The 260091-nt window shown below is 38.9% G+C and overlaps 1 protein-coding gene, 1 long non-coding RNA gene and 4 pseudogenes across 8 annotated transcripts; 3 read left to right on the top strand and 3 right to left on the bottom strand.

Moving 5' to 3' along the window:
• The first annotated feature begins 21532 nt into the window (after positions 1–21532).
• Positions 21533–21950, top strand: LOC131519797 (small ribosomal subunit protein uS10-like; annotated as a pseudogene).
• Positions 21951–31061: 9111 nt separating this feature from the next.
• Positions 31062–36299, bottom strand: LOC131519798 (uncharacterized). Its single transcript, XR_009265799.1, has 5 exons — positions 36178–36299; positions 35323–35507; positions 34810–34935; positions 34604–34703; positions 31062–31414 (listed from the first exon to the last, which is right to left on the bottom strand). It is a non-coding gene; the product is annotated as an uncharacterized LOC131519798 (long non-coding RNA).
• A 14856-nt stretch (positions 36300–51155) lies between these two features.
• Positions 51156–238998, bottom strand: DENND5B (DENN domain containing 5B). Of its 7 annotated transcripts, XM_058743176.1 has the most exons (24): positions 238757–238998; positions 163265–163330; positions 160040–160149; positions 148371–149037; positions 123914–124101; positions 116914–117450; positions 114325–114556; positions 112102–112185; positions 109957–110107; positions 101535–101628; positions 100613–100723; positions 97343–97474; positions 95806–95958; positions 94860–94938; positions 83972–84053; positions 72596–72724; positions 69240–69361; positions 65215–65360; positions 63041–63159; positions 61823–62010; positions 56258–56340; positions 55559–55685; positions 53607–53781; positions 51156–51918 (listed from the first exon to the last, which is right to left on the bottom strand). In XM_058743176.1, the coding sequence occupies exons 1-24, from the start codon at positions 238875–238877 to the stop codon at positions 51735–51737; spliced, it is 4080 nt and encodes a 1359-aa protein (XP_058599159.1). In that variant the 5' UTR covers positions 238878–238998; the 3' UTR covers positions 51156–51734. The 7 variants fall into 7 exon arrangements, with proteins under 7 accessions (XP_058599159.1, XP_058599162.1, XP_058599161.1 ...); XM_058743179.1 differs by lacking the exon at positions 100613–100723; XM_058743178.1 differs by lacking the exon at positions 112102–112185.
• LOC131483711 (RAD51-associated protein 1-like) lies at positions 85984–88571 on the top strand (annotated as a pseudogene).
• Positions 169338–169541, bottom strand: LOC131484227 (U2 spliceosomal RNA; annotated as a pseudogene).
• LOC131519794 (heterogeneous nuclear ribonucleoprotein A1-like) lies at positions 191123–192187 on the top strand (annotated as a pseudogene).
• Positions 238999–260091: the final 21093 nt, after the last annotated feature.

The following is a 260091-nucleotide window of genomic DNA, read 5'->3' as shown; positions in this document are numbered from 1 at the left end:
TGGGAAAGGCGGAAAGGTTAGCAGTCTAGGGAGAACGTTCGGCTGCTTGACTTGCTTTCCACCCTGAAGTTCTTGGGGCGCACCATTTCGCATCGAAAAATAGTTTTGGAAGCTGTTTTTGCAAAATTCTCACACCTATGCCCAGTTTTTGGCTTGAGGCGACAGGGGAGGTGGTCTTGCAAGCACCCAGACGGAATTTATGCCTCCTACATTTCCTAAATTTTGTTTGAAGTTGGGTTTTTGAAGCTTTTTTTTTTTTTAAATCCTTTGGGACCAGAGGAGGCTCATTTTTCGTGCAGTTTTAATGAGTCGTTTAATAAAGTCCCATTTTGACATTCTATCCATTCACAAACTCCCGCCTGCCCTCCTCAAGCAGTAACCCAACCCATAACGATCCAATTTCCGCCCCCCCCAACTTTGGCCTTAAGAGTTGAATGGTTGTTAATTTCCGTGGGAACAGTGTAGCTTTCCTAAAAGACTAGTCAGTGGAAAGCCAGTAATCTAGGAACACGCACACCTCCTCCAGCTGCTTGTAAAGGGTGTTCCATTCAACCAGAAATAATACCACTAACTGGTGGTCTTGGGAATGGAAAAAGTAGCCAAGGAAGTGCAGATTTTCCCTGGTGGAATATATAATAAACCAACAATCTAAACGCTTCCTGTCCCAGGAGGAAAGAAAAAAAAAAAAAAAAACCTGAAGTAACTCTTCTCATATAAAGTGGAAAATGAAAAAAGAATGATTTTGATACATCTTTATTTGGAGAACACAACTAACACCAATAGACTGAGACCCTGATTTAATATGATAGAGGGAGGGTGGGGAGAGAGGAAGGATGTTTTTCCCAGAAACTTGATATTGTTCCCAAGCTACAAAAGTGTGGACATCAACCATAAAACTTAATCATCTGCTGACAAGTTTCACTGCTTTCACTGTAATGTCAACAATATGGATTTAAATAGATACTTCTGAACCACTAATTTAATTCAACAACCAATTCATAATACATGCAAGACAAACCCACTTCTAGAGTCTGCAACTAATGTTTCTTCTTTTTCTTTGGGTCCTGTAACACAATATTTCTGTATCTGTATATGAAAACCATATATTAAATACCTGCAAAAGAGAAAAAAACAACACCCTCACTAAAATGTGAGCTCCCTCAGGGCAAGAATTTTATACTATATTCATTTTTGTACTCCAATGCCTAAAACAGAGCACAGCAGATAATGGACTCTGAATAATTGCTTGTAAAGTAATAAATACATGGACATTTCCAAATTTGTTATAGATTTATCTCAGATCAAAACAGCTTTACTTTAGTGTAGAATTTTTGTATTTAACCTAAAATGAGTTTGGAAGTTATAGTGCTCACCTCAATTAATATGATGCCTATGATGCCTGTTCCTATCATAATAAATAAAATGGAGTAGGCTTACTAGCTGTTGCTAGGCTTTCATTGGTAACAAGTTGGACCCACAAGGTAAACACCTACCTTCGTTTTGAAGAAAATTTTAGGAAGTTGTCCTGGGTTGTCTCACGTACTTATTTGGTTTATGACAGATCTTCTGAAAATAATTTCAAATTAGCACATGCTTTTTGCAAGTATGAAAATTGCAAGTGTGATAATATTTTTCAAACTTCAATTATTGCTTATAGGATATATCTATATATTTTATATAGACAGATAATATAAAATTGTATCATGAATGCCTTTTCTCTTGAAAGTTTATGTAAAGAATATATACTGTAATTCAGGGATGGAATAGATTTAAATGTGTAAGCAATACAGGAATTACAGTATTTAGGATATAGTGTTCAGATAAAAAAGTACCTGTAAGCGTCAGAGCTACTAAGTCAATATTGTACAGCAAGACTTCCTCAAAGTAGAGGTCTCAAAGTAGAGGTCAAGAAGTAATCTGGTAGTTTTTGTAGGAAAGGTAGCAAAAAAGTCCTTAAAGAAAAAGTTGAGTTTCTTAGAATCTTTAAAAAAAAAAAAAAAAAAAAAAAGAACTGTTATTTTTTAACAACCAGGTGCATTCCAAAGGTTCTTTTGTTCATTTTGTTACTTGAACATGTTGTTATGGCTGTCTCTATCCTGGGCCAAGAGCTCATTTATGGGCTACTTTAAAATACTGTTATATAAATAGCCCAAGTGATTTTTTCAAAAGAAAGAAAGAGAGAGCAGGAGGAAGGAAAGGAAAGGAAAGGAAAGGAAAGGAAAGGAAAGGAAAGAAAGAGGGAGGGAAGGAAGGAAGGAAGGAAGGAAGGAAGGAAGGAAGGAAGAGAAATGAGGAAAGGAAGGAAGAGAAAAAGGAAAAGAAATAAAAAACCACTACCCAGAACTGTCTGACATGTTACTGTATCCCCTTCCAGTCTCACTCTTGTGTATTTTGTTGTTATTCCTTAAATATTATTTTGTAACTAGCTCTTCTTTACTCAGTATCATGAACATCTTTTTACGTCAATAAATTAATTTCTACAAATTTGTACATATGGCTCTAGCGCAATTTATTCAAAGAACATCCCATCGTTGAACGTTTAAAACTTTTTCTCTTCCTTCTTTTTTTTATATTAAAAGTAACTAGTGAAAAATATAATACATAAATTTGGATTATACTAGATTGAATTACACAATGTTAAAAGTATTTGAGTATTTTTTTAACGACTATAGTGCTATGTTAAACTCACACTGAGCTCTCGAAAATAATGAAACTGAAAATATAGAAAAATTGAAATTGAAAATAAGTTGCCAGATACTCTGGTTAAGCCAACCACCTTCCTTATAGTATATTGTCCCCACTGTAGAATTATCCCTAGTGCCTGAACATTTTTATTCATTTAGCAAACATTTAAAGATCATAACTATGTGCCAGATAGTAAAACCATTTCAGAAGTAGAGGAGCTCAAGCCCTCCTTACCTCTTCTGACTTATTTCTGTATCATTCTATTTGCTACTTTTTCTTTGGTAACATTTATTGCCTTCTTTTGAGACTTAACTATTGAGCAACTTTACAATTTCTTATAATATTCTTTGCATTGATGATAAATCATATGTAAGGGACTGAAAATGTCAATTTTTACCTGGTAATGATGGATATTATCAGCAATTTAGTAACGTTTCTAATGCTAACTCCAACTAATGATTGTTTTTTAAATGGAGGCTAATACCCTCATCAGAGGCTGGTACCAACCACATCAAAACATTTTGTTGAGCGCAGGAAAGAGCTGATTATTATTATTAAACCTTGGGTTTGGTTCCTTAGCAGATAATAGCCATAGGACTAAATTTTTTCCTCACACCAAAACAAGCACAGTATTTGGTTACTTACTTGTTTAAAACCTTTTTAAGTTCAACTAGCAAGTGGTCAGAGCAAGTCAGATAATTTTAAGCTATAAGAATAGAATTGGTTATGTGATCTAAGCAATCTTCCAACAACCATTTGACAGCTTCTAGGAAAAGGTGTCTATTACTTAATTAAAATAAGCTTTTCAAATTTTTGAACTTAAAGAAACGAATTGTCACAAATTTATTTTTAGAAAAAGGAACCTCTAAATGTATAGAAATTTTAAAGTCTTATACTATCTCATGACATTTGAATAGCAAACTTTAAAAAAATAAAATTACTGGTAACAAAATTAATTTTATTTTAAGAAGGACATTGACAAACTCGAATAAATTCATAAGAGAATAAATCAGGATGATGAAAGAGGCTGAAAACCACAGCATAATAGCAATAATTGAAGGAGGAGTTGTGTTTTGATTGTGCAAGAGAGCAATCTTTGACTATCTGAAGGACCATCTTTAGAAGAACGAATGGTCTCATTTGTTTACGCCTAGGAACCAAATTTGTTGTGAAAATCACAAAACAGATTTGTGCTAAACATGAGAAAAAATCTCTACACATACAAATAATCCAAAGATTGTTCAAAATATTTCAGAAGTCAACCCTCCATCACTAATGATGGTATTCACAAAAATAAAAGCAAAAATTTTATTTCAATTAATTGCATTATTTACAATATAAAGATTGCTGCCTCTAAATTCCTATAGAACTCTATGAATCTATGATTTCATGGGGAAAATGAGTGGTACCATCAATAAGTGCCTCAAAATCATGAGAGGGATTTATCACTGTGGCTGAAGAGGTTAGGAATGTCTTTTTGGAGAGGATGGGATTTGAGCTTGAACTTCATTCATTCATTCATTCATTCAACAAATACTGAGTCTCTACTAAATATCAGTCTCTGACAATAAAATGATAAGCTAATGCAGAAACCAGAAACTGTCGCTCATGGAATGTGGGAGGCAGCCTTTCCAAATAACCACACAAATATAATTATGAACTGTGAGAAATAAAAGAAAAAAAAGTACTGTGAGCCTACTCATGTATGGCAAGAGAATCTGATCTAAACTGGAAGTGAGAAAAAGTGTCTTTGAGGAAGTAAAGTTGAATTATCATCAGGATTAAGATGGAGAATTGGAGAGTGGAAAGATTACTGAACCAGTGGCAACATCAGGAATAAGTTCTTAGAGATGGTACTTGGGGTGGTGGGGAAAGACATGATTACAAGAGTCATGTCTGTGATTGAATAAAAGTCATACATGAATCCTGTTAAAGGACAAAGCAGGTGTCAGGTATTGGAGACCAAGAGAAATCATGGTTTAAGCCCTATGGATTTGGAAGTACCTACACTGAGTTAGAAGCAGTTGCATGCCAAAAGTATTCAAGAGACAAATCCTACATGATTAGATTGCAATCAGTTTAATCAATATATTTTTCTTCTATGAAAATTTGTTTTTCTAAATGTCAATAAGAAATTGATCCTCCTGCCATAGAGTCCACTTCCTGGGAAAACCTCTGTTCTAATAATTTAAATCATTACTGAAGATCAGCATGCCACATCATCAACAGGTAAGAGAGAAAGCAGACACATGGTACAGAAAGTCGGAGAAACATGCTGGGTTGCCATTTCTAAGAGCTTTGGGAACAAAATATCCAGGAGTCTAGAAGAATTTAATATTTTGCTTATAGTTAATTTTAAAATTTTTAATTTATATTTTTAAGAATTTGAATTCTTGGGGTGCCTGGGTGGCTCTGTTAAGCGTCTGACTCTTGGTTTTGGCTCAGGTCGTGATCTCATGATTTGTGCGTTTGAGTCCCACATCTGGCTCAGCACTGACAGTATGGAGCCTGCTTGGAATTCTTTCTCTCTCCCTCTCTCTGTGCCCCTCCAATGCTGTTTCTCTCTCTGCATCTCAAAATAAAATTAAAAAAATAAATAGAGGGGCGACTGGGTGGCTCAGTCAGTTAAGCATCGGACTTCAGCTCAGGTCATGATCTCACAGTCTGTGAGTTCAAGCCCCGCGTCAGGCTCTGTGCTGACAGCTCAGAGCCTGGAGTTTGCTTCAGATTCTGTGTCTCCTTCTCTCTCTGCCCCTCCCCTGCTCATGCTCTGTCTCTGTCTCAAAGATAAATAAAAACTTTAAAAAATAAAAAATAAAAATAAATAAATAGAATGCAGGGGTGCCTGGGTGGCCCAGTTTGTTAGATATCCAGCTCTTTTTTTTTTAATTTTTAAATGTGAATTTATTTTTGAGACAGAGAGAGACAGAGTGTGAGTGGGGGAGGGGCAGAGAAAGAGGGAGACACAGAATCTGAAGCAGGCTCGGGTCTCGGAGCCATCAGCACAGAGCCTCCGAGGGCTTTGAACTCATGAACCGTGAGACTCAGGTTGTGATCTTAAGGTTCATGGGTTTGGGCTGCGACGGGTTCTGTGCTGACAGCTCGGAGCCTGAAGCCTGCTTCTGATTCTGTGTCTCCCTCTCTCTCTGACCCTCCCCTATTCATGCTCTGTCCCTTTCTCTCTGTCTCTTTCTCTCTCAAAATTAAATAAACATTAAAAAAAAAGTTATTCAGTCCAGTATTATTTGCAATGGAAATAATCCAAATGCATCAATAGAGGACTGGTTAAATTAATGAGGGAACATTCATAAAATGGAATTCTATGCTGCTATTACATAGAATGAGATTGCTTTATACATACTGACATAGAAAGATATTAACACTCTGTTATGTGGGTAAAAAGAAATTTCCAGAACAGTAGGCTAAGTATGATTTCATTTGAAGACCAAAAAAGAATATATAGAGTGTATATGTATATACATGTACATATATAGAGACATTTATAGATATAGATGTCATGTGTTTGTACATACATAATAAATGATTGGAGACATACCACAATGTTAATCACAGTTACCTCTGAAGACAGAAATTAGAAAGAAAGTGGGAGGAGTGATTTTTATTTTATGTATTTTTTATTTTATATTATTTTTATATAACTTTTTCCTTTTTAGACTTTTATGAGCATCAATTACTTTTATAATGTAAAATTTTAAGGTAGAAAAACACCTATTAAAACACATGTAGCACATTAGGAATATAAAAAGAAAAAGTGTTGGGATCCCTGGATGGCTCAGTCGGTTAAGCATCTGACTTGGGCTCAGGTCATGATTTTGCAGTCCATGGGTTTGAGCCCTACATCAGGCTCTGTGCTGACTGCTCAGTCTGCTTTGGATTCTGTCTCCTTCTCTCTGCCTCTCCCCCACTTGTAATCTGTCTCTCTGTCTCTCTCTGTCTCTGTCTCTCTCTGTCTCTCTCTCAAAAATAAACATTAAAAGGTTGAAAAAATAAATAAATAAACATTAAAAATTAAAAAAAGAAAAAGTGCCTATATTAGTTTGACAAATTACTGAGGTAACTGTTAGCTTCTTGAACTCAAGAGCCATATCCTGTTTGGCTTTAAAGCTTCCAAAATATTTTTTATGATGTGTGCATATAAATAGCTATAAAACCATACAGGCCATAAATGCTCTTTATTTGTTCTATCCAAATTCTCTTCCCCCCTCATCTCTGAATGTTTAAATCCTACCCATCCTTCAAGGCCTGACTCAATGCCAGCTCAGGTTCAGACATAATTATCATTTATTGATTGCCAGCTCTGATCTAGTATCACTCTTTGTGCATGTTTCATCTCTCTTCATTGTTTAAAGTCTTCGTGATAATCCTGTGACATAGATGTCAGTCCTCCTCATTTACTTATGAAAAAATGGGCCTGAGCAGTTATGAGGCTTAATCAGTGTCACATGTCATAGTAAGTGGTGGAGGTGCAAGGAAACCAGGTCTTTTGAGTTCGAATTCCAGATTCATTGTCCTGTACTCTTCTATGGACTTTGCCCTGATTCCATTAACAGAAAATAGTATTTTCCTCCTCTCAATTCCTCTAATAGGTTGTCAGTACATCTTAAGACACACATCAATTTCTGCTTTATATTTCAGTGATTCGTGTGCAGCCTGGATCTCTATATGATGAGAATTAAGTCTAATAGTTTTAGTCTTTGGAGGGCATGAAAATCACCTGTGAAGTTCTTTTTTCCAATATTTTTATTGTGGTAAAATACATATAACATAACGAGTGTTATCTTAATGCTTGTAAGTGTACAATTGAACGATAATAAATAAATACCTTTATTATGTTGTACAAATCATCACTATCAATCTCTGTAACTCTTTTCGTGTTGTAAAACTGAAACTCGACCCATTGACAAATAACTGTCCATTCTCCCCTCCCCCCAGCCCCTGGGAACCACCATTCTATTTTCTGTCTCTATGATTTTGACTACTCTAGGTATCTCATGTAAGTAGAATCATACAGTATTTATCTTTTTGTAACTGCCTTATTTAACATGTGTAATACCCTCAAAGTTCATTCATGTTGTAGAATATGTGAAATTTTTCTTCCTTTGTAAGGCTGAACAATATTCTATTGTATGTATATACCTCATTTAGCTTATCAACAGATATTTGGGTTGCTTTGTGTTTTAGCAATTGTGAATAGTGCTGCTATGAAGATGGTGTACAACTATCTCTTCAAGACCCTATTTTCCGGGCACCTGGGTGGCTCAGTAGGTTAAGTATTCAACTCTTGGTTTCAGCTCAGATCATGATCTCACAGTTTGTGAGTTCAAGCCCCAAGTGGAGCTCTGTACTGCTGGTGTGGAGCTGGCTTGGAATTCTCTCTCCTCTCTTTGCCTTCCCCCACTCATTTTCTCTCTCTCTCTTCTATCTCTCACTCTCTCTCAAAATAAATAAATAAAACTTTAAAAAAAAAAGATACCATTTTCAATTTTGGGGGGTATATACCCAAAAGTAGAATTGCTAAATCGTATGGTAATTCTGTTTTTAATTTTTTGAGGAACGACTATACTATTATCCAACTATATTATTTTACAATCTCAACAACAGTGCATGAGATTTCCAATTTCTCCACATCTTAACCATTTGTTATTTTCTGCCTTTTTGATAGTAGCCATTGTAATGGATGTGAATTGGTATCTCATTGTAGTTTTGATTTGCATTTTCCTGAAGATTAGTGAAACTGAGCATCTTTTCTTTTTTTTTTTAATTTTTTTTTTTAACGTTTATTTATTTTTGACACAGAGAGAGACACAGCATGAACGGGGGAGGGGCAGAGAGAGAGGGAGACACAGAATCGGAAGCAAGCTCCAGGCTCTGAGCTGTCAGCACAGAGCCCGACGCGGGGCTCGAACTCGCGGACCGGGAGATCGTGACCTGAGCTGAAGTCGGATGCTTAACCGACTGAGCCACCCAGGCGCCCCTGAAACTGAGCATCTTTTCACGTGCTTATTGACCACTTGTGTATCTTCTTTGGAAAAATAGCTATTTAAATTCTTTAGAATCAGGTTGTTTGTTTTTTGTTGCTGAGTTTTAGAAATTCCTTATATATTATATTACTCCTTTATCAGATACATGATTTGCAAATATTTTCTCCTATTCTCAAGGTTGCCTTTTTACTCTGTTGATATTGTCTTTTGATACAGAAAATGTTTTAATTTTTTATGAAGTCCAATTTGCCTATGTCTTCTTTTGTTGCCTATGCCTTCGTTGTCATAGCCAAGAAACCATTGCTAAACCCAATGTCATGAAGATTTGCCCTATGTTTTCTTCCTAAGAGTTTTGTAGGTTTAGGTCTTAAATTTAAATTAAAAAAACATTTTTTTTAACATTTATTCATTTTTGACAGTGAGAGAAACAGAGCATGAGCAGGGGTGGGGCAGAGAGAGGGAGACACAGAATCCAAAGCAGGCTCCAAGTTCTGAGCTGTCAGCACAGGACCTGACGCGGGGCTCAAACTCACGGACTGCGAGATCATGACCTGAGCTGAAGTCGGATGCTCAACTGACTGAGCCACCCAGGCACCTCTTAAATTTAAATTTTTGATCCATTTTGAGTTTTCTGCATATGGTGTTAGGAAAGGGTCCAACTTAATTCTTTTGCATGTGGATATCTAGTTTTCCCAGCACCATTTGTTGTAAAGGTTGTCATTTTCCTATTGAATGGTCTTGACACTCTTGTCAAAAATCAGTTGACCAAATACGTGAGGGTTCATTTCTGTGCTGTCATTTCTATTTCACTGGTCTATATGTCTGTCTTTATGCCAGTACTACACTGTTTTGATTACTGTAACCTTGTAGTAAATTTTGGAATCAGGAAATTTGGGTCCTTCAGCTTTCAAGGTTTCAAGATTGTTTTAGCTATTTGGGGTCCTTTATGATTTCAGATGAGTTTTAGGATGGGTTTTTCTATTTCTGAAAAATTGGGATTTTAGTCGGGATTGCATTGAATTTGTAGATCACTTTGGTAGTATTGACATCTTAACAATATTAGGTCTTCCAATCCATGAACATGGGATGTATTTCTATTTATTTATATCTTCTTTAATTTCTTTCAACAATGTTTTGCAGTTTTTATTACAGGTCTTTTACTCCACTGATTAACTTAGTTCATGAGTACTTTATTATTTTTTTTAGCGTTGATTTTTTTAAGAGAAAGAAAAAGCACATGCATGTACAAGCAGGGGAGGGGCAGAGAGAGGGAGACAGAGGATCAGAGGCAGGCTCTATGCTGATAGCAGAGAGCCCAATACAGGGCTCAGACTCACAAACTGTGAGATCATGATCTGAGCTGAAGTATGACACTTAACCAACTGAGCCACGTAGGTGCCCTGATAAGTATTTTATTCTTTTTGATGCTATTATAAGTGGAAGGATTTTTGTAATTTCCTTTTCAGATTGTTTATTGTTAGTGTATAGAAAGGCAACTGATTTTTGCAGGTTGACTTTGTATACTGCTGCTTTGCTGAGTTCATTTATTAGCTCTAACTAATAAATAACTCTTTTTGTGGAGACTTTTCTACACATAAGATCATATAGTCTATGATGAAATTTAAGGCCCACTGCCCCAAATATGGCACTTTGGCATATTGAATATTTCAAGCTAAAGGAATTTGATAGAATGGCAGAAGCAGGAAGGTCACTCTGGTCTTCTTCCCATCCTTCTCCCCTGAAAGAGATCATAAAACTCTCATGTGAGAGATGCCATTGCTATTACCAGAGGAAAGGAACATCCTTATTTCCAAAGATAAAGAGATGCTAAGAAGAATCTGAACAAGCAGACCTTGCTAAGTTTACTACACTTACCTTGTATTCTTTGACCTATCATATTTCTTCATGATTGTCCATTCTTCATCAAACTTAGCATAAAATATTCAGATTTAACTGTTTTTTGGGGTCTTCTTATGAAAGCTCTCATGTTGCATAACAAATAAATTTGTATGCTTTCTCCCCTTAATCTTTGTTCATTCAATTTTCAAATGTAGCTAGGAACCCTAGGAGGGCCAAGGGAAATCTTTTTCTTCCCTGTATCTACAAATAGAGATAATTATACTTCTTCCCTTTCCAATTTGGATGTTTTTTTATTTTTCTTGCCTATTCGCTCTAGCTAGATCTTCCCGTGCCATGTTGAATGGAAATGGCAAAAGTGGGGCATCCTTGCCTTGTTCCTGATCTTAGAGGAAAAACATTCAGTCTTTTGTATTGAGTATGATGCTCACTGTGGGTTTTTCACATATGGCTGTCATTATGTTGAGGTAATTGCCTTCTATTCCTAGTTTGTTGAGTGTTTTATCATTAAAAAAACAGTTGAACTTTATCAAAATGCTTTTTCTGCATCAATTGAGATAATCATGTGTTTTGTTTTGTTTTGCTATTTATTTATTTATAACTTTTAAAAATGTTAATATTTATTTATTTTTGAGAGAGAGAGAGAGAATGAGAGCATGAGAGCGTGCGCAAGCAGGGGAGGGGCAGAGACAGAGGGAGACACAGAATCTGAAGCAGGCTCCCAGCTCCACACTGTCAGTGCAGAGCCTGATAAGGGGCTCAAACCCACGAATGGCAAGATCATGACCTGAGTCAAAGTTGGTGGCCTAACCAACTGAGCCACCCAGGCATCCCTTTATTTATTTTAAATAAATGTTTGTTTATTTTTGAGATACAGTGTGTGAGTGGGAGAGGGGCAAAGAGAGAGGGGAACAGAGGATCCCAAGCAGGCTCTGTGCCAACAGCAGTGAGGCCAATGTGGGGCTCGAACATATGAACCGTGAGATCATGTCCTGAGTGGAAGTCAGATGCTCAACTGACTGAGCCACCCAGGTGCCCCTTTGTTTTGTTTTTTGAAATGATTTTGAACCATTCTTGCATTCCAGGAATAAACCCCACTAGGTCATGGTGCATAATACTTTTGAATATGCTGCTGAATTTAGTTTTCTAGAGTTTTGTTGAGAATTTTTGCATCAATGTTCATAAGGGATGCTGCGCTGTAGTTTTCTTTACTTACAGTGTCTTTGTCTAACGTCGGTATCGACATACCTATGAACTTTTAAAAAATGTTCATACCACGAACCAATGGAATCAGAATTTCTACAGTTGATATCTGGTTAACTGCATGTTTTAAAACCTGCATCGGTCATTCTGATTCACACCAAGAGTTGAGGACTGCTATGCTCAGCCACACCTGATTCATCTTTGAATGTTCATAGTGCCTTGTGCAAAACAGATATCCAATAAATATTTGTCAAATTACTCATAATCGTTAATGATTTTTTTAAATCCAAATGTAGAATCAGAGCTGTCTTTACCGGAAGACAACTCCAAGTGGTTGGGTGAAGAGAGGACACTGCAAGAATCAGGTAGCATAAGCTCAAGGGAAGTAGTGTAATATGAGGAAAAAAGGTAAAACAATTGGGGCAGAGAGGTGTGCTCAAACACACCCTAGATGTTAACACAAAAACAGCCAAAACAGCCATAAGGAGTGAAGAAAACAGGCTTTTAGGTCATTCCCTCAGGTTACATATTGCCCCTTTATGATGGCTTTGCTCTTTCTTTTCCTTTGAAAGACATCCTCATTTGATCCATATCACGCTTGAATAAAACTGATTGTACTGTGGTGGAAAAATAAAGAATTTGCCTTGGCTCCCCCAAATTCCCTTGAATTTATAAGATAGCAAAAGAGGACTAGCTAGTGCTGGGAGTGATTTGAAAAAGGATGAATTTATCTGGGATGGGGAAAAGGACTTAAGGGGACTACACCAGGAATGTGGTCAAACAGGACTGACTACATATGCCTCATAAAATATGGTGTTCCTCACCTGAGGAATTGCCCACTAAGGGAAACTATTTTTGTTAATATGTCTGCCTCTTAGCCAGACAGTTTTATAATTACAACAACGACAACAACAACAACAATCTGCATGTATTATATTAACTATCAGTATAAGGATTTAGAAATCTTGTTGGAATTTGTTGTAATTAGATTTGGCCAGAAATGGGCTGTTGTTATTACACAGGGATGATAGAGCTGACCCACAATCAACAAAGTGTACGCTTGAGTTATTTTTCATCACTTTCACCATAATAATCATTAATAAATACCTTCATGCATATAATCTGCTATATGATAAGGGTACACAATGTTATACAATATACTTCCTACTCTTAATGGGCTTCCAGCCCCGTAAGGGAGACATAACAGCAACATAAAAAGTAAATACCCACTCAAAATAAAGTAATACAAGTTCAATATTACATGACATATACTTGCTGTTATTACTATATGAGTTCAGACGGTCTGTGCCCTCAAGTTAAGGAGTTTGTAAGGAAACAGGTTAATAGATTTCAGCATAACATGATAAAGTATGTGCAAGGTCCTAAGGGCACACAAGGCTGGAGCATTTAGTCCAGTCTGGTATTCAGAGAAAGTATGTTGCTTGAGTGGATCTGGAAGGATGGATATGAGGTTGACAGGTGAGCAAACATGGGCAGGGCTTTCCACACTGCAGAACCAGCACAAGCAAAAGCCCATAAGTGGAAAAAAGCATGCCATGTTGAAGGAACACGCAGAATTATTACAGCGTCACGTGCATGATTGGGATTTATGGGGAATAAGTCTGGTCAGGTTATGGAGGGCCTGTGAGCCATGTTAATAAACAGTTTGGACTTAGGCTGTAGGCAATGGGAACCATTAAAAGCATTTAAGCAGGGGAGTGACATGATTAGATTTATGTTTTTAAGTATCCAATTCTAGGTGCAGTGTGGAGGATGGATTAAAAGAAATAAGACTGGAGGCAGGCTGATCACTTAAGCTTTTAACACTGTAGTTTAGGCAACATTCAGTAAGGGCCATAATTGGATAGGCATGAACAAAAAAAAGGACAGATTTGGGAGATTCCAAGGAGGGAAAACAAGTACTTGGTTATTGACTGGATGTATATGAAGGAGAGCACAAAGTCTAGAATAAGTCCCCTGTTTCTAATTTGAATGATGGTCACAAGAACTGGGAAATGAACAGGTTTAGAGCATAAGATAATCAGATCTGATCTGAGAAGGGGAAGGAGGAGTAGAAGCTAGAGGGGGATGAAAAGTCAAGGGAAGCTTTTTGTTTATATGCTTTGTTTTGTTTTGTTTTGTTCTGGTGTGTGAATAATTTGATCATGCTCATAGGCTAACATCCAAGGACCAGTGAGTTGAGAAGAAGAACCTGGAGATAAAGAGAGAGGATGTCTGATAAAGTAAGGTCCTGGGGAAAACAACAGGGACTTGAATCAGGAGCAAAGGTGGATGAGTGAGTCTGCAGCAGGAGAATGATATCTCATTCTCTGAGACTTGTGGAATGGTTGAAGCCACGCTGGAAAACGAAGCCACATGTTTAGGAATAGGTGAAATTGAGTATCTGTTGCTTAATGACCTTGATTTCTCTCCATGAAATGGAAGCCAGTTAGTCTGTGTAAGAGCCAAATTCCTGTACTTGAGTAGATTGAGAAGAATGGTGAGGGAGCCATCACTGGGTGGAGTGGAGAGAGTGCTTTCAAAGGGTTGTTGAGGAGATTGAGGATTCAGCTGAGTTGGGACATCATAAATTGTTAGTGGTGATGATCTGTAGTTGCCTAATTTTCCCCTTGTGGCAGGATTCAGGAGTTCTAGAGACAATAAGTTACTAGGCTAGATGGGAGAGAAAACAGGGATACAAAGTGGAGGATGTTGGAGAGACAGCAACAGTCAGCCATGTTGGCTGGAGTTAAGGAAGTAGAAAGGATAGATAGGCTGAATAATGGTCCTCAGAGATAACCTATGCCAAAGAACCTGTGAATGATACTATATATGGCCAAAGGAACTTTGTAGATGAGATTAAATTATGGACTTTAAGATGAGAGATTAGGGGTGCCTGGCTAGTTCAGTCAGTGAAGCATGTGGCTCTTGATCTCGGGGTTATGAGTTCAGGCCCCACATTGGTAATAGAGTTTACTTTAAAAAAAAAAAAAAAAAAGACAGAGTGATTATTCTGGGTTATCTGGTTGGGCCCTATGTGTCATCACAAGTGTCCTCATAAGACAGAGGCAGAAGGAGATTTTACTATAGGAGAGAGTGAGAAGGCCATGTGACAACAACAGAAGCAGAGCTTGGAGTGATGCACTTTGAAGATGGAAGAAGGGACCACAAGCCAAGGAATATAGGTGGCCACAAGAAGCTGAAAAAGGCAAGTTAATAGATTCCCCCTCAGAGCCTTCAGAAAGAATAAGCCCTGTTGACACCTTGATCTTAGCCCAGAGAAACTGATTTTTGACTTCTGACCTCCAGATCTATAAAAGAATAAATCTATGTTGTTTTAAGCCACTATGTTTGTGGTAATTTATTACAAGAGCAAGTGGAAACTAATACAAGCCATGAAAGATTTGCCAGAAAATCTGGCCCTTAGAAGAATGGTAGGACATGTACAAGCAAAGATGAGGGGATGGGACAATGGGTGATAAAAAATGGAGATAGGGAGAGGATGACAATGTCCACAGCACACTCAGGAACCAGGAAACTAGCTTTCTAGAACAAAAGATCATGCTGGGAAATGAGGCTGGATCGGTAGGGTGCACCAAAATGCTGAGTGACTAGATTACCTCCTTTGTGAGTTGGGCCATGTCCTGCAGGCTTTGGGGAGTAGCCAAAGGAAGAGGAACTTAAAGTTGATTTGTAAGACTTGGAGCAGAGAAACACTTCAAATACAGAGACTAGATAAGTTTCCAATAGTCTTTGACTAAGGATAGTGGCAATGTGTATCTTTCAGGGTTCTTCATAGAAACAGAAGCAATAGGAGATGAGATACAGATGATAGATAAATAGAAAGATAGATAGATAGATGATAGAAATGATAGCGACAGAGGACCAAGACCTCTCTCTTTCCCTCTCCCTCTCTTTCTCTCTCTCTCTCTCTCTCTCTCACTTATGTACCTACAGAGAAGGAGACAGATAGTTATTTTAAGGCACTGGCCCAGCACGTGCAGGGCTGACAAGTCTGAAGTTTGTAGGGCAGGCAGGCTGGAGACTCAGACTCAGAACTTATGTGGTGGTTGACACTGCAGTCTTGAGGCAGAATTACTTCCTTTCTGGGAAACTTTAGTTTTTGCTCTTACAGTCTTCTGTGGGGACCCATTTGGAATCCTAGAGTTGGTATAAAGATGATCATAAGCTGAAGATACTTGAGATTCGAGAGACAAAGAAAAAGCTTTCTCAGAGTTCCCCCTATCTAACACCAGCAACTTTTGGGAAATAAAAAGCTACCATGAATTCCTCTTCAGGGCAGATCTATTCCCAGAAGGGAAAATGTGAATAAAAACCTACCACAAACCCCTTGTACAGAGGAGATTTTTTATGGCCCCGAAGGAGACAGAAAGACTACTCATACCTGTAGAGACAAACATTATCACAAACTTTCTTATCTCCTGTTTATTCTTCTGAAAACACATTTATCTTTCCAAAAAGTCATTTTTTTCCCCCATAAGTGCCTTTCTCCCAATCCTTTTCACCCCCATCATGGTATATAAGCCCCAAATTCTAACCACTCCTATGAATTACTCATCAATGAGGTCTCATCATTGTGCTATATGCACATTGAGTGGGTAATTAAACCCCATTTTTTCCCTCCTGTTCACCTGTCTTTTGTCAGTTTAATTTGCAGCTCCCATATACAAGCCCTAAGAGGGTTGGGAAAATTTTTTCCCTCTCCTACACTTTCAAGTGATTAGATAAGGGGTGCCTGTGTGATTCAGTCAGTTAAGTGTCCAACTTCAGCTCAGGTCATGATCTTGTGGTTCATGAGAGTGCTGTCAGCTCAGAGCCTGGGGCCTGCTTCAGATTCTGTGTCTCCCTCTCTCTCTGTCCTTCCCCCCACTTACACTCTCTCTCTCTCTCTCTCTCTCTCTCAAAAATAAACATCAAAAAAAAATTTTTTTTTTAATTAACCTGATTGGATGAAGTCCACCCACATTATCAAAGATAATCTTTACTTAAGTCAACTGATTGTAGAGGTTAACCACATCTACAAAATATCTTCTCGGCAACACAAACTTAGATTAGTGTTTGATTAAATAACTGGGTACCACAGCCTAGCCAAGTTGACACATAAAACTAACCATCACACCAGAGAAAGGAAGGATGGATAATATAAAAAAAAAAAAAAAAGATTAAGAAAATATTAGCAGGATTTGGTTACTGGCTGGGGTCTGGGAGTAAAAGAAGTCCAAAATTTTAGGCTTGGAGTCAATGGTTACCAACTATACATCTCACTTCTGTCCTATCCTTAACAATGGCACACACATTTCCAACGACTAGTTGGGGTTAGGGGATGCAATGTGTGGCAAGGTAACAAAGGTCTACATGGGGATGGTCAATGGCCTTGGTCCTGTATGTGCAATGCTTTAGGTAAAATTAAGTCCCAATAGAAGTATTAACCTGGTTGTTGTAGAAAAAGAGTCTGTTACTGAAGAACTGAATAATCAGACAGAAGAAAAAAAAGCAAGAAATGATGTGAAAAGATTTTCTGAAACATGAAAGAAATTGTCACGTTCCCCTGGGCATCACCATGCCGACTGGTCAATGCACTTGCTTTAATCCATTGAAATTTAAACAATTGGTGTAACCTTGAGCACAGGTCTACAAGCTTTCTGCATTTGACAGAAGATTTATTTATCTGGGTTGGTGTTTTCCTGAGTTTCATTTCTATTTTTAGGTTTGGGTTTCTTTCTAAGTGACACATGGGTACTACTTGTAAATTACAAGCTTGGCGTTTTGGCAACTGTAATAACGAAAACCTGAAGTATGAAGATTAAAAATCCTGCCTGGCCAGGTTTTCAATTGAGTCTGGATGCACTTCACTTACTCTATTAGACCGGTAACTTGTTGCCAACAGAAACTTAAAGAAGCTCTTTCTGCAATTAATATGTTAACTATCGTTAATGGTTTTGTTTTCTCCAGAGGAGCTAACAGCACAGGCATTAGTCTTTAGTCTTGATAAACTGGTTCCGAGAAATGAGAAGCACATGAGTTCAGGAAAGAGAACACGACTAGGCAATGAATCGAGCTGCAAAACGCTTTGCCCTCCAAGGTGAATTAAAACCTTGAACTTAGAAGCCAATATGACAGACTTTATTTAATGTGTCAGAAATGATTGGTGACACAAGCTTCATGGCCTCTAGTCTAAACCTTACTAAACCAGCAAGCATCTGGCTTTCTACAGCCCCAAGGGCACCAAGCCCCCAGTACACCCACTACGTCCCAGGTCTCCAGACCAGCGCGCTTTATCCGCTCTGGAGAAACTGTTTTCAACACCTCACTTGATTCCTCAACCTTTCCTCAGGGTGTTTAAATTGCACCTGTAGATGGTGGCTAAACTAGGGGTGAAGGAGGGAGGGAATTAATGTTTGATATTAGCCCCCATTACGGAAGGCCCCAGGCACCTTTCATCTACATCATTCCTTTCATCTGCTTTATCTCTTTACTTATCCCCGTGAGCTAAGCATTATTATTATCATACCCATCTTATCACCGAGCAAAATAAACTTAAGAGAAATGAAGTTAAAGTCTCACAGCTAGTAAGTGATGGAAATGAGATTGTACTCTGCTCCTTTTGAATCCAAATATTGATCCTTTAATCAAGCTGCATTACAAACCTTCATTTTGTCTAGTTTACCAGGGCAATTTCCTGTGAAAGGAACGCCTCTTCTTGGTTTACCTATCACTAAGTGTGGAGTCTTCCTACAGCTTACCTACACAGTGGACATTTCCCCAAACATTTGTTCACTTACTACAAACAAGGAAGAATCAACTTGGGCCTCCGGGCTGTTTTTACCGCTTTCTGTTTGAATCTTCTTGGTGTGGTGGAAGAGGAGTGGGTCATTTGGCAAGTGGAGCTCTGCAGCTGGGGGATGCAGGAGCCACAACATCCCCGTCACCTTCTGTAGGAGACAGAGTCACTGGCTCACAAGGTCCTAACACTGAGATCGTACAATGAGCTGCCAGATCCCTTCCAACACCACCAAGACTGCATCACGCAGCAATGTTGTGGTATCATTTTCAAGGAGATTTCATATCCATTATCTCATCCCAACTTCAAACACCATTCTCAGAAAATTAAGTTGCAGAAGATTTTTATTCTACCCTCCGCCCTATGTGCTGGAACAAGAAGAGGAATAACATAAGCCTGTCCTGGTTAATTGCAGTTAATAAATGCATGAGTTCAGTCTGATTGTCCACAGGAACCAAGTTGTTTCTCAGTCTCACTTTGACTTGTGAGGACATGAGCTGAATTATGTGAAATGACAGTTGATCCATGAAAGATTCCCAAGTGATGAATTCAGGGCACGTGAAAGTGCCTTTCAGAGCAGATTAAAAAATAATAATTATTTATTTATTTACGTAATCCCTACAGCCAACATGGGGCTTGAACTCAAACCCTGAGATCAAGAGTCACAGGCTCTTCTGACTGAGCCAGCTGAACTTTAGATTTGTGCTTTCTTGCTTCCATTTTCCCTCCCTACTCCTGCTCCTGGTGGCTCAGGGCTGAGGAATGTGGCCAGAACATCTGTGGATTATCTCACCTTCTATATCAATCTCAAGGTCCACGAGATCTATATAGGTCTCATGTATGTAAAGGTCTATATATGTAAAGATCCAACTAGAGCTTTTCTTAAAACTTTGGATGTAGACTACCCAAGATCTGCCACTTATTAACTCTGAAATCTTGCAAATCACTTAACATCTCGTAGTGTAGTGTCAGTTTCTTCATTTCTAAATGGAGATAACAAAACCTACCTTACAATTCTTATGAAGACTAAATAAGGTAATATCTATGAAATTAAGACACTTTTTAAAGGTAAGTCCTATCCTTAAATTAATTATTATTAATTCTTACTGAGTGATACTCTGGGGCAAGAATAAACTTTACTGGGTTATTCCAATCATGCCACTTAGGCAATCGCCTATGGAATAGAGTTGGTACGTTGGGACAGAGCATTTTTTATCACTATAGTACCTAAGAAAGATGGAAATACTTTCCAAGGAGCTAAACTATAAAATCAACATGCAATGGAATGAATGTAAAGATATGCTGTCTCCTTTGAAGATCCTGACTCACAGCTTAAATAAAGAAAATGAAAAATATTAATGGAAGTGAAGCATTCTTACGTCAATCTGAAGGAGTCAGTGAAGAGGGAAGGTTGTGGATCAGCAATAAAAGTAGAGTGAAACTGGAGGTAGATGTTGCCCGCCTTAGCCCTGGAGGAGAGTGTGTCCTCTTCAGTCTCTTGTATCTTATTCCCTTACTCAATTGAAATTATCCCCAGCTGTAGTCACATATGTGGCAGTAAGTCCCATCTTTAAATCTGCCCTCCTCGACCTCACATTCCCTTTAGAGTTTCTGTCCCATTGTTCCGCTCCCCACAGTAAATACAGATTTTGAAAGCATTGTCTACCCATGCTGACTCCATTGCCCACCTCCCATTCACTTTTCATCCCATCCAGTCTAGCTTATGCCCTCAAGGCTCCATTGGGGAAACTCTCGATGAGGTCCATCAAAAGTGCTTCTGTTTGCCAATACACATTTCCATCCTTATCCTACTGGACTTCTCAGCCACTGATACATGTGACCAGTGGCTCCTTCTGACATTCTCTTTTTGGAATCTGTGGCACTACGCTCTTGGTGTTTCTGCCACTGCCTGGTGGTAGCTTCTCAGTCTCCACTGTTAACACATTGGCTTGTACCAAACAATTAAGTGTAAGGAGTGCCTCTGATCTCAGTCCCTAGGCCCCCTTCTCACATAGTCTCATCCTATTGTTTTTCAAGTGGTTCACAGATTTATATACCACCAGCTCCCATCTTTCATGTATCATGGGAGACTCACATATCTGACTGGTACTTGGTATCTCCACTTGGAAGTGCTACAGGCATCTTCTACCTAACATGTTAAAACCAAAACCACTCTTTGATCTTCCGTGCCCTTCTCCTTGCAACATCCTTCTTCATTATTTCTCAATTCAGTTAATGGCAATACCAACTGCCTGAAGCTCAGGCCAGTAACCTGAAAGTCATTCTTGATGGCTCCCTCTCCAGCACCTACTGTGCCCACACCAGGCCTGGTGCCCTCAGTTCCACCTCCCATGTGTAGCTCAAATCCAGACCTCTCTACCACCACCTACTCCAAGCTGCCATCTTCTCTCCTCTGAACTACTGCAAATCACCTCCTAACTGGTCTCTCTTTTCTCTCTTGTCCTTCTTCAATTAATTCTTTTTTTCTTTGAAGGTAATTTGGAACATTAATTAAAGCTTTTCAGTGGCTTTCTGTTGTGGAAAGGTTTTCTGTCCTATAGTGGCAGTTAGGATAGAATCTGGAACCCTTACATAGGCCTGTTGTCTATGTCTCTGGGTTCTTTTCAAGCCACTCTCTTCCCTCTCTTATTACACTTCAGCCATACTTTGCCTTCCTTTCTAGTCAAGCTCTTTCTGGCTATAGGGTCTTTGCATCTACTATTTCCCTCGCATGGGATTCTCTTTCCTTCCCTCGCCTTGCCTTTCATTCCTCTCCCCATACATTTGTTGTCTGACAAACTTCTACTCAACCTGCAAGTCTTGATACTTTCTCCTCAGGCCTTTTTCAACCTTCTGATGTAAAGTAGGTTTCTTGGGATATCTGGCTCGCCCAATTGGTAGAGCATGCGACTCTTGATCTCAGGGTTGTGAGTTTGAGCCCCACATTGGGTGTAGAGATTACTTAAAAATAAAATCTCTGCTGACTCACAGCTGTTCACTCTGGCCGAGGAACAAGTCGGTCGGGAAGCCAGGCCGCAGCCATGGCTTTTAAAGACACCAGGAAGACACCTGTGGAACCAAAGGTGGAGATTCACTGAATTAGAATTACTCTAACCAGTCACAATATAAAATCTTTGGAGAAGGTATGTGTTGACCTTATCAGAGGCACAAAAGAAAAGAATCTCAGAGTGAAAGGACCAGTTTGGATGCCTACCGAGATTCTGAGAATCACTACAAGCAAAACTCCTTGTGGCGAAGGTTCTAAGACTTGGGATCATTTTTAGATGAGGATCCACAAGCGACTCATTGATTTGCACAGTCCTTCTGAGATTGTCAAACAGATTACTTCCATCAGTATTGAGTCAGGAGTCGAGGTTGAAGTCACCATTGCAGATACTTAAATCAACTTTTTAAATAAATTATCAGTTAAAAAAATTAAAATACAATCTTAAAAAAGTAGTATAGGTCTCTCATAATTTCTTCCCACAACTTTCCTTTATAATACTATAATTGGTAGTTATACATTTACTAGAGTATTTATTTGTTGTTGAATATATGTTCCCCGATAGACTGAAAGCTCCATGGGAGCAGAAATTACATGTCTTTTGTGTACCACTACTCATCCTTACAATGCACCTGAGACATAATAGGCCCTTAATAAAAATTTGTTGCATGATGAATAAATTAATATCTTCCTGATAGGCATATTACACTGTGAAAACAGACATCAGAGCTTGACACCAGTAAATATTTATGTCATATAGCTTGTGTAGGTCCACCTTGCTAGGATTCTAGACTCGTCAACTAGTCTTTTTCTTTTCTTTCTTTTTTTTTTTCAATGTTTTTTCAATTTTTTTTTTTTTTTTTTTTAGAAAGAGAGAGAGAGAGTGCATGCATGAGTGAGGGGCAGAGGGAGAGAGAGAATCTTAAGCAGGCTCCGTGCCCAGCACATAGCCCAATGCAGGGCTCGGTCTCACAACCATGAGATCATGACCTGATCCAAAACCAAGAGGTGGATGCTCAACTGACTGAGACAGCCAGTCACTCCATGTCAACTAGTCTTTTAAAAAAAAAAAATTTTTTTAACGTTTATTTTTTTTTGGGACAGAGAGAGACAGAGCATGAACAGGGGAGGGGCAGAGAGAGAGGGAGACACAGAAGCCGAAACAGGCTCCAGGCTCTGAGCCATCAGCCCAGAGCCCGACGCGGGGCTCAAACTCACAGACCGCGAGATCGTGACCTGAGCTGAAGTCAGACGCTTAACCGACTGAGCCACCCAGCCGCCCCTCAACTAGTCTTTTGATAGTCCTCTCATTTCTAATGGAAATCTCTTCAGGTCCCCGGGGGCATAATAAAGTCCAGCTGAGCTTCAACACCAAAATTCCTGATTGAGTGGCCCCTCTATAGAGATACATGCCTCAGCCCCCCAAAGTGTCACCAAGTATTTTTCAGAGTCCACTTCTCTTTTCCACCCAGCCCCACTGCTCCTCTGGGAGGATGTCCTCCTCCTTGGGGGCTCTCAGGGGGTTCCCACAAGGTAAAGCCCTCAAGGTTCCCTTAATGCTCTGTCTCTTTTATCTTCACTATGCTGCATGAATCTCCTAGGACTCCTTTCCTTCCAAGTCATAGAACCAACTCCAACTTGTCCGAACACAAAGCGGGCATGATTAGTGTCGTGACCCTGGAAGAGCTGGGGCTGAGCGCTGGGAAAAGCTAGAAGCAAGAACCTCTAAGCTATCTGGCCTTGGCTCTCTGTCCCTCGTCTCAGCTCTTTTCTTCCTCTTGGCTTCATTTTCACCTCCTGCAGACAAGTTCTCTCCGTGTATTTGGGGACATAGCTGCAGCAGGTCTGGGGTTTCATGCACAAACCCCACATCCCAGAGAGTAAGGGCTTTCCCTCTATTAGCTCTACGTAGAAAAATCTGAGGGAGGACATTACTTGCCCTGCTTGAGTGACATCTCAGTCCTGTGCAGCTGGGGGTATGGAGTCACAGGTGTAAAGGGCTAGGCAATAACACTCTCCCACGGGAGGAAATGAGCAAGGAATACTACCAGAAGAGGGGGAAAAGTGTATGAGGTGACATTAGAATGTCTATTACACTGTGTTTTATGTGTACAGCAGTGAGGCTTCCTGTTATGGGTTGAATGGCTATGGGTTGAATTGAAAAAGACATGTTGAGGGAGTGCCTGGCTGCCTCAGTCAGTAGAGCATGTGACTCTTGATCTCAGGGTTGTTGAGTTCAAAACCCACATTGGGCATGGAGTGTATTAAAAAAAAAAAAAAAAAAAAAAAAGATACGTTGAGGTTCTAATCCCCCAGTACCTCAAAATGCATTTTTTTTAAAGTAGGCTTTACACCCAGCACACAGCCCAACACAGGGTGTGAACTCATGACCCTGGAGCTGAGATCAAGAGTCCAATGCTGGGGCACCTGGGTGGCTCAGTCAGTTAAGTGTCCGACTCTTGCTTACAGCTCAGGTCGTGATCTGACAGCTTCATGGGTTTGAGCCCTGCATCAGGCTCTGTACTGACAGTGCAGAGTCTACTTGGGATTCTCTCTCTCCCTCTCTCTCTGCCCCTGCCCAACTTGTGCTCTGTTTCTCTCAAAATAAATAAATAAATAAACAAATGAAAAAGAGTCTCTAAAAAAGAGAGAGAGAGAGTCCAATGCTTAAGTGACTGAGTCACCCAGACACCCATTAAAACGTGATCTTATTTGGAAATAAGGGCATTGCAGATATAATTAGTTAAGATGGGGTCACACTGGAGTAGTGTGAGCCAGTAATCTAATATAACTGGTGTCCTTATAAGAAACTATTAGTCATGTTACTTGTTAAACAATAATAGGAAGGGAGATTTCATTCCGGGGTATTATGGCAGTAGGTGTAGAGACCACTGCAATGGGGTTTTGGCAGGAGAGAGATTAATCTTGACCCGGAACACAAGGCAAAGTGGGAATTTATAGCCAGGGAGCAGGGTGGGGGTCAGTGGATGGACAATTACTAGGAAAAAACATCAGAGGTAAGGAGGGAATTTTTTGCTAGGCTAACCTAACAGGATTCTTGCTGCAGGCGGCCCAGTGGAGGCAGACATCACCTGGGGGGGGGGGGGGGGGAGGGTGACGGAGGATGACAGACCCAATCAGATGTTGAGGGTGAAAATTCTGGCTAAAATAGGGTGACCCAAAGAAGGACATGGAACTCGGAAGTTGAGGCCCTGTTGAGAAGAAAGTTGGGAGCCTGACTAGAGTGTGGTCAGGGAGAACACTGTGTAAAGAAGGAGGCACAGAGATTGGAGTGACGCATCTATATGCCAAGGGACGCCAAGGATTGCCACCTGTCACCAGCAGCAAGGAGAGAGGCGTGGAACAGATCGTTCCACCATGCCTCAAAAGGAACCACCCCTGCCAATGCCCTGATTTTGAATTTCTAGCCTCCAGAATTGTGAGAAAATAAATTTGTGTTTTCTTAAGCCACCCAGTTTGTGGTACTTTGTTACATAGCCCCAGGAAGCGAACACAGGGCCCCTTTTCTAACTCTGAATGGCCTTTTGTCAGAATCACATAGAGTTTCTCATAAAACCTCCCTATACCTTTTGACCAGCTTCGGACTATACCTGACTCCCTGTGGGAGTTCAAAACCAATTCCGGGGGGCGCCTGGGTGGCTCAGTTGGTTGAGCGTCCGACTTCGGCTAGGGTCATGATCTCACAGCTTGTGAGTTCGAGCCCCGCGTCAGGCTCTGGGCTGACAGCTCGGAGCCCGGAGCCTGCTTCGGATTCTGTGTCTCCCTCTCTCTCTCTGACCCTTCCCCGCTCACGCTATGTCTCTCTCTCTCTCTCAAAAGTAAATAAACTTTAAAGAAAAAAATTAAAAAAAAAAAAACAAAAAAAAACCCAATTCCGGGACTCTGAAAGTGGTTAACGCTACTCCCATTGTATCAGCTCCACTGTGGCCACTTCTCTCCTCTACCCAGCAACCACCGTCCCCCAAGGGGCATGCCCACTGTAAGCTTTGGCTCACACAGGAATGTTCTGCTATGGGTCTCTTTTACTGGCGGGGGAGGGGGGGCGGGGGGGGGGAATTCTTTGATTAGGCTGACTCAATCCCTTTAAAGTTGGGCAGTTGTATTTTTCATTGGGAATGAATAATGTCGCATTCTCTTTTATATATTCCTATCTTTGAGCTTCGTTAGTGAGTTAGTATCTGAGTCCTGTTTGGGCTACTGATTAAGATTCTGCATCTGCGAAGGTGAGAACTAAACTTCCTGGCCCTGACTGAAGGCCAGGTGGCACCCACCTCCATGATATCCCATTGTTTCTTCCCATTGAAGTGTCCTCATGGATGAGATGGACTCTGGTTATAGAACTCTTTCCTGTCAGAGGACCATGCCCCTCAGTCCTAACTGAGGATTAGAACTAAATGCGGCTGTTTATCTACATTATCCCTGAAAGCTGCTGTGATTTTATTTCATCTCAAATTTATTTTTATACTATAGAAAATAAAACACCCCCAATAGATTAACTCTACTGTTATTTAGTGGTAGCTTCAAATCCCCAAGAAGACTTGTCCTTGGGCATAATGTTTTTATACACTAAGTAGTTATGAGCGTCTGTGTGCATGCATGGATGTTTGGCTTCAAATGAGTGGCTTTTACAATGTGATAACCTTGTGCCATATGTTGGGCAAATATCTTGGCCATAATTCACAGGCAACTGACAGATTAATAGATCCTCTGCCGTTCTCATTGTGGAGACTTTGTGTTAGTGGCCTTTGTCTACCATGGATCTGACAGAGGGGAAGGATTAGCTCACTGACGCTGGGAACACAGTTGACAAGGGATTTTGTGAAAACAAAGCCAAACAAACGAGGCAGCGTCCATAGGCACCTGGCTGAATAAATTAAACTTGATTGAATCCTCTATTATAATGATGACAGGAAAGGAGGTAAAATATGCCTTTCCTAACGAGCTTCTTTAAAATCATTTACTATTTAAAACTTGCTTTTCCAGGAAAGCAGAAACTTACTTAGCAAGACACCTTCAACTGGGTCTTTAAGGCTCTTCAACTGGCACTGGGCCCCCAGAAGTATAGTGCACACTTCCTGAAAGCATAGTCACTGGAAGTCGTTGCTTCAAAGCCAATGCTACAAATGAACTCAGTGCTCTTCTCCCCTTGGCCTGCCCTGGCTTCTGAGTGGCCACATGGGGATGGGCTCCATGCAGGAGAAATTAATTGTATCCAGAAGGGAAAAGACTGATTTGAAGTAACGGTCTAAAAAGGACTATGAAAATAGAGACAAAATAAGTCTAGATTCTATAAGAAAGATGAAGAAAAAAAAAAATAACACCAAGGTTTACTACTAAGCTTGGTGTAAATACTGTACCGTTGAATTTAACATTATCTCGGGGCTTTTCCTTTGCTACAAGTTGGCATTACTAGCCAGCATGAGGCACCCAAATGGAAAAGTACAAAGGAAGAACATTTTCCATTTTGTCAAAATGAACACATATGTGATTACACAAGTGCCCTGTGAAAAGGTGAGAGTCTGCATAGTGTGATTTTAATAGAGTCACACTTGTCCAAATAGAAATTCCTATCAACCCGCCATTGTGTTCTCTTCCCACAGATAGTGTCCGCCAACAGAGAGACCCCCGGCAAAAGCCAGCGGTGTAGGTTCCAGAAGGATAGCGTTGAAATACGCTGGGATTAAAATGTTACCTAGGAGTGGAAGGAGTAGCTGAGGTTAGCTTTTACCCTTCAGCAAATTAGAGTCGACCAGAGAATTAGCTATTCATCTTGGTAGACAGGGGACTGATGTTTGATTTCCGTGTGGGATTGGGGTGCACACCCCAAACAGGAAGTGACCAAGGGTCATACAGAATAGAATAAACAAAGCCAGAGAGGCAGAGAGAGGCAGCGTGCGTGGTGAGAATACTTACTGAAACTGCCTCAGAAAACTTATTACTGCCATTTCCCAAGCTATATCATTTTTTGGCAAATTACCTAAATTTTATGGGCTTTAGGGTCCTCATCTGTAAAACTAGGGTCATAATACCACTGTCATAGGACTGCTGTGGAAATTAAATAAGACAAACATAAACCGGAACATATGAGACCAGGTTTGCATTTGGAAATATAAACTTCATACTTGCTTTGTTACAGGATAAGCTGCAGTTGTAAAGGAGAACCAGTTAGGAAGTGTAATGGGGCACCTAAGGAAGGTTCTGAATTGTGGCCAAAGGTGGAGACTGCTAGGTTAACTGATGAATAAAAGTCTTGCTCCATATAACTCTCATGATCACTGCTGGACCTCAACTGGAGCTTTTGGCAAACTTGTTTATTATTATTATTATTTTTTTAATGTTTATTCAGTTTTGAGAGACAGAGGACGGAGTGCAAGTGGGGGTGGGGCAGAGAGGAAGGGAGACACAGAATTGGAAGCAAGCTCCAGGCTCTGAGTTGACACCACTCTCATGAACCGCAAGATCATGACCTGAGCTGAAGTCGAACGCTTAACCGACTGAGCCACCCAGGCGCCCCTTGGCAAATTTGTTCTGTAAAGGGTCAGATAGCAAATATTTTAAGCTTTGCAGTCCATACCCTGTTGCGACTACTCATCCCAGAAAAGCACAAAAGCATCCGTGGACAATGAATGAATGAGCTTGACAGTGTTCCAATAAAACTTTGTTTTTTTTTGAACACTTACATTTGAATTTCATATAATTTTCAGGTGTCACAAAATTTTATTCTCTCAAAATTTTTTGAACTATTTAAAAATGTGAAAACATTTCTTAGCTCATGGGTCATACAAAAACAGGTGGCAGGGGGAAGCAGGTAGGAGCAGGGCTGAAGTAGACAAAGGGATCAAGAGTACACTTACTATGGGGTACCTGGGTGGCTTTGTTGGTTAGGGGTCTGGCTCTTGATTTCAGCTCAAGTCATGATCTCAGGGTTTGTGGGATTGGGCCCCGCGTCGGGCTCCATAGCATGGAGTCTGCTTTGGATTCTCTCTCTCCCCCTCCCTCTGCCTCTGCCTCTTCCCTGCTCGCACATTTGCGCTCTCTCTCTCTCAAAATACATAAACTTAAAAAGAATATACTTATCATGATGTGAGCACTGAGACATGTATAGAAATGTTGAATCACTGTTTGTACACCTGAAAGTAATATAACACTGTATGTGAACTATACTTCAATTAAAAAAATAAAAGAAATAACCAGGTGGCAGGGCTGGATTTGTCCTAGGGGCTGAATGAAGTTTGCTGACCTCTGTTCTGGACACTGGATTATTTTCTTTATATTCATTATCTCCTTTAATTCACATATCAACCTGATGAGATAATGTCAGGAAGGGAACTCATGATGGGGGCACTTTGCTCTCCACGGTGACAGCCAGAGCAGAGACACAGAGACTGGAACACAAGCATGACAAACACCTTACCACCTGGGAGTCAGTGGCAGGTTCAGGCACATCCATTCCTTGGGCATTTGAGCAGCTGGTTTCCACAGCATTTCTCCACAACAGCAGCAGAGTCCGATCAAAAACCAGGAAGCCAGCAGTCCCCTAGCATCACCCTCAATTTTCTCCTACTCTATCTCCTGCCAAAAAGACAAATAAAACGAATGTAGCACTTTTTCAACTAGACATTAACAATCTTTAGCTTCCTGCATTTTCAAGGAAAAATTACAAAGATTGTTTTGTAATTTGTAAGGTCTTTTTTTTTTTTGAAATGTACAAGAACTTGGGCCGCCTGGGTGGCTCAGTCGGTTGAGCGTCTGGCTCTGGACTTCGGCTCAGGTCGTGATTTCACGGTTCATGAGTTTGAGCCCTGCATCAGCTCTACACTGATAGTGTGGAGCCTGCTTAGGATTCTCTCTGTCTCTCTCTCTGTCTCTGTCTCTGTCTCTCTCTCCCTCTCTCTCTTCCCCTCTATTGCTTGTGCTGTCTCAAAATAAATAAACTTAAAACACACACACACACACACACACACACACGAAGCCATTATTGAACACTTACTACTACTACTACATGCTTCGCACAGCTTATTTAATTTAATCTCAGAACAGTAGAGGGAAACAGCTTATTAGTAGACCCAATTGGAGGACGAGGCCTAATTTGGGTACCCAGCCAGGATCAAATACAGTAAGTGGCAGATCTGTCACCCCCAAGTCCGGGTCCTTCCTGTTATCATACTATGACACGTCTAGAGCACAGTTGATGGGTATAACCTTGTTAGCGACATGAGCAGCTGAGCAGAAAGCAGTCACAGAAGGAAGGCCAAGAGGAAATCTGCCCCTGAGTGCCAGAGGAAGGCAGACAGGACAGAAGCACACGCCAGAGGTGCAATGTTATTAGAAACTTCTTAACTAGAAAGAGGTGTGTTCATACCCAGGCGTGTCTTTAAAAAATTTTATCCATCCAACTTGGACACAACAGACACGTTGGTAGATTGGTTGAGGGGATAGGGGATGGAGGGTGGTAGGAAGTGTGCCTGGGGGGTCTGGGGCAGTTGCCGCCCTTGTATGTAGAGCTGACACAGGGTAACAGAAGGGCCACCAGGAGGCCAAGGGCACTGTCCTTTGTCTAACAAAGGGCAGGAGAGTGCACAGGAGCTCAGAGGACAGTGCTGTTATCTGCCCCAAGGGAGGTGCCACAGAGCACTCTGGGAACCCAGAGGTAGCACCTCATTCAGATCTCAGGGTTGAGTCAGATAGCGAGTGGCCTGTGGGTTGAGACACCAGAAAATGAAAGCAGCCAGAAGTACTTGCATTCTTTTTCTTTTTTTTTCCCCCAGGGGACTCACACCCATGTCCTCCTGGAACAGTTCAGTTGGCTGCAAATAAAGGTGGAGGAACTGGGCAGTTCAAAGCAGAAGGTGGCTCTCCCTCCCACCTTTCATTCAGAAAACCCACAAAAGTGTATGTAGCCTGAGGGTGTGTGTGTAAGGAGCAAGGAGTGACTCCACCAGTGGGTCCGAAATGTGAGTGTGTGCGCATGCACACAAGTGTCTCTGGGAGGAGAGGGCAGGGATGCTCGGCTCCAGCGGGCCAGAGGGTCTTCCTGGGGTTACAGCTGCGCTTTGGGGCTATCACTGTGGACACTGTGGCTGTACAAAAGCGTGGCCAAAGCAGAGCAGGGATTCAGAGTCTTGAGAGGGAAAATAGTAGGATATGTGTTAAATAAACACCAGGATTCCACTGATAGGACACAAGCAGACATTAACATCAAGTTAACATCCTACTATCCTCTCTTCCTTTTCCTGGTAGAGCCCATAATCTAGGGGTGCAGACATGCATAGATCCCTAATTATAATACTAAGGGCTAAATACTGGGGATGACAAGTGGAGATACCATTGGCCCTATAACTCAGAAGGGCACTGAATTGGTGTGGAGGAGAAGCAGGGGTCCGGAAGTCTATTTGTTATCTATTTCTGTGTAACAAATTAACAAAAACATAGCTGCTTAAGACAACAAACATTTATTATCTCACAGGTTTTTTTTGGGTGGGGGGGCGGTCAGGAATCCAGGCATGGCTTAACTGGCTGCCTCTCGTGGCTGAAGGTCTTCCATGAGGTTGCGGTTAATGCTGACTGCTGGGGCGGCCATCTCATCTGAAGGCCCAGCTGGGGAGGGGACTCCTGTGTCAAGCTCACTCACATCACTGCTGGAAGGATTCAGTTCCTCACAGGTTTTTGGCTGGAAGCTTCCCTCTGCTCCTTGTCACATGGCCTTCATCACAGAGCAGTTCACAACAAGGCAGCTTCTGCCACATTCCTTTCTTCAGAATCCCAAGGGCTGGATATGAGGAGCCAGGGATCAGTGGGGGCCACCTCAGAAGCTGCCTGTCATAGTACCTGAGCTAAGACCTGCAAAGCAGACAGGAGTCAGCTAAGCAGGAGAGAAGGCGTGGAATGGCAGGTATGGGAAGCCTGCAGCTATAATTCAGTGTGGCCTGAGGAGACTGTGGCTCACCTGGGTGGAGACAGTGATGGAAAGGCCAGCAGGGCCTAGAGGCTATAAAACCATTTAACCCAGATTTGCAAAGAAAGACTCTCTCCTGGAGGGATGGAAAGCTTAAAGCTAGAGGCTACAATTTAAGATTCAGCTCCCCACTGCTGTGGGGAGAAGGGACTGGAGGGAGTAAGAGAAAGAGGGAGGCCATCAAGGGTTTGAACTAAGGTGGTGACTGGAGAGACAGAGTCTAGAAATATTAGAAGTTGGAATCTGGGGGTGCCTGCCTGGCTTAGTCGGTTGAGTGTCTGACTTCAGCTCCATTCATGATCTTGTGGCTTGTGAGTTCGAGCCCCACATCGGGCTCTCTGTTGTCAGCATAGAACCTGCTTCTGATCCTCTGTCCCCCTCTCTCTCTGCCCCTGCCCCACTTGCTCTTTCTCAAAAATAAATATTAAAAAAAAAAAAAAAAAAAAAACAAAAAACTGGCTCACCTTTAAAAAAATAGTAAGTTGGACTCTCTTAGATTTGGGGACTGATTGCTTACTCTCTGTCTTCCCCTTCTGGAATACAAGTGTTTGGAGGGCACGACTTTTTGTAGTTTCTGTTATCCCCAGTGCCTAGAATAGTGGTTTTAAATGAATGGATGGGGTTACCCCCACGTTTCTAGCTTGACTAATGTGGTAGAGCCCTTCACTGAGATAAAAAACACAAAGAACAGGGGCACCTGTCTGGCACAGTAGGAAGAGTGTGTGACTCTTGATCTTAGGGTCGTGAGTTCGAGCACCATGTTGGGTGAAATTACTAAAAACAAACAAACAAAACAAAACAAAACAAAACAAAAAAAAACAAAACCCAAAACAAAAAACCTCACAGAAACAAACAGAGCTAGGGATGTAATATTTGAGAAACACTGAGTCTGAGGTGCTTTGTGGGATATCTAAGAGTAAATGCTTGGTAGGTAGTTGAAATGTGGGGACCTGGAGACTTCCCAGAGAAACAGTGAGAGGTGAAGATCTGAGAGTCACAGCACCTTATGCCAGTTGTGGGCGCGGATTCTATGGCGCCTGGTCCGTTACCTCAAGTATCCAGGACACCTTGAAGAGCAGCAGGGCTTAAGAAAGCACAGGAAGAAAGGCCAACTGTCATTCACAAAAGAAAGCCCAAAATAGGCTGCCACAGGGAGAAAGCAGGAATCTAGGAAAACCAGAGGGGACACCAATTGGTGAAAACAATGGCATTATCTGGCATCAAGTGTTAGGTAAGGAAGGACTGAAGGGTTCAGGAAGTTCAAGCCCTGATGGAGGTGAAAAAAAAGAGTATTTTCCGGAAACGCAAAGCATTATTTAACATTTTGGAAGTTAAAGCTGCCATTTCCAAATTTCACTAAAAGACAAACAAAATAGGGGTGCCTGGGTGGTTTAGTTGGTTAAACGTCCGACTCTTGGTTTTGGCTCAGGTCACGATTCCATAATTCATGGGTGAGAGCCCTGCTCTGACAGCGTGGAGACTGCTTGATATTCTCTACCCCCACCCCCAGCCCCTTCCCTGCTGGCTCCACAAGCATGAGTTTCTTTAAATAAAAACAAACAAACGAACAAGACAGGCAAAATAGATTTAGCATTTAGACAACAGTTTCCCAAAACTGGCTTTTATAGCAGCAACTTAAGAATCACTGAGGAGGTTTTTCAAAAATATTAGTTTCTGAGTATGTCCCAGCCCTACAAAAATTAGTCTCCCAAGAGGGAGGGAAAACTAATTTTTTGAAAGCCGCCAAGTGATTTTGAAGTGTGACAAGGCTTTGAAATCATTCACTGAAACCTCTAAGAACCCCTGGTTCGCATTTGGCTTGAGCCCTTTTAGAAGAATTAAAGTGGCAGAAAAGTTCATAGATTGCTGTGAGAAGCTGATGGTTAAATTTTTTTTTTTTTTTTAATTTTTTTTTTTCAACGTTTTTTTTTTATTTATTTCTGGGACAGAGAGAGACAGAGCATGAACAGGGGAGGGGCAGAGAGAGAGGGAGACACAGAGTCGGAAACAGGCTCCAGGCTCCGAGCCATCAGCCCAGAGCCTGACGCGGGGCTCGAACTCACGGACCGCGAGATCGTGACCTGGCTGAAGTCGGACGCTTAACCGACTGCGCCACCCAGGCGCCCCGCTGATGGTTAAATTTAAGACTTTAATAGGAAATTTAAAGTAATCAAGAAAATAAACTCCCCCACAGTTAAAAACAAACAAACAAACAAACAAACAAACATAAAACACATCCTGTATGTTTATTATCAGGAAAATGCTGAGGACTGTAATTAGGACTATAAATTTAGTTGACAGTAAATGAGAGCTAGATTAGTAAATAAAACTGCTTGTAAACATTGGCAAATCAGTTATCCTCTCGGGTGTGGTTTATAAAAGAACCTAGCGGATATCGTAAGAGCTGGGGAGCGGCTCAGACTGGGGGAGAAGCGCCCACCGTTTCACAGCCCACAAAAGCTCTAGGGACCACCATCTCCCGTTGTCCGGGGAAAATGCCACAGGTACCTTCTCCCCATTCCCGGAGCGCGGCCGGAGATGCAGTGGCCTCCATTTCCTCACAACCTTCCTTTGTCCCTGGCAATCTAACTTTGATCCTCAAAAGTCCATTAAACGCCCTTTCCAGGTCCCCAGGGACCACAGGCCTCATAAGCGCTACAAACACATAGCAGTCTTTCCAGAAGGAAGTCTCCAGAGCCCTGGGAAGCCTCTTGCTCACTCCCTCCCCGCCCCACTGCCAGCCCCATCTTCAGGGACTTCCCTCCCACCGCCTGGAAACAGGCTTCAAACTTCACCCCTCCCCCCTCCCCCTTTCCCTTGACGTTAAAGTGAACTAGTTTTCCCACTTCTACTTTTTCTTGCTGTCCTTAAAGATAATTACACAGGGTTTTCATTTGTTTTATAACATTTACTCCTCATCAGGAAATGAAAATAACAAAAAATAACAAACATAGGGAAGCTAGTAAGTCACAGCTTCCCCTCCCTTGCTCAGGGGAAGCCTCTGGAGCAAGGCTCAAATGTGTTTACATCTTCTGGTCAAATCACACCAGACCATTGGAGCCCTTTGGTTTCACCTCACTGGGCAGAATGTGCCTGGTGTCACGGTCTCCTTTTCCACACAGGATTTCTCGGTGCTCCTTAAGAATATTTCTTTAAAGTCAGTCCAATCTCCACCTAATTAGTCCACAAAGAAATGCAAATAAAATGGGATATCATTTTTATCTTATCAAGATGGCAAAGAAAAAAGAGAGACAGAAATAAAAACGAAGGCCGATGATACCGAGTTTTGGCCAGCTTGCTGGGAAGCTGACTCACTCATTCTGGCGCGGCTGGAGGGACTCTGAATCAAGAGCCTTACATATGTGCATACCCTTCAACCCAGTAATCCCACTTCGAGGAAAATATCCTGAGGAAATAATCAAGAGATGCAGTCAAGGATTTATGCACAGAGGATATTCGTTGCAGAGCCATAATTGAGAAAAACTGGCAAGGACTTAGGTGCCTCCCAGGTGGGGCTTGGCTCCGCAAATCCTCCTACATCCCTATGATGGAACGGGGCTCATTCGGCTGTGCAGTCATCCGCTCGGCAAATATTTATTAGGTAACTTCTCTGCATTAGGCACTTGGGCGGGTAAACAAAACAGGTAAGCTCCCAGGCCCCCCCTGGAATATGCACCCCCTAAAATTCGGGACCTCGGAAAGCAATTTGAAATTGTTGACATTATGTTTTGGGGGGACGCAGGTTCCACACTGTATCACCCCCACTCTCTCACCGCCTGCCATAAGCAGTTACCGATTCCGAAGAGTATCTCGTTCAGCGGCTCTCCCAGGTCGACCTCTCCTTTTCAAAAGCAGGTCCCGAGGCGCTGGGTAACCTGATCACGGCGGAAAGAGCCGCGACGCGGAAGTCTTCCGATTGGTTTCCAGTTCCAGGAAGTTGCAGACTTCGGGCAAATCGCGTCGCCTCTGGGACTGTTTCTAATCAGAAGAATGAAAGAAAAGGCCGAACCAACCCTTCAGGTTGTCTGGGTCTACTGATTTTTGGCCCGGGAACGGAGCCATTCGTGGGTGGGGGAGTCCTAACCCGCGCTGGAGGGAGGGAAGGCGGTGGAGCCCTCCAGGGTGTCTGCGTTTGTCATGGAGAGCTCTAGAACACAAAGAAGCCATGGACCACCTAGACTGGAGGGTGAAGGCGTCCGCACACAGCCGGGCTTCGGGGCGTGGGGTGGGGGCCGCAAGCTCAGAGCTCCCCCGCGCTCAGCTTTCCACCCCCCGCAGCGACGCCAGCCCCGCGGCGTCCTTGGCCTGAGTTGCTCCTTAATATTAACACCTAACCGCTAACAATCACCGGCGCTTCTAGGTGCAACACATTGTGTAGGCGATTTGGTCACCTCTCCTTCGCGCAGGGAAAGTATGAGGTCTGTGCTGCTACTCCCATACTTCCTAAGGCAAAACAGGCTTCGGACGGTTACAAGAGTTATACGAAGTCACGTGGCTAGCCCCTGGGCCTGAGCGCTTCACCTCGTTACAGGACAGGACAGTCTTTCTTCCTGAAAGAGCAGTGGGACAGCCTCCCGTTTTATCCCTCGTTCCAGTTACAGAAGACAAGGAACAGGGGTCGTAATGGTAGTTAGGGCTTGTTGCTTACCGACTGGGAGCCTGAGAGAACTAAGTCACGAGCAGGGTTGCCACAGTTTACAAGTGATCTTAGAACCTACCAGAGCCCTCTGCTTCCATTTAGAAACTCCCTTTCTCCCCTGCAGCGCCCTTCCCCCCGCCAGGGTGAGGGGTCGGCTCTGAAATGCGGCGGGGAAGAACAATAGGCGCCCTGGGCCCGAAGGGCGGAGGGCAATTTGCATCTCAGAGGAGCTGCGGTCGGGACGCCGGGTTTAGACTCTGACCCTTGCACTAAAGATCAGCGCTGGGAATTTCCTGTGACCTGTTGAGGTTTGCTGCTCGGAAGCAATAAGGAGTCTTTGACGTTAATATCCACTTAATTAAGGAATCTAAAATGGCAGTTTAGTGGCAGGATTCTGTGAGCTCCCTGAAATTGTACGGAAAAGTCTGTGTTGTGTGTGCATAGGTGCGTTTTTCTGGGGAGAGTGTTCATAACTTTCCTTGGATTCTCAGAGGGGCTCACAGCTGCCCAAAGGTTAAGAACTTCTGGTCACACGTGAGCCACACTGAAGGAGAACAATGGTGCAAATCCTGTGGGAGGAGTGGGAGCAGGAAAGGGAAAGACTTAACTGAGGGGAGGTGGGGGTGGGAGGGGAGACTTTCAGGTAAAACTTCTCTGAGAGGTAGGATTTGGGTGACGGGAGAGGAAGCTGACATTTCTTGCGCTCCTAGTGTGTGCCAGGCACTGTTCTAGACTAAAATTTATGAGGATTAATCGATTCTTAACAACAACCGCATGAGGTAAATAAGATTGTTCTGGCTTTATAGATTCATTCGTTTAGCAAATATTTTTCCAGCATTTATTATATGTATCAGGCACTGTTCCTAGAATGGATGGTACAACTGTTAACAAAACTGGAAAATGCCTTCTTTCATGGATCTTAATTTCCGTGGGAGGCAGATGAGGAATCTGGGTTCACAGAGAGTTACCTGATACATAGGGTCCTCAGCTAGTAGCAGGAGAGATTTGAACCCAGGCTGTACAGCACCAAAAGTTTTTTGTTTTTATGATGACTTTAAACAAAAGTAAATAAGAGGAAAGCGAGAAAATATTTACATCAAGTAGTGCAAAGAAAAGATTTAAAGTTTTCAAACTGCAAATCAAAACCAAAATATACATTCAAAATGAAGAAATGGGCAAAGATTACTATAATAATTCAGAAGAGAAAATATGAATGATCATATTTTCCTGAATTGTCAGTAAAACAGTCCATTTATTGCTTGCACAGTGAGGAAGAGTATTACTTTGAGTAGCCTTAGCAGCGTGTCAGAGGGCAAAAGGGCAAAGTCTGGATTTTTACTGGGGTTGGAAGACTGGTGTAAGGAGGGTTTTTCAGTGGTGGTTGGGGATTGTGATAAAATACTTCAGGTTTGATGGACACGGCCAGGCAAGGATTTGAGGAGGGGCCTTAAAAGAATCGTAATAAGGGGCGCCTGGGTGGCTCAGTCTGTTGGGCGACCAACTTCGGCTCAGGTCATGATCTCGCGGTCCGTGAGTTCGAGCCCCGCGTCGGGCTCTGTGCTGACAGCTCAGAGCCTGGAGTCTGTTTCAGATTCTGTGTCTCCCTCTCTCTGACCCTTCCCCGTTCATGCTCTGTCTCTCTCTGTCTCAAAAATAAATAAACGTTAAAAATAATTAAAAAAAAAAAAAAGAATCGTAAGAATATGCCTTGTGGAAACCTAGAAGCTAAAATGCCAGTTGGGCTTCTTTGAAGGAGTGTGTCATGTGACTGCAGTCATGTGTGTTTCTTCTAGGCACTTGTTGGGTTTGTCCAGATTTACCCGACCTGCTTCCAATGTTTGGCAGAGTGTACAACGTCTTAAGATGTCCAAAGTGCTTGTGGGTAACCAAGTGATGTACTAAGAAGCCCATTCAATGAGGTAGAAGGGAATGATGGGCACATCGTTATTGGGCTCCCCCCTCCTGTTTTTTTTTTTTCCGTTTTAGTTATGATGTACGTATTCTCACCTTTTCAAATAGATTTTTAAAAACTTTATTGAGCTATCATTGACAGTCAACAAATTTCACATACTGAAAGTGTGCAATTTTGGTAAGTTTTGACACATGTATATGCCTGTGAAACTATCACCACAATCCAGATGATGAATATGTCTGTCCTTCCAAAGTTTCCTTGTGCCTCTTTATCATCCCATCTACTCAGTGGACCCTGTCTCCAAGCAACAACCCATTTGTCTTCTGTCACTGCAGATTCTTTACATTTTTTGTTTAATCTTATGCAAGTGTAATCCTATAGTATGTATTCATTTTTGCCCTTTTTAACTCAGAATAATTATTTTGAGATTCATCCATGTTGTTGCGTGTATCAGTAGTTTATTTCTTTTTATTACTAGTAGTATTTCGTTGTGTGGATATACCACAAATTGTTTATCCACTCATCTGTTGGTAATAGCTGGGTTGATACCAGTTTTTGACTATTACAAATAAAACTGTGATGAACATTCACGTACAAGTATTTGTCTAGATACATGTTTTTACTTCTCTTTGGTAATTAATTACCTAGGAATAGAATGGCTTGATCATATGATAGGTGTATGTCAGACTTAAGAAACTGCTAAGCTGTTTTCCAAAGTGGTGGTCCCATTTTATATTCCTAGTAGCCATATATGAGATTTCTAGTTGCTTTGTATATCTTCACCAACATTTGCTGTAATCAGTCCTTTCAAATTTAGCCATTCTTCGAGGTGTGTAGTAGGATCTCATTTTAATCTTTCTTTCCTTCCTTCCTTCCTTCTTGGCTTCATGCATGGAGCCCAATGTGGGGCTTGAACTCATTACCCTAAGATCAAGACCTGAGATGAGATCAAGAGTCAGATGCTTAGCCACCTCAGCTACCCAGGAGTCTCTTAATTTGCATTTCTGAAATAACTAATGGTGGTGAGCCATTTTTGTGGGCTCTTTGATATCCATATATCTTCTTTGTGAAAGTGGCCATTCAAGTTATTTGCTCCTTTTTGTTGTTGGGCTGTTTATCTTATTACATTTTGAAGGTGTATGTATATATACATACATATAAGTATGTATATATGCATGTACACACACACAGACACACACTCAGAGTACAAATTCTTTATCAGATTTGTGATTTGCTAATATTTTCTCCCAGTCTGTGGCTTAACTTTGCATTCTCCAAATAGTATATTTCAAAGAGTGTACCTTTGGGCAGAGACTACTTAGTTAGGGCCTGGCTTTAGTGTCCTCTCCTTTCAGACCAGAGGCCTTTGCCACAAGATCTGCTCCCCTAGATCCTTGGTTAGGCCAAGAAGCCTTCAAGCTTGATTTCTCTTTTCATATTTATTGGAGCTGGAGGTACTGGAGCAGCAGTGTATGTCTCGTGTCTGGCATTGTTCAATCCATTGGGATGAAGAGAGTAACCCAGAATCCAGAATAAAGTGTGTCCTAATGATCAATGCAATGATCAATGAGTAATCTATAATTACTCGGTAATTATAGATTATAGCAAACTGAAGAAAGAGGACTCAGACTTCTAAATGAAATGTTTGACTATAAAGCTGCTTAGAATGAAGGTTTTCTGGAAGTCATTCGTATAATTTTCTACTTAACCAGGAACCATTTCCCCTGTAAATGCTCAAAATCATGTTGATGTACTGTGTTGGAGTTTACACTGATCAATAAATATCTCAAACTAGAAAAAAAAAAACATGCATTCTTAATTTTTATTAAGTCCAGTTTATCAGCTTTTTCTTTTATGGACCGTATCTTTTGTTGGTATGTCTAAGAAATCTTTGCCTCATCCAAAGCCATTTACCTTTGTTTTCTTTTTAAGTTTAACAATTTTAGGATTTACATTTGTATCTATGATGCATTTTGAGTTAATTTTTATGTATGGTATAAGGCGTGGATTGAAACTTCATTTCTTTTGCCTGTGAACAGTCACTGCAAAGGCTATTCTTTTTGCCACTTAATTGCTCTTGAAACTTCTTTGAAGCATTGACCATATATGTCTGGGTCTATTACCACCATTTCTATTCTGTTTAATTGATCTATTTGTCTAGATTTACCTCAATTTTTCTCACACTAAATTACTGTAGCTTTATTATAAGTGCTGAAATAGGTTAGTAGAAGTCTTCCAAGTTTGTCTCTTTTTCTCAAAGTTATTTAGACTCTTCTAGGTCCTTTGTTTTCATTATAAATTTTAGAATTGGTTTGTTAATTTCTACAAAAAAGATTATTAGGATTTGGGATGGGATTGCTTTGACTCTATAGGTCAATTTGGGGACAACTGACTCTTTTTTTTTTTAATTTTTTTAAACTTTTTTTTTTTTTATTTATTTCTGAGACAGGGAGAGACAGAGCATGAACAGGGGAGGGTCAGAGAGAGGGAGACACAGAATCTGAAACAGGCTCCAGGCTCCGAGCTGTCAGCACAGAGCCTGATGCGGGGCTTGAACTCACGGACCGCGAGATCATGACCTGAGCTGAAGTCGGCCGCTTAACCGACTGAGCCACCCAGGCGCCCCTAAATTGACTTCTAAATAATATTGACTATTCTATGAACACACCATATCTCTCCATGTATTTAGGGCCTCTTTATTTTATTTTTATTTTTTATTAAATATAATTTATTGTCAAATTGGTTTCTGTGCAACACCCAGTGCTCATCCCAACAAGTGCCCTCCTTAATGCCCATCACCCACTTTCCCCTCTCCCCCACCCCTCCACCAACCCTCAGTTTGTTCACAGTCCTTAAGAGTCTCTTATAGTTTACCTCCTTCCCTCTCTGTAACTTTTTCCCCCCTCGTCCTCCCCCATGGTCTTCTGTTAAGTTTCTCAGGATCCACATATGGGTGAAAACATGGTATTTGTCTTTCTCTGCCTGACTTATTTCACTTAGCATAATACCCTCCAGTTCCATCCATGTTGCTGCAAATGGCCAGATTTCATTCTTTCTCATTGCCAACTGGTATTCCATTGTATATGTAATCCACATCTTCTTTATCCATTCATCAGTTGAGGGACATTTAGGCTCTTTCCATAATTTAGCTATTGTTGAAAGTGCTGCTATAAACATTGGGGTACATGTGCCCTATGCATCAGCACTCCTGTATCTATTTAGGGCCTCTTTAATTTCCTTAAGTAGTTTTCAGTGAGCAGATCCTGCACATTTTTTGGTCAAATTTATTCCTAAGTATTTCAGGTTTATAATGCTATTGCATATAGAAGTACAACCGATTTTTGTACATTTAACTTTGTGTCCTGCAACCTTCTGAACTTTCTTTTTCAAAATAAAACTTTTTTAAAAAGTTGTTCATATTATTCCCCTTTACTTTCTTTCTTTCTTTCTTTTCTTTTCTTTCTTTCTTTCTTTCTTTCTTTCTTTCTTTCTTTCTTTCTTTCTTTCTTTCTTTCTTTCTTTCTTTCTTCGTTATTAATAGTTGTTTCTTTTTTTTTCCAAATTTTTATTTAAATTCTAGTTAGTTAACATGTAATGTAATACTGGTTTCAGGAACAGAATTCAGTGATTCATCACTTACATATAAAACCCAGTGCTCATAACAAGCACGCTCAATACCCATCACCCATCTAGCCCATCCCCCACCCCCCACCTCCCTCCATCAACCCTCAGTTTGTTCTCTATGGTTAAGGGTCTCTTATGGTTTCCGTCCCTTTTTTTTCCTTTTCCCATATGTTCATCTGTTTTGTTTCTTAAATTCCATATGAGTGAAATCATATGGTATTTGACTTTCTCTGACTTATTTCGCTAAGCATAATTCACTGTAGCTACATTGATGTTGTTGCAAATGGCAAGATTTCATTCTTTTTGATGGCTAAGTAGTATTCCATTGTAGATACATGCCACATCTTCTTTATCCATTGTCCTTCCTTATTATCCTTTCAGTATGTGTAGAATCTATTTTTATGTCAACTCTGTCATTCTTGATATTGGCAATTTGTGTGTTTCTTCTTTTTTCTCTAAACAATCTGGCTGTAGGTTTAACAATTTTATTGATTTCTCAAAGAATTACCTTCTGGGGTGCCTGGGTAACTCAGTGGTTAAGCATCTGACTTTGGCTCAGGTCATGCCCTGCTTTGGATGAGCCCTGCTTCTCTCTCTGCCCCTGACCCCTCTGCATCCCTCTGCCACTCCTGAGATTCTCTCTCTACCCCTCACTCACTTGCGTCCTCTCCCTCTCAAAAAAAAAAAAAAAAAAAAAATTACCTTCTGGTTTCATTGATTTTTCTTTTTCTGTTTTGTTTTATTGATTTTGCTCTAATCTTTACTTTGTCTCGTTTGTTAGTTTTTAATTTTTTTTGTTTTTAAACTCATATATGTTAGATGGAACTTAGTAACATGTTACATATGTAGCATAGAAAACCTTTTTGTAGGGTAGGTATTCAGTGCTAGCAATTTGTCTTTAAGAGCTGCTTTAGATGCTCTTTTTGCTTTCACTTTGATTCATTTTTTGACCCATGTGGCTAGAGAACATACTTTACATGACTTGTATCTTTTTAAATTTATTGATACTTATTTTGTGGCCCCAAAGATTGTCAATCTTGGTAAATGTTCTTTGTGTTGTTGGAAAGAATTTGTATCTTGCCATTCGTGAAAATATTCTATAAATATCAATTTGGTCAAGTTGGTTGATGGTATTATCCAAGTTCTCTATGTCTCTACTGATTTCCTATCTATACGCACTTTCAATAATTGAGAAAAGTGCTTTTCCTACTATACTTGAGACTTTGTCTCTTTCTCATTGATTCCATCAGTTTGTATTTCATGTATTTGGAAGCTCTGCTGTTTTTGAATAGGATGTCAGTGAGAAATCCAGAAGTTTTGAGGTCGTTTAAGAACACAAGGTATGGGTAGGTAAATGACAGACCTCAGGATTATGTTATGGGAGTTTTAGGAAACATCTGGCCCCACATGCTAGCTCTAACTAGAGTGATTTATTTTTAGGCTTTGCAGCCCAGAGATTAATTGCTCCATCTAGGTTACAGTATCTATTTTAATCAAATTATAACATGTCAAGATAAAGAACCAAAAGAATTATCATCACAAATATTAGGTTGAATCATATACAGTTGTTAACATTTGCCTTTGACCTACAAAAATGGTAGTTTCTCACAAAGCAAGGAATTTTGTTCATTATGGTATTCAGAATAGTGAAACACTGGGAGCTATGTACATGTTTTATATCATAGCATTTTACAGAATAGTGAAAACTTGGGAGGTAAACCTAAATGTCACATGATAAATCATGCCATATGCCTATCATGGAATTAAAGTGAATGTTTTGGGAGATGATTTAATAACTCACTCCCTTTTTATTCTCATCCAGTTTTAAGAGATTAAATTCCATCTATGTATGTTGGCAACTCCCAAACTTGTATCTGAAATCCAACTGCTCACAAAATCCAGACTCAGACATTCAATTTCCTGTTCATCATTTCCATGGATATCTAATCAATTTTTGAAATTTAACATGTCCAAACTTGAACTTCTGATCTTTCCCCAAAGCCCGTTCTCCCCACATCCTTACTTAACAGAATTTCTAGCTTCATCCTTCCAGTTGTTCAGGCCAAAATGCTTAGAGTTATTCTAGACTTTTCTTTTGCTCATCCCCCACAATCCAGCAGGAAATTCTCTGCCTTTAGTTTCAAAATACACCAAGTACCCAACACTTTCCATCACCTTCATTGCTACCCCTGTGGTCTTCTTTCCTTTAAACTGCAAAAGCCTCCTACCCTTTTTAACTGAAGTTTTATATATATATATTATATATATATAATATACATATAATATATATAAAATATGTATTATATATTTTTAATATATATATACACACACATATATTTTAAATTAAAGTCAATATTTTAAAGGGTAGTGATGTAAATCATACAGATACATGTGGACCAAGTTAAAATGGACATGGCAGACAATTTCTGCTCTAAATCATTGCACCATAAAGTTTGGAGACGTTGCTCTATTGTCTCTTTTCCTCCTGCATTTTCCTACTCCCCTCCTTTGTTTCCTCCACAACTGAATATAAGGACCTGGGGCAGTTATCAGTTATTGCCTCTCAGCTCCAAATCTACCCTTTATTGCCTGTTCTGTGACAATGAAGCTAGACCCTTCTGTAAACATTTTTCCTTTGCCAGCTGGCACAATGTTAACCTTTGTCAGTAGAATGCACTGGAGAGAGGCCGCCTGGGTGACTCAGTCGGTTCAGTGTCAGACTCTAGTGCAGGTCATGATCTCGCGATTTGTGAGCTCGACCCATGTTGGGCTCTGTGCTGACAGCCCAGAGCCTGGAGTCCACTTTAGATTGTGTGTCTCCCTCTCTCTCTGCCCCTCCCCTGTTCACTCACTCTCTCTCAAATGAACATTAAAAAAAAAAAAAAAAAAAAAAAAAAAAAAATGGCACTGGAGATGCACTGGAGGAGGGAGTTTCACTTCCTGTTTCTGCTGTGCTCCCCTCTGCAAGCTTCTGGAGTGGGAAGCTCCTGGCTCACCTCCTACTCAGCAGCTCACCTCGTGTGGCATTCCCTTGGGTGCTCTGCACTGAGTTTTACTGGTATAGCACCTGTCCATGGATGGCTTCCCTGGCGCCACCTTCAGTGGCTTCCCAGCAGCTTCTGGGATATGGCATCTCCCTATGGATGCTTCCTTGGTACCTGAGGGCAGATTCCCAAGTGCCACTGGTGCATCAACTGAGTAAACTTCTTTGACACCTAGTGGATCTTGGTGTTACCCTTTCTAACAAAATTTGGCTGTCAGCCTGAGGGAAAGGGCATTTTAAGCCTATGGTTAGTGGCTGCTTCCTATAGATGCTATTGTTTATTTATTTTTGCTATTCTTGTATTAAGAGTTCTTTTTGTTGCTTAGTAAATAAATCCTCTATTATTCTAATTTCTTGTTACAGTTTATGATGGTTAATTAATCAAACATTTAATCAAACATTCTGAATATTTCTGTGAAAATGTGCTTTGGACAAGATTAATATTTACATTGGTAGCCTTCAAGTAATGCAGATTATCCTCCATAATGTGGGTAGGCTTCATCAAATCAGTTGAAGGCCTGAACAGAACACAGAGTGACCTCCTCTGAGCAAGAAAGAATTCTGTCAGCAGATTGCCTTTGGACTTGAACTACAACGCTTCTCTGGCTCTCCAGCCTACCAGCCTACCCTGTAGATTTTGGATTTATCAAGTCTCTAAAATTGCATTAGCCAATTCCTTAAAATAAATCTGTGTGTGTGTGTGTGTGTGTGTAGACATACATATATATATATGTATGTATATGTGTGTGTGTGTGTGTGTGTGTATATATACATACACACATATACATACACACACACACACAAACACATGACTTCTTGGTTCTTTTTCTCTAGAGAACTCTCATACATAGTTTTTTACATTCAACCCCCCCCTTCTTCAGGGTGACGGGCTGGCTCAGTTGGTACAGCATTCAACTCTTGATCTTGGGGTCATGAGTTCAAGCCCCATGTTGGGCATGGATTTTACTTAAAAAAAAAAAAAAAATCCATCCCTCTTCAAATAGCTTATGGTTTCTGTCTCTTGATTAGATCCTGACAAATATATCCTTGTTCTCCCCTGAACTCCTAATCTATTCATGCACGTGCCTACTAAGCTTCTCTACTTGGGTGTCTAATAGGCATTCCAAAGTTAGGTTCAAAAGTAATTTTTTTTTCAGTGTTTATTTATTTTTGAGAGAGAGAGAGTGCAGTAACAGGGAAGGAAGGGGCAGAGAGAGAGGAGGACAGAGGATCTGAAGCAGGTTCTGCACTGACAGCAGAGAGCCTGATGCTGGGCTTAAACTCATGAACCATGAGATCGTGACCTGAGCCGAAGTCAGACACTTCACTGTCTGAGCTGCATAGGCACTCCAAAAGTAAGCTCTTGATGTTGATCCTGCAGCCTTGTTTTCTCCTACACGTTTTCTAATGCCAGTTAAGGGCATCTCCATTTGCAGTGAGGCCTTCTCTAGCTAACCCATTTATAATTGCAGTCCTTCTCCAAGTGGCCCAATCATACTTTCAGTCTCTCTTCCTTGTTATTGTTATCTAAGTATAATGTGTATTACTTCTCCTGTTCACTATTTAACTCCTTCATTAGAAAACAAATTCAAAAAAAAAAAAAAAAAAAAGAGAATATAAATCCCGTAACAGCAGGAATTTGATGTGTATGTATGTTTAAAATGCTATATGCATGGGCGCCTGTGTGGCTCAGTCAGTTAAGTGTCCAACTTCAGCTCAGGTCATGATCTCAAGGTTCATGAGTTTGAGTCCCACATCGGGCTCTGTGCTGATGGCTTGGAGCCTGGAGCCTGCTTCAGATTCTGTGTCTCCCTCTCTCTGCCCCTCCCCCAATCATTCTCTGTCTCTCGCTCTCAAAAATAAACATTAAAATTTTTAAAAATGCTATAAGGCAAAAAAATAAATAATTTAAAAAATAAATAAAATGCTGTATGCCCGTATCTTAAAGCAATGACTTAAGTAATGCTTACAATGGGTAGTCAATGAAACCTTGCCTTCTGTTATTTTTGAGTGTCTTAAGAATACTTCCCTTTCCTAAGTTCATAAATGCATTCTGTATTTTCCTCTAAAGATTTTGTTTCTCCTTTTCCGTTTAGGCTTTTAGGCCAAGAACGGATTTTTCTGTATGGTTTTCTTGAACCTTAAAAAAAATTGTTTTTTAAACCTCTTCTGGATAACCAGTTGCCCAGCAGGAGTATTTTTACTACTTACTTAATGGTTTTGGTTTATCCCTCTACTTTCTGAAATCACTTGCCACTCAGTATTAAGATTCTGTAATAACAAAGCAAAACAAAGTATCAACCCCACAGTTTTATTTGTAAAGAACAAAGCATGAAAAGTCATATTTAAATGTACTCCAAAACCTGAAAAACCCACGTCAGTTTCTCTGATATGTATGTTAAAGTGCTTGATATCACAATACTCTTTAAATTTTCTATTATGTTCAGATGAGAAAAAAAAAATCCAGTTCTGATGCATTGTTAACAATACAAAGAAACACAATATAATTTAAATGCAGAAATGTTCATTTTTTAAAAAAAGATACACACGCTACATTTACACACGGCTCAAGTGTAACATAGAAGGATTTTTCTATGTGTAACATAGAAGGATTTTTCTATGTTTAACACCCTCAGCTGATTGACAACAGGAACTCCTTACCATACCTCTCTACTGTGAACAAGGTTTGGAACAGACTGGAGCCACACACGAATTCATTCAGGAAACTGGATCAAGCATGATTCCCTCCCACATAACCCAAGGATGCCCTGGATTCCTTTAGATGAGGAGAAATTTTTTGATACATATTTTTGTCCCTCTCGTGTCAACTGCTCAATGTGATACATTTCTGGAGCTAATCTTTATTCTGTCCTTGAGAGGATGATCAGCTCCAGGAAGATCTGGGACAATGCATTTCTTCTTGGATTCCTCTGATCATCAGTACCCTCTTCAAAACAGGTTGGAAATCCAAGAGATTTGTAAATGTATTTTAATAGGAATAAAGGACCTAGAAGTTTATTATTCGTTTCTGTCTCTTTTTAAAGCTAAATGGTAATGTAACAAATGCTTAGGAAAGAAACAGGGGCTTCAAAAGAAACTGATGACTTGGAAACAGGATTCATTTTATAAAAGTAGAGAGGAGCCCAGGACTCCATTCTCAATGAAGGTATGTTAATACTGAAATATAAATAGCTAAGGTTCAGATTGTCCCTTCAACAGGTTGAAAAGGATAGCTTCTGTAAACCTCACAGAGAAAATACAATACTCAAAATGAAAATCTACTGAAAAATCATAATTCTTAGCAGAAAGAAGATATTTCGAGTAAGAGCTACACTTTCAATGCTGTCAAATAAATATTTCCCTGGGGATCTGAGGTCCACATCTGTTGCCTCCTGTTTCAAAATATCTTAGAGGCATCAACATATACTACACACAAACTGTTGCGTATAGTTTCTACCTCTCTTTCACTTTACATACAACAGTGCTTTATTCCAAAAAAAGGAGATACAAGCAATTCACTATTTCCCCTATATCATTCATCATTCATGTAGTGTGACAGAAGCTAATTAAAATGGTTTTTTAAAAAGGCATGTTAAAATAAATATCACAGGGTCACAAAGATTCAAAAATGTCTGCAACATTTAGAATAAATTTTAGAGGGCAACTGCAGACTTTTGCAAGATTTAGGTTTCTTATATCAGATTCTTGCTCCCAGTGGGAAAGGGGAGGGAGAGGGGGCCTTGGGAAGCCTTGCTTTTGTTCTCTATAAGGCCGATTTTACCCCAACTGGAATGGCACTTTATGCTACTCCACACTGAGCCTCAGTCGTTTCTATGGCATTGGTGAGCCCCAACCAGGGCACCGCTTGTAGGGCCTCACACGTAATACCAACAAGTGTAATGCCGCTGTCAGAAAGGCTGACATTAGGAGTTTCAGGACATTTGGAAAACACTTGGAAATTAGATGTTTCAAGAGGTAATATTTTTGGCAATTTAGTTTTAAAAGAATTTCCTCTTAAGCTATTATTATGTGAAAATACTAATTATGGTTCCAGGCATTACTTTTAACTTATTCTGAAGAAAAAAAAATTACAAAGTTGATTTTTTACTTACTTTAACTTTGAGGTGTCATTATATAAAGCAATATGATTTTAAAAATTAATATAGCAAAAAGGATACCTCTAAATAGGTACGGTCCTTCCAAAAGTCGGTTATGTACATTCATTCTAAAGGTTCTGCTACTGTCCTGCTCAAAATATTCTGGTACTGGCTTAGGGACAGTTATAAGCCACATAAGAGAGAAGTCTTATTTCTTTAGAATAATTTCTTTGCGGCCTCAAACTCTGCTTAAGCATCCTTTTTATTAATCAATTTGGATCCTAAGGACTTTTTGTTGTTTCTGAATATTAAATTTCTTATGAAAGGTCAAGACTTAACATCACTGGCAATACTCAAAAGAATGGGCTGTAGGCCATTCAGATGGCTCAGAAGGAGGTCCCCACACATTTGGAGTCCTGGCTGTATCACTGGAATAAGTATATGGGCTCCTGATGTGACCAATTAAAAGGGCCCAGCACTCTAGAAGATGTGTCAGTTCTGGTGTGACTATTTCTTGTGAAAGTGGTCATTCCCATTGTTATGGTCCTATCACACAGAGTGGGATAAAACTTTACGTATAATTTATTTTTGGGTATTACTTTTAATGTAATGGTTTTATTCATAGGCCCCAAATCCAATTTTGCTCCCAGTTTTTATAACATGTAATTCTCAACCACTTTAGAACCATTTGTTAAAAAGAATGTTAATCCTTATAAATGCTTATTATAAATGGATAGTAATATTTGTATCCTACTTGCTTGGGTGTATGAATAAAGATCCAGGGGTACAAAGACTTAATATGAATGCTTTGGAGCTCAGTGTCACGCAGTCTTGGTGTAATAAAAAACATGAGTTCTAGACTCTGTTGTCACTGACCAGCTGTGGGGTAAGTATTTAACCTCTCCGATCCTCAAGTGTTCCTATCTGTAAAATGGTCACTCAATGCTAGCCTGCTCACCTAAGTCATCCTTCGGCTGCCCGGAGTGTGCCAGAAGCATGGTCTTATGAGGAAGGTAATAAGAATAAAACCCTGCCCTGATCATTCAGTGGTTTCTGATCACAGCAACACAAGAACCTGTGTGAAATGGGTTCTGGACGTCTCTCCCATAATAGACTTTCCATGATCCTGGAAAAGCTGCGTTGTCACGCAGACACACTTCAGACTCAGGCGAACAAATCTCCAGTCTACCCAAGTCACCCAAAAACCTGTTCTTAAACCCTTCATGGGTCTCTAAATGCGGCCTTCAACTCCCCGTTCCTCCTCAAATACTAAGTTAGATATTAAAAGGGGATGTGCCTTGGTCGCCTGGCTGAATACAGTGCTTGATAAGGGAGTGAGGCACTTGTTCATTAGTTTCTTCCTTCAGGAAAGAAGAGAAACAATACTGTTGGCTAAAGGCCAGGACCCTCAAGATCGTACGGGGGTCCTGAGAGGCCATGGCTTGGCCTCTCAGCCACAACTGGGAATAAAACCCGGCGCAGTGCTGGGGCAATTTCACTGCTAACAATGTGCAAATGCCTAATTGGTTACAGGACCTACCATAAACGAAGTCTTAAGGTAACTAGCTAATACCACGTTTATTTAACTTCCTTATAAAAATACCCAACTGGAAAGGTACTCACAATGTTTTGTCTTTCAAAACTGTCGCCTCTGGTTCTGCTCCCATTTTGTCAGTCTATGCTGTACTGGCTTTTACCTTCTCTGGGCCAGTTGTTTTACATTTATTACCCCTTCTTAGAAAAGGAACATAAAACTTGCCCTGAAACACCCAGAAAGGGTTCATTCTTTCTCTTTCCCTCTGTTATTTGCATTATCATGGTCAACAAATACTTTCACAAAAACATTCCAAGCTACACCAAGCCCTCCTCCTTCTTAGACATTCCTTCCATTTCCTGAGAGGGGGATGGGCACAGGAAGGGGGGGAGGTGACTGGAACCTAACAAAGACAGGGTTTGAGATTATCCTTGAGGTAAGAACTGCTGCAGGGCTTAGATGGCCAAATTATAAGTGCAGAATCAAACTGCCGTTTGCAGTTCTTATAACTGTAAGACCAACACTTTGAAATTCACATCTCCTCAAAGTACCTCACATAACAAGAATAAAAATGCCAAGAATGAAGTTAGTCTAGGCTAATCTTTCCAAAGTGTAAAGAAGTGATAATCCTACAATTTAACATACTTCTCAGGGCTTTGTGTGTTCTCTTTCCAGTTCAGCCAAGCTCCTGGGGTCCAGTATTTAAAATATTTGAACTGTATCTTTATCTTGTGCCCACGGAAAAAGATTTTCCAAAAGACTGGAGAAGTGACTCAGTTCAAATGTATGAAACCAAGTGTAACTTAAAATATAGAAGTGAGGACTATCACATACAGTAGGTAAAGCTGTTTACATTCACAATACAAAGGATCAGACACACCAGGATGGATGGCTACGACATAACAATGCATTCTGGGTTCCTCTGTGATACCTGGAGGGAAAAAAAAAAGCCCGACTGGGTTGCACTGTAATTACGTGTTTACTGGCTTCTTCCTGGCTAGCACCACTCTTTCCCTCCCAACTCCCAATGTGGTTAAGCTACTTATGTTAAGTCACAGGAATATTCAATCTAAGAAAAGTATCTTATTAGAGTAATATAATTTCTTAAAGAAGATAGCATATTTACACACATCTAACACATGAAAATACTCTATTTTATACTAAATTCCAGGTTCAAATGAACTACAATACAGCATTTTGCCTTGTCTGTAGTGTGAGGATTGTTCAAATTGGGGAATATGGTGTGTTGCCCCCTGCAGTGACTCACTACCTTATCAGACAAGTCCAAATCGGTCCCCATAGTTGGGGAAGGTTCAGGAGCAAGGGGTCTGGACTGAGAGCTTCTAGCCAGTTGGGTTACACATCCACTCCTTTGATGAGTGATCCTTCCAAGACTATGGTGAAGTCCTGAATGGTCTGCAGAATGCGGATGAGAGAGTTGACAGTCATGCGGTCTCGCAGGAGGGCACTCTCCTCATACATTCGGGTAATGGCAGGACATTCGGCTAAGAGTGGGATCCACTGTGGGAGCAGGCGATCCCTACAGAGTCAAAGAGAAAGAAGTCCTGAGCCCTGCCCACCTTGCTGCAGAACAACACACGTTAGAACTTTCAATGGGAAGGTGTAGGACTGGATGGAGCAAAATCCAGCCAAGTTCTCAGGTCAGCAGAGGAGAAACCAAATTCAAGATTTTGGAAATTTGCTGGTTAAAAAGATACAGTAATGATACAGTGTTAATGCGAAAACCCAAGAGACTGAAAATAAGTTTGGGCAAATTGGCCATAAGGACCTACCCACATTAAAGAGATTCTCTATTCTGATTTAACACTTAAAAAAAAAGAGGCAGAAAGTCATTTTGTATCTCTTTTTTACAGGGGTGTTACTCAGACATCTGTGGCAAGGCATGCCAAAGTACGCTGACCCTTTGGGAAGAAAGACTGCATTAAATAGTCAGGATTAGCATTAAAAAAAAAAACTTATACAATGTAACAAGGAACAAAAGGAAAGAAAAACATTAAGTGGATTTTACAAACCAAAAGAGGGGTTACATTGGTCTAATAAATCAAAACAAGTAAAGAGATAAAAGGAGATAAGGATCATGTTTAAAAGGAATTTTAAAAGCATAGCTGAAACTGGGCCCTTTTATTAAGAAGAAATATAGAACTTAGTTTTATAAACCAGTTCTTTCAGGAGGACATCTCAACCTTCAGTGTGTCCTGATTAACCTCTGACATTAGCTACCTGCCACTAAATATCTAAGACATCCTTATTGAGCATTTCTCAATATGCCTTTTGTTTTTTTTAAAGTTTATTATTTTTTTGTAGTAATCTCTACACCCAACCTCAGGCTCAAACTCATGACCCTGAGACCAAGAGTCACATGCTCTTCTGACTGAGCTAGTGGCCAGGAGCCCCTCGATATGCCTTTCATGATAAAAGCAGTCATAACTAGGCCTGCAAATCTCCTGTTGGGGCTCTAGGTCTGTAGGAAAAACAAAACAAAACAAAACAACATTACACAGATAACTTAAAAAAAATCTTGTTCTAAAGGCCTACATGTTTCATTTCTTATAATTCTGACAGCTGTTTAAAAATTAATGGATTGTAAAGCTCCTATGCGTCATTTTCAAAAAATAAAGGGGTAGGAAACTGTCAAAGAGAAGACTTTATATACTTAAGAATTATTTATATCATATGAATTCTACAATGTTATTAAATTTAAAACAACATGGTGAAAAAAAATTAAAAAAAAAAAAGAAAAAAACCAACAACATGGTGCTATAGATACACAACACAAACCCTACACAGTAAATATACGTATGTGTGTCAAATTCCTTACCAAACTACCCATTACCTATCTACCCACCTTTGGAGCCAGTGTAGTGTAATGGTTGAGAGCTTGGGCACTCAAGTGAGACTGGGTATGAATCTTGGCTCTGCTTCTTTCTAGCTGTGTGACCCTGGGAAGCTTTGTTAACTCGGCTGTACCTTATACATCTGTACAGTGCTACTTCATGTATTGTGGTGGGGAAGTGACAGGAGGATTAAATGAGTACTTAGCATGGTGTCAATACACAGCAAGTACCCAATAAACATAGTTTCATAATAAAAATTGCAATGAAAGAGCCCATGGGAGAGCTTTGGAAGGGGCATGATCTGAGGCAGCCCCTCCTGGACTTTTGTTCAAAACATAACAAAGATAGGGAAAGTCAAGAACTGGCTTTATACCGTGTTCCAAGGCAAACTAAAATCTGGAATTTGCCGTCCTTTCCAATGTTCCTGGGTGCAGTATTAATAGCATTTACATAGTGGCAGAAGGTTTTGCAGGATGATTTCTGAATAAGGACATCGTCTTCATTGTCTAGAATCTGGTCAGTGGTTTCAAAATAAGCAACCGCTTTCTCTGGGGAAGGAAGTCAGAATCATATCACAATACACATTAATACTTCATACACAGAAAGATTAATCACTTAGTTTATTCTGGAAACACTAATGGTGCTTTGCATTAGAGCCAGTCTGGAAACCAAAATCATTACTTTAATCACTGATTTCATGATGAATTCTAGAGGTCCATGTTTCCTGGTGGAACGATATGCTCCGGGAGTTTATTTTCTAATCTAGACTGCATTCCAGAAGGGTGCAAAGTTTACTCTCTTTAGAATACCTTCAAGCAATGGAAACTGGCAAAAAAGAAAAACAAATGGACTCCCCGGTCAAGACTGGAACCTTCTAGGAGCAGCTAGCAAATACATGGTAGCCATCGAGATGTGCCCTCTGTTCTAGTTATACAGTGGCTGGCTGACATTTTGCAATGAAATCCTTGAAATGGAACTGACTCAAGAAATCTGAGGAAGAGATATGTATACATATATTAGAAACAGGAGTAGTAAGATTCTGGGCATTCCAAAAGAAAAAAAAAATCACTCCTGGAGGCCTAGCTCTGTTAACCTTCTTTTCCTTGTCTAAAAACTCTAAGTTGGATAAAACCAACCACTTCATCTAGACTATATTTACAAGACACAAAATGATTAATCACCCTTTTAAGAAAACTGGGAATTCTAGAAGAACTGCATACCGGAATAAAGATTACAAAGCTTATTTAACAAGCTAGAGCGGTACACTGCAACAGAACTTTCTGTGATGGATGAAATGTTCTGTATCTGCAAGGTTCCATTTGGTAGCTACTAGGTAAGGCAGGTGTGACTAACGAAGTGAATTTTAAATCTAATTTAAATTAAATAAATTTAAATAGCCACACGTAGCTATGGTAGTGGTTATCATACTGGATAACATAAAGCTAGAGTAATCCTTTTAAAACAAAACAGAAGTTATTTTATGTCATTTATTCCTTAGCTCAAAGCCTTCCGATGACTTCCTATTTCAATCATGATAAAGACCCAAGTCCTTGCAAAGGTCTAGAAGGCCCTGAAGCTCCTGGCTCTGGCAGTACACAGCCCTCTCCCCCAGTATCCTCTTACTCCGTCTCCCTCACTCTGCCCCAGTCACACTACACTTGCTACTCCATGCAATGGCCAAGCACACTCCCAGCTTGAGGCCTCTGCCCTGGCAGGTCTCAGCCTGGAGTGCTCTTCTCCCAGATATTCACATGGCTCAATTCCTCACTTCCTTAAAGTCTTTGCTCAAATATCACCTGGTCCACAAAGTGTATAATCACCCCACTTAAAAAAGCACTCTTTACTCCATTTCCTTTCACTTTACTATTTTTTTTCCCAGATCAACCATCACTTTCTAACATACCAGCTGAACTGCATACTTGTTATGTTTTTGTGTTTTATCTGTGTTCCTGTCCCCACCAGAATGTAAATTCGCCAACCAAAGGAATTTTTGTTTTGTTTACTTATATCTCAACGTGTATCTTTTTTTTTCAAAGTAGGCTCCACACTCAATCTAGGCCTGAACTCATAACCCCGAGATCAGGAGCTGCATACTCTACCGCCTCAATGTGTATCTTGAGCACCTCGAACAGTGAGTGTCTGGAATATTACGGACACTATAATATTTGTCGACTGAATGAAAAGCAAAGAGAGTGCTAATTTGTATTTTTTTTAAAAAACATACTCCCTTGTCACTAACCCTTATTTGCTTAAATTCCTGGGTCTTCGAGTTTTCTAAGAAACATCTCAGTGCCTTTATAGTAACATACACCTGTTTTAATTTACCTATGAAGTCCCAGATGAAGACATTCTTGTGAAAGATGCGGGCAGATTTGAAGCCATGGTGGAAGACTTGTTCAAGTGCCACAACCAGGCCATTTTCTCCACACAGCAACACCGTGAGGCTTCCTCTCTGTGGAACAAAACACACAGTGCCAAAGAATAATCTGCTGCACCTACGTTTAAGAAATATACTAGAGAGGAGCATCTGAGTGGCTCAATTGGATGTCCGACTTCCACTCAGGTCATGATCTCTCGGCTCATGAGTTCGAGCCCTACATCAGGCTCTCTGCTGTCAGTGTGGAGCCTGCTTCGGATCTTCTGTCCCTCCCCACCCTCTCACTCATTCATTCATTCATTCATAAACAAACAAATAAAGAAAAAAAGAAAAACACTAGAGAAAAGGGTGTTGAAGGTAGCTATGAAGTATGTTCTTGTAGCTACTAGAAAGCTTACAAATAAAAACATACCCTCTACTGTATGTATCATGTATAAAAGTGGCTTTAAAATCATATATATATATATATAATTTTTTTTTAAGTAGAAGTAGACTTCATGCCCACTGTGGAGCCCAATGCAATGCTTAAACTCATGACCCAGAGATCAAACAGGAGTTGAGATCAGGAGTCAAATGCAACACTTCAATGACTGAGCCACCCAGGTGCCCCTAAAATCCTATACATTAAGTTTGACAGATGATCATACCTCTTTTTCAGGTTTATGAAAATGCTTCACAATATTGTTTACAGCTTCCCCAATTCCTTCTTGGATCTGTCCAGCATTGGGTTCTGAAAAAATAATGAACAGTGGCTGAATTCTCATGTAAGGGAAATACACCAAAGTACTATGGGATATCAACTGTGTCCACCCATGCAGGAAATGCTTCACCACAGAGGATGGCTTGTCAGGCGCTCCATGAAACTTGTCTCAGGTCAGTCTGGCCAAGGGGAGGCATCTTGGCACAAAGGAATTGTGATTCCTAGATTCCAATTCCAACCTTACCATTGCAATCTATAACCTTGGTTAAATGTCTAACTTCTGAGTTTGAATTTCCTCAATTTAAAATAGGGAAAACATATACCTCATGGGTCACTGGGAAAAGTGAATGAGATATTGCAGGTGTAAATAACCTGGCATGGTACTTGTCACAAAGTGCTAGCAAACTCCTGGATCTGAGGAGTGAGGTGGAAAGACCCATGGCATCATTCCAGGTACTCCCTTATCCTATTTAACTCTTGAGTTCCTTAGTGGGCACAGACCAAGGTTTGTGAAGCTCTGAATGGCTAACCTGAAATCTGTGTTTTTGCTACTGTGTTCAAAGTAAAGGGAAGATGCCAGGTACACTGAGGCACCCAAAGCCCAGAACAGCTTCCCTTTCTGGCTATTTAGTCTACCTGGGTACTGCTTCATTCTCCCGGCCCAAACTTGCTCAGGTCTTGTTTTTAAGGGAGAGCTTGGTGGGCTGCCTGAATGGGATCTAAACCGCCTTTGCCTCCCAAAACCCAAGAATGGTTAAAAAGAGATGTTAAACACATTTTATCTAGGGATAGAAGTAGGTAACGAAAAGTTTAAGTATTTGGTACTTTCTTGTGGTGATTAACTCTTACGTTTACATATCACACCATAAAGGACAAACTACACATTCTATTGTTTAAGAATCTTTGAATTCCTGGGTTCCTGGGTGGCTGAGTCAGTTAAGCAGCTGACTTCAGCTCAGGTCATGATCTCTTGGTTCATGAGTTTGGGCCCCACATCGGGCTCTGTGCTGACAGAGTAGAGCCTGGAGCCTGCTTTGGATTATGTCTCTCTCTCTCTCTCTCTCTCTCTCTCTCTCTCTGTCCCTCCACCGCTTGCACTCTCTTTCTCTCTCAAAATAAATAAGTAAACCTTACAAAAAAAAAGGAATCTTGAATTCATACTGCTGGAGGATTTCTTGCATAAAACATTCTTCAGGTAAAACTCAAGTAAGTTTTTTTCTTTTCTTTCTTTTTTAAGTTTATTTATTTACTTTTGAGAGAGAGAGAGACTGGAAAGGGGCAGAGAGAAAGGGAGACAGAGGATCTGAAGTCTGCACTGACAGCAGGAAGCCTGATGCAAGGCTCAAACTCACAAACGGCAAGATCATGACCTGAGCCAAAGTTGGACGCTTAACTGACTGAGCCACCCAGGTGCCCCCTCAGGTAAGTTTTTTCTATACCAATGCATAGAAATTGTTAAAATGAAGGACTGATACTGTGGCCTCTTCAGTTGCTACTAATTTTTTTCCTTTCTCTGAATATTTTCTCTTTTTAAGAAAAAAATTTTGTTTTTATTTTTAAGTAACTTCTATGCCCAACATGGGGCTTGAACTCACAACCCGGAGATCAAGAGTCACATGCTTGGGGTGGCTAGGTGGCTCAGTAAGTTAAGCATTGGACTTCGGTTCAGGTCATGATCTGACGGTTCATGGGTTTGAGTCTCACATCGGGCTCTGTGCTGACAACTCAGAGCCCAGAGTCTGCTTCAGATTCTGTGTCTCCCTCTCTCTCTGGCCCTCTCCCACTCACACTCTCTCTCTCAAAAATAAATAAAACATTAAAAAAAAAAGTCACATACTTTACTAAGCCAGCAAGGCACCCTGAGTATTTTCTCTTTTAAACATAAAAATCTAGGGGTGCCCTGGGTGGCTCAGTTAGTTAAGTGTCTGACTCGACTTCAGCTCACGTCATGATCTCACATCTTTGAGTTCAAGCCCCGCAATGGACTCTGCTGATGGTGCAGAGCCTGCTTGGGATTCTCTTTCCCTCTCTCTTCCCCTCCTCCACCTACTCTCTCTTTCTCAAAATAAATAAAAATAAACTTAAAAAAAAACCATGAAGATCTATTCTGAAAAGTTTTTAAAAAATAAATGAATTACATATATACTTTTTATTATTTTTACATAGTTATTATTTATTTATTTTATTTTTATTTATTATTTATTTATTTTGAGAAAGAGAATGAGCAGGGGAGGGGCAGAGAGAGAAGGAGGGAGAGAGAATCCCAAGTAGGCTTGGATTCTGCACTATCAGTGCAGAGCCCAATGCAGGGCTTAAACTCATTAACTGTGATCTCTGAAATGAATGGTGACTTTAGCTGATATCAAGAGTCGGATGCTTAATTGACTGATCAAAACAAAATGATTCATTTTGTTTTTTCAAAAACAAATGATTCATTCAAAAACAAATGATTCATTCATTTATAATGAATGAAATTTTGAAAACTTTCATTCATTATAAAATAGCCCTGTACTAATCAATAGTATTTTATTTTTAAAGACTTTATTTTATTTTATTATTTTTAAGTTTATTTATTTGAGAGAGAGAGAGAAAGAGAGAGAGAGCTCACAAGCAAGGGAGGGGCTGAGAGGGAGGGAGAAAGGGAATCCCAAGCATGTTCCACACTGTTAGTGCAGAGCCCGATGCAGGGCTTGAACCCACCAACCATGAGATCATGACCTGAACTGAAGTTGGGACACTTGATCAACTGAACCACCCAGGTGCCCCATTTTATTTTTTTAAATGTTTATTTATTTCTTTTTGAGAGGGAGGGATAGAGAATCCCAAGCAGGCTCTGTACTATCAGCACAGAGCCTAACTCAGGGCTCAATCTCACGAACCATGAGATCATGATCTCAGCTGAAATCAAGAGAGGAATGCTTAACCAACTGAGCCACCCTGGGGCCCATAAAGATTTTATTTTTTAGTAATCTCTACACCCAACATGGGGCTGGAACTTACAACTCCAAGATCCAGAACTGCATGATACAATGACTGAACCAGCCAGGTGCCCCTATTCAGTAATATTTTAAAATTGATTTAAAACTTTTAGTTCTCTAAATATCACCTTGCACACACGGTGAGAAAATGCCAGTTTCCCATCTCTGAATTTCAGGTTATTTAAAATTTTCTACTTATTGAGTAAGGAAAAGAAAATATGACCAAAAGTAGAGGATAAGACCTCTCAAAACAGTAATACCCCATAAAACTGGGACTGTTTTAGACATTGTAATAATTAGGATGGGCTGAACTGAAATCTTTTAAGTTCAGTCTTTTAAGTCAATTTAAGATTACATACAATAAATTTGCCAATTTTAAGTGTGCTATTTGATGAGCTTTGACAGATGTATAGTCATGCAACCACCACAATCATACCGTAGAAAAGTTCCATCAACCCAAAAGGTTCCCCTGTGTCCTTTTCCATCAATCCCCTTCCCCAGCTCTTATCTCCTGGCAACTGCTGTTCTGCTTTCTATCATTATTATACTGCCTTTTCTAGAACTTAATATAAATGGAATCGTATAGGATCTAGCCTTTTGTGTCTGTTCTCTTTCACTTACTTAGTATAATGCTTCTGAGTTTTACCCAGTTGTTAGATGTATCAACAGTTTGCTCGTTTTTATATATTGCCAACTAGTACCCCACTGAATACATGTAGCCCATTCTGCTTATCCATTCCCCAGCTGGTGGATTTTGGGGTTGTTTCCATCTTGGCTATTACGAATAAAGCTCCCAGGGACATCTGAATACAAGTCTTAGTGTAGATACATGTATTCATTTCTCTCCAGTAAATATTCAGAAGTGGGATTCTGTGTCAAGTGTATGCTAAGTGTATGTATGTCTTTATAAGAAACTGCCAAACTGTTTTTCTTTTGCATTCTCACTAGCAATGTCCAAGCATTCCATTGCTCTCCATCCTCACCAATATTTGGTATTATCAGTCTTTGTAATTTTTGTTTTTCCAGGGTGTGTGGTGTGAATTTTACTTCTGAAGGCAACAAGGAATTATGAATCAGGGGAATAATTTGAGAAAGAATAAGGGGGATTTTTAGACTATATCATTCTAATATTAATATATCACTATGTGCTAATAAATGGATAGGGACTAAAAACATCTAGGGAAACTTCCTTGTTAAGTAAACTAAGGATCTCTCAGGTACCCTTGTTATTCTACTTATGGTTTTATTGTCTACGGCTAAAATAAAACCACTTCACTGATAAACTTCCGTAATTTTTCATTAAATCATACTGCCTCTATATTAGTTTTTTTGTGGCTCCTATAATAGATTATCGCAAACTTGGTGACTTAAAACAACAGAAATCTATTCTGTCATAGTTCTGGAGGTCCAGAAGTCAGAAATTATCACCAGGCAGAAATCAGGGCAGGGCCACACTCCCTCTGGAGGCTCTATGGAAGAGTATGCTCATGTCTTCAAGCTTCTGGTAGCTGCTTGTGGCTGTTATCACTCCAATCTCTGCCGATACTGTCTTCTCTTGTGTGTTTCTAATTTCTGTCTGCCTCCCTCTTATAAGACTATATGTGACTGTACTTAGGGACCATTCAGATAATCCAGAATAATCTTCCCATCCCAAGATCCTTAACTTAATAATTGAAAAGATTTTTTCAAAAAAAGTAACGTTACTGATTCTGGATTAGGATCTAATACCCTTGGGAGACATTATTCAGCCTAGTAAAGCCCACATTAGCATAAATTAGAAGTTTATGGTACTATTAAAAATGGCATATAAGCACAGCATCCTGTCCATAGAAGTCACTCCTTTACATATTTTATCATTTCTGTAGGACTATGGGGGTAAGGAGAGGAATTTTTATATTTTTCTCTTAGAACAACGGGCTCTGGATAGCTAGATACGGCTCTCTGGGAATACTGTAATATAAGCTATCTTTATTCCTCATTTAGGGTTTTTTTTTGTTTTTTGTTTTTTAAGTAGGCTTCATGCTCAGCTTTGAGCCCAACTTGGAGCCTGAACTCACAACCATGAGATCAAGACCTGAGATGAGATCAAGAGTCAGATGCTTAACCAAATGAGCTACCCAGGTGCCCCAGCTACCTTTTTTTTCCCAAAGTACAATCTACCCCCAACATAGGGCTTGAACTCCAAGATCAAGAGTCATATACTCTACTGACTGAGCCAGCCAGATGCCACTCCTCCTTTAATTTTCAGTAAAAATATTATTTATTCATATTTCTATAGCTTAATTAGAACAGAGCACGCAGTTTTTAAACCTAAATTCTTCAGGCCTTTAATTATTTATTAATTCTTCCCTTATTTTTTCCCTTTTCTCTCCCCTCCCGTCTTTTAAGTTCCATTCGCCCAAATTAATTTTCTTCAGCTTTCTTCTTTTTAATCTTACCACAATTCATTAATGCAACAGTTTCCTGCAAAATGGCCCCAGATGATGCCTGCAACACCTGAGGCACACTGAAAATTTAACAAGGACAGTACTTACTGGTGGTTTTTCCTGTCAGTGAAGTGATGCTCAGTCTCCGAGCTGAGGTGGGGGATTTCTGCTGGGGTGGAGTCCGACACTGCTTTACCAGATCCTCATCAGCCACTGAGGTCATTAATTCCCCAATAAGGATTCTCTCCAGGCTTCCGTCATCAATGCCTTTCCCTAACCATCGTCCACATGGGAACCTTGTAGGTCAGAAAAACAACTTCTCAATCACCAGTACTTTACTAGTTTAATCAGAATTCTTTAAATGGCATCATGGGTGAAACCCATCATTTTAGTGCCTATGGGTTGTTTTTTAAATTTATGTTTTAAGATTTCAAACACACAGAAAGGTAGAGAGAATAGTATAAGAGATACCCATATTCTTATCACCTAGACTTAATGATTGGCCATATGCTTGTTTTTATTTTTTGTTGAAGTATTTAAAAATGTTTATTTATTTTGAGACAGTGTGAGTGGGGGAGAGGCATAGAGAGAGAGAGGGAGACAGAATCCCAAGTAAGCTCCAGCCTCTGAGCTTCAGCGCAGAGCCCGATTCGGGGCTCTATGTGAGATCATGACCTGAGTGGAAGTCAGATGCTTAACTGACTGAGCCACCCAGGCGCCTCTATTTTTTTGTTGAAGTATTTTAAAGTACATTGTGCATATAAGGACATTTCATTCCTAAAAACACTTCAGTATGAATCTCTGAAAAATAAAGACATTCTCTCTTATACAGCCATAAATTGTTATTGCACTAAACCAAATTAAAATGATTCAATATTTTCGCATACCTAGTCTATATTAAAATCCTGTGTTTAGATCTTCTGAGAAGAATATTTTCAAATTAGAAGTTAATTTGGGAGTTCAGTTATAGGAGAAAAGAGGAGAGTACTTCCAAAGAGGAGTGCCAGCTGTAACTAGTAGAGTTGAAAAGATCCTTTCCTTTTTACTAAATGAATTACTTCAACCTTTTTTTTTTTTTTTAAATTAGAGATCACTCTTTGCCAACACTTGTGGACTAAGCATTAACAGCAAACATAATCAATTTTTTTACAAGTTTTTTTGGGGGGCAATTTTGTATTCCATAAACAAAAGCAAAACCAAACAACCCAAAAAACTAAACTAAAATTCAGAAGGCAGGGAGAAAGCTTTAGAAAGAAAACAATTCTTAAACCTTTTCTTGTCTAAAGAATCTCAAAGAGTTCTGATCTCCCAAGGACATTTACTTACCTGTAAGTATGTCCTGTGATCTCATTTCTGACCATGACACAATCCACTAGCCATTTGGCTAACAGTCCTGAGTTATCGTGACCAATCTGAACAGTGGTCAGCTTCCCCAAGTTCTGGCACTGTAGGAACAGGACCACAAGTTATTCAGTGCCTGATCTTACCGCCGCTACCTCTTAGCTTCAGTGATGGCACTTTGGTCCCATCTAATTTAATAATTACAGAGGACCCATCCTGCATAATGGGCTCTGCTTTGCACTAGAGAAATATATTCACATCTAAGGTATCCCATCTATTGAGAGAGGAGACATATGGACATTAACTATCAAATGAGGGGACTGTGCAAGGTGCTAAACTAGAGATGTAAGCAAGTAGTAGAAAAACACTGGAAAAGGAAAAATTATTTCTAGCTGGGGAACTCAGAACTTGTGCCTTTAGGATGAGAAGAATTTCAAGAAGTGGCAAAAGTAGGGGCGCCTGGGTGGCTCAGTCGTTTGAGTGTCTGACTTCGGCTCAGGTCATGATCTCACAGTTCGTGGGTTCGAGCCCTGCATCGGGCTCTGAGCTGACAGCTCAGAGCCTGACAGCTCAGAGCCTGGAGCCTGTTTCAAGTTCTGTGTCTTCCTCTCTGTCTGCTCCTCCCCCATTCATGCTCTATCTCTCTCTGTCTCTCAAAAATAAATAAAAGTTAAAAAAAAAAAAAAAGAAGTGGCAAAAGGATGATATTTAGATTCAGTTACAGTGTGGTCAGGAAAACTATAGATATAAAAAAATCACTGACATGGCTATTTTTCTGTTTCTAATAAATACTAAGGCAGAACTGACTTCAAACCTCATCTGCTAGAAGTCTTTGAAGCTATCATAAAAAAAGTATAGTAATTAATGTCCTTCCTGGCCCTTGGTGGACAAGTACAAAAGAAAGCAATGAGGGGCGCCTGGGTGGCTCAGTCGGTTGAGACTTTGGCTCAGGTCATGATCTCATGGCTCCTGAGTTCGAGCCCCACGTCGGGCTCTGTGCTGACAGCTCAGAGCCTGGAGTCTGCTTCGGCTTCTGTGTCTCCTTCTCTCACTGTGCCCCTCCCTCATTCATGCTCTCTCTTTCTCTCAAGAATAAATAAAACATTAAAAAAAAAAAAGCAATGATAACAGGACAGTAAAAATAAATGTCAATTAATTGACTTTTAAACTCTGATAAAATATCACAGACCCCCCAACTGACTATGTATGGTTAGGAACAGCAGAGCTATGAGTTCTTAAAGCCCTTCACTTGTTTGTATCAAGGTGAGAGAGAAGGCATCATAGCAATCCAGGTGAGGGAGGATGGCATCCTGAATTAGTTGTGGCAGGATAGATGGAAAACGAGACAGATATGAGACAGTGTCTGGAAACAATAATGATGGGACTTATATAGAGTTTATGTTCCACACCTGCTAGTCAAAGAAAAGACAAAGGTTTTAATCTTTTATATACAGGTGGCTGGCTGTGAGTCCATTAGATAAACAGGGCCAAAACAGGTTCTTGGGGGTGTTATGATGGAGTGGAAACTGCTATTCCATAAGGAATATAAAGAATAGAAGAGGATAGTCAGTTAGTGCTACTTCCCTCCTGAAACAAGAGCACATATTTGTCTTCTTCCTGCATGCCAGGATCAACCTGCATGTGGGCTCAGAGATAAGGGAATACTTCACCAGGTGAGACCTGAAAATGGACTACAATATTGAGAGGTATTTTTATAGAATCAATCTATAAATGCCACCATGTGGTATACAAGCCAGAAGCATGCATGTCAGCTCTCCTGTCCTTTTGTCCAGGTTCAGGCAGGGAGCACTTGACAGTCAGGAAGAGAACCACTGTGGGAAAAGCATGGACTTGAATGCTCCCTATTTGCCCGGTTCTGTGCTAGGCACTGGGAATCATGGAATAGGACCTTGCAAAGTCCAAAAGTATTTCACTGAAAGTAGAAAAATACAGCCTAATAATTAAAATTAATCGCAGTAAAAATACAAAACAAATTATTGTGTTTAAAACTTTAGGTTTATACTCACAAAAATGATCCTGCATGCTTGAGTACTCCTTTATATTATTTGATTTGAGGAAAAATAAAAAAGCAAAACTGGAATCCTTGTGTAGAACTATGTAAGACATTTTCTGCTAAGAAAGGTATTAGCTGAACTTACCTCAAAAGTCATTTCAAGGAGATTTTTTGGAATCTGCATTACTCCCGTGTCTCCTAGCTCCCCTGATACACAGATCCAAGGATTCGATGTGATGATTGCATTGCTCAGCTTTTTGATGGGGATGATCACTGACCTATAGGGAATCACTGAAAGAAATCATGCTGAAATTAATTAAAAATTACAATAAAATTCTCATGATACTGGGGCAGCAAGGTGGCTCAGTTGGTTAAGCATCTGACTTCAGCTCAGGTCATGATCTCACAGTTCACGAGTTCGAGCCCTGCATTGGGCTCTCTGCTCTCAGTACAGAGCCCACTTCAGTTCCTCTGTGCCTCTCCCCAACTGGTGCATTCTCTCTCTCAAAAATAAATAAACATTACAAAAAAAATCTCCTGATGCTATAACAAATATTTATTAAGGACTCTGTTGGCTTTCACAGTTTGTTCTTTATGATCAAGAAGTACTTAAAAAGAGGAGATCACCTCTTCCAGTCTAGAAATAGGAGGTCCAGTTTATAAACCACAAGTCCAACACTTGTGAGGGCTTCCATGGCATATATGTCACCAGGTATGCATGGCATGCAGAGTATTACCGTGGTGATGTATATAACCTTGCTTTTCTTTCCTTTTTCCTTTAAATGCTTATTTATTTTTGAGTGAGAGAGAGAACACAAGCAGGGCAGGGGCAGAGAGAGAGGGAGACAGAGGATCTGAAGCAGTCTGTGCGCTGACAGCAGTGAGCCAATGCAGGGCTTGAACCGACAAATGGTAAGATCATGACCTGAGCCGAAGTCAGATGCTTAATCGACTGAGCCACCCAGGGGCCCCCATAATCTTTACATTTATAAAAAACAATCTCAGGCATTAACACCAGAACTGACTGCTATATAGAATTTTTACTGCTTTAATATTTTATTTATTTCGTTTGTCTTTTGAAAGATTTTATTTTTAAGTAGTCTCCATACCCAACATGGGGCTCAAACTCACAACCCTGAGATCAAGAATCACGTACCTCACTGGCTGCGCCAGCCAGGCATCCCTGCTGTAATGTTTCAATTTTGTTCCAAAATCAAGTACACATGAGCATGGTTGCTGATTTGGTTTCATATGCAAAAGGGGGTGAATGTCTCTTTGTATCCCTTTGTTGCTAATCTTCTTGGACAATGCTTCAGAATGTTCCCATTCCAATTTTACAGCACAACATGCAAAGCCAAGAGTAATAAACAATGCCATTCTGGACATAAAGTCTATAAATCACAATTAAGGTGACTCCCGTGCAAGGAGCCCTGGGGGAAAGAACCAAGAGGTGGAAAGAGATCTGTGTGAAACCTCTTCCTTCTGAAGGCTCTTCAAAAGGGACACCACTAGATGTCACTGTCCTATCACTGCCTTTTGCTCACACAAGGTAGGACAATTCAAAATAGACATTACGCACTCCCTCCATTCTTTTAAAAAATGGGGATGGCTCAAACACACTAACACATTTTTATCCCTCAGAGCCATAGTTGTTTGTTTTTAAGCAAGGTACAATCAATTTTTGTTGACATCCTTGGGATTTCTACTCATTTAGTCATAAGAGGGGGTATTAGAACCCCTCCTTCCTTGACTGATCTACACACCCGATGACACACATTTATTGTACAAGGTGCCCAGATACAGCCTCAGAGAATGAGCTCACGGTTCAATGCACTCTTAGATGAGGAAAATGAATGGGATAAACGGTTCATTTCCCTAATTTTATATAGAAGACTTTCTTTAGGTTGGGCAAATAAAACCTCCCTTTCTGTCTTTTTATTTTAGCCGAAGGAAAGGAAAATGTCAGAGGAAAGGCCACACTTTCATGGTTTAGTAATCATCAGAATCAAATGAGTTTTGAAACTGAAAGCAGAAGAGGTTAGTGCAAGACTTTATTTTAGGTGCCAGAGGCTTCTCTCATTCCTTTCACTGAGAGGATTAGAAAAGGTACAAAAAAAAAAAAAAAAAAAAAAAAAAAGGGACTTAGGACCAGCAGTTCTGTGGCTGCAGAGACCACGGACTCACAACAGCGACTACATAAAGTATCAAAGGAGTAATATTATTAAACTTAAAATATTTCTTTTTTAAAAATGTTTGAGAGAGCAAGCATGCAAGGGAGCATGTGCACATGCACACTAGCAGGGGAGGGGCAGAGAGAGAGAGAAAGAAACCCAAGCAGGCTCCGTGCTGTCAGTGCAAAGCCTGATGTAGGGCAGGATCCCTGCGAGATCCTCTACGAACTGTGAGATCATAACCTGAACCAAAACCAAGAGTAGGACGCTTAACTGACCTGAGCCACCCAGGAATCCCAAACTTAAAAATATTTCTTTCATGAAGATCTTAATTCCTCAAATTCAAAGAGTTACTTACATGAAATATATAGATACAAGTAGGATCTTAGGAGTCCTAACTACCTCTGCTATTTCTTCTCTTTTAAAAGTGTATATACCTTGTTAGCTTCTTATACTAGCAGTAACTTACTAAACTGAAAGTTTAGATACTAACAGACAGTTGACAGCTATTACTGGTTGGCTCAATACCCATTTCAACTCCATTTTTTCTTGTCTGCCTCTATCAGACACTAGAAAGCCAAAACCTGTAAGTTTTTGGCTAGTGAAATGTTATAATTATTGGGATTTGGGGGGAAAATTGTTTTCCTAGCACAGATTCTACCCTTTTCTCCTTGGCACTCTTCCTTCTTCCTGTTAGAAGGTGGACTGAGAACAGCCATCTTATGACCATGAGGTGGCTAGCACCCACTGAGAACGGTCTAGGAAGAGAGGGACAAAGACCCTGGGTCTGTGAACATACTGTGGACTATCCTGAAACTTCTCATTATGTAAGCAATATAAAACTACCAATTTGCTTAAAGCACTGTTTTCCAAGTTTCTGATTCTTGCAGCTAAACACAATTCCTAACTGACACAAAGTAAAAATTCTCCAAGTGGGGAAGGGGGGGCCACTGCACATAAGAATTAGAAACAGTGGTGGCATGCCTGGGTGGCTGAGTTGGTTGAGCGCACCACTCTTGATTTCAGCTCAGGTCATGATCCCAGGGTTGTAAGACTGAGCCCCACACTGGGCTCCACACTTAGCATGGAGATTCTCTCCCTCTGCCTTTCTACCCCCACTGTGCTCTCTCTCTCTAAAATATTTTTTAAAAAAAAAAGAATTAGTAATGGTGAACAGAATAAATGCTATAATTCGACTTTCTATCAGAAACACATCTCCAGTCAGCATTTCCTCCCTCTATATACCTACATCATCCAGTAAGGTCCTGAAGTCTTTCTGAATTATCAAAGTTTAATGATGCTCACAGTTCTATATGTTTATTACACTATGCTGGTTTTTTAAAATTTTATGTGTTTTGTGTAAGATACTGGACCATTTGTTTAATAAAACATTCCTTTTTTTTTTTTTAAAGAAAGCTCTAGATCCTACATGGGGCTTGAACTCATCACTCTGAGATCAAAAGTTGCATGCTCCACTGACTAAGCCAGTCAGACATCCCTAATAAAACATTCCTTTTTAACATCCATCCCATTTCCTACTGTAGACTGGGCTTCCTGGGAAGCAGACTGTCAGAAATCTGCATGCAGGATGTTCCTCCTGGGATTACCACCCGAAGAAGAAAGCAGGATGGGCTGAGAGAGAAGTTAAGCTGTGATGCAGTCACAGTGAAGTCCTCAGCTGATCCATGGTAATTTCCAGGGCAGCCCTATGATCATCCTAGGATGTTGGCTGACCAGCGAGGAGGGATCATCTTGGGGGTAGGGTAGTTTGTGCTGGTGAGGACTCCCCATGGGGGCTGACAGCTGAGGGCCACCCTCCCACAGCACCCCTGGAAGCTGGGGCACAACCTTCATTCCAGCACAGGTGGGGCCCACCTCATCCACAGTGTCTACCTCACTGAACTACCATATATCTCACTTTTCAAAGTATAAACTCTTATTCCATTTGTCACCTGAGCAACTCTTCACCTAATAATAATAGCTAGTTCTCCAGACTTACTGATAGTGGTGAACACACTGGTGAAGCAGAAGTAGTCAACAGCATTGAGGGAAAGAAGATGGTAAAGAAACTGCTCTCTTTCTTCTTCACACCGTAGAAAAGCATAACGCTTATAAAGCTTCCTAGGAATGGGTAAGACAAGCACAAAATAATAGTATAGTTTTCATGCTTTTCATTATGTCTTGCATTAAAAATAAACACCTTCACTTAATCAGTATAGGTAGAAACTTTCACCTGGAAAGAAGAGACAATTTACAAAAATGCACATACAAATGGTTAATGAAACATTTGTAACTTAACTAGCAATTAAAGGAAAAAACCTCCATGAATCCATTTTTGTCTATCAAACTAATAAAGATTTAAAAGGGCTAACCGGTACTGACCAGGTTGGAGTGTGTGTGTGGGTGCAATGAATAGCCATTCTTACAGTTGATGGGGCTGAAAATTTCAGGCAAGTAGTTTGTTGGTAATAATTGTTTTAAACCAGTCATACCCTCTGACACATTAATTTTACTATTAGAACTCTGTCCTAAGAATATAATGTGAAATATGGGCAAAGATTTACTCATGAATGACCACTAAAATGTTATTTTGTAGGGGCACTTGGGTGGCTCAGTCCGTGATCTCACGGTTCATGAGGTCAAGCCCTTTGTCCGGCTGCGCACTGATACCAAGGACCCTGCTTGCGATTCTCTCTCCCTCTCTTTTTCTGTCCTTCCCCCACTGGCATGTGTGTGCATGTGCACATGCTCTCTCTCTCTCTAAAGAAATAAGTAAACTTAAAAAAAACGTTACTTGTAAAAGGAAAGATATATTATGGCATATGCATACATTGGGATGCTATGTGAGCATTAAAAATAAAGTTTAGGAAGAGTTTTAACAACACAACTACTACTACTAAAAATAGTAAATAATTTTTATTAAGCACTTACATTTAAGCACTTTTCCAAGTGTTTTATAGTTATTAATACATTTAATCCTCATGACTACCCCAATGAGGTAAGTCTACCAGCACTCTCACTTTATAGATGGGGAAAACAGAGACACAAAAAAGTTAAGTGTCTTGTCCAAAGTCATTAGAATAGTGAACAGTAAAGGCAGTATTTGAACAAAGGCATTCAGTCTTCAGAGCTTATGCTCTTACAATATAGTGAAATGTTTATAAAATGCTAAGCAAAAATAGGAGGATACTGAATTGTACATATAGTATGATCTTTTTTTTTTTTTTAATTTTTATTTTTTAAGTAGGCTCCAAACCCAGTGTGGAGCTCAACAAAGGACCTGAATGCACAACCCTGAGATCAAGAGTTAGACACTTAACCAACCGAGCCACCTAGGTAGCCCTCAAAACCCTTCTTAATCCCCTTGCCCTATTTGACTTTTCATCATAATGATCACCATTTATGTGATGTTATTATGTGTCTCCCTCACATAAATATAAGCTTCATGAAGGCAAGAACAATATTTGGTTCAAAACTGTCCCTGGCACCTAGGATAGAGCCTGATGCTCAAATATTTACTCTTTGAACGATATTGACTGAACGAGAATTTGAAGGTAAGTCTTTATTTACATCCACAGTATCTGGTCATTTGTCTTCTTCATTTCTTTAGTCTTCCATTTTTCTTTTCTTTTTTTTTTGGTATATTAAATACATATAGTATAATCTTAAGTAAGAGAACATGCATAGAAGTACAGAAGAAAACATGTGAAATACTTGAAATTTACCTTTATGCAGTAGGAATTTATTCTTTTTTATAATTTTTTAAAATTTTATTTTTTTTATTTAAACTGTAGAAAATGTTTATTTAGGGGCGCCTGGGTGGCTCAGTCAGTTAAGCGGCCGACTTTGGCTCAGGTCATGATCTCACGGTCCATGAGTTCGAGCCCCGCGTCGGGCTCTGTGCTGACAGCTCAGAGCCTGGAGCCTGTTTCAGATTCTGTGTCTCCCTCTCTCTGACCCTCCCCCATTCATGCTCTGTCTCTCTCTGTCTCAAAAATAAATAAACGTTAAAAAAAAAAATTAAAAAAAAAAAAAAGAAAATGTTTATTTATTTATTTTGAAAGAGAGAGAGAGACAAAGATAGAGGGAGGGAGAGGGGCAGAGAGAGAATCCCAAGCAGGCTCTGTGCTGTCAGCATGGAGCCCTACACGGGGCTTGATCTCAGGAACGGTGAGATCATAACCTGAGCCGAGATCAAGAGTCACACGCTCTACCAACTGAGTCAGCCAGGCACGCAACATACATATATACATACATACGTACATATATAATGTATAATACATATACATATACATTATACATGTATAACATGTATACATGTTATACATGTATAATGTATATGTATGTATGTATGTAAAGTAAACTTAAACTCTATGCCATATGCCACATATGTGGCTTGAACTCATGACCCTGAGATCTAGAATCACATGCTATACCTATTAAGCCAGCCAGGCACCCCCAGGTGCCCAACCTTTATGTAGTAGGATTTTAAATGATCATTATAATTTTCTTCTTTGTACTTTGGCAACAGTGGCCATGAATGATTTATAATGGGAGGGGATGGGTAAGGGGAGTAACCAGTTTTAGAGTACAGGATCAGGTTCACAGGCTATAATTCACTTTGCATTCTTTATTAAATCTGTTCTTTGGACATTAAAACTCATCTTAAGATCCCCTAGGGGGTAAGTAGTCCAATGCTGATGTGTACAAATGCAAAACTACAGAATGAATTGTTACCATAAGATTCCACCACACTGTCAAGTTTGAGATCTTTGTTGAATTTTTTGCATACCTTTGCTCTAGAGAACTATGTCCTCAGCCTTCAAATTAACTCTACCGTGTATCTTATATGGATGATGTATTTCATCTAAGAAGGTTTCTTGATGCAGTAAAGGGAAACCTATCAAAACAGTTAACAATTAACTAACATGTACTCAATTGGTTTTCCTGGCTCTAAACTACTGAATGTAAGCACTGGCATGACTCTCAGAAGAAACCCGTTAATGTGGACTTTTTTTTCCCACTACTTCAGGTTTTGTTGTGATCTTTATAATATGATATAAATGGTTTACATAGATTCAACCTGTCTTTTGGATGTTACTGTCAGCCTGTGTGGATTAGTTAGTTTTCTGATTGAGAACAGAGCAATCTAGCCTTTGGCTGTGATGTCTGGTGTGCCCTCTGAGGTAAAATCAAACCATGGAGCGTCCAAAACACATGCCTGTTAGAAAGAAAGAATGCAGGTGCACAGAAATCAACAATTCATGCTGAAAAAGCCAGTTTGTCAGCTAATGCAATCTGCTTTGCAGACACACAGGTCACAGAAGCAGAAATGTCTAAGAGGCTATCACCTACTTGGTGAGTGGCTGGTTGGAGAGCAACTGCTTGAGATGCTGGGACAAGAGCTTCTTTTCTAGAGACAGTCTTATCCATGCCCGAGCTCGTCCGACGTCAGTCTTGATCTCACTCATGTTTTGAATATGCCTAAAGAACAGTAGCAACAGCAAAGATGTAGATCTTAAGGATAACCTTGAGCCGGAAAAGAACTAAAGAATTACAGCATTTTTCACAGAATACTTCTTTCAAACTTAGCAGAAGCAATGGCAATACGCACTTTATATTGATTAAATCCTTCAAAGGTTCCGTCTGAATCATGAATTCATTATGACATCAGAATCACCATTACAACACAAGCATGCACAGACATCACCCTCAGATAAAGCATTTAACACTCATTTATTCAGATTTTATTATGTTCTTGTTTCAGCCTCATGGACCCCTATAAGCTGGCAGTTGGTTATTCCTGACCCTCAGGAAAATAAAAGTAATAAAAAAGGCTGAATATTTAAGTTTTTATTCAAAATAATTGGTCTCTAGTTTAACTAAATATCTGTCACAACTTTAATCCATTGAATTAGTTCAAGGTCCAAGTAATTTCTGGAAACGTATGGAAAATACTAAATCTTACTTTCCACAGCCCTTGAGGACAAGCTGTACTGCACTTATAAATTCAAAATTTGTAAAAGACTTTGGAAATTGTATGGTCAAATTCCAACTGAATGTCACATGTATGTATAGAAGTCAATGCTATACTCAGAGGGACGTGAGTTTATTTTCCTAAATGGTTTTTCTCCTAAAGGGGAAGAAGTTTGGGCAGGAAGGGCAGGCCTAAGGGGCAGGGTAATTGTAAAACCACTACAGTGCGTCACTAAATTAAAGTTTTTGTGATTGTGACCCACCATCCTTTCCCTTGATTTTTTTTTAATGTCCAGAATGACTCATCTTACCTATAATAAATATTTCAATGAATCCCTTTCTCTAATGATTCCAATAATTCAAAATAAGGAATATTCTCCCTATAAAACACACATATTCTTTCTCTCCCTCTCTTTTTTAAAGATTTCATTTTAAAGTAATTTCTACACCCAACATGGGGCTCAAACTCACAACCCAGAAATCAAGAGTCACATGCTCCACCGACCAACCTAGCCAGGCACCCCCTCTTTTTTTCATCTTTCCCCCCTCCCTCTCTCCTTCCCTTCCTCTCTCTTAATCCCTGGATCTGAAGATTTAGGCCCTCAAGCCGGAGTGTTGATATATGATCAAAGACTCTTGATAAGATATAAAGCATTATAATCACATTACACAGACACACTGAAGAGGTGACTTAAAAACAAGTCAAAACGAAGAGTTAAAAGAAAATTCTGTTGCCATCTTTGTAGGGCTTAGCCAACCTCACCTCGTCTCTAAGAAGTTTTTTCAGAATGTATGACACACTTATTTTATTTTTAAAGGGCTAATACCAGTATACATGGTCATGAATGGAGAAAGCTGTCATTAGGCAAGTCCCCTCTTAGACCCTGGTTCTTACTGATGGTAGTGGCAGTGGTGGGACACCTGACAACCCAGTAGGGGCCTAATGAAGCAGCACTGGCTGTTCGTCCACCCTGACATTTCCCAAATGATGACACAGCTGACCAAAAGCAACAAAGGGAAAATGCTCAGGCATTTACCACTTAAAGTTCTAAAGTATTTTCAAGGCACCCCCGTTGAGTGCAGTGTCAACTCAGAGCTCACATAAGTGAGGAAAGTTGATTCAAAGTGTAGTAACTGAAAATGAATCCACATTAGATCTGATAAGCACTTATGTGGTCTAATCTTTTCCTTAGTATTCTTTCTATTCTAAAACAGTAAAATTTACTAAAATAAGCTTTATGTTGGCCTTAAACAAGAATCTGGAGACATGGTAGGTTAAGAATGACAAAATGAAAATAATTGTAATTTGGAAAACAATCTATGTTTAAGGAAAATGAGAAGGATTGGAATATGTAACATGCAATCTATCTTAAGTGGCAATCAGCATTCCCATCATTAAAGAATTTGTGCTAGTTTTTTTCTTGGGAGGAGGCATGGGGGTTGGGAGACAAGGCCACCAGACTCTTCTTTGCAAGCCCATCTTATTCACTGGCACCAGGGAAACAGCTGTCTAAAATACTGCATCCATAATATAATTCCTTTGTTCCAGAACCTTCAAAAACTCACAGGATATAGTCTGAACTGTGCAGACTATACTTACTACCCCTCAGTCTCAATATATCCTCTTATTCAAAAAAGTTCCATTCCAGACAACTGACTCATAAGACTTTGCATTCCATTACCTGCTTCCCTATTTGATTCTATTCATGTTTGAGATCCCAGCTCCTTCTAGATTACTTTCCATGACCATCACAGCCTTCAATGATCTCTTTAATTTATGAAACACTATAGTCTAACTTGCATTTACCATGTACTGCTTATTATTACTTTTATCATTTTCTCTTGGTGTACATGTTTCTCAGCTTACAAAAGCTCCTGGGAAAAGGAGCCCCACGATTCCTTAGCAGCCTTGCAGTCTTCTTTGTACCCCATAGGGCCTAGCACATAGTAGGAGCTCAAAAACTCTGCTGCTTTGTGAATCTATATCTAACTCTATGCTTTAAAACAATTTATATGCATTTTGTTATTAAACTGTAATCGAATCTATTAAAAATTTGCTGTGTAGTTATGTGCCATTTGGATCTACTTTTAATTGGAATAATTTATTATAGATGACTATAATGGAATTCAGAAAAATATTATACAAGTATTACTTCCAAAATAGATCCTGTTAATTCACAGAAAAGCACATATGGTATGGTTTAAATAACTTATTTACTTGATTTATTCCTAACTCTACTACAAAGCTTTCTAATTTAGAAAAGTTTCTGTGTACCTTGTCTTATCTGACTGTCACAAAAACTAGTCAGAGGGAGATCATCATTATTTCACTTTAAGGGTGAGAAAATGGAGACTAATTGAGACTAAGTGATCCAGTCAAGGTCACAGAGATAATAAGTATTATTCTAGACATGTCACCCATTTTCTATCAATTCTTTCTCACACTCACATTCTTAGAGAAGTTCCCCTAGAAGACACAACTCCACTTACCACTATGATCCTAATCCTTCACTAAAATGGACTGAGTAAGAGGAACATCCCTGATCTAAACTGAGTTCACTGGATTTTCTCTCAGAAACTAGGAATTTGTATACTGGAAAACCAGGTTAGTTTTTGTTGAATGCTAAAAATAAGAAAGGATGTTAAAGCCAGGGCTTGGGCCTGTACACAATAAAACAGAAAAAAAAAGGCAAGGCAAAGGAGGGACAGGGAGGGGAAGATGAGCAGATGTGAAGGGAGAAACAGAGATGATTTGCTTCCAGTGAGACAGTGACAGTAACTTGTGACAAGATTTAGCAGTCACAGTTCCTATTCTTGGATTCTGGAAAACACTTTTATATATCTCCAATAAATCCATTCCTTTTTACTGAAGCTAGTTTGAATGGGCTTCTGTTCTCTAAAACCAAATGATTTCTAAGAGTGGTAGCAGCTACATTTCAATCCACATTTCCCGAGTCTAAAACCAGTGTTTACTTCCACTGTATCATTAACAAAACCCAATTTTATTTGTTATTTTTAAACCCAGCATTATTTTTTAGATAAATTAAGGATTGGCCAATTTTAATTTAAGCTCACATTCCGTACAGACATAAAAAATTACTCAAAATATTCCTTCCTGGGGTAATGAAATCAATAACCACTTAATTTTAGTGTAGAATAAAGCAAGAGGCTCACAGGGACCTATGCACATATTATTAGTTAAAAATGATAAAGGAAATAGCGAATTTGCCCTCAGATAATTTATTCCCATCTTTTCATATAAACAGAATTTTTCTAGGATTCACTCAGCCAATTCATTTGTTTACATAGTCAGAATACCCAGACTTGGATTACAGAACTTAGTCTCCTTGGTCATGTAATGTTCTATGGTGCTCTTCAACATTAATTACCTTGTCATCAAGAATAAAAGTATTTGAATAGCTGGATGACATGTACATGGTTACTCTGGAAAGAAATTTTTAATACTGGTAACATCATAATAACACTTCTCTTTTCTATGTAGATAATCTATACACTTCTTTACTATCCCCAGCCTTTCTCTATGGAACAAAAAATCATCCTACAACTGACAGTGTGGCGATACTTGGCATCCACGATGGTCTTGCAGAATTGTCTAAGATACCAAGACAAACTGGATAGCCTTCAGATGACTCTATCCTGGACTCATGCCAGCTACTAAGCAATTTGGTGCCAAGATTCTTGACAACTAGGAGGACTCAAAGTGTCAATGTCTTTGCCTCAAGAGATAAATCTGGAAAGACAGGAGGTACCAACAGAGACATGTGCCCAATAGAGAACACAGACTCAGAGAGGTACACTAATCTTGGAGAATACGTTTTTTCTTTAATTGTGTAGACTGAAAGAAATCAAAGTTTAGAATATTACTTGGGTGTTTTTCCTGAAGGAAAAACATCTATGTCAGCTATCTAGGTAATGATTAGGGACTAAAATGAAGCACTTGCCAAGAACCTGGAAACAGGGAAATAATCCTGTCCACTAAGAGTTAAACTCTAAAGTAAATATACCATGAAAAAGAACAACAGTGTATAAAACGTCATTTAAAGGAGGCAGAATGGAAGCAGAGAAGAGGGAGAGACAGCCATGGGCAGTGTTTTCTCAGGGGCTTCCTGAGATGCTATCAGTCCCATGAGCATGAGGATCAGTAGCACGGAGCTGGATGATTAGGCTTCCACATCTCTTCTTTTGAAGAGAGCAAGCAGTCTTCTGATTTTTATCTAGCTTCCAGGCAGAGAATACCCGTATTGGTGAAAGACCATCAAGTCATCTGGTTGGGGAAATAATGCTCTCGTTTCACAGGCAGAAAACCTGGCACCCTGGTGTATTGTTGGTAGGAACGTAAAATGGTACAGCCACTGTGGAAAACAGAATGAATGGTGGTTCTTCAAAAAATTAAACACAGAATTACCATGTGACCAAGCAATTCTACTTCTGGGTATATACCCAAAAGAACTAAAAGCAGGACCTGAACAGATAACTGAATACCCAACATTTATAGTATTCACAATAGCCAAAAGGTGGAAACAATCCAATGTTTACTGTTAAAAAAATGTGGTATATATATATATATATATATATATATATATATATATATATATGATGGAATATTAATCTTTAAAAAAGAAGGAAATTCTGACACAGGTTATAACATAGATTTAAACATTTTGATAATGAACATTAAAAAGAATGTTTAAGGGTACCTGGGTGGCTCAGTCAGCTGAGTGTCTGACTTCAGCCTAGGTCATGATCATGAGTTTGAGCCCTGCACCAGGCTCTCTATTGGCACAAAGCCTGCTTCAGATCCTCTGTCTCTCTGCCCTTCACCCCCCCAAAATATATTAATAAAACACTTTAAAAATATTCATTTTTGAGAGAGAGAGTGAGTGCACTCATGTGTGTGCATGCATAAAAGGGAGAGGGGCAGAGAGGAGAGAGAGAATCCCAAGCAGGTTGCATGCTGTCAGCACACACCCCAATGTGGGGACTGAACCCATGAACTGTGAGATCATGACCTGAGCCAAAATCAAGAGTCAGATGCTGAACTGACTGAGCCATCCAGGTGCCCTCATAATGAACATTTCAAAAAATATATGAAGTGAAACAAACCAGATGCAAAAAGCATGATTTGACTTAAATGAGGTACCTAGAATAGTCAAATTCACAGAGACAGAAAATTTCACTCCTATTTCATAGGAGTGGGCCGCCTAGATGGCTCAGTCAGTCATTTGAGCGTCCCACTTTGGCTCAGGTCATAATCTCGCGGTTCATGAATTTGAGCCCCGCACGGGGCTCTGTGCTGACAGCTCAGAGCCAGAAGCCTACTCTGGATTCTGTATGTCTCTCTCTCTCAATAATAAACAGACATTTAAAAAAAAAAAAAAAAGAAAGAAAGAAAAGAAAATGAAAACGTGGTTACCAGGAGCTTGGGGAGAACCAAGAATGGGGAATCATTTATTGTTCAATGGGTACAGAGTTTCAGTTTGGGATGACAACAGAATTCTGGAGATGGATAGTGGTGATGGCTGCACAATAATGTGAATGTACTTAATGGGTGTGTGTGTGTATATTCATACATATAGTCTTTCTTGTGATTAAAAAAATGTAATTCCAGTAAAACACACAGTGTTATATTCAGTGTACAATATAGTGATTCAACCATTCTATACTCGGTGCTCTTTGTAAGTGTACTCTTAATCCCCTTCACCTGTTTCACCCATCTTCCCACCCACCTCCCCTCTGGTGACCATCAGTTTCTTCTCTATAGTTGAGTCTGTATTTTTCTGGTTTGTCTTCCCCCCCTGCCTTTGTTCATTGGTTTTATTTCTTAAATTCTCCACATGAGAGAAATCATATGGTATTTGTCTTTTTCTGACTGACTCATTTCACTTAGCATTATACCCTCTAGCTCCATCCTTGCTGCAAATGGCAAGATTTCATTCTTCTTTATTATTACCTCAACACTTATCTATTTATTTTTAATAAAGATTTTATTTTTTTCAGTTATTTATTTGTTTTGAGAGAGAGTGAGTAAGAGAGAGAGCGCACACAAGCAGGGTTAGGGGCAGAAAGGAAAGACAGAATCCCAAGCAGGCTCCATGCCATCAGCACAGAGCCTGATGTGGGGCTCGAACTCACGAACTGCGAGATCATAACCTGAGCCGAAGTCAGATGCCCAACCAACTGAGCCACCCAGGTGCCCCCAATTTTTTTTCTTTTTAAAGTAAACTCTAAGCGCATGATGGGGCTCAAACTCAGGACCCCGAGATCAAGAATCTAATGCTCAACCAACTGAACCAGCCAGGCACCCTGCCAACCGATCAAGTTTTATTAAAAGCATCTATCATTTTGTCAAAACATCACTTTAGGATACTCGGGGGTCTTTTTTAGACTTTTTGTAAGACAAAGACTAAAAATTAAAAGTCCAATTTTAATTTGTTGTGTGTTAAGTCACAGGACATCAGTTTTTCAGCTGAGTACCGTGAACAAATATAGATTTCATCAGAGTTATACTAAATTATATTTAAACTGATATACACCCTTACACTACTGCCAACTTATTTGTGTCTAGTCACAGTAGATATTTTCCTGGTGATGTGGCAAAGGCTGAGCACTTGCATCTAGTTAGACAGAGACCTGACCTATGGTCAGGATACCTCAGTTCTAGTTCCACTTCTGCTGTTAATTGGTAATATGGTCTCAGACTTGACCACCTGGGCCTGAGCTTTCACATCTGTAAAAAGAAGCTAAGCAATAGGACTTACATTTCTTGTATACTCTCACATTTAAACCGATTAGTAAAAAGTATCTCAGCAATCACCACCTTTCTTTCTTCCTTTTTTTTTCTTATTTATTTTACAGGCATCTGAAGAATTTATTGTTTTTAATTTTATTTTTTAAATTTACATCCAAATTAGCATATAGTGCAACAATGATTTCAGGAGTAGATTCCTTAGTGCCCCTTACCCATTTAGCCCATCCCGCCTTCAGTAACCCTCAGTTTGTTCTCCATATTTATGAGTCTCTTCTGTTTTGTCCCCCTCCCTGTTTTTGTATTATTTTTGTTTCCCTTCCCTTATGTTCATGTTTTCTCTCTTAAAGTCCTCATATGAGTGAAGTCATATGATTTTCATCTTTCTTTGACTGACTCATTTCACTTAGCCTAATACTCTCCAGTTCCATCCACGTAGCTGCTAATGGCAAGATTTCATTCTTTTTTTATTGCTGAGTAATACTCCATTGTGCATATATACCACATCTTCTTTACATGTTCATCCATACATGGACATTTGGGCTCTTTCCATACTTTGGCTATTGTTGATAGTGCTGCTATAAACATGGGGGGTGCATGTGTCCCTTTGGAAACAGCACACCTGTATCACTTGGATAAATACCTAGTAGTGCAATTGCTGAGTTGTAGGGTAGTACTATTTTTAATTTTTTGACGAACCTCCATACTGTTTTCCAGAGTGGCTGTACCAGCGTGCATTCCCACCAACAATGCAAAAGAGATCCTCTTTCTCCGCATCCTTGCCAGCATCTGTTGTTGCCTGAGTTGTTAATGTTAGCCATTCTGATAGGTGTAAGGTGGTATCTCATTGTGGTTTTGATTTGTATTTCCCTGATGATAAGTGACGTTGAGCATTTTTTCCTGTGTCAGTTGGCCATCTGGATGTCTTCTTTGAAGAAGTGTCTATTCATGTCTTTTGCCCATTTCTTCACTGGATTATTTGTACTTTGGGTGTTGAGTTTGATAAGTTCTTTACAGATTTTGGATACTAACCCTTTATCTGCTATGTCGTTTGCAAATACTTATCCCATTCCGTCTCCCACTGCCTTTTAGTTTTGCTGATGGTTTCCTTTGCTGTGCAGAAGTTTTTTATTTTGATGAGGTCCCGTAGTTCATTTTTGCTTTTGTTTCCCTTGCCTCCGGAGATGTGTTGAGTAAGAAGTTGCTGTGGCCAAGATCAAAGAGGTTTTTGCCTGCTTTCTCCTTGAGGATTTTGATGGCTTTCTGTCTCACATTTCGGTCTTTCATCCATTTTGAGTTATTTTTGTGCATGGTGTAAGAAAGTGGTCCAGGTTCATTCTTCTGCAGGTCGCTGTCCAGTTTTCCCAGCACCACTTGCTGAAGAGACTGTCTTTATTCCATTGGATATTCTTTCCTGCTTTGTCAAAGATTAGTTGGCCATACGTTTGTGGGTCCATTTCCGGGTTCTCTATTCTGTTCCACTGATATGATATGAGTGTCTGTTCTTGTGCCAGTACCATACTGTCTTGATGATTACAGCTTTGTAGTATAGCTTGAAGTCCAGAATTGTGATGCCTCCTGCTTTGGTTTTCTTTTCCAAGATTGCTCTGGCTATTCGGGGTCTTTTCTGGTTCCATACAAATTTTAGGATTGTTTGTTCTAGCTCTGTGCAGAATGCTGGTGTTATTTTGAGAGGGATTGTACTGAATATGTCGATTGCTTTGGGTAGTATTGACATTTTAACAATATTTGTTCTTCCTATCCAGGAGCATGGAATCTTATTCCTTTTTTTTGTGTGTGTGTCTTCTTCAAGGGCTTTCATAAGCTTTCTGTAGTTTTCAGTGTATAGATTTTTCACCTCTTTGGTTAGATTTATTCCTAGGTATCTGATGGTTTTTGATGCAATTGTAAATGGGATCGATTCCTTGATTTCTCTTTCTGTTGTTTCATTGTTGGTGTATAGGAATGCAACCGATTTCTGTGCATTGATTTTATATCCTGCAACTTTGCTGAATTCATGAATCAATTCTAGCAGTTCTTTTGTGGAATTTTTTGGGTTTTCCATATAGAGTATCATGTCATCTGCCAACAGTGAAAGTTTGACCTCCTCCCGGCTGATTTGGATGCCTTTTCTTTATGTTGTCTGATTGCAGTGGCTAAGACTTCCAATACTATGTTGAATAACAGTGGTGAGAATGGACATCCCTGTCTTGTTCCTGACCTTAGGGGGAAAGCTCTCAGTTTTTCCCCATTGAGGATGATGTTAGTGTTGGGTGGTTCATATATAGCTTTTATGAACTTGAGGTATGCTCCTTCTACCCCTACTTTCTTGAGGGTTTTTATCAAGAAAGGATGCTGTATTTTGTCAAATGCTTTCTCTGCATCTATTGAGAGGATCATATGGTTCTTGTCCTTTCTTCTATTGATGTAATGAATCATGTTAATTGTTTTGCGGATATTGAACCAGCCCTGCATCCCAGGTATAAATCCCACTTGGTCGTGGTGAATAATTTTTTTAATGTATTGTTGGAGCCGGTTGGCTAATATCTTGTTGAGGATTTTTGCATCCATGTTCATCAGGGAAATTGGTCTATAGTTCTTTTTGGTGGGGTCTCTGTCTGGTTTTGGAATCAAGGTAATGCTAGCCTCATAGAAAGAGTCTTGAAGTTTCCTTCCATTTCTATTTTTTGCAACAGCTTCAAGAGAATAGGTATTAACTCTTCCTTAAATGTTTGGTAGATTCCCCTAGAAAGCCATCTGGCCCTGGACTCTTGTTTTTTGGGAGATTTTTGATTACTAATTCGATTTCTTTACTGGTTATGGGTCTGTTCAAATTTTCTATTTCTTCCTGTTTGCTTTGGTAGTGTATGTTTCTAGGAATTTGTCCATTTCTTCCAGATTGCCCATTTTATTGGCATATAATTATTCATAATATTCTCTTATTGTTTTTATTTCTGCTGTGTTGGTTGTGATCTCTTTCATTCTTGATTTTATTTATTTGTGTCCTTTTCTTTGTCTTTTTGATCAAACTTGCTAGTGGCTTATCAATTTTGTTATTTCTTTCAAAGAACCAACTTCTGGTTTCATTGATCTGTTCTACTATTTTTTTGGTTTCTATAGCATTAATTTCTGCTCTAATCTTTATTATTTAAAGCAATCACCACCTTTCTAAGCTTCAAAACTTGAACCAAAATAGTTCAATAGCAGTTTGGCCAGTAGAATCAGGTAAAGATATAAAGGCATATGCGAAAATATTAGATAAGCACACACACACACACACACACTCTCATGTACACTCACAGAGCTTAAAGTAGGCAAATCCTTCATTTAACAAATATTAATTGAGCACCAATTACATGTTGAACTCCATCAACATTTAGTAGTAATTCAAAAGTTTTACATGTCAGACAGATTGACCTCTCTCATGAAGGTTGTTAGAACAAACAAACTCAAATAATTGCTACGGAGAGGACACACAGGGGTGTGAAAGAGAGTGACTGGGTGGCTAGCAGGTGGTCTAACAGGTGGTCTGGGCAGGCTTTTTAGACAAAGCAACATTTGAACTAATATACAAATGACAAGAAGGAGCTTAGCCTGTGCTTTCCAATGATTTCTAAGACCAGTAACTGCAACTAATAATTCTCAGATTTGCATTTGCTTCAAATTAAACCTACCTAATAGCAGTTTTTTTGCCAAGTAACCTGGCATTATGTGCAGATATTTTTGGTCTGTGACTGTGGGCAGCAGGTATTTAAGGAGGTTTTAGAAAACTGAATAAACTGGAAAATAATTTCACTACTTTAAAAATCTTCTCAGTTGTATTTTCCCTTTGGATTTAATGTCAGGAAAAAAAACAGTAAAGTAAGCAAGATTATAAAAAATGTTTTCTTCAGAATACATAAGCAAAAAATACATATAGCCATAATTATTTGAGCAATGTAAGTGAAAGCCACAAATATTTAACAGTTATCAAATATTAGCACATATACCTCATGTCTTGGATAAGAGAGACCCTGAGTGTTGGCAACATAACTCCTGAGTCAGATTTTCTTCTTTCTGGTCCAAGGGCAACTATACAAAAAAATACCAGCAAAGTATTAGAAAAATAATAGCAAGGACAAAAAAATATATACATGGTTCACATCCTATAAATAAATACTTTCAAATTACTTTGATAAGAACAAATTTTTTTTAATGTTTATTTTTGACAGAGAGAGAGAGAGAGAGAGAGAGAGAGAGAGAGAGAGAGAGACAGAGCATGAGTGGGGGAGGGGCAGAGAGAGAGAGGGAGATACAGAATGGGAAACAGGCTCCAGGATCCGAGCTGTCAGCACAGAGCCCGACGCGGGGCTCGAACTCACAGACCATGAGATCATGACCTGAGCCGAAGTCGGACGCTCAACCAACTGAGCCACCCAGCCGCCTCGATAGGAACAAATTTTAAAGACAACAGAAAAGCTAGAAATTTTTTCCCTGAATGTTGCTACTTTATTAATACAGAAAAACAGCTATTTTCTTTCTAATTAATCTGAAGCTGCATTTGGAAATTTAAAATGAATCATAAAAGCCTACTTTAGCAAATAATAAATAAACTTTTGGTCATAAGGAACAGTCATTAGCTAAAGTTATTCATTCTAATAGCTCAGGATAATTACAAGAAAGCAATGTCTATAAATTAAGCTACAAAGTGTGTGATTCACGTCTGGGCTCATAAATTGCAATCACATAATTTCCTTATGCTGTGAAAGAGTGCTTAGTAAGGAAAATCCAGGGGCACCTGGGTAGCTCTGTTGGTTAAGTGTCTGACTTCGGCTCAGGTCATGATCTCACAGTTCAAGAGTTTAAGTCCTGCATCGGGCTTTGCACTGACACCATGAAGACTGGGATTCTCTCTCTCCCTCTCTCTGCCCCTCTCCCACTCTCTCTCAAAATAAACAAACTTAAAACAAAATAAAATAAAAAGGAAAATCTAGGGGTGCCTAGGTGGCTCAATCAATTGAGTGTCTTGACTCTTGATTTTGGCTCCAGTCATGATGTCACAGTTCATGAACACAGAGCCTGAGATTCTCTCTCCCCCTCTGTTCCTACCTTGCGCTCTCTCTCTAAAAATAAATAAATAAATAAACATTTTCCTTTTTCAAAAAAAGGAAACTCTAAGAGTCTAGGCTCTCTAGTCTGATAAGTTTCTACTTCAAAGTTCAGAATCCAAACTATAGTATATCAGGCAAACTGAGTAATCGTCATGGACAGTTAGAAGTTTAATGTCCATGAATCATTCTCTTTGGAGCTTGAATGGTTAACATTTATAAAAGAAGGAAAGATTATTCTCTTATATAGCAATAGCTAAGCAAGCAATTGTTGGCTAATGTAGCTGGAGTGCTCAATCTCACTTTAAATGGGATGCTGTGGAGTTTTGTGCCCTTTATTTCCATTTTACTATCTGTAAATGAAAACTAAATTGCAGCATCACACTTAGCAAATACATGGATAACATTAGAATTTAAGATGTGGGTTTTACTGTATATTAAACGTCCATTTTCCCAGTTTTTAGATCCATTCTAGTTTGTGGGGACTAGGATACAATGCGGAAACACATAGACATATTTGAAGCTGTCGGTGAACATTTTGTTGTATTTGGATCTGCATGTTTTGGCATCTAGTAAAAGAGGCTAGGCTGATACTTGGCAGGTATGAATGAGCACTGATGAGGCTGCCAGGATAAAGAGACGGTGGCCAGGCCAACCTAAAGGGAGTTCTTTTCAGGGCCTTCCATTACCAGGTCATTTGTCATGGCAGTTTCGGGAGGGAGTTTTCAATGGGTCACTGAAAATGCTACTTTATCTGGATACCTAGGAGGTAACAGACACCCAGGAAACTGTTCCAGAGACTTGCAGGGAATGTGCTATGTTAGTCTTCCTGTCTGAGACTATCACGATTTAAGTGTGTTGTTAATGAAAGCACACCTTAGAGAACGCCTGTACGTGCTAGATGATGAGACAGCATGAAAGAAGGCCACACCAGTGGTAAGAAATAGGTTGAAAAGAGAGAGAGAAAAAAAAAGATCACAAGGCAGGAAAAAGGAGCTGAAACCATAATCAGCAACTTGGCTAGAGGGAGACATGACAACAAGAAAGAATCATGCCTCTGGAAGCAGAGAAGAGGGGAGAGACTTAATAAAAAAGGAGGCTGACATTTAAAAAAGCAGCAGCATCCACAATAAGAGCATTCACAGGCCTAAGCTTTTTTCTAGGAACCCTATTTTGGAACCCTATATCCTCTACTCTTTGCTAATCAATGTTTCTTAAACATACGATGTATTTTTCCATGTCTCCATGCAATCTGTTAGTCTTTAGCTCGCCCTTTAATACTTCTGTATCCTTTCCCATGTTTATAGCCTATTTAGCATTTTTTTTTTTTTAAGAGAAAGAGCTCACACATAAGCAGGGGAGAGGGGTGGAGAGAGAGAGGGAGGGAGGGTGAGAGTGGGAGGGAAGGCGCGCGAGTGAGAGAGAGAGAGAGAGAGAGAGAGAGAGAGAGAGAGAGAGAGAGAATCCCAAGCAGCACACGATTAGCACAGAACCTGACGTAGGGCTTGATCCCATGGCACTGGGATCAGGACCTGAGCTGAAATCAAGAGTTGGATGCTCAACTGACTGAGCCAGCCAGGTGTCCCCAGCCTATTTAGCATTTTAGGTTGAGAGGACTATAGCTTAACAGCTAAGAACATGGCTTTCTCAAACCCTACAGAGAACTTAACAGCTCCCTGACTTTGGGTGAGTAATTTTACCTCTCTATGGTTTGTTTCGTCACCTGCAAACAGGTCAGTAACAATAACTACCTTAGAATACCTAAGCACTTAGAATACTGCCTGGAACAAAATAAGTTCTCAATAAATAAAATAAAATTTAGCTTTAATTTTGCCTCTTTGTGAAATCTTTCCTGAATATTCTCTCTAAGGTACACTGTTAGATGTGGTTCCCTCTAACAGGACCTATAAAACTGAACATGTAACATAAACTTAGCATAATCTAACATTTCTATTACTGTTAAACTATATGCCTCGAGGCTCAGTCATATCTTTTTCTTAGGATACTCAAAGGGCCTAGCAGAGGCCCAACATACAGGCTCAACAAATACTCAAGGAGGAAGATGAGACTATTTCGGGCCAGATGGCAGAGCCTTGAATGACAAATTAGAAATCTGCAGAACTCCTAGGAAAGGGGGGAAGGATTGTGAAAAGAATTCTATGCTCCCGAGGGCTTTTTATTAGTTAGTTAACCACAGTGAGAGTGTGATGGTACAAGAGAAGTAAGGGAGATGAGCTACAAGTTATTCCAAAGGCCAGCTTATGGATAAGGAGTGGCAGCCAGTGAGAACAAAGAGGAGAAACGTGCAGTGGCAGCAAACACAGAACTTAATGACTTGATGTAGAAAGTGAACAAGACTCATCCACTGCTGCCAACAAGAACTTGAAAACTGCAGATTTTCAGTGTTGGAGGGGGCCACGGTGTGTGAGGCATAAGAATCCGGTCAATTACTCATGGTTTCAGGACTCTGACAGCGATGATGACTTTATTTCTGCAACTACACCTTTAAATGAGAAACCCAGAACACCACCAAAGGAGTTAAAACTAGAAACAAGGAAACCTAAACTGAAGAATCTCCAGAAAGAAGATATCCCACTGCAAGAGAAAACCCCTAAAAATAGGATGGCTTTAGGTGACAAGCTATACCAGCAAGACTTAGAAGTTGCACTAGAGCTTTATCAGTGAAGGAACTTCCAACGGTCACCATTGATGCAGAAGAGGCTGGAGATAAAAGCATTGAAAAATGTGACAGTAGTGAAACCAAAACAATGAGTAAGGACCCTCATATCTCCAATTGCAGTGTAGCCAGTGATTATTTAGATTTGGATAAGATTACTGAGGAAGATGGTTTTCCTGGTGTGCAAGGGAAAAGAGAAGCCGCATCAAAGACTGTGGTACAACAGAGGAAGATTCTTCTGGAAGGCAGTGATGGTGACAGTGCTAATCACTCTGAACCACACTTTGCAACTGGTGAAGAGTCTGAGGATGACTCTGATTTTAGTGAGAGTGCAGACAATGATGAGTACTTCACCATGAGAAAAAATAAGGTGAAAGAAATTAAAAAGAAAGAAGTCAAGGTCAAATCCCCAGTTGAAAAGAAGAAGAAACCTAAATCCAAATGTAATCCTCTGGAAGCGACTTCAGGAGACTACTCAAGTCGCTGTGAAATCAGAACCTCAGCCTTCACCAAAAAAGGTCTCTGTTTCTTCAGAGGCCACTAGGAAACCACTACAAATAAGCAGTCCTTCAGCTGAAAACAAAAAACCTAAGTGGGTTCCACCAGTGGTATCTGGAAGCAGCAGCAGCAGGAGCCCACTGGAGAGTCTCTGCCTTGGTTTGTCCAGATTAAACTTTGCATCCAAATGCTGCTAGTAGCTGAGTGTGGTAGTAAACCCGTTTGATTAAGAGAATCACAGTTTTACAAGTGTGTTTATATTTGATTTGTGTTTATATTTAAGGAGGGTATCAAAATATAAAGGAATCCTTTAATGTCCTATAAATCGCCTCTACCCATTCTGTGATATTCTCTGAAGCTATTCAAGACTTCAATAAAAGGTTTATCAGAATTATCTTGCAATATCATTTCCTTCTGAAGAACATATGCTACTTTTCCTGTGTATAATAAGTCATTGTCATTAAGTGGTTGTCAGTTTGACATGGAGGAAGTCCATGTTGCATGCTGTTCTTTCCTAGAAACACGATGTTCCTTTCTAGCTTTGTCTAATTTACGCACCTTAACTGTAACTGTTCAGAGTTTATCTGGCAAAAGGAAACATTCCCACGTTTTCCAGGAGACATTTCTGATATTTTACCGAAGCCACACTGTCAGTTTTATTGCAAAAATATTTCTTATTTTAGCCAAATACTTATAGTAAGAATTCAGAATTCTTTTACACATTAAAATGGTTGCTATAATGACATATGTCTCCTACTCAGAAGTAGGTGTTTATTGTATAGCAAATAGAATTTCATGACATTTTATGAAGTTCTCGTCAAAGCCTTTAATAAAAGTGAAAAAGTTAAAAAAAAAGTAAAGACTCAAGAATCAAAAATATTAAGTATGAATATAAAATGATTTAATGTATATTATCTCATCAAATTATTACTTTCCTTTGGATTTGTTAATCTTAATTTTGCAAATGAAGAAACTGAGGCTCAGAGAGGTCAAGAAACCTGCTCAACTGTATGCATTCATCAAAAGGGGCAGAATACTCTGATGTCACATCCACTGGGTTTTCTGTTACATTACAGATGACTTTCTAGCTGCTAAGCTTGATTGAGAGAAGAGTGCTGATGCATTAAATAATACGGAGATAAGGGAGAAAGCCAAATAGAGACAGGAGGGAAAGGTGCTGAGATAATTAGTTTGTTTTAAGATGTCCTGAGTTTGAGATCCCACTGGGCCATCAAAGATGGGTGTGTAGGACTAGGGCTGGAGAAAGAGATTTGTGAATAATCTTGCTAATCAGATAGAGGATGACATGGGAAGTCAGCAACAGTAGCTGTTATGTTTTGAATTATGCCCCCAAGAAGATGTAGAAGTCCTAACTCCTAGGACCTGTGAATTTGACCTTATTTGGAAATAGGGTCTTTGTAGCTGATCAATTTGAGGTTATTAGGATGTGCCCTAAACCAATGTGAACAGTGTCCTTATCAAAGGGAAATTTGGATAAAGAGATAGACACAAGTAGAGAAAAGATGATGTAAAGACACATGGAATATACCATTTAAAGGCCAAGAGATTTCTGAGATGACCAGAAGCTAGAAGAGGGGCATGGGATTGATTTCCCTTCATAACGCAGGGACCACCACAGCTAATACGTTGATTTGGGACTGTTTGTTCTGGACTCCAGAACTGTGAGACTGTTAGCCAGTTTGTGGTACTTTATTGCGGCAGCCCCAGGAAGCCAGTACAATAATTTATTAGTGGCTTTAGAGGAAAGAGTTAAGAAGCTTGTGCAAAGAAAACAGACAGGAGTTAATGAGCGAAGCCACACATTTTACCTAGAGATCTAAACTCTAAGAAGGTTTCTGTGAAGTCTACTCCAGAAGAGAAATTTATATACTATTTAAATGTATACATCTATTACTATTTCTTAATTCACCACATTCAAATATCATAGGTCACTTTCTCCTTCAATATAAACACTGTGGATTCAACATTCAGCCATAGGAATTTCTTTTGTATATCTGCCTGAATCAAAGCTGCTACATAGGCAGCAAGTTTGTAGAGGGCAGAGACTGTATATATTATTTCTACAGAACCATTTACAGTCTACAGGCAAGTAAGTAGTTAACAGAGAACTTAAAAACAATTTTTTTTAATGTTTATTTATTTTTGAGAGAGGGAGAGACAGAGTGTGAGCAGAGGAGGGGTAGAAAGAGAGGGAAACACAGAATCTGAAGCAGGCTCCAGGCTCCCAGCTGTCAGCACAGAGCCCACTGCGGGGCTTGAACTCACAGACTACAGGATCATGACCTGAGCTGAAGTTGGATGCTTAACTGACTGAGCCACCCAGGTGTCCTAAAAACTTTTTTTTTTTTTTTAAAGTGAGCTCTACGCCCAACTTGGAGCTTGAACTCATGACCCTGAGATCAAGAGTGACACGCTCTACTGACTGAGCCAGCCAGGTGCCCCTAATAGAGAACTTTTGATGAAGATAAGATGATTGAAGAGTGACTCAAAATTCTTGGGCTAGACCCAGAATGACCATTTAAAAGCAGTATTTTCACCCTCTTCTGCATCCGACTCTACTACTTGGCAACTGATTAAAAAATCCACTGAAAGTTCAGTGGAATCTTGTCTAAGGATGCAAAGTTTAAGAATATCATCTATGTCTAAGCTGGCCAACATTAAAAAAAATTTTTTTTTAATTTTAGAGAGAGAGGAGGAGCACAAGCACAGGAGAGGAGAGGGGGTGGGGGGTTAAGAGAGAAAGAGAAAGGGGGGGAGAGGGGGGGGAGACAGAGAGAGAGAGAGAGAGAGAGAGAGAGAGAATATGAATGAATGAATCTCAAGCAGGCTCCACACGCAGTACAGAGCTCAATGCAGGGCTTGATCCCATGACTCCGGGATCATGATATGAGCCGAAATGAAGAGTTGGACACTCAACTGACTGGGCCACCCAGGCACCCCTAAGCTGGCCAACATTTTTTTTTTTTTAATTTTAATTGGCCAATATTTTTAAAGGTAGAAACTTTTGAGTAATATGTCAAGAACAGTCTTTCTAGGATCGATTGCATCCTAAGATCCCTTCTCTGAAATAGGACCTCAAACTAGTAGGTGCAGTGACTTGGCACTGCAGAATTTAACTAAGTCAAAATTAAGACAGTCTGAAAGACATGAAAGAAACTTAAATGTACATTACTAAGTGAAATAAGCCAATCTGAAAAGGCTATATACTACAGGACACTTAACTACATGGCATTCCGGAAAAGGCAAAACTATGGAGAAAATAAAAAGCCCAGTGGTTGCCAGCAGTTAGGTAAGGAAACAGAGGAATAAATAAATAAGTGGAGTACAGAAAATATTAGGATAAATAAAGCGACACTACATGATCCTATAATGGTGGATCCACGTCACTCTACATTTATTTAAACCTATAATATGTACAAAACCAAGAGTGAACCTAAACTATGGACTTAGGGTAATGATCTGTCAATGTAGGTTCATCAACTATAAGAAATGTACCACTATGTTAGGGGATGCTGATAATGGGGGGGGGGGGCTGTGCATATGTGGGGGTGGAGAGTATATGGGAAATCTTGTATTGTGTGCTCAATATTGCCATGAACCTAAAACTGCTATAAAAGATAAAGTCTATTTTTTAAAAATTAAGACAATCTACCCTGCTGTGGTCTTCTCGCTAAGACAGACTTTCCATTCTTCTGCAACCCTTAAAATGTCTCTGACTCCTGTTCAGTGTTGCTTCTGAAGGAACAATAATGATCTATCATCTAGTCTCATCCTGGCTCAATGCTAGTAACAGTGGTGTTCAAACCTACTGTTTGAACTCTAAGTACACAGAGGATCACTCCTTAATATGAAAATGTAGCCTGTTTATTGCCATTAATTAGGATGCTTCACAGTTGGTAAACAAAAAGTAATTTTGGGGGGAAAAAAACTCACCCAGATTTAAAAGCAAGTCAATAAACTGCTAATTTCTGTATAATTAGAACACACTGCTTCTCAATAAAGAAGTATTTTATTTTTTAACTAATGTTTTTATATATATTTCACACTGTCATATTTTAAAATTCTAACATCATGGGCTGAATCATCAGAAGTGTTACAGCAATATTTATAATAAAATCTACCCCTCCTAACAGATAATAAGTTTGATTTCAAAAGCTACATGGCTTACATTAGTCCTACTTAGGATCAGTAAAAGTATTTAGATTTTGTTCATTCTCTTATGACTAGCCCTTTATCAACACTTGACAGTGCAGCAAAAATAGTGACTACATGGGGCTTGGACACGTTTGATACTTTTTAGCCTTGACTTGAGAGTTTTGCTGGCTCCACTACTGACTAACAAAAGGTCACTGCAAACAGCTGAGTCTCTGGTCTCCACCTCAACCACCCATCATTTGAGCAGCCAAAGCCATGAAGCTGCTGGTGTTGCCAGGCAGCTGCTCGCTTTAACAGCTGGACATTCTCACATGCCTCATCTGGCAAAAGAGTCAAATGCTTCCATCTCTCTGCTCAGTTCTCCAACATTTCATCCTATAAAGGGTTTATTTCTTCGTAGGAATTTATTTTTTCTAAATAGGGTAAGCTACCTTGGTTATGGTTTTATGGTCCGAACAGTTAAATTTTCTAGGAACACAGGTAAATGTTAGAGATCGTTTCAGGGCATACATGCATTTTTACTTTTTATTATTTTTGTTTTAATTAAAAAATTTTTTTTTTTTTACATTTATTCATTTTTGAGAGACAGAGCACAAGCGGGGGAAGGGCAGAGAGAAAGGGAGACAGAATTCGAAGCAGGCTGCAGGCTCCGAGCTGTTAGCACAGAGCCCGATGCGGGGCTCAAACTCGCAAACTGCAAGATCGTGACCTGAGCTGAAGTCGGACTCTTAACTCACTGAGCCACCCAGGTGCCCCCTTTTTATTTTTTTTAGTATTTATTTTTGAGAGACAGAGACAGAGTATGAGAGGGGGAGGGGCAGAGAGAGAGGGAGACACAGAATCAGAAGCAGGCCCCAGGCTCTGAGCTGTCAGCACGGTGCCCAACACAGGGCTTGAACCCACTAACTGTGAGATCGTGACCAGAGCTGAAGTTGGACGCTCAACTGACTTAAGCCACCCAACCGCCCTGCATTTTTACTTTTTCAAGAGAGAAAAGGGCAAAGGAGATGGACACTAGAGAACGCTTTTAAACTTGATCTCAATTTTTACAAATACAGTTACATCTTGGGACATCAGAACCTAGGCATTCTATTTAGTGGAGCTCCAGGATAACATATAGTATCAATTCATATTCCTAGCTGTCTGATTAAACACATTTAAAAACTAGGTTTCTGGGGTGCCTGGGTGGCTCAGTCAGTTAAGCATCCAACTTCGGCTCAGATCATGGTCTCACGGTTAATGAGTTCAAGCCCCACACTGGGCTCTGTGCTGACAGCTCAAAGTCTGGAACCTGCTTTGGGTTCTGTGTCTCCCTTTCTCTCTGTCCTTCCCTCGTTGTGTGCGTACGCACGCGCTCTCTCTCCCTCTCTCTCTCAAAATAAGTAACATTAAAAAAACAAAACAAAACAAAAAACCCCCTAGGTTTCCAACAATAAACACATTTAGGGTAGTACTGCAATGAAGGGAATGGAAGGGTATGCTTCAATTATATTTGCAATGCCTTCTTAAGCTGCTGGTTGGCTTATTTTTTCAAATCTATTTTTTTTTTTAACATTTCTGAATGTGCAAAATAATCTGTAACTTTATTTTTTATTTAAAAATTTTTATGCTTATTTTTGAGAGAGAGAGAGAGAGAGAGAGAGAAAGAACATGAGCAGGGGAGAGGCAAAGGGACAGGGGGACAGAGATCTGAAGCAGGCTCTGTGCTAATAGCAGAGAGCCCCACGCAGGGCTTGAACCCGTGAACTGCAAGATCATGACCTGAACTGAAGTCAGATGCTTAACTGACTGAGCCACCCAGGCATCCTGGGTAATCTATAATTTTAGAAAAGGTTCCCAAATAGCTGATTTAATATAAAACATTTTATCTCTACTAGATTTCCACCATTACTTCTACTTTTTGTGAAATAGATGGTTATTTTACATAAAGAAAAATACATATCTACGAACCCTATATAACTCTAACTAGCTAAAGTATAACAACACTTCTAACAAGTGATGTCTTGCTGTAAACTGAAGAAGAAATATGACTCCTGAAGACTTTTGAGGCATATATACATATACATGTTTTTTCTCTGAAAGATTATTAATGATGGGTGTATAAAACTTTAAGGAAAAAAACCCAGGATACACTACAGCCTAACAGTGGTGAGAGTAAGGTATACTTGTATGATCCTTTACAATTCATTAGGGGTTTTCACATGTTATCTCATTTAATCAACATTATAGTCTTATATAGCGTAACATTTTCCCTGTCTTGTGGATGAAGATCAGAAAGGTCAAGTGACTATTGCTCCTTCTGCCTTACCCCACTACTGGCAAGATGGGTAAGTTTCAGCCTGAGAGAGAGAGAGGAGGTATAGACAAAGCCGTATCCTACTGATTCTTCCCATGGTCCAATGCCACCAGTTCCGCAGAAACAAACCAATGAACTCTCACCTGGTGATTCTGCAAGATGCTCTTGTTTCTCTTCTCTGTCCTGAAACTGAATTAAATGTGACCACAAAGCTGACTTCCCCTGAAATTACAAGGCACAAAAAATTTTTCATCTTATAAGAACTAATTAATCAAAAAATAATTTCTTATCAAAACCATTCACGTTGAAATGGCTATTTTGATGTTTGGAGATACAAGCTCATCCATTCTCAGCTGTGTAATATTCTGAGCAACTCACTCCTTGTGAAAGGAGGGTCATCCTTTGTCTCACTGAGAAGATTAGCAATAGCCTGGGGAAGGGCAGCTAAAGAGATGCCAGAAGTACGCATAGACTTCTGAACTTCAGCTCAATTGTTATTTAATTGTATGTTTAGGACTGTCTACACTGGCCACACTAGTAACCACAGAATTAAAAGGCTCTAGCAGCACAGAGTGTATTTGTGTACATCCATATGCAAAATATGTTTGTGTGTATGGAATGCCAACTATGGAAGAAAAAAAGCCAGAGGAGAAAGAGAAAAGGGGAGGAAGAAAGAACATGCTCACAACAGAAAACAATCAGAACAGGAGATAAGAGGGACAAAAACAAAGAAACCATTTGATTTTTTGCACCCTGAATAACTAGGTACCTTAAAATGGTAAAGAAGGTTAATTCTGGCTAACAGATTTTTTTTCCTGGACAGTGACGAAAGCAGACACTCAACAGGGGATATGGCCTCTGCAGTAAATGTGCTGTTTTATCCTTTTCTGTTTACCAGGAAAAGAGCCCCAAACCACCTCTTAATCATGGGTTTTATTTTCTTTTTCTGGAATTAAAAAGCCTATGGTGCATTTCCCGTTATCCTGTGACAAAGAAACATACCCTTTAATGTTTATCTTTTTCTCTTTGTGACATTTCTTGACAGGGTTCCTAACGAGCCACATCACCAGGACCTCCTGAGACTATTACCTGCTTAATCTGCAAGCCGTGGCTCCATATCCTTTCCAGCAGGTCACAGAGACTGGCGATCAAGGTGTTCTCCTCCAAGCCGGTTATGTTTGCTTCTCCATGGCCCAGTTCCACTGCTTCATGTCCCATCTTCTCCACCAACATGCGTTTTGTCTGAGAACATCACATGTGGTCACAAGTGTTATCCCAGTAGTGAAGTAAAAAAGCCAACAAGTCAACTACTAGATCAGACACCTGGGTTCCTTTCATTACACCTTTTTTTTAAGATTATTATTTTTTTTTAATAGGCTCTACACCCCAAGTGGGGCTTGAATCCACAACCCCGAGATCGAGAGTGGCACACTCCACCTACTGAGCCAGTCCCCCATCCCTTCATTATACTTCTAATTGTAGATTTTTCATCACTTTGGGAAAAGTATCTTAATTTCTGTGGTCAAATAACTGCAGTAATATCACACATAGTTTTATTATTTTGTCAGACAAATACGGGGTCACTAGTGGGAGAATATGATATTATATGAAAGTATCCTCAAGTAAACATTTATGATGGACAGTTTTCAGAATACTAGCTCGAATAACTTTGGGAAATCACACCAGACCCAGGAAATGGGAAGAATGTGAAACCCATCCTGCCACTGCAACTAAGCCTCCACTGCTCCTGCACGTTGGCAGACTGAAGGTACCTGCAGTTAGCTTTGACTACACTTAGGCAAAAACGACAACACAAACAGCTCTAAATTTTTTCAGAACTCCCTAATTTGTGAGTGAACCAGGTCTCTTTTTCCTTCCTCTTTTCCTCTTTTATCTTGTCTCTGCTCATGAGTATGCACCAGAAAATAAAAAGTAAATAGAAATTAGTTTCAAGTAAGCAACTTACAGCAGTCTTAGCTGCACTTATCAAGTGTAAAGTGAGAGAATGTAGTTCTTTAAGGTCGAGACCATCTCTCTGATTCAACACTGTATGCTGATACTGAAACCAGCGTATATACTGAATACACAGAAGGTACTCCAGAAGTGACTGTCAAATAAAAGAATGGAATTACTGGCTAAAATGATGTCCTGAATTTTGTCAGTTTGTATTATCACCTTTGATGAACACAGCTATCTGAGAAGAGACTAATGTGTTAATATATACAAACCTAACCTATAGCTAAGGTCTTCTTCCTCATGGGTATACGTACATGATGGGCATGAACAAGGTTCTACACAAAAACCGTGTTGCCTTTCGCATAAGATGACCACATTCCTGACACAACTTCTGACTGGCTTACTATCCTGTTCATGTTGGAGAAAAAGACAGCAATGGCCGAAGAGGTGAGAGAAATTGTGCAGGGCTCCCATGTCACTGATTCTATGGGCAACAGAGAACCCGTGAAAATTCATGACCTCAGTAAAGAGTACGTGAGGTTTATACCCCAGGAAAAGTTTTCTTCGAGGAAAGCTGCAGGCTCAGATGGGAGCTGATTCAGTTCATCTTAGCCTCACAAATGGAATTAACATGATAGCACACCGTCTTCCATCAGTGAGTAATACGTACCTTCATTCTACATTCTTTTAATAAGCCTTCTACAAATTTGCAGTTGGTCTGTGCAATCACTGCAGGAGAAAGGTCTGACAATTTGGGTTGCCTCAGGTTTTTTCCTAAACTTCGCGCCTCTTGCATATATTTCTAAAAATTAAAGAGTATTTTTAAATACATAAACATCAGATACTCTCCTTTCTTAACATTACACAAATAAGTGCAGAAACAACAAGATGCAAAGAAGGCCATAAGTGTATTCATGCAATAGCAATTCAAGTTTTAGCACCACCTAAAGGCAGAGGGCATTCGTACTCTCCTCACTTTCCAATTGTTAACCCCTGTGAAAATGAGGGTGACAGAAACCTCATCAGGTTAAAACACATTCAAAATACGATGGAATCTAATCTCATCTAGTTTAATCTTTTTACTGGGAATATCCGAGGTTGTGATTAGTCAGGAGCATGATGGGGATGAAAAAAATTGGGGTTTCTGGATTACTAATCCAAGGTTCTACAAGAAACCAGTGATTCTCAGATCACTGGTTTCCTCCTCTCCCCACAGATCGAGACTGAACACACTCCTACCCTCTTGGGCAGTGCTCTCCAACCCAACCCTTCGCTTTTAATCAAGTCACAACAGTGAAATCAGGAGCTCTAAAACCTGGTTGCAACTAATTTTATAACCTCAGGCATATTTGCTTACTTGTAAAATGGGCATGATACATGCCCCCATACCTCACAAGAAAGACCATGAACTCACTCTGAACTTGTTTGCTACATTCCCCCCTTCCGTGCCTTGTTCCACAATCAAGAGAAAGTGGAAACATATTACTTTCAGAGAAAGTGATGGCTCAGAGAGTACCACAGAAATCCAGTCCACTGCTCTTGAGCTTTAGTTAGTGAATGTCCAGGAGGAAAAAAATCACTATGGGTGATTACCACAGGACGCTGGTTGTCCCTCTTCTTTCTGTGCCACCTGCAAAAGCTCATCTACATACTTTACGTTTGCATCAGGACCACGGGGCAGAATCTCCGCAAAGTCCAAGTGTCTTAGGACCATTTTTAGAGAATAACTACTCTAAGTGATATAGTAAAACTAGCAGTTTGTTGAGGGGAGAGAGAGATTGTAAGCCAGCACATCCTCCCACAGGCACATATGTGAAATCTATCTTTACTACCTTAAGGGAAGAATTTGATATTGTAAGGGAAGATGTGTAAAATCCTTTGCATTCTTTAAATAAAAGGGAGTTTGTACATTTAAAATATTTCCCTTTGGAAGACAAATAATCTGCTAAATCTTGTACAAATTTCTAAAAAATCCCACTGATTAGGGATCTGGCTGATCAGTGTACCTGCTACTGCATAAACAGAAAATGTTTCCTTTCTAGTGCAATCATTTTAAGGAAAGATTTTTAAAAAATGAACGCTACAAATACTTAGTTTCCATTATATTTGTGTCTATATTTTTGGCTTCAAATCTTTTTTAGAGGGTCAAAGAAAGAGGGAAAATTGAAAATGAGAGACAACTATCACCACCAGGGAAGTTAAGGGTAATAAGGTCTATCAAAACATCCTGAAGGTTAGTTTTCAAAACGCAGGAAATGAAAAGCTTCAGCAAAACCCACCTGAGATACAAGGCAGAGATCCTATATGAGAATTATAACACCTGCATTTCCTAACATTTCAGGTGGTATAGATATTATCTGGATTATTACAAATCAGAGATAAAAGGCTGGTAAAAACAAATGTTAACTGGCAAATGTTAAAGGGGTTGTTTCTTCCCTGTGTCTGTTCTTCCACCTTTAGGACTTGTGCAAATGCAGAGAGAACTACTGTGACTCAGTCCTCTAGAAGAGGGAAGATTCAGTCTTAGCTTAGGAAGAAACACTGGCTAGAAGGAGTGAGGAACACTGTCAGGCTAGAGACTAGAAACAGGTCTTGGCATTTCTGTTTTTTCAAAAATATATGAACAATTAGGTTATTAAGTAAATAACTGGATTAAGAATAAAGCCCTGTTAAAGTGTACGTTCTATTTTATAAATGAAAACAAGCTAGAATGGGGTTATCCTTTGACTGGTCATATTTACCAAGTACACAGCACATATGGGGCAATATGATTATCAGCCAACAGCGAATGCCATAGGGCCCAGTCTTCTCCTGAACATCTCTGGTGAAGCCATGGAATGAGCAACATTCCTCGGACATGCACACAGAGGATACAGGGGGTGGCAGGAGGCCCTTCCTCACAAGAAGTGAGGCTGCCTGTGTACATTGCAAGAAATAGAGCACTTGCCTTTATAGTAAACAAGTGATGATAAAAATGTAATTTTCTTTGGGGCAGTTGGAGGAAAAGGTGTACTTTAAGGTGAAAAATGGAGAAGAAAGAGAAATCTTTCACAAGGAATGTCTTTATAAGAAGTTCATTTTACTACTAAAAGGAAGTGACCCCAGATTTCTTCTGAGATTTCTACTATGCTCTTCTTCATTTCTGTCAAAGCCAAAAATAACAAACCAGGAGTCCTAAGTTCCTCTTGTCCTCAGGTGAGGAGCTGTTGAGTACAACCTGGTAAACAGGGTTAGTGGGAAGAGGACCAGTTTGGCTATCAGCAGTCCTGGGCTATAGGCCCAGCTCTGCCTTGTGTGTCCATTTAACTCTGGGCAAGTCTCTTGGACTTCATGTAATGTTGGACAAGGTGACCTCAAGGGTTCCTCTTAGAACTAAAATTCTATACTGATGATCTGCTTTTCTTACCACATAAAATACAGACCAGGAAGAGAGGAAACACGTTTCAAAGTAAAACAATAAAAAACCAAACCAAAACAACAACAAAAACCCTCAAAAAACAGATCAGGAAGTTCATTAAAATACTGTGGAGTAAAACCCAGCCAGAAAAGAAAAACTGCTCAAAAATGAATTATTTCTGAATTTCTGCAAAATACTTAAAGGGAGTTTGAACATTTAATATATTTCTCCTTTGAAAGAACACAAGGGCTACGTCTGGTCCCTCCACAACTCCCCCCTTACCTGTCAAAATACCACTAATAAGGAATCTGAATAATTAGTTTTATCTGCCCAGAGTTCAGAATTACTTGCATTAGCGCACACCACTAAGAAAAGGTATCAAACATAACAGGAAGTGGAGAGCAAAATGGAGGGGCTGACAATTCACGTCACAAGGTGATGTGAGGCTCTACAGCTATATGCACACACACATGTGGATAATTCAAGGACACCAAAGACAAGATTCAGGAACATCTGCAAAGCACTTTCAGGCAAAGAACATACCAGGCAGCACTCAGAGAAGGATTTTTTAGGAAGTCGTGCAGGAGGAGGTAGACCCTGATCCCACTCCCAGAATGCCATGGAGTTCTGACAGACCAAAAGTTCCCCGGAAGGCTAAGAGGATGGAGAAGTGCCAATGACAGAAAAGCCCAAAAAAAAAAAAAAAAAAAAAAAAAAAAGGACAGGGAGAAAAAGACCAGCAAAATGTGCATGCATTTGATATAAAGTCACAGCAAAAGGGAGGGGAAAGAAGAAAATATGATAGCACAAAGAAAAGCACTAGACAGATTATCCTTCAATTTTAAAGAAAATGTTTAAAATCATAAATGTATGAACATTTCAACAAAAAAGCGATAGATATTTGGAATGATGTTTTCTGCTTTATTTTACACAAATAGTTAACAGATCTTCCGATTGCATTTTTCTTTGATTACAATAACCAAAACTTACTTATAATTATTCAAATGTATAACTATGCTTGTATTTTTAAGTAGTACAAATAAAGCATAAAAATCTTAATTCAAAAATAATTTCTAAACACTTTAAAAAATGGTGTCTACAATTCAAGGATAAAGCACAAGCAAATGCATCTTTATTCTAAGTTTAAATTATGCTTGAAACTTAAAATATGTTTCTTGTATACTTTTTCCCCCCACAGGAGACATACTGACCAAAAATGTATCCTAAACTTAGCCTTTACTTGATGTGGTACACAGGGAGACTTGTTTTAGGGCCGTATTTTAGGTGTATTAAAATTACAAAAAGGTGTTCTTTTAAAGTCAGTACTAAAGGATTACTATTTTAAAATAAAACAAAACCATTCTGTAAAGAAATCGGAAGAACTTGCACCATGACAACTGTTGAGCTGAGTAAGGCTAGTTCATGGCTCTTGTATGGAGGCGTCCTGGGAAGGCGGCCCACATACCTCCCTCAGGTCGTTGTCCAATCCAATGTGCTCGGAATGTTGGCGAAGGCGGTCTTTCCTGCGCTGCGCCGTGGCGCTCCGACTCACCCAGCGACTGGAAAAATAGCCGTACCCAAGAAGGTGCAGGTTAAAACAAACAAGAAAGCGATCACTTATCTCTAAAATAGAAAAAATGTACTGTTTAAAAGACTAACAATACTTATTTTCAACCAATTCTTTAAATATGTAATGTCTTTATTGTAATGTAATTAAATACCACACAATACACCCATTTAAAGCATACAATTCCAGTGGTTTTTATTATATTCAGAGACATGTAACCATCACTACAATCAGTACTTTTTAAAAACTGAGGTTAAAAAAATACATACTATCACCTCATAATGATCCTCTCCTTTCCACTTTACTGTCCAACAGAGCCCCAAACCCTGGATGAATATTATCGTGTAACTTCTCATATCTATAGTAGATTAGTGGTTGATTTGTCATGCCCTTTATCACCTCTCTCCCATTCCCCTCAAAAACTGTTCCAAACCTTTCGCTTTATCCTCAAGGGCCTCCCCTCAATTGCCTGCCTTTGGCTTAAACGATGTATACACAGACATTTCATCTTTCTTCTAATCCAAAAGTATAAAATATACTGGCCATAGCTCAAAACTATTACTGCCACCTGTAAGAAACTCCTTGACTAATTCTCTCTTGCTTTCTTCAACCTGCCGCATTAACTATCTCTTTCTTTTATTTTTTTAAGTTTATTCATTTTGAGAGGGAGAGTGTACAAATGGGGGAGGGGAGAGAAAGAGGGAGAGAGAGAGAGAATCCCAAGCAGGCTCTGCATGGTCAGGTCAGTGTGGGGCCCGATGTGGGGCTTGAACTCACGAACCATGAGATCATAACCTGAGCTGAAGTTGGACGCTTAAGCAACTGAGCCACCCAGGTGACCCTAGTCATCTTTTTCCGAATCTCCAATTTTTCTTTCTCAACTGAATAATTTCCCTTCAGCTTACAAGCACGCTGGTCTCTCTCTTGACCCTCTACAGTTATGTGTAAGTTTCTTGCTTCACTCTTTCCTGTAAAAATTCTTAAAAGATTACATATAAGGCTTCTACTTAGTTACCTATGGATGTTCGGTTTATCTCAAATAAGCTTCCCCCGACAATGCTCTTGAAGCCATTTATATCCTTAACTGTCATACCCAATGGCTATCATTCAATTCTTAGCTCACCCAATCTCTCTGCTACACTTAGTACCATCTTATAACTCCAGTTATTTTCAACTAAGTCAGTGTTTCCAATGGGGTCAGTTCTGTCACCTTTGAGCCTTTGTCCCTGAAGTTTCCTCCCAATTTCTATTCTTTCAGATAGCTTCAATGTTACACAGAAAATGTTCTTTAATTCTTTCAATTCTAAACTGTTTGCCCTTCTTACACTCCCCAATTTTATTACCTATCACATTGTGTTACAATCACTTATCTCTATTCCTATAAAATCCTCTCTACTATAAACTCTCGAAGAGCTGGTATGTCTGTCACTGTTTTTTTGGCAGTCTGTACATCACCTGGACTTTCTATAAATACACTCTAAATACATAATCAGAAATCCAGTCTAACATTTAGGCTTACAGACATTCCTCACAACATGTATGTAATAACAAATTGTTTCCTTAATCCAAGACTCATAGTTTGGCCTTTAAATGTTCCTAAAATTAATGTGTCTTCTATTCCATATACATGTTTAATGTATAAATTTTCCAAAAAGCTTTTGAGTTAATAACAGATCTTACAACCAAGAGTTAATCAGGATCAAGTAAATGTGCTCAAAACAACCTAACTGTTCAACAGTAGGGGGTGCTATATAATGAAATATGTAATCATTAAAAAAGTTGCTAGGAATATTAAGATAGGAGAATGTTCATGGTACAATAATGAATGGGGAAAACAAGATAAAACATTGTATAAATAATCTCCTAATTTTGTGAAAAAGTAAACATGGACATGCACACCATGATCTATGCAATGAAAGAGCATGACAAGAAATGTTGACATCTCATGGTGATGGCATTATGGGTGTTTTAAAATTTACCCTATCACTTTCAAGTATTCTAAATTTTCTAGTGAGCGTATATTATTTTAAATCAAACCATTTTTAAAAATTTCTCAAATCTTGAGTTATCCCCATGACTATGTACTCATCACACTTTTCTAAGAATATCTACTCTTGCGTATATTCTTTTTTTTTTTTTTAATTTTTTTTTTCAACGTTTTTTATTTATTTTTGGGACAGAGAGAGACAGAGCATGAACGGGGGAGGGGCAGAGAGAGAGGGAGACACAGAATCGGAAGGCTCCAGGCTCCGAGCCATCAGCCCAGAGCCTGACGCGGGGCTCGAACTCACGGACCGCGAGATCGTGACCTGGCTGAAGTCGGACGCTTAACCGACTGCGCCACCCAGGCGCCCCTACTCTTGCGTATATTCTTGATAGCACAGAGGTATGTAAATTTTAAAAAATGAATTCATACTTTTGCCACTCAGGAAAAGTCATATTGTATTACTGACAGTTCATCATTTTTATTTTTTTATTTAATAAAGTATGCAATTTACAAAAAGCTTAAAATAAGAATGCAGCTTCTTTTGTTGCTTTTAAAATAATTTATGCATGCCTTTGGTTTCAAGCTTCTGAATCATCTCATTTCAGTCTGCTATTTAGAGGAACACTGAATAATTATGATAAAAATGACATCAAGAGAGGTAGTCCCTCTTAAAATAGTTTAAAAAAATAGGCTTTAAAATTAAAAAAAAATTAAAAAATTAAAAAATAGGTTTATATTGGGACAAAAAATACCAAGTTCTAGTGATAAATCGTTGAAGTAGAGACCTTGGAAATGTCCCAATAACGAAGTATTAAAGTAAGACTGTAAAAAGGATACAAAGAAAACTGGGGTGACTGAGAAGGAAGATCCAGAAAAAAAGAATATTAAGGCACTGACAAAGAAAGATTCTTCACGTGATCAAACCTTAGTTAGGCTTCTGAACCTTCTCCTAGGTCACTCTGTGCACTTCCTTATAAAATCCAGTTTTGACAAGAACGTTGCTAAGTCAGTTTAGCAGGAGAGCCCCCATCCTCAGTATTTGATCATTCTCAATGTCTGATCAGTTTCTACATCATCCATAACCCCCCAGGTGATGTCTGATCACCCAGGCCTGCCTTCAGCAAGAATCCTGTCAGGTTGGTTTAGTCAAAATCCACCCCTCACCATACTTTTGATGTTTCCTCTTAGTAAGTTTTTTTCCACTCTGCTACTTGACTATAAATTCCTACTTACCACATATTGTATTTGGAATAAAGTTCAATCTCCCTCTCTCCCACTGCAAGCCCTCAGTGCAACGGTCCCTACATGGCCCCCCTTGAATAAAGTGTGTCTCAAATCTTCAACAGGTACCATGAATATTGTTTTTCTTTCACAACTCTGAAGCAGAATATAAACACCAGATGATAAATTTATATAATAAACAAAGGGGAAGTATAAGTAACAAAATGTATAAAGGGCTGGGGGCTTTGGAAATAGCCCTGTAGCAAAAAAGGTCAGTAAAACATAGTAAAATTTGTTCAGGAATTTAAAAAATTAGGGTTACTGGACAGAGTGGGTCAAATAAATAGTAAAAATAGACTATAAAAACAAGCCAATGAATTTATATAATAAATAAAGAAAAGGAGAATACAAATGGCAGAACAGTTTCCTTGGCAGGCAAAAGTGGAAAAGGCTTTAGGTAAAGAAAAGGGTAAATATTAATTTACATGATGTAAGTAGCATCTCACTATACACTCCTGTGGGACAAAAATTTTTAATTTTGTTTCTATTTTATTTTCAAAACAAGGAAATGATCATCTGCTTGAGAAAATTATGATGAACTATACCCGTTCCTGGTCTTGTCAAGGAATTATTTTGTTCTTTTCATTATTAAGTCTCATTTACTAAGCATATTGTTGCCAAAGATGATCACATTCGCTGAAATACTAATGATTGCTTATTTGCTTTTGTTTCATAAGCAGCCTATGAAATTCTAATAGTTGGTCAGCCATTTGCAGAGGCATGGTTATAAATCTCTTTATCCTGCCATGAGTTCTTAGACCTTTTCTCTTTCAGACTACAATATACCTGAAAATGTAATGCTTAGGGCTCAACCTTGGGATTATATACAAGATTAAAAGCAAGAAAATACTGCAGTAAGATTTTAAAGTTGAAATCTTCCCTATTTAACACTCCCTACACTTCCCTTTTCTGCTTTATTTTTCTTCACAAATCTTATCACTACCTGATAGGTTATTTATTTTACATATTAAGTTCCTTTGTCTCCTCCTCCTTGAAAGCAGGGACTTCTGTTGTTTTGTTCACTGCTAAATTCCCAGTGAACAGGACACTGTCTCACATACAGTAGGGGTTCCATAAATATTTGATAAATAAATGAATGAACAACCTAATGCTATTAAAAGGAAATACTATTTAAATGAAATGAAAACGATTTAAATTAATAGTCCACTAATATAAAAGTAATTCATACAATTAGGGTATTTTACAAGCGTAGGAAAAAATAAGTAAGCTGATGACTAGTCTGTTCTGATGGAAAATTCTCATTCATTTCTGAAAAATAGAATATTAGGGGCGCCTGGGTGGCGCAGTCGGTTAAGCGTCCGACTTCAGCCAGGTCACGATCTCGCGGTCCGTGAGTTCAAGCCCCGCGTCAGGCTCTGGGCTGATGGCTTGGAGCCTGGAGCCTGTTTCCGATTCTGTGTCTCCCTCTCTCTCTGCCCCTCCCCCGTTCATGCTCTGTCTCTCTCTGTCCCAAAAATAAAAAAAACAAAAAAACAAAAAAAAAACGCTGAAAAAAATAGAATATTATATCTAGTACAATCATCTGGAAGGTTTGAACCCCCATACTGGTCAATATGTCTTAGCACACTTTTAAGTTCAGTGTTTAAAAAAGCAGGAATAGGGGCACCTGGGTGACTTTGTCGGTTAAGCATCTGACTCTTGACTTTGGCTCAGAACATGATCTTACAGTTTGTGAGTTCAAGCCTCACACTGGGCTCTGTGCAGGGCCTGCTTGGGATTCTCTCTTCACCCCCCTCTCTCTGCCTCCATGCCCTCAAAATATATAAATAAACTTAAAAAAAGGGTTAAAAGAGCAGAAATACTTCTTTAATGGAGGGCAAACCCCTGCAAATTACCTAAGTAAGGTAACATTTTCAGTCATTAGCTATTTATCTGTCTTGTAAGCAGCACATTAAATTATCTCCACAATCTTCCTTTCCAAGATCTTAGTATAAAGACTTGCATTTTCTATAGGAGGGTAAGATTTCATTGTGAATACATAACTTTTCCACCTTCCTCATGAATCATCTTCCACTACTGACTTCACTGAAGTTTAGACAATCTATTTAAATAAAAGAGTTTAATCAAAGTTTTTAAAATTCTTATTTTTTTAAGATTTTATTTTTAAGTAATCTCTATACCTAAAGTGGGGCATGAACTCACAATCCCAAGATCAAAAGTCGCATACTCCACCGACATAATTCTTTTACTTCACTGTACAGCACTCCTTTTCCAAATATGTAAAAGGATACTGGACTGAAGACTTTCCAGACCTCCAGGCTTTATGAATGAGAATTCCGAACTCGGTCCCTGGAGTAAGGAGAACTGAGTTCTAATCCTAACTTTGCCAGTAACCCAATCTCAGACTTCTACCAACACATTATAATGCCACTGTCTTCAGGGTTAGGCCATTTGATCTCAACCACTGCTTCATGTAGTTCTTCCCTAGGAAAGATGGCGCTTAACATGTACCTTGCTCCTCAGAGTATTATCTTATCTTCTTTGGGGCCACCCCTCCTAATAGAGTCCATTTTAAGGTAGAAGTGAGGTATCTGAGGGCTCTTTCATTGTGGAAGATCTTGTTACACTGGGTACACAAAATGTAAGTGGCAGTGAGCCACCTGAATTTTCAGAAGAGGCAAGCAGAGAATTCAGTGAAGGGAATAAAAAAGAAGTAGAATTATGCCTTTTGACTAAATGGCCCAAACTAAATAAGTAAATAATATGAAGGTTCTTGAAAGATGGCTTAAAAGTAAGATGTTTCTTTCAGACGATTTGCAAAACTATGTATGTTACAAAATTTTTGGTACTTACCTTTTTTCCTCATAGTGCACCTTTATGTTCAATATTTTAGGTCACTCAAAATTTCTTGGGGGCTACCAAAGCACAGTTTCCAACTCCAAAAGTAAGACAAGGCATGTGTCACCCTTGTTTTGGAGTAGCTGAGCCAGACACTATGTGTATGTGGTGTAACAGTTAAGGGCCTGGGCCCTGAATTAGCAGGGCCACTTCTTAGGTGTGTGATCTTGGAGTAAGTTGTTGACTCTCTCTGAAACTCACTCATTAAATAGGTAAAACAATGTAGGTTTATATATAGGGATATGCTTGTAAAAATGAGTTCATGTACTCAATGCTGTCAGCAGAGAAGCCAGTGTAGAATCAGCTTAATATTAGTTATCAGCAGATCAACTCCATAACCAACCCTGTGTTGGCACGGAGAAGGCTCCACTGGCAGGAAAGGTATATTTGAAAGCAGAAAAAATATGGTGATGAAAATTTCTAAGTTTTCTGACTAAGAGCTGTAAAGGGGTATATATTTATGAATGATGAATACTAGACTCTGAAAGGAAAAGAAACAACAATGCAAACAGAACTGCAACTGTGTAATCCATGCACAGCATTTTTTCCCTTTAATATGTCTGCTCTCACTATACAGCTCTCTCACATTTGGAACTAAATGAATTAATAATTCTGACACATTTTAGAAACATATTTAAAGGAATACCTTCAGGGGGACCTGAGTGGCTTAGTCTGTTAAGTTTCCAACTTCGGCTAGGTCATGATCTTTCAGTTCGTGGGTTTGAGCGCCATGTCGGGCTCTGTGCTGACAGCTCAGAGCCTGGACCCTGCTTCAGATTCTGTTTCTCCCTCTGTCTCTGCCACCCCCCCCCCCCACCTCCACTCTCTCTCTCAAAAATAAATAAACATTAAAAAAGTTAAAAATAAAAAAAATAAAGGAACACCTTCAGCTAGGAAATTAGTAAGGATTTCATCCTTACTTAAATTAGAAAGGATTTCCTTTCAGGTTATTAAAAATAGAGTATCAGCAGTACAAACACAAGGATACACAAATATTACCGCGTATACATGCACCTCAACAAATTCCAAATACCACAGTACCTAGCTTAGAATAGTGTTTATTAAATTAAGCCAAGTGTTACCATCACATATTATAAAGATAATTTACTATATTTTCCTTTTTCCTGACCACCAGAGACAGAGACAGAGACTGGAGTTAATACTGTTACAAGTTAAGGAATGCCTGAAGCCAGTGTTGGCCTCAGCACTGGAAGAAGCAAAGGCGGCTCCTTTCTTAGAGGTCTTGGAAGGGAGAAGGACCTTGCCAATACCTTGATTTTGGACTTCTAGCTTCCAGAACTATGAAAGAATAAATTTCTGTTGTTTTAAAAGCCACCAAGTTTGTAGTATTTTGTTATAGCGGTCCTAGGAAACTAATACAGATAGTGAAAGTATCATTTTTCTAATTCCATTAGATGGCATTACATTTGGTCATTTAAAGGGAACCTACTCCCACGGGGCACCGGGTTAGCTCAGTTGGTTAAACGTCCGACTTTGACTCAGGTTATGATCTCACAGCTTGTGGGTTCGAGCCCCGTGTTGGACTCTGTGCTGACAGTTCAGAGCCTGGAGCTTGCTTCCGATTCTGTCTCCCTCTCTGTCTGTCCCTCCCCCACTCACGCCCTGTCTCTCTCTCTCTCTCTCTCTCTCAAAAGTAAACAAACATTAAAAAAAATTAAAAATAAATAAAAATAAAGGGAAACTATTCCCAAGCACATACTACTTAAAAAATGAGAAATATGTCTAGTCTTTAGATTTTTTACATGATGGAATTAAAAGTCAAATACTCATAGAATGTCAATCCATATATTTTTAAAAATATGTATGTATGTATGTATGTATGTATGTATGTATGTATGTATTTTGATAGTAAGAGAGTTGCGTGTGTGCAAGCAGGGGAGAGGGGCAGGGAATCCCAAGGAGGCTCCATACTGCCAGCACAGAGCCTGACACAGGGCTTGAACCCACAAAGCATGAGATCACGACCTGAACCAAAATCAAGAGGTGGATGCTTAACTGAATGGGCCACCCAGGTGCCCCAATCCATATTTCAAATGGGTTGTTTTGGTCTTTGGAAACGTAATCAGATCAATAAGATAGTTAATGGTTACAATACCCCATTAAAGTTGCACAGCATTGTACCTACCCTTCATTATCCCTTCAACCGACTATTCAAGTGAAGAACGTGCTTACTTGTTATTAGTTGGTCCTGTTGCCAAGACATCAGACTGTAGCTTTGGAAAGAACCCTTGCTCATATTTGCCTTGACCAATTTTCATATCAAGCAGATGTGGGTGGATTGCAGTGTGATCCATTTTCATTAGTCGCTGCTCAATTGATTGGGCTATAAATTAAATTTATAACAAATTAGAGACATTTCATTGGCTAAACCTTAAAACAATGCTTCCTCCACTCATGCACCAACAAGGAACTCCATCTTTCTGACACTCTAAAACAGATTTTTATAAAAGTTCTTTAGAAATCAGTGTAAATATAAAAAGGTTAATTTTAAGTAAACACTAGATGACTAATTTTCATGGTATTTTCTGCCTTTGTCAATTGCAGAGCAGCAGGGTTGAAAAATCTATAATTTAGTACTAAAACAAGTCTCCCCTAAGTGGAATACTCAATATTTTAATACTTCAATATTAAATATTTCAATATTTAAGAAAATATTTTCTTAATGAAAATATGTTCTAAGTACAAATTTAAGAAAATGATGGCAAATAAAATATTGTCCTTCAAATGAAAGACAAGGAAGGAAAAGCAAGCACAGTAGCCTTTTTTACTTTTATTTCTTTGTACACAGATCCATTAAATACTCATAGTTCTCCATTTGTAAAAACAAGAAACTATGTAAAGTTTATGACTTCACTTTTAGCAACACTCACATTCTCATTAGTAGGAGTCATTTAGGAGTGTTTATTAGATCAGGAGGGGTAATGCAGAGAATAAAATAAGCAGGCATTTAGAAAATGTCCAGAGGATAAGAAACTGGCCTTCTGAAGAATAAAATAGGCCAAAGTTAAAAGATAGGAATTACTCAACATTTCTATTTAAAATTGCTTAAAGCTAGGAGATTATCTCAAAGACCCAAGAAATAGCAAATGATCTCTCTGGTAAAAAAAAAAATCTGATCTTAAATGTTTTTATGAACTGAATTTTCAAGAGAAAATATATTTGTGAAGCGAGACTAGGTCTTTAATCCTTTAGATTACCAAAAGGGGAGAACAAGCAGTAATTGTGGTTGTGTGACAAACAGATCATACCGTGGGAACTGCTAATCTTGGGATTTAAGAGAAGTAAAAAGGTATTTTTATAAGTATTTCATGGAACCAATTTATTTTGCCCGGTTCAATAACAGCAGATTGAGTACTGCTGGTTATTCCCCATACATAGTCTTAAAAACTTTCCTTTTGAGTAGAAAGTTTTTTGAAAAAAACTTTCCTTTTGAGTGGAAAGTGGATCTGTCCATGGCATATTCCACACTTCTCACAAGAACATGTTTAATACCATCTTGTGTGTGGTTAATGTTTCACCTAAGTCAGTTGCTTGTGTCTGATGACAGCAGTGAGGGATACTTTGCAGAAGTCACTATTATCCTCTAGGACTAAAACTTCACAATATTAGATATCTATCTCAAACTTCCCTATTTTTCCTTTAGAATTCAGAATAATTTATCCAAAACTTCTTGAATTTCATTTTATTTTTAATGTGTAGCTTCTAACTTCTCTTAAAACACAGTCCATATGTTTTATGTTAGGCAAAAGAATGCAATGTTTTAATATGAAATGATATTTAAGTTTTCAGTGATGCCCCCTGGCTCTTCACAACCCTATCTATACTCTCAGTGCTCCTAATATTTATAAAACACTTAATTAACAGATGGTTTAGGCAAAATAAAGCTTAGATTCATGGCATGGAATTCTCTGAAGTCCCTGCCAATTTTATGTTCCATGAAATACTACAAAATTCCATCTCTGCCAATGAATGCTTCTGTTCTCATGAAAGGGGAAAAAAAAGGTAGCTTCAGTTTTTCCGCTGGATTTAAAATGACAGAGAAATCCATCTGATACTGAGTTATTCTCCTTTAGTCAGGAAGCTTTTTGAAAACAAAAATCATGATTCATAATGAGTTACTCTAGGGTTTATATTTAAGATTGCCTTGGGAGTGTAACGCAATGTTACTTTTCAGTAATTATACCACCAGTGAATACTGAACATTTAAAAATTATTAAATGCCTGCTTTGAGAGGTCACGGGCCTGTTAGATTTTCAAGGTTTTGTGCCAATACTCATTTTCTGTGATTGGTAAGAAAAAAGAAAAACTCTGTATTACTATCAACTTGTCTTTCTGCACAGAAATCATGCGGTTCTGGTGCCACAATATCAACAGCAGATAGCCTCTGCCTAAAGACTTCACCTGCAAATCAAAATTCTTTTTAGTTAGAGGCAAAACAAAAAATAAAATCAAAACAACAAAGGACAAAAAAATACCCAATAAAAGTCAATAATAAACAACAAATGCCAACCTCTATACTTTTGTTTGGGGTGGGATGAGGATAATTTTACATGATGAAAGAAATAACTGCACCATTTATGGGGGATATAAACACAGTCACAGCCAGCTGCCTTCTTTCACTTAAAAAAAAAGTCTTTTGATAAATTAGGTTCCTGGGAGTCTAGTGCTTTAGTCTAATCACATTTTCATATGTTAAACCTATAATGGTGTATTTTCAAGAGTATTATATAATATAATTTCTGTGATGATAGTGGGAATGTCAACCTCTTTGAGGGGCTGACAGAAAATCTATTTTAATTGAAAAGATTTTCTGGAAGCACACAAATAAAGGAATCAATGCTTAGCTCCATTAAAAAAATTCTGTCATGAAGGTTGGAATGAAATTTTCAACAAGGCATTATATTATTCACATGGCTATTAAAGCACTGAAAGTCATACTATTCTCTGAATAGGCACAGACAGTTTCATTCATTCCACTCCCTCAATTTCCAGAAATATGGAGGTAACTGCCATTTCCTGAAGGGGCTCCAAGGATCTACCCTCCTAAGTGGGAATAAAACAGAATGATGTTTCAGCATAATCATGAATTCTCAAAGAGACCTCTTAAGACTAAAGACATCATTCACATACTTCTTTCCTTAAATATGCTACAACTATAGCATCACCACTCCTGTGACTTTGATCTATTTAAATAAAGTGAGAAAGGCAAACATGGAGGCAGAACAAAGAAACTCTTTTCGTGCTTCTTTTTGCTTCAGCAAAAAACTTGCTCTCAAATAGCAACTATGCTTGAAGGGGAAAAAAAATTAAAGAAAGGGGCATTCAGGTGATAGGAGGCAGTTTATTTGGCAAAGGAAGTGTTAGGAACAAGGTAGAAATGTATAAAATTGTGTGGACTGGTACACTTCATGTTTCTTTACTAAATAAACATCTAATGTGGTAGTAAGGCTTCAGGTGCTAGAATCAGTCAACCCTGAGTTCAAATCATGCTCTATCAATCACTAGCCAAGCAACCATAAGCAAATTACTTAACCTCTCAGCTTTCCCAACTATAAAATGAGGACAGTCATAAAACAGAAATAAATGTTTCTGAAATAAACTCCCTCATTGTTAAGGTCAAATCCAAAAATGCATGTGATATGATGTCTGGAACATAGTAAGTACTCAGAAAATACTATTAATATGTTTATTTATTTAATGGACTATATTACTGATGGCCAAGACTGATGGTTCTCTCAGGGAAAAAACTGGTGTCAGGGTTGGGGAACCTCTAATTTTTTTTTAATTTACTTTTTTTTTAATGTTTATTCATTTTTTGAGAGAGTGAGCGAGAGAGGGAGGGAGGGGCAGACAGAGCACAAGTGGGGGAAGGGCAGAGAGAAAGAGGGAGACACAGAATCTGAAGCAGGCTCCAGGCTCTGAGCTGACAGCACAGAGCCCAGCCCGATGCAGGGCTTGAACCCATGAACCGCGAGTTCATGACCTAAGCCAAAGTCAGATGTTTAACCGAGCCACCCAGGCGCCCTAGAAAAACCTCTAATTTGAATGTAAGAATTCAGAGATTTTAATTTCAATAAATGAATTATAATTAATGGCACCACTAGAAAGTAAATAAATTGTTGTAGTTATGTAAATTAGGCAGCATCTCAGATTCACTATTTTAAATTAATACTTATCTTTTTTTTAATGAAGAGAAAAGAGGTGAGAAGTAAAAAGGCAACATAAACAGCAAGAAAGAAATTTACATTTTTTCACTTAAGGCAATAAAAGAGAATAAGACAAAAATCATAGCAACCTTATGGTTATATTCAACTTTTCACTGTTTTTCCTCTTTTAAGGGGAGAGGAATGTCAAATAGGAATAGGATGGACACTAATTCACAGAAACAGAAGGAAACAAAAGGATAGAAAACACTTGATAGAGTATAAGGATTAATCATGAAATCTAAAATTGAAAATTAATTTTCAGCTTATAAGGCCAACAATGTGTAAAAAGAAATCATGAATTTTAAGTCAATTTTAAAAGGCGTGACACATGTACCTGCTTCTTTTAAAGTGCTGCATTTCTGATAGATAGATGTCCTCAAGGTAGGTGCCCTTACATTATACAGTCTTATCTTCTCAATCCGAGAGTCAAAGACCCGTAGCAAAGAATCTTTCTCTTCCCACTGAGACATAATTTTATTATCAATAAAGGTAGCAAACATCTGTGTTTCAATGAAGCGTGAAAGAAATGGCAGGTAAGGCTCAGGCTGGTCAGACAGAAAGGAAGCCTGTAATGAGATAATTAGAAATTATTAGTGCAAAGACACTATCTTAGTACTACACGGTAAATCTGAAAATTATTTGTTGCTGAGGTCATTTAAAAAAGATCTTGTAACATGCAAAACTGATGCATGAAATTAAAAAATTTTTAAATTCACTTTTCCTTTTAAAGTCATGGAATTTAGGTGACTTAGTCCTTTAGCCTTTCAAAATTAATTTACATTCTGAAACTCATGATCATTATATAGAAAATAGGGCATAATTAGTGAAAGAAGGAGGATCAGATGCTGCCATATCATCAACCATCCTCCTCACTTATCAATAATTTTTGACCCTTTTTCTAATGAGCTATGGTTTTTTTCTGCTCTCTATTCCTAGTCTATGCAGTATACCTCTGAGTCATAAGGCACTGACATGATCAACGGATACGACTGTGATACATACATAAGTCATAACCTTCTAAAAACATGGAATTTGTGCCTATGGGTGAAATCTTTGTTTTTCAAGTGGATGTTTTTCTAGGCCCCAACACTGTTCAAGACTGATCAAGACTGTTCAAGACTGCTCAAGATCAAACTCCTTCCAGACCTGTGCTGATTGAAGAGTCTGGGCATTAACTAAAACAAGTATTGCCTGAAAACCCATCCAAAGGTATTCAAGCCTTTGGAGAAAACATGTGCAACAAGCTGCAGGTTCCTGTTACCAGACTGTCTGCTGCACGGAATGGTTCAGTAAATTGTAACCAGTTCCTAATTCAAAGTGTTCTTTTTGTCAGGTCCATGTGTGTACAGGAATTCTAGTCACAGTTTGGTACTGGCTGAAATATGGAAGTGAATTACTATTTCAGCTGCTGGGTTGGTTTTGCTTTCCATTCTTTTGAGTAGGTGCAGTGTGGCAGAAGCCAGAAAGCGGAAGACAGAAGGGTAAGTTCTGACAATCTCCTCCTTAATAGTCATTGGCTTCTTACCAGCATGTTTATTTTTCATTCTAAAATTTAGGAAGCCTTTAAAAAATTTCCTTATGGAAACCTACTTATTCAATTTAAGTGCTTCCATAGTTCAGATGTATTTACATAAATCTGAATAGCCAGAGAAAGGTTCACGGTAGTTTCTAAAAATCAGTACACCTCTTCAAAAGATATTTTACAGGTGAGTATCAATTTTACTTTTTCTAGAGCAAACAGTTTTTTTTTTTCCCCTCTAAATGGACCAAATGTCTGGCTTTTGATATTCAGACCCTCACAGACTACAGCACTGAAATCAGGAAAGACTTGGCTTGGAGAACTAGCATGTGATAGTCCTGTACATTTTCCTAGTGAAAAATGAGATGGTTACAAGCCTTCTGGAATCCGCATGAAACTTTCATTTCTCTAGTCGTTACATAAAAAGAATTCCATTTATAGTTTGAAGCTACATAAAGATTAAGAAGGAAGAAAGTACCAGTGCTCGATTTAGATAAGAATTTGAATTGCCCCAAGGATAAATCATGAGTGTACACAGATTAGTTCCAAGTTGGAGAGGAAAAAATGGTTAAGCTTAATAAGAAAGGAACCTAAGAGCAGGAATACATTTGGAGAAGTGAAGGCTTCTTAATTTATTGAAGAAGTTTTCTCAAACATAAAATGTATCAGAACTTAACCGTTCAGTGTAGTTTATATACTTCAACTGAAAAAATGTCTGAGGAAATCAGAAAATAACCTTTGATACTACCCACCTTTACAAAATTTTTTATTAATATTTGTCAGAGACTCCATAATTGTAAATTAGCTTCTTAGAATACATTAGCTCCTTTGAGAGGTCTTTCAAGACACAAAGATACCATTTAGCAAAAAGCCATAATGCATTCTAATAGCAATATCGTGCCTTGGCAAAACTGAAGCAGGGGACTGAACTATACCCTAGTGACTCAAAAGAGTTAATGCACACCTCTAAGTGCTTTTATCTGGAAAACAAAAATAAACAAAAAAATTGGTAGATATGCCAAGAAAATCTGCCAGAAAACTCTATGGTAAACCTTAGACAGAAAACTTCAACTTCAGCAGGACAATCAAAAGCCAGTGTCATTTTCTGTCTTCCTTTCCCACAAACTTTGGAATAGAACTTTAGACTCATAGTCATAAAACCTAATTTATTCACTTTTCCTCTCTTTTTGATCCTAAGATGAGGTAAAACTTTGTCTTCTGAAACTAGAGTGTTATCTTTGCATGGACAAGTTGAGACGTCATTATAGGACAAAGACAAAATATAAGAATAAGTTCTAAACGGGAAGGGAGAGAGGAAAAATCTATGTTTAAAAAAGTTAACCAAATTAGTAAGACAGCCCACTAAGAGTCATAAAAAAAGGGAAACTATGTTTTTTTTTTTACTTTGTCAAAGTTCTGCATCTGTTCTCGGTTGGTAAGCCAGGACTCCATGTCCTGGGCAGTCTGAATCACAAATGCTTCGTAATCTGCAAACATCTGTGTGAAGCGGTTGGCAAAGACCTCGCGGAGCTGCACATTGAGCTGGTAGTCCCTTAGCTCAGCCTCTTCACACTGCAGCTTTAAATCCTTTTCTTTTTCACTCAGAGAGGCAGAGAGGTCCATTTTTTCCACGGTCACACCAGTCCGCTTGGCCAGAGCTTGGAGGCGGGCTATGGTTTCATTGCCCTTCAGTAACTCATACATGCTGATGTTATGAGTGGAGACATTGCCATTCTTCTTGTCATTAACCAAGTCCTTAAGAACCAGATTCTTCAGTTTTGTGGCACTCTCACTGCAATGGAGACTGCCCTCAGGAGGGATACCAAATTGAAGAAGCACTTCAGAGAGTTCCTGGATAAAATCCACCTTATTGGGGAACTGTGGAAACTCTTCAGGCAATTCAATAAAATGGTTGTCAATATCCACAAAACACAAATTAGCCTGAAAGAGAAAAAAGTAATACAAAGGTTTTAAAATAAAGGAATTTTATATTCTAAAATATCCTTGCCAACTATTTTTTTTAAGTTCATTTATTCATTTTGAGAGAGAGAAAGAGGCAGAGAGAGATGCAGAGAGAAAATTCCAAGCAGGCTCCGTGCTGTCAGCACAGAGCCTGACATGGGGTTTGGTCCCACAAACCATGAGATAATGACCTGAGCCAAAATCAAGGGCTGGATGCTCAACTGACGGGAGTTACCCAGGTGCCCTCTTGCCAACTATTATAAATAAAGTCATAGATTACACTGACTTTTCAAAATTAAGATATAACTGACATATAACATTTTGTTTCAGGTGTATGAATCAATATAGATTATGAAACGATTACCACAGTAAGTCTAGTTAACATCCATCACCATAAATAATTACAATTTTTCTTGTGATGAGAACGTTTAAGATTTTATAGTGCCTTTTATGCTAACTTTCTCAAGGCTAAGAATTTTTATTCTTTAAAAATTTTTTTTCTAACATTTTTATTCTTCAAAAACAAATTTCAGTTAAGCATGGGACTCAATTCCAGCTCAGGTCATGATCTCACAGTTTGTGAGATTGAGCCCCGTGTCAGGCTCTGTGCTGACAATGCAGAACCTGCTTGGGATGCTCTCTCTGCCCTTCTACTGCTCACACTTTCTCTTTCTCTCAAAATAAATAAAGAAAAAAAGCAGCCAGTTATTAAAAAAAAAAAAAGATCTTTTTCCAGCATTTTTTTCCCTAGGTGAGTATTTTATACCATATTTAATATATACGGATAATTTTCTCTGGGACTTAGCAATTTGTTATAATCTGGACATGATTCTGTAACACAAAACATCCATTAGGCATTCCTAAATGAGTAAAGGTACACAGAGTCATAGTACCTTACAAATAGAAGGCACTGGGTAAAATGTTCAATGGATGAATCCAGCCTGAACTTCCTATGCCATTCCACTGCTCTGACACCATCTGTAATTTAGAATTAATAATTGCTAAAATTTAGCAGCTTAGTACCCCCAAATGGGATAAAATTGGCAAAGAGCAATCCAATTCACAAAAAATTCACAAATTTTCAGTTTATCCAAAATTAGCTTCAACCTCTTAGACCTCAAATTGTTTCAGAAGTTATTAGACAAATAGCAGGAGACAGCAGTAGAGGCAAGTGCTTAGACAACTATAAATGATTGCCCCTTCAATAATTAAGAGCTGATTCAGGAGATATTTTTGAGTTGAAAAAAAGAGGAAATAGAAATCAGAGGAAAGTTTTTTTGAGTTTGCTTATGCAATAGATTTTGATTTTATATTGAATAAAAAGACTTTTAAATATTTTCTAAACAGTTATGGACAATTCAAGTGGCCAAGTACATGCATGCAATTCTGATTATCCCTCAGGTACTTGACTATAGTAGACTCCGAAACAATATTTTACTTTTACTGCTCACACTCTCTTAATCAGAACAAGGTTGTCAGTGTAAAGGAAGATTGTGCTCATAGACTCTGGAAGGGTGGGAGGCCAAAGGTATAGCCCAATACATAAAACTGATGCTGACTACATTAGTGGCTGGACACAGGGCATAGAGTGGAAGTCAATCAGCAGAACAGAAGTTTCACCTTGGGTCTCCCTGTCTCTCCTATAGCCCGGCCACCCAGGTCAGCAAGGAGACAATTCACACTGTCCTTTGATCCTGTATGGCTAGGTAAGATAAAAGGAGGAGAGCAAAGAGTTGGGTTTTTATTTTTCTCTTTTGATCCCTGATCTTTATGTTAGGTGCTGATGTACAAGAAGTACAGCAAAGTTCTACATTTAGCTCAATCGAAACTCAAGAAGACTTTCCTCCATCTAGGAACAGAGAATCAGTAACGATGCCTCAAGTCTGAAGTGACCTCTGAATTCAACTGTTTATTCTGCAGATGAACTAATTGAGGCCCAAGAAGTTAGGCGACTTCCTGACACCTGTTCTAGATAAGCATCCTCAAACAGCCTGGTGGCTTAAAAGATTTTTTCCCTACAATTTTCCTCATTTCCAACATCAGTAGTTTCCTCTAATTAAAATAAGAGGTGAAGTCAAATCTTGCTGAAGACAGTATTGCTGCCTACAGTTTTCTGTAAATCCACATCCTTATATATGTAACTATAGTCTCTAGAAAGCAGGGTATGTTGAAAGACTTAGGGGGAGAAAGTAGGTCACTATAATTCAAATGGATGATTCAGTATCTTTAAAAATGGAAGAAAAAAATTCACTAACTTGCTAATCTAAATGTTAGCCAGCAACCTCCCACCACTTACATTTTGTACCATCTCCTTCATTAATGCCTTCCTGCTATCTTCTTCTATCCTTCTATGAAAAGAGAAAATGATACATCTGGGAAATTTTAAAGCTTGTTATGCTCATATAACCACTGCTGAGCTGAAAGGGCCGTAGGGCAAGGCGGGTGTTCCAGCACCACAGCTAACTGGCCTGCCTTCATGATTCCATGAGTCTCTCATACCCTCCTATGACTGCTTAGATTGGGGCCAAGTTGGGGCTTTGATTATCGAGAACTAAAAATAGGACTGTTAAGTTGCATTTTGAAGACTTATGGAAGAAAAACCGAAAAGCCTTTTTTCTAAAACAAACAAGAACTCCATATAACAGGGCATTCTGCTAAGTCACTTTTTCACTTTTTTTTTTTTTTTTCAACGTTTTTAATTTATTTTTGGGACAGAGAGAGACAGAGCATGAACGGGGGAGGGGCAGAGAGAGAGGGAGACACAGAATCGGAAACAGGCTCCAGGCTCTGAGCCATCAGCCCAGAGCCCGACGCGGGGCTCGAACTCACGGACCGCGAGATCGTGACCTGGCTGAAGTCGGACGCTTAACCGACTGCGCCACCCAGGCGCCCCACTTTTTCACTTTTAATACCATTAAACTAAAAAATTCCAACAGAAAAAAATAAAAATAAAAATAAAAATAAAAATTCTATCAGGAGAGCTCAAGAAATATTACATATGCAATAAAAAACACTCTTGACATCTCAATCTTATATTGTTTTAGGACTAAATATTTCTCTATTTTTTACTATCAATGCTGCTTACACACATTCATGGTAAGTAATCACGTCTAGTTAAAAATGAAAAATGCAAAAAAAAAAGAGAAAAGTTCCCTTAAAAGAAAGGGAACAAAGACTTAAAGTTTAATCATTTCTTCTGCCACGAAGCTTTCCCATGTCCCTACCCTAAAGGTATTCTGATTTCCTCTGCATATATGCTTAGTTCATTCATTCCTCTTAATTATTTTTTTAACCTCTGTTATTGGTATTTGTAAATGACTTACTTTGGAAAGCAAAAATTACATCTTATTTATCTTGATGTCTTCTAATGTATCCTACACTGGTAGTGTATGAGAAGACACTGTTTGGTGAATGAATGAATAAGACTCAAGGAGACAGTCATTTTGTGGAACCCCAAAGATGTACACAGGAGGAGGAAGTATCCAGGAATGTGAGGCCAGGGCAGCTCTCTCCACGCTTACTAAGGAATATAGTTTCTCAACGGCTGAAGTTAAGCTGGCATAAGGGTAAACTGGAGGAGAATATTTAAATTTTTTTTTTAATGTTTATTCATTTTTGAGAGAGAGACAGCATGAGTGGGTGAGGCGCAGAGAGAGAGGGAGACACAGAACTTGAAGCAGGCTTCAGGTTCCAAGCTGTCAGCACAGAGCCCAAAAGAGGGCTTGAATCCACGAACCATGAGATCATGACCTGAGCCAAAGTCGGACGCTCAACCGACTGAGCCACCCAGGTGCCCCATGGAGAGAATATTTAAAATATTCCCACAGAATCTCAGGGGCAAGACATAACAAAAACAAAGTGGAAAAAGCAATTTCAGTTTTTCTCTGGATTTCTTGCCCACCATTTACTGTAAAGACAAGCAAGAATGGGAATAAGTGAAGTACCCTTCTCTGCAGTTCATCCCCAGTGCTGTATCCTTCTACCGTCACTTTCTCTACCCCACCCCCTGAAAAAACAATTTAACAAATGGCTACCTGTGCCTATCATTTTAGAACTATGGGGAAAGTAAGTGGGTGGTTAATTATAAGTCTATGTAGTTACATTAGTTAGCTAACAACTAAAATCATACCTTCTTAAAATAATCATTTTGCAAACTTATCATCTTCATAACTATTCTAAGAAGCCCTGTCACTATTTTTTTTCCCATCACTATTTTTAACTATTATTTTATTTTATAGTTTTCAGGGAAAGGAGGGAGGAGGTGAGTATTACTAGTGAGTACATTTAAGTCAATTTTAAAAATGGCTATTTTTATACCTACATCTTCCTCAAATTATGTGAAGTAGATTATTTATCTCATTGTAAAATGTTATGAGCACAAAGTGATCTGTGTGTATTTTTTTTACTCTAAAGATAAGCAAACTTAAAAATTCTGAGAGCTAATGCAGCAATGTCTGTGATTTTCTAAACTTTTAACTCGTTAAATCAATCCTCTTTAATAAATGTACATACCCATCTATTCATAAAGTAGAAGAGTATGAAATAATCTGGGTCAGCTGTTAGCATTTTCTTCCAAAATAATGATGTACTAACATATACTTTCTATACAGAAGCACTGCTATTTTCACAGCTGACCCAGGTTATTTCATATTATTCTACTCTACGAATAGATGGATATGTACATTTATTAAAGACTATTGACTGGGGCGCCTGAGTGGCTCAGTCAGTTGAGCATCTGACCTTGGCTCAGGTCATGATCTCACAGTTCATGAGTTCGAGATCTGCACTGGGTTCTGTGCTGACGCTTAGAAGCCTGGAGCCTGCTTCGGATTCTGTGTCTCCTTCTCTCTCTCTCTGCCCCTCCCCTGCTTGTGCTCTCTCTCACTCTCTCTGTCTCTCAAAAAACAAATAAATAAACTTAACGTATTGATTTAAAAAGTAAAAAGTTAGAAAATCAAAGTCACTGCTGCAAGAACTTTCAGAATTTTTATCTTTAGAGTCAGAAAATATACACATATAGGGAGACAGAAAGATTTCCCCACTCCAAAAATATATAGTTGGCATTTAAAAACTCTCAACAATTATAACTCATGTAAAAATGGGAAGATAATATTTATATACCAAAACATACTGTCTTATAAAATATCACTTGATTAATATACAGACAGACCAGATACTCAACAAGAAACTAAAACATGTCACTATTTAAGTCCTTAAACTTAAATTGCATTTAAAATACATTTGGCTAATCTATTTCTTTTTCCTTGAAAATTTAAAGGATTACTTTTTGAACTGACAAGATACTTAGATTAATCTAATAAAAGAGAAAACAAGAGAGTTCAGGTAATAGAGAAAAGAGAGATAATGGGGAGGCAAAAGCAGAGAACATGCATAAGCTCAAAAGAGCAAGACAACTTTTATAAGCATTTTATATGATCCCAATCAAGCTATTTTTCCCTGAACAAAAATGTTAATTTTGGAAGGGAAATATTCATTGGAATAAAGTAAGCAATGGATGATTACAGGAATCATTAATGGGTATAACAGCTGTAGCTTAGTATGTTATTTTAAATTCACTTATTAAAATGAGAATCTCTATGGGAAATAAGAACAAATAAAAGCACAGCACAGCATGAAAGATCTTATTAAGAAAGATGCTAATTAAATAGCTAATAATATCATATAGTTAACTATTTAATGTTTTTTAATAGGCCATGACACTCTCATCACTATTTCATTTCAAAGGTTTTACAGTCCAATTCTGAGTACCATTAACAACAGATAAAAACTACATTCAAAATACTTTCAAGAATTCCTAATTTTCTTAAACAACATCTGAAAATACAACACACAGAAAGCACAGTAACATTATGGTGGCCTAAAAGCTAGGGGTTAGAGTTTTTATCTCAATCACCTAGCCAAGCTGACATTTAGAAAAAAGCTGATAACTAGCTTTAGGTCTGAAAACAAAGAATACTAAAGTATTTGATATTTTCATTATCTATAGTTTGCTGAAAGATGTTACTTTTCATTTGAAGGAAGTCAAGAATCAAATTCATCTCAATTAATGATGTGAAGATGTGAAAACCTGGGCTATTTTGTTTAAAAGTAGAATTTATAAAATAAATGAGGGGAAAAAGGAATTAAATGCTATTTGAATAATAAAGCAACTAGATAATGCTACTGTTGCTCCCTCCTCACAGATTTATCGCTGTGAAAACTTGCCACTGTCCTGTTTGAACCATGCTTACTTAACTAATGACTAGTCCCAGCAAGCATCAGGAGTCAGGATCTGCACTCTATGGTTCAGGCTCTACCTTAGCCCTAGTTGGAAAATTCAGGACAGTCAGAGACACAGTTTAGACAAAGACAATGCTAAGAAAAGTGGCCTTGACCTAAATCAACAAACAGCAAATGCTTCATCACCCATTATAAGTTTTACCTCTTGAGGAAGTTCTAGTTTAGAACGGTCAGTTCCTTCTTTTGACTGAAGGCCCATCAGATAAGGGACAGGAGCATCAAGAAAATGTAGCAGAGAAGCAGGGAGGATGGGCACATAAACATGCTGCCATTGAAATGGGAACAAAAGTGTGGTGATGCCTTCCGCCACAGTCATCAAGCGTTGATAATCTGTATAGAACAAGGAAAAAAGGAGGGGAAGATTCCAAATAAAAACATAATCACTGCATTAAGCTTGAAAATATTAATTTCCAGAATAAACTCTTCTTCTAATAAATAAAATGTTTCTTTATGATCATGCAGAAAATAGGTCTATCCCACTATAATTAAAGAGTTAAATGGTTTCCACTTGAATGGTATTAAGGGGGTAGGAATAGGTGGGAAACCTTATCATATTTTTGCTTCTGAAATCACCAGTATGTGAATTTACATTCCCTTAAAATGTGAAGGAAACAAGAACTAACAGAATTGTTCTTGGCATGTCTCCTATTGAAAATGTATAAGAATATTGCTACTGATCACTTTTTGTATACATGCAGATCTATATAATCCCCAATTCAGAGGCTCTTTTTTTTCTTGTATGTATGATCATGGTGATGATGGCCTATGGTTATCTTGATAATATTTATTTTAGCCTTCATTTCGTGGGTATAAGAAATCAAACAAATACATGCATTCATAATCATACGTCCTATATTTAACCCCCAACTACATAACTATCAAATTTAAAAACAAAGTGAAAGTTACCAGAAAATTAAAAGTTGGTTTTTGCCTGTGTTTTGTTTACATTAATTAATTTATCAAAACTAAAAACTGCTTATAATATTAAAGTGCCCCCTCCTCATTTTAGATATAATTGACATATAATACTATTAGTTTTAGGTGTACAAATAATAATTTATGTATATATTGCAAAATGATTACCACAGTAAGTCTGGCTAATATCCATTACTTCACATAGTTACAAATAAAGTGTCCTCTTAAACCACTCTGCCATGGATTATTTTATATAACCACTGTCTATAATCCCTATTTAAACCTTTAGAGGCAGATGTGTTTAGAATTCAGTTTTTTTCTTTAAATTTATAAAGGTAATATTGTGCATATAACACATACATGAAATAGCCGGGGCAGGGCCCTGTAAAAAAACACATTAATATTTCTGCAGCAAACTTTATGAGTGTCCTAGTAGGCAAGATAAAGAATTTAAATAGGCCTGGTTCAAGTCTGGTTTTCTAATAAATGAGTTACAAAAAGAATCTTTGATTTTCTGAATTTTTTTGGATTTAAGAATTTGATTTAAGAATTTAAAAATTAAGAGATATTATGGACTTGTAATTTCGCTCTCACAGAATTCACTAAGCACAAAAGGAGTAAAATCTGGGGAAGGAAGATTTTGAGGAGTCTTTTAAAAAAGGTTAAAGAAAATGACCAGATGCTATCTGGTTCATGTCCACCCAAAGAACACCTGTCCAAGCATAAACAGGATGTTTTCTGCTTAAAAGTCTTTCTTGTGTTGTTTTATAATTCGTATACAACTATCTTTAATAGTCTACAGTGGGTTTTTGGTAATGAATCATCAGCTATTCATAGCCTAAGTAAATTAGAAGTTTCCTTATTTGATTCACTATTAAGATGTAAATGTTAAGGGCGCCTGGGTGGCTCAGTTGGTTAAGCGTCTGACTTGGGCTCGGGTCATGATGTCGTGGTTCGTGAATTCAAGCCTCACATTGGGCTCTGTGCTGGCAGCTGAGAGCCTGGAGCCTGCTTCAGATTCTGTGACTCCTTCCAAAAAATAAACATTTAAAAAAAGTTTTTAAAAAGATGTAAATTTTTAGGTGAAAACCTGTTTATAGGAATATATATACATACATATGTATGTGTGTGTGTATTTTTTTTTTTATATTTATATTGAGAATTTGAGAGAGCACACAAGTGAGGGAAGGACAGAGAGAGAAGGAAAGAGAGAATCTCAAGCAGGCTCCACATGTACAAAGCCCAACAAGGGGGCTCAATCTCATGACTGAGAGATCACAACCTGGGCATGATGCTTAACTGACCGAGCCACCCAGGTGCCCCTCAAAGGTATTTTTTAATAAATAAATGATTGCTGGAATAATACTATATAATTTTGCTGCATATCTACAGCTTAAATAGACTTGATTAGATTTTGTCCAGAAGAGACTAAAGAACTTTTAATTTTTCAGTAGGAGAAAATGGTAACTACTCAGACAATAAACTATGCACTCAAAAATCACACTTCTTGCATATTCATATATTCACTTAATTATCTGCATGGCCACATTATGAAGAAAATTCAAATACCCATTTACTAAGCTGTGGATACTGCTCATTACAGAGAATTTTTACCAACTGACTCATACTTACTATGTTTAAGTGTCCAGAACTTATATGGATCAGAACTACTGTTTGGAAACAATCAAATTTAAACATTTTTTTCCCTCCTCTATATTAAAAATGTAAAGATTTTAATAGTGGAATATAATGCAAGTTTTCAAAGGCCTTTCATAGTAGGAAGGGACCTTCAGGAAGCTTCCACAGCTTTTTGGAAGTGACGATAGAATGAAAGCACAGGGTGCCAGGGTGGTTCAGTCAGTTGAACGTCCAACTCTTGGTTTTGGTTCAGGTCATGATCCCAGGGTTGTGTGATTGAGGCCTGTGTCGGACTCCATGCTAAGCACAGAGCATGTTTGGGATTCTCTCTCTCTCTCTCTCTCTCTCTCTCTCTCTCTCTCTCTCTCTCTCTCCCTTTGCCCCTCTCCCCTACTTGTGCACTCTCTCTCTAAAAATAAACATTAAAAATTAAAAAAAAAGAGAGAATGAAAGCACAATGTTGCTCTACCAGGGAGAGGTATTCCACATGTCACTCCTGAAGTCTGAGAAACACAGAGCTCATTGAAAACTTAAGAGAAAGAAAAAAATTAACTTCGTAGTAATCTCATTCACATATTTTATGATTTGACTATGTTCAAAATGTACAGTATGTATTATATAGACGGACTATTAGAAAAATAACTTGATTGTTCTGGTGTATGTTTGCTAACTTTTAAAAACTGCTATTAGATTTACTGTGGGTTTCTATGGAGTTTTATGGTTCTAAAAATCGTGATCAAAATAAACTATTTTCAGGAGTTTTTTTGGTATTGTTGATTAAAGATTAGTTTTCTAAGACACTTATTTCCTTTAAAAAAGTCTGTTTCAAACTTAGCTAACTTCTTAAAAAAAAAAAAAAAAACCAAACATTAAAATCTAGATTTTAAAAAAGAATTACAGTTTTTACACATTAAATGGGAGAAAAATCTAAAATACCTTTAAGTAATTTAAAGTAGGGGGATATTCTTCCTCCAGTCCCTTACCCACCTCCAACTTATAAAAACCTTACTTAAGAATGTTTTTAAGGAAAAGGAGGATTGAGAAGATCCATTCAGTTGAGAAATACTTAGTAGTAATCATTTATTCTGTCAATGCACTTCAGTTAAAAACTTCAGAAACACACCTGTATTTGAACAAGTTGGGTTTACTACTTATTCCTTATGGAGAGGGAGAACACACACTATGGGGATCTGTGGAATGTCTTAGTAAGTAAGAGACAGGGTTTAGAGATAATGTATTACAGCATTTGGGCTGGGTTGGGACAATTTTAGGTAGGGTCTAAGGAAGTAGAGATTTGTTTTGGATTAGATACTGTCAGAAATCAAGGCAATTCTAGGAGTGCCTGAGTGGCTCAGCTGGTTGAGCACCTGACTCTTGATTTTGGCTTAGGTCATGATCCCAAGGTTGTAGGATCAAGTCCTGCATCAGGCTCAGTGCTTAGTAGGGAGCCTGCTTGGGATTCCCTCTTTCTCTCTTCCTCTCTCTCTCTCTCTCTCTCTCTGCCCCTCTCCCCTGCTTTCATGTGCACTCTCTCTCTCTAAAATTAAAAAAAAAAAAATCAAGGCAGTTCTATGACAGGGTATCTCAATAAATCTGACCTATGGGGAATGCAGACTAAGGGGGGTGGCTAGAACTGTACTTGGTAAGAAAGTAGAACAGCAGCTACTAATTCAGCAAGAGAAGAGGACGTTTGGTATTTTGTGAGGTGCACAGTGATCTTGCTTGAAGTAGATGTTCCTGTGAGACTATTTATATGTTCTATAGAACAACAGGGCTCAGCTGTGAGCATCGGATCAGTTTGCACTTACAGTGAGCCCTAGTTTAAGAGCTAGATCAGTTCCTCGATGTCAGGGCTACTTTAATATTTCTTTCTCAATTATAAGCCAGACATTGGTGAAAGGCTCAAGACTGTAAGCAGTCAGATCCTGTGTCAGTTACATATTTATTGCCTCTTAGTTCCAAATTCACTTAGTACTTAGTACTTAGTAATGGTCTAAGCATTTTCTTTTACAGTAAGCACAATGTTAAGCTTTGCCAGTAGAAGGTAATGCTGATAATTGGTATCCCAGAGGAGGAAGAGAGAGGGAAAGGTGCTGAAGGGGTACTTGAAGAAATTATAGCTGAGAACTTCCCTGAACTGGGGAAGGAAAAAGGCATTGAAATCCAAGAAGCACAGAGAACTCCCTTCAGACGTAACTTGAATCGATCTTCTGCACGACATATCATAGTGAAACTGGCAAAATACAAGGATAAAGAGAAAATTCTGAAAGCAGCAAGGGATAAACGTGCCCTCACATATAAAGGGAGACCTATAAGACTCGTGACTGATCTCTCCTTTGAAACTTGGCAGGCCAGAAAGGCTTGGCACGATATCTTCAGTGTGCTAAACAGAAAAAATATGCAGCCGAGAATCCTTTATCCAGCAAGTCTGTCATTTAGAATAGAAGGAGAGATAAAGGTCTTCCCAAATAAACAAAAACTGAAGGAATTTGTCACCACTAAACCAGCCCTACAAGAGATCCTAAGGGGGATCCTGTGAGACAAAGTACCAGAGACATCACTACAAGCATAAAACATACAGACATCACAATGACTCTAAACCTGTATCTTTCTATAATAACACTGAATGTAAATGGATTAAATGCGCCAGCCAAAAGACATAGGGTATCAGAATGGATAAAAAAACAAGACCCATCTATTTGCTGTCTACAAGAGACTTATTTTAGATCTGAGGACACCTTTAGATTGAGAGTGAGGGAATGGAGAACTATTTATCATGCTACTGGAAGCCAAAAGAAAGCTGGAGTAGCCATACTTATATCAGACAAACTAGACTTTAAATTAAAGGCCGTAACAAGAGATGAAGAAGGGCATTATATAATAATTACAGGGTCTATCCATCAGGAAGAGCTAACAACTATAAATGTCTATGCGCCGAATACCGGAGCCCCCAGATATATAAAACAATTACTCATAAAAATAAGCAACCTTATTGATAAGAATGTGGTCATTGCGGGGGACTTTAACACCCCACTTACAGAAATGGATAGATCATCTAGACACACAGTCAATAAAGAAACAATAAAGAAACAAGCCCTGAATGATACATTGGATCAGATGGACTTGACAGATATATTTAGAACTCTGCATCCCAAAGCAACAGAATATACTTTCTTCTCGAGTGCACATGGAACATTCTCCAAGATAGATCATATACTGGGTCACAAAACAGCCCTTCATAAGTTTACAAGAATTGAAATTATACCATGCATACTTTCAGACCACAATGCTATGAAGCTTGAAATCAACCACAGGAAAAAGTCTGGAAAACCTCCAAAAGCATGGAGGTTAAAGAAGGTAATGCTGAGACACTGCAGGAAGGAGCTTCTCTTCCTAGTTCCACGGTACAACCGCAGTGTTTTGTTTGTTTTTGCTCCTGTTGCACGGTTGATCCGTAGTGTGGATATGTGAAGACATCTGGTTGTATACTTCCCCAGCCGCATGCTGAGTGGGAGTAGCCTCAATGATTGGGCCAGTAGTCATCTTTCCATGGCCCCCCTAACACAGATATCACATACCCAGATTTCATACCCACAGTGGTGTCCTGACAACTTCTGTGTTCCCACTCACCAGCTACAAGCTCACTTGTACCTCAGAGGTTTGTTTTCCACTTGCCCAGTGACTGAGGATCAGCTCTGGACCAGGCAACCCATCGACCTTCTCCACTGGGCTGCAACTGCTCTTTCTTCAATGAACTACAAAGCTTAGCCCTAGGAAATGGGTTACCCTCCAAGTTTGTCCTTCCTTGGGTATCTGTTACGAGTTTTCTTCATATCCTTTTTTAAAATTTTGTTTAATGTTTATTATTGAGAGAGAGAGAGAGATAGAGCATGAGCAGGAGAGGGGCAGAGAGAGAGGAAGACACAGAATCCAAAGTGGGCTCCAGGCTCTGAGCTGTCAGCACAAAGCCCAACGCAGGGCTTGAACTCACGAACCATGAGATCATGACCTGAGCCGAAGTTGGACGCTTAACCAACTGAGCCACCCAGGTGCCCCTCTTCACGTCTTTATAGTCACTTTCTATTATAGCTTAGTCATTCTTCATATTACATTCCTCTGTTTAAAGTACAGATGTGGTTTAATCTGTTTCCTGATTGGACCTAGGCTGAAAGGTCCAGGGTTTTAAGCAGTCAAATCAAATACCTAATAGCGTGGCCACTTTTTTTTTTTTTTTTTTTACTATTGGTAGGAAAAATGTTCAATCTTATAGAAAATAAATTCTTCTAGTAATGGCAAGTAGCACCCTGGGCTATTTTCTGGTTTGATTATGGAAAACTCTCACATGGAGAGTGAAAATCAATTATATACTTTTCCCTCTTCTACCAGACACTGAAAGACTGATATAAATGGTTTATATTTCTTTCAGCACAATTCTCCCACTTGCTGTGGATATTCTATGTTTATTGTTTCCAGTTCTATGTTTTCTTCAAGACTGGCTGAAATGTCATATTCTTTTTAATAAGGCAATTACTTAGTGGAAACAAGACAATTCTTTTTAACTGAATCAAGAAATAAAAGAGCTTTTTTTTTTAGGTATGATTTGAGATATTTAAATATTTTAGGAAAATTATTTTTTCTTTGATACTCAAAGTGGTGAATGTGTAAAAGACATTATTTTCATATTTAAGACATCTGTCAGCATGGCATATGAGGCTCTTCATGATGTGTCCCTTTCCTACCTCATTTCTTACCACCACCCCACAGGCAGTCAAATAATTTGCCTATAGTTCATTCACTGAATCTAACATGTTTTCATAGGTTTCTGTGCCTCTGTATACACTTTTTCTCTGCCCAGGAGGTCCCTTTCCCTTGTAGTGTCTGGCTAAGTTCCACTTTTTCCTTAGGTAACAGTTCCTTCGCAAAGCCTTCTCTAAATACTTATCACTACTAGAGCCCCATCTACATGTTTCCACAGTACCCTAACTTTATTTCCATCACAGTAATTATTCATCTCACTAAAACTATTACAATTCTATTATAATTATCTGTTTATGTGTCTGTCTTCCTTACTTTACCATCATCTGCCAGAGAACAATGACTGTATTTTTAATCTCACAATTTTCAGAACTTGGTATAGGGCCTACTATGTAGTGAGTGGTCAGTAAATGCATGTTAAGAAATTAATAGGTTGGGGTGCCTGGGTGGCTCAGTTGGCTAAGTGTCCAACTCTCAGTTTCAGCTCAGGTCATGATCTCATGGTTTTGTGAGTTCAAGCCTCACGTGGGGCTCTCTGCTGACAGTGCAGAGCCTGCTTGGGATTCTCAGTCTCTTCCTCTCTCTGCCCCTCCCCTACTCGCCCTGTCTCTGTCTCTCTCAAAATGAATAAACTTAAAAAAAATTAATGTGCTAATATCTAAGGTAAGCAAAATAAAATAAAGCTATTTGGATATTTAAAAAATTATGCTTTACCACATTATACAGAATATACTGTCAAAAATTTGCCTCACAGTGGCTTATATGCAGACTTTGAGATGGCCCTGCCTCCGCCATCTCAGCCCCTTTCTAACCAGTGTCATTGTTTTGTTTTTTGTTTTAATTTTTTTTAAGGTTTATTTATTATTGAGAGACAGAGAGAGATAGAGCATGAGCATGGGAGAGGCGGAGAGAGGAGGAGACACAGAATCCGAAGCAGTCTTCAGGCTCCAGTTGTCAGCACAGAGCCCGACGCAGGGCTCGAAGTCACAAACCGCAAGATCATGACCTGAGCTGAAATCGGACGCTTAACCGACTGAGCCCCCTAACCAGTCATTGTAAAGAACAAGGTCAGCCCCACTGGGACAGCTGAGGGGTCTGCAGTTAGACCTGAGGCAGAGGGCACAGGACATGTAGTGGCACAAGGCAGTTCCAGGGTTGGCTGGTGGCTCAGTGTCCCAGGGGGAGGCCATGTCTAATGAGATTTGCATACTGCAAAGTGCTGCCAATGGAGGTAATGAGGCTGGTAGTGTCCAGCACACCTTTGGTGAACATGATGATAGAGCTGGAAGATTACACACCTACAATCCTGGGTGCAGTGACTGGTTACCACTTGATGTCACCTGATGCTGGCTTTCAGGCCTCTAGCACATGCATAATTCGGCTCATCTCTCTGGCTCCAGAAATTCATCTCAGATACTGTCAACAATGCCCTACAATATTGCAAAATGAAGAGGATAGCCTCTGGAAGCTCTCAAAACAAGAGCAAGAATTACAAGTTTTCTTTCTTTTTATTTTAAGTAGGTTTTACACCCAGTGTGGAGCCCAACGCGGGGCTTGAACTCATGACCCTGAGACCAAGACCTGAGGTGAGATCAAAAGTTGGATGCCTAGGGGGGAATGGGTGGCTGAGTCAGTTAAGCATCTGACTTTGGGTGAGGTCATGATCTTGCAGTTCACAAGTTTGAGCCCTGTGTCAGGCTCTATATAGACAGCTCAGAGCCTGGAGCCTGCTTGAGATTGTGTCTCTCTCTTTCTCTGCCTCTCCTCTGTTCACACTTTCTCTTTCTCTCTCTCTCTCTCTCTCAAAAATAAATAAACATTAAAAAAAAAAAAAAAGAGTTGGATGCCTAACCAACTGAGCCACCCAGGTGCCCCAAGGATTACAAGTTTTCTAACAAAAGAGAACCTGACGCTTGACCTCAGCAAGTATGGTTTCAAAGTGAAGAACCTGTGCCACACTTCACTTGAGCTAACCTAAACATGCTTGTTTGTCCCCTTGTCCCCACACTGACCTGTTTTCATAATAAACTATTATAACAGCAACAAAGATTGCCTAAAGCTCATGAAGATATTACAAAAGACAGAGTACAAATGCAAATCAATATGAAAAAGTTCAACCTCAAAAATTCAATGGGGAAAATGAATCACATTTTGCTTATCATGTTGACAAAAATTTGAAAGAAAATCACAATAAAGGTGTGGAGGAAAAAGTATTTTCACAAGTTGGTAGAGCTTTCTATTTGGCAGTATCTTATCAAAAGCTTAAAAATATATAGATCAGGGACGCCTGGGTGGCTCAGTAGGTTAAGCACCTGACTCTTGGTTTCAACTAAGCTCAGGATCTCACAGTTTGTGAGTTCAAGCCCTGCATCAGGCTCCACACTGACAGCACAGAGCTTGATTAGGATTCTCTCTCTCTCTCTCTCTCTTTTCCTCCCCTGCTCGTGCTCTCCCTCTCTCTCAAAAGAAATAAACTTAAAAAAACCACTAAATTAAAAAAAGAATGGACTAAAATAATGACATATGGAATAAATTAAAAATATACAGATAAGATCATTTAACCTATCAGTTCCAATTCTAGGAATTTACCATTTAAGTGTACAAAAATATATGTACATAATATTTTATGTATAAAGTGTCGTTTATAACAGTAAATTATTTGTAATATCCTAAATATCTAGCAAGAGGAATCTGGTTAAAATAGTTATGGCCAGTTATATAATGGGATATACTGGACCTATTAAAAGCACATCTGTATTACAAACATAGAAAACCAAAGGGTGCTTGGCAGCAGCTAGGTATTAAAAACTTGCTGAAATTCTACTTCTGGGTATATATCCAAAAGAACTAAAAGTAGAGACTTGAAGAGATATTTGCACATCTATGTTTTTAGTAGCATTACTCACAGTAGCTAAGAGATAAAGCAACTCAAGTGTCTGTCAACGGATAAATGGATAAATAAAATGTGGCATATACACCCACTGGAATATTATTCAACCTTAAAAAGGAAGGAAATTCTGACACATGCTAAAACATGGATGAACCCTAAGGTTCACTTACGTTGAGTGAAATAAGCCAGTCACAAAAAGACAAATGTTATGTGATTCTACTTATATGAGGTATTTAAAGTAGTCAATTCATAGAAATAGAAAGTAGAATGGTAGTTGCCAAGGGCTGGAAGGAGGGGGACATGGGGAAGGGAAGTGTCCAACAGGTATAAAGTTCCAATGTTACAAGATGAAAAATTCTAGAGATTGACTGCATAACAATGTGAATATACTTAATCCTACTGAACTGTTCACTAAGAAATTAAGATGGTGAATTGTATATGTTTCTTTTTTTTGAGAGTGAGAGCAAGCAGGGGAGGGGCAGAGAGAGAGGAAGAGAGAGAATCCCAAGCAGGCTTCATGCTGTCAGCACAGAGCCTGAAGAGGGGCCAAATCTCATGAACCATGAGATCGTGACCTGAGCTGAAATCAAGAGTTGGATGCTCGGGGCGCCTGGGTGGCGCAGTCGGTTAAGCGTCCGACTTCAACCAGGTCACGATCTCGCGGTCCGTGAGTTCGAGCCCCGCGTCAGGCTCTGGGCTGATGGCTCGGAGCCTGGAGCCTGTTTCCGATTCTGTGTCTCCCTCTCTCTCTGCCCCTCCCCCGTTCATGCTCTGTCTCTCTCTGTCCCAAAAATAAATAAAAAAAAAAAAAAAAAAAAAAAAAAAAAAAAAAACGTTGAAAAAAAAAAAGAGTTGGATGCTCAACTGACTGAGCCACTCAACTGACTGATGCTCAACAGACTGTGCCCCAATTGTACGTGTGTTTCTTTAAACACAATTTTCTAAAAACTTGCTAAATCTAATCTATATAAAGATACTTTGTGGGCAAAAAATCCACAAAAAAATGGGTAATTGATGAGAATAATCTGAATTTAACTGAAAAGGATTTTTAATTTGACATTGGATGATTTTTACAAAAATATACACGTGTCTCAAAGTCAAATAAGGTTTGCAAAATAGGTAATGAACCAAGGACTCATCGAGAATTGTTTTATTAAAAATTCTTATTTAATTCACAATTTTAAGTGTAAAAAGTACATTAATCACAAGTTAGCCATGACACTCTGTAGAGCCTCAAAAAATCATTGGCAATGGCTTGACATCAGGCATTTCTTTTAAACTTTTTTCTTTTAAGTTTTTTTAATGTTTTATTTATTTTTTGAGAGAGATAGTGTGAGCAGGTGAGGAACAGAGAGAGAGGAGAACAGAGGATCCAAAGCAGGCTCCATGACAGGCTGAGAGCAGTAAGCCCCATGCAGGGCTCAAACCCATCAACTGAGATCATCAGATCATGACCTGAGCTGAACCTGAGTCGCTCAACCAACTAAGCCACTCCAGCACCCCTTAAATGTTTATTTATTTATTTTGAGAGAAAGAAAGAAAGAGCACATGTGTGCATGGAGGAGAGGCAAAGAAAAAGCGAGAGAGGCTCTATGTCAGCTGCCAGGACAGTGCCTGATGCAGGGCTTGAACTCACAAAGTGTGAGGTCATGACCTGAGAGGAAACCAAGAGTCAGACACTTAACCAACTGAGCCACCCAGGCGCCCTGACATCAGGCATTTTTTAGAACAAATTATTTAGGGGCGCCTGGGTGGCGCAGTCGGTTAAGCGTCCGACTTCAGCCAGGTCACGATCTCGCGGTCTGTGAGTTCGAGCCCCGCGTCAGGCTCTGGGCTGATGGCTCGGAGCCTGGAGCCTGTTTCCAATTCTGTGTCTCCCTCTCTCTCTGCCCCTCCCCCGTTCATGCTCTGTCTCTGTCTGTCCCAAAAATAAATAAAAAACATTTAAAAAAAAAAAAAATAGAACAAATTATTTAAAATAAAAATATATGTATCTATTGGTAAGAATATAATTTGCTAATACCCATGACTACCCGTGAAAAGTGAGATCTCTTACTGCTTCAACAGAAGATTAAGTATCTATGTATATAACTATGTACTTGAATTATTGAAAGTAGGTTAAATACAATTGGTAATTATTGGTAAAAGAGAAAACAGACCTAGATAACTTTCCTATTTTATATTATTAATAGTTAAATTATACCTAGCAGTTGTTATATTCTGTAGTAACACAACCAATCTTCATTTTAATTTTACTTCAGTGATCTTTTTTTTTCTTTTTAATTTTTTTTTAATTTTTTTAATTTTATTTTTTTAATTTTTTTATTTTATTTTTTTAAATTTTTTTTTCAACGTTTTTTATTTATTTTTGGTACAGAGAGAGACAGAGCATGAACGGGGGAGGGGCAGAGAGAGAGGGAGACACAGAATCGGAAACAGGCTCCAGGCTCCAAGCCATCAGCCCAGAGCCTGACACGGGGCTCGAACTCACAGACTGCGAGATCGTGACCTGGCTGAAGTCGGACGCTTAACCGACTGCGCCACCCAGGCGCCCCTTAATTTTTTTTTTTTAACGTTTATTTATTTTTGAGACAGAGAGAGACAGAGCATGAATGGGGGAGGGGCAGAGAGAGGGAGACACAGAATCGGAAGCAGGCTCCAGGCTCTGAGCCATCAGCCCAGGGCCCGACGCGGGGCTCGAACTCACGGACCGCGAGATAGTGACCTGAGCTGAAGTTGGACACTTAACCGACTGAGCCACCCAGGAGCCCCAGTGATCTTTTTCAAACACTTCTATTTATGGCAGTATGGTGGACTAGAGCTCTTTTATCTATCTATCTATCTATCTATCTATCTATCTATCTATCTATCTACCTATCTATCTATCTACCTACCTACCTATCATCTTACCTGTATATCTTTTTAAAATTTTTTTGTTTATTTATTTATATTATTATTATTATTTTTTTTTTTTAACATTTATTTTTGAGACAGAGAGAGACAGAGCATGAACGGGGGAGGGTCAGAGAGAGGGAGACACAGAATCTGAAACAGGCTCCAGGCTCTGAGCCATCAGCACAGAGCCCGACGCGGGGCTTGAACCCACGGACCGCGAGATCATGACCTGAGCCGAAGTCGGCCGCTTAACCAACTGAGCCACCCAGGCGTCCCAATGTTTATTTATTTTTGAGAGAGAGAGAGAGAGAGAGAGAGTGTGTGTGTGTTTGTGTGTGTGTGTGTGTGTGTGTGTGTGTGTGTGTGTGTGAGGGGGAGGTGCACAGAGCAAGGAAGACAGAATCCGAAGCAGGTTCCAGGCTCCGAGCTGTCAGCACAGAGCCTAAGGTGGGGGGCTTGAACTCCCGGACCACGAGATCATGACCTGAGCTAAGTCAGACGCCCAACTGAGTGAGCCACCCAGGTGCCCCTCTATCTTTTGAGAGAATGAGCATGAGCGGGGGAAGGGCAGAGAGAGAATGGGACAGAAGAACCAAAGCAGGCTCTACATTGACAGCAGTGAACCTGAGTCGGATGTGGGGCTCAAACTCAAACTGTGAGATCATGACCTGAGCTGAAGTCAGACACTCAACCAAATGAGCCACCCAGGCGCCCGCAGAGCTCCTAACCTAAACTAAAATACTAAAAAAACAATTTTAAAACATTCAGTTCATGAATATATCGATTTGCAAAAATTAGGGGAAGAAGTCATTAGGGCCAGAAACAAAATGGGAACAAGAGTCCAGTGTGGTAAAGCTCAAAAGTCTAGCAATCTTTGAGGCATTTACTGATCCCAGGTGGCCTACAGCTTCAGTTTTATTTTTGTGCATGTTGGAGAACAAAGTCCAAGAAGGGGTGGGATTCAGAAAGTAGATCCTGTTGTATAAAGCCAGGACCCCCAAATGGTAGAAATCTCAGGGAAAAGAGATGGAAAAAGGAAAAAACAAAAATGAAACAAGAATTTTAAAAAAAAAAAAAAAAGCCACTGTGCTGACAAGAAATTTATCTGTCCTGGTCCTTGCTCTGGGAAAAAGAGGTAAAAAAAAAAAAAAAACCCTTGAGAATTCTTATCTACTGGCCAACATTCAGGTATATTTAGGGCCCAAAGTCATGCTATCTGTATGACCCAAAGAAACACAAAGAGGAAGAATTTTAATTTAAAGTAGACCTGTATGTGAAGGGGCACCTTTGGTGTCCGAAGACTTAGTCAGTTGAGCCTCTGACTCTTGATCTCAGCTCAGGTCTTGGCCTCAGGGTTATGAGTTCAAGCCCCATGTTGGACTCTGCACTGAGTGTGAAGCCTACTTAAAACAAAATAAAGGGTGCCCGAGAGGCTTAGTTGCTCAAGCGTCTGACTCTTCATTTTGGCTCGGGTCATGATCTCACGGTTCATGGGATTGAGCTCCATTTTGGGCTCTGCATTAACAATGTGGAGCCTGCTTGGGATTCTCTCTCCCTCTCTCTCTGCCCTTCCTCTGCTTGTGCACACTCTCTCTCAAAATAAATAAAAATTTTAAAAATGATAAAATAAAATAAAATAAAATAAAGGAGACCTGTGTTGCCAGTGAACTTAGATGTTTAGTGAAAGAAAATACAAATCATTCCTGAAGGAAGAAACCCTCAATCCTCAACCTATCAGATACTGAATTTATCTGATAAATAATATGAAATGCATATGTGTAATATATTTAAGGAAATTAAAGAAAGAATTAAGAAATAAAATCGTTTTAGGGCCACTGAAAGTAAAATGTCAAAGGAAGGGTTAACTACAGATTAAACACAGGTAAAATGAAAATAAATAAGCTGGAGACAGATGTGGAGAAATCATGGAGAACACAGAGAAAAGACAGAAAAAGAGTTTGAAGATATGAAAGACTGAGTGAAACAGATTAACAGATTTAATTAGAGTTTCAAAGGGGAAAAAAAAGAAAAAAAAGATGGACAGAAGTAACATTTAGGAAGATAGTTGAAAATTTCCCAGAAACTACTGAAACACAATGACACAAGATTTCAGGAAATACAACAAATCACAAACATAACAAATAAAGAAATCCTATCTAGATAAATCACAGTCAAAATATAGGTCATGAAAGGCAAAAAGAAAATCTCATATACAGCTAGAGTAAAAAAACAGATTTCTGGTCAGGAATGACAATTAGGGTGATTGTGATAGATTGTATCTCAAGAGCTACACTGGAAACCAGAAGACGGTAGAACATTATGCTCAAAGTGCTAAGAGAGTAAAAAAAAAAAAAAAACCCAAACTTTTAACCTAGAGTATAAGGGGCTCCTGGGTGGCTCAGTTGGTTAAGCATCTGACTGGCATGTCAGTCTAGTGTGAGCTGTGAGTAACTGCTTATTTCCATCGTAAGGAGTCAAAGACGGTAAGCAAGGCCTCAAAATGTTCCTGAGACTTTAATTATTGGTATAAAAAATTAGACACTAGTGTTTAAGTTCCCCTATCATTTATTCCTCCACTATGCCTTTCTTTTTTTTTAGATAGAAGAGAGAGTTATTAAGAAATGGGGTGAATATGGGGCGCCTGGGTGGCTCAGTCAATTGAGTGTCCGATTTGGTTTCAGCTCAGATCATGATCTTGTGGTTTGTGAGTTCAAGTTCCGTGCTGGACTCTGCACTGACAGCGTGGAGCCTACTTGGGATTCCTTCTCTCTCCCTCTCTCTCTCTGCCCCTCCCCTGCTCATACTCTTCCTCTCTCAAAATAAATAAACTTAAAAAATAAGATAAAATAAAATAAAATAAAAGGGCGCCAAACAAGTTGGGTCTATTTACCCCAGTCTGGAGAAATTTAAAATATGGGAAAGGCAAAGATTACAATGAGAAACCAGACCTGGAATCATCTAGGGCAACAGTCAGGCAGATTAATCAAGATAAAGATTGATAAAAGGGCTAAGGTCTCTTGACTCACCCCCCTGCTGGAGACCCAAACCTAATGCACAAGAATGGGGAAAATGGTCAGCAGGTGAAGAGAAGTTTCTGAGACTCTTTACTCAGGAGCTTCATGCACTGTGGTACTAAAACCCTTCAGTGAAGTTTTAATACAGGCTACAATTAGATAGAATATAAAAAAGTTTTAAGGTTGATGGCATTAAGGTAAAAGTTTGGGTAAAAATTACAATGTTTAAATAGGCTTTACCTGAAGGTTTTATGGGAGTGGATATTATGTATGTCTGTGGAAAACCTCCCCCAAAAGAAAAACAGAAAGCACACAGATTACTCTTCAAGCAATATTAACTGGACATGCTAAATGGGAATAACTGCCTGAGCCTACACAGTGTACAAAAGCAGCAGGAGTCATGGTATGGACAAATTCTGTACCACAGCCCTATGTGGAGAGCATAATCTGGGGTTAACGCAAAAATCTGTGAGCATCTCCTAATGATAAGTATTGGGATGTTGGACTAGAGAATTCCCATTTGAGAGGCAATTACTAGCTTGCTACTGGAATATTAATTTAAACTGTTCCTATGAATGAAAGACATAAAATAATCTTAAAACCTGAAATACTCATGCTGTCTCGAGTAATGTTGGAAAAACACTCTAATGGAGAAGGCAATGTTAAGATGGATTCCAAAATAAAATGGAAACTGTTTATGTAGGACCTAATTACAAGGAGAATGCAAGGTAGAGATACAGCCAGGAGCCTCTTTTCCCATAGGACTGACTGTGGAATGTGTAAGGAGTTGCCAGATCCCATCGTCACTTGTAGAATCCTACAACCTACTTGTGCTGTGTTTTTTTTTTAAGTGTTTATTTTTTTGAGACAGAGATGGAGCATGAGCGGGGGAGGGGCACAGAGAGAGGGAGACACAGAATCTGAAGCAGGCTCCAGGCTCTGAGCTGTGAGCACAGCTCCAGATGCGGGGCTCGAACTCACAAACCGCGAGATCATGACCTGAGCTGAAGTCGGATGCTCAACCGACTGAGCCACCCAGATGCCCCAACAACCTACCTATACCGTAAATGAACCTAAGGTGTGTCTTCCCATCAAAAGGTGGAAGAATTTGGGTACAAATAAAATGAAGGAGGAACAGTAGCTGAGGGTAAAGGAAAGAATAAATGAGTCTGTAGTAAGGGAAATCCAATATACATGAACACCTCAAAAGAGGCTTAGAGAAAGAGGTAACATTGTCTCTTAGCTCAAAAATACCAGATACCTTGAAAGGGTGAAGCCAAATATTGCTCAGACCACTACTGCTTTGGGAACCTTCGACAAGTTTGAATAGAAGTCTGCAAACCTGAGTGACCTCAGCCTGGAAGACACTTTCATACAATAAGGATGATGGACTGAACTAATTGTTAATGACTGGATGGGACTAGTAATGTGCCAGCATGTTTTAACTATACGGGATACAGCATGTTTTGCTATATGGGATCCATGGTCAAACATTAGTTGGTCTGTGTCCATGGTTGATGATGATGATGATGACGACGATGATGACGATGACGACGATGATGACGATGACGACGATGACGATGATGATGGTGATGGAGGAGGAAGAGGAGGAGGAGGAAGAGGAGGAGGAGGAGAGGGGCAAAAGGGGAAGGAGAAACAAAAACACTAAACAAACGATTAAAAACACTGAATTGGTATCTTACATCTTCCCAACAAGACCAAACAGTTTACAGACAAGTTCTCTCAGTCATGGAACAAATAATTACAACCTTAAATAAACACTTCCTTAAGTAAAATCTTCCAGAAAAAAAGAGAACACTTTCCAACTCAATGTATAATACTAGAATAGGCTGAATACCAAAAACCAGATTAAGACAGTACAAGAAATTAACATTATAAGTCAAATCATTAAAAAACATAGATGTAAAAATTCTAATAAAAATATTAGACAACTAAATCAAGCCCTATATTAAAAAAGCAATAGTAGGGGCGCCTGGGTGGCGCAGTCGGTTAAGCGTCCGACTTCAGCCAGGTCACGATCTCGCGGTCTGTGAGTTCGAGCCCCGCATCAGGCTCTGGGCTGATGGCTCGGAGCCTGGAGCCTGTTTCTGATTCTGTGTCTCCCTCTCTCTCTGCCCCTACCCCGTTCATGCTCTGTCTCTCTCTGTCCAAAAAAAAAAAAAAAAAAAAAAAAAAAAAGTTGAAAAAAAAAATTAAAAAAAAAAAAAAAAAAAAAGCAATAGTATATCATGACCAAGTAAGGTTTAACTCAGGAGTACAGGGGTGGATTTTTCCCCTTATTAAGTGATCAAAAGGATAAAAACATGATCATCTTTCTTGATGCAGAAAGAGCAGTCAATAAAATACAAGATGAATTCATGATTTTTAAAAACTTGAACTAGAAATAAAAGGGAACTTCTTTAACCTGGTACAAGGTAGTTACCAAAAACACTACAGCAAATGGTACACTTAATAGCAAAACATTAAAATCATTCTTCTTAAAATTAGGAAAAAGACAAGGATGTCTGCTACTATTAATTCTATTCTATATTATACTCGAGAGCCTAGTGTAGAAAGACAAGAAAAATAAGTAAAAATGAGAAATACTGGAATAGAAGAAACAAAACTGTCATTATTTTCTATTATCTACTGTTGTAAAACTTTACTACTGGAAGACATTAAACAAGACCCTTAGAAATGGAGAGAGATTACATTTTTATGGAAAGGGAAACTTAAATTGTAAGTATATCACTGTCCTCAAATTGCATTCAATGCACTTTCAATAAAAATAGGGAGTGAGCATTATCTGTAACACAGCATTATCTATGTTAGAAAGCTCTAATGATGGTGCGACTTCAAAAGATTAATGATTTTGAAAGCTCTTATTGAGCTAAGTGCTAAAATGATGTCACTATTTTGTATTATAATGTACATATACACACATGAAAGAAATGTACATTGAATAAATTAGTCTATTTCTTGGGGAAAAAATAAGGTAGTGAGGGAACTGTCCTACCAGATACCAAGACGTACTTTAAAGCTATAGCAATTTTTTTTTTTCTTTTAGGTAGGCTTCATGCCCAGCATGGAGCTCAACATGGGGCTTAAACTCATGACACTGAGATCAAGAGCTGAGCTGAGATCAAGAGTAGGATGCTTAACTGACTAAGCCACCCAGACACCCCGCTGCAGTAATTTAATTTAGTACAGGGACAGAAAGATTGGCAGAATAAACTAAAATACACCAGATAAACCCTCACATACAGGAACTTATATATGATAGAAGTGGCACTCCTACTCACAGGAAAAAACAATGGTCTATTCAAGAAATAGAACTGGGATAACTAGTATAAATATTTCTAAAATATTGTTTGATCTCTTCCTTAAAACAAACAAAAATTAATTTCTTATAGAGTAAGGTCTTTAATGCTAAATACAACTTCAAAATATTTAGAAAAAAATATAGTCTGTTTTATGATCTCAGACTAAAGCATTTCTTAAATAGAAAAGAAAGTTATAAATTAAAATATTGGTAAATTTGAATTTATGAATATTATGAGTATCTTAATTCATCAAAGACCCCTAAAAGAAAATTAAGAGCCACATGTTGAATGGAGGTATGTGCTACACATATAATATACAAAAGATTAATTTCTTGAATATACAACAAAACATCAGCAAGAAAAAGTCCTGTTTTTTAAAAAAAATTTTAGTGTTTGTTTTTGAGACAGAGAGAGACACAGAATGAGAGCGGGGGAAGGGCAGAGAGAGAGGGAGAAACAGAATCTGAAGCAGACTCCAGGCTCTGAGCTGTCAGCACAGATGCAGGGCTCAAACTCAGACTGTGAGATCATGACCTGAACCGAAGTTGGACGCTTAACCAACTATGCCACCCAGGTGTCCCAGTCCTTCTATTTTATTATTTTTTTAAGTTTATTTATTTTGAGAGAGAGCAAGCATGCACAAACAGGGGAGGGGTAGAGAGAGAGAATGTCCGCACTGTCAGTACAGAGCCTGATGAGGGTCTAGGACTCACAAACCCTGAGATCATAACCTGACCTGAAATCAAGAGTTGGAAGCTTAACTGAGCCACCCAGGTGCCACAAGAAAAAGTCTTAATATTAAGATTCTATTTATCACAAAATAAAGCTAATATAAAGACATTGTCCAAAGTTAGTCAAATTCTACTGTTTTTAGGGGCACCTGGTTGGCTCAGTCAGTGGAGTGTCTGACTTCAGCTCAGGTCATGATCTCAGAGTTCTTGAGTTTGAGCCTTGAGTCGGGCTCTGTGCTGACAGCTCAGAGCTTGGAGCCTGCTTCAGGTTCTGTGTGTCCCTCTTTCTCTCTCAAAAATAAACAAACATAGAAAAATAAAATAAAACAACTCTACTTTTAGGATATAAGTCATGGAATCCTACTGTCTGCCATCAAAATTCCAAGTTTACTTTTATGTTTTAAAAACTCTATAACCCATAAGCTATGATGTTCAGTTGAGCATGAGTAGCAATTTGTGATTAGAAGGCTCCCATCTTTTTCAAGAAAACTTTTAAGTGGCTTTTACTTTCTGACAAGGTTAATTCATGCACAACTTACAAGAGAGAGGGGAAGAAAGGAGGGGAGAGAGGCACTGTGAAGGCATACAAGCTGGCATGTCAGTCTAGTGTGAGCTGTGAGTAACTGCTTATTTCCATTGTAAGGAGTCAAAGAAGGTAAGCAAGGCCTCAAAATGTTCCTGAGACTTTAATTATTGGTATCAAAAATTAGACACTAGTGTTTAAGTTCCCCTATCGTTTATTCCTCCACTATGCCTTTCTTTTTTTTTAGATAGAAGAGAGAGTATGTGCATATATTTGTTCAAGCTGGAGAGAGAAGGAGGGAGGAAGGCAGGAAGGGGAGAAAGGGGAAGAGAGAGAGAGAGAGAGAGAGAGAGAGAGAGAGAGAAAGAATGAATGAACGAATGAATATCTTAAGCAGGTTCCACGTTCAGTGTGGAGCCTGAAGAAGGGCTCAATCCCACAATCTTCGGATCTTGGAATCATGACCTGAGCCTAAATCAAGAGTCACTCAACCAACTGAGCCACCCAGGTACCCCTCTTCCACTAGTCCTTTGTAAAGAAGATTATACTCCAATCTTCCCACTATCCTGTTTCAGGTATTTTCAGGGTACAGAAAAAAGTGATATTCTCTGATTTGGGGTCCTAGAAAAGAGCCTCCATCTCCTAGGTACATTCTCTACTTAAAATTTCTAGCTAGTTACCACCACGAAGGGAGTGTGATATATAAACTCTCTAAATAGCAGATTGAATCTGTTTAAATGGGCTATGGACCAGAATTTCAAATGAGTCTAGAAGGACAGTTTCATCACTAAAATCCATCTACTTTGATTCACTTTGGGTTTTCTCGGTAATTGTTTAGCACTTGCAATGTTTTTAAATTTTATGGCATAGCTTTATCAGTGAATAAGAAATGAAGTATTAGATGTTATTAAAAGCCTCTCAACACAGGAAGAATGAAGGAGGGCACCAGAGTACAAATCAACATAATGACTCTTTATTTCATTCATTTAAATGAAATCTCTTTCTCTAATGGGAGAGACACTGTCAATGTTAAAGTGTGTATTTACACAGAGCTTTCATTCTATGCTGTACAGTTATTTAGCATGATACCTTAATAATAGATTGGCAGAGTGAGTTAATAATTTAAAAATAAATATTGAGGCAGATAAGGAAAGGTTAAGTGCAGGCCCAATACAGTTAACATGGTGGTTAAGTATTTGGAGAAAGACAAATCTAAGTCCCATTCTTAGTTCTACCACATTACCTAATAGCTATGTGATCTTAGGAAGAATACTTAGCTTCCCTGAGCCTCAACTTCCCTTTGATAAAACATAGATAAGAACAGTAACTCACTGTTGAAGAGAGAAAAAAATAAGCTAAAACATACAAGGCATTTTTATAGCATAATTCCTAACACAATGATTTCAATGAATGGTTATAAAATTACTGTGTAAGATTTTCCTTTTTATGACACTTAAAATGTACACACACACGTACTCATTTAGAGACAGAGAGAGTCCTACAGTCTAGGGATTCATCTATTGTTCTCAGCATAAAACCAAATTACCAAAAAAACCCCAAAAAACAAAAAACCTCCAAAAAAACCTCACAAAAAACAAAAAGCACTTCATTTAATACAAAAACATGCTCATAAATACTCATGCTTCTTTATCTGAAACTGAACTAAAGTGGTAGATATTAATCAACTATAACTTTTTAACAGCTTCCATGAACCAGCTGGCATAAGCTAATCAAACAGCAGAAAGATGAGAGCTCAGGACAGACCACATGCCGTGAGACATAGAGGGCTTCTTAAAAGAGGAAGTGTAGTAATGAAAGGGTTTTTTCCTTAAAAAAAAAAAAAAAAAAGAAAGCCCTAACATTCAGGATAAGAGAACATTTATTAGGTTCTCAACACTGAAACAAATACCCTATTTAATTTAACAAAGCTATACTTCAAATGCAATAATATGCTGACCCACACAACTGAAAATACGCATAATTTATAGAGGATTGTGTAGGACTAATAAAACTAATAATAATTACAATAATATCAGCTATCATTTAGTGCCAATTATGCCCCAACTATTGTGTACAGATTTTATTTAACCTTCAAAATAAATCAGTGAGAGACAGGAAAAAACCCCATTATCTCCAATAAAGATGAATTAACTGACACTCGGGAAGATTACATAACTTGTCCATGGTTACAGTTGGTACGTGACAGAGAATAGAGTTGAACCTGTGATTGCTATGATTTCAAAAACCAATATTCTGTCTGGCCCAAACTACTTCCCTAGGGAGAACTAAAACTGAATTAAATGACCTTGAAGATCCCTCGCCAATCTAGGATCTAAGTTCTTTTTTTGCATAGGGTAATACACCTGAGAGAATCAAGCTCCAAGCCCCTGCCTCTTCCAACAACTCTCTAACCCTAACCCTGCTCAGGGTAAAAAGCAAGAGAGGAAGAAAGAGAAAGGGAGGGAGAATTACTTAATGTTTCACATTTTAGATACAAACAAGTGATCTACAGGTAATGATGAACCCTAAGAAAGTAAGAGCAAGAGGAAAGGAGAGTTTAGATTGGTCATGAGAGAACTTGCTGACAACAAAAACTGAGACATCAGAACACATTATCAAAGAACATTATGTAGGATAAACTGAAGAAAATACAACCTCGTGAAGGGCTGTCAACACACAAATAGTGTCAACATACACACAAGATGGGGAAGTACAAATATAGCCTACTTGGCTCAGGCTCACTTATAATTTAAAATAGAAAAGAAAAAAAGGAAAGTGGTAAAATAAGCTTGACGGCAGCAGTCAGGAGACTGCACTACAATCCTGCTAGCTTAAATACAAGTTAGCAAAAAGCTAACCCAAGTATTTGTGCCACATTTTTCAAAGGACCCATCAATGCACAGCAACCATTTTATATTTTCCTTCAATTCACATATCCATTAAGACAAAGCATCTCTATTTCTTCTGCAAAATCATGTTCAGGTTGGAACCAGTATTCTAGGCTCAACATCATAAATGCACTCATAAAAATAAAACTCAAATTTTGTTAGTTCCTAAGTATGTGCTGGGAGAACTCTGAATAAAAAACATCACAAAGGTCACTTCCTTCTGGAATTAAAAGCAAAACAAAACACGGGGCACCGGGATGGCTCAATCGGTTGAGCGTCCAACTTCGGCTCAGGTCATGATCTTGCAGTCTGTGAGCTCGAGCCCCACGTCGGGCTCTGTGCTAACAGCTCAGAGCCTGGACCCTGCTTCAGATTCCGTGTCTCCCTCTCTTTTGGCTCCTCCCCACTTGCACTCTGTCTCTCTCAAAAATAAACATTAAAAAATTTTTTTTAGATACTAAAAAAAAAAGCAAAATGAAACAAAAAAACTCCACATAACTCTGGTGAAACTCTTAGACCCAAGAGAGTCACATCCAGTGACATCTCCCACGGGGAAAGATCCAAAGTTGACTGCCTTAGGAAGCTGCAGTCAACAATTTCATTTATCCCTTTCCAATGTCAACTGAGTTTTTATGTGAACCTTTACCAACCTGCAGAAAATAAGATGTCTACATGTTCCTGGTACTAACATCATTCTCTCACTTTCATTATGAAAAGAAATTTTTCTTTTATGATGATGATGCATTATCTGGAAGAAAGGGCCTATTTCCATTAAAAAATAATACACTTAAGTCAGCCAGATTAATGCTTTTGTATTCTTTCCTGTTTTTCTCCACGGTCCACTGACACCTCAAAGAGAAGTAACATCTTAGCCTCTGGTCCCACCTATACCTGCTTCTTTCACACAAAACAGAAGACTTCTGACCATTAAGTGTGTGGTTCTAGTAATATACCCAATGGAAATGCAGTAGTTGGGAAGAGCGTAAGTATTTTGGGGGGAGAGACTTAAAATCCAGGGAAGACCTACCTTGTGAGTAGAGAAGAATCTGCATCTCTAAAAGAACACAGGTAAACACCTGCACCAGGTTCTCCAATCCCAGAAGCTCGAAGGCCTCTCGAAGAGGGTAATCGGAGAGGGGGAGTTCATTGGGCCCAGGTCTCTGGCAGATGACAGGTTCATAAACACCGTAAAATTTCAGTGATCTCCCCGGAGGTGGAAGGGGTACTTCATAAAGAATGTTATGGATGTAGCTCTCAAGCGGCAAGGGTGGCGGCTGCTGTGAGGTAACTGCCTTGTAAAGCTGGATGAGGAATTTTTTGCAGGCCTGCATGAAAGGCAGTGGTGTGATCAAACATATACTTTTTGAAACATACAGGGTGTCTCTGCTGATGTCATAGGAGTTGTAGCGCTGGAGTTTCAAAAGGGAAGTTGTATCTCCTTCGTCAGTACTGCTTGCCAGCGAATCCATGCTGCAGGAGGATGAGGCATACACGCTGCTATAATGCTCTGCGTTGTGCATCTGGTAGAGCGTCTGCATTGCTGTGCAGATCTGCTTACTGGTAACTTCTTCATAAAAAGTGAGAACAAAACCATAGGTACGAGAACCATCTTCCCGGGTAATTATAAATGAGTGGAACTGAGGGTCTTTATTGTCAGTTTGAGTTCTGAAAGACAGCCCTTTAGGCATGCACAACTGTGGAGGAAGGGGAAAAAGCATCAGAATGCAGTACACAAAGAACTTCAAACCAGAAAAAATGTTCGTTGTTTTTAACATAACAGGACTCAAAAGAACACAGGTTTTATCCGGATTTAATATTACTAGCCGCAGTCTTAAATTAGAAATACATTGTAAGTTCCTCATTCACACGTAGATAAAATTATTTTTAAAAGAAATATATACACAAGGAAAAACATCTTTGCTGTGTATTACATGCAGGATGTTTCACTAAGAATGAGAAGATCTTTGACTTACTCCCAGTAAACCTCTTACCCAATCTTATCCAAGCCTGTGACCTTCAGCACAGCATGTGACTCTTCTGAGCCTCACTTTCTTTATCTACAACATTTGCTAATCAATTCCTTGAAGACAAAATATTCAAAGGTATTCAAAGACAATATTCAGAGGTATTCAAAATATTCAAAGACAAAATATTTAAATTCAAATATTTAAAAATATTTAAGTACTATGCTCCATTGTGGGAGCCACACCACACTAAGGGAGCTCTGCCCACTCATCCTGCCAAGGCAGGCTAGTTCAGATTTTGTGTTTGGGTGGTCTTGCCGAGTGCTTTCTGCTGTCTCCCTGAGACCTCCAGCTGCAACGTTCTCTCCTAAAGTCTCCATCTATGCCTCCCCATCTCCGCTTCCAGCTATTTTGGGGTCTGGGTTTTAGTTCCTTTCTGATTTACCTTTTGGTTTCTCATTCTCATTGCACTGGGACGGATTCCGTGAGGGGAGCCTGGTAGTTCTGCCAACCTGTCAGAGACTTCACCCTCTTCCTGCTCAGCCTTGTGCACTCAGCACCTACTTTTGTGCATGGGCGGCATTTGCTGACATTGGTCCCTGAGACTAGTAACACAAAAAAGACCTGGGGACCCAGTCTGTGCCAAGTTAGAACACGCTGCCAGGCTCTACACCACAATTCAAGGACAAGGCATTTAACAATAAAAATTTGGAATAAACAGTTTCATGATGAAGTAAACACACACACACAAAAATACTTAAGTACTACTTTTGGAGTAATGATGGTAATGTTTCAGATGAATAGAGAAGTAGGTGAAATCTCATTTGATAAATTAAAAAAAGTTAAACAGAATAAAAATAATAGTATCATTTTCACTATTGTGAACAACAGGATACTTGATCTTAGAAACTTTAAAAATAGAATGATTTTTTGATTTACTGAAGCAGAAGGTAGAAAAAAAGACATTTTAGATTTGTTCCAGTAGATATTACGCTTTTGGTTGGTAACTACTCAGGACTGAGCCAAACCTGGGAACAAAATTACCTGAAGAATTAAAGATGCCATATTTAAGATTCTTAAAATGCAATTCGAATTGATTCTTTAAAACATTTTAAATAAAAGAAATAAAACCTTATGGAAAATTTGAAATATACTAAGCAAAAAAACTTGTAATTTAACTACCCTAACTTAATGATCATTATTTTTACGTATTCCTTTCTATTTTTGTATTGCAATATGCTTTCTGCATAGAAATAATTTTACCAGTTATTACATTACATTTTTCTTTTTCAGATTTAATAACTGATCTGGCATAAAATTTAGAAGTTCTCCCCACATTACTAAGAAAATGCAATTCACCTTAAAAGTTACATGTCCTTCATTCAAGCTGTCAACAAACACTTATTAAGTGCCTTTATGAGCCAGGCCCTGTGATGGTGATACACTGGTGAGAAAGACATGCTCCTGCTCCTACACAGCTTCCAGTCCAATAAGGACAACACACGACTTAAAAATCATAAACTGTAAAGTATGACAAGTACTACGATAGGGTAAATACAGACTGCCACGAAAACAACATCACAGGAGGACATTACGAGGAGATTAGAAAAGGAGCTACCAGATAAAAACAAAGGAGGTCCAGGGGAAAGGGTGGTTCAGTCGGTTAAGTGTTCAACTTCAGCTCAGGTCACGATCTCATACTTGGTGGGTTCAAGCCTCACATCGGGCTCTGCACTGACAGGGTTCTGTTCTGACAGCTCAGAGCCTAGAGCCTGCTTCAGATTCTGTGTCTCCATCTCTCTCTGCCCCTCTCCCATTCCTCTCTCTCAAAAAAATCAATAAACACAAAAGAAAAACTTAAAAAAAAAATAAAAGAGGTCCAAGTGGAAACCTGAGGATGAGTATACGTGCTAGTGAGATGAAGAGAAGGCAGAAAGGACATGTGTACAAGAAACCCAGAAGATAGAACACGAGGGTTTGAGGAACTGACACATGTTTTTTTGTGGGTGGGGAACAGAATGCAAGATTGGGGGAAGTGAGAGAGAACACAAGAGAAATAATTAGAGGTTAGATCGTGAAGGGGGTTGGTGAGTCATATTAGAAGTCTGAAGAGGAGGGGCGCCTGGGTGGCTCAGTCGGTTGAGCGTCAGACTCTTGATTTTGGCTCAGGTCATGCTCTCACTCTTTGTTGAGATCGAGCCCCATGTTGGGCTCTGCGCTGGCAGCGTGGAGCCTGCCTGGGATATTCCTCCCCCCCTCTCTCCCCACTCTCTCCCTTTCTCCTTCTCTCTCTCTCTCTCTCTCCCTCCAGTGCGTACAAATACGTTGCACATGCACTCTCTCCCTCAAAATAAATAAACATTAAAAAAAAAAAAGTCTGAAGTGGACCATGCAAAGCCTCTGAAGGGTTTTTAGGAGGAGGGGGACAGAATTAGATGTGTCTCTTAGCATGTCAATCTTCCTACACTGAAGGCCTGTGGTTTTCAAAGAGGTTCCCAGGAGGCAGCAGAAATGCCTCAGGGCCTTACAGTCAGACTTCTCTCCTCCTCTTCCACTCCACTATCCGATCCATCAACAAAGACCATTGGTTCTACCTTCAAAAATATATTCAGAAACAAATTACTTCTTTCTACCTTTATTCTTAACACTCTCAGTTAAGCCATCTTCTTCTCTTGCCTAGATGACTATTTAATATTCTACTCAACAGTATCCCCGCTTTTGCCCTTGTCCCCCATAATTTATTCCCCATAGAGTAGCCAAAGTGATCCTTAAAAAGTAGAAGTTAGATCTTGTCACTCTTCTCAGAACCTCCAGTGGCCTCTCATCTCACTAAAAGCTGAAATCTTTACAATAGAAGTCCCCTATAAGGCCCTACATGAACCTGGCACGGGCAACTTCTCTGCCTTCATTTTCCACTACTCTTTAGCTCACCTACTCTGCTCCAGCAACACTGGTCACATTGTCTTCTGTGGAAAACACCTAGCAGGAGTAGGTACTTGCCAAAATTTGCTGTTCCTTCCGGCTGGAGCTATCTTCTCCTAAGTTTCCACCTGGTTCATTCCCTGTGGCAGACTGTATTTTCTACAAATGACTCCAACAATATTTCTAGTTCTACAAGCTGTTCCAGAAACTTGCCACTCTCCCATTAAGAGCATGGGTGGCTGAAAATGCCTACATCAGGGACCAGAAAGCTTGCTCTGTAAAAAAATGCCAAATAATGTTTTAGGCTCTGTAGGCCTTATAGTCTTTTTCACAACTATGCAGCATTATCATTGTGGTGTAAAAGCAGCCACTGACAATACATAAAGGAATGAGCATTATTTTGTTCCAATAAAACTAACTTTATAAATAGGTAGCCACTTAGATTTGGCCCGAGGGCCACAGTTTGCCCACCTCTGGCCTGTTCAAATAAAATGTAATGGAGGTGACAAGTGACAAACTTAAGTGGCTTTTCAGGCTAGACTTAAAAAGGCAATACAACTTCCATCCCTCTCTCTCTCTCTGGTCACACACACTAGGAAGCTCTGAGCCAACATATAAGAAATCTGACTAACCTGAAGCTGCCATGCTAGCGACCACAAGGAGAGATTGCATAGAGAAAGAGGAGCCCCAGCTATATTCCTAGCACAGGAAACATACCTGTGAGTGAGTGAACCTTCAGATGATTCCAGTCTTCAGCCTTCAAAACCTCTGACACCCAGTAGAGCAGTGGGGTTACCTTGCTAAACCCTACCCAAATTGCAGATTTGTAAGCAAAGTAATGATTTTGTTGTTTTAAATCAAGAGTCAACAGATTACAGTTCTTAGGTCAAACCCAATCTGCCATCTGTTTTTATAAATAAAATATTTGGAACACAATAGCGCCCATCCATTGTCGGTGTCTGCTTTTGCATTTTAACAGCAGGGATGAGTAACTGACAGAAACTGTATGGCCTATAATGCCTCAACTATTTACTAACTGGCCCTTTATGAAAAAAATTGCCAACCCATGTTTCTGGCCACTTCAGTAGTATTGGGACGGTCTGTTATACAGCAATAGATACTAGAAACCCTCTCTTACTTTCTTTGAGTCTCCACATAAACACTACCTTAAATTAGAAGCTTCCTTTACCATTCCATAAGAAAAAACTGTTTTCATCCTATAAGTGCTATTGAAATGTCACTTTTCCTCTAAAACATCTTTAGTGAATGGGGAAGCAATTAAAGTCTTATACCGCTCTATACATATGTACATTGTACACTGACACACGTTACTAGTTTCTCTATTTTGTTTGGCTCTCTAGACTGCAATGACTCAAGGACTGGTACTGTATTTCAAGAACCGTAAACATACAAGAGTACCACACATAGAACAATATACTATTTGGGGCCATAAATGGTGATTGATAGTAAAGATAGAAAGCAAACACCGTGAAGCTTAGCATTATTGGTCAGTGAAAAAGTCTTCTGTATCGCTGAATATGGGACCTAGAAATAACTAGAGTAGCTTTACCTAATTATTTTTATAGATGTTGAAAATAATTAACTTACTATGTGTATTTGGGTAGAAGAAGATAAAGAGTCAGGTAAAACACACAAACACCCAACTCTGCTAGAGGAAAAATTTGTTTATTCCTAATCTTGGGAATAGTTGTGTATGGAAAGGTCATGTCAGGACCTTTTCATAATTATGTCTTCACATTCAAACTGCTTTCATTGTACAAGATGAGACCCTCTGTTGATATTGTGAATAAAAACTCATCTCACACATTTATTATAGTCAATAAAGATTACAGAAAGGATGATGTGAATCCTTCTTGCTCCAGGCTTTGCTCAAATTTCTTTAGCATAGTGCATGACATACATGTATTTGTTAAATGAATAAAGGAACGAACAAATGGACAAAAAACCAAAAACAATAGCTAGGGGTACAGGACCAGATTTAGTTCCTCTCTTGATTAAGTGTAGAGTTCTCTTTTTACATGTAGTAGGCAATACAGAAACACAGTGACCTCCAAAGTCAAAATAAAGATTTAATTTAATTGATAGGCTTTCCTGACATCATAAACCATAAAATTATAGCTCAAACTGTTTTGGAACAGCTACCAAATATTCCCTTAAGGTTTTGTAGCTTTCTTGAGCATGCATTCAAACATTTACAGGAAAAGCTTGCCAAAAGTTGTGCTCAAAGTAAAGAATGATTTTCTCTGCTACAGATAACAGATGTAAGAATTCTTAAATTCTCTTCCTAAAATCAAAAAAAGTAAGAATTATATTTCTAATCTGGGAACCATGACTTGGAAAATGCTATTGCTTTTTCATTTTTAAAAGTGAGAATTCTTGTATGAATTGTCAGGTTTACTCTTCAGAAAACCTGAGATATAAATCAAGATTTGCTCACTATGGCATTCAACAATCTCTTGTTATCCCTAATATTGCCATATACTAACATTATTGCTTCTCCACCTCACTCTCCCACAATAAAACAACTAAATATTCAGGGTTGTCATTGTTTACCAGATTGCACTGGTAATCAGATTACTTTAGCCAAAGTGGGCTCACAATGCTGGGTAACTCTCCTAGTTGATGTCACTACATGTCCTTATCTCTCTGCACTATTTCAGGCAGGCTAGAATTTTAACAATTCCTTTTTTCATTTTCTATAGTTCTATCACTTCCATGCCCTCTCTTATTACACAAATAAAAGATAAATTATTCAGAGTTGGTCCATTTGCCTTTCCTTTCTTCCTACCTTTGTTCCCTCTTTCCCTCCTTTTCCCTTTAATAAACATTTATTTTATGTCATATATTACATTATATCTTGGTAATTCAAAAGACAAATATGAAAATAGTATTTTCAGGAAGTTTACAGTCTGGTAAGAAAGACACACACACAAACGAATGGTTACAAAATAATATGCCCAGTGCTGCTATGGAGTATGTTCAAGAAGTTATAGAAACAGAGAAGAGAGAGTACCTAACTACTCCTAGTTAAGATGACTTTGCAAGTGGAGGTAACATCTGAACAGACAAAGACAGGGAAGGGAAGTATTGTGAGTAAGCAAACATTCCTTCATTTATTCAATGATTTCAGCCTCTACTGTGTGTAAAACTAGGGACAGAGCAATGAATAAGAGACAGTGTGCCTGTCTTCGTGGGGCTTACATGATAGCAGGACCCACACAGCTGATAACTGGCTACATAATCAATTATTTAATTGCAGCTGTGACAGATGCTACAAAAAGCTCCAAGGTGCTAAGAGAACCTGAAGGGAACTAACTGAAAGGTAGACAGAAGGGTGGTCAGGGAAGGCTTCTCTGAAAAAGGTGTGTTTAAAATGGAATCTGAAGGTTCAGTAAGAATTCACTAGAGGAAGGCGAAGTGAAGAGCCTTCCACAGAGAAGAGGCAGCAAAAGCAGAAGCTTTAGCGTGAAGAATGGAAAGGACAGGAGCAGCAGTCCATGTAAGAGAGCTTGGTGATTGGGACTAAGGTGGGTGTGTAGAAACAGAGAGAAGTAGGTAGGTAACTGATCGCACATGGGAGAGGGCAAGAAAGTGAGAACTTTCGAGGACAATCCAGATTTTTGGCTTAGGCAACTAGGTGGATGTACTAGGTGAATGGTTCACCAACCAAGGCTCATGGGAAGATCATGAATTCAGTTTTGGACATGTTGAGTTTGAGATGCCAGTGAAATATTCTAGCTGCAAAGTTAAGGAAACAAGTGGACTCCTCAGTAATGGCTGGATTAGAGCCCCATTCCTATAGCTTTCATTGTGAGACATAAACTTAAAACCTGGATGAAAATTAAGGCCTACTTTCATTCTAATGTCAAATCTATTAATGTAACTGTTATCCACTTCAAATTCAAGTACTTTCTGAATCTATAAAAAGTATACACAGCTCTTTTTCCTTTGAATGTTCCAAGATGGGCACCTGAATAGGTTTTTTTCAGTCAACCCTTTACTTTTTTTTACTCTTTGCTTAACATTCCACCCTATCCTTCTTTGTCATCAAAGTAAACAGTAAATTGTAAACTTAGAGCTTTACAGATTATAAAGAGCTTTACAACAGTTATGACTTTTAGTTACTTAAAATATCATATATCAGATGTTTCACTTAGTACAAATATACAAAACAGAATCTTTATACTTCACAACTCGCTTAAAAAGGTATGGACCATATTTTCTTCCTAATATTCCCTAGGTTCACTACATTCTTGAGGATAAGATCTACTGACCAGAATATTATATAAATAGCCATGGATGCCAATTTGCAGATTACCTCAAAGAGATCTTTAATGGGGGAGAGGGAGGCAGGGGAACTTCAGCTCCATTTGCACTGCTTTGCTTCATTTATTTTATTTTTTTTTAATTTTTTTTTTTTCCAACGTTTTTTATTTATTTTTGGGACAGAGAGAGACAGAGCATGAACGGGGGAGGGGCAGAGAGAGAGGGAGACACAGAATCGGAAACGGGCTCCAGGCTCCGAGCCATCAGCCCAGAGCCTGACGCGGGGCTCAAACTCATGGACCGCGAGATCGTGACCTGGCTGAATGAAGTCGGACGCTTAACCGACTGCGCCACCCAGGCGCCCCGCTTCATTTAAAAGAAGAAGTACAGGAGCGCCTGGGTGGCTCAGTTACTTAAGTGTCCAACTCTTGGTTTCGGCTCAGGTCATGATCTCACGGTTCCTGAGTTTGAGTCCCACATTGGGCTCTGTGCTGATAGTGCAAAGTCTGCTTGGGATTCTCTCCCTCTCTTTCTTTCCCTCCCTCACTCACTCTGTCTCTCAAAAATAAATAAACTTAAAAAAGAGAGAGAAGTACAGATCTGAAGCAAATTTGTCAATGTGGACATATGTGTTAGTTCTGGGGATATGACTGTTGCATTGTTCTGTTTAATGATACACCACCCCTCCTTTTTTTTTTGTGAAAATCTCTGAATCAGGTACTAAAAGAGACATAAAAGCAATTAATTTAGAAACAATTTCACCTGTTATTTATATTTATTTTCTATTATATTTGCATGGCACTCATACACATGGAATATTTTTTTTTTTATTTAACAAAGTTCATTGCTTTGGAATATTTAATTTCTGTGTGAAATTAATGATCCTTCCTTAATCCATCACTGTTGCTTGTTAAAGAAATGACTGATATTGCAGAAGGTGATGACTCATTAGAGTGGGATTTTGCTAAAGGCAAGAAGAAAGTTTTATATCCCTAGGTAGGAATAAATTATAGCTTTATACAATTGCACTTACTAATAAATCAGGAAATTAAGGGCAGTAAATCTATGACCCAAATGCAGACTAGTTTAATGGAATGCTTTTCAGAGATTTTCAAGGAATGCTAGCAAATCCTTTTAGATTTGCAGCAAAACCCAAAATGTTGTATGGTGCTTAACCATCAAAATACAAGCATATGTGTTTATTCTTCGTAAGAAACTTTGGTTGCTTACATAAAGAATCTCAGAGGCAAGGGTAAAGAAAATATCAAAGACAGATTAAGGAAGCTGATCACTCTCTTAGAGATGAATGTTTTACAAACTGAGGCTAAAGCTATCATGGATATCTCACTATTAATACATTCAAATGATTAACAGAAGAAAATATACCAAGTGTGGCATTTTGTTCCAAACAACTATGGATTCATATTGTAATAAGCACCTAGTTTTGGACACCATTCTAATTTATCACAGATTATACTTTGAAATACCTAAGAAGTCAAGTTTTGTGATCTATTTACATTCTTATCTAGGTTTCTATTACTTCATTTAGGCACTCTTTTCTTTAATACTTTCCTATTAATTTGCTGGCAGAGCAGCTGATAAGTTATTTTTTGTCACTGTTATTTGTTGACTATTTTAGTCAGAGGCTTGCCTGTGCTCCACCAGTGTCATAAATATAACAAAGAGTTGTGTTCTACTTAATATCTGTTGTGCTGTCTTTACCAAAGATGAGGCTAGGCCCCACAGTATTAATTTCCAGAAAAATGGTATCTCTGGTTATTTTGGTATTGGCTAACAGTTTAGCGAAACAACTACACTGTGTTCTATGAAGAATCAATGTCAAAATGCCAGTGCCTCAGGCATTTATACTTAGAAAAAGTACCATGCTACTCCCTCCTTGCAGCAAACTCAGACTGGAATGAAGTTACTGTGATACAGAAATACCACAAAAGGTCCAATGTGACCCATGCCATTTTGGCGCAGGTCAAAACTAAGTCACATCATTTTTCTTTGGGGGAGGCATTAAGATGGGACAAAAGTAAGCTAGAGAGTAAAAATGATCTGGATTTAGCCCTCTGAGACCCCCCTGCAAAACTTTAGCTAAATCATCTCTGTAAAATATGATTAAGAACCCTCACTGGACGCATGTAAGCGAAAGTAACATACATGAGCTATCTAGCAGGTTATCTACTATATATTAATTTCCTTCCCTTATAGTACCATATCAGAGTGGGATCTTTTGACTCTATCTTTAAAATACTCAAAAAGAACTACACCTATCAGTGTCTCAGTCCACTGTTAATTATTTCTGTGCCTATTAGGCCTGATCTCTGATTTGCTCACTGTGGGGCACCCTGATTTTTATAATCACAGAGTTCTATTCATGGAAGCCCAAAATATTACCCAGGCTTCTAATCAGGGCCCTTCCTAAATGATCTGAAAACTATGACTCTAAGAATCTTTAAAGGAACCTGTAACTACCACTGGTAACTCATTGCATTAATTCAAATTCCTTAAAAAAATTCCTACTAATGCCTAAATGATGAAGTTACTTTCCCTCTTTACTTTGTGATTATGTTAAATTACAGGCCCATCATACAACAGTCCTTGAAATACCAAAAGTGTAATCATGTTCCTTCTATCAGGCTCCTCTCCAGGCAAACCAAGAAATATTATTGTTTATCAAAGCATCTATGTATTAATTAATACAAATCCACAAACAGCTTAATAGTAGGAAAATAAAACAGGCTTTGAGGGACATGTGCACCCCAATGTGTACAGCAGCATTATGTACAATAGCTAAATTATGGGAACAGTCCAAGTGTTCATCGACTGATGGATAAAGAAGAGGGTGGTATATAAATACAATGGAATATTACTCATAAAAAAGAATGAGATCTTGCCATTTGCAACAACATGGATAGAGCTACAGAGTATTATGCTAAGTGAAATAAATCAAAGACAAATACCATATGATTTCTATTCATATGTGGAATTTACGAAACAAATGAGCAAAGGGGGAGAGAGGGAGAGAGAGAGAGAAAGACAAAGACAGAGACAGAGAGACAAACCAAGAAACAGACTCTTCACTACAGAGAACAAACTAATGGTTACCAGAAGGGAGGTGGCTGGGGGGATGGGTAAAATAGGTGATGGGGATAAAGGAGTTCACTTGTGATGAGCACCAGGTGATACATGGCAGTGCTGAATCACTATATTGTACACCTGAAACTAATATTATACTGTATGTTAACTAACTGGAATTTACATAAAAACTTAAAAAAAAAAGAAAATGAGCTTTGAGGGTCTGTTGTACACTCTTATTTGCTGTAGGGACTCTATGAAAGTTACTTAACTTTTTTGAGTTTCATTTTCCACGTCTATAAAATGAGGAAAATATTATCTGTCTTATATAGAATTGTTTATTTAAAACATTAAATGAAATAATGTTGACATTCAAAATACAGTCACTATGGTCATCTTAATAAAATAAAGCTAAAGGTAAAAAAAACAAACTACATACCATGTTCACTGCATCTTGATCAAAAGGATTCCATTCTATATTCTCAGGATAGTGGGCCAGAACTTTGGATTTGAATGTTCTTCTCAAAGGACTCTGGTCAAAATTTTCACCTACAACAAATAATTAATAATCAGTTATATCTAGAATTTTTTCAGAAGCATGCCAAAATTTTATTTTTACTTTGCAGATGTATTAACAGATGATGTTGAAATCTGATTCAATTTCTACCTCTAACAGTCTGAGTGGTAAAATTCTCAATGGATGACTGAAAAGGAACTGTTAATAAAAAGATCTGCATTTAAAACTTCAGAATCTGGGGGCGCCTGGGTGGCTCAGTCGGTTGAGCATCCAACTTGAGCTCACATAATGATCTCACCAACCGTGAGTTTGAGGCCCATGTCAGGCTCTGTGCTGACAGGTCAGAGCCTGGAGCCTGCTTCGGATTCTGTGTTTCCCTCTCTCTCTGCCCCTTCCCTGCTTGTGCTCTCTCTCTCTCTCTCAAAAATAAAATAAAAACATAAAATAATTTTTTTTTAAACTTCAGAATCTGAATTTCCATATCCTGGCTAGACAACGGCACTAAAAATCAAGATCCACTACAAATAAACTTTGCTGTAACCTAATTATTGTTCTTATTTCAATATGTGGTGATAAAAAAAAAAAGTCTATTTAGAAACATTTAATTTACTAAAGAAACATCTTGAATTAAGCTAATCATACTTCTTCTGATCCTGAAATTTTATACACGAATAGACACAATGCTGCAGTGCTCAAAGGAGGCAATTTTGCTTCAGCTTCCACAGAAATCCCCAACAAATGTGACTGCATCCAGGCTTTTATAAGTAACAGAATTAACAGAATTAGAAACATCATCACTGAGTTGTCTAGTTCAATAGACAGAACATATTAAACACACTAACCTCTGAAAAGAAACAAGCTATTCTAAGCCAAATTCATCACCTGTCAAAATTCTGGAAAGATAAAGGCAGGCTATACTTTGATTATTACATATGTATATATAAAAAACAAAACTCAATAATGAGTTGTCAAGCTCAGTTCTTTATCTCCTTGACCAAATTATTTCCCATAAGACCTGTTTCCCCCAAATGCCTTAGTTCCATAAAATAAATTAATGTGGATGGCTCTTAAATTCTCAATGTCAAAAAGTTGAGACTGGAGATTTAGAAGACCTTAGAGTATCATTCTGTCTTCTGTGTTTTTTCTACAGTTCTAATTAAATGCAAAACATGAAGTACCAGTATTTGTACAAGTAAAAATAACAAGTAATTGATAAATCATAATGGGGCATCTAGGTAGACTCAGTTTCCATTGTGGGTAAAAATTATGAAAAGATGGATAGTAAAACACCTTTTAGTGCAAAACTTAAGAGATCACAGAAGGAGGGAAAAGTCACACTCTAAAATCTTGTTGGAAACTGTGATATAAAATACACAGCTTTTCTGAATAAAGGAACATAGTTTAAATAGATTTGGTGCAGCAACTAGCCTACTGTTTCCAATTTAAGCCCTTGGCTAATGGTCATTTTCCTCTGTATTCCTCTTATTTAGGCAAACACTTCATCTCTCTTTTGACTCCGTATTTCCGCCTTCTAAATGACAGAATAGAGAACTTTCACTTCTAGAAGGAAAACTGTCAAAAGTGTCCCTAGGGACAGTTTATGAGTTTTTGCAACATACTTCTGGAATATGTAAGGATCAACAAAGTCAATGGAAAAATGTGGAACTGTCCATGAGTCAGTATGCCTGAAGAGTCAGGGTTCAGAATGCCCAATTTCAGGAAGGGTATATGATATCTTTAAACTGATTCTAGATTCTCATGAAAACACTAAAAATTTTTAGATATTTCACTTCTACATTTATTAAAAAAAAAGACTACTTTTCACTTCACTTTAAGTCACAGAAAACACAAAACAAAAATTCCCTCTTGATTCTAAAGTCTATGCTGCTGACTTTGCTTACTGACACAGGAACAGGATATCCTCAGATAATACACATCAACCAAGAAAGCCTCTCTCCTATACCCACTAAAACATACCAGAAATGTGTATTTTTATCATAAGTATAAATAAAATATGAAACACTGTGGAGGCAAAAGAAACAGCACATAATGCAAGATGCAATTCCTTGCAACACTTACCTTTTAATGAATTCCTGCCTGAGTTGGTTAAAATAGTAACATTATCTTCATTCATATATCAAGTTATTAACGGGACAGAAAATAAATCAGAAAAGTCATGACAGTGCTATTTTCAATATGATTGTTCTCTTAACTAAGGAACACCACCTCTTGAAGCACAATGAATCACCCAGAAGAGAGATAAAGAAGGAAAACCCTTTTTCAGAGAAAAAAATTTCACAAAAACAGAAGATGAAAAAACTCACGAAACAGAAACATAAATCTAATCAAAGCAAAACAGAACCACCACCATTGCCACCACCACCATCACTTATTAGACTGCCAAAAAGGGGAGCAATAGGAAAGATCACTGCTGTATATACAGCTGTCTTGGCAAATATTATTTTGAAGTAAATTAAGGGAAGAACCAACTATGTAGAAATTCTGATAACATTTTAAGGGTTTAGAAATGAGTATATGTAGCTATTACTACTCCTACCAGCCAAAGAAGAGAATCTTGAAGATGCCTTTTGGAGATGAGAGGTAGGGCAACAACCTATTCTTCTCATTTTGAATCCATGTTATATGAACCCCTAACTTGGAATTTACTGCTAGAACTTGGCAGGAGAAATGAATCTGTCTATGAATTTGGGTTCCCAGGCAACTGAAATTATATATAAGCATCCTTAACTTAATATCCACCTTTTAAACATTGTCCTGAAATGAACAAGGATTTTAAATTTGTGCAGATATTAATATGCCCACTACAAATACATATAAACTTAATTCCAAGTCATATTGCCAAGTATCCTGCTACTAAATTTAAGCTGCAATTAAGCCTTTTCTCCCAAGAAAACAAGACATATCTGCCAAGACAGCTTAAAGACTAGTGAATAATTTTTTCAAGGCTTGAAGCAAATGAGGTCTTTCCAAAAATTAAGATGCAGACAAGAGAACAGAAATACAAAATAATACCTATTTTTTTGCCCAAGCAAAACCAAATAAAAAAACAATTATGATGGGCTTGAAGTGAATTAAAATAATTTCGAACATCTCAACTTTTATTTTTACTTTTATTTTTATTTTTACCTGAAGTCGTATTTGCAGCATCTTGGCTCTTGCCATGACGATCTGCTTCTAGCCATTGGTACAAAACTACATAATGTAACAGAAACAAAAAACTTTATAAACAAAGAAACACAAACACAAAAACAAAATGACTTTGAAGAATGGAAAATGAGAATAAAAAATTAAACGAAAGCAATTAAACATGAGACTTTAACATCAATGGAATGTAGCTTAACACCAACAGCATGTGGTTTATAAGCTATTAGTAATAAGAAAGCAAAGAGAACAGGTAATTGTATCAACATAATAAGTGAAATACTATTTAAACATCTGTAACAGTTATTCATATGGGAAAAAAGCACATATATTCCTCCTGATGCTGATTTAAAGAGAAGTATTAGGAGAAAACTAATGTTTCCATAGTCAGATATAAAAAAATATGATAGACGAAATGACTGACTTTAAAAATTACATCCCAACTTCTGTGCACCTATCCGAATGGCTAAAGTCGAAAAAACTGCACCAAATGTTGACAAATATGTAAAGTGACAGGAATTCTCATTCCTGGTGGGAATGCAAAATGGTACAGCCACTTTGGAAGACAGTTTTGCAATTTCTTACAAGACTAAGCACAGTCTTACCATATGATCCCATTGCTCCTAATACCAAGAGGAGCAGCCTACAGTATACCTGATGAATACTTGTCACAACTATCAAGGACATTAAAAACAAGGAAAGTCTGAGAAACAGTCATAGTCAAGAGGAGCTTAAGGAGATATGATAACGGAATATAATGTGGTACATTGGATGAGATGCCCCAAGAGAAAAAAGTACACTAATAAACACTAAGGAGATCTGACATATATAGAGTATAATGGGCTGAAAGTATGCTCTGTAATGAGATTCCATTTAATCAACAATCCCTTTATGTGCTATTAACTAGGAAGTGTCAACTCTTGAAGGAAAGTTTACTACAGTAAGGACACAGGCTATTAGAAAATTCACACTAGACCTCTCTAACTTAGCAGCTTTGAAGAGTGTTAAAACTTCTGAATGGGTTACCCAGATATCTACAACTTTTAGACATTCAGTCTTCCCTTTGAAAAGCAAAATAATGACAACGTAGGGTCCTAAAGGCCAGGGAACCTTCCTATCCATACCTCAAAAGTCTGAATTATCTCAAGGCAATTACAAAGGCTAAACTTCTAATCTGGGGGGCTATTTGACCACAGATATTGTGAGAGTTCTATATCCTCATCAAGATTTGCCGAAACTTTGTACACTCTCCTTTCGCAAAACAGCAACAAAACAAAGAGCTGGGGAAGGTGCCCATGGAACTCGTGAACTGAAGATAAAGGAACTGATCCATTACAAAGGCCAAAGACACCCTGAAATCACCAAGCAAGTTATTTGGATCTTTCCAGACAGTCAGATGCTGAACTGACATTTGTCATCAGGAATATATGGCCCCTAACGGACCTCTGAATAGCCCTCACACATATACCCAGTGTGCAAGGTCACTGGCTGAGGGTGCCCCAGTGGGCACACAAGTCAGTGCACTCCTCCAGGATATCGCACACTCCTGGGAGGCAAACAACTGTGATGACTGGGACCAGCAAGGAAGAATTTGAGAAGCAGACCTCACTCATTAAATATATACCTATTTTTTTTTTGCCTTTGTAGTTTACAGGAATAACTACTCATTAGAGTAAAGAAGTAGCAGAGTAGAGAAGTATTAGACCATGACAGAAAAATCTCTGCCTTTGTCTCTCAAAAATAAATAAACATTAAAAAAAAATCTCATTTGGAAAAAAAAACAAATATGGACTTTACAACTGACAACGAATATCACTCTCACAAAAATGAGATGCAAAGTGGGGAAACTAATCCATTCACTAGTCTAACAATTCTGCCTAGCTCTCGTCTAAAGGCTATTATGCCCTGATCAAGGTAGAAACTCTTGGGTGCATTGAGGGTATCGTTAGGAATATTAACCAGTAGTTCAATTACTTCATATAGACCCTGTTTCTGGTTTTACCAAAGAAAAAAAGAAAAAATATAAAAAGTATTCCAGATCCACTTGCACAGAGAATTATACATAAGCAAAAATCTTTTTAGATTCAGATATTCAATTATTTTATCCTTGCCTCCAGATTGCCAAAGTCTGATTATCCATGGTCTAAATATTTCAGAGAATTTCCAGGGAAATAAGTGCATCTGCTTCATGCAAAGCTACAATGTGACTCACCATTACATCAAATTTGGATTTCAAAGCTCACTTTATAACACATATATTTTAAAAGATAATGTAATAACTAAAAAAAGAAATATGACAAATATTTTTACCTAACATACTAGAATGTAAATGGGTAGTTCTAGAAGGACTGAGCTCCAAAAAATTCTTAACTCTCATAAAGCATCTGAAATATGTTACAATACACAGTCTGCTACTATGTTTGTAGATGATGTTAGAATACCAAGAATAACCTTTTTTCACTGTGGCTGGAAGCATAAGATCTGACTTTTTGGTGGCTCCATGCTTCCTCTCATTTGGCACTGACAGTAGGTACCCGTAGCTCTGAGCCAGTGGTGAGAGATTTCTATAGCCTGTGCATGGGGTTGCAAGTGGAGAAGGATTTGTGAGATGTGTGAGCACTGGAGCTATTTCTCAGCCTGAGTGGTCGCGTTAACCCCTTTCTCTGAACCTTCCCACTCTTAGGGTCCCGGTGAATCCCCTCCCTCATTATCCATTTCCACCGTAGCCTGTGTCTGACCACAGCATTTTCTCCACAAAACAAGGACAAGCCTCACAGTATTTCCCCATCCTTCTGTCCCCAAAGAATACCACAGAAGTCTAGGTGTTTTAAAAAAAGCTTGCTGATAGGAACAATGACAACAGATGGGAAGTTAAAAGGTAATCTCTTTTGTCCTGTCCCTTTTCAATTTTATTCCCTTTCCCTCTAAAGGGAAAGTTTAAAAACACACACAGAGATACACATAGGTAATAAATGGTTGACAGAATATTTAGGGTCAAGAAATTTTTCCTATTATTTTGCTAAAGGTCTCCCATCCAAGTACTAACCAGGCCCGACCCTGCTTAGCTTCCGAGATCAGATGAGATCGGGCGCGTTCAGGGTGGTATGGCCGTAGACTATTTTGCCAAAGGTGATAGGAGGAAGTGGGATGCTGCCTAAGAAATCCATGCTGAGGCAGAGAAGGGAGAATGTGGTGGTGAGGTAATTTTTCTCCTTCCCATGTCTATCCCTCCCTATAGGTTCCCAACTGTTTGTCTCTAAAAACCCCTGCCTGAATTGACATGAGTTGGAGTTGGAGAGGGAATACTGGACAGCAGTAGATCCTACAAGGGAGACTGACTAGGGAAAGGGAAGCAGGGGCAGGGCAACTTTACACGTTGGTTTAAAAAAAAAAAAGGGAAAAAAAAGGAGCACTCCTCTGACATTCACAGAAAGCCATTTCCTATACATGCATTTTCTCTTCATCACATGTAATTGTCCTCTTCAAAACAGTTCCCCCAGGAGGCTGCATATTCATTATTCACTCTAATGGTTCTACCACAATTTAAATAATTTTTGAGCAGGTGACACTTAAGGTGAGACCTGATGAAGTAATAATAATCATCATAGTTAACATATAGTGCTTACTATAGGGCAGGTGTTATTCTAAGTGTTCTACATACATTAAAAGCATTTCATCATCACCATTACTCTATAAGGTAGCTCCTATTTTACCATTTTACAGATGTAGGACCTGAGGCACAAAAAAGGTTAAATAACTTGTCCAAGGTCAGACAACTAGAAAATTCAAACTTACACAGTCTGGCTCCAGACTGTGCTTTCAATTCTACATGTGAGGTCATCTCAGAAAAGAATATTTCAGGCAGGGGAAACAGCAAGTTCAGAATCCCTGAGGTGTCAGTGAGCTTGTCATGGCTGAGATGCAGCAAGGAGGACAGTGCAATGCATTTGAGTGAGCTGGTAGAAGATGAAGTCAGAGAGGTAGCTAGGGCCAGATAAGACAGGGCCTCACAAGCCTTGGTAGGATCTTTCTATCTTGTGTTAAGCATCACAGGAAGTAACTGTGGAGTGTTTTAAACAGAGAAATGACTTTGTTTTAACAAGCTCACCCTGGCAGCTCTGAGAAGAGACTGTGGAGGGTTAAGAGTGGAAACGAAGATACCAGGTGATTAGGAAACATGTTTTGAGGACATAAAAGATATGATTTGCTGACAAGTTAGATGTGAAAGAAAGGAGTAGTCAAGAAGATATCACAATACCACAGTTTCTGGTCTGAGCACCTGGATGAATAGGATAGCTATTTACTGAAATGGGGAATAATGCAGAAGGAGAGGGTCTTACTGAAGGGTTGGAAGGCTGGAATAAAGAATTCAGTTTGGGATATATTAAGTCTATGATGCCTCTTAGTTATCCAAGTGAAATTTTTCAGTCAGCATTTAGAAATCAGAATTTAAAATTCAGGGAAAAGTTAGAAAATTCAGTATCAAATAGATGGTATTGGACATCACAGGGCTGGATAAGATCACTGAGGAAATGAATATAAATGAAGAGAGGCTGGGGTCACAGCCCTGGGAGGCTCAAGAATAAACGTTAAGAGGTTAGGAAGAGAATGAGGAACTGGCAAAAAGGTAAATGAAAAATGCAGCCAGTGACGAAACAGAAAGACCAGAAGCATGGGTATCACAGAAGCCAAGTAAAGACAATGTTTTAACAAGGAGAGAGTTGACAGCATGGAAATCACTGGTGACCTTGAGGAGATTTCTGTGGAGTAGTGGGAGTAAAAAGTTGTGTGGAGTTGTTCCAAGAAACAATGCAAAGAGAGGAAGTAGAGGCAGAGAGTATAAATAAGCCTTCTGGAGAGTTTTCCTGGAAAGATGAGAAATGGAAAATACTGAAGGAGAACAAGGGAGGGAAAGGGTTTTGTTTGTTTAAGGACAAAGAGGTATTAACTCATTCAAGTAACATATCCAGAATGCCTACACTGAGCCAGGCACAGTGACTAATGCTGCGGACAGGACTGATTAGTACAGTCCAGTCCTCCGGAGATCTCTTATTCTCCTATCTTGCCTTCCCAATGCCACAATAGAGAGCAGACTTTGCCCATTCCATATGCTATTATGGGGCTGATGCAGGTTGTACTGCCCAGGTAACCATACTTTCTATCCCCAGCATACAGGTTACCTACTTTATCCTCATAAAGTTATAAACAGGACACTGAATCCCTTGAAAACTACATTCTCTCCATTACATTTTTTCCTCCTGGTACTCCTAGAAATGGCCCCAAAGCATTCTCACTTGGATAAGCCATGCTGCACCAGTGTGCAGCCACTACTGGTTCTGGATCTGTGACAGCCTTCAGGTGCTCACCAACATCCATATTCTCTCTTTGTCAATATCCTTGCATCTGGGTGAGGGCCAAATCACTAGTTCTTGCCAATGAAATATGAGCAGAAGTGATGTGTGTCACTTCCAGGCTGAGGCACATAACCTGTCTGTCCTTTGCCATCCATCAGCTAAAGGCAAATGGAGATGAGGCCTTAAAAAAATGAGAAGGTCACACAATGGAAGAAAACTTCGGTCACTGAATGTCTCTACAAAAGAGCCCCTCCCACCCTGGCCTACATTAGATTAAACAATAAAAGAGAAATAAACTTTTACTGTCTCAAGCCATTGACAGTTTGTGTTGTTGTGATAGCAATTAGCTATTTATATGTTTCTGGATTACCCTGAGTTTTTATTTGTGTTACTGTTGATCTTCTTACTATGATACCAGTCTCTGACTATACTGTGTCTTCTCTTCCTTGGTAATTCTCTAGATTGCTTTTCAGTGTGCTCAAATACATAATAAATGCAGTTCTTTAAACATGGGAGGAGAATTTGCCCATTTTTTATGGATGCTCTTACCTTTCATAGAAGCCATATACTCACTACTAAGCTATTAATCAAGACCAAGGTTTTAACCCATGATGGTCCTGTTAGCCTTTCTAAATACACAACTTCTAAATCTAGTCAGCGATCCTGCAGGTCTAAGTTGCTGGTCACAAAGGGAATCAAGCAAAAGAAGCTGAAGGGATCTCTGAAAATTCATAGACCCTACTGAGGAATAAAAATCAGTTAAAGAGACATAAATCCTGGTAATCTTAAGAGTTTAAGATATTAACATAAGCATATCAACATCAACTTAGTAAATTTTGAATTTCTAAGAAATTCACTGATAAGAACAGATACTACACTTGATCTTAGCCAAAAGGCCAAGAAGCGATAAAAATTCAAAACATACTTCATTATTGATTACATCAAAAATAAAGAGCCATGCTATATTTAGCTAACACCAAATACACTTCAATTACTGAAGTTCATTCACTGGGAGCCAAAAGAGTATACAACACAGTTACTCTGTTTCAACTCCAATTTACATAATTTAATCTGTTACTAACCATCTGAAGTTGGCACAGATGTTACCTGTTAAAGGGCATGGACCCCACTAAGACAGCCCTTACTTCAGAGGTCCCTAGCCCACTAGCCCTTCTGACATAGTGGCTATACATCTGGGGTGTTCCCATGACTATCAGGTTTGATAATTCACTAGAGCGACTCACAGAACTCAGGAAAACACTATACTTATGACTGCAGTTTGATTGTAAGTGATACAAATCCTAAGAACCAAATGAAGACACACACAGGGTGAAGTCTTAGAGGGAATGCAGAGATTTCATGGTCTCTCCAGTAGAATCAGGGTATGTCACTCACCACCACTACACATACACAACAATGTGTCCATCAACCAAAAAGCTGCACTAAGCTTTGGTATCTAGAGGGTTTAAAAAAAAAATGTTTATTTATTTTGAGAGAGAAGAAGAGGTGGGGAGAGGAGGAGGGACAGAGAGAGAGACAGGGAGAGAGAGAGAATCCTAAGCAGGCTCTGCACTGTCAGCCACAGGTCCAACACAGAGCTCGATCTTACAAACTGTAAGATCATGACCGGAGCCAAAACCAAGAGTTGGATGCTCAACTGACTGAGTCACCCAGGAGCCCCGGTATCTAGAGTTTCTAGTGGGCCTCATTACATAGGCAGGGCTGATTCAATCACTGGCCATGTGACTGAACTCAAATCTCCAACCTCCTCTCTTCCCCAGAGGCCTGGATGGCTCAAGTCCTCTGGTAACTAGCCCCTATTCTGAAGCTATCTAGGGGCGCTTCATTAGTTACTTCACTAGGATAATGCTCTGACTACTCAGGAAATTCCCAGGCTTCTAGGAGATCTGTGCCAGGAACCTAGGACAGAGAGCAAACAAATTCTTATTAGGCACTGTGCATTCTATCACCAAACACAGAACACAGTAGGCAGATTATTTGCAAAAATAACCTTTGCAATTAATTTGAGACCTACAGTCCTCTGATAATGATGAATAAACAAAGCACTCTGCTTCTAAGCCATGCTTTTCATACTTTTCCTTTTTTAATAAAATGTGAAACAAGAAAAAAACTTTAAGCACTTAAGTACTGTAACTGATATTATAAAACCCTATAAGAGAAATGGGTCCATAATTTTTAGGTTAGTCATCAAAAAAACAGTGCTTAGTAAGTGATTTTTATTACTCTGAAAAATATAACAGTGATTTTCAAATAATAATTATAGCCAAGAAAACAAGGCTCTAGTTCTATGTGAATATCCTGGGTTCTAGTAATTTAGGGCAAATCATAATTTCTTTGAGCAAAGGTTTCCTCATACATAAAATACAGATTATATAACAACAACACATTAGTATTGACACCTAACTTATGTGAGGATCATTTATGTAATGTATTTCTGAGAAAGCATATTAATGTTATTATTTGATGCTGCATGTTACACAATATAAAACAAATCTTCCCTATTGCTAAAGAACTTATTCTCTGGTAAAATGACATCCGGAGAGCCACCCTTTGCTTCCAGGAACAAAAGAAAGGCTCCTAGCATTAAAATATTTATAACTGACAAGTAACACTATAGGGCTAGAGTTCTAAGATGATTCAAACTGAAATATTTCTGCTGTATGACTCAAAGAAGCAGTTATTTGCTCAGAGCCAACCTAGATTTTTCCCTTCATTTCCATTCATTACTTTTTGCTGCCAATACTCTCCCCCCAAAAATTTTTATAAGGAGTCAGAAACCAGTAACTCAGTTTAGTTTACACAGGGATACCAATGGACATATACAAGAATACCACTTTCTTCCTCGTACCCTCTTAAAAAAAAAAAAAAAACCTGCATAAGAAATCAACAAAGTTCTCTAAAGGAAAGATACACATTACAAAGTAGGAAAAGGAGTATATGTGATTTACTAATGCTCCCCTACCTCACCGTCTATGAAATTATTATCATATGAGCAAGATAGGGCAAAAAAATGTTACTAAAATTCACTGAGAAACAAAATCTTCCTATAAGAATCAAGCAGAAGCATTATTATTCCAACAATTACTTGGAGTTTTTCTTGCAGCTAGAATGGCTGTGCTGATGTGAATGTTGCTAAGTAAGAGTGACCTCAGAGTCTCTTCATCAGTATGCACTTTTATCCAAAGGCCCTCAAGGCCCTCCTCTAACATGCTAAGTGTTAGCTAGAATATTGAGACTTTAAAATGAACTGCATGGGGGGCATGATCTCACAGTTCCTGAGTTTGAGCCCCATGTGGGAGTCTGTGCTGACAGCTCAGAGCCTGGAGCCTGTCTCAGGTTCTGGGTCTCCCTCCCTCTCTGCCCCTCCCCCACTTGTGGTCTGTTTCTGTCTCTCAAAAATAAATAAATGTTAAAAACAATTAAAATGAACTGCATGGGATGCCTGGGTGGCTTAGTTGGTTAAGCATCCGACTTCGGCTCAGGTCATGATCTCACAGGTTCGTGAGTTCGAGCCCCGCATCGGGCTCGGTGCTGACAGCTCAGAGCCTGGAGCCTGCTTCAGATTCTGTGTCTCCCTCTCTCTCTGCCCCTCCCCTGCTCACACTCGGTCTCTCTCTCAAAAAAAACAAATAAACATTAAAAAAAAAATTAGGGACACCTGGGTGGCTCAGTCGATTAAGCAGCTGACTTTGGCTCAGGTCATGATCTTGCAGTTCATGGGTTTCAGTCCTGCATCAGGCTCTGTACTGACAGTATGCAGCCTGGAACCTGCTTTGGATTCTGTGTCTTCCTCTCTCTCTGCCCCCCTCCTGCTTATGCTCTGTCTCTCAAAAATACATAAATTTTTTTTTAACGTTTATTTATTCTTGAGACAGAGAGAGACAGAGCATGAATGGGGGAGGGTCAGAGAGAGAGGGAGACACAGAATCCGAAACAGGCTCCAGGCTCTGAGCCATCAGCAAAGAGCCTGAGGCGGGGCTTGAACTCACGAACTGCGAGATCATGACTTGAGCCGAAGTTGGACGCTTAACCGACTGAGCCACCCAGGCGCCCCATAAATTTTTTTTTTAATTCTGTAAAAATTTAAAATGAACTGCATGGACTCTAATTCTTAAAATGGTATCAAGGGATAGCACAGAACTATGAAATTATGATCCACATATTCTAGGACGAAGACAACGTGACCTGCCAGATAACAAGGACCTTCCCAGAGGCTGTGATTCCCAAAGCTACTGTCTAGCATATTTTAAAAAGTTAAGTCACATCATCTATGGTAGAGAGAAAAAAAATTTTAATAACTTCCTAAAGTTTTCAAAATTAACAGAAAACAATCAAGGCTAAAAATGAGAGCGAAGAGTGGAATTTTTCTCTTCCCTGTAGGAAAAACAAGGTCTTCCTCCCTCCATCAGACAAACATAAAAGAAAACCCTCAAGATGATCTCAAGCCCTGAGTTTCAAATCACAATTCCTACTATCCACCAAGAATCTTGCTCACCTGTTTCAGTTACCAGCAGCCTTTACTTAACACTTGCGAAACTGAATTCCTCTCCCACGAAGCTTTTCCTCTGTTAACAGTGCCACAATTCATGTAGTTACTAAGTACTGCTATCTACTTATTCATCCATGAAGAAAAAAATCAACACTAAAAGCAATCCTATCAAGAGACTCATATTCACTGTTTTTACTCCAGAACTCAGAGTACTATCTGGTTCTCCTCTTCCTCCATCTGGACCCATCTCCTTTCCTTCCATATTCAAATAATCACTAAATTTTGCAGTTTATACCTCCTTAACATCCCTCCAAATCAGGGTTTCCTTTCCATCTTCACTGCTATTTGTGAATTCTGAGCTTCAAGCCAGACTCAGAATCTTGCTACAGTTTCCTAACTAACTGGTCTCCCTGCCATACACTGTACACTGAACTCCCCTTCTACTTCATGTCATTCTCTCTCTTCTCTCTGTCCCTCTTTTTCTTTTGTCAACAAGTATTTTTTTAATGTTTATTTCTTTGAGAGAGAGAGTGTGTGTGTGAGCAAGGGAGTGACAGAGACAGAGAGGGAAAGAGAGACTCCTAAGCAGGCTTCATGCTCAATGTGGAGTTTGATGCGGGGCTTAATCTCATGACTAGTCCTTAAACCTGGTAGGGCTTCATGACTGTCTCAAATGAAAGCCTATAGCAGAAGTGAGACTGTGGTTTCCAAGGCTTAATCATATGAAAAGTGCCATGCGTTTCCACCTCACTCTCTTGGAATACATGCCCTTAGAGTGTAGCTACATACAGTGCTGTCAGAAAGCCCAAGCAGACTCTGGAAAAGCCCATAAGGACAGAAACGGAGGGTCCTAGCCCTTATTCCTTTGTTGGACAAATATATTCTGAGATGGTCACTTGTGTGGCTTCACAGACTAAGGTTATACCCTTGTGAGTAGAGTATTGTCTCCCTCAAAGGAGGTGGATGGACAGTGCCATTGTTAATCAGCTTGGGAAAATACACCTCATGACATGAAAAGAAACCATGAAAGATCGAACTTAGACTGACATGAAGAAGAAACTCTTCTCTCTAGACTTCATTACCTTGAGCCTAGACTACGAGCAGTCCAAATGTGCCTAACAACTCTCCTCACTTTTGGGAAAAAAATAAATATCTTCCATGTGGAAGCAGATCTTGGTTTCAGCAAGGAGGCAAACCTCTATCAGGGAAAGAACACAACTCTCTAAAGAGTCCCAAGGGGCCAAGTGATTCTAGAGTAATAAGAGCAGTCACACTGATATTTTCCTAAGCTGGTTAATGTCACTTTCCATTTATGATTTCCTTCTATCATCTTTAAGTATTTTGTGAAGTGTTACTGCTTTCAGCTATAAGAAATAAGAGAGTCCAGTGCAGGAAGAACAAGCTGTACTCGGCAAGACCAGCATAGCCGTAGCAGCAATGACTGGTGAGATCCCCAATAAGATTTGGGATTGGAAAGTTCAGCTGCTCATATCCAAGTTGGTCTTCTCTCTTCTCTACCAATTCTTAAGAACTGGGCAGTTATCAAGGGAGCTTGCTTTCAGTTATCTCCATGGGTTTCTCTTTTGTTGCTCCCTACATATTTGTGTTCCATTGGGTTCTGTCCTTGTTCATTTTTTCTTACTCTACATGTTACAGTCCACAGTTCACACTACCACCTACATTAATGACTTCCAAATATATATCTTTAGCCTAATCACTCTTCGCTCCAGGTCAACATTTTCAAGTACTATGGGAAATCTTTACCACAGGCTGTTAAAAGCCAACATATTCTATATGCTTTTTTAAAATGTTTTATCTTTTGAGAGTGAGCACGCACGTGGGGGAGGGGCAAAAAGAGAGGGGGACAGAGGATTCAAAGCAGATTCCACATTCACAAGCTGACCCCAGCGAGCCCAACGTGGGGCTTGAACTCATGAACTACAGGGATCATGACCTGAGCTGAAGTCAGACGCTCAACTGACTGACAACCCAGGCACACAATGTATTCTAATTTGAACTCCTCGTAGGTCCTTCAGACTACCTCTTCTTTCTCTATTCCTTTGGACTCTTCCTTCTCTTTAAAAAAGGCTGAGAAAGGGGCACCTGGGTGGCTCAGTCGGTTAAGTCTCTAACTTTGGCACACGTCACAATCTCACGGTTTGTGAGTTCAAGCCCCGTGTTGGGTTCTGTGCTGACAGCTCGGAGCCTGGAGCCTGATTCGGATTCTGTGCCTCCCTCTCTCTCGGATCCTCCCCTGCTCACACTTTCTCTCTCTCAAAAATAAATAAAGATTTAAAAAAAATTATAAATAAATAAATAAATAAATAAATAAGGCGGAAAAAAACAAAATGCAATGAAAGAAATTCCTTCTAGCATACAAAGTGTTTTCTGTAATAAACAAAGTTCAATATCCTCATAACATGGAGAATCTTAGCTGTTCGTTTCTGGAGCATACATATAGAATAACTAAGCTTTGTATGACCGTGGGTAAACTAGTTTTTCTTTTTTTCATAAAGGAAAATGGCAGTGATAAGTGAAGTTATGTTTTAAAAATAGTAACTATCATAAAGATTCTATTCTTTAAAAAAAATTGTTTTGAGTACAGTGACACACAGTGTTACAGTAGTTTCAGGTATACGACATAGTGATTGGACAATTCTATCCTATGCTCACAAGTGTAGCTACCATCTGCCACCATACAACACTGTTACAATACCACTGACTATATTCCCTATATTGTGCCATTTATTCCTGTGACTTACTCCTTCCCTAACTGGAAGCATGTATCTCCCAATCCCCTTTATCCCCACACTCCCCTCTCCTCTGGCAACCATCAATTTGTTCTCTGTATTTATAGGTCTGAGTCTGCCTTTTGTTTGTTTATTCACTTGTTTTTTAGATTCCACATGAGTAAAATCATATGGTATTTGTCTTTCCCTGACTTGTTTCATTCAACTTAATACCCTCTAGGTCCATATTCGCAAACAGCATGATCTCTTTTCTATGGTTGTGTCTGTGTGTGTCCATGGTATATACACACCACATCTTCCTTATCCATTTGTCTACTGACAGACACTTAGGTTGTTTCCATTATCTTGGCTACTGTTAAGTAATGCTGCAATAAACATAGGCATACATAGATCTTTCTAAAAATTTTTTTTAACGTTTATTTATTTTTGAGACAGAGAGAGACAGAGCATGAACAGGGGAGGGTCAGAGAGAGAGGGAGACACAGAATCTGAAACAGGCTCCAGGCTCTGAGCTGTCAGCATAGAGCCCGATGCAGGGCTCGAACTCACGGACCGCGAGAGCATGACCTGAGCCGAAGTTGGCCGCTTAACCGACTGAGCCACCCAGGCGCCCCCATAGATCTTTCTGAATTAGTGTTTTTGTGGTCTTTAGGTAAATACCCAGTAGTGGGATTATTAGATCATATGGTATTTCTATTTTTAATTTTTTGAGAAACCTCCATACTGTTTTTTCCCAGTGGCTGTATCAATCATAAAGGCTATTTTCAAAATTCTCCTTCAAATGTTAGAAGTGAGCATGACAGCAGCATGCCTAACAGCATTCTTGACTTGTAGAGTTAGTTCTCCATTTGCTTACATCAATTTTTCATTAAAAAAAAAAAAAGCCACTCAACCCTTCAATAACATGAATCTATTATTCAGGACTGATTTGTAGTTGGAAGAAATGCCCTATAGTTACTAATATAAAACAATATAAACAGTATTTCTAACAAATATTGTAAAAGCCACAAAAAAATATTTATGTATGTGTGTCTCCGTGTACCTCTGAATAAAAGGTAACCCTGGAAGAAGATGATCCATATATCATCACCCAAAGCCCATAATTTATAATAGGGTTCACTCTTGGTGATCTCAGAGTTTTAACAAATTTGTAATGACACGTATCTACTATTTATAGTATCGTACAGAAGAGTTTCACTGTCCTAAAAATCCTGTTCTCTACCTATTCGAATACCCCTCTCTGCCCCTAACCCGAAGCAACCACTTAATCTCTTTAGTGTCTCCATTTTCTGTCTTTTCCATAAAGTCATATAGCTGGAATCATATAACACATATATAGCCTTTTCAGCTTGGTTTCTTTCACTTAGTAATATGCATCTAAGGTTCTTCCATGTCTTTTCATGTCTTGGTAGCTCATTTCTCTTTGGCACTGAATAGTATTCCACTGCATGGATGTATCATAGTCTTTTTATACATTTACCTACCGAAGAGCATCTTGGAAACAACGCTTCCAAGCTTCCAAGTTTTGGCAATTATGAATACAGCTACTATAAACATCTGTGTTTAGGTTTTTATGTGGTATAGATTTTCTTTTTTTTCTTTCTTTTTTTTTTAACGTTTATTTATTTTTGAGACAGAGAGAGACAGAGCATGAACAGGGGAGGAGCAGAGAGAGAGGGAGACACAGAATCTGAAACAGGCTCCAGGCTCTGAGCTGTCAGCACAGAGCCCGACGCGGGGCTCGAACTCACAGACCGTGAGATCATGACCTGAGCCGAAGTCGGACGCTTAACCGACCAAGCCACCCAGGCGCCCCTATGTGGTATAGATTTTCATGTGGTATAGGTTTTCAACTCTTTTAGGTAAATACCAAGGAGTATGATTTCTGTATCAGACAGTAAAGTGTGTTTACTTTTGTAAGAAACTGTCAAACTGTCTTCCAAAGTGTACCATTTTGTATTCCAACTGGCAATTGAGTTGTTAAATATTTTAACATTTATTAGGTTAGTTAGACATTATATTTATGTTGTCACCCTTGACAACAATGGCTCTGTCATCATTATAGCTACTTTGTAAGTTACTTAACAATGGATTGTATTGACAATAAAAGATTATATATAACTAAGTTATATATATAACAAGACAAAATTATACACTACCTATAGAAAACAGCATTCTCTCTAACAAATAAACCAACAAACTCTTACAATGAATCTTAACTATTATTTTGAAGTCTGTGAGTAGCCAAAGATATGGATATCCTGGAAATGACATATTTACTTCCTTCCCAATTTTAGGTGAGTAGCAGTGAAAATAGTCTAATCTGCAGGAAACAGAATACGCTTTCTTAGTCAAGAATCACAAATTCTTGGACTCATAAGAGTTCTTACAGACCAAAGAGGGAATCACTTCCAAAGCCCTACCTGGTAATTTCTCTAGCTCAGTGAGTAATAACAACCACTGATCCAATGGCTCAAGCCGGACAGCTAGTCATCCTGGATTCCTCTTTCCCTCTTATTCCCCACATCTAATCAAATACTTCACCCTACTGATTTAACCTCCTATTTTCAAAAAATCTATTTAATTCTCCCCATCCCCACTGCCACTGCTAGAGTCTGATCCAATTTCATCTCTCATCTGAGTTACTACACATGTTATCACTGTCCTAACTGCCCCCAAGCTTATTTCCCACCAACTCTTACTCCATAATGCAGCCAAGAAATCTTTCTAAATACAAATGTGATATACTCTCTTTTGAAACTTTTCAATAGTGCTTCATCATCCTAAGGATAAATCTCAAATTCCTTAACAGATTTTCAAAATTTTTCACAATCTGAGTGCTTATGTCTTAACCCTTCCTACAGATTTTCCATATCCTTTATATTCTGTACTCCAGGCATGAAGAAATTAATAGCTGCTCACCATATGTACAATATTCTTTGAAATTAGCCAACTTTTACCTATTTGTTCTGCTACAGATATTTCCTCTGGTAGTGCCCCCACCAACCCACCCCTACATCTCACCTGTAAATTCCTGGCCTCCCTTCAGATCTAAGTTTATAGGCATTTCTTCTAGAAAAGCCTTTAGCTGTATGAGGATAAAAGTTGTATCTTGTTTACTACTGAATCCCCAGGGCGTACACAGTGTCCAGTAGAATATAAATTCAAGGACCATTTGCTAGTAAGTAAGTGAATAATTAAGAACATGGGCTAGTTGAAAGAATGAGACTGCTACTGACTTTGTGGGAAGACTTTTATCCTGTTTATACAAATTCCAGGATAGTTTTGTAGTAGTTTAAAGGTTGTTTAATAAGAATTTAAGATCTGTGATTATAACTGCACTGAAATTATAAATTAAAATTATCATTACTGGAAGACGGTGGAGTAGGAGGACCCTAAGTTCACCTCATCCCATTGATACAACCAGGTAACACTTACATGGTTATGTAAATAACCCAGAAAATTACCCGAAGACTGCATAACAGTCTCCACAACTAAATGCAGAGTAGAGACCATACGGAGGAGGGTAGGTAGGGTAGAAATGCAGTAAGGAGCTAAAGCAGCCTGCAGGGAGTCGAGGGGGTGGAGAGGGGAAAAAAACAGACCCTCACATGGAGGAGCCTTTATAGGGAAGATAAATCCCTATAACAGTTGGCTTTGAAAACCAGAAGGCCAGCCAAATTATGGAAAGAGCCTAAATGTCTATCAACTGATGAATGGATAAAAAGAGATGTGGTTTATATATACGATGGAATACTACTTGGCAATGAGAAAGGATGAAATCATGCCGTTTGCAGCAACATGGATGGAACCGAAAGGTATTATGCTGAGTGAAATAAGTCAGAGAAAGACAGATATCATGTTTTCACTCATATGTGGAACCTGAGAAACTTAACAGAAGACCATGGGGGAATGGAAGGGGGAAAAAGTAGTTGCAAACAGCGAGGGAGGGGGGCAAACCACAAGAGACTCTTAATACAGAGAACAAACTGAAGGTAGATGGGGAGGGTGGAGGAGAGGGGGAAATGGGTGATGGGCATTGAGGAGGGCACTTGTTGGGATGAGTGCTGGGTGTTGTATGCAAGCCAATTTGACAATAAGTTATATTCATAAAAAATAAAATAAAATAAAAAATAAATTAAAAAGTAAAAAAACCAGAGGATCTGAATTTTGTGAGTTTTTACAACCAGCAGGACTTCAAACCTGGAATTTTAAAAATAAGGAAGGAAAGCAAGGCGGGTGAAAGGATACTGAGTCCCTGCCCTTAAAGAGACAGCACAATAGGGCACCTGGGTGGCTCAGTTAAGCATGTGACTATGGCTCAGGTCATGATCTCATGGTTCATGAGCCCGAGTCCACCTGGGATTCTCTCTCTGCCTCTCCCCCACTTGTGCACACATGCAAATCCAAGCACTTTCTCTCTCTCTAACTAAATAAATAAACTTAAAAAAAAAAAAAAAGCTGGTACAAAAATAGCCCCTGGGGATACAGCATAGAAGCAGCAGTTTATTTATTTTTTTTCAATATATGAAATTTATTGTCAAATTGGTTTCCATACAACACCCAGTGCTCATCCCAAAAGGTGCCCTCCTCAATACCCATCACCCACCCTCCCCTCCCTCCCACCCCCCATCAACCCTCAGTTTGTTCTCAGTTTTTAAGAGTCTCTTATGCTTTGGCTCTCTCCCACTCTAACCTCTTTTTTTTTTTTTTTTCTTCCCCTCCCCCATGGGTTTCTGTTAAGTTTCTCAGGATCCACATAAGAGTGAAAACATATGGTATCTGTCTTTCTCTGTATGGCTTATTTCACTTAGCATCACACTCTCCAGTTCCATCCACGTTGCTACAAAGGGCCATATTTCGTTCTTTCTCATTGCCACATAGTACTCCATTGTGTATATAAACCACAATTTCTTTATCCATTCATCAGTTGATGGACATTTAGGCTCTTTCCATAATTTGGCTATTGTTGAGAGTGCTCCTATAAACATTGGGGTACAAGTGCCCCTATTAGAAGCAGCAGTTTAAAAACCGCCTGGGGCATACAGGAGGAAGAGTAGTTTATTCATCTCAGAGGTGTCCTGGAGGAACAGAGATCCTTGGGAGACTCCTCCAAGAACAGAGGAACTGGCAGCTGCCATTTTCTTCCCACCCTCCCCAGAATAAACATAAGACTACCTGCTGGAACCAGCACAGCCCACTTACTACCTAACTTGCTTACACCAAACTCCACTACCCTCCCTCCCACTGCACATTCTGGGTCCGTACTCCACCCACCCCCACCTCCCTCCCATCCCCCCCCCCCCCCCACCCCATCAATATGCTCTTGGCCAGGGCCCATCCAGGGCAGTGCCACAGGCCCAGCAGTGTGCAAGCAGCCTGGATAGGGGCCAGGGATACTCCAAAATGACTCCTTCCCAGGGAGAGAAAAAGATAACCACAAACAGACTGCAGTGGACTGGGGGCAGACATGTGGTCTGACTATAGGCTCTACCCACCAATGCAAGCTTCTCAGAGAACAGCACAGGGAAAGTGTCCTGCAGTTTGTTGCTACTGCATCTCTGGCAAACACCTCATCTAACTCAACTCAAGCCTCAGACTTGCCCACTAACAGGACAGGGACCATACTCTACCCACAATAGGCAAAGAGCCACTAAAGACACCTAGACTGAAGAAAAAAGCGACTCAACCACAACACACACAAAAGACACCCCTTAAGCACCAGGTTCTGGTAAACAGGGAACACTGTACTGCAGGGCACTACAGAACCACTTCTTCATAAGGCCACTCCTTTCAAGAGCAGGGGACATAGCTGACTTTCCTAACACATAAAAACAGACACATAGACATGGACAAAATGAAAGTAAGAGGTGAGAAGGTGAGAGAAACAAAAAATTATGCAAAATAAGAATAGACTTAGGAAACTCAGCGACTCCATCAAGCATAATAACATTCACATTTTAGGAATCTTAGAAGGAGAAGAGACAGAAAAGGGAATAAAAATTTTATTTAAAGAAATGGCTGAAAACTTACCAAATCTGGAGAAGGAAACAGAAATCCAAATCCAGGAGGCACAGAGATTTCCCAACAAAATCAACTCAAGCATGTCCATCCACACCAAGACACTTAGTAATTAAAATGGCAAAAAGCAGTGACAGAGAATTTTAAAAGCAGCAAGAGAAAAGAAAGCAGTTACGTACAAGGGAAATCTCATAAGGCTATCAGCTGGTTTTTCAGCAGAAACTTTGTAGGCCAGAAGGGAATGATATATTCCAAGTGCTAAAAGGGAAAAATCTGTAGCCAAGAATACTCTATCCAGCGAGATTATCATTCAGAACAGAAGGAGATATAAAAAGTTTCCAGACAAACAAAAGTTAAAGGAATTCATAACCAATAGACCAGTCCTATAAAAAATGTTAAAGGGGACTCTGAGTGGAAAGCAAAGACCAAAAGTAAGAGTAAAGTAAAAAAATTGAGAAGCAAAAAGCAGTAAAAATAAGTATATCTGTAAAATTCAGTCAAGGGACTGATAAAAGAATGTAAAATATAACACCATTTACCTAGAAACATGGGGAAAGAAGAATAAAGAAGAGATTCAAACCTAAGCAGCCGTCAACTTACCATGGGCTGTTATATGCAGATGTTATATATAAACCCAATGCTAAACATAAATCAAAAACCAGTAATACATATGCAGAAATAAAGGGAAAGGAATCCAAGCATATCACTAAAGAAAGCCTAATCATGAGAAAAGAGCAAGTGAAGAAAGGAACAGAGAAGATCTACAAAAACATAAAACAAGTAACAAAATGATAATAAATACATACATATCAGGAATTACTTTGAATAATTTGAATAAAAGCTCCAATCAAAATACACAGAGTGACAGAGTAGATAAAAAAAAAAAAAAAAAAAAGACCCATCTATATGCTGCCTACAAGAGACTCATTTTAGATCTAAAGACACATGCAGATTGCAAATGAAGGGATGGAGAAATATTTATTAATACAAATGGAACTGAAAAGAAAACCAGAATAGTAATACTTATTTTGGACAAAATATACTTTAAAACAAAAACTGTAACAAGAGACAAAGAAGGACACTACACAATGATAAACAGACAATCCAACAAAAGAAGATACAACAACTGTAAATATTTATGCATCCAACATAGGAGATGCATAAAGCAGTTAATAACAAACATAAAGGAAGAGAGAGTAATATAATAATAGTAAGGGACTTTAATACCCACTTAGTTTTCCAAACAGAAAGTCAACAAGGAAACAATGGCTTTGAATAACACATGGGACTAGATGGATTTAACAGATATCTGTTGTTAAATGTTCAGAACATTCTATCCTAAAACAGCAGAATACACATTCAAGTGGACATGGAGCAGAAATTCTCCACAACAGATTACATATTAGGCCACAAAACAAATCTCAAAAATTCAAAGCGACTGAAGTCATACTATGCATCTTCTCTGACCACAACACTATGAAACAAGAAATCAACCACAAGAAGAAATCTGGACACAGCACAAATACATTAAGGCTAAATAACATACTACTAAACAATAAATGGGTCAACTAAGAAATCAAAGGGGAAATAAAAAATTACATTGAGATAAATGAAAATGAAAACACAATAGTCCAAAACCTTTGGGATGCAGCAAAAGCTGTTCTAAGAAGTTTATAGCAATATAGGCCTACCTCAAGAAGCAAGAAAGATCTCAAATAAACAACCTAACCTTACATCTAAAGAAGCTAGAAAAAGAACAAAACCCAAAACCAGTAGAAGGAAGGAAACAATAAAGATTAGAGAAGGAAGGAAGGAAGGAAGGAAGGAAGGAAGGAAGGAAGGAAGGAAGGACGGACTAGAAAGCTAAAAATCAATAGAACAGATCAATGAAACCAGAAGCTGGTTGTTTGAAAAGATCAACAAAATTGATAAACCTCTAGCCAGACTCAAAAAAACCAAAAACCAAAAACCAAAAAAAAAAACCCCAAACCAACCAACCAACCAACCAACCAACCAACAAAAAACAAAACAAAAACAAAACTGCCAACAAACAAAAGTCCAGACCAGACCAAAGGACCAGATGGCTTCATAGGTGAATTCTACCAAACATTGAAAAAAGAGTTAATACCTATTCTCAAACTACTCCAAAATAACAAGAGAGGAAGGAAAACTTCCAAATTCAGTCTATGAAGCCAGCATTACCCCAAAACCAAAACCAGATAAAGATACTACAAAAAAAAGAACTACAAGCCAATATCTCTGATGAACACAGATGCAAAAATCCTGAACAAAATATTAGCAAACTGAATCCTACATTAAAAAAAAAAAAAATCATTCACCAAGATCAAGTGGGATTTATTCCCAGGATGAAAGAGTGGTTCAAAATGCACAAATCAACCAATGTGATACACTGAATCAATAAGAGAAAAGATAAAAACCATTCGATCATTTCTACAGAAGCAGAAAAAGCATGTGACAAAGTACAACATCCATTCGTGATAAAAACCCTCAACTAAGTAGGTTTGTAGTAATATACCTAAATACAATAAAGGCCATGTATGAAAAACCCAGTTAACATCATATTCATTAGTGAAAAACTGAGGGTTTTTCTGAAGGTCAGGAACAAGACAAGGATGTCCACTCCCACCACTTTTATTCAACAGAGCACTGGAAGACTTAGCTACAGCAATCAGACAAGAAAGAGGAATAAAAGGCATCCAAATTGGTAAGAAAGAAGTCAACTTTTCACTGTTTACAGATGACAAGATACTATATATAGAAAACTCAGACTCCACCAAAAAACTGCTAGAACTGATAAATGAATTCAGTAGAGTTGCAGGATACAAAACCAATGTGTAGAAACTGGTTGCATTTCTATACACTAATAATAAAGCAACAGAAAGAGAAATTAAGAAAACAATCCCATTTACAAATATGCCAAAAATAATAAAATACCTAGGAATAAACTTAACCAAGGAGGTAAAAGACCTGTACTCCGAAAACCATAAACCCTGAGGAAAGAAATTAAAGATGACACAAATAAAAAGAGCCTATGTTCAAGGATAAGAACAAATATTTTTAAATGTCCATGCTACCCAAAGCAATCTTCAGATGTAATGTAATCCGTATCAAAATACCAACAGCATTTTTCAGAGAACTACAACGAACAATCCTAAAATTTGTATGGAACCACAAAAGGTCCCAGGAAGCCAAAGTACTCTTGAAAAAGAAAAATAAAGCTGGAGACATCACAACTTCAGATTTCAAGTTATACTAAAAACCTGTAGTAATTAAAACAATATGGTATTGGGGCGCCTGGGTGGCTCAGTCGGTTAAGCGTCTGACTTCAGTTCAGGTCACGATCTCACGGTCCGTGAGTTCGAGCCCTGTGTCGGGCTCTGGGCTGATGGCTCTGAGCCTGGAGCCTGCTTCCGATTCTGTGTCTCCCTCTCTCTCTGCCCCTCCCCCATTCATGCTCTGTCTCTCTCTGTCTCAAAAATAAAAATAAATAAACATTAAAAAAAATTAAAAAAATAAAATAAAATAAAATAAAATAAAATAAAATAAAATAATATGGTATCAGCATAAAAACAGACACATAGATCAATAGAACAGGATGGAAAGCTCAGAAACAAAGCCATGATTATATGGTCAATTAATCTTTGACAAGGAGCCAAGAATATGCAATGGAAAAACAGACAGTCTCTTCAACAAATGGTGTAGGGAAAACCAGATAGCTACTTGCAAAAAAAATGAAACTGGACCACTTTTTTAAAAAACTTTTTAATGCTTACTCATTTTAGAGAGAGAGAGACAGAGACAGAGCAAGCAGGAGAAGGGGAAAAAGAGAGGGAGACAGAGAGAATCTGAAGCAGGTTCCATGCTGTCAGTGCAAAGCCTGATGTGGGGCTTGACCCCCAAACCATGAGATCACGACCTGAGCCACAGTCAGACATTCAACCAACTGAGCCACCCAGGCTCCCCAAACTGGACCATTTTCTTACACCACACACAAAAATTAACTCAGAATGGATTAAGGACTTAAATATGAGGGCTAAAACCATTACAATCCTAGAAGAGAGCACAGGCAGTAATTTCTCTGACACTGGCCATAAAAACATTTTTGTAGATATGTCTCCTGAGGTTAGGGAAACAAAAGCAAAAATAAATACTGGGACTACATCAAATAAAAAATTTCTGCACAGCAAAAGATGGGGGGGGGGGCGTGCGTGGGTGACTCAATAAGTTGAGCATCTAACTCCTGACATTTCCCCCACAGTTGTGGGATCAAGCCGTGAGAGTGGAGCCTGCTTAGGATTCTCTCTCCCTCTCCCTCTGTCCCTTGTGCTTGCACTCACTTTCTCACATAAATAAATAAATAAATAAATGTAAAAAATTTTTGCACAGCAAAAGAAATAACCAACAAACTAAAAGACAACCTACTGAATGGGAAAAGATATCTGTAAGTGACATATCTGATTAAGGGTTAGTATCCAAAATATATAAAGAACTTATACAACTCAACACCCAAAACACCAAATAATCCAATTTAAAAAGTACACAACACATGAACAGACATGTTCTCCAAAGACAACACACACAGATGGGAAATAGACACATGAAAAGATGCTAAGTAACACTCATCATCAGGGAAATGCAAATCAAAACTACAATGCGATATCAACCTGCACCTGTCAGAATGGCTAAAATAAAAAACACAAGAAACAACAAGTGTTGGTGAGGATGTGGAGAAAAAGAAACCCCCGTGCACTATCGGTGGGAATGCAAATTGGTGCAGCCACTGTGGAAGACAGTGTGGAGGTTCCTCAAAAAATTAGAAATAGAACTACCTTACAATCCCATAATCACACTATTGGGTATTTACTCAAAGAATACAAAAACACTAATTCAAAAAGATATATACCCCCCCTATGTTTATTGCAGCATTATTTACAATAGCCAAATTATGAAAGCAGCCCAAGTATCCAGTGATAGATAGATGGATAAAGAATATGTGGTGTGTATATATATATATATATATATTCTTTGTGTGTGTATATATATATATATATATACACACACACAATGGAATATTATTCAAACATAAGAAAAAAAAAGAATGAAATCTTGCCATTCACAACAACATAGATGGAGCTACAGAGTATAATGGTAAGTGACATAAGAGAGAGACAAACACCATACGATCTCACTCATTTGTGGAATTTAAGGAAAAAAAAACAATAGAAGAAAAAGAAACAACCAAGAAACAGACTCTTAACTATACAGAAGAAACTGATGGTCACCACAGGGAAGGTGGATGAAATAGGAGAGGTGGAAGTAATTAAAAGAGTACCCTTATCATGATGAGCACTGAGTAATATATAGAACTGCTGAATTAATACATTGTACACCTGAAACTAATATAACACTATATGTTAACTATACTGGAAAAAAATGTTTTTTTAAAAATTATCATTAATAATTGTAAAAATAGTGGGTGTTTCTAAACAATAGCTGTAGAAATAGCTGAGAAATAATAGGAAAATTGCTTTATGGATTTTGTATACCTGTAAGACCATTCCAGATGCTTACAATTTTGCAGATATACTTATATGGTAAACAAATATTACTGCCATAAGTTTGTTAAATTATACTTCTGTGAGAGAATATAGTAAGTCAAATTCTTTAGGATGAGTTTGAAAGAATTTTGTATGAATGAATGAACAACACTCGAACTTCAAATACGTATAATTAGTAGACTGTGATTTAGAAAAACTGTTACGTAGAAACACTTTTTGTACAAGTTCAAATTTATTTATTCATTAGGAACACAATTTTACTGGTGGTGAATAGACTGTTCAAAATTCTATACTGCCAATCAACAAATATATTCAGTTCTTGCTATAAGCTTAACCAAGCATTTTAGGAATACAGAAAAATTATTAGTAATGGTTCTTCTCTCAGTGCTTATAAGAAGAAATTCGTAGGAAGGCAATAATTCAAGCTGGTGAACACAATTATATCAAAAAGAGAGACTACACAGTATATTTTTAAAAAAACTAAATACACGCATTAAAGCCACTCTTTCAGAAAAGTGCTTATGTTTATTTTTCATGTTATATACATACGTGTGAAAATCAGGTATACAGATTACCCTTATTTCTTGTGCAGTATTCCTAAACTTTTTCTTTCTGGTAATAATGACTAAAATAAGTCATTTATTTATATTAAATTCTTCTAATGATGCACAATGTATTTTCTGTGTTAGGATATCTCACACCTAAAAGAGGTTAAGGCCAAGCCACGAAGAAGTTTTGACCTGTTATTATTATTATTTTTTACACTTCTCCATTAATTTGTTCCTTTACTATGTATGATCTTGGTCACTTTACAGTTCTTTGGTTGCAAAAAAAAAAAAAAAATAGACTATTTGTGTGTTCCTTCAAGACCCTGATAAATGACTACCATTACCATTTGGCTACTTAAGAGCTGGCTACCAATTTGCATATTATTTAAGTTTTTTTTTTTCCTTTTTCTCTTGTGCTGCTCAGCTTTAAGGCTATTTTCCTTTTTTGTAATTAGAATATTTCAAACATACAGAAAAGTAGAACAGAAATAATGAATACCTGAAAACAGGTGTCTTCCACCCAAATTCAACTAATGTTAACATACTGTATTTACTTCACAATCTTTTAAAACAGAAATGAAACTTTAGAGATAAAATTAAAATGCTCTTTGTGCCCCTCACTGAATGCTTTAGGCTTGAAGGTCAGGGCATCAGCCTGTTCTCACTCCATCCATCCTATCTTTCAGGGCTCAGCTTAAATCCTACTTGTATAAACTATCCCACCATAGCCACAGTGATTCCTCTTTTCTCTAAACCCCAACCACTCTGTATCTCATATAAGCAGATCTTCATTTTTTCTGGGATGGTTTCTTCCAGTCTGAGCTTACAGTGGCTTGTGAGTAGTTAACACCCTGACTACATTGCTCTGCATCCTGATTCGGTACTATAGTTGCTGCCTTGGTCTTGAGACATAAGGTAAAACCATCTCAGCCAAGGTGAAGGGCAGCGAAAAGTACAGCACCATACTGAATGAAAAGTGCACAGTGGGAAAAAAAAGAAGGATCCCTTGCTAACCACACCAAGTACACTTTAGGTTAATAGCCTTAGTTTCATTGATAGTTGTATTCAGAGGTTGGTCTGTAAGAGAATTCACTCCCCACAAGAACAGTGTTTCAAGGTGGCTACAGTGGTTAAGTCTCCCTATTCTCCTAGCCCTGAAATAGGGGTACTTTTAATGACCCAGGACAGGAATCTGGAAGGGTCAGAGGGAGAGAGGGACAGACATAAAAGTCTGGAAGCTCTCGATTCCACAGCTCTTGAAGGGCTGGGAAGTGAAGCTTAAAGGTCCTGAGAGTCTGATGAGACTGCAGAGCATCATCACATGGAGTTCATCCTTCATTGTGCCTTTCTGTCTCACTCTCTTCTCTGGATTTGCCTTTTCTTTCCCGTTTCCCCTTCCCACACCTCTCCTTCTTACCCTCAGCTATTTACTCTGCCCTGGCAGGCTCCAAGGAGGTTCTTCTTTCCTCAACTTAGCCTTGCACTAGAAGGGCAAGAAGCCTGGGTTTCCTGTGGGCGAGCTCTGCAACAAGAGTGGTGCAGAGAGATGAAAGGTAGGGAAACAGAGCCTGGTAAACTGAAGCTTGAAAGTCAGAAACCTCTTAAGTTTGGGTTCTCTCATTACATGGTTCATCTTACCTCCTCATCCAGACAGGAAGTCCCTCTACCAAAGATGGCTCTATAAACACATACAAGCTGATTCAAATATTTTAGAAAATAACACTGCATAAATGAATAATTCATAACATGCCAGACTTGAATAATCTTTAGGAGATTATGCAGTCCATCCACCCTCCCCCATTTAGAGCTAGCAAATCTTTCAAGCAGCTTTTAATCAAACTCTTAGTGTTGTCTATACTACCTTCCCTTCCCAAATGAATTTAAAATCACCTGAATTCCACTCACTGCATCATATTCAACTAGCATAGCTAGTTTTCTTTTCTTTCTTTCTTTCTTTTTTTATTCCTTCGCTTCATGCTGTGCTAATTTAACCTCATCTTGGTAAACAAGAAAATGGTCTGCATTTGACAGACTCTAGCTGCAGCAAATGCAGCTGGCCTGTGTGCAAACCAATTTTGTTCATTCTTTATCCTGGCAGGGAGCCCTGCCCTCGAATTGTTTTGGGACTAATCAGCATTAAACCTGTGTCAGAAAGGTTACTGAAAGCAGCCCTAGAGCAAGGCGGCAGGAACAAGACTGCTGAGGAAAGGGATGAGGACAAATGCAGCAGCTGTGTAAAAATCTATGTGACGAGTTTTGCTCATGACAGTAAAATTGAGGCCCAGCTTCCTTTCTGCGCTTTGGCACTTCTGTGGAAATAACTTGGAAAGAGGACATGGGGAGAAAAGAGATCCACCAAATTTGCTATATTTCCTTCTTTCTGGGATGATGGGTGCTTGGTGGCTAGCCAGGAAATGTTCCTTACTTCAGATGGTAGCAAAAGAAAAAGAAAGAAATGCATCCTTTGCCACTCTAGAGTTGAAAACACAGCATGATTTTCTACAGGACGAACTTGAGGTATAATAAGAAACAGGAGACATGCCGAATAAGATCCAAGGTAGATATAAACATCTAAATTTGACTAAAAAAAATTATTAAGGAATAAATACATCAACATCAAATATTCAAATACTGGAGTATTTTTTTCTACTCACCTGTGGGATTCAGGCTACCCCTTTCAGAGTATCACATTTTGTACTAGAACTTAAATGAGAATGTAGTGTACTCAGTCAGCCTTTCAATCCTGTAATCTAGACATGTATTTTTTAATAGGCCACTAGGCTTTCCTAAATATTTACCACTAGCTCTGTGGGACTGCTGCAGAAGCCAAAAAAAGACAGTCCATTTTTATCTGATCACAGTATTTCTTGAACATATGGCTGCTTTTGGTTCGTCTGTTCACATAATTCTCATTAAATGGCTAGTAAGTCAGTAACTTCAAGAGATTTTTTTTATTATAGCTTTACTGAAATATATTTCACACACCTTAATATTCACCCTTTAAAAGCACACAATTCAGCTTTTCTGCCCGTGGACGCAGCCGAGGAGGCGTCATTAAAGTCCCCCCACTCCACCACCGTCATGTCTAAGTCAGAGTCTCCCAAAGAGCCTGAACAGCTGTGGAAGCTCTTCATTGGAGGTTTGAGCTTTGGACCAACAGATGAGAGACTGAGGAGCCATTCTTAGCAATGGGGAACGCTCACACGCTGTGGTAACAAGGGATCCAAACACCGAGCACTCCAGTGACCTTGGGTTTGTCACTGTGGAGGAGGTGGATGCAGCCATGAATGCAGGGTCACACAAGGTGGATGGAAGAGTTGTGGCCAAGCGGGCTGTTTCAAGAGAAGATTCTCAAAGACCTGGTGCCCACTTAACTGTGGCAACGGTTTTTGTTGGTGGCATTAAACACTGAAGAACATCATCTAAGAGATTATTTTGAAAAGTATGGGAAAACTGAAGTGACTGAAATCATGACTGATTGAGGACAGTGGCAAGAAGAGAAGCTTTGCTTTTGTAACATCTGATGATCGTGACTTTGTAGACAAGACTATCATTCAAAAGTACTACACTGTGAATGGCCGCAACTATGAAGAAAGGGAAGTCCTATCTAAGCAAGAGATGGCTAGTGCTTCATCCAGCCAAAGAGGTCAAAGAGGTTCTTTCTGGAAACTTTGGTGGTGGTCATGGAAGTGGTTTAGGTGGGACTTTGGCTGTGGAGGAAACTTCAGTGGGCAAGGTGGCTTTGGTGGCAGTGGGGACGGCTGTAACGGATTTGGTAATGATGGAAGCAATTCTGGAGGTGGCAGAAGCTATAATGATTTTGGCAATTACAACAAACAATCTTCAAGTTCTGAACCCATGGAAGGAGGAAATTTGGAGGCAGAAGCTCTAGCCCCTGTAGTGGTGGAGGTCAGTACTTTGCCAAACCATGAAACCAAAGTGGCTATGACGGTTCCAGCAGCAGCAGTAGCTACGGCAGTGGCAGAAGGTTTTAATTATTGCCAGGAAACAAAGCTTAGTAGGAGAGGAGAGCCAGAAAAGTGACAGGGAAGCTACAGGTTGCAACAGGTTTGTGAGCTCAGCCAAGCACAGTGGGGGCAGGGCCTAGCTGCTACAAAGAGGACATGTTTTAGACGATACTCCTGCATGGGCAAAAACCTGAGGATTGTACTTGTGACTAATTGTGTAACAGGTTATTTTAGTTTCTCTTCTGTGGAAAGTGTAAAGCACTTCAACAAAAGGTTTTAATGTGGGTTTTTTTTTTTTGCATTCATGCTGTTGATTGCTAACTGTAACAGTCTGACCATGATGCTGAATAAATGTGTCTTTCTAAAAATGTTCTGTGTAGTCTACTCTGAAGCCATCTTGGTAAACCACTCCAACAGTGTGAAGGTGGAATTCTTTCAGGATGATGCCAGGTTCCACTTGAAATTTATTTGTAACTTGCTTGGGCAGAGAAGCCATCATCTCCACAAACTTTGGTGTAGCTGAACTGACATTAATGTGTTGTGACCTGGAGTTCACTGTTAAAAGGGTCACCCAAGCAAAGTCATAGAGTTTATTTGGTTATTAATATGATTGCTGGCACATCCTATGCAATATATCTAAATTGAATTATGGTAGCAGATAAAATTATAGATGGGATTAAAGCTTGTGTATCATCCATTATCATGTATAATCAATAAGCAATTTACTATCCTCTTGAAAAAAAAAAAAAGACACACAACTCAGTGGTTTTTAGCATATTCACAAAGTTGTGTATCACTACCACCATGAATTTTAAAAGATTTCATCACTCTAAAGAGAAACCCTGTACCCATTAGTAGACAGTTTTTTTTATTTTCATTTTTTAACATTTATTTATTTTCGACAAAGAGACAGAGTGCGAGTAGGGGAGGGGCAGAGAGAGAGGGAGACAAAGAGCCTGAAGCAGGCTCCAAGCTCTGAGCTGTCAGCACAGAGCCCAGTGCGGGGCTCGAAGCCATGAACTGTGAGATCATGAACTGAGCTGAAGTCGGGTGCTTAACTGAGTCACCCAGGCGCCCCAGTAGACAGTTTTTGATAAGGCAGCCATCCCTAATTGCTAGTCATGTTTGTTACCTGTACAGGGATTTCTTGAAATTGTCAACCAGAACATGGCAAAAAAAAAAAAAACAAAAAACCTTTAAGAGTGTTTAAACAACACATAAAAATTCACAAAAAATGTTTTTCACATAAACTTTTTCTCTCGTCCAGTTTATCTATGCACTAGCTTATTAGGAACCTTCTTTGCAAAAACTATTTGCAGGAAGAGTGAATAAATGTTACCCAACTTATGGATTTCAAAATGCACTGTGAGGGGCGCCTGGGTGGCGCAGTCGGTTAAGCGTCCGACTTCAGCCAGGTCACGATCTCGCGGTCCGTGAGTTCGAGCCCCGCGTCAGGCTCTGGGCCGATGGCTTGGAGCCTGGAGCCTGTTTCCGATTCTGTGTCTCCCTCTCTCTCTGCCCCTCCCCCGTTCATGCTCTGTCTCTCTCTGTCCCAAAAATAAATTAAAAATGTTGAAAAAAAAAAATTAAAAAAAAAAAAAAAAAAAAAAAAAGCACTGTGACCTCACCTGCAAAAGCCAATTTCCAACTGATACTCTGTATTGAGGTTCTTACCAATAAAATAGTTATAAGGTCTTACAAAACTTTCAACTTTGTTTCCCAAATATATGAAAACAATTTTGCATTATTGCTATTTCCAGATACCTATTATGAATTAAAATGAAACACTTTTTTTCTTTTAAAACTTATTTATTTTGAGAGAGACAACACACACCCATTAGCAGGGGAGGCGCAGAGAGAATCCCAAGCAGGATCTGTGCTGTTAGCACAGAACCCAATGCAGGGCTCAATCCCACAGACCGTGAGATCATGACCCAAGCCGAAATCAAGAGTTGGACCCCTTAACTGATTGCACCACCCTGGCGGCCCTAAGATGAAACACTTTTTGATCAAACAACTAACATAAAATTTAAGCAGGTAATTGAACAGAAATACATTTAGTCAGCAATAAAAAATAAACCAGAAATCGAATGTGAGACAAATCTAATGTAAGACATACATCTTAAAATTTCTACTAGCCACATTTTTAGAATAGTAAAAAGAAATAGGAAAAAATAATTGCAATGATGTGCATTTTATTTAACCCAATGTATCCAAAATATTGCTTCAGCTTGTAATCAACATACAAAAATTTTGGTGGGATACTATGTCTTTAAAATCTGTGAGTATTTTGCATTTACAGCACATGTCATTTTGAAGTAGTCAAGTTTCAAGTGCTCAATAGCCACATGTAGCTAAATGGCTCCCATACTGCATAGCACAGCCTTAGATTATTCATTTAGTTTCTGTGTGAATTCATCATAGGGGACTGCCTTAGTTTAAGTACTCATCTCTTGCCCAGATTATTCCGGTAGACTCCTAACTGCTCTCCTTGTCAATCTAGCCTCTATACTGCTGCCAAAAAATGATCTTCTTAATATGCTAATCTGACAGTCTATTATTACAGTTGCCTGCATAAAATTCTTCAGTGGCTCTTTATGGCTGGATAAAAATCCAAATTCCTTAGCTTGTAATATAAAACTTATATTTGGCCTTGGCTACCTCTCCAATTATACTTACTACTCTTCCTCTCCTCTCCCATGTTAGCTGTAGTAAATTTCTTGCTGTCATATTCCCACTCCTTCCTGCCTTTAAATGTTTTCCCTATATTTAAGACATCCTCCCCTCAATCCTTGCACATTTAGCAACATCTGCTCCCAGTTCAGTGTTATATTTTCAGTGAAATTCTTCCCATTTCCCACCAGGGAAAATCAGAGATGTATTGGTCTAAACTCCCTGTTATAGCATCTGTCACAATGTGCACTGGTGTCAGATTTTATGAGGTTTGGCTCTAACAGGATCCTGCAAGTCTAAAATCAGACTCAAATTACCTTAGGAAATTTCTTAGGAAAGCATGGCCATAGTGGGAACTGAAATTTGCTGTATTCTTCAGTCCCAAATGCATCTTCCTCTGGGAAATGGGCAGATCTCCACTTCACAGATGAGGCAAATATCAAAGAGATTACGGCTGGTATGACATTTCAAATAGTGAGGTTGCTAACATTATCCTTAGTATGCCCATAATCATCCACACTGCTTTCTCAACATCTTGTTAAAAAAAAAAATCATTGGGGCGCCTGGGTGGCTCAGTCGGTTAAGGGGCCGACTTCGGCTCAGGTCATGATCTCGCGGTCCGTGAGTCTGGGCCCTGTGCTGACAGCTCAGAGCCTGGAGCTTGTTTCCGATTCTGTGTCTCCCTCTCTCTGACCCTCCCCCGTTCATGCTCTGTCTCTCTCTGTCTCAAAAATAAACAAACATTAAAAAAAAAATTAAAAAAAAATCATTACTATCTTAGGAGGTTATTTTTTCTGTTTCTCTTCTTGCTTCTATTCTATCCCATTCTAATCATTAAGATGGATGTTGGAATGATCATTCTTCTGGACAGAGTATTTTTTTCTTCACAGATGTTTCCTCCCATATTCCTCCACTCTTTTTTAGGTCAAGAAAGATGGTATTTAATTCTTGAGACTATTGTAGGTATGGGAGGGAGACTACAGCAAAATTTTTAAAAACACCTTTATTTTTTTTTTTTCAACGTTTTTTATTTATTTTTGGGACAGAGAGAGACAGAGCATGAATGGGGGAGGGGCAGAGAGAGAGGGAGACACAGAATCGGAAACAGGCTCCAGGCTCCGAGCCATCAGCCCAGAGCCTGACGCGGGGCTCGAACTCACAGACCGCGAGATCGTGACCTGGCTGAAGTCGGACGCTTAACTGACTGCGCCACCCAGGCGCCCCTAAAAACACCTTTAAATCTCTGATAACTTCTTATCTGATCCCAGTAAGCACCAATGACAAAAATATCTCAATACCTTTCCACTTTTAGGGGGAAAGGAACAGGGCTTGCAGCCACCCTGCAACTTGTGGCCAAAGTCTTCAGACCAACATGTGTCAGTCACTCTGCAGGAGAGGTTAAGGAATGTCCGATTTCCCTACTCCTAGGGAAAGGGCTGTTCTCAGGCCTAGAATGTGTCTATGAAACTCTCAAGCCATAGGGTACAGGTGACCAATTTGGTGGATTCCCTAGAAGAAGAGGGAAGGGAAGGTAAAATTGATCTATTCTTGCAATTTTGGAGGAATCAGAAGGCTTCCACCAGGCAAGAAGGGGATTGATGGCTTAGGCCTTTTGGCTGCTGATCAGACACTGGCATTTAAGTGGGAAAGCGGTAGCCCCAGGGTAAGGTGGCCTATCTCTTATATCATTCCACCAAAGAAACACTATTTTTGAGTTATTATTTGGACATTTTCTTAGTCTGTTTTGCCATAATTTTATTGTTCTTCATTTCCCTGAAAATAAACTCTTTCTTTAAAAAGTGTATGAAGGGGAGAGCCTGGGTGGCTCAGTTGGTTAAGTGTCTGACTTTGGCTCAGGTCATGATCTTGCCAGTCCCGAGTTCAAGCCCCGTGTCAGGCTGTGTGCTGACAGCTCAGAGCCTGGGGCCTGCTTCAGATCCTGCGTCTCCGTCTCTCTCTCTGCTCCTCCCCGACTTACACTCTGTCTCTCTATCTCAAAAATAAATAAACATTAAAAAACAAAAAAATGAACAAAACTTAAAGTAAAATAAAAAATCTTAAAAAAAATTTTTTTAATTAAAAAGCATATGAAGGGGCACCTGGGTGGCTCAGTCAGTTGAGTGTCCAACTTCAGCTCAGGTCATGATCTCACAATTCATGAGTTGGAGCCCCACACTGGGCTCTGTGCTGCCAGTGCACAGCCCACTTTGGATCCTCAGTCCCCTCTCTCTCTGCTCCTCCCCTGCTCACACTGTCTCTCAAAAATAAATAAAAAACATTTTAAAAAGTAAATACGGGGGGCGCCTGGGTGGCGCGGTCGGTTGGGCGTCCGACTTCGGCTCAGGTCACGATCTCGCGGTCCATGAGTTCAAGCCCCGCGTCGGGCTCTGTGCTGACTGCTCAGAGCCTGGAGCCTGCTTCCGATTCTGTGTCTCCCTATGTCTCTCTGCCCCTCCCCCGTTCATGCTCTGTCTCTCTCTGTCCCAAAAATAAATAAAAAACGTGGAAAAAAAAAAAAAAAGTAAATACGGGCACCTGGGTGGCTCAGTCGGTTAAGCATCCGACCTCGGCTAAGGTCATGACCTCACCGTTAGTGAATTAAGGCCCTGTGTTGAGCTCTGTGCTGACAGCTCAGAGCCTGGAGCCTGCTTCAGATTCTGTGTCTCCCTCTCTCTCTCTGCCCTTCCCCCACTCACTCTGTCTCTTTTTCTCTCTCAAAAATAAACATACATACATACATAAAATACATAAATAAAAATATATGAAGTATTGTATAACATTGTGAATGTACTAAATGCCACTAAATTGTATGCTTTATTTATTATTTTATTTTAAATGCTGATTTTTGAGAGAGAGAGAGAGAGAGAGAGAGAGAGAACAGGGGCGGAGCAGAAGAGAGGGAGACAGAATCCGAAGTAGGCTCCAGGCTCTGAGCTGTCAGCACAGAGCCCAACGCAGGGCTCAAACTCATGAACCTCAAGATCATGACCTGAACTGAAGTCGGATGCTCAACCGACTGAGCCACCCAGGCGCCCTTAAATTGTACGTTTTAAAACGTTAACTTTATGTTATGCAAATTTTTACTTCAATTTTTAAAAATGAAAAAGTATATAATGAGAAAAATACTACAGGATTACCAGGTATATCATAAATTCCTTCAAAGTGTATACATGACACATTTGGTTCTAGAATGTCCAGGAATAGATCTTGTATCCTAAGACTGCTATGATGTGCTCTGAGAGGAGATTATAATGTCAGAATACTTAACTCCTAGGATGTGATTAAGCTCATTTTGTTCATCAGTAAAGTGGCATCATAACATTCTTTCTAGCATATTAAAGGAAATGAATCCTAATTAACATCTGTAATAGCTCAGTGAGCCTTCTTGTTGTCTTTTAAGTCAAAACTACTGAGACTTTTTTTTAATCATGAAAAGTTTTGCATCATGTCTTAGAAACATCAGTGGCAGAATGTATATGGGAAGGGATACACAAATGCATGGAATAAAAAGAGCTGGAAGGACGCTTAGCAATAAGCATAGGAATACCATAAATTATAATATTATCTTTTATTCGTAAATTCTAAGCATCTATTCCCCTGTGGTAAAATGTCATTAAAAAATTGCCACAAAAAATTCCAGCAAGAATTAAAAAATTTTTGTTTTAATTTCAAAAAAATTTTAAATAAAAATGGTAAAACCATCTTAGAAAACTGTTAGGCAATTTATCTCATAATTTTAAACATATGCCAGGGTGCCTGGCTGGCTCAGTTGATTGAGGGGCTGACTCTTGCTTTGGGCTCAGGTGGTGGTCTCGTGGTTTGTAAGATCGAGCCCTGCGTTAGGGCTCCTCACTGGCAGCGTGGAGCCTGTTTGGATTCTCTCTTTCCTCTCTCTGCCCCTTTTCCCACTCATTTGCATGTGCGCGAGCTCTCTCTCCTCATCTCTCTCTCTCAAAATAAATAAACATTAAAAAAAAAATTAAACATATACCTACCCATTTACCTACAGTTCTATTAGGAAAACCTGTATCCACAAAATGTTGTGTACAATAACGGCAGCTTTACTCATAATAGCAAAAAAACTGGAAACAAACTCAAAGCCCACCAACAAGCAAACGGACATACAAATTGTAGTACATTCATTCAATGTAATACAACTCAGTAATAAAAAAGGATAAACTACTACTGATGCATGCAACAATATGGATGAATCTTAGTGACATTTTGTTGAGCGGAAGAAGACAAACAAAAGATTCCATATGAAGTTCAAAAACTAATCTATGGTCTTATCAGCTAGAAGCATCATCCTCCAGTAATTCGTCAAAATGATCAACGCAGGGGCGCCTGGGTGGCTCAGTCGGTTAAGCGGCCGACTTCGGCTCAGGTCATGATCTCGCGGTCCGTGAGTTCAAGCCCCGCGTCGGGCTCTGTGCTGACAGCTCAGAGCCTGGAGCCTGTTTCAGATTCTGTGTCTCCCTCTCTCTGACCCTCCCCCATTCATGCTCTGTCTCTCTCTGTCTCAAAAATAAATAAACGTTAAAAAAAAAAAAATTAAAAAAAAATGATCAACGCAAAGGGAAGCAAGAAAGGTACTTGCTGTATGTTCTCTAGATCTTTTAGAAAACAGAATTGTTCTTTTGGCCACATACACATGAGTCTACAAGAAAAGTAATATTGTAGATATGAATGGAATGGGCACTGTTCAAAAATGCCCCACAAATGTTAATATGGCAAAACTGGAAGAAGCTCATCTAAAGAAAGAAGAAGAAGGCACATAAGCAAGTAAATTTTTTGGCAATAAGGCAAAGAGGAAAATTATTTTTATAGTTATATACCACAGAAGCTTGGGGTAAATGAACAAGACATCATTAATTAAGCTTTGGTGACATAACAACAATAAATTAAAAAGGCAATTTAATAACCTTGATATCTGAACCAAAATACTTTTGATTTACCAACATTTCGTATAACAAAAAATAATTCCTCATAAGGGTGATTGGTTTTTTTAAGGACTTGAGATTTTCAGCCGTATTTTAACAAATATATAATGAATAGCTATATGAGTAAGACTCTGCTAAGTGCTGTGAGAGATATGAGGCAGCAAAGGTAAAAAACTCAGACTTCCATGGTACTATCTCACAGTAATATCTCACAGAACTTAAGTCATTATAATATTTGGATTCATTACATATCATATGCAGGAATATAATGACTACTGCACTCAGCAAATTCAACAAATGTTACTGTACTATTAGCAGTCTGATGTCAGATAAATTGACACAACCACCTGTACAACTAATGAATGAAGCAGACTATTGGAACTTTTCAAAATCTATCTGATTTATCAAATGACAATCCATCAAGATTTCTGGACCATGAGAATACCATTAAAAAGGCTTTTTGTACTGTAATAATATACAATATCTGCTTTCCACCAAAGAAAAATCAAATGGAGAGACAAGAAATCATTTTTACTGCTCTTTAATGCCATAAGACCTAATAAGTTATGTGACAAATATAATATTCTGATAAAGAATATTAATAGAAGACTGAAGCAAGAGATCAGGGCCTAGAACAAGATGAATTTAGAGTTTATCTAGACTAATCTCACATCTCCTATTAAAAAAATTTGTTTTTACCTCCCTGACATAAGTCATTAAACTTCTGTTCCAATGAACTCATGAAGTAATATCTATTTTAATAACAATTTTAATAAATTAGAAAAAAAATTTAAGAAGTAATCTGCTGTCCTATATTTTTCCTATAATTCTTTAGTCCCAATTTGGCTCTCCAGACCTACTGAGGTCCACATTTTCTTCTGTCTGACCAGGCCTCAAATTTTCAAAATTGGCTGATATATTCACTAACTTTCCTCTTCTTTTTTTTTTTTTTTTTTTTAATTTTTTTTTTTTCAACATTTTTAATTTATTTTTGGGACAGAGAGAGACAGAGCATGAACGGGGGAGGGGCAGAGAGAGAGGGAGACACAGAATCGGAAACAGGCTCCAGGCTCCGAGCCATCGGCCCAGAGCCTGACGCGGGGCTCGAACTCACGGACCGCGAGATCGTGACCTGGCTGAAGTCAGACGCTTAACCGACTGCGCCACCCAGGCGCCCCTAACTTTCCTCTTCTAAGGAAGCACACCCTGTATTCTATTTACCATTTCTCAATAAACAGTAAAGAACCTTCACCGTCCTATTCTCTATTCCCTGTGGATTCAGTAATTTTTTTAAGTTTATTTAAAAATAAATAAAGTTTATTTACTCATTTTTGAGAGAGAAAGAGAGAGTGAGCACACAAGCAGGGGAGGGGCAGAGAGAGAGAGGGAGACACAGAATCCAAAGCAGGCTCCAGGCTCTGAGCTGTCAGCACACAGCCCAATGTGGGTCTTAAACCCACAAATCATGAGATCAATACCTGAGCTGTAGTCGGATGCTTAACTGGCTGAGCCACCCAGGTGTCCCAGTAATTTTTTTTTTAAATGCACTTACACGTATTGTCCACCAGGCATTAACATTCTATATTGTAGGTACTAGATATACAGCAGTAACTAAAACATAGTCCCTATCTCATAAAATTAACACTTTAGGGGATATACTCTAGTTAATCAACGTGTATGTCAAAATCTACCACTCCAGTTCAACACAATATGAATACAGTGGAATTATTCTAAACGCTACATATAATGACGCAACCGAGGAGTCACATTAAAATTATTTTTTTGACAGCCTGGTCATTTTATTGAGTTATACTGAGCCTGTAGTCAATTCATTTCTTAAAAGTGAATATATGATTGTATGCCAAACATATACTATTTCAAAAGGAGAACACATTAGTGTACGTAACTTGGAATATATAGTAGTAAGTTTTCCTAACCAATAACCTGGATTAAACTCCTTATGTCCTCAGTAGACCAAAAATCAAAAGTGCTCATGGCCAGTAGCACTTCTGTTTCCTCTACTTGAATTTGCTCATCACACCCATTTCCAACCTCTTTAGGTATAACATGATAGTGAATTCATAATTTAATTAAGTAAACCTATGAATTAAGATTCTGAAAAGAACTGTAATTTCTTTTATTATATAAAGATATTTTTTAATGTTTATTTCTTTTTGAGAGAGAGAGCATGCGTGCAAGCAGAGGAAGGGTGAAGAGAGGGGGCAGATTATTTGAAGCAGGCTCTGCGCTAACAGCAGAGAACCCCATGCGGGGTTCAAACTCACTAACCATGAGATCATGACCTTAGCCTAAGTCGGACGCTTAACTGACTGAGCACCCAGGTGCCCCAAGAATTGTAATTTCTTTGAAAATAAATATGAATATCTATATATATGCCTATATATAGATATCCACATCTATATCTAGACAAATATAGATATATATATATATCCAAGTTGCTAAACACAAAACTGCTAATTAGATACGAGAAGACTAAAGATTAGGGTGGAAAATCATAAAACTCTCAGAGGATTTTCACTCAGATTTCTTTGAAATGGCTTTAAATTCTCACTCTACTTTAGATATAGAAACTAAAAATCATATATGATTCATTGTATGTGGGGTTTATGTAAGAAACATCACAAAAAAATTATAGTCGGCAGATCCTTCTTCAAAGGAAAAGCCTTGATCCTAAAACAAAAAGTTGGTGAAATATACATATGCAGGTTTTAAAAGGTTTAAAATATGCATGCACTTTTTCTTTATAGTTTATCAGACTTTTTGATTAATTGGTACCAATTATAGTGGAAAAAAGGACTTCAGCTGCAATCGTCCAAAAAAAAAAAAAAAAAGAAAAGAAAAGAAACAAGGATGCCAAAAGGGATTTCAGGATGCTGCTGTGTAAAGGATGATTAAAGATTAAAACTTGAGTCTGAAAAGGTAAAAGCTGAAAGGAGCTATGACCCAAGTTAATAAAATCAGCAACAGCATGAACAAAGCAGACCTGGATTTATTTACCACACACCCTGAAATGCTGGGATAAAGGCAGCCTCTAAAAAGGGTTTTTTATTGGTACAAAATCATTACCACTAGAAAAAAAGCTCCATGAAAACCAAGGATCTTGTCTATTTTTGCTCACTGATTTACCCCCCTCACTTAGGGGACTCAGAACGCCTAGAATGAAGTAGGCCCTCTACAATTCTTCAGTGTTGAATGAATCAATTGAATGAGCTAGCCACAACACTTCCTGACATTTACAAAAGAAGGAATATCCTTGAAATTTGAGCAATGTAAACTGAAGATAAGCAGAGGACAGTGTGACTTGACCCATCAAAAAATAAACTTAGAGTCTAAACAGTTTCCCAGAGTTGTCTCACTCCCTTCCTCTAGGGACCTGACTCTAGTTTTACTGATTGTCTCACCATTTCTCAGGCCTTCATACCTGAAGTGCTTCCTTTACTTCCCTTTTCTCTCCATCTATTAAAATTCTATGCCTCAAAAGAATATATACAAATGTCCAATAAGCACATGAAAAGATGCTCAATGTCATCAGTCATCAGGGAAATTCAAATCAAAACCACAATGAGATGCCACTTCATACTTACTAGGATGAGGCTAAAAATCTTTTTAAAACGCAGTAATATGGGTTGACTAGGATGTGGAGAAACTGGAACCCCCATACACTGCTTGTGGAACGTAAAATAGTACAGCTGCCTTGGAAAACAGTCTGAATGTTCCTCAAGCCAGCAGTTCCACTGCAGTTTTAATACTCAAAATTATTGAAAATATATGTCCACACAAAAACTTGTATATGAATGTTCCCAGCAGCATTATTCATAATAGTCAGAAAGTAGGAACAACTCAAATGTCCATCAACTGAAAAATGGAAAATGAAATGTAGTATACCCACACAATGGAATATTTGCTGGTAGAAAGGAATGAAGTACTGATACTTACTACAACATGGATGAACTTTGAAAATATTATTATACTAAGGGAAATAAGGTAGACACGTTACATGATTCCATTTATATGAAATGTCCAGAATAGGCAAAAATCTACCGAGATAGAAAGTAAGATTTGTAGTTGCCAGGGTCTGAGCAGACAGAGAGGAGCATAATGAGTCGACAAAGGTATGAGGTTTCCTTGGGGGGTGATGAAAATGTTCTAAAGTTGATTGTGGTGATTGTTTCATAACTCTGTGAATATACTAATAGACACTGAATTGCTTACTTTAAATAGTATGTTTGTTACACATAGGGTATGTGAATTATATTTAAATCAAGTTGTTTAAAAAAATTCTATGCATATTTTAAGAGCAAGTTCAAATATAAGCCTCACCCATGTCTCACCTCCTCAGTAAAAATTAATAATTTCCTCTATACTGGCAAACCAGTTGCTATTATATATTAAAGTATATTCGTTATGTATTACCTATACTATTAGAACCTAAGTTTCTGAGTGGTAAAAACTGCTTATTCTTCTTTGCACCCACTTTCCCAAGACCTAATACAGTGCATTACATAAAGTAGGAATTCAATGTATCTTTATTGTACAAAAACACTAATTTGAAAAGATATATGCACCTCTATATTTATTGCAGCACTATTTACAATAGCCAAGACAAGGAAGCAATCTAAATGTCCATCGATAGATGAATGGATAAAGAAAATATGTGTGTGTATGTGTAAAATGGAATGTTGGTCATAAAAAAGAAAGAGATCTTGTCATTTGTGACAACATGGATGGACCTAGAGGGTATTATGCTAAGTGAAATAAGTGAGAGAAAGACAAATACCATGTAGTTTCACTTATACATGGAATCTAAAAAACAAACAAAAAGCAGAAACAGATCCATAAATACAGAGAACAAACCTATGGCTGCCAGAGGGGACTGTGAGGGGAGGCAAATAAGCAGGTGGGTGAAGGGGAGGGGGAAATGCAGGCTTCTGGCTATGGAATGAATAAGTCACAGGGATGAAAGGTACAGCATGGGGATTATAGTCAATGGTACTGTAATAGTGCTGTATGGTGACAGATGGTAGCTACATTTGTGAGCATAGTGTAACATACACAGTGGTCAAATTACCATGCTGTACACCTGAAATTAATGTAACATTGTATGTCAACTATATTTCAACTTAAAAACGTGTGGCTAAGTTTCAGGATTTCTGTGAACAAAGTCCGAAATTGTATATAACATTTTGAGTGTACATACATTTTTCTAGAAAAAAAAGTTCAAACATTACAATAGAATCCATGATATCCACACAGTTAAAAAATTTCAGGTTTGAAAATTAACTGAAAACTGGAGAACTGGAAATCAAAATAAACTGCAATGAATTGCAGAACTGAATGTGTCAGAATTAAAAAACCACTGTATTTCAAAAATGGAATACACACTTTCACACCTTTAAAAATAATTACATTGATGATAAGAAATTAAATGTGTTAAGTCCAAGCCACATTCAGACATGATGAAAATTCTCTGAACACATGCTCCAAAGAATTTCCTTAAAAGAACATTTATACTTCTGAAAGCTTTAAACCTTAGAGGAACACAAACCTAGGACCTTAAATTCAAGTTGCTGCTGTCAGTTACCAAAAAGGTTATTAACTAATTCCTCCTGCTCCTAATGATCAGTCAACATTCATCTCCTATTTTACTCCAGGCATCTGAAAAAAGGCTTTTAAATTAGAGAAATGGACAAAGCCAAAAAGGGTCCTCAGTTAAATGGGTAAGACATGTAAGAGAAGGAGAGGCAGAAACAAGTTTAATCATTATTTTCACCTTGGTTCAGTTTATTCAGTGTTCAAGGAAATTCACATTTTCCTGAAACAAAAAGCTCCTGATACATTTAACATAAGACATAAAAGCTGACGTAAAAGTCTCTTCAGTTCTGTATACAATATCAAACACTTATATTCTTATTATGTGGTAAGAACTGTTCTTAACACTTTATTTGTATTAGAGCTCACTTAATTCACATGTGTGTATATATATTTTGTTTTGTTTTGTCCATAAGGACAATGGTAAACTAATCTCTGTTGAGCCTTGAATTCTCTGGACTGGTAAGAATTACCAGTATAACATCCCAGTTATCCCTGAAGGTTCACTTTGGGGTCTGATTCAGAAGTATGACTTTGAAAGAAGAGTTTTTAAAGTCCTGCATCCTGGCATCAGAGCTATCACAGGTCTGCACTAACAGCACTACTGTGGCTCTGTTCAACATGGGATTACATTCTTTCCAGGATGCATAATCTCATTCAGTTCAAAAGTTACTCAAATATTGGACAGACCGAGCAAATGCCTTCATCTCTCCAGCATAAAATGACTTCCTTTATCCATTCTACTCACCATCATAGACAACGTGAACCTGGCCTAAAAATATATCAAAGCAGAAAGATATTTCTAGATTTCCTATTTGAGGCCATGGAGGTCTTCACCCAGATCTGACAGATAATTATTTCATTCAGATAATATTTACAGAAGAATGAATAATGAAAAGTACATATTTACAATGTTTAGTGAAAAAAAATAGGACAAAAAGGAAATGTAAGGTAGGAGAAAAACTATATAAATCACATTGAAAAATGAAAGGAACCACAGCAAAACATTAACAATGTTTGTAGCTGGGGTTTACATTTCTAAAACATTTTTTTATTTTCTAGTTCTCTTTAATAACCTAGCATTAATTTGTGCTTTTTAAAAAATATTTTTTAAGTATATTTATTTGACACATACAGAGAGAGAGAGAGAGGGAGAGAAAGTCAGTGGGGGAGGGACACAGAGAAAGAATCCCAAGCAGGCTCTGTGCTGTCAGCACAGAACCCAACATGGGACTGGAATGCATGAACCGTGAGATCATGACCTGATCCGAAACTAAGAGTTGGACACTTAACCAACTGAGCCACCCAAGCACCCCTAATTTGTGCTTTTTAAATATTATTTTCAAATTATGAACTATATATAGGACCTATATAACAACTAATCCAGATAAGTTAACTTTATATTAGATATTTGTTTATCTCCTATCAAAATGTTATTTCCTAAACAGGTATCATTCTATATAACCATATTCTGAGCATTTCCCCAAATCTTTATCAAAACAAAGCTCAACTTACATTCTTTCTCCATTTTATTTGTTTTCAACTCCTCCCTCAAAAATAGCTATTTAGTAGGAATCAAGATTTTATGGCAGAGTATAAAATTACTCTGGATTTAAAAGCAACATTATAAGCCTATATCTAAGAGACCCTTGGAACAGTAGAAAACATTTGCCTAATGTGCACTTCCTGTACCCTATTTTAAGTATCTTCGTCCTATAAAAATATGGTAATATTTGATTGATACATTCAACAACAGCAACCAAAATCTATGTTGAGTTTACAGTTTTTAGAGTGAATTTCCAAAAATATCACCCTAACACATTCAAGTTTAGTTGGCATAGACACATTTGCAATGTTTAACAGAAACAAACAGCCCAAGACTTGCACATGGAGAATGGCAGCTCTGAGTTTCTCTGTCTGTAGCAAATGTGCTTCATTAGCCATTATGCTTGTTTCCTTCCAAGAGTTTCCTTCAGGTTATTACCACATTGCTTCCTACAAGACAAGTTAGTACTGAGAAACCATTGCCTGAAGCTACATACACACATACATGTGTATATATATGTGTGTGTGTGTGTGTGTGTATACACACACACATATATATACATACACACACTATACACACACACACATACACACACACACACACACGCACACACACACATATATATAAAACCTTAGTCTATAACCCTGGCAGATTCACATTTATTTTTGTATTTTACTTTTTCTTTTATACATTTTCAAACATACCTAAGAACAGAGAATAAGGACAAAGTATAATGAACCTCCATGTACTCATCACCCATCTTCAACAATATCAGTATTTTATTATTCTTGTTTTATCTATTCCTCTCCCAACATTTTATGGGAAGGAAGTGAGTGTTGGAGTATCTTAAAACAAGTCTTAGACATGATCAGGAAAAAATTCTTACTAGCAAACTTGAAAGTTGTAAAAATGTTTGTCTTATTTTACTTAAACCTTACCATATTAAAAATATTGAAAACATTAAGATAGTAGTCTTAATGCCAACAATAGCTTAAGTTAGAATCAGACTTTCAGAACTAGAAGGAAAGACAGATATTTAATTTCTTGCTATTCAAATTGTGATAGTTGGTCCAGTAGCACTGACATATCAGGAGCTTGTTAGAAATGCAGAGCCTTAGGCCCAGCTCAGACCTACGGAACCAGCCTGTATTTTTTTTTTTTTAATGGTTATTTAATTTTTTGAGACAGAGGGAGCCAGAGAGCAAGTGAGCGCTGGGCAGAGAGAGAGGGAGACACAGAATCCAAAACAGGCTCCAGGCTCTGAGCTGTCAGCACAGAGCCCAATGTGAGCTCGAACCCACGAACCATGAGATGATGACCTGAGCCGAAGTCTGATGCTTAACCGACTAGGCCACCCAGGTGCCCCCCCCTTTTTTTTTTTAATCCAGCTTGTATTTTAATACGATCCTTAGGTAACTGGCATCCTCATTAAATTTTTTGAAGGGCAGCTGAAACTACTCCACTCAGTTGAGAAAACAGAGGCTTAAAGAGGTTAAATGACTCTCCCAAAAGGAATAAAATTCAGAGTATCTGATTGTGAGACCAGGGGTTTTTTCCTTACATGACATACTGCCTCTCAACAAAGCTGATTCCCACCACATCCTTCTGGAAATGAATTCAATTAACAAATGAATTTCCCATATATATTTTTAAATTCATGAGAACCTGACATTTTCCCAAATACTGTAATACGTACTAGAGCAGAATCTGTAAATTAATCAAACCTCTTCCTCCTTTGGGTAAAAGGACAGACCTTTTCAGCAAGAGTGCCTTCAAGGAGACCAATTTAATTAATTAATGGCTATGTATTTTTTTCAAAGGTCAGTACTATAGTCTCCTTATACAGAGAATATATTATCGAGTGCAGCTGAAAACTTGGATCAATAAACACAATACTGAAAGCCAGGCTCATTTTCTAATTGTGGCTTCAGTAGGAAAGTTCAGAAATGAGTTAAAATGTACCACCGACCCCATCAGCAATGATAACCAAATCTTCTTGTTACACTAAAAAAGCACTGCCTTTTCCCCTTAATTCTAAGGAAAAAATTATGACTAAGGAAAATTATGAATAAAACCTTAGATTAAAATTATTTTAAAAGGTAAATGTTACCTTAATTATGGTATCTTTGTATTGTTTAAAAAAATTTTTTTCAGCCATATGGGCTTTCATAAGAAGCCATTCTTAATTTTCAGAAGAGAGTTTTATGACACATGGGAATTCCAGAGGTTTCTCCAGAACAATATTAAGAAACCTATTATTTACAGAATGAAGAGATTCTGAATTTTTCAGTGGAGTATGTCTTCTTAACAAAATACACAGTGGAGGGTAAAAAAGAAAAGTCAAAACCAATACTATTCCTTCAACAATACTGGTAGAAAAGTAAACTGGTACAGCCTTTACAGAAGGCAGTTTGGTAATATATGTGTACACACACACACACACACACACACGCTGCTTGACCAGCAGTTTCCCTCAGAAATGTGACCTAAGGAAATAATTCAAAATGTGTGCAAATATCTTCCTACTAGAAGTTCTGTGCAATACTATTTATAATAAAAAATTTGAAACAATCTAAGAACCTATAGGAAGACAATATGTAAATAAATAAAAGTACATCATAAAGTATATGATGTTCTGCCATTAAAAGGATAATGCAGGGGCGCCTGCCTGGGTGGCTCAGTCAAGTTGAGTCCAACTTGATTTCGGCTCAAGTCATGATCCTACAGTTTTGGGATCAAAACCCGCATGGGGTTCCACGCTGAGTGTGGAGCCTGCTTGGGATTCTCTTTCTCCCCGCACCTCTGCTCCTCTCCCCTGCTGACACTTTCTACCTCTCTCTCCTTCTCTTAAAAAAAGAAAAAAAAAAAAGGATAATATAGATCTAACATGGGGTCATCTCCAAATTATATTATGGACTTTTAAAAGGTTAAGATAATGGGGCATTTGGGTGGCTCAGTCAGTTAAGTGTCTGACTCGGCTCAGGTCATGATCTAGCAGTTCATGAATCAAGCCCCAAATCGGGCTCTGTACTGACAGCTCAGAGCCTGGAGCCTACTTCAGATTCTGTGTTTCCCTCTCTCTCTGACCCTCCCCCACTCCCACTGTCTCTCTTTCTCTCAAAAACTAACCCCCCAGAACAAAACCAACCACACAGACCAGTTTTAGGAGCTCACTATGGTGATAATCTAGCTGTAACTATACTCATTGAGTCCTTTCTCAAGTAATATGGACGTTTATCACAAAGCACAAAGTTTTACTGTCCTTCTTAGTAACTCCTCATAGAGAGCAGTTCTAAATTTCCTTCTTTGTGATGTACCAATATGGATCACAGCTTCCCTGCACCTCCTTTTTTTTTCTTTTTCTGGGGCATGGAGTGAAAGGCAATTGCACTTGGTGACACTTCCCAGTGACATGAGTTCTCAGTTTTCCCATCAAAGATTATTCCAGTGAAACCAAAAGAATGGCAAAGTAAGAAAACCGAACCACAGTTCCTTGATCTATGGAAACTTGAAGACCTCCTGAGTCTAACATAAAATTTTTCCTAGAACTCCAAAAATTTAGATGCAAGATCCAAATAACTCAATTCCCAGTCTTTTAGTATCCAAGGGGCACAAACTTTTATTTACAAGATTTATTTTGACCCTGTAAATAAAATTTGGTATTGTATTAACAATTCTCTGAACCCATACTCCATGAACAAAACAAGAAAAACACTCACACTGATGGATAAAAACACATTTTGCACAATGCTCTAAAATCAACTTTCATTTACTTCCCTCCTTATAAAGGACTGGCTCAATTATAGAGAAAAACCCAGACACAAATCAATCTAATGAATAAGAATTGACTATGCGTCCATTTAGCAATTGAAAGTTTATTTTAGTATTTGAAACTCTGTGGTTCTTCAAACTAGAAACCTCATATAGTCTGACATTGATTTTTATTAACAAATGCAACTAATACCATTTCATCCTTCATTAGGATTGCTTTAAAACTCTTTTGACTGTCATTTGTTCAGCACTGTTGAAGCATTATCTATATGGGAAAGAGAAAAGTATACTTCCCTAAAAATATCAGTCATTCAATCACCAAATACAGTTTAATTCAATGGTAAATACATCATTTGGAACAAACATTTTAACCACAGGTGAAAAACGAAAAACAAACCTTCTACCATCTTAGTATTGACAGATAATCCTTATTACCAAGGAAAGGGAAAATAATCCATCTCCAACCTATTTTACTTGAACTCTTCCATTAGTACAATAAATGAACTAATGGCAAATCAAGGTACTCTCCATAAGATACTTTTCCTCAACAAATCAAATGCAAAGACAAGCTTAAGAACAGGGAACACAGAATGGAAGGAGAGAAGGAAGACACCTTCTCCCCTAAGCAATATTTTAGTTCAGAATCAGATCCATTAATCTAATTGGAAGCACTGGCAAGGATTTTCCATCAGCTATATCAGCTACCTTCTATCATTCATTATGATGTACTGCTTAAGCACATAAAGTTGCCAGAACACAAATATTTTGGAATTATCTCAGGCAAGGAGTAAAAACACAAGCAAAAAATTTAAAACCTACTGTGCTCAATAGCTGATCATTTTCAGAATTTATAGATGAATATATTGTTGGCAGTAAGGATATTCTGTCTGTATTTTGTTTCACTGTTCAGTTTAATGGAAGTATAATGGAAATATAAGAATCTGATAGCATTTATTAGTATCTGTTTAGCAATTAAAGAAGTTTAATCAAAGATTTAAGAACATCAATAAAGTAGGGGCACCCAGGTGGCTCAGTCAGTTAAGCATCCAACTCTTGATTTCAGCTTGGGTCATGATCTCACAGTTTGTGAGTTTTTCAACGTTTTTTTTTTTTTTTTTAAATTTATTTTTGGGACAGAGAGAGACAGAGCATGAACGGGGGAGGGGCAGAGAGAGAGGAGACACAGAATCGGAAACAGGCTCCAGGCTCCGAGCCATCAGCCCAGAGCCTGACGCGGGGCTCGAACTCACGGACCGCGAGATCGTGACCTGGCTGAAGTCGGACGCTTAACCGACTGCGCCACCCAGGCGCCCCATCACAGTTTGTGAGTTTGAGCCCTGCATCAGGCTCTGCACTGACAGTGTCGTCTCCTTAGGATTCTCTCTTTCTCCATCTCTTTCTGCCCCTCCCCATTCCCCATCTCTCTCACTCTCAAAATAAACAAGCTTAAAAAAAAAAAAAAAAAAAAAAAAAAAAAGAACACCAATGAAGTAGTGAAAGGAACAAAATCAAAAGATGTTAATCTACCAGAAAAAGAGTTGGCTGTGTGTTTACTGTGACCTTAAGCTTACTACTAAATTTTAAAAATTTAAGAATTTTATGAGAAGAAAAAGGGGAAAGAAAAAGATACTTTGAGTGCTATTGCCATCTTCTTTATTATATCCTTTAAAAATACTCATAATTAGGGTGCCTGGGTGGCTCAGTCAGTTGAGCCTCCAACTCTTGGTCTGGCTCAGGTCTTAATCTCACAGTTCGTGAGTTCAAACCCCCCATTGGGCTCTGCAGTCATGGCGCAGAGCCTGCTTGGGATTCTCTTTCTCCCTCTCTCTCTCTGCCCCTCACGCAAGCACACTCTCTCTCCTCTCTCAAAAACCAAAAAAAACAAAAAACAAAAAACAAAAGCCCTCTTAATTTTGTGCCCAAAATTTTTTAAGTGTGCTTATTCTTTTTTTATTTCTTTTACTGATACAGTCTCAATGTTAGAATGTCTAAGAGCTATCTTTGGCCCTTTTCCTCTTCTGAATCTGTATCTCTCCCTTGGTGATCTTATCTAGTCCCAAGGACTTAAACACATGTGTAATTTGTAATTCCAGCTCAATCTTTTCTAACTCCAAACTCCTACATCTAACTGCATTCTTTTTTTTTTTTTCCAACGTTTTTTATTTATTTTTGGGACAGAGAGAGACAGAGCATGAACGCGGGAGGGGCAGAGAGAGGGAGACACAGAATCAGAAACAGGCTCCAGGCTCCGAGCCATCAGCCCAGAGCCTGACGCGGGGCTCGAACTCACGGACCGCGAGATCATGACCTGGCTGAAGTCGGACGCTTAACCGACTGCGCCACCCAGGCGCCCCTAACTGCATTCTTGACTAAGATATCTAGCAGGCATCTCAAACTCAGCATGTTCAAAACTGAATCCCTAATTTGCCACCCCTTCTCTAACCCGTCCAACACAGTCTTCCCCATTTAAGTCAATGGCAACTCCATCTTTCAAGCTACTCAAGTCAAAATCTTTGCAGCCACCCTTGATTTCCCCCTTTCATTCACACCCCACCACTTGTAATGAAATCCTATTGTTTCAATCTTCCAAATATATCCAGAAACTGATCATATCTCACCATCTGTTCCGAGCTGCCATTATATCTTACCTAGATTATTGCAAGCTTCCTAACAAATCTCCCTGTACCTCTAAATTTAGTCTTCATACAACTGCCAAATTTATCTTTTTAAAAGTAAGTCAGGGGTCTGTGTTGTGTTCAAACCTGCAATGCCTCCCCATCTCCCTTAGAGTTAAAACCAAAGCCCTTTCAAAAATACAAGGCCTTTCTGACCTCCTGTAACTCTTCTGCCCTGTTACTCTTCCCCCTTGTTCACTCTCCCAGTCTCCTAAAGGTTCCTTTAAGTCACTAAAAAACCATCATGGCCCCACTGAAGGCCTTTGCTCTTCCTGTTCTCCTAGCCCAAAAGGCATTTATGTCAAATATCTACTTGGCTAACTCCCCTAACTTCTCTCAAGTCTCTATTCAAAAATCACTTCTGAGTGAGGCCTACTCTGTCCATGCTATTTGAATTGCAACCAGAGCCCCCCCTACACACACACACACACACACACACACACACACACACACACGGAACTTACCTTTGGTGACCTCATCTCACCTAACAAAGACTGCAGAAAAAAAAAAAACCAAAAACTAGAATTACAGGGAATATTCCCATGAGAAAATGGAGTAAGGGATTAGCTAGAACCTTTTGTCAAGACCCTACTTGACAAAGTTTCAAGTTTAGGGACTTGAAAAGATAACTCCATATACAAAGGATGAAGAAAAGAGGTCAGTTACCAAAAAAGAATCTGTATATACTCAGAGGTTCTATCTGAGTCATAAACATACAGCTGCTACACACTAATGTGAGAGTGTCATGGGGGGAAAACAAAACAATTTAAAGCATAGCAAAGCATTTCCTTACCTACACATGGCAACAGAGAAATAGCAAGAAAATATACCCTAATTCCAGGCATATGCAAATATATTAAATAATAATTTCTGATCCATATACCCTTAACAGTTTGTCTCTAAGATCCTTACCTGAGACTTGATGCTTAGTTTAAAATTTTTTTTAAAAAAAGAATCTCATCATTTAAATCCGATTAGCCAACATCTGACTTCCTGAATTCATAGTTTCAGTTTTCAAAAAAGACACCTAAAGGGCACCCAGGTGGCTCAGTTGCTTAAGCGTCAGACTTCAGCTCAGGTCATGATCTCACGGACCATGGGTTCGAGCCCCACGTCAGGCTCAGTGCCCTCATGACAGCTCAGAGCCTGGAGCCTTCTTTGGATTCTGTGTCTCCCTCTCATCCCCTCTCCCGCTCCTGCTTTCTCTCTCTCTCAAAAAATAAACATTAAAAAAAAAAAAAAAAAAAGACACCTAAAAACAATCAGTTTAGCATAAAGTGACAAACAGAAAAACTTAATTTATTTTTTTAACTTGTTTTATTTTTCATTTTTTTAAGTTTACATCCAAATTAGTTAGCATATAGTTTAACAATGATTTCAGGAGCAGATTCCTTAGTGCCCCTTACCCATTTAGCCCATCCCCCCCCACACCCCCTCCAGTAACCCTCAGTTTGTTCTCCATATTTATGAGTCTCTTCTGGAAAAACTTACATTTCAATGGGGAAATGAAAAATCAATAATTTATTTAATCATGTACTGAGCACCTAATGTTATATAGGCCCATGATAGGAGCAGATGTGGCCTCAAGTATGGTGACTGTGCTCAAAATGAGGTATAAATATCAAATACATGAGAACTTTTTCTTTTCAGTAAATTTATCAAATATATTGACCACACTGGCTACATATTCTGGAAGTTTCCCATTTCAAAAAATGTGCAGCGAGCATCTATTATGTGCATGGCACTGTACAAGGTGCTAAGAATAATAGGTTATATGTATTGTTTCCTATGTATCCCAGATATTGTACATTATCTTACTTATCAACCTACCAACTTTATAGTTAAATACATTCCTGTTTTATTTTTAATGTGTATTTATTTACTTTTTTTTTTAAGTGTTTATTTTTGAGACAGAGAGAGACAGAGCATGAATGAGGGAGGGTCAGAGAGAGAGGGAGGCACAGAATCCAAAGCAGGCTCCAGGCTTTGAGCTGTCAGCACAGAGTCTGATGCGGGGCTCAAACCCACGGACCGTGAGATCATGACCTGAGCTGAAGTCGGACACTTAACCGACTGAGCCACCCAGGTGCCCCGTGTATTTATTTTTTAAAGAGAGAGAGACACAGAGCACGAGTCGGGGAGGGGCAGAAAGAGAGAGGAGACACAGAATCTGAAGCAGGCTCCAGGCTCTGAGCTATCACACAGAGTCCATGCGGGGCTTGAACTCACGAACCTCAAGATCATGACCTGAGCTAAATTTGTATGCTCAACCGACTGAGCCACCCAGGTGCCCCCGTCCCTGTTTTAGAAATAATAATAAAGTAAGGCCCAGAAAATTTAAGGGACAGGGCACCTGGGCGGCTTAGTTGGTTGAGCGCCTGACCCCTGATCTTGGCTCAGGTCATGATTTCATGGTTCTTGGGATGGAACCCTGTTTCAGGGTCTGGGCTACCTGTGTGGAGCCTGCTTGGAATTCTCCCTTTCTCTTGAAATAGATAAATAAACTTTAAAAAAAAAAAAAAAAAAATGCTTAAGGGGCAACACAACAAGTGGCAGAACTGTGATGTAATCTCAGGTACTTTAGGATGCGTGGGTGGCTCAGTTGGCTGAGTGTCCCACTTCAGCTCAGGTCATGATCTCACAGTTCCTGATGGCTCTCTGCTAACAGAGCGGAGCCCTCTTCGGAGCTTCTCCGCCCCGTGTTCGCTTGCTCCCTCTCTCTCTCTCTCTCTCTTTCTCTCAAAAATAAATAAACATTTAATCTCAGGCACTTTAAACTCCAGAACGCATGCTCTTAACTACCATGCTAACCTGGTTCCCTCAAATAGCTTTAAGGTTAGAGGGCAGAAAGATATGCTTAGAAATAATGTTAATACACCTGACCAGCCCTACCTCATCAGTGCCCAAAAGTCTACCTGACAAAATAGCAAATTAAGTACTCATGGGTAAAGAGTTCACACATTTTATACTACAGAATGACTCCCAAATTTAATTAAAAAAAAAAAATGGCTTGTATATGATTTGGGAAATGATAATTTTACAAGAAAAATAAAATGAATGAAATAATAGGTGATACAAGCAACTAATTTTCATCTTCTTTCAACTCTAAAAAAACTGCATAATAACTTCAATTCTAATTCTGTCCAACTCATCTCTTCCTAAACATGGGAACAAAATCAGATGACTTATAACACAGCACAAAACTAAATACACTTTAAGTATTTACAGAGAAACTGTATCTTACACACTCTTAGCACTTATGTAGAAAAGGCTTGCTTCTGCCAATAAAACTTCTTTTCGCACACTGGCTGCACAAAGCTTCCCAAGACAGACGGGCAGCCTGCAAGGCCTTCAAATCCTTTGTTCAAAAGGTGGCAAATGGGTCCTATTGACCATTAGAGTCAGCCAGGTTTCTGGGAAGCACTGACCCCAAAAAAGACATTATGTTTCTTCATCTTGCAAAGCCAGAGCAGACAAAAGAGCCAAAGCTAAAAAAAAAGATAAACCAAAGGAAGATTCGACTTAAACATTAAAATCCGTATCATACAAATTTGACACAAACAGCCCCTAGTTTTCAACATTGCTGTCACAATGTTAACCTACAAAAATGAAAAGACTGACCCCACTGTTTTTAAAATCTTAATCTATCACTCAACTAGGTAAAATCTCAGCAGTTGGTATGAACACAACTGCCAACCTCCTTTAAAAAAAAATGAGGGCTGTCTTCTCATGTAAAACAGGGAGCTAATGGAAGGAAATCATATTTAAACATCGACGACATTCCTAAATAGTAGCCAAGTTTCTTCTTAAAAAAAGAAGTAGGAAAAACCAGGTGAATCTCAAGTTACTATTCAGTAAAACAGCAGTTTCATGAGCTTTGAGAATAATTTATATGACAAATTTTCAGAACTTGTTTTTGAATGCCAAATAATAATCCTAGTATCAATGATCCGAAATAAAAGTTAATTTTAAAATATAAAAAAGGATTACTTATGATCTCCTTGATCTACAATCATTTGATTTCAAAAGATCTCCAGGATTTAACAAGAAACATGCAAATGTCTTTTATAAATTAAAAAATTTACGTTTACTAATCACATGGTCTCTAAATCAAAATAAAATATCTTTAATAAAAATGAAGGGTACTGCTTACTAATCAGGAGATATTCATAATTCAGAGATGTTCAAAGTACCACAAATACTTTAAAGCATAATGCACTGTAGTGACTGACTGTTCTCAAATCTTACATTATTTCATTTGCTCCACAACTTATTTTGTAAGAAACTTGAGTATATATAAACTTTTCCTTGAGTGCCTATTCTTTATTGATTACACCGACAGCAAGAAGGAAACAAAACAAGGGCAACCCACTGTAACTTCAGACTGGCTACCAGAAGATGAGAATATGTGAGGATCTAATGGAAACAAGGCAGGGACTGCTGGAGTCCATGAATATTTCAGAAGAATAAATGAAAAGTGTGCCAGATGGGTTTGCTTACAGCTGGCTAACAACTAAATTTCTGACCAAAGCCAAATGCTTCCTTACATAATTTATCAAGCACTTTTCTGTTCCCCTCCACTACAACGCTTTTCATTCCTTTTTTTCTCATTTTCGTTTTCTTTTTTAAAGAGCAATACCATCATAACTTCTCTTTCAAATTAGGACTATTACATAAAATTTTTAAAAGAGAAAAGAAAGGAACACCTGTGTGCCATGAACTGCTGAGGCTGAAGCATAAATCCAGGTGTTACTACTGAAGCAGAAATGGACAAAGTGCTACAAAAGCTAACCACTTCTTTTTAAACAAAGTAGTTTAAAATAAACACTAATTGCCAAGGGTAAGCAACAGCAAAAACACAAATCAACTATGCATAGCCAGCAGAGGTGAAGGCCCATCCTTCCCAGAGCACACTGTTACTGCCTAGCTCTCCAGACTCAACTTCCAATGTTGTACCATGTATTCCAGACACAAAAGCAGCTGAGTGCACGTGTATTCTCAAGTTCTTTTAACAATAAAAATAATAAACATCACATCTGAGCACCCCCTATGTGCCTGGCACTATTCTAAGCATTTGACCAGCATATCCAAAGAGCAGTTAAGAGTACTATTACTATTAGGTAAGGAGAATTGAAGTAACTTGTCCACAGCAGTCTGGCTTCAGAGCCCAAGCTCAAACTCTGCAGTACTGCTTCTCTAAAATAGATCTGTATTATTTACTGCAAATACAAATTGCTTTAAAATCCTGCACACCACTACAGCTTTTGTATACTCTATTTAAAAATTGTTCCTAAAGTTTGTAGGTTCTAAATCAGAAGTTTAAGAGCCTTAACATTGCCCAAATCAGTGTGGTAGCTAGCCCCCAAGATGGCTCTCAACGACCTTGCCTCTGGTAACTCACAGTCTTGTGGAGTTCCCTCTCACAGTATACCAAGCAGGGGTGGTCTGTGTGACCAAAAGCATAAGGCAGAAATGATGGTATGCCACTTCTGAGATTAGGTTGTAAAAGATGTTGGCTTCCGTCACGGACCTCTCTCTGTCTCTGGGCACTTGCTCTGAAGGAAACCAGCAGCCATGCCATTAGGACATGCAGGCAGCCTATGGAGAGGCCCAAGTGGTGAGGAACAAAGAGGCCTGCCCACAATCACACAGGTTGTGACTCTGATGCTTCAGCCACACTTGGGCCAGGCCCTAGGAGGGCTGCAGCCCCTTCCAACAGCTTGACTGTAAACTTATAAGAGAAACCCTGAGCTGGAACCACCCAGCTAAGCTGCTTCTGGTTTCCTGACCCTCACAAAGTATGCAAGATAATAAACATCTGTTTTGAGCACTGTATGTCAGGATACTTTGTCCCACAGGAATAGTTAACTAACATAATCAAGTAGTTCTATTGACAAGCCTATTTATAATGAAGGTGTTAAGAGAAAGAGACTTTTTTTTAGAAGTTTATTTATTTTGAGAGAGAGAGAGAGAGAGACAGCGTGTGCACATGAGCAGGGGAGGGGCAAGGAGGGGAGGGGCAAGGGTGGGAGGGGCAAGGGTGGGAGGGAGGAGGAAAGAATCCGAAGTAGGCTCCACGCTATCAGCACAGAGCCTGATGCAGGGCTCGAACTCATGAACTGTGAGATGATGACCTGAGCTGAAGCCAGACGCTTAACCCACTGAGCTGCCAAGGCACCCCCCCCCAATAAAGTTTTTTTCTAAGTAAAACTTTTATTAATTCAACATGTGTATAACCTTCAACTACCTACTAAAAAGAAAAGAGTGTATCTATGGAGTCCTCTTACATTTATGTGGTTGAGCCCTCTTGACTAATTTATATGTCTTACTTATGTGGATGCCTTTAGTCAACTACATGTAGAAAACCTACTCTGGAAACAGATGGGCAGTCAACAAAATTTGTGATTCCCATGTAAAATGGCCCAAAGTTAATCCTGTTTTCATTTAGAATGTGATTTAAGTCAACATGTAACAGGTTTACTATTATTCGTTTTAAGTATAAGTGCACTGCTTTCCATCAAATTAGGGAGGTGGGCTCTTTCACATAAGAGAATGGCTAAGTTCCTCTGTAATGAATAAGGAGCCTGGATTTGGGCGCAGAAGAACCTTCCTTCTGGTTCTAATTCTGCCACTAGCAATGTAAACTTATACAATTCATTTAACATCTCTGAACATGACTGCAAACTAGGGACTGTATCTGACTTGCTTTAAAAAAATTTTTTTAATGTTTATTTATTTTTGAGATAATGCAAGAGACAGATGTGTGCAAGCAGCGGAGGGGCAGACAGAGGGAGACACAGAATCTGAAGCGGGTTCCAGGCTCTGAGCTGTCAGCCCAGAGCCTGACGCGGGGCTCAAACTCACGAACCGTGAGATCATGACCTCAGCTGAAGTCAGATGCTTAAATGACTGAGCCACTCAGGCGCCCCTGACTTGCTTTAAATAAAAAATATAATTTGAGCAATACCTTCATTATTATTATCATCAAATAAAGTGAAGTAAAAAGGCAGTAACATGGGTAAGAGAAATACATCAAAGTTCAAAGAGTATAATCTAAGATTAATAAAAAAAACCATATCGGAACACAAAGAATACCTCTAGAAACATCCACAAAGAAAGTGATAACTATAAGTGTGTCTGGGGAAAGGAACTGGAAGGCTAGGGAAAAGGATGAGATACACTTTTTAATATAATTTTTTTCTACCTTCTGAAAATGATACCACATAAATGTATTACCTATTTTATTTTAAATGGATAAAATTATCTGTCAGTAAAAAAGGATACAACCCCAAGGATTGTCTTGGAACATCTGAAATAGAGTTAGTTCCATCAACCCCTTAAATCTCATCAAAGTATCTGAGGCTTCCTCTAATCAATTATGTTTATGAAGATAATAGCTAATGTTTATGGAGCAATTACATCCAGTCAGGCTCTATAGTAAACACTATATATGCATTATCAGCTAATTGGCACACACAGTTCTAGAGCAGTAACAGATGACCTGGACATTCTAGGTGGGAATGCCTAGAACCCACTGCAAGCACCTGCAATCATTCCAACTGGTTAGATGGTTGTTTGCCGTACAAACTCCAAAATGTTAAAGAGCATATGGTTTACTGCCTCATAGCTGAAGAATACAGATGCATTCCAAATGCGCTGCTAAAACTTGTCACAGAACAAATGTGCATTTTAGCTACAAACTGAAGCATTGCAGAAAAGAAGGTAAATTATTTACTAATTAATGCCCAGCAAATTATCCTAATTCAAAAATAAGTCTCAGCTTGTATCTGGCCAGCTTCTATATTTTTCTTAATTACAGAATTTTTACACTTCGTGTAAATTAACATGCACCCATTCTTGGTTCCTTCAATAAAAGGAAGGGAGGGCGAGAAGAAGGGAGGGAAAGAATTCATGAGTTATGTCTACAAATAGAGGTAAGTGTCACGTTATGGAAAGAACACAGAACTCCTGGTCTGAAGCCTTGAATTCAAGTTCTAGCTCCACCATTTGTTGTACAAATGCCCTTTAACATTTAATCACTACTACCACGGCTAGATGCAAAAAAAAGCAGTTTTAATTCTCCTTCCTGTAAAGGAAAATAAAGTTATACCAGCATTATCACTATCACAAATTCAAAACTGACCTAAACATCCTCTGAGACTTATTTTCTCCTGTGTTCTTCCCTTCTATGAATGGCACTATCATATCCCTGCTGTCTGGGCCCAAAATCTCAGTCATGTGCGTCTCATCTCCCCTTTAACCTCACATACAATAAAGCTGCCGCATCAATTCATCTAATGTTTCTCCTACGTCTTGTATCCATCCTCTCTTCTTTATTCCCACTGCCACTATCCTAATTCAAGCCCTTCCCCTCTAGTTTGTTTTGTAGAACTGTCTTCTACATTTCACAAAATTCCACATCTATTCACAATAAACAAAGTGTATTTGAGGAAACACACCTCAATATAATAAACGCTATTATATAAGAAAAATTCACAGCTAGCATCATACTCAATGGTGGAAAACTAAGAGCTTTTCCTGTAAGACCAGGAACAAGACAAGGATGCCCACTCTCACCACTTTTATTTAGCATAATACTAGAAGTCCTAGCCACAGCAATCAGACAAGAAAAAGACATCCAAATCACTAAAGAAGTTAAACTGTCACTATTTGCAGATGGCATAAGATACACAGAAAATCCTAAAGACTCCAACAAAAAATTATTAGAATAAATGAATTCAGTAAAATTGCAAAATAACAATTTCCTAACTGGTATCTGCACTTTTAGTTTCTCCCCAGTTTAATTCCACTCTACACCCCTCATCCAGAGTAATATTCCTAAAGCACAGCTTTGAGCATGACATTCCCTTTGTTCAAAACCTTTTAGGGGCTCTTTTCTGTCTCTCAAAGGGCATTGTTCATAGTCTGGCATTCAGTCCGGTTGGTTCCTAGCAGCCATTTCCCTTCCCCTTCCATTGTGAAGCAGCCCTAGTTTTCATCCTAAACTGGTCTCTAAACAGTCCATTTAATCCCATCTTCCTCACCACACCAATATTTTAAGAATGGGCCTCAGGGAAGTGTCACCTAAAGGGGTCTAATCATAGCAAAGCCCAGATTTTTGTTTCATGATGTGACTGGGGAGTGGAGGAGGAAAGTTAAATCTAAGGAAGGTGTGATGTGCAAATGTGAAGTGTGAAGTACTGTCACCATTTAAAAAAAAATTTTTTTTAGCGTTTATTTATTTTTGAGATAGAGAGAAACAGAGTATCAGTGGGGGAGGGTCAGAGAGAGAGGGAGACACAGAATCTGAAACAGGCTCTCAGCACAGAGCCTGACACAGGGCTTGAACTCACAGACTACAAGATCATGACCTGAGCTGAAGTCGGACACTTAACCAACTGAGACACCCAGGCACCCCTACCATTTTATAACCATGAAGGAATGAAGGCACCCTGTAAAGGAAGTCAGCATTGGTGATAGAGCGTAAAGAACTGCAATGAAATGAAGCTAGAGCTCTGTTCAAATTATACCTGAACATCCCACCCCCTAAAAAAACTTATGTGAACCAGCCAAATTCCTTTATTTTTTAGGTCCTCTCTGACCTATAACAAGAAGCATTCTGACAGAAAAATCATCCAAAAGCTAGATTCAGCCTGTCTTCCCAACTCATCTCCCACTCCATGAAATACTTAAAGCAGGCTAATCTACACATCTGTTCTGAGTGACTAACATGTACATTTGGTCCTAGAAACAAAATGTAGGAACACAGATGTGGGAAAAAATAAGCCCCTTCTTCTCCACAGTGCCCCTCTACTTTCTTTAGTTACTATGCTATATGCTCCAAAAATGTTTTCAAGGATCAATGCCAGTCACAGTACTTAAAGCAACTAAAATCCACCTCAATTTGGCCCATCCTAAAAAATAACTAAACAGAAACAAAAATGCAAATAATAACTCTCCAGATAAAAACTAACTAGGGTTCTCTCTCTTTCTTGTGCTTTCTTTTTTGAGTTTTTTTCTTTTTTAGAAGAGTTTGTTTCATTTACTCAAAAAAATTTTAGAATGCACTGTCATTACTGACAGAAGTCCTATTCATAACAGTAAATTGACAGTTTAAAGAAAAAGAGGCAAAAAAATTTAAAAAATAAAGAAAAAGAGGCACATCTGCCCTTGTGTAAGTTTTTCCAATTACTATGATAAATATCCCTTCTTTGCTTTCTTAAGGTCTTCATTTGGTTTAAACATATTTCATATGTTTTTGATGTTTTATATGTTCACGATAAATGGATTTTAGGAGGAAAGTCATTTACAGAAGGGATCTAAAAGCACCAACAGCCAAAACACTGCCAGACAATCAAAGACTGTCGTTGTTCTTATTATTACTCCACTACATGAAAAGAAAAACTGCAGACATTCACTGTGTTCTCTGCAGCTAGTGCCAGCACTAACCATGAAATGTTTACACAGCCTCTACAACGAGGCAGGCAGGGAGCTTTGAGGGATAAGTGTCAAATCTGCTGCTGCTTCTAGATTCAGCCTCCCTAAAATGATTCTCTCATCTCAGGTTGCTACCTGAAGGGAGACAATCAGATTTTCCATCAGAGGTATCTCATACCACCTAAACATATTTCCATTCTGCTATATAACTACAAATAAATCAGATTCCCACTAAGACAAAAATCCAGAGTTTATCTTATCTGTCACTGAACTAACTGCCTCTTTTTCTTATTAGCTTCTTTCCTCTGTCTTCCCATCTCATTTGTCATCGGCACTTTCCCCTTTCTTTTCCATAAAGGAAAAAAAATAGATTATTTTAGCATTAAACTCCTGGGGTTCAAAGCTACTTTCTTTTCCCATTTCACTTTAATTCCTGGTGGTATAAAGCATTTTGGTTAAAAGAAAGCGTTGTCAAGTACTAAGGATTTAATGTTTATCCCTCAAATTAAACACCTGAGGTAGAGAACTCCATTTCATTTATTTATTCACTCTTTCAATCAATAATTATTTACAGAGATCTTTAAAGATGTCATATACTAAATCAGCGGCAATGACTTCAACCTAAAAAAATGCTACTGTGTTTCTCGGATTATTGCTCAGCTCATTTAGCCACATCACTTCAGTTAAATGGTCACTCTGGCATCTAATTAGTGACCAGAAATCAGAACTTCTATTTTTATTTTAAATTCTACCCCTTCTGGGATAACAGGTGTTCATTGTTTTCTTTAATGTAATCCTGTATTCTCTAGTTTTTATTTATTTTTGTTTTTATTGTTCTCATTAAAATGAGCATATAGTACTTCTATAATTTAAAAGCCACAACTTTTTAATTTTTTTAAAGGTGTATTTATTTATTTTGAGAGAGAGGGAGTGCAAGTGGGGTAGGGGCAGAGAGAAAAGGAGAAAGAGAATCCCAAGCAGGCTCCATGCTCAGCCTGACATGGGGCTTGATCCCACGACTGTGAGATCATGAGTCAAAATCAAGAGTCAGATATTCAACTGACTGAGCGACCCAGGCGCCCTCTAATGCCACAACTTTTTAAAAAGCACTTACTGCCTTTTATTAATTCAAACCAATTATTTTATTTATCTTCACCTCTGGTGGAACATTTCAGTGTGTAAAACAGACATTCCTCAGAAAGTTCTACTAAAATGTCTGAAACAGCAAATGCTTAGTTTTCTGGGTAAACCTAAAGATAGTATGCAAAACAATAATAAAATAGATCATCCCCAACATTTTATTTTTGACACTAATTTTATCCTGTCTAAAAAAGCAAACAAAAAACAAACCTATATGCTCTACCAACAAGTAGCAAAATCAAATGATCTCCTTTTGTCTATCCCTGATGCTCTTCCTACTCTATTTTAGGCATCTAATAAGGTGTCTAAAAAGCATTTAGTATCAAATAAGCAGGTTAAAGGGTTGATTTTCTCTGAAAATATTCAATTTGTTATTCTTGCATGATACCCTCTGAATCCAGATTTTAACTTTTCATTCCAAACAGACAACAATGGGGAGTAAATAGGGTCTCTCTTGGGTTTCCTTATCCTAGAAAGCTGTAATTTTTGGCCTCTCCCTAAATAAGCAACATTACTTTACAAAGTTTTATTCCAAATAAAAAACATATTTAGTCATACACACACCCACAAAACTTCAAAGTTCCTATTAGAGAATATATAGATACTCTGGAAAATGTTAAGAAAAAAATAGACTTCTTAAAGAAAAAAATTTAAAGAAAAAACGCATGTCTACAACTAAATCTGAATGTTCTCCTCAATTCTAAGAACATCTTTTAAGAAAGCATAAAGCTTTAATGTTGCTGTGTAAGGAAACTTGGGTACATTGAGGAAAAGCTCAAAGGCCCATAATCTCATCACAAAGCAGCAGGGTCAAAAGGCAGAGGTCAGGGAACAGGGGAACAGGGTGAAAAACAGTTCCCACACTTGAGAGGAGACTGTATCTCATTTCAGGAGATGGTCAAAAGCTATTCAGTTGTATTTACTAAAATAATACAACCATTTACATTCTCCTTTAAGTCCCAAAGCGAATCTGTATTTCAAAAAGAATTTCTTATTTTTAAAAGCAAGGAATTTAAGAAGTTACTTCTTTCCCCTACATATTAAAAAAAGAAAAAAAAAAAAACAAATCTCTCACACACATACACCAATGCTTCAGCTGTCCATCAAAGACTGACTTTCAGTTAAAAGCTGTCACCTGACGAATTCAACGGAGTTCAATGGGGCAGAGAAATAAATACTAAATGTGCATACATGTCAACAGACAGTTCACATCAAGGCCTCTGCCCCCTAATGATTCAACAAAGTATGTCTACTTCTTGTGGTCCTAGGCCACATTCAGAAAAATCTAAATTTTCACTCTTCCAGGGAAGAATGAATGTGATTTTGTTAAACTTTCAGTCAGTGCAGCATTTGTGCTGGAGACTTTATAATGACTCCTCCAGCAGGCTATTAAATCTGAGGGCTCCAAGTTCTAGGACATTTGTCTGGATATCTCTGCACAATTTCTCACACTCTAACCATAAAATCTGTGTTCCAAGTACAAAAGAGAGAGAGAGAGAGAGAGAGACAGAGAGATCGATCAAAAGATCAGGAAAAGAGGACTTTTGGAATAAGAGGTGGGGTTTTCGACGGCCTTCCACCCTCCCATACTCTCTCCCCACTGACCCCTTCCACCAGGGACAAGACAGTTTACAAGTGGTTAGTTTACAAGTGGTTCACAGTACATTGAAGCCCGTCCATCCTTCACTGTGAGGAGTACACAAAATATTACATTTGAGCACACACAGCTTTCTTATATTTATTTTAAATCAAATGGTAGCTAGAACTGCCAATGGAAAAAATAAGCACTGCCAGACAGGAGTGAGAACAACTAAACAAAATAACCTATTTTGGCATACTCACCTCAATGGTACCAATGCTTGTGTTTTAATAAACTGTGAAATCAGTCATTGTTCTTGTGAACAATGGCACAAAGCAAATGAAGTCAAGTTGGAAAGCTCATTTCCCTGGAGCTGAGCCAGAACATTTTAAAAGCCAGACAAAAGTTTATTAAGAAAAAGAATACACTTGAGACAGGAGATGGGGAACATTCTTAAACAATCTGTTATCTTATTACCCCAGCCATTTAAATTTCTTCAAAGGTTAGGGTTAAAGTTGAAGTGAAGAGAAAGTAACCTAGAAAATAAAACAAAACACTGTGGTCCTGGAAGTGAATCATCCATAAACTTTAAGCCTATAACTGGTCCTAAATTTCTGCTGCTCAAATTATTCCAACCCAAGTCTGTAGCTGATTCTCCTCAAATTCCATTTGACACGCTAATGCCAAGTCTTGTGACAGGGAAGACTTCCATGTCAGGGAATCATACAGGAGTCCAAGATGCTACTCCCCTTCAAAACAATTCCTGTCTTATCTGCCTAGGAGGTAATAATCCCTCCTTGCTATTTTAGTCCCAAACTACAGCAAAAAGGAAAAAAAAAAAAAAATGATATAAATTTAGCATACAGAAAGAATATTGTTTAGCAAATTGTCCCTGTTTCCTCAAAGAAGGATGAGAAAAGACAAAGGAAAGAAACTAAAGGTACACTAGAAACAAAGTATTAAACCTGAAAAGCCAGGGGAAATCAGAAACTCTGCCCAGTTTCTGCTGGGATGAAGTAACTGGAAGATCTACTTAGACATTAACAACTCTTCACCAAGATGACACTGGAGATTTTGATCAAAATATTTCTGGGGCGCCTGGGTGGCTCAATCCGTTGAGCGTCCGACTTTGGCTCAGGTCATGATCTCACGGTCTGTGAGTTCAAGCCCCGCGTCAGGCTCTGTGCTGACAGCTCAGAGCCTGGAGCCTGCTTCGGATTCTGTGTCTCCCTCTCTCTCTTCCCCTCCCCTGCTCATGCTCTGTCTCTCTCTGTCTCAAAAATAAAAAAATTAAAAATTAAAAAAAATTTTAAAAAAACATTAAAATTAAAAAAAAAAAAAGAATATTTCTTCTTCTTCATATAAAGAGACAACCAAAAAAGCAATAGGTAGTGACTTCATAAGGACTAAGGTGAAAGGGCGATCTTTGTAGAAAGGATGGGGGGGGGGGGGGTGCGGGGAAGGTACAAAAAGCCTGGTCTGAGCAAATTTATGCCAAACTGTACAGAAGAATTAAGACTCTCAGAACCTTATGTATCACTTCTACCATGTTTCCTCAAACTATAGAAAAATTCCCTGTGTTAATAAATGACTATAAGAATGTACTGTACTCAGAAAAAAGGACGACAGGAAAGGGCAAGAAAACATGCTCTTCAAAGCAGAAACCCGATTCTCCAGGTTTGACCAGGAGAAAATTACATAAAACAGATGGATTGACATCACAAGGCCTCTGAGATCTAGACAGACTACTGAAAAATATCTTTAAACTGGGTTTCACAGTTTAGACCAATACCGAAGTATTCAGCATGCTGGTCCTCACAGCAGAGCTGAAATTACAAGTATCTAGTAGTCTAGATCAGCCTAAGTGTTGAAAAACATACTCCCATGTATGTCCTCAGATTATGAACAAAAAAAATTTTTTTTAATCTACAGGGAAGGAAAGCAAGTAAGAATACTTTTGTAGTGGTATTCCTAAGAGAGTACGAACATGTGAAAACTATTCACAGCTCATCAGTAACAGTAGCTTAGCAGCAGCATTAACTACACATATTTCCCATTATGTGTTGGCTATACACAATGACTGTCGTGGTGCATAAAATGCCACCTCTTTCTCTTCCATCCAAAAAAGCACATAAGAATGGAACTGAGAGAGAATGGCGTCATTAGAGGGAAGACCTTGAATCCATTCCACTTATTTTTTTTTTCATTCCACTTATTTTTAAACGTATCATTTACAGCCTCAGTATTTCAACTACTGTTAATAATTACTGTGACTCAGCTCAGAAAAGACAGGCCCACTAATATGTCACCACCTAGGAGTTGAGGATAGCTGGTCTAGATGATTTGGAGAAGCAGCAAGGCACAGTGGAAGAGGCATATGCTGGAGTCAGAGAGGCTGGGATACATCCCAGTTTTTGGTCTCTGTGAGTTTGGGGAACACCTCACTGAACCTCAGCCTCCTCATCTATAAAATGAGGGAAATGATACCTTCAGGTTATTACGAAGACTAAAAATAATGCTTATAAATCACCAACCACAATTCATGACTCCATAAATGTTAGCTATTTTCATAGCTTCATTGTATAAAGGTGACTTCCTAGAGCGCCTTCCGACTTAATGCTAACACATATCTTTGAAAGTCATTTAGAGAAAACATTATTTCAAAAATAGCTTTGTACCAGTGACATATAGAAGTTTATAAAAAAAAAATGTAAGGTATTAACTCAAAATGTTCATGTTAACTAGAACAGTTATAATATTTAATTTAGAATAAAGTTAGTCGAAGTCACGGATTCTTGGAAAAGGCTCAGGGATGTCTAAGAAAGCAACTGTTTCATGTTTTTATCCTCATGATGTGCTATTCCAGCAGCATATAAAATACTTCCACTTTTATTCCTAGAATTCTCACTTCTTAGCTCCTTACACTCATTTTGTTTGAAAAGTAAAGAGGAAAAGACAGTCTTACTGCAAGTTTTTGGTCATTACATGGTGCCATTTCAACAAGTCAAGTCTTAGATGGAACAGAACATTATGCAGGTTACAATAAAGACAAAAACTTTAGAGAAACAAAGAAACTGTCCTGGCTGACCATATCCAAAACTGATATGGGATGCTCGTGAAGAAGGAAACTATGAACGCAATTTCCTAAGATATTCCTCTAAAATCACAATGGAAGCTACAACTGATCTTTAGTACAACCACTTTCTAAAATTTCATAAACACTAGCCACCATTTATGTGCTCATCACCTGGCATTAGTTTTTAAATAAATAAGACATGTTATATGCTTAAAAAACAAAAACGAGCAAAAAAACCTTGCTAATACCTGCATACTTGTTTGTATAAAGCTGTTTTTTAAAAAAAGGTTATTCATTTATTCATCACAGTTTATGTCAAGAGAGAACTAATAGGCTAACAAATTCTAGGGGCGCCTGGGTAGCTCAGTCAGTTAAGCATCTGACTCTTGATTTCAGCTCAGGTCATGATCTCATGATTTGAGGGACTAAACCCCATACTGGACTCTGTGCTGACAGCTCAGAGCCTGGAGCCTGCTTGGGATTCTCTCTCCCCTCTCTCTCTGCTCCTCCCCCTGCTTGAGCTCCTTCTCTCTCAAAATAAATAAATACTTTAAAAAAAATTTTTTTGGGGGCGCCTGGGTGGCTCGGTCGGTTAAGCGTCCGACTTCGGCTCAGGTCATGATCTCACGGTCCGTGGGTTCGAGCCCCCCGTCGGGCTCTGTGCTGACAGCTCAGAGCCTGGAGGAGCCTGTTTCAGATTCTGTGTCTCCCTCTCTCTCTGCCCCTCCCCTGTTCATGCTCTGTCTCTGTCTCAAAAATAAATAAACGTCAAAAAAAAAATTTAAAAAAAAATTTTTTTAATGTTCATTCATTTTCTTGAAAGAGAGAGAAAGAGACAGAGTGTGAGTGGGGGAGGGGCAGAGAGAGAGAGAGAGAGAGAGAGGGAGACACAGAATCTGAAGCAGGCTTCAGGCTCTGAGCTGTCAGCACAGAGCCCAATGTGGGGCTCGAGCTCCCGAACCCCAAGATCATGACCTGAGCTGAAGTCAGATGTTTGACTGAGCCACCCAGGTACCCTAAATAAATATTGTTTAAAAAAGAAGAAACTTTAGTAGCTCACCCCAAAACTGAAAAATACCTTTTTGAAGAATTAATCATGGGACATCCGGGTGGCTGTCAGTGAAGCATCCAACTTTTCATTTCAGCTTAGGTCATGATCTCACAGTCCTTGAGTTCGAGCCCCAGGTCAGCCTCTGCCCTGACAGCATGGAGCCTGCTTGGGATCCTGTGTCTCCCTCTCTCTCTGCCCCTCCCCGCTCACGCTCTCTCTTGCTCTCAAAAATAAAAACATCAAAAGGAGAAAGAAGGTGAAGTAAATAAATGCATTTACAATATATTGCCAGGAACCATTAGTGCTATGAGGAAAATAAAGCAGGGTTACTGGCAAGAGTGGGGCAAGCAGGGGAAAGAAGGACACTATCTTATACAGGATGGCCTGAGAAGGCAACTCTGAGGAGGTAACACTTGTGCAGAGACCTGAATGAGGAGAAGCAGCACATCTTGCCAAGATGTCGGGCTACACTGTCCAAGAGGGTAGCCAGCCACGAGTGGCTATTAAACACTTGAAACATGGCTAGTCCAAACTGAGATATGAGGTAAAATATACACTGGATTTTGAGATTTTTAAGATTTAGTAAGAAAAAAAAGAATGTTAAATATCTCAATAATTTTCATGTTGATTATATGCTCAAATAATACCCTAGATAAATAAAATACACCATTAAAATTAATTATCACCTGTTTCTTTTTACCTTTTTTTGAATGTGGCTATTAAAAATTTTAAACTACATATGTGTCTCATATTATATTTATAATGGACAATACTGGTCTAGGGGAAGAGGATTCCCGGGAGAGGAGAGAAGATGAACAGGCCATAAGACAAGAACAGCTTGCTGTTTTTAAGGACCTTCAAGAAAACCAACACAGCAGGAAGAATGATCCAGTCAGAAAAAGCTGGAAAGGTAGGTAAAGACCAGATCATGAAGAGCTTTGCAAACCAGGGTGCTGTATATCTGTGTGTCTCCCAAAATTTGTGTGTTGAAATTTAATACCAATGTGATGGTATCTGGAGATGGGGCCTGTGAGAAATGGTTAGGTCATGAGGGTGGAGCCCCCATGAATGGGACTCATGCCCTTATAAAAGAGATCCCAGAGAGCTCTCTCAGCCCTTCCACATAAGAGGGCCATCTATGAACCAGGAAGAGGGCCCTCCCCAGACACAGGATCTGTTAGCATCTTGAACTTGGACTCCCAGCCTCCAGAACTGTGAGATATAAATGTCTGTTATTTACAAGCCACCCAGTCTATAGTATTGTTATAGCAGCCTGAACAAACTGAGACACAGGGTAAAGAGTTTGAATCTTAATCCAAATACAAAGGAAGCTACTGAAGAATTTTAAGCCAAAAAAATTATTCTTAGATCCCACTGCCTATTTTGTGGATAACTGGCAGTGTCACGTATACTGCTAGTACAGACTTCTAGAGATTATCTAATACAGTGATTTCAAACAGGGGTCCCTGGCTCCCTAAGAACCAATATAGATAGTAATTGAGAGTCTGTGAACTGATATAATATTTCAAAAAGCTCATTAAAAACTGCACCTTTCCGGGGCGCCTGGGTGGCTCAGTCGGTTAAGCGTCCGCCTTCAGCTCAGGTCACGATCTCACGGTCCGTGAGTTCGAGCCCTGCGTCGGGCTCTGTGCTGATGGCGCCTGCTTCCGATTCTGTGTCTCCCTCTCTCTCTCTGCCCCTCCCCCATTCATGCTCTGTCTCTGTCTCAAAAATAAATAAACGTTAAAAAAAAATTAAAAAAAAAAACTGCACCTTTCCTATAAAGGGAACTGCATAGACCTTTTTTTTCCCTTTCCTTGTGGCTGAAATTTTTAAAATTTTTCTTTAATGTTTATTTTTGAGAGAGAGCACACACACATGCACGTGCAAATGGCAGAGGGGCAGAGAGAGAGGGAGACACAAAATCTGAAGCAGGCCCCAGGCTCTGAGCTGTCAGCACAGAACCCCACGAGGGGATCAAACCCACAAACCGTGAGATCATGACCTGAGCTGAAGTCTGGTGCTTAACCGAATGAGCCACCCAGGCACCCCTCTGGCTGAAATTTTAATTTCTCAATCAGTCCTCATGTGGCATATGTGGTATATATCAGTTCTTGTACACTATGCCATTAAAAAAAATTTTTTTTAATGTTTATTTATTTTTGAGAGAGACAGAGTGGGAGCAGGGGAGGGGCTGAGAAAGAAGGAGACACAGAGAATCCAACGCAGCTCCAGGCTCTGAGCTGTCAACACAGAGCCCAATGCTGGGCTCAAACTCATGGACCATGAGATCATGACCTGAGCTGAAGGCAGTTGCTTCACTGACTATGTGAAGTCTACTCTATGTCATCTAGAATTAATTTTTTTTAAATAGATATATTTAGTTTTTTCACTCAAAAACAAGTTCAGGCTCATGAAAGAGAGGGGTGGTATGTTCAGAAATCAGTCACTTCATTTACCCATTCAAAATAGATGAAAACACTGAAGCCCACAGATGTCCTAAGTATCAGGCCAGGATTGGACTCTGGCTTCTGCCTGTGCATCCAGCTCTAATTATGGTTTCACAAACAATCATACCTTCCTTTGTCCACACTTTTTCGATTGCAGAACCAACAGAAAGAGATCTTGCAAGTCTAAAATACTGCCTCAGCAGAAGGAAGAAAGGTCTTCTCCTCGCCTGGCAACAGCCCACCCAATAAGAGACTGTTACAATTCAGTGACACTGCAAAGCCACCACACTTTGAATTCCCAGTTTACTCCAATGGACTTTGTGTTTATAAGAGGCCCTCCCCGACTCCCCTCTTTCCTTTGTAAAAGAGGAGTACTCTACTTTCTTCTCCAGACTTGCCTATGGTTTTGCTGTAGCTTGCATGTCCTGAATTACAATTCTCTGCTATTCCTGAATAAACCCATTTTTCCTGGTAAAATAACTTGGCGGCTTTATTTTTAAGATTAATAATGTCAACACAGATAACAACCAAGATACCTCCAATGGTGGTCATATCAGGGCAGCTCTATAACCCACCCAAGCCTGTACATGAGGCCATTGCTTTTAAAGTCATACTTTAGCAGTCTTAACTATGACATGTAGTCTGGAATAAAGGCAAGCCTGAAATGCTTGCTAAACTCAAGTCAAGCTCATCTTTTTTCTGAACTTAAATAAAATAACTATGGAGCCTAGTAGTGTACTACAAGAACCAGGCTCTAGTTGTCTGTCTGCTGCCAGTCAAATGTGTTCTTTGAGAGGGTCCTTAATCTCTAGCCTTGGTTTCTTCCCTGATAAATGATGTCCGAGGTCCCTTCCAGGACTATTATGGCATCATACTGTCAGTCTCAACTAAATTTTGTACAGTTGACCTTTGAACAACACATGATTGAACTGTGAAGGTCCACTTACGTGCAGATTTTAAAAAATAAATACAGCATAGTACTGCAAATGTATTTTCTCTTCCTTACAATAACATTTCTTAATAACATTTTCTTTTCTTTCTTATTTTATTGTTAGAATACACTACATAATACATGTAATGTACAAAATGTGTGTTGACTATGTTATCGGTAAGTTTTCTCGAGTTTTAGAGGAGTCAAAAGATAATATGTGGGTTTTCAACTGTGTAGGGGGGTTCAGCCCTCCTAACCAAGGGTTAACTGTATTTGAATTTAGACCATAGTCTTCACTGCCTCAAAGCTCTTCTGGAAACCACACCCAAGACAACCAAAGCTAAAAATAAATAGAGGCACCGAGGAAGATATCTAAACAAAGGCCTGTGACAGGGATTGCACCCGTCATACTTCAGTATCCCTCAGCAGAACTGAATCTATGCTACCATTGGAATGCTTTATTTTTTTTAACGTTTATTTATTTTTGAGAGAGAGAGAGAGAGAGAGAGAGACAGAGAGTGTGAGCAGGGAAGGCGCAGAGAGAGAGGGAGACACAGAATCTGAAACAGGCTCCAGGCTCTGAGCTGTCCGCACAGAGCCCGACGCGGGACTCAAACTCACAGACTGTGAGCTCCTGACCTGAGCCAAAGTTGGACACTCAACCGACTGAGCCACCCAGGTGCCCCACCACTGAAATGCTTTAAAATATTCTGGTCACCACACAATTTGTGGACTCATATGTAAACTTTATACTCATTCACTTATTAAACACTGTGTATACGGTTCTATGAAAGAGAGAGGGCAAAGACCGTAAGGCCCCTCTGGGGGCTTGCGTATTTATGTTACTCAAATAAAGGTCCTTCATTTTTCTAATTGCCTAAAAGATTTGTTGCTGTAAATCAAGCCATGTAAATTCCTACAGCTAGGTCTTAGAGGGAGTAAGAGACATAAAAGAAAATTTCAAAATGTCGTCTGCCTTCATGTCAACTAATTCTAACAACTTCTGTTTACACCTCCTTTTGTCTTATGCAAAAACCAATTTGAAATCCTTTTCATATATTTAATACTTAAATAAAATTTAAATATTTCTACTTTAATATCAAAAGGACTTTTTTATGGATACAGTACATTTTAAAAATATACAATGAATAGGAAAAGCACAACAGCTACGATGAGCTAAAGAAAGGACAATAGGAAGTACCAGTATATCTGTATGTGTATATATATGTATATATATATGATTATATATATATGTGTGCGTATATATATATACATATACGCACACATATATATATAAGAAATCTTTCCCACTGTCGGTAAAGCTAACCTTTACTGGGAGGAGTGTCTAAAAATCGATCTAAAGCCCTGATAACTTTATCATAAGGTCTTAGTCTATCTATCTATTACTATAGTAATAGTCTATCTATTACTTCATCATATGATTTGTGTTCTTAATTTTATTTCAATGCCCCACCACCTGCAAAGCATGAATCCTAGGGACATGTATATGTTAAGAAAAAAAATCTGTAAAGCAATGAGTAAAATTTATGTTTAATAGAAGTCAACTTAGACCTTCTACAGGCAGGGTGACAACTTGCTAAGAAACAGTGTGATAAAAATAGATCAGTTCCATAAAAGTAAAATAGAAACTTAACTATATTTAACTTTGAAATTAATGCAGCAAAACAGAAAATAACCTCCTGACTAATTTGCCTAACTCACTGGCCTTGTTTCCTCATCCTCAAATGTAGCTCTGTGCAAACAGTCAAGAAGATTGTTAGTTGAGAACATGATACTACATTCTCTTGTTTACCTCTCATCTTACTGGCCGCACTTTCTGGTTGTTTCCTCTTCATCCTCCTCACCTCTGAATGTTGGAGTATCTCCAGGATTCAGTCCTTGAGCCTCTTCTCTTTTCTATCTATACTCACTCCTTGGGTCATCCAATTTCATGGCTTTCAGCTCATGTCTATATATAAATTTTGACTGCGGGAGAGATGCCTTGCCTACCTGACATCTCCATTTGAATGTCTAATGGGTACCTCAAACTTAATACATCCAAAACTGAGCTAATCTCCAGCCTGCTTCTCCATCCATCTTTCTATTTCAGTAAATAGAGATGTTTAAAATTGTTTAGGCCAAAAATCTTAGAATCATCTTTGATCTCTTTCTTTGACTATGAATACCATATCCAATTCATCAGCAAGTCCTGCTGGCTCTACCTCCAAAATATATCCAGTTTCTTACCACTTCACTGCTACTGCTTTAATCCAAGCCACCAACACCTCCCACCTCAAATAATGAAAAAGAGCCTCCTAACTGGTCTGCTTCTAACCTTGCCCTTGACATAGTCTAATCAACAAGAGAGCCATCGCAATCCTTTCAGAGAGTGCATCAAATCTTTCCAATCTTATCTTTCCACTGCTCAAAACCTCCTGGTAGTTTTCCATCTCAGAGTAAAAGCTCAACAATTGTCTGTTAGACCCTACACAATCTCCCTACCCTTTCTCTATGATCATATCTACTACTTTCCTCCCCACTTAGCTCCAACCACCCTGGCGTCCCTACAGTTACCTGCACAAACTAGGCACTCTCCCACCTCATCTTTGCATGTACTGTCTGCAATGCTGTTCCCCAAGACAATCCTCATGGCTTGCTTCCTCATCTCCCTCATGGCTCTGTTCTAAGATCACCTTTTCTGAGGCCTTCCCTAACCATCTTATTTAAAGTCTGCAACCCCACCATCCCACCATTGTGCTGGCACTACCCTAGTCTCACTTCCCTGCTGTATTTTTCCTCATAGCACTCACTGACATCTGGCACTCTGTATTTTCATTCTTTGTTTACACTAGAATGTAAGCACTATGACGGCAGGGATTTTTGACTGCTTTGTTCATAGCTGTCCCCAGTGCCTATAACACAATCCACACCTTAAGGCTTTCAAAACTATTTGGTGAATGAATCATTGTACTGAAATATTATCAGGCAGAAGTGATTAGTACTTCAAAACGCCAAATATTATGAGGGGCAGAAATCTCAATCATCCACACTCATGAATAATACTGCAAAATGAGAAGCCAGTTGGTGTCTAAAAAATGAATTAAAAATTAATTTTTTACTACTTAATTTTATTAAAGCCATCTGCACTGTGCCTGAAGAGTCCCAGGCCCCATCTACAGGTGTTTTAGCTTTACTAGGCATATAGATTGGAAACAGATAAGGAAAAAATACAGGCTTTTTCCTTTCATCATCACTACTGACAAAAGGCCTCCAAGTGATCCAGTACCACAAACGATTACGAAGTTTAGGGAAGAAAAGATTCTAGAAAAATAAAATAATCCCTTCAATCCCAAAAGAGGAATCTCTCCAAATCTCTCTGCAGACATGTTTTCTAACTTCATTATCACTTAACAAAGCCATTCTTAATATGTACATGAAATTTTAATTGAAGAAACAACATGACTATATAATTACACATACAGAAAAACCTGGTACTCATCCCTCTTTTCCAAAAAATCTTTAACTAAAACTAGACTTAGAGTTTTTGTTGAAAATGTTTTGTTGTGAGCCTGGCTTTAAAAGATACTGTCTTAGCTAAGACACGAGTTGATCAGTAGTGGACCTTACAGCTGAACACTTTTGTCTAGTTTGTTTATTATTTAATACATTGTTCTGAATCCCCTCTCCTACTCCCAAAAAAGTAAAAGAGAAAACAAAAATACACATTAGTGCAATCAATAAGGCATGCTATGTCCAAAGCAAGCTGTTCTGAAAGGCTATGAGCTAAGTGTTTGACACTGACACAGATAAAGTTCAGGCGATAGATGTCACTTGTGTCACCCATTAGCAACAACAACAACAACAAAAAACCAAGATTTAGATCCCAAGAAGGCAAGCATAAAGGAGCGTGAAAAATGAAATCGGTCATTCCTCCACGGCCTCCTCTCAACACTGCGCACTCATCCCTCCCGCCCCCCCTCAACACAATCATCCTTTAACGGCCCCTTTCCCAGTATCGGTTCCCAGCTCAGCCCTGCACTGCGCCATCAAATAAGTAAAAAGAAGGCAACGATGCTCCTCCAAGAAAAGCCAGGCAGTAACACACGGTGCACCCAACTGAGGGGAGAATGTCCAACTACTAAACTCAGAAACAGCGTAGGCAGTGTCAACAAAGCGTCGTGCCGAGTCCCGAGCGTCCAAAGGTCCTCGCCAGCTCCCGTGACACTGCCAAATAGACAGGATTCCAAAAGGTGAGTCGACCGTCATCGCAGAACGCGAGGCGGGAAGCGGCGCAGACCCGACACAGTCAAGGATGTTAAGTCCAACCAGCCTCCTGCCTGCACTCGCCCAGCGGGCCATCACCGCCTCAGTGGACGCGACGCCCGCCGCCCAGCGGTCTCTGTCGCCGCCTCCCCCGAAGGGGTCTGAGCGCCGCGTCACGTGCCAGGGCTGAAACTTCGCAGCCAGGCGGAGGGAGGTAGGATGCACGGGATCGCAGCAAGGCCGGGGAGTTAGTGCGCCCGGTGACTCACCCGCCGCCTCCGCGAGCAGCTGCGGGTGAGGGGGCCTGCGTGCGGGGTGGGGGCCGTGCCCTAGGGGCCGCCCCCGCCCCCGTTATTAATAACCCCGCGCCTGGGAGGCGAAAGCCCTAGGCGAGCGCCCTCAGCAGCAGGACGCCCGCGGGCTCAGCAGCGCACCCTGCACGCGGAATAAATAACAATGTCATTAAATCGCCGCCCGAGCGCCAGTCCGGATGGAGAGCGGGCGCCGCCGGGAGCCGACTTTGTCTAGAACCCGCCTCCCGCGCGTCCCCGCAGCGTCCCTCGCGTCCCTGAGGGGACCCCCGCGCCGCCGCAGCCCGGCCTTACCCGCCAGCTCGTCGGGCTCCAGCCCACTGTCTGCGTCGATCCCGCAGAGCACGAAGTAGTGCGCGAAGCGGCAGGCGGCCGGGGAGGAGCCCGAGCCGGGGCCGGGCGCCGCGCCGCTCATCCCGGCCGAGCTGCTCCTGCCGCTACCGCTGCTGCCGCCGCCGCCGCCGCCGCTCGGGAAGGCTCGCTGCCTAGGCTGCGGTCTCCGCGCGCCTGTCCTAGGGCGACACCGGCGCGCCCATGGCCGCGCAGCCGCCGCTCGTCACCGCAGCCTCGCTCCACGCTCGGCGCCCGAGAAGCGGCCGCGAGCTCGCGCTCAGTCGGTCCCGAAGCCGGTCCAGGGTGGGGGAGGGGCGCGCAGGGGGAGTGTCGGCGTGAGAGGCTCGCACCGCCGTAGCTGCGCTTGCGAACTGGAAGCCGAGGCGTCTGGCGCCCGCCGGTCAGCTGAGCGGCGTTCTGGCTGTGGGAGCGCGGGGAGGGCGGGGGCGCCGAAGACCTGCGCGTGGGGCGGGAAGGGAAGGAGGGGGGAGCGCGCTCGCGAGGTGCAGGAGCGCGCGCTTCGGCCGTGTGCGCGCGCGCGCCCCGTGGACTCCAAGGGAGCGCTTGGCGCGCGCAGGATTCATGCCCGCCAGCCGGGGCCGCGGCGCTGGGGGCGGCCGCACACACGCCTGCTGGCCTCCGCCCGCCAACTGGAGGGGTTAGCCGCAGAGCAGGATTCTGTCTTCTAAAGGAGATGCTACCTATCCTAATTAAAAAGAAAAAACAATGCGGCTTTGGGGAAGGTTCCAGCTGGTCTGAGATCATTTCCCACAACGGCCTGGACCATTAACATCTTTTAAACTGCGGCGGGTGCAGATGCCTGTCTCGTTTTAAGACCTTAATCCTTGAATCTTGCCCTCAGCCCTCACCCCATCCACAAGCCATCCTTAGTGAATTGGTGACAACTTAATATCCACAAAGCGTTGAGACTTCTAAAAGGACGATTACCTACTCTCCGCTCCCCTTCTGTAATTTACCCTGACATTTTCCAGGTCAATGTAAAGTAGCCAAGGCATTCCAGTTCCCCAGCGCTGTACTCAGTTGATATAATCAGCTCTCCCTGCAGGTATAATCAGCGACTGATAAGGCAACAAGAATTAGACCCTGAACTCTGCTCCTCACAAGGCCATGGCTTTCTTACCCTGCTCTTCCCTCTGATTTCCACTCAGGAGTTCACTAACCGGGTTTTATTCCTTTGAAAGGTGAAAAACCCAGTGGATTCCATTTCCACATTGTCATTCCTTCCGTACCAGTCCCTACTCTAAGGGTTTGGGTATAAGGTGGGCATAGTGAGAGGTGGGGGGCATCATGAATACCACTCCCTTCCAGGGAGGTAGACTGAGAGAATGGACCTCAATTATTTGACTGACTAATGTTTTTTCTGAAAGATATGTATGCATGCATACCATCATTTAATATAGCTTTCTTTCCTCACTTTCCTGTATCTTCACTTTCTCTGTTCAATTTTTAAATGTAAGAAAAATCAAGAAATCAGAATGAACCACAGCCTGGGTAATTGACCTTTTGCTCCTAATGCACCCTGTACTTTCTTCAAAGCACTTGTAATGACTTTTTTCTTAGCTGGATTGTAAGCTCCAGAGAGCAGAAGTCATGCTCTGTGTTTCATCGTATTTCTGGTATCTAGAAGAACCCTGGTCCCATTAAGCCCCTTAATTTATTTTTATTAAATGAATGAATGAAAGAAAGGTTATTCAGATAGTAAAAAACTTGTTGATGCTATGAGAAAATATACAAACTTTAGTATCTGTAACATTTGTGAACATATGCTAATTTGGTGTTATACAATTATTGCTTTTCCTCCTACAGAGAGTACTGAAATACATAAAACAATTTCACTAATAAGAAAGAGAGGGAGTCACTGGGATGTGTGTTTCTCCTATTTTTGGTGATAGCTTCTTACAGAATATTAGATTCTAGACTAATCAAACAAAGCACAATAGAAAATTAATTTACCGGGGCACTTGGATGGCTCAGTTAAGCATCCGACTCTTGATTTCTGCTCAGGTCATGATCTCCCAGTTCGTGAGTTCAAGCCTTGCATTGGGCTTTGCACTGACAGCACAGAACCTGCTTGGGATCCTCTCTCCCTCTCTCTCTGCCCCTCCCCCGTTCTCTTTCAACAATAAATAAATAAACATTAAAAAAGAAAGAAAGAGAGAAAACTAATTTACCATTTCCACTAGCCAAGAGAGATGTCATTTTTTGTTCACTTGAAAAGCAAGTAGGGGCACCTGAGTGGCTCATTTGGTTAAATATCGGACTTGGTCTTAACCCAGCTCTTGATCTCAGGGTGGTGAGTTCAAGCCCCATGTTAGGCTACAAGCTGGGTGTGAAGCCTGCTTAGAAAAAAAAAAAAGAAAGAAAAGCAATGGATTTAGGAGCTTGTAAGCCCTGCATTAATATCTTTAAGATGAAAAAATAGAAATCCGAACAGAATTTATTCAATTATGATATATAAATCCCATCAAAATAGACAAAATCTCTAAAATCTTTCCCAAAGCTTCCAAGAGTCACACATTACAAAATTAAACTCTAATTTGAAAATACCTGCATGCATTCCTTTCTTAAGACATTTTTTTTAATGTTTATTTTTGAGAGAGAGAGACATAGTGTGAGCCGACGAGGGGCAGAGAGGGAGGGAGACAGAATCCGAAGCAGGCTCCAGGTTCCAAGCTATCAGCACAGAGCCCGACGGGGGCTGGAACCCATGAACTGTGAGATCATGACCTGAGCAAAGTCAGGCGCTTAACCAACTAGGCCACCCAGGTGCCCCTACCTGCATGCATTCCTAATTACCACTTCAGAATTACACTGTATAGGTATATTCTGCATTAACTTGCAATGAAATAAAAGGATAATCAAGAATAACTATATATCATTGCATACATATTTTCCTGTAAAATAATGACATAGATATGATTTCACTAAACAAATAAAAATGACTTGAAATAAGTCATCCAAAATATTTAAATTGTATTGAGGAGGAGAGGGATCGTATACCTCTTCCCATGCTGAGACAACCCTTATCAGTACCTTTCTTCACCTCCACCAGGCCATCCACACATACACAAAACCAAAACAGAAGGAATTGCTAAAGTAACTTCAGAGCCGCAGACATTCATTGGACCGCATTTTACTAATAACCAGAATCACTCTACACGACCAGGTTAGCAGTGCTCAATTACTCATTCTTTAGCTTTCTGCGGACAGCGGACCTTAGTGGAGTTCACTACTCCAAGCATAAATCATGCCCTCCATTTAAGGAATTACCAGAATCCATCAGAGATAACAAATCATTACCCAGATACTTAGAGCATTGCCTTCCATTCTGCCATTGTCTCTTGCGTATTTGCTGCCTGAATTAAGAACCTACAGTAGAGGCAATAATCCCAACTTTAACCTTTAAGTAGCACAAAACATGCCAAATAATCACAATTCCAACAAAAGGAAATCCTGAGTGACATTTTCTTCTGTCGGGGTTTTTGCTTTCTGGGAAAATCTTATCACTGCAGAAGTTGATTTGGAAAATTGGTAATCATATTCTCTCATCATAGTTTTAGAAAAAGGGTAGTTTATGCCAATAAGAGCTTGGTAGGAAAATAGCTGACTCACAATTTTGCATAAATCTGTTTTTACCTTTTATAATGAATTCGATATTATTAATTTTCCTTTTGTGTAAGTTATTGTGCTAATGCTTTGAGAATATGAAATTTAAAAAGACATAATCCCTCCTCTTCAGGAGTTTATAGTCTAGTAGAAAGGAAAATAATTTTCAAAAATAATTAAAAGACCAAAAATAGAGGAGTACCTGAGTGACTCAGTGAGTTAAGTGTCCGACTCTTGATTTCCGCTCAGGTCCTGATCTCACAGTGGTGAGATTGAGCCCCCCATTGGGCTCTGGGCTGACAGTGTGGAGTCTGCTTAAAATTCTCTCTCACCCTCTCCCTCTGCCCCTCTCTGTCCCCCCCCCACCATGCTCTCTCTTTCTCTCTCTCAAATAAATAACCAAAAATAGATAAAAAGTAAAATATGGTATATTCCACATGACAAGTTCAAGAAGCAACATAGGATTTACTGAGCAGAAATGTCAAATCTTATTAAGGAATTCAATAAGATATTATTATGAAAGTGATAATATTTGAGATGGGTCTTACAAAAGCAATAGGATGTCATGAGTTAGAGATGGGAAGGGGGACATTCCAGGCACAGAAGAAATGACTGGGGTAAAAAATGTGTAAGTATGTTGAGGGGGGGAGGGAGTGTCTAGAGGACCGTAGTTCACTTGGCTCCAGAGCATGAAGAACCCTGAATGCCAGGGGAGTAGGGTTGATTCACGTTTTTACACTCTTCTAGTTACCTCATGGATTGATGCCTGAATGCTAGTTTACCTAGCTTTGAGTGAGTTTGACACAGAATATTTGAGATCAGCTAAGCCAGTCTTCTCATTTTACGAATAAAAATATGTGACTCTTACAGAATTTTGGTGATTTACCCAAAACATACATTGTTAGTGGCAGAACTAGGAGTGAAGCCTGAAAGACTGCGCTGTAGGATCTTAAAGGCCTTTTCACTTCTAATATCTATAGTGCTCTGAAATCTCTTTATCTGAGTTGACTAATCTTTCTCTTGTATGCTGCTTACTTCTTTTTAGTGATCCACTTTGGAATTTGATAATTTTTTCTTCTTTTTATATAATGAAAAATTTTCAAATATAACCAGACTAGAATAATGAACTTCTTTAAAAAAAAATTTTTTTTAACGTTTATTTATTTTTGAGACAGAGAGAGACAGAGCATGGACGGGGGAGGGTCAGAGAGAGAGGGAGACACAGAATCTGAAACAGGCTCCAGGCTCTGAGCGGTCAGCACAGAGCCCGATGCGGGGTTCTAACTCACGGACCGCGAGGTCGTGACCTGAGCTGAAGTCAGCCACTTAACTGACTGAGCCACCCAGGCGCCCTGAGAATAATGAACTTCCATATACTTATCACCTAGTTTTAATATTAACATTGTCATTTTGCTTCATTTTTTTTTTTTACTGAAGTACTGAAAGTAAATGAGGCATAATATTTGTTGACATTTTGATTATGTCTGTTTATCTGAAGTTTCACATGAATGTCTCCTTACTTTCTCAGTGAAATTGCCAGAACTTCTTTTCTCCCTTTACGTCACATAAAATATACAACATTAGTTCCTATTCATCATCTAGTCGTATTTTCACACTTTTTTCCCCCAATAATACGATAGTAGATTTATATGTAATTGTTTCCTCAGGATTGCCTTCTTCTTCCGAGAGCCCTTTTCCTTCATTCCATCCAAATTGTTCTCTCAGAAGCTACAATGATATGATATAACTTCACATACACATTTCTCCCTCCTCTCTACGACAGCTGACTGATCTAGAAGGCTTGTGGCCCAACCTGGGCCAATGAGCCATTTGCCATTGATCTTGGGCTTGGGGCCCAGAGAGTTGAAGTGGTCTCTCTGCAGGTGACCAACGTTGTAAGCTGAACATCTCAGGAGGTATCAGTGGTCACATTTCTATTATATGAAGAAAGATGGTAAGAGAGAAGAATGAGGCTGACAGATCACAGAAGACAGAGCAAGCATCCTGTATTGTTATCATGAATTTGACTTTTATGCCTAAGCTAATTTAAATTAGAATTCTGGCACTTGCAGCCAAAAGAGCATATATGTAAATGTGATTTGGGGGAATATCAATAGGAAGAATCAGGCACCCTGTTTTCAAAGAGGTCAGAATCAAAGCCTTGTGAGGGGCCTCCTCCTGAGTCTGCTGTCCTTCACCCTGCTTACTACTTCTGGTTCCTCTTTTACCCCTTTACATCATTAACCACCTTTTACTAGTCAACAATTATATTACATTTTCCTGCTCAAATGACTGGTTTTTGTCTTTTGACAGATGTATAATCCAGATGTCCATCATCAGGTGAATGGATAAATATGGTGTGATATACTCACACCATTAGTTACTACTCATTAGTAACGAGGAATGAACTACTGGTACATGCAACCAGGTGCCGATTGTCAAAAATATGCTGAACGAAAGGTGCCAGATCCAGACGAGTCCATAGTGTATTCGTGAATTTATATGAAGTTCTAAAATGGGCAGAAAGCAGATCAATGGCAGCCTGGGGTCAGGGGTAGGGTGGGGTAGGGAATTGACCACAAAAGAGCACAAGGGAAGTTTTTGGAGGATGCAAAAATCTTATATATTATATATATATGTATATATATTTTATATATAAATATAAATATAAATATAATATATATATGTATTTAATGTTTATCTATTTTTGAGAGAGAGAGAGACAGAGTACAAGCGGGGGAGGGGCAGAGAGAGAAGGAGACAGAATCTGAAGCAGGCTCCAAGCTCCGAGCTATCAGCACAGAGCCCGATGCAGGGCTGGAACCCACGAACCGTGAGATCATGACCTGTGCTGAAGTCAGACGCTTAACCTACTGAGCCACCCAGGCACCCAGGAAAAATCTTATATCTTGATTATGGTGGTCATTTCACAGATACATACATTTGTCAAAACTCATTGAATTATCCTCTTAAGATGGGTGCATTTTCATATATGTAAATTATACTTCAATAAAGTCTATTTAAAAAGAAAAAATAGCCAAAAGATACATGGCAATTTTTAATTGCATTCTATGTTTCAAAATGTTGCAATTCCAAAGCTCCAATCATTTTAGTTGACTGACAAGAACTGATTTAAATTCTTGCAAAAATCTTGTTCAATTTTCATTTTTCATCTGGCTTTTTTTGAGGCAGTTAGGTGTGCTGGTGAAGGGGACAGCCTCCAGAGTCACACTGCCTGTGTTCCGATCTCACTTCTTCCTTCCTTGCCTGTAAGACAACTTGCTTAAGGTTATTAAGTTTTAATTTTCTTATTTGTACAATAGAGATCAAAATAGGGTTGTTGTAAAGTTTAAAGGAGATAAGATATATGCTTAGCCTCATGCATGGTACACAGAAAGTATAGAATAGATGGAAGGTGTTGTTTCTATGTACTAGGCATTGAGCTAAATATTTTAATGTACAATACCTCATTATTTTACTTCAACAGAATTTATGGCATCAGAAAACTAGTGCTTGGATATTATTGTAAATATTTGAAATTCTTTTTTCTTTTTTTCTTTTTTTTTTTACTTTTTTAATGCTTATTTTTTGAGAGAGAGAGAGAGACAGAGACAGAGACAGAGCATGCGTGGGGGAAGGGCAGAGAGAGAGGAAGACACAGAATCTGAAGCAGGCTCCATGCTCTGAGCTGTCAGCACAGAGCCCAACACAGGGCTCGAACCCACAAACTGTGAGATCATGACCTGAGCCAAAGTTGGACATTCATCTGACTGAGCCACCCAGGCACCCCACTAAATATTTGAAATTCTTAATGAGATTTCTAAGAGGTCTAGTGCTTCTTGGGTAGCACCTCAGAATACAGCAGGACATGACCAATTATAATCATATGCAGCAGTGGGGATTTTAGACCCTAGCCATGGACACACTCAGTGATGTATGATAAATAGCGGAGTGATGGGGTGGGGTGGACCCTGAGTCTGTGCTCAGATAATAGGATGGTTGGAGTTTGGCAGTCAAACTTGGCGTTCAAGGTGAGCCACATCCCTAGATGGTGTCTAGACAGTAAACAAAAGGGGTCATAAGATTTAGTTGTTGAAAAGGAGAGCGGAAGGGAGGCTCCAATGCAGGCAGCATTCAGAAGTCTGTGCAAGCAGTGAGCTTCAGGAAGTCACAGGAGTCAGTTTCTCCAGGTGGACTAAAAAGTGAAGAGGGTGTATGGGTTGAATTGTGTCTTCCCAAAAGATATGTCCAAGTCCTAATCTCTGTTACTTGTGAGTATAACCTTATTTGGAGATAGGGTCTTTGCTGATGTAATGAATTCAAAGATCTCAGGGTGCCTGGCTGGCCCAGTCAGTGGAGTATCCGACTCTTTTTTTTTTTTTTTTAAGTTTATTTATTTATTTTGAGAGGGAGAAGGAAAGAGACTGCAAGTGAGGAGGGCGGGGCAGAGAGATTGGGAGAGAGAGAATTCCAAGCAGGCTCTGTACTATCAGCGTGGAGCCTGACGTGGGGCTCAGTCTCACAAACTGAGAGATCATGACCTGAGCCAAAACCAAGAGTCAGACACTTAACCAACCGATCCACAAGCACCTTTTTCTTTTTTTAAGTTTTTATTTATTTGAGTAATCTTTATATCCAACATGGGGACACGACCTCAAGGTCAAAAGTTGCATGCTCTTCTGACTGAGCCAGCCAGGTGCCCTGAAGCATCTGACTCTTAATCTCAGGGTTGTAAATTCAGGCCCCACCCCACATTGGGCATGGAGCTCTCTTAAAAAAAAAAAAAAAGTTAAGGATTCAAGATGAGGGCTTCTGGATTCAGTGTAGATCCTAAATCCAATTCTGATGTCCTTATAGACACAGAAGGGAAGACCATGTGAAGTCAGAGGCAGAGATTGGAGTGATGTTGCCACAAACCAAGGAATGCCAAGATTTCCCTGGAGACCCCTGAAGCCAGGAGAGAGTCATGAACTGGATTCTCCCTCACAGCCTCCCAAAGGGACCAGCACTGCTGGTACCTTAATTTTGACCTTCTGGCCTCAAGAACTGAGGAAATCAATTTCTGTTCTTTTAAGTAACCAAGTTTATGGTAATCTGTTGCAGCAGCCCTAGGAAAATAACATAGAGGGGAACTGGCCAAGGTCCAGTCTGAAAAAGGAACTGGAGACCTAGGTTACCAAAGTTGGACCCAACATACATGGGACCTAGGGCTCATCAAGAGAGAGTGACTTCGCATATAAGACAGAAGCCCAATTCCAATAACATAAGCATAATAACAAATTCTACATAGAAAATGCAGGGACTAGATTGGGTAGAAGGTCTAGATTTGAAGCAGAAACTGGGGTAAGAATAGGCCTGGAAAATCACATTCAGGTGTTTCCATCCATGGGAAGGAAAAGCCTCAAAAAGACCAGAACCTGAAATGGTGCAATATTGGGTTTTAAAAGGTCAATAAGCAACTTCGTCTCTCTGCCTCAAGATCAGAACCAATTGAGAAGTAAAGACACAGGACACCAAGAGGTAGAGAACAAAATACAGACTCTATTATCAATAAAGCTGATTAGAAGAGAGAAATTTAGACCTGTGGACAAAAAGCCTTACTGCTAATTTACTCCCTGTCCCTCTAACCTCCTCCTCCCCTATGCCAGACCCTAGCACAGCACACAGCAGGGGATATTTGAGCCTGCAAAGGATCCACATTTATCCCAGTATTGCTGTCCCATTTAAACTCCAGGAAGAAAAAAAAAATAGCTAAATCTCCAGTGCTTGCAACCTTTCATTAGATTAGCTCTATCCAGTGGAGAAATGAACATGAATGCCAGAATTTAGTATCCACCAGTCAGGGGAGGAGTAAGGAAGGGGTTACTTCTTTAGAAGTTCTTCTCTGTGGAAACCTGAGGCAAGAGGAAAGGAAGTTCCTCCCTAAGAAGTGGTTGTTTAATCAGCATCCATTCCCCTCCTCCCTTACTACGTAGCATTCATATTGTTTGGGTGGGATTGGCCTTACACTTAGCTCTAGGTTGAGGGTTTGTGGACCTATTTGCCTTGTAAGAGATATTGATTCGGGGATGGACAGTTATCCCAAGTTGGTCTAATTAGTGTGGGATTCAGGATAGAAATAAGGAAGTATTCAGTCCCTAGAATTGCTGGTCGCCCTCCCTGTAAGGAAGGCCAGGCCAAGGATGAAGCCAACATACAGAAAAGGGCAGAGCCAAGAGAAATTCTAAAAAGCAAATCATATCATGAACCCTGGAGCAAATCACACAGGAAGCCTGCCCAATATCTGTCATTTGTCAGTGAATGTAAGCCAATTACACTCCTTTTATTGTTTTAGCCAGTTGGAGTTATTTCTTTTACTTGCAAATAAAAGTATGCCCCAAATATTAGGGGGTTAATCTCTAAGTTCCCTTTCACTTAAAAAAAAAAAAACCATATCCTAAATTTAATAGGAAAGAAATATATAATTCCATATTCTGGAAAAAATCCCAGGGCCGTCTCTTAAGGAGGTGACAGTGTTATGCCACTAGAGCCTCAGGGGGGCAAGGCAGGCTGTCCCCTAGAATCAGGGTCCATTGGATGAGTAAGATATTTTAGTAAGATGTTTTCTATAGAAAACATTTTCCTTGGTTGGCTGTATTCCTTCTTACTAACCGAAGGTTGAGAATACAAGAATACAAGAATTCAAATGTGTAGTTTTTATCAAAATTTAGAACACTCATACCTTCTGATTCATCAATTCTGCTTCTCAGAATCTCTCCTATAAAAACACACAAATGATATACGTGCAGTGATATTCCCTGAAACGCTATTCGTGATATTAAAAAAGGAGAGACAATTCTATATCCACCAGGAGGAAATGGTTGCATAAATTCTGGTATATCTAGGGGCGTCTGAGTGGCTCAGTAGGTTAAGTGTCCAACTTCAGCTCAGGCCATGATCTCACGGTTCATAGGCCGGAGCTCCACATCTGGCTCTCTGCTGTGAGCACAGAGCCCCCTTCGGATCCTCTGTGTCCCTCTGTCTCTGCCCCTCCCCTGCTCTCGTGTGAGTTCTATCAAAAATAAATAAACATTCTAAAAAAATTCTGGTATATCTATACAATGCAATGCTAGCGATGAGGTTGCCCTGATAGGAAACAATTATGTAATATATAATTGAATGGAAAAATCAAGAAAGAAAAACATATAGTATGATCTTATTGTGTTGAAAATAAGCTGTATACATGTCTGCGCTTTAGAAAAACATGAAAGTCTTCCACCTTTTTTCTCATATTTCAGTATTGTTGAAAATTTTTACAATAGATACAAAAGGTATCTATCGCTTTTTTAATTCAAAACCTTTCTTTTTAAAGTGTATGTATGTATTTTTCTGTGAGAAAAGATCATCAATATTGTGAATCATGGCCATTGTATATAAATAACTCAAACTTGTAATTATTTTATTGACTTATTGAGACTAATTCAAATGACTATATCTATTCATATATGCATATATACACGTGTATGCATGATCATTATTCAACAATTCTTACTGTGTGCTTACTATAAATGAGTAAAAGTCCTATAGATATATTGTTCTGCACATATGTAGGTCCAAAATAGTCTCAAGAATGTAAATAAATATTGAAATGAAGCAAAATATGTACGTTTATGTATGTGTAATTTTCAATCATCAGAAACATTTAATTTGGTTAATCAATGATGAACTTGATTTCCTGTTATAAATTTGTAATCTTTCCCAATTTCATCTATAAACTTTATAGTTGAAAGCACTGAATTGGATAGCTAACTAGAATATTTTGGATGCAGTATCTTTAGACCCTTACCACATGCCAGAATTTGAAACTGAGTTTTCAGTTCCAGACTTAACATACAATTTCTAACACCTCTTTTAAATCATGGTTATCATACTCATTCATTTGCTCCCACTCTGAATTCAGAGGCACTTGTAATTAGTCCCATACAATTTAGTATTCCAATATTAATTAATTCAGGTATATAAATCTTTTCTTTCTAACTTGTGTAGCTGAGAGCTTCTGGAGGTCACAAACTGTTTTCTCTTTCCTCACAATCATACACCACAGTTTATTCTTTCAGAAATTTGGTTGACTAAATGCATCCCTCAGCTTCCTCAACAAAGAATGTACATTTAAACTAAAAATAGAAGGCGGATCCTCTGTGCTTTTCAGTCATAATCAATATAACTATTCCTGAGGTAATTATTTTCAGTTTAGCAATTTAGACATAATCCCATCATTGAATTAGGCTTCAGGTCCTAGAGAGAAATGTCAGGATGTTTATTCACCCTAGCTCACATCGAAGCAACTGTTATCCTTCAAGCCGATAGCCCCCTCAGTAGGCATCATTTCCAGGGAGCAATTTTAGCTTACATAATAGTTTTTTTGGAATACACTGTGAAAAGTATCTATTCTGTTTTAGAAAAACAATGGTCTCTCTCTCTCTTTTAAAGAATTCTTGTCCTATGACGATTTCCTTGAACTTCAGACTCAAACAATAATTAAAGGTAGCAAGAAAGATGCCGGGAGAAAAGCCAATTTAATTGTACTATGCTGAATAATTGTTTCTGACTTCCAGCTTGCCCATTGTGATATTTTTTTTTTGGGGGGGGCAGGAAAAAAATTAACATCAGACTCCAACAATCTTCAAACAAGTAAAAATTATAATCTGGTGGGTGCCTATTTAAAGTAACAGAATCCAAGGCAACACAAGAGGCTTAATTTTAGACATGCATGTTATTAACTAAGAGTAGGAAAGAGCATTATCTAGTAGTGAAAAAACAGGAGCTTGAAACCTTTTAAAATGTATATTCTCATTTCTTCAAGGTTTGAGTTGAATTAAATAACTTCAACTCCTTGTATTTAGCTGCTCTGTCCTTAAATTTGGTTTTGCTTACCTCTTTATCATTACACAAAATTGTTGACTATCCAGGCTTATAAAACAGAAATTCTTTGTCTTAGTTTGGGCTGCTGTCACAAATTACCATAGACTGGGTGGCTTACACAATAGAAATTTATTTATGACTATTCTGAAATTTGGGAATTCCAAGATTATGGTGCCAACAGATTGCGTGTCTGGAGAGAGCCCTCTTCCTGGTTTGCAGTCGGCCATCTTTGCATTATGTCCTCACGAGGGGGTGGAGAAGCAGTGTAAAGGGTTCAGAATATCTTATTTACTGACATACGTGTATACTATATAATTTATATATAGGAATGTTAAAATATTATGGAGTGACCTTTTCAACACTGGTGGGTAAAAAGTGAGTTTTGAAGACTCCTCTAAGGCAAAATACGATTGGATTATAATAAAGAACTAAGTCAATAACAGAATTTAAAAATTCTAACCTAAAGATAATTACTGAAAAATGGAAAGCTTGCTAAATTAACATGTGAATTTGGACACTAAAATATCTGTCTTGTCTAGTGATATATTTTAAAATGTTATCAGTGGCTACAGGCAGGCAGTAGCTACACAAAAGTAGCAATTAATGTGACAGCAGTTGAGTGAGAAGACCAAATTAGGGGGAATTATTTACTCTCATTGCTATGCTTGGAAGTGTATAGGAGGTACCAGGACTTACTATAAAGGAGGTTATGGATAAATACACACTACTTTTTATATTTGTCTTGAAACGTACAATTGCACAAAATCCTTTCAAGAAAAAAAAACTTCAAGTGAGTAAAATATAGAACAATTTACAGTCTCGGATCTCGTGTGTTCTTTTTTGAACAGCAGCCACAGTCTCCAAACATTGGATAAATATTGAGCTCTTTTCTTAAACTTTTTGTTATGGAAATTTCCAAACATACACAAAGTAGAAAGAATAGGATAATGAGTCCTCATGTATCTATTACCTGGATTCAACATTTATCAGCATATGACCAATTTTGTTTATAACCCTGCTGTCCCCTGACCCCAACCACACTAGATTATTTAACAGCAACTGTCAGAACTGAAGGTAGTGTAACATTGTGTGCCAACTATATTTCAATTAAAAAAAAAAAGCCCTCAACAATAAAATGAAATAAACTGTCAGGTAGCATATTATTTCACCAGAAAATACTGTAGTATATATATCTAAGAGATAAAGACTTTTTTAAAAGCATCATCATACTGCCATTTTCAAACATTAAAAAAATGAACACCTTATTATAAATAATATACAGTCAGTAATGTCAAGTTTTACTTATAGTCATCTAATTTCAATAATATTTAGTAGTAATACAACATTTTTTTCAGATTGAACTTTATAGGAATCTGAATTTTTGAGTTTAAGAATTTCTATGCAATACTTGCACTGTTTTGTTGTGTTGAAAGTATGTTAAATGAATATATCTTATAAATCACATTCCTGTATTTGATAGATTGGTTGGTTGATTTATTTTATACAAGAACTAGAAATGGAGAAAGTTGATTATTTGTAAGACAAAACAAACAGAGCAAAACTGAAATCCAACCTCTCTGCTTTTGAAAATAATTTCTCTGAGTCCAGAATGGAAAGAGAAATATCTTGGCATCTTTCCTAATGCCATGGCTGACTTTCAGTTTGTTTACACTGCTATGTTGCACTCAGCTTTAAAATACTAAAATTCTTGGGGTGCCTGGGTGGCTCAGTTGGTTAAGCGTCTGACTTCAGCTCAGGTCATGATCTCATAGTTCGTGGGTTCGAGCCCTGCGTTGGGCTCTGTGCTGACAGCTCGGAGCCTGGAGCCTGCTTCTGATTCTGTGTCTCCCTCTCTCTCTGTACCTCCCCTGCTCACAGTCTCTCTCTGTCTCAAAAAGAAATAAATGTAAATAATAATAATAAATAAATAAAATACTAAAATTCTTCTTAAAAAGAAGAGGCTGGTGGCTCAAGTCAGTTGAGTGTCAGACTCTTGATTTCAGCTCAGGTCATGATCTCACAGTTCATGGGTTTGAGCCCCACATTGGGCTCTGTGCTGACAGTGCAGAGCCTGCTTGGGATTCTCTGTCTCCCTCTTTCTCTGCCCCTCTTTCTCTGCCCCTCCCTGCTCACACTCTTAAAAATAAATAAAATAAACATTTAAAAAATCTATTAAAAAATAAAAATAAAATAGAGAATAAAAAGTCCATACCATGTTAATATAAATTATATATGTGTATGTAATGCATCCATATTTTCCAAAAAAATTAAGTGAGAAGAGTGGCATTGCTTTAGTTTTTTGCCAATCCCCTTAATATCTAGTTTAAAAAAAGGGGGGGGGGATTTTCATATCTACTTCTGCATTCAATAACTTCTGCTTCAATATCATGTCATATAGCCTCTGGAAAACTATATTCATGAAAGAATGAGAAAAGGAAAGGCTAATAATGTCTTAGTGTTATTATGAAAATAGTTTTGACCTGAAAATAGCAGACCCATTAGTATGTCTCAGGGATTCCTAGAGGTCCTCAGGCTACACTTTTTAATATTTTTTTAACTTGAAAAATAATTTACATACCATAAACTTCACCCTTATAAGCTATACAGTTTAATGGTTTTCAGTATATTCACAAAGTTGTACGACAATCACTATTATCTTATTCCAGAACGTTTTCATCATTCCATTAGCAGTCATTGCCCATTCCCCCAATACCATCACCTGTTACTACCTAGTAACCACTAATTTTTCTGTTTCTATGAATTTGCTAATTCTAGACACATCACAAAAGTTTAACCCATATATAATATATGATCTTTTCTTTCTGGTTTCTTTTACTGAACATAATATTTTCAAAGTTCATCCATGTTGTAGCATTTATCATACTTAATTCTTTGTAAGGCTGAATACTATTCCATTGTATGGATATAGCCCATTCTATTTTATTTATTTATGTATGTATTTATTTATTTTTAATTTTAAAAAATATTTATTTATTTTTGGAGAATGCAAGTGGGGGAGGGGCACAGAGAGGGGGACAGAGGATCCAAAGCAGTCTCTGTGCTAATAGGCTGACACCAGTGAACCTGATGTAGGGCTTGAACTCACAAACCACAAGATCATGACCTGAGCTGAAGTCAGACACTCAACCAACTGAGTCACCCAGGTGCCTCTATTTTTTTTTAACTTTATTTATTTATTTTGAGAGAAAAAGAGAGACAGCAGGGGAGGGGCAGAGAGGGAGAGAGAGAATCCCAAGCAGGCTCCATGCTCAGCACAGAGCCAGACATGGGACTCGAACCCACAAACTGTGAGATCATGACCTGAGCCAAGATCAAGAGTGGGTGCTTCACCAACTGAGACACCCAGGCGCTTCTGGATATATTACATCTTAATCATTCATCGTTTGATGGGCATTTGGTTTTGCTTCTGCTTTTTGGCTATTATCAGTATGTTGCTATGAACATTAGTGTACAATTTTTTGTGTAGACATGTTTTCAATTCTCTTGGGTACATACCTGGAGGCAGAGCTGCTATGTCACATGGCAACTCTACACTTAACTTTTTGAGGAACCACCAAACTAGACGCCACAGTCTGAGAACCACTTCCCTCGTCTCTGCCACTCTCACTTATGTCTGGACTATTGCAAGACTTGCCTAACTAATTTCCCTGCTCCCGCCTGGTGTCCTTGAAGTTTTTATTTCACACAGCTGCCAGAGCCATGTTTCTGAGAGCTCACATTAGAGCATATCACTTTACTGTGTAAAAACCTCCCATGGTCTTTTACACGTGGAATAGAATCCCAACTCTACCAGAACTGGAACATGATCTAGTCCCACTTCACCTCTTTGTGTCCCCCCACCACTCCACCCTCACTCACTGTGGGCCAGCCCAGGGACTTCTGCTTTTCTTTTTTTTTTTTTTTTTAACGTTTATTTATTTTTGAGACAGAGACAGAGCATGAACAAGGGAGGGGCAGAGAGAGAGGGAGACACAGAATCTGAAACAGGCTCCAGGCTCTGAGCTGTCAGCACAGAGCCCGACGCGGGGCTCAAACTCACGGACCGTGAGATCATGACCTGAGCTGAAGTCGGACGCTCAACCGACCAAGCCACCCAGGCACCCCAGGACTTCTGCTTTTCAAACAGGCCAAGCCCCTCCCACCTCAGTGCCTTTTAACTTACCCCTTCATCTGGAACTTGCTTCCTACTAATCTTTGTGTGGTTGGTCCTTCTAATCTACATTCAGATCTCTACTTGAAAGTAATGTCCTTGGAAGAGCCTTCCTTGGCCTCCCCATCTAAAATAACCACTCCTACCAATCACTCTTTATCCTTTTATGACTATATCTTATTCAGAGTACTTACATCGTTGACTTATCTGTTTAATTTTCAACATTATATCCAGTTCCTAGAGATTCAATATTTTGGTATGAGTTCAATAAAAGGCAAAGGCACCGAGTTCCAGTTATTTATCACTGCAAAACAAACTATCCCAAAACTTAGTGATTTAAAACAACTGTTTATTTTGGTTAGACTCAGCTGAGTGATTTTTCTATTGGTCTTGCCAATAGTCACTTGTGTAGCTGCAACAGATTGACTGGAGTCTGGGCTCAGCTGGACCTCCCCCTCCCCCACCCTCACCACATGGCCTCTGCATATGGTCTCTACATCAAGGTAGTTGGATTTCCTACAAAGCACTTCAGGGTTCCCAAGAGGGAAAAAGTGGAAGCTGCTGTCCTTTCAAGACTTAAGCCTGGAAACTAGCACAGCATCACTTCTGCCATATTCTGTTGGCTAACAGAGTCAACAAAGACAGCCCAGATTCAAGGGATTACACGGGGACATGAACACCAGGAATGTTTCATGGGGATGGTTGGGCAGGGGGGTAGCCAATGAAATTGGCAAGCACTCTATGCAAAGGCTCAGTATATTTTACTTATTGTTATTATAACTACCCAGTAGCTGGAGGAGGGAATTCCCTAAAGAGTTGCCTGCATTGCATATTAGAGCATCTTTCCTATATGAATAAGAGCATATTTCCTATATGAATAAGAATAAGAGAAAGATGATTAACTATTTCGAGTTTAGGAGTCTTTGCTACAACTTGGTCAGAAAGCACACACCTGGAGATGGATGTGTTTTATTATAGACACTTTGTAGTTATATCTGTTAAAATGGAATTCTAATGGAATCCTTATCTAAGCAGCATAGCGTAATAGTTCAGTACAGGTCTCTGGGGCCTGACTGCCTGGATTTGGGTTCTGGCTAGACAGCTTACTAGCTGGTGATCTCACACAAGTTTCTTAACCTCTTCATGTTTCAGTTTCCTTATCTGTAAAATGAGGATAGTAATAATAGTAACTACATTATGGGTTATTGAGAATTAAGTTGGTTACTATCTGTAAAGTACAGGATAATGCCACGTAGTGACTGGTATGTAAGCATTTGTTAAATGGAACACAAATTTCAGGAAAAAAACCCCTAAAATGTGAATTCTAAGAACATCAGTACTTACATTAATCAAACAGTAGATAATCTTTTTTTTTTTTTTTTTTTTTTTTTTTTTTACTTTCCAAAAGGCAATTGAACTAAATCAAAATAGTTTACCAGGATGTAATAGAAACCCTTCTCTCCTCCAAGTTTTCTCCAATCATTAACTATATAAACACATGCCAACTAATCAGTTCTTTTTTAAAATATGTTTTTGCAATACTTAATCAGACTTTAAGACTTTGACCTTTGTTGCATTTTCTTTCACCTTCCTTAATAACTCTTTTTAAAGGCCTTCAAAAAAAACCCCCACAATAATGACTGGCAAATTGAAGTAATATTGGACAGCAGTGCTCGTTCAAAGGTCGGTTTTGATTGTGCAGGGTTGGAAGTCACTCATAGCTATGAGTGTCATAGTCCCAGGAGAGCTGGTCCCTGGTCTCTTGAGACTCAGGTTAATTCAGGGCCACTCCAGGAATTTCGCTTACAGCTTCATTAGCATAGAATATTCCAGACTCCACAGCCTCTTCCTTGAGTCCCCAAGCCAACAAAAGCTGTAAAAAGGGGGACTAGAGTTAATCTAGTTCTCACCAGAGCATTCTAGGGTAAATGTGCAGGCCAAATTGCCACTAACTATTTTAGAAACCCTAGATAAGATGGATTCATTTATGAAAAAGATGAAAATATTACCTTAGGTTTATGTGTCATAGAAGCTTTTTAAAGCATTTTCGGTCTTATATCATAAACAGCTGAGGAAACATAGCAAGACTAATATAATAATTATTGCTTTCGTGACAATCAGCATTCCAAGGATGAGAGGTCAATGCAGAAGGGTATAAGTAAGAATATGTGTGGAGACAGTGGGTTCCCTTTGTCTTTCCTGGACCTCCATGTACTTTTCAAGTTCTGAGCACTGACAATTAAAGCTTTAATCCTCTTCTTTTCTTCTCATTTTTGAAGCTATAACAATAAAGGAGGAAATGCAAGGCATGTATAATCTTACCACCTCAATGCAATTATTTTCAATTCTACATATTTTCTTACAGACTTTGTCCAGACACGTGCCGGTTTTTATATAATTACCATCATAGTGCACATGCTTTTCATTTTTTACTTTTCTCCTTTTATAGCAACATTTGTCCATGTTGTTTCATAATCTTCTTAATTATCATGGCTTCATTTTCCTATCAGTTGATGTGTGATAATTTACTTAGTCATTAATCTATTAGTAGACAAGTATGTTGTTTTCACTTTTTTGGGATACAAAAGTTATAATGAACATCTCTGTTTTTATACCTTCTTTGGCATATTCTCCATGTGATAAATTCCTAAGATTATAAGTTGTGGCAGATTTTATGTTCTGTAGATGGCCACAACAGTATCTCCCAATCCCATTGCTCTTCCACAATGCAACCTTGACACTCCCCGTTTAACATGGGTGGGCTCTGTGACTGCTTTGACCAATAGAATACCATGTCTGTCACTGGAGTAATACTCAGCAATCAAAAAGAATGAAGTCTTGTCATTGGCAACTACATGGATGGAACTGGAGGGTATTATGCTAAGCAAAATTAGAGAAAGACAAATATCATATGACTTCACTCATAGGAGGACTTTAAGATACAAAACAGATGAACATAAGGGAAGGGAAGCAAAAATAATATAAAAACAGGGAGGAGGACAAAACATAAGAGTCTCTTAAATATGGAGAACAAACTGAGGGTTGTTGGAGGGGTTGTGGGTGGGAGGGGATTGGATAAAGGGTGTTAGGAATTTACTCCTGACATCATTGTTGCACTATATGCTAACATGGATGTAAATTAAAAAAATATATATATATATATACATATATATGTATATATATATGTATATATATATTTGTAAAGAGAAAAAAATAAAAGGTTCCCCCTAGCTTAAAAAAAAATGTATTAGTAACACTGCACCTGTTTCAAGTGTAGCCCTTAATTGGCCCCCTAACATCTATTTCCTGCTTCTAGAAAGTACAATTATCCTGACAGTACCATGATGTGAGAGACCCAAGTGACATGAAGAATCCCTGGGTTCTGAGATGCCAGGTGACAATAAGAAAATCCCAGCAGCAGTGAGACATCAGACATGTGGACAAAGATACAACCTTGGAAATGTATCATACAGACCTCACAAACTGGAGTCAGGCAAACTTCCCAGCAGAGCCCTTCCCACAGACCTGCATGCAAAATAAATGGTTGTATTAAGCTACTAAATTTTGCGATAGTTACTTAGTCATAAGTATTTGAAACATGAGTGTATGGGCCAAGGGCAGGCTGTCTGAAGATGGGCCACTTTGGCATGATTATTTTGATTTAAAAAGCAAAGCAATTAAAACCCAGCAGATCCGGGAAAAGTTCTTTTCTTCTGCCTCAATTGCCTAAAAAGAATTTAGATGGGCAACCTGCTCTAGGAAGAGAGTTATCACCGTAGATAATTACGTTTTGAGAGGGTCTACTACGGCAGACAGGGAGGAACCTAGCAAGATGGGTTAGATCAAAGTCTCCTATATTGCATTGTTGCTGAGGGGCCCAGCAAATATTTGTTTACCAAATATTTACTCCATTTCACCTTCCTGTGAATTGTATTCCTTCCCTTCGAAGTCCAAGATCCTCACCCACTTTTCCTTAATTCAGAATGACACGCATACCTTTTTTTGTCTGTCTTCTGTATGGATTCCTTCTACACATGAAATTAAATTTGATTTTCTGCTGTTAATCTGTCTCATGTCAATTTAATTCTTAGTCCAGCTAGGAGGACCTTGAAGGGCAGAGGAAATTCTTCCTTCCTGACATGGGTCAAAAGATTAAAAAAAAAAAAAAAAAATCCAAATGCTGGCAAAAGCATTTCTGACGGGACTGAACCAGTTTATACAATGAATAATGCCTTAAAAAGTCTATACTTTTCAAGGTGCAAGCCTTAGAAGGATTTTGTTGTCTGCCCTGTTTTGGAATTACTTCATTTAAGGGAGAGCAATAGCATTAAACTCTTCGGAAGAGATTTTATTTTTGTCTCTATTCTGAGAAGGCAACTAACTGCTCTCTTTGGAAGCCCTTCGCTGATTATCTCACCCTCACCATCTCTGGTTTATGTCCTTCTTCCTTCTTGTCCACACCGCCCCCCCCCCCCCATTTTAAGTTCTGCTCATCCCCTGCCCCCCCAAATAATACCTGCCACTCACCCAGTTTGAATTGAAACATATAAAGCAATTTGAACTTCCTTTAAGAAAGGAACCAAGAAGGGCTGAAGTG

Source organism: Neofelis nebulosa, chromosome 8, assembly GCF_028018385.1.
Source record: "Neofelis nebulosa isolate mNeoNeb1 chromosome 8, mNeoNeb1.pri, whole genome shotgun sequence".
In the NCBI taxonomy this organism is placed as follows: Eukaryota; Metazoa; Chordata; class Mammalia; order Carnivora; family Felidae; genus Neofelis; species Neofelis nebulosa.
The sequence above is the reverse complement of the archived record's forward strand: the minus strand, read 5'-3'. Positions and strand labels throughout refer to the sequence as shown.

Excerpts from the sequence above, each read along its gene's own strand:
- DENND5B (XM_058743176.1), bottom strand. The coding sequence starts at position 238,877 with ATGAGCGGCGCGGCGCCCGGCCCCGGCTCGGGCTCCTCCCCGGCCGCC. Across the intron at positions 72,725-83,971 it reads TCTCTTATCCAAGACATGAG|GCATATTCAAAACATGAGTG; the intron begins GTATATGTGCTA and ends ACTGTTCTTTAG. Across the intron at positions 62,011-63,040 it reads ATCACAGGACATACTTACAG|GTTCCCATGTGGACGATGGT; the intron begins GTAAGTAAATGT and ends CTGACCTACAAG.